Source organism: Mauremys mutica, chromosome 1 (assembly GCF_020497125.1).
Source record: "Mauremys mutica isolate MM-2020 ecotype Southern chromosome 1, ASM2049712v1, whole genome shotgun sequence".
NCBI lineage: Eukaryota > Metazoa > Chordata > Testudines > Geoemydidae > Mauremys > Mauremys mutica.
Genome location: NC_059072.1, coordinates 318881515 through 319125307, shown reverse-complemented (window position 1 = coordinate 319125307; position 243793 = coordinate 318881515). Strand labels below are relative to the sequence as shown.

The 243793-nt window shown below is 43.4% G+C and overlaps 3 protein-coding genes across 4 annotated transcripts in view; 1 reads left to right on the top strand and 2 right to left on the bottom strand.

Annotated features, from left to right (window-relative positions):
- Positions 1-254: 254 nt before the first annotated feature.
- Positions 255-153201, bottom strand: FLT1 (fms related receptor tyrosine kinase 1). The gene is made up of 30 exons (XM_045016817.1): positions 152894-153201; positions 130914-131010; positions 130391-130614; positions 119179-119303; positions 112347-112509; positions 112120-112256; positions 107329-107503; positions 104809-104926; positions 102294-102463; positions 101718-101877; positions 80392-80506; positions 66587-66695; positions 58321-58611; positions 53042-53188; positions 50470-50601; positions 45237-45343; positions 32551-32686; positions 24988-25092; positions 19924-20037; positions 18832-18920; positions 18104-18263; positions 17617-17714; positions 16981-17103; positions 15832-15943; positions 11524-11623; positions 10004-10109; positions 9766-9908; positions 8929-9013; positions 6585-6676; positions 255-2565 (listed from the first exon to the last, which is right to left on the bottom strand). Exons 1-30 carry the CDS (start codon positions 152958-152960, stop codon positions 2364-2366), a joined length of 4002 nt encoding a protein of 1333 aa, XP_044872752.1. The 5' UTR covers positions 152961-153201; the 3' UTR covers positions 255-2363.
- Positions 153202-220861: 67660 nt separating this feature from the next.
- Positions 220862-237471, top strand: LOC123370325 (proteasome maturation protein). The gene is made up of 6 exons (XM_045016783.1): positions 220862-221006; positions 224574-224671; positions 227749-227809; positions 229398-229499; positions 231495-231588; positions 234148-237471. The coding sequence occupies exons 1-6, from the start codon at positions 221004-221006 to the stop codon at positions 234213-234215; spliced, it is 426 nt and encodes a 141-aa protein (XP_044872718.1). The 5' UTR covers positions 220862-221003; the 3' UTR covers positions 234216-237471.
- A 4277-nt stretch (positions 237472-241748) lies between these two features.
- SLC46A3 (solute carrier family 46 member 3) overlaps positions 241749-243793 on the bottom strand; it is a 22338-nt gene continuing 20293 nt past the window's right edge. For both annotated transcript variants that reach the window (XM_044984277.1, XM_044984284.1), the window contains exon 6: positions 241749-242320. In XM_044984277.1, coding sequence (XP_044840212.1) covers positions 242233-242320 — 88 coding nt within the window. In that variant the 3' untranslated portion in view covers positions 241749-242232. The remainder of the gene's footprint in view (positions 242321-243793) is intronic.

Sequence of the window (243793 nt, the reverse complement as noted above, 5' to 3'; positions counted from 1 at the left end):
ATCATTGTCCCTTCCCTTCCCCCAGATGCAAGGGGATTCCACTGGTTTGTGGGAGAGGAGGAAAAAGGAGAGAGCTTGCCATCCTTGTATGAGCAGAGAGCTCCACTGGGCCTCTAACTAGGTATAGGTAATCAGTCAGGGTCAATGTATTCAATGCATTTCACTTTATTCACACAAAACATTAGGAACACTGCATGTGTCCATCACCCTCCCCGTGAATCTGCTTTTTGCCTTGCAAGACTGTGAACTCCTACAGGCAGTGACTGTGTCTTCCCATGTGACCACTCAGCTGTGAGCAAATCTGGGGCACTATCTCCACAGAGATGTCTAAATTGTTGTGTCTAATGGTAAGAGATATCTTTTCCAGGAAGCTTTGACCCATATATTCAGTTAATTAACCAAGCAAAATTCAGAACTTGTTTATTATGTGAATTTAGCAATTAAAATACATTTGATATAAAAAGATAAATGTAAGACGTAAGTGTGAGTTATTCACATCCAAAGACATTTTTAGTAAAGTTCATATAAAAGTAATCTTAATATTCCAGTTTTCTTAAATATTTATGCACAAAAAGCATATTTATAAATGTACAGTGTGCAACACACTCCTCTAGAGATGCACTATCCCTGAATAATTATTTTGGGTGGATTGAAAGGGGGAAACATTTTGTGGATCACCCATAGGTATGGATCAAGATAAATTCTGCTCCACCAGTAAGAGACCAAGCAAATGGGTCATAGTTAGAATGAATGGTCCCCTGAGTTAGGATGGATGCCAGCTGAAGTGTATCCAGAGCATTTTTCAATAGCCTACTGCACACAGCTCACTCTAGGGCTCTGTACAGGGCTGCTTTTCCTCAAATTGCGGGAAGGGGATTTTCTCCTTCTCCCAACCTTTAATAGGGTAAGCTTTATCGAAGGCCTTTTTTACATGAATATTGCATACAAAGATGAAGGGATAGTGCATCTTTACAGCTTTTAAAACTAAGACCATCTGTTTCTCTTCATAGTCAATATACATAATGTCTGGTGCAAATTACTAACAAATACTTTTGCTGCTGTATACCAACACTGTTAAGTAAATTTGAAAGTCAACTGTGCATGTATAGAAGAGTCACCATAGCTTCCCAAAGGATTATATGGTGAGTTACGGGTTAGGAACCCTTGCAAGGCATCTAATAAACATTTGTTCAATTTAGCAACATGCAGAGCTTATTGGCCATTCTGGCATATTGTTAGTTAAGGGAATCAGTCAGCAATCAGTACAATATGTCAGATGGTCCAGTAGGTAGTGTAGACAATACTTGGTTTAAATTATCTCTAGTTAAAATAATTTCCAGTGCACATTCTTGGGAAGACAAAGTGCAACCTTCAAGAAGATTTGCTTGAATTAGTGCCCCATCAAGCTTGATAAAGCTTCTATTTAATCTGTAATTTTCATTATTTCAGTCCCAGATTTTTCATTTCTATGTATTCTTGACAACTGCATTTTGTGGTGTGTGTAGAAATTCCTGGGTCCAGGGAGGCCTTCAGATCTCTTATGGTCTAAGAATGGATTAAATCTAAGCCCTGATCTACCAGAATGCCATGCTCATCAAGGCATTAATCCTCCCTCAAACTTCTATAAGCAGAGGCTGTACATCCTGAGCTCCAGGAAGTGGGCCCTTTCTCCCACTCCCACGCAGGTAGACTTGTTTTCTCCCACTTGCTTTCCCCTCACTACTGCATTGGGACCTCTCAGTCCACTGTGCCTAGATTCCAATGGGCCTTGCAGTGTAACCTTGACAATCGCACACAGTTTCTTGCCCACTGTTGACTCCCTCAGCATTAAAGGTACTGTACTGCCCTGATTTTTTTTGCCTGAGGAGAGTGGCATTGTATTCTTGTTGTCAGATCTCAAAGCTGTTCCTGAATCTGAATTGAGAATGGATTATGTTAAGTGACAGGAGACCACCCTTGCTGTAGGGCGTGCTGCTTCCATGGGACTCCCATCCTTTGAAAGGGACTAGAAACTGAAGTGGGGTCTTCTACATGAACATTAGGGAACCAGTCATCTAAGGTACAGAGCTCCTGTCGCTCCCATTAACTGTTGGGAGAGCTACAGAGATTCAATACTTGAGAAAGCTAAGCCCTGAGCACTGGTGCCCTACTTAATTTTAAATGCACACATCACACTTTGTGCCGTCTGTAGAAAAGCAGGTCATCTGAGTTTGTCAATGCCTGGTTGGGGGCGGGCGGGTAGAGAGAAAGCTTTTAAGATCACACAAACTGCAGCTGTTTCAGGCAGAAGCTTTTGAACTGACAGTGTTTAGAAAAAGCTGGTTCACATTAAAATACGCATCTGAATCTTTGCACAGAACTTCTTAAACAGGTGGGGGGGAATAAAACCCCAGTGAATTGTAATCAGGAGGAGGAGAACGGCACACTTTCATTTTTTCCAGCACTGTGTTACCATAAGGAAATCTCCAACTAGCTTCACTGAGGTGGCCACAGCTGGAACTGCAGAAATTCAGCCTGGTCATTCCAGAAAGAACGGACTCCTTGCTCCTGCTGGCAGCTTTCAGACTGTAAAACAGAGCAGTGTCACTTTCAGTGCATGGGGAAAAAGTATCTAAGATTATTTTTAGTGAATTGAATGAGACAGCATGGAAGGAAACAGCCCCATTCATTGGCTGTGGTGAGCACGGTGTTGTAGGGACTGACTGGGATTGTGTACACAAGGGAACTTGTACCTCCCAAGCACATCATCAAAATACATGGGACCAGCTCTGCATTTAGACCACCATGTAATCATGGGATAACATTTGATCACTCTTAACTTGGGCTGCATTTGATGTGATACCGTTCACGAGAGTGATAAGACACTGAGCCTATCACCTGAGCCCTCCAATCCCCAGGAAGGTGGTGGTTTTCTTATTTTGTGTCCTTACCCTCCGGTAACCTTATTTCAAATGGTCAGGGCTCAACAGGGTTATTTCAAGAATTAAAAGAGTAAGTTTCTAAGTACTCATGCACTCCCCCCTCCCAGCTACCACGCTAGATTCCCTCGGAAGAAACCTGCCAGGCACTGGTTAGAGCTTTTAGGAAGCTTTTAAATTTGTATTTAGGCAATAAGATCATTGAAAGAAAAATGAAGCATCAAAACCTCTGTATGTAGCACAAGGCATTTCTTATTTGGGGAGCTGAGGGGCAACAGCTCCTGTTAGATTCTACAAATTCTTACATTTTGAGCCATAGGACATATGCTTTCCAAGGGCCATGTTCCCAAGGTGCTATGGAACCCCTACTGCCTGATGCCCCTAAACTTCTAAAGGAAGTTCTTTTTCTGGCTTTTACATCTTTAAGGGTTAAATTTTCAAGTATCTTCTCCCTACAACTGTAAGGATTCTTTACCTTTACCAAAAAAAAAAAAAAAATGAAAGCAAATATTCCAGCATATCTGTATGACCCAGGGTCTAGGACATTAGGAAAAGCATCAAATATTACAAGACTTACATTAGCCATAAGCATTGGTAACTTCTAAGCTATCATACATTTCTGAATTACATTAAACTCCTCAGCTGAAATAGCCCATGAGGGCTCGAACAAACCCCTGCCAAGACTAAGCTCCTCCAACTAATTACCTTTACTATAAACAATAAAGCCCTAGGTATTTTTGCCTGGGGAAAAGATAGTCACAAAATTCTGTCTGTTGGTGCTCAGACACCATTTTGAGTCAGGTGAAGAGGGCTAATTGGCCAGAACCTGTTAGGGGGTGGAGCTACGGAACTATAAATCTTCCTTCAGAGATGAGGCATTCACTCCATTCTGGAAGATTAGTCTGGAGAGGGAGTGTGTTCCTATCCGGAGAGGTTGGGGCTATGCTGGGTTTTTGCCTAGGGAAGGGCTTGTTTTGGTTCTGAGGGACATGCTAGTTTGGGAGGTTTAATCCAATAAAGGTCTCTGTTTTAGCTCTGAGGAGTTTATTCCAATTTGGGAGTTTAATATGGCTCAAAGTTTATTTTAGCTTAGAAACTTATTTTAGGTGAGCTGCTTTCTCTGGCTTGGAATTTTAGCTGCTCGAGTCTTGAGAGCTAGAGAATTCCAGTTAAAAGCTTGTAGTTAGAAGGTTTCCAACCTCTTAGGGAGGCCTTTATAAAGGCACACTTATTTCTTCTGAAGCTGGTAGTGGAGTCTTGTGCTCTAAATGCCCATGTATCCTTGGAAGTCTTAAATCAAAAGAATTTATTTTTCTATATCTCTAATGGACTCCATTTTTTCTTTCTGTTACTGCACTTATGAGTCCAAGACCTTCAACACACATGTGACCAGTATAGTATGACCCTACAGTTTCCCCTTTTGACCTGAGTTGTTAGCCAATATTTGAGGCCTTGCAAAGTTGTAGCTATTAGGAGGAGAAATTAATGATGGAATCAAATATTCCTTTGATGCAATCCTATTTATTTACAAAGACTGTACACAAAGTCCTATTTTCTGAACACAGTAGGAAACAGAAAGCAAGGAAAGTACCTGCTGTTTATCTCCACGTCTGCCCCCTCTGATCAGTTCCATCTCCACGGAGCTCTCTCTCTCTGTGCCTTCTCAGGGCCATGCTTTTGACCATTTCTCTTGCTGTCTGCTGGCTTATCCCCCATTTTCTGCCTCTCAAGCACACCCTGCAACCAATCCCCTAGCTCCTGTGTTTACCACCAGTCCTAGGGAAACTCCTCAGATCACATGGCTTGCCCTGCTCAGGCTTCACCATGTGGCCCAGTGCCTTGGGCAGTAACTTCCTATTGTTTCCAGCTATCACTACATAAAGTGGCATTTAATTGTTCCTTCCATTTAGCCTGAAGGAAAGGGGTATTTTAGCACATCCAGCAGCTTTAATCAGGTCTGTGATTGTTTATATATTGAAGACCCGCTTGATGGCAGCTAGTAACATCTTCCAACATAACACTGTTACAAATTGTCATCAAATTGCTTTTGACCACCTCACCTGTTCTCTGCTAACTAATCTAGCTCCCTTTAGGACTTATTCTCACATTCTCCTAACAGCCACGATTTCTAAAAAGTCAGTTTGCCACCAAGACATTCCCTTTTCTTCTGCAACTGTAACTTCTTTGCAAAATGACTGTCCTGAAGAACAATACACAGCCTTGCACCAATCGTAGTCTTAGAAACAAGAGCTTTATGCCATTAAAGAAGGGAGATTTCTAGGCTTCACAGAGACAAGTAGCACTTGCTGCTGCCCTGGAATACCACAAGATATCAGACTTTACAAATGGCATGTCTGTTTAAAGAAAAACTATTTTAGGTCATTTTTAGAGTCATTTTGTTCTATGAGCCCTGCACAGTCCATATGTATGGCTTTTCAATTGCAAGGGTACAAGAAATCATCTCAAAATGAGTGCTTTACATTTTTTTTTAAATCTGTAACACACATCCATGGGCAGAACATATGAGGGATTGGTTCAGTTATCAAGATTTTATGGCCACTTTATTAGGATGACTTGCATAGCCCTTGGCTTTAGCATTCATAAGTGATTCTTCCATTTCTAATTCTTGCCAATAGAACCTTTCCACTCAGTATTCTCTGTGTGTATGTACACACGCACGCACACATTCAGCTAAAGTAATATAGCTAATCAATGACATTTTCCTATAAGCAAATCATTTTAGATTTTGACCAAGAACTTTATCATCTGCAGTTGCTCAGATCCCCCATACAATACACCACAGTCTTCAGTGTGACCAGTTGAGCACAATTAAGATGGCATGATGGCTGTAACTTATTGGCAGCACAAGATGAATGATCACTCGGGTCAGGGCAGCCTCCATACTGTGAGCTGGCCTTAACCTGGGAACTGAAACCGGTCGGAGACTTTCAGTCTCATAACGGCCCTGGAACTGAGGAACCACCGACCATAACTGAGAAAATAAACATTCCTCGTCTAGAGCTAGGTCATGTTAGTACAGTACATTTAATAGACAGCCCTTGTTCCCCTCTCAGGCAGCTGTCAGGAATTAGGCAGAGGAAGGTGGCCAATATATTAAAGTGCTTAAAAGCAGGAAGAGAAATGAGGCCCTCACATCCATCTATTGTAAAGTTGCCACTTGAGCATCCTGAGCCTGTGGCTCTTAAATGGGTTATGCTTAGCTGATTCATGTAAGAGAAGGGCAAAAACAAGCATTGTTAGATGAATATCTGCTGGGTGCATTTGGTGTCTCCTGAGAACTTCCAGGACCAACAGCAAGTCATTCTCAGCAAAAAGCCCTGATCTTTGGAATTTGTTTCCTGCAGCCATCTACCACAGTCTGGGATTAGTCACCTCACCTGGTCCATCAGATATAGAACTAGGACATGAGGGCAGCGCAAATGCATCTAGGTGACTTTTGTAATTTACTGTCAGGTTCCTGGATGATCTGGTCCCGGGTACTGAATAAATAAACCAGTCACACAGCATGATCACCAGCAAAATGATTTACAGAGTGTCAGACTGTTCTGGCAAGTGTGATTCAGCACAAAAACATGCAAGACCCTCTTTGATATTTTTTGTGTGTGTGCGTGTGTAAAGAACAAGAAAGAGGCATGAAACACAGACCCAAAAAGCGTTTGCATTTGTTTGCTCTCTGTCCAAGTAAAGTGTTTCAGTTCTTCTGAAGCCAACACCATCCCACTGTCTGCCTGATAATCCTGGAAAAGATTAAAAGCCTATTAGGCATTTAATGAAAAAAAGTTAATTTTTAAAAGAATCACATTCTTCTTGGGTCAAATTTTCAAAAGCAACTTAGGAGTTGATTTTCCATGAGACCTGGGCTTCTGAGTGCCTATGTTACTTTTGAAAATGGGTACCCATTGTGTGGCTATAATGAACACATGAACCCAACATGGCTGCAACGTTTTAAACAAAAACACCTACGAAGCTGTCACATTATTGATTTGAACTGGGACCATATAGAACATGGTTGCAACCAAAGTTCTATAGTGGCACAAAATCTTGTATAAAGGGGGTCAAATAGGGTGTCTAAGACAAGGTTATGGTTTGCTGGTTATGATTATGCTGTCTGTATGCAGCTGTCATTTTTGTATTTAAAGTTATAAGTATTGGCTCTATACTGTCTGTATTTCAAAATTATGCCGTGCTTCTGGGTGACACCCCAGACAAGTTGGTGTCAGCTCTGCCTAGCCTGCTTGATGGCCCATTGAAGACCATCAGCTATACAATTGACCCATTGAGAGACGGCAGCTACACCTTGTAACTCAGCAAAGTATGCAGGAACTTGCCCATGTGACTCCAGACTCCGTTTTGCTGTAATTTTCCACAGTAAGAACAAAGAGATGTTCTTACACCAGGAAAAGACTATGAAAGGCTGATGCCTTATCTCCATCTTGTCTTTAATCCTGCTTCTTACCTCTGGAGGTACAAATGGAAGCTTTATACAAAGGATTAATGACCCATCCCAGCTGTGGATGTACTCCAGAGACTTGATTTGAACCTGCAGTTTATTCTATCATTGCTACAAGCCTGAACCAAGAACTTTGCCATTACTGTATGTAATTGATTCCATTTAACCAATCTTTGCTCTCATCTATATCCTTTTCCTTTTATGAATAAACCTTTAGATTTTAGATGCTAAAGGATTGGCAACAGCGTGATTTGTGGGTAAGATCTGATTTGTATACTGACCTGGGTCTGGGGCTTGGTCCATTGGAATTGGGAGAACCTTTTTGTTTTACAGGGGCATTGGTTTTCATAACCATTCATCCCCATAATGAGTGGCACTGGTGGTGATACTGGGAAACTGGAGTGTCTAAAGGAATTGCTTGTGTGACTTGTGGTTGGCCAGTGGGGTGAGACCAAAGTCCTCTTTGTCTGGCTGGTTTGGTTTGCCTTAGAGGTGGAAAAACCCCAGCCTTGGGCTCAAGTATCAGAGGAGTAGCCATGTTAGTGTGGTTCTGTAGAAGCAGCAAAGAATCCTGTGGCACCTTATAGACTAACAGACGTTTTGCAGCATGAGCTTTCGTGGGTGAATACCCACTTCTTCGGATGCAAGAAGAAGTGCATCCAAAGAAGTGGGTAAACACGAAAGCTCATGCTGCAAAACGTCTGTTAGTCTATAAGGTGCCACAGGATTCTTTGCTGCTTCTACAGCCTTGGGCTGTAACTGCCTTGTTTAAGCAATTTGTCCTGAATTGGCACTCTCAGTTGGGTCACGCCAGAACCAGCATCATTACATAAGCGTCCAGCTGTGTTTCCAGCAATCCAACACGTTGGTCAGCCACCCGTGCGGCCAGTCCATGGGACAGCAGCAGCAGGAATGGGGGAATTGATATGGCAAACCTGAGCGCGGAGCTGAACCTCAGTCCATCCCCTAAACATTTCAAAGGTTTGGTTTAATTCATATACGTACTCTTCATTCACCCTGCTCTCATCTCTCATCTCCCTCTCTACAACTCCACAAGGCCTAATAAATTAGGGAGGGGGGTAGGCAAACATTGCCTCAGAGAGAGACACATTGCCACCTTACCAGGCTCCTAGCAAGCTTGTCTAAAATGGAGTAGAATTCAGTTGCTCTCTTCTTTACTGATACAGAAGTGCAACCACAAAACTAGAAATCCCACTCTGCATGGTCAGGCTGCTCAGATGAAGATGGAACACAGGACGCCAGATTCTCTAGTCTCTGTTGACTACACCTTCATATCAAAGTAGAAGGTGGTTGCAGCCCTTGTTATGGAACTCAGTGGTCCATTCTGCTCTTCATTTTGCTTTCTTCAGATCTTCGCCTATTACAATATTGTTTATAAACAACCTAACTTCTAAGAGCAGATAATGCTGTACTGCACAGACACATGGACAAACTAAATGCCCCTTTTACAAAAAAGTAAATGTAAATATATGAATAAAGAACAAACTGTTCATTGTACTTAGGCTGAGTATCACTTACATCAAATACAAAGGTATCCTTGGGCGAAAGCTCTTCAAAGGTATTTACCCTCTGGGGTAGCTTCATTTTGAAGGTGTTTATGTATCTATTCAATAAACAAGCAGAAGACAGATATCATCAAAAGGGTTTTTTTTTAGGAAACCTCATCAGCTATGCAATAAAATGAGTTGTGCATAAATAGGGACTGTTCTTTCATTTTAATATTTTAAAATGTATTAACTTGTTTGACAGCTAAATGGTTTACACACGAAACCCATTGTATGTAAACACTCATTAACACTCAGTGGCCCTGTAGGAAGGCTTCCCCTTTTCCCTCTTCACTAGGTCTTTTATCATCTCTCCCCTCCCCACAATCTACCAGTAGATACCTCTCTGTGTGACCATGTCCATATATCACTCCCTTAGCTTTGAAGATTTCATTACTGAGCTCAGAAGCTCTAGCAGCCTCTGCTGGCCCTCATCCACAACTGATAATGTGGGGGTTATCTACCCCAGAATGCACTGCACACTCCAGAGCATGTAGAATTTCAAATTAGTGGCAGATGGTGATGGGAAGGAATGTAGCGGGGGCACCTATTGGAGGGTTATACAGAGGTAGTGCGAGATTCATGGAGAGGCAGGGAAGGACCAGATGCCATTTCGGAATGCATAGAGGAAGAGAGCAATTAAGGATGATCTTATTTTAAAAAAGTAAAGTTTTGAGTCAGGTCATGGAGATGGCAGAAAGTTCAGGGTGATTTTTAATTGTTTTCTCATCCTAATCCAAACCATGCCTGAGGAGATGTTTCCTCTACATAGTTAATATAAAGAAAAACATCTTTGTATTTTTTCTCTTACCCAACATTTTCAGTGTTTTCACAGTTTGATTTTGGAACTGAAATATCTTCACTCAAATTAGAGTTGATTGAGGTGGGACTTGAATATGCAAATCTGCTATCTGCTGTAAATATAGTATTCAAAGGGATATAGTCTTTGCCATCCTAAAACCACAAAAATATATTTAATTACAGTAAAGACAGTCCAGGTTATAGCTAGTGTATGTATAGTAACATATTGATGCCATTTAGTTCTGTACCTGTTGCACATTTGCTTGAAGCAGATCGCCTAACCTTTCCACCAGTTGAGAAAATCTTGGTCGTTCATTGGGGTTCCCATGCCAACAGTCCAACATGATTTGATACCTGGGAAAATAAAAACAAAATGAGTACATTTTGTGGTAACGCACAATATGTTCCTCACCGGGGCATATCAAACAGCTCCAGGTTTTTTATGGTAGTGTCATGTCACTGGATTTAATTATTGTTCCTCATAATGCATTAATCTGGAAAAGCCAGAAGGATTTCTGCATTTTAACAAGGAAGATGTCTGGCATTACCAGGGACTATTATTGAAAAGAAAAGAGACAATCTTCAGAAAAAGACTCCTCCTTGGGGGCAATCAGAGGATAATTTAACCAACAGCTCCTAAAAGATATTTTTTTATTCCTAGCACAGCTTTAAACCATGGTATGGAGCATTTATTATCTGGTAATGGAAGGCACCGTAAGATGACTCATATGAATATCTCACTTCCTTGTATTGGTCAAGTCTAGTTTTCCTTCCTGCAATAAAATATTTGAAACAACAAAAAAGTTCTTAAGTGTCAGTAGGATAATAAAATTAGCCAGTAGGTTACACTTCCAGAGAGGATCAAGTCTGGTGTGTATCCTTTTGCTCCGCCTTCTGCCATTTTTTGTAACTGTTGCTATTTAGAGTCCTGTTGATGATCTCAGTATGGGGGATGTGGACAAGGCACCATAAAAACCTTCATTCTATTTCCTTTTGCAGAGGGAAGACACGATACATCTGATGTCTGTGCTTTCCCCAAATGACAGACATGCAGACTGAAAGTGCTTCCTGATTTCTGTGATTCATCCAGAACTGACATGATCAAAGTTTTTTTTTTAAAGGCCTAGTATGTTATGACTTCTTGTATTATTCATTCATCAGACACAAGTGCAGAGCATTTGTTTAAGGATTACATAGGCCAAGTGCTCTGATAGGACTCTGTTGTCTAAATGTCAATTGTAGTATCTATTGAAAGGACTTCTCATCTTTATCTGAGATGAAATCAGGGCTCTGAAAGGCTCAGGTGATTAGTAACAGTGTATGGAGCCTTTCATCTCTAGGGGAATGTCTAGATTGCAATGTTAAGTCGATGTAAGGCAGTTTATGTCAACCTAAGTACCTAAGGTCATCTACCCAGCAAGGCAGAGACTTAAAGTTGCTGTCATTTGACGACCAATTTGGTGGCCTATGTAAAATGAGTCATCATTTTTAGTCCAGTTCCTAATGGATTGTTGTCTGCACAGTTGGCAAAACTGTTGAAAACCGCAGAGAGGCCAAGGACTAAAAAAGCCTGGAGACCCTTTCACCTTCCCTTACTGTTAGCTGGGGGGATGCTTGAACTGTTACTGCCCAAGTTAATAAAATGATAATACTTGGCACTTGTATGGTGCTTCTCAAGCAGATATGTTAATAATTAGCAAACTTGGATGGATATAAAGTGGATATCCACGGATTTGCATGGCTCTGCATATAGGAAAAGTAAACTCACATTTCTGATGTTGCATATTCTGGGGCCCGCATCCTTGTGCCTTCTTTTAATCTGCTGCAGAAGTCCTCATCTATTTGAACCCCTGGGTAAGGAGAAGCACCTAAAGGTAAAGGTGTATGAATCAGTACTTGGACCGAGGTAGGTAGAGTAACTGTCTATACATGTGTAGTTCTAGTGTTATACCACTGAACGCATAGTCAAGGGGCCTGATCTTGTAAGACACCAAGTGCCTTCAACTCCCATGGATGCCAACCCAAGTTACAGGCATTTAGGCCCAGATCCTCAATGGTATTTTAGAAACTTCGCTTCCATTGAAATCAATGTCCCAAACTGTTGACATCAATAGAAGTGAGGAGGCTAAATATCTTTGAGGCTCTGGGTCTGGGTCATTGAGGCTCTTGCTGGATCAGGTCCATGAGTATTAGCAGCACATTGCTGGATTTAAAAGAAACAAGAGCAATTCAGTTTTAAAATAGATACTCAATAAAAGGAAATGCGATGTATCTTCTCTTCATACCTAAGAACCGTTAGATTCCTCAATACATACAAATACTGCTCTAAATTCTAATAGACACAGTCTCACCAACTCCAAATGTTCACACAGCATGAGTCAGCCTAAAAAATCATGACATTGGTTTATGAATCGTGATTTAAAAAAATAAAATACAGCAACACTTGGGTTGTTTGCCTTTTGGTTTCTGAGAGCATTTAGGGTGCACTCGGGTCATTCAAGCTTTTCTCCACAACCAAGAAGACTTTGAAACTTCCTTTTAAAAAAAAGAAAGCTGAGGTTCTCAAATAATTACTTGAGTCCAGGAGCTGGGGCTTAGAGAGAAACACCAAACATTGCCATAAAACCACCAGAGTTGGCAGCACTGCCAACAACGTATATTCAAACTAGTCAATGATTGGATGAGGGACTGCCTGGGACTGTTTCCTCTACAGTTGTGTCAGTCTCTGTGTTGGATCCAGTTAAGATTCTTCTCTTCTGAATGCTGTTGTTTCCCTTTCAGTATTGATTCTGTAGCCTACAGTTTTCACTTAAAAAAACATTGCCTCACACAGGGTTTTTATTTCAGATTCTGCACTCTAGTTCGTTCCACGGCATCTGTTTCAATGTTCATTCATCTGCGCCTGCCAGTGTAAGTAGGAAGCAGCTGTGAACGGTGAAGTGCTGGCATTGTGTTGCTGAAGGGTAACTGTGGCTGGTAGATTTTTCAAAGAGTGGAAATAGAAGGTGTCATTTTAAGCACATCTCAACACAGTGAAATTAAAGAGGTTCTGTTTATTGGGGCATTTTTGGTTTTGACTAGGTTTTTATTTGCTCTCAAAGGAAAAGTCAAAACTAATTAGGGGATTCTAAATCCTATAGCGCCAAATCCTAGACTCAGTGAAGTCAATTACACACTCCTAATGACTTCAGCAGGATCAGGGTTATGTCCTACAGGAATATTAGGCGCATAGCAAAGGATCAGCGCTGCAGAGTCTGCATAGTCTCAGACTTCAGCGTAACCATTCTCTTGGAGAAAAGGCTACAAGACTGGGCCCTAAGAGTTACACCGAGGGTCAAATCCTGCTTGCCTTATATGCACAGACCCAAGGGTATTTACATATTAAAACAAAATGTTCAAACATTGACTTTACTTTCCTGTCAAGCCCGCAGTCTAGGATTCTGTGTTTCCCTTTCAAACAAAGCACCTGAAACTAGTCAGGCTGCGTTCGCCTCAGTGGATCAACTGTCATCTTATAGGGCATGTCTTCGTAGTGAGCGCCAGTGAGTCTCGGAGCCCAGCTCACCAGACTTGACCTTGCAGGGCTTGGGTTACTGCACTACAAATAGTTGGGGAGACATTGTGGGTTGGTCTGGAACTCAGAATCTGAAGCCTCGGGAGACCAAGCCACAACATCTACACAGCTATTTTTAGTGGAGTCCCGTGAGCCCAAGGCTGTAGATCCAGGTTCTAAGATGGGCTATCATTCATTCCATAGACGTACCTATAGGGGAATTCTGAGCCGTGGTCTTGGAGGGTAAATAAAGGAGAAACTTTTCAAATACTTCGGTTATCTAGTTGTAATTTGTAACCTGGCACCAAGATTCAATTATCTATTGGAGGGCTTACAAAGTATGTATCTTCACATTTCAGTTAGAATCATAGAACCATAGTGTTAGAAGGGACCACAAGGGTCATCTAGTCTAACCCCCTGCTAAGATACTGGATCTGTTGTATCTAAACTATCCAGGACAGATGGCTAGCCAGCCTCCTTTTGAAAACCTCCAGTGAAGGAGCTTCCACAACCTCCCTAGGCAGTCTGTTCCATTGTCCTACTGTTCTTACAGTTAGGAAGTTTTTCCTGAGATTTAATCTAAATTTGCTAAGCTGTAGCTTGAATCCATTGCCTCTTGTCCTGCTCTCTGTGGCAAGAGAGAATATTTTTTCTCCATCTTTTTTTATGGCAGCCTTTTAAGTATTTGAAGACCACTATAATGTTCTCCCCTTAATCTCTTCTTTTCCAAATTAACATACCCAGTTCCTTCAGCCTTTGCTCATATGGCTTGCATTCCATCCCTTTGATCATTTTTGTCACTCACCTCTGGATCCCTTCCAGTTTCTCTACATCCTTTCTATACATTGGTGACCAAAATTGGACTCAGTACTCTAGTCGAGGCCTAACCAGCACTGAGTAGAGTGGTACTATCACCTCCTGTGACTTGCATGCTATACCTCTGTTAATGCAACCCAAAATTGCATTTGCTTTTTTTGAAACAGCATCGCATTGGAGACTCATGTTGAGATTGTGATCCACCACAACTCCCAGATACTACTCAGCAGTGCTGCTGCCCTCCAGTTATCCCCCATTCTGTATTTGTGCATTTGGTTTTTTTCCCCTAAGAGTAGCACCTTACCTTTGTTTTTGTTGAATTTCATTTTGTTGTCTATAGGTCAGTTCTCCAATTTATCAAAATCCCTCTGAATTTTAGCTGTAACCTCAAAGTGTTTGCAACCCCCCTAGCATTGTGTCATCTGCAAATTTGACTGTATGCTGTCTATTCCTACATTCAGGTCATTAATACAGATGTTAAATAACACTGGACCCAGAACAGAACCCTGTGGAATCCAACTTGAGATCTCCTTCCAATCTGACATGTCCATTAATAGTTATTCTGTTTGCGGTTGTTTACCCAATTATGAATCCACCTAATGGTAGTTCTACTGAGCCCACACTACTCCAACCTGCTTATGAGAATGTAATGTGGGATTATGTCAAAAGCCTTGCTGAAGTCCAGGTATGTCATGTCCACAGCATTCCTCCTATCCACCAAACTAGTTACCTTGTCAAAGAAGGAAATCAAGCTGGTTTGGCATGATTTGTTCTTTGTAAATCCATGCTGGCTGCTAGTGATCACTCCTTCATGCTCCAGGTATTTGCAAATTGAATGTTTTATACCTTGCTCTGGTAGCTTCCCAGGTATCAAAGTCAGGCTGACTGGTCTATACTTCCCGGCTCCTCCATTTCCCTCCTTTTAAAGATGGGCACTACGTTAGCCCTTCTCCAGTCATCCATGAGTTTGCAAATATTATTGCCAGTGGCTCTGAAATTTCTTCAGTTAATTTCTTCACCACCCTGGGTGAATAGCACCAGGCCCTGCTGACTTGTATTCACTCGAATTGGTCAGAAGATCTGTGACATATTCTTTACTTATCCTGATCTGTATCCCTTCCCCTTCATTGTCTACGATAACTTCACTAGTCATCCAGTCACATGTTATTTTTTGTGTGAAGACTGAAGCAAAGTCGGCATTGAGCAGCTCCATCTTCTTATCACCTTCCGTTACCAGTTCACCTTCTCTATTGAGGAGTAGACCCACACCATCCCTGGTCTTTCTTTATGGTCTGACATTTGTAGAGCCCCTTTATGTTGTCTCTAACATTCCTTGCCAGTTGCAATTCATTCCTTGCCTGGGCTTTCCTGATTCCTACATGCTCGTGCTGTTGCCATGTATGCTTCCTTAGTGATATGCCCCTCCTTCCATTTCCTGTATGTGTCCCTTTTGGGTTTTAGATAGATAGCTAGAATGCTCCTTGTGCAGCTACATTGGCCGCCTGTGACTGTTCATTGGTCTCATGTGGTTCTCCATGAAATTGAATCTACAGCCACACACACAACATAGATCATATGTACCTAGGAAGAAAGGACTGAGCCAAGGTCAGTTGAAGTCAGTGGGCATTTTTTCACTGATTTAAATGGGCTATGGATTAGACCCTAACTGTTAATTCTCTAATTTCCATAATATACATTTAAACCTACCCAAGGAAAATATTTCCCACAGCAATACCCCATAAGACCACACATCACTTTTTGTATTGTAGATCTTATCAAATATGGATTCTGGAGCCATCCACTTGAGGGGAAGTCGTGCCTGTAACAAAATGGACAAGCCAGATAATTATTTTTAGTGGATACAAAATTCAACCAGCAATGATATAAAAATATGTAACCATGTGAATAGTTAACACCGGAGCAGGATTTTATTGTATTGTTTTACAGACACCAAGAATACAATGAGAACTCAATCACCCAGAACATTTTATTCTCTATTTTGCCAGGGTTTTTTTTTCTATTTAAAATGAAAAGAATTTTCCATCTATTCTATGTGGTGTAAAAAATTTTTTAACTGAGAAGCCTATTACATTTTAATAGGGAGACATTTTCAGTTATTCAAACAATAATTATTGGTGCCCATTTAGTACTCTAAGTCTTTAAAGCAATTTACAAACATTAACTCCTGGAAGGTAGGTAAGATAAGTCTTGATTCTGCCAAGAGAACCACATGGGTGGATCTCAGAACCCACACCAAGCTCCATTCACTTCAATATGCACAGGCACAATTTGCCTGCACAGTTTTCACTGTATGATCAGGGCCATATTGGGTATGTCTACACTGCAGCTGGTAGCAAGCCTCCCAGCCCCGGTAGAGAGAGACATGCTAGCTCAGCCTGATTTTACAGGTGGGAGGCCAAACTTACTCCTGGTGCAACTCCATCGACTTCAGTGCAGTTATGCTAAATCTACCCCAATGTCACTAAGAGCGGAATTTGGCCCTGTGCATGTACACTGAGGGACACGGACACCTTTTGGCATAACTGATTGCTTTCAAGAAAGCAGCTCACTTTGACTGGCTTACTTGGCCAGGCTAGCCAAGAAACAAATGCCAACATATAAACTATTAAAAGACCAGAGCTATGAAATGGTCAGCATTTCCGAGCATTGTTTTTAAGGATGCAAACGGTCACTGTATATACAACACATCTGGATTGCTCATCTTCACAGAAAATCTACGATAGCTTTCAGACCCTTTTAAGTGCAGGGAATGTAAACATTTACACACCATGTTAATGAACAGTTTAAAACGCTACATTATGAACAACTGGACAAACAAACTGAATGTTGACTTACATCTCCTTTTCTCACATAATCGGGATTCTTATAAATATCTCTTGCAAGGCCAAAATCACAGATCTTCACTACATTGTTCTCAGATAAAAGGACATTTCTGGCTGCCAGATCACGATGAATACACTATAATAAAACAGTTGAACAATCAAACTGCATTTCCTTAATCCTTCCCACAAATTTCCTGAATCTTTCCGTTTCCTTTTTAAAAAATTATTATTATTCGAAAGATCATATTAATATTTTCTTAAGGAAGTTGACAAAAGTTTATGTGAAGTTACTGTAAACAATGGTCAATTCTTCACAAACAAACATTTTTCCAGACCAAAAAGTCATGAGCTTTGAATCTGTTACATATTACCAAGGTAGGCATTAAACAGTTTTGTGCTCCGTGGTTAATATATCTTGAAAAAAAAATTCTCTGAATGAATCAGCTTCAACCACAGTCTTCCACCTTAATCCTGTGTTTATAGTATGAAGACTTGAATAAACACATGCTTATATTTAGAACATCAAGAGGGAAGCCACCCTTCCTTTGGGAGTTCTGCCAAGGAAAGGTGTCAGTAAAATATAGACATCGTTTCACCTCTCCTGAGGCTGATTCTGCTGGAGCGGACTATCCAAAAGGGTAACACTGACCTTTCTAGATGACAAGAACTCCATGCCTCTAGCCACCTGAAAACTGTAAGAAATCAGATCTTCCATAGTGAGGGGCCATTTGTAAAAGTCGTCAGAATCTGGAAGCAATTTAACACATACTAAGTTAATAAGGTGTTTTTCCTAACTGCCGCTGTTACCCAGTAAGTTCACTTCTAGTAGAGTGGTGCTTGGACATCAAACCACTGTCACCAACAACAAAAATAATATTTGCTTTATACTCTGTTACTCCAGCATTTTTCCCAAAGATAAAGAGAGTTAAGAAGAAACAGTCACACACTTTCCTGTCAGATTTAGTAACCCAGTAAATAATCTTTTTTTTTTAAACTTCTAGCTTCTGGACATGACGCTGTGAGCATCTCCCACGGATGTTTATTAGGGTGATAAATGAGGAAAAATGTTCAGCGATGCAGAGTACATTGTAAAAATATCACAGACTGTGTAGGAACAGGAAGGAATTAATACCTACCCTCCTCTTCCTCCTCCACATCACTCAGACTTTTATCTTCCTGAAATCCGGAGCTTGCTAAGCTCTCGCTGCTGGTGACACTAGCCAGCCTTTGTTTTTTGCCTTCCACCAGCTCAATATCTTTTTTCTCCTTCATCTGTTCTACTTGCAACGAGGCATCCTTTAAACAAACAGGGGGAGTAACAGATACTGTGTCAAAGTTGCAGGAGCTGGATGAATGAAATCAGTTCAGCCAATGAAATAGTCTCATCTGTGATCTGTTACTGAAATCTTCCTCTTCCCTCTATGGGTGTGATGCTCACATAGGCAAGCAGGGTCTCAAGAATGGCTGGTATTGGACTACTCATGTAACTAAGTGCCCACCAACACAAATAAGGTTGGCACTATTGGGCCCCATGGTTGTGACAAAGAAAGAACCCACTAAACTGAGTGAAACCAGCAGATTCCACTGCAAGGAGCGTGGTGTGGAGGCACAAGGGATCCACAATCTTTTATTCTTGATGTTCGTATTCTTCATGCATTAAAAAAAATAGGTTTAACCTTTGAAAACTTTCCTAGCCTCATCTCTTGCATGTTCCTGACAGCACTGATATCAGGGGGTCATGCTGCTTTTCCTATGCTTCTGTTCCATAAACCAAAGCTCTAAACCCACCCATCGCCCAGTCTGAATGATCTTGCTTGCAGAGAGGGAGGACACCCAGTGAAATACAAAGCATCTGCTTCTTTACCTTGTTGGGGAAGAAAAAATTCCTTTTGCTTTTCAGGTAGTTTGATAAGTTTCCATATTTGCAGTATTCAACAATCACCATCAGAGGCCCTAAGCAGAAGTCAAGAACATTTTCAGTGGCGTAAAATAAGATATAAGAAATGAGTTCTGAGGAACAGCGAAATCTCTCCTGCACCCAACTATCCCTAGTTCCCAGCATAACAATTAGCAGTACATTTTAACATAGAGGAATCCATGCCTGAAGGACTTGGACACCTTCACAAAATAACGGTGCTGAAAATTAGGGATGGGCCAACACAAAACCCTGGGTGCTGGAAAAGTTTGGGTTCTCATTAAAATTTTGAAGCCCCAGCACATCTCTACTAAAACAAAATAGGGTGATGTATCCAGAAGGAATGATTTCTCACCTACTGGCCACTTACACTACGTCTACACTGCAATTAGACACCTGTGGCTGGCCCAAGCCTGCTGACTCGGGCTTGTGAGGTTCGGGCTAAGGGGTTTAGCTGCAATGTAGACATTTCATGCTGCAGCCTGAGCTCTGGGACCCTCCTACTTTTCAGGGTCCTAGAACCCGGTCTCCAGCTCGAGCCCAAACGTCTACCTCACAATTAAACAGCCCCTTAACCCAGGTCAGCTGGCATGGGCCAGCCATGAGTTTTTAATTGCAGTGTAGACAAACCCTCCGTATCAGTATATCTCAAGAATAAAAATTCAGTCAGTGGCCATTTCTGAAAACCCCCTGCCTCTTGTCCTTCCTAGATGACACTTAATCTAGTCAGCACTTCTAGTCCTGCTGATCTCAGTTGCTGGGCTTAGGGCAACAAGTGGTCCCTTATTTAGGATGCTCCTATATTCAAGGCTTTAAATACTAAGACCAAAGGAATGTGTAAAAAAGGGGAAGGGGCCAGCAGTTATTTGGGTAAATCTGACTTCTTGTTTTAGCTGAGGGTGGACAGAGCTCATCCATGTGAAACTGACAGAACAAGCCAACAGCTGGCCCCTGGGACAACATTAAAAAACCGACACAGTCAAAAGACTATTATCCAGAGAATATCTCAATCCACATTTAGCACAGTACAAATTCTTTTACCACCATTTTTTGTGCAAGCTCCTAGCAGGTTTACAATATTAAGATGATGCCCAATGTGTATCAGGATTTTTAGCTCCGTCATCAGCGCTTTGTATTCACTTGCTGTGGCTCCTTCTGCGAACACAAAATAATGCCAGTGTATAAAGACAGTTTCATTTTGGGATCTATGCCACTACCTGCTGATTGTCCAGGTTTTACACATGAAATAATTGTCATCCCTGGATACACTTCCGTGTATTTGTGTTCTCTTTTCCACCCCTCCCTGCCAAGCGGCCTTTTAATTGCAGTGAGACCCATAAAGAATTAGTCACTGCTAACTTCCTCCCAGTGTTATATTTAACAGTGTGCTGAGTCAGCTGGTGTCGTGTAGGGGTAGGAGGGATGGTCTGGTAGACTCGGCTCAAGGGACTTGGGATCAGCACCTGGCTCAAAAACAGACTTCCTATGTGATCTCCAGCAAATCACTGAATTCACCTTGTGCCTCAGGTCCCCACTCTGTCAAATGGGGATAGCACTGCCTTCCATCACAGCGGTGCTGAGGATAACATCCATGAGTGTGAGGTGCTCAGATACTACTGGGCTGAGGCCATGTAGGCAGACAGATATGGGTATGCTACAGATATCTTCTCCCAAATCCCTGTCTGGCTTTATGGAGCTGAAAATCAGTGTTTCACAAGAATCCTAAGTGCTATAACTAAAGCCATGGACTATCCAGCTGACTATTCTTAGATCTTCAAGCACATACATTCTGGCCAATCCATTCTGTTACTAAGGGTATGTCTACACTACGGGATTATTCCGATTTTACAGAAACCATTTTTTTAAAACAGATTATATAAAATCGAGTGCACGCGGCCACACTAAGCACATTAATTCGGCGGTGTGCGTCCATGTACCGAGGCTAGTGTCGATTTCCGGAGCGTTGCACTGTGGGTAGCTATCCCATAGCTATCCCATAGTTCCTGCAGTCTCCCCCGATCATTGGAATTCTGGGTTGAGATCCCAATGCATGATGGGGCAAAAACAGTGTCGTGGGTGATTCTGGGTAAATGTCGTCACTCAATCCTTCCTCCGTGAAAGCAAAGGCAGACAATCATTTCGCGCCCTTTTTCCCTGGATTGCCCTGGCAGATGCCATAGCATGGCAACCATGGAGCCCGTTTAGCCTTTTGTCACTGTCACCGTATGTGTACTGCATGCTGCTAACAGATGCGGTACTGCAGTGCTACACAGCAGCATTCATTTGCCTTTGCAAGGTAGCAGAGACGGTTACCAGCCCTATTGCACCATCTGCTGCTTTGGAAATTGGCGATGATGGTTACCAGCCCTATTGCACCGTCTGCTGCTTTGGAAATTGGCGATGACGGTTACCAGTCCTTTTGTACCGTCTGCTGCTTTGGAAATTGGTGATGACAGTTACCAGTCCTTTTGTACCATCTGCTGCTGTCATGGGTGCTCCTGGCTGGCCTCGCTGAGGTCAGCCGGGGGCGCATGGACAAAAATGGGAATGACTCCCCAGGTCATTCCCTTCTTTATGTTTTGTCTAAAAATAGTCAGTCCTGCCTAGAATATGGGGCAAGTCTACTAGAGAACCAGAGAGCACAGCCGCTCCGGGTCAGAGCCCCAGATATCCCACAGAAATGATGAGCTGCATGCCATTCTAGGGGGTGCCCCTGCAACAACCCCACCCGTTGCTTCCCTCCTCCCACACTCCTCCTGGGCTACCGTGGCAGTGTCCCCCCATTTGTGTGATGAAGTAATAAAGAATGCAGGAATAAGAAACACTGACTTTTTAGTGAGATAAAATGACGGGGAGGCAGCCTCCAGCTGCTATGATATTCCAGGCAGTACAGACTCTTCATTAGACATGAAAGGGTGGGGGGGGAGAGGAACTCAGCCTCCAGCTGCTATGATGAGGACGGTTACCAAGCCTATTGCACCATCTGCCTCTCCAGGATACAAAGCTAAAAGAAGGGAATGACCGGGAGTCATTGACATTTTTTCCCAGGCGCCCCCGGCTGACCTCACCGAGGCCAGCCAGGAGCACTCACAGGATGATAAGGACAGTTTTCAAGCCTTTTGTACTGTCTGCCATCAGGAAAGGAAGGGGAGGGGATGCTGCTGTTCAGCGCTGCAGCACCGCGCCTACCAGCAGCATGCAGTAGATATACGGTGACATTGAAAAAAGGCGAGAAATGATTTTTTTCCCTTTTCTTTCACGGGGGAGGAAGGGGGTAAATTGACGAGATATACCCTGAACCACCCGGGACAATGTTTTTGATCCTTCAGGCATTGGGAGCTCAGCCAAGAAAGCAAATGCTTTTCGGAGACTGCGGGGACTGTGGGATAGCTGGAGTCCTCAGTCCCCCCTCCCTCCCTCCATGAGCGTCCGTTTGATTCTTTGGCTTTCCGTTACGCTTGTCACGCAGCACTGTGTTGAGTCCCTGCTGTGGCCTCTGTCTATCATAGCCTGGAGATTTTTTCAAATGCTTTGGCATTTCGTCTTCTGGAACGGAGCTCTGATAGAACAGATTTGTCTCCCCATAAAGCGATCAGATCCAGCATCTCCCGTACAGTCCACGCTGATCAGCACTCCATGCTGGGCAAACAGGAAATGAAATTCAAAAGTTCGCGGGCTTTTCCTGTCTACCAGGCCAGTGCATCTGAGTTCAGATTGCTGCCCAGAGCGGTCACAATGGTGCACTGTGGGATAGCGCCCGGAGGCCAATCAGGGGCGGCTCTAGACATTTCGCTGCCCCAAGCAGGGTGGCATGCCACGGGGGGCGCTCTGCTGGTCACCGGGAGGTCCACCGGAGCCGCGAGACCAGCGGACCCTCCACAGGCACACCTGCGGGAGGTCCACTGGAGCTGCCTGCTGCCCTCCAGGCGACGAGCAGAGCGCCCCCCGTGGCATGCCACCCCAAGCACGCGCTTGGCGTGCTGGGGCCTGGAGCCGCCCCTGAGGCCAATACCATCAAATTGTGGCCACACTAACTCTAATCCGACATGGCAATACCAATTTCAGCGCTACTCCCCTTGTCGGGGAGGAGTACAGATATCGGTATTAAGAGCCCTTTATATCGAAATAAAGGGCTGCGTTGTGTGGACAGGTGCAGGGTTAATTTGGTTTAACACTGCTAAATTCGGTATAAATGCGTAGTGTAGACCAGGCCTAAGGGTTAGTTTCTGAGCTGGCTGACATAGGCTACCCACCCTTTGGGATCAGGTGCACAGGGATAAGGGACTTTGCACAGCTCCTTACTCCCCACCACTACAGGTTGGAGAGGAGTGAGTGAAGTCTTGGCTCCAGTCACCCACCCAACATGCTGACCAGAACTGCTGAGTTGGCATGGGGCTGAGTGGGCAGTAGTTGTTGCTGGTGTAGGTCAGCAGAAAGTTACCACACCTCTGGAGCAGTGAGGAACAGGAAGGGACTTGTATTACCTTGACCCACAATTCCTTCCTCCAGGATGCTCCCATGAAGCACAGCAGCAATGCACCACCCCCTACTAAGGTATTCGACTTAGTAATGAACAACATTTTCATTACAAAATGAACACCGTACAATATCAATATGGCACATGCTAAATGGATTAAGAACTGGCTAAATGATAGCTCTCACCAAGTGGTTGCCAATGGGGAATTATCATTGAAATGGGGTGTTTCTAGTGGGGTTCTGCAGGGATTGGTACTTGGCCTGATGCTATTCAACATTTTCATCAATGATCTGGAAGTAAAGATAAAATAATGGCTGATCAAATTTGTGGCTGACACAGAGATTGGCAGAGTGGTAAATAATGAGGAGAGCAGGGCACTCATACTGAGTGACCTGGATCACTTGGTAAGAGAGGCCCATTCAAATAAAATGTGTTTTAATACAAGCAAATGCAAAGTTTTGCATCTAGGAACTAGGAATGCAGGCCAGACCTACAGAATTGGTGGACTGTATCCTGGAAAACTGATTCTGAAAAGGATCTTAAGGTCACAGCAGACAAACAACTCAACATGTGTTCCAGTGCTGTGCTGTGGCAAAAAGAGATAATACAGTCCTTAAAAATATAAATGGGAGTGGGAGTAGGTAGGTGATTTTACCTCTATGCAGCATTGGTGAGACTGTGCACTGTTTGGGTGTCCACATTTTTTAAATTACACTGAGAAATTGAAGAGAGTGCAGAAAAGGTCTCCAAACATCATTTAGGGGCTGGAGAAAATGCCTGACAGTGACAGTGAGAGGCATAAAGAGATCACTCTGTTTGGCTTTTCAAAAAGAAGATTGAGAGGCAACTTGATTAGCAGGTAATGACCTTCACAGGGAGCAAGTACTAAGTGCTAAAGGGCTCGCAAATGGAGCTGAGAAAGGCATAACAAAAAGCAGTGGCTGTAAGCTGAGTTAAAAGGAGAAATAAGGCACAAATTTCTAACAGGGAAGGTGATAAACCATTGGAACAAACTACCAAAAGAAGTGGTAGATTCTCTAGCTCTCAGTATGTTCTGTGGCCTGCGATGTGTAGGAGGTCAGACTAGATGATCATGATGGTCGCTTCTGACCTTAAAATGGACGAGTCTATGTTATTGGGCTTGATACAGGGGTAACTGGGTGAAATTTCATGGCCTGTGTTATTCAGGAAGTCAGATTAGATTATATGAGGGTCTCTTCTGGCCTTAAACTCTATGAAATCATTAATCGTACCATGGGCTGTGTGTTCTTGGGATACACTGTAGCCCCCAAACCACTCTTCCCTTTCTATTTTTTCTGGTGCTTACATTAGTAGGGGCCAGATTTTTAAATGTGCTTAGAAGCAGCAGCAACCGGCTGTGGAGTGCTTCTGAAACCCTGGCCCACATAACGTTTCATCAGCACTTTCACTAGAACCTCCTCTTTCATTTTAAGGGCTCACCATTTAGCTTGAAAAATCTGATCTAAACTGAAACGTGAGCTACACAGCCTTCGTGGGCGTTCAGAATAAACTCTTGCTTTTGAATGACATGCAGAACAAGGCAGGGGAGCGGGGGGAGGGGGTAACCAGTGCAGTATACGTTCCAACACAGCCCTGCAGCAGAATACCTTTCAGCATTTTCACAGCAACTATTCTGCACGTGGGGGAATTTTTAATTCCAAAAGCAGCTGCCTCTACCACTTTTCCAAACGCCCCACATCCAAGTGACTTTCCTGTACAGAAAACAAATTGTGGAGATACACATATGTAAACAAACAAACTTGTGATCATTGAAACCATTCATACATATTGAATAACAAACTGTGCTCTGCAAATCTTCCTAAGTATATTTTCACAAGAAGATAACGCTCTATGGTACACTTTTTAATGGGCTCCTACATAGGTGAACCAGAATGTGGTCAGAAAAAGTGACTCTAAACAGATGCCACTCTTAGCAGTATTTGCAGTATTTTTGTAACCATGTTGGTCCCAGATTAGAGAGACAAGGTGGGTGAGGTAATAATTTTTTTTGGACCAACTGCTGTTGCTGAGAGACCAGCTTTCCAGGTTACACAGACCTGAGGAAGGGGTCTGTATAGCTTGAAAGCTTGTCTCTCTTACCAACAGAAGTTGGTCCAATAAAAGATATTACCTCACCCAGCTTGTCACTCTTATCAGTGGATGAACAAATTTGTGAAAACCAGTCTACTAATGGACAATTTACAAATAGAAAAAAAGAGTTAGAATCATCCAATAAAAACTGTTCACTGCTAACAGTTAAATTATTTATGATAAGTACAGTGGTAAAAACCAACAGCAAATAAGAAATAATAATACTATGATATTCCCCAGGGGTACAGTCCGTGCTGATGGACAGCTGTGTCCCCTCAATTCTCCAACCTGGGGTGCCCTTTTCACTGCTTTGTACTTTAGTTTTGCATAGTTAAATATTTTATATTCTATTCTGTTATACACACAAATCTATACATTCTAATGATCAGTCCATTTTTTTAAAGGAGGCTGTTGGAGGCACATAGCATATTTCATAAGGGCATTGAAGAACATGAAACAGAGCACTGTGGAAAAAATCTGCAGCACCAGCAAAACCAGTATATGTTCCCTCCCAGCTTTGTGAAAAAGTGTTGCATTTCTACTGGCAAAAACTAGGAACTCTCCACATCTGCCTGGCAGAACCTGTCTCTCAGGTTCTATAGAATATGTAGGTTTAGGATCAAGAATGCTGTTTAAAATAAAAAGCTACCTGGGCTTTCTACATCCAGTTTCTAAACCCAATCCCTCAAAAGGCCTTAGGGCCAGGGGCGGCTCTAGGATTTTGGCCACCCCAAGCATGCAGGGGGCGCGCTGCCGGTCCCGCGGCTCCGGGGGACCTCTTGCAGACGCGCCTGCGGAGGGTGCGCTGGGAGGGCGGCAGGCGGCTCCGGCAGACCTTCCGCAGTCATGCCTGCGGGAGGTTCACCTGAGCCGCGGGACCAGCGAACCGTCCGCAGTCATGCCTGCGGGAGGTCCGGTGGACCCGCGGCTCCGGTGGACCTCCCGCAGGCATGACTGCGGAAGGTCCGCCGGAGCTGCCTGCCGCCCTGCCGGCAAAATGCCGCCCCAAGCGCGCGTTTGGCGCGCTGGGGTCTGGAGCCGGCCCTGCTTAGGGCTAGATCTACAAAGGGGTTTAGGTGTCTTCCTACCACTTTAGGCACTTAAATCCAAAATGTGTACCCTGAAAATCCCTGCTCAGCTGCCACCTAAACTTGTAGGCATCTAAAGTCCCTGAGCGCCTACATTTCTGCTGATAAAGTCTTAAGTGCCTAAAAATCTGCCACTGAGCATGCACAAAGTTGGCTGACCTAGCTCATACCTGTAAGTCCCAGTGGGATCCTCATCTAGACATTGCCCTATCTCACCTGCACAGCCTGATCCAGAAGGCATGCTCAGAGGCTGCCTGATAGATTGGGCCCTGTACAAAATGGCAGAGGAGAAGGGGGTACCTTGCTTTAAAACTTGCAACTCCAGCCCAGTGGTTAGAACACTAACCCAGGATGTAAGAGATATTCAAATCCCCCTCTTCTTCCCCCACCTCCCTGAAGTGGAGCAACAAACTGAACCCAGGCATCCCAGATCTCAGTTGAGTGACCTGAGCTACAGGATATTCTGGAGTTGACAGGTTTTTAGGTACCTATGACACTTTATCATTAGAAAGATAGGCACCTAGGGAATTTAGGCAGTGTGACAGTCTGTATCCCTATATTTACCCTTTTTACAAAACTATAATGGATTTTTTACAAAGTATGCCTGGTGAGGTATCATTTGAAAATTCATAATGTGCTGATCATTATTGTCCTGGTAAAATACATGTGGCAACATTGTATGTAAAATTATAAGATTCTACTGTATAACATTACGGAGGGTTATTCCAAGTTTAGAAAAGCAGGCACAAACTGATTCTTCAAAGACAAAAGGCAAACTGATTCCTCAGCCAGGCATCAACAAAATCAAATGAACTATCACTTGGTAGGGAAAAGAGTGTGAGCAAGAAATTTACATCTTGGCAAAGAAACAGCTGGAAGTTCCATCTCCCCAGACTTTGTCTCCTGAACCCCAGCTGGAGATGATTCTCAAAGAAGAGGAAAAGGATAAAAGGGAGAACAGAGGTCTCAAATGTTCTCTCCCTTCATCGCTACTCATGGCATCAACAACACCTAAAGGAAAAGGAAATTAACACTGAACTTGGGGAGGAGTCCTGGCTGAAAGGATTCTAGCCAGTAAGTCATGTGGTGAGGGAAACCTTTGCTTTGAATTCATTTAGCTTGTTAAATTAGGTATTAGTCTGCAATTTACCTTTTATTTCTTTGTAAACAATTCCGACTTTTATGCCTCATTACTTGTATTCACTTAAAATCTCTCTTTCTGTAGTTAATAATACATTTTTTATCGTTTTATCTAAACTAGTATGTTTGGATTGAAGTGTTTGGGGAACTTCAGTTGAGACAACAAGGTTTGTGCATATCATTTTCTATTAATGAAATGACGTACTTTATACAAGTTTGCATTGTGGAGGAGAATGCTGGGCAGTACGAGACACACATTTCTGGGGAAAAGTCTGGGCCTGGGAATTTTGCTGGGGTTGTCCTTCAGTGTAATTCATAGTTGGCTGGCACTCAGACTGTATATCTGGGGGTGATTTACATGCTGGAGGATGTGTGTGGGCAGACTAGACGCGGTTTCTCTCACAGCAAAGCAGTGTAAAGGGCACCCCAGGTTGGAGAATTGAGGGGACACAGCTGTCCATCAGCCCAGACTGTACCCTGGGGAATATCATAGGCAGCTATAGGGTTAAGCAGCTATAGGGTTAAGCAGACGATTTTGAGGATCTAAATTTTGGACTTAGGTGCCTAAATGTGTATCCGCATCCAATCCGCAAAAATTGTCTGTAGATTTGCAGGGCTCTAAACAGCTCCACAGGTCACCACACAGCAAGTCCCCAATCCCCAACCGCCCCGACTTCTCCCCAGAGACCTCCTGTCCCACCACCTGCTCTGCCCCTGCCATACCTCCTTCCCCACTCTGAGTAGGAAGGCTACAATTCTGGACCCACATGTGCAGTGCCCCTCTCCCAGTGGGTGCGGAGGAGGGCTCAGACACCCCTATGCAACTGCGGGGGTTGTAATGCAGACCTGGCCTAGGCAGAGAGCGGCGATAACTGCTCTCTTCATAGCACATGCCCTTCCCTCCTACTAGTTTAAATTACACCACCACATCTCTTTCAAAATGGCACTTGGCTCACTCCCTTCTGGGAGTTGTAGTTTATTTGCTCTGTCCGTTCAAGCTGGGGACTACAATTCCCAGAATGTCCAGCGGGCTATCCCCTGCTGCATGATACACAGAGCTGAGCTAGAGCCTGCTGGATGTGTGACAGCTGCTCCATTCTGGTGAGTCTGAGATGCAGTGCCCTGCATAGATACATAATTTGTATCTGCATCCAAGCTGCTATCTGCAAAAACGGTCCACGGATATAAAGCAGATACCCGCAGATTTGCAGGGCTCTAGCAATTGGTGGTGTGCTCCAATATGAATCTATAATCCAAGGCACTACAACCCCTGTATGCACAGTAAAACTGTGTTTAATCAGTGATTTTAATTGGCTTCATCAGTAATAATCCATTTCCCATTTTGGGATAAACTATTTAGCCACCATTTAGAAAACAAATTCGTTGCCATTTAAAGCAGCATATGGCTTCTATTATCCCTTTAATCAGTGTGAATGCTAGACATGTGTTTTCCCTCTGAACGATAACCTTGATTTCATGGTAATCAAATTGAATTGATAGCTAATTCTGTTTTGCGTTATATTAAATTTTAGAGCAGATCAGAGATTCTCAGATTTCTCATTGTGTGGAACACATTTTAAGATACAGATTGTGCCTTGGACAAACTCTCCTCCCATGTATGACCACACATAATCCTTGTGACAACAGCCACAGATGTTTACATGGAAAAGTAAAATCAGGAAACTATCTAATTGACTTTTAGTGCAGGTTAGCAGATGAAAAGGACCCAGTACCATGTGAGCTACCAGCTCTCCACAGACGAGCGTTCAAGTGACCACATTTTGAGAACTCTGGTGCAGCGAATAATGCAGCTGAACTCTGGTTAAAATTCCTCAAATTTGCTAACCCTTTCTGAGGCTAATCCAAACCCATTAAAGTCAATGGGAATTGACTTAATTTGCTTTGGGCCAGGCAGTTTCTGTTCAGGCCCCAATTCAGCAAGATACTTAAGCACTCATCTAACTTCAAGTATGTGAGTTGTCACGTTGTCATGTGCATGTCACTTTGCTGGAGCTGGGTCCTAATGGAGAGTGCAGGCAGAGGCTAATCCACAAGTCATTCTTGCTATATGCTGTTGCCTCTTAGGAACTGGGAAGGCAGGAGTTTCAAAGAGGCATTCAGTAAACATGCACAATTCATTTGACACATTCCAGATGTTCTGTTGCTCTGTGTTAGAGGATTCCTCTTTTAAATTATTGATAAATATGAAAGTTCAGTGTGTTAAAAACAAGGTGGGAAACTCACTCATCTCTGGCAGTGTTAGGGAATAGTTGTATAGTGCATAGTAGGAGTGCGTAACTAATGACATTGGTTACTACACAGATTTCTGAATCTTTACTCTGCCCGGTGCATCAGTGGCAATAATTACAATGGGTCCCTGTATCACAACTTTAGCACTTTAATGGATGTCCTAAATTAAGGTTTATCACCACCATTGGTAAGGTCATAAGATACAAAATTATATCAACGTTAAAGGTACAGGGCTGTAAACACAGCCATTTGCCTTAATGCACCAGAGTTTTACAACCTAATTTAGGGGCTAGCATTTAATTTTATTTCCATTCATCTAAATTGGGAGGATGTCCCCTGAATTCAATGGAGTTAGTATGGATTGGTTTCTGTAACACCTGTCGCCTCAGGGGGTGAGGAAGAAGTCCTCCTACAGCTTTGTATGGCTGTTACATCAATAATATGGACTAATGGATGAGGAACATTAGGCAACTGAGATATAAACAGAGAGAGTCGCCTCACACTGGTTACAATAACTATGTAGGCTGAAGACAAATAGCTAGAAAGGGAAGACACACACATCTGGTATTGGAAGAAACTAGACAAGAACTATGCAAGTTTATGAGATTATTCCCCTGCAGAGCTGCCAGGGTCATTGAAAGGTTGGGCTAACTGCCATGTAAATGGAACCTGTGCATGTGCTAACCTAAGACACCTTGCCGACCCAACTTTTCAGAATCCAGTTCTCATTCATTGTCAACATTTTTTGTTTACACCAGTTGTTTACACCAGTTCTTTCAATTTTAACTAATTCCCTGTTCTATTTACTTTTCACAGCTCACCTCCAAATCTCTCTAAAAAACCAAAACCAAACCCATTTCAGACGAGTTTTCCTTGGAATTTCAGAGAACTTTAGCTAAGTCTATTTCTACTTGATTCTTTCCATGTAGTTTATGCACATTGAACTCTTGATGCAATAAGACCTTTTCACAGACGAGGAGACTCCCAACAAGATTTTATGCTTCAGCATTCACAAAATAATGTACAGGTGTTAAAAATTACCATTCAAATACTTTGGCTGTACTTATTCACATACTGCTCACCCTGCACCCTGCATAGCAGACAAATTAAATGAGATCTGAATTGTGTGCTAGTGCAATGCACCAGTGAATGTGTGGCTGGATATGCACAGATCTTCCTCTGTGCCAAAGCCACAAAGTGTGAGTTTGTAACAGCCCCCAGCTAGAGATCCATGTATCTTTAGCTCAAGCTGTAGCAACTCATGCTTTTCGTTCTGGAGATCCCTGATTCAGTCCACAGTGTGTCAGCCACTGTCACCTTAGCACCTTGGATTGGCTAAAGTCTAATTTGTGACTGAAAAGACATGTGGCCATGTTGCCATAGCTGAGATCGGTGCTGATGCTGGAGTTGGAGGCCCCTTAATATAAATGAGAACTGCCAGCAGGGTATTCTCAACTTTGCAATTTGCACCTTCCCAGGGTCTGCCAGAGCTCAGACTCCTTCAGCTTAAAGGAGTACTTCAAAACCCATTTTTTTTTCACTCAGGCATTTGAAGACTGGATGGCTAGGGGATGGAAGGTTCTATGGACATTTATTTAGGCATGGCCAGTCCTTTCTGTTATCTCCTATTGTGCATTTTAATGTATGGGATAGGTGCCCCGTGCATAGGAGAGACACCGATAGGTCTTTTTATAAGTGTGAAGAACAGAAGTAAAGCAGAGCCGGTTAGAGGAAAACTCAAACAGGACAATATGGGCTCATTTCTGCCCTCATTTGCACAGGCAGTTGCCCCTTGGTAAGTGAGAACTGAATTAGGCTATGGGAAAGATGGATGCCTAAGGTTAGGCTCCTAGGTCCATAGTTAGGCTCCTAAATAACAATACCTAAGTCTTGCTAACTGACTGACATGCATTAAAATCCCCTTCAAATCCTTATTAATTCTTTCCCTGCTTCCACAATAGCGTTAAATACGATAAATAAGTATGAGGTGGGAGGGTCCCAGAGCTCGGGCTGCAGCCTGAGCCCGAACATGTGCACAACTAAACAGCCCGTTAGCCTGAGCCCTGCAAGCCTGAGTCAGCTGGCATGGGCCAGGCACCGGTGTCTAACTGCAGTGTAGACCTACTCTTAGGCATTGCTGTAATACTTATAAATAACAATACTACCAATAAAGCTCTCATTAACTTCAGGAGGGACTACTGGGTGCTCAGCATCTTTGCAATTGGCCATTTATTTAGATGCTTCAGAATGGACTCAGGAACCTAATCTTAGGCTCCCAGGTTTGAAAATCTTGGCCTGTGTTTTTATTTTATGTTCTACAGTATCTCAGTTTCTAAGAAATACAAAACAGCCCTATGTGCACTACAGACAAAATGACTGGAAGTACTCCACAGCTGGAGTCTAATCATATGGAAAGCCAGGTAATAGCAATTTTAGATCTTGATAATAATTCACCTGAAGAACAATAACAGCTCACTAACAATCAAGTGTAGAGTTGCCCTGCAGATCTTCAGTACATGGTCAGCTGCCTGTCTGTAGTCTGATAGTTTGATAAACACAAAGGCAATGTGCTGTGTGTTAATACCGTAACAAGCATATTACCTAGTTTCAGCCTTTCCCTTGCAAACTCCCACTTGCTGGCATCGAATGGAAGACGTTCACATTGTTCATCTAAGGGGACTTCATCAGGATCCATTATGATTGACAGGTAATTGGTCTTTATTTCAGACGAAGAAGGCTAGGAAATCAAGAACATTTCAAAGTCACCACCAGATGGACAACAGTAGTGGGTAGCAGCTTGTGGTTTTGGTCAAGGTTTGCAAGTTGATTAGATCTGACAGAGGCACATAAAGCACCTCCCCTCATAAGGATGTATGTTTCATACTCCAATATAAAATCGGTTAAAAATTCTGTTATTTAATGTTGTGACATTTTTATTTTTATACCAGCCTTTCCTCCTCCTTTTTCTTATATATGATGCTGTCAATATCTCCAATTAAATCCATATGAATTCTCATGCAAATAATTGCCATGGGATATAGACTCTGTACTTTAAAGAAGTAAGAAGTATTTTCAGAAACTTACTAAACACCATTGCTGAAAATAACTTTTGCTGTACAAAAAAACCCAGCCCAAAACCAAAACCAGCCCCCGACAACCTCTCTGCCACCCGCACTCCTCTCCACCCCCACTGGTACATGCAACAGATGGAGTTCAACTGTCAGTGTTTTTTGCTTTTGTGAATTCAACAAAGAAAGGTCAGGTGTGGTTTGAGCTGTGCAAGACTTAGCCTTAGTCTGTACTGAACTGTACGTTACAGTTTTCAAATACTCAGAAATTCGGGGTTGTCATTTCTGACAACTCTGTTGGAATTATTGGGCTTCTAAGGGGATTAATAAACACCCAGATTCAGACAGATTACTTCAGGTCTTAATGAGATTTTGGACCCAAAAAGCATCCTCCCCCAAGCAAAGAATGTGGTGCCTTCCTCTGAGAAATGGAGGAATCACATTCCTTCCAAAGGTTTATAGCTGTTCACCAGTTTACAGTTTGAAACTTATTTTCTTCTGTGGGCATGCAGAGTTACCGATAAACTCAGCTAGATTTCTGCATAGTCATAGGAAGCGCTTATATTTGTGTGGCAAAGGGAAAATCTCAGCCTGTATAAAGTCTGGTTTCATGGCTATGGGCTGGAAGTTGTGCAAGCTTCATGGAAAGGAGCATCAGGGCGCTTTCCATCAAGCCATGCCAAAACAGCAATAGGCTATTGTCCCCTACATCTTACACCCACATCCACATACTTCCAATTCGTACTCAAGCTGCTCTGCAGCTTGCAGCTCGCCTCCTCCATTGCCAGGAATTGTCCTCCTTCCTGAAAACGTTTTCACTACATTGTTTAAAAGGGAAAATGCACACACGATAAGTAGGAAGACCTCGGGGAGAGAAGCATGTTGAAAATTATGAGTAACTTGCTGACTCTTGTTTCAGCTGCCTTGCCTTGCCCAAAGCACCCAAAAGGACAACTGAGGATCCCTCCAAAGTAGGGGAATCCTTGAGTGGCACAAAGTCTGCAATATTTGCTTCTGACCTGCTGCTGCTTTCTACAGAGAGGGTGTGCCTGGGCACCAGTGGGGAAGGGCCAGAGCACATGGTGAACCAGCTGATCCTTATTGCACTTCTCCAGCTGGCACAACTTAGAAACAGCTCTTAGACTGTCACATCACTCCCAGGATCAGAGGGGCAGATAAATGGCATAGAGCTGCCTTCTCTCTCCTTGGCTGCACTGAGCCCCAAATCCTGGGCACTGCTGGAGATTCAGCCCTATATTTGTAGTAAAAGTGGAAGTAACAGTGTGACACAGAGCAAATACACGTCGGGGTGCGCGTGCATGTGTGTGCGCATGAGTTTCAGAAGATGCTCTGTTCCTCTGGCAGCATGAAATCGTTTTTGATGTGGTAGCTGCTGTAGCTGCCACATTTCTGCCTGAGCCCTAAATATGAAGTTGTAGCTTAGAGCTAATTTTTATATTCCAGCCATAAATCTTTAAGACTAGGGATTTATAACAGACACTTAGAGAGAGCCTTAAATAGAGAATCCTGAATGGAAACCTTTGGATGGGAAGAGGCCTTTACTATGTTACCTAGAAGTTGGCCTCCCTTGTTTTGTGGCATGTGAGTGTCCAGTCCGGTAGCAAACCCAAACTTTCCTGCAGCTCCTTTTTCCCTGGTTTAATTGCTCTTACAGTTAAGGCTTAACCATTTCCCAACTGTTGTTTAGTGCCATTACTAGTTATTCTGTCCTTAATGACATGTGGGAATAATTGGTCCTTATCCCCTTTATAAGATCTCTTTATCTATTTGTAGCCCGTTATATTTCCCTTCTATCCTCACTCTCCTTTTCGCTAGACTTAAACGTGCCGGGTTCTCTTTATTTCTCTGTGTGTATGTGTCTGTGTACGCGTGCGTGCACATATGTACTGCAGGGGTGGAAAGAGAGGGAGAATACACATTGAAATACAGTGACTGAAATAATGGTTTTAAAGGTCTGGCCCTGCATTCCCACAAAATCAAAGGCAGTGTTCAGTGTCCAGAACAAAATGCAGCATTGGGCCTTAAATTGCCTCAGGGCAGGACTACACTTAATAGACTGCATCGGTGCAGCTGCACTGCTGTAGCACTTAAGTGAAGATGCTGCTACGCCAATGGGAGAGCTTCTCCTGCCAGTGTAGTTATTCCACTTCCCTGAAAGGCAGCAGCTGTGTTGATGGGAGAAGCTCTCCTGCAGACATAGCGCTGTTTACACCAGCAGTTAGGGCGGTAGAACTACGACACTCAGGTGTGTGGCTTTTCCACACCCCTGAGCGATGTAGTTATACTGATATACGTCCGTAGTACAGACCTGTCCTAAGATCACGTTTTTTAAGGCATGGGCTGACGAGTACTCCTGGGGGCATTCTGCACCAAAAAATTAAAAATGCTGCACACAATATTTTAAAATTCTGCAAATTTTATTTGTCAAAATAATGCTACATAATCACGCCAGTTTCAATTATTTTGGTAATTTATTTCAAAATACTGGTCAGCAGGTATGTCTGTAACAATACAGACACACACACAAATTCCCCCAGGAGTAGAAAGTTAAAGAAACCTCTACGACAATCCAGTTCCTGTTTCTCTGCCCCCCTTTCCTCCTTCCCTCCCAGAGCCCAGCCGGGGGGCCAGACACCCACAACCCCTCCCACACCAGACCCCAGCTGTGGTACCTCCACCAGCCAATACACTCAAGCCCTCTCCCTCCTGAGCCCAGCCACGGCCCCCCCTTGCCCAGATACCCACACCCCCTCCTCCCCGGAGCCCAGCCACAGGGCCCTCCAGCCAGATACCTGCACCTCCTCCCCCCAGAGCCCAGCTGTGGACCCCCCCTTGCCCAGACACCCGCACACCCTCCCCCACAAAGTCCAGGGATCCAGAGGGAAAAACAGTCTGATGCTTGGTCCCAGGCTTGCACAGAGTTTCCTGCGTGCCGCCCTCTCCTTCCCTCAGGGCATGCTGGGAACTGCAGCTGCCAGGAACCCTCTAGCTCCCTCCCCCTCCCCCTGGCGGTGTCTCTTATGTGCAAGCTGGGCTCTGCTGAGTCCACTGGCCCCTAGTGGTAGCCAGCAGCACTACAACCCATTTCTGTGGGGGAAAGGAAATTCTGCATACACGTTAATTTCTGCAAAATTCTGCATTGCGCAGTGGTGCAGAATTCCCCCAGGAGTAGAAGAGGCAACATCTTGTAGTCAGACCTTGAATTGATTTGCCTGAACGTGCTCAGACATAAAGACTGTAGGCCTGAGGAGTCTACACTTAAAATTTAGGTTGACATAGCTACATTGTTCAAGGGTGAAAATGCCACACACCCTAGTGATGTTGTATAGAATCTAGGAGACACTTTAGGATATTATCATAGAATCATAGACTTTAAGGTCAGAAGGGACCATTATAATCATCTAGTCTGACCTCCTGCACAACGCAGGCCACAGACTCTCACCCACCCACTCCTATATCAAACCCCTAACCTATGTCTGAACTATTGAAGTCCTCAAATCGTGGTTTAAAGACTTCAAGGTGAAGAGACTCCTCCAGCCAGTGTCCAGTGCCTCACACTGCAAAGGAAGGCGAACCCCTGCCAGGGCCTCTGCCAATCTGCCCTGGAGGAAAATTCCTTCCCGACCCCAAATATGGTGATCAGTTAAACCCTGAGCATGTGGGCAAGACTCACCAGCCAGACACCCAGGAATGCATTCTCTGTAGTAACTCAGATCCCACCCCATCTAACATCCCATCACAGTCCATTGGGCATATTTACTGCTAATAGTCAAAGATCAGTTAATTGCCAAAATTAGGCTATTCCATCATACCATCCCCGCCAGAAACTTATCAAGCTCAGTCTTGAAGCCAGATATGTCTTTTGCCTCCACTGCTCCCCTTGGAAGGCTATTCCAGAATTTCACTCCTCTGATGGTTAGAACCCTTTGTCTAATTTCAAGTCTAAACTTCCTGATGGCCAGTTTATAACCATCTGTTCTTGTGTCCACATTGGTACTGAGCTTAAATAATTCCTCTCCCTCCCTGGTATTTATCCCTCTGATATATTTATAAAGAGCAATCATATCTCCCCTCAGCCTTCTTTTGGTTAGGCTAAACAAGCCAGGCTCTTTGAGTCTCCTTTCATAAGACAGGTTTTCCATTCCTCGGATCATCCTAGTAGCCCTTCTCTGTCCTTTTCCAGTTTGAATTCATTCTTCTTAAACATGGGAGACCAGAACTGCCCACAGTATTCCAGATGTATAACAGTATTAACACCTCCTTATCTCTACTGGAAATACCTCGCCTGATGCATCCCAAGACCACATTAGCTTATATCACGGCCATATCACATTGGCGGCTCATAGTCCTCCTGTGATCAACCAATACTCCGAGATCCTCCTCCTCCTCCTCTGTGACTTCCAACTGGTGCATCCCCAGCTTATAACAAAAATTCTTTTTATTAATCCCTAAATGCATGACCCTGCATTTTTCACTATTAAATTTCATCCTATTACTATTACTCCAGTTTACAAGGTCATCCAGATCTTCTTGTAATCTTCCTGTATGATATCCCAGTCCTTCTCTTTATTGGTAATACTTCCCAGCTTTGTGTCATCTGCAAACTTAATTAGCACATTCCCACTTTTTGTGCCAAGGTCAGTAATAAAAAGATTAAATAAGATTGGTTCCAAAACCGATCTCTGAGGAACTCCACTAGTAACCTCCTTCCAGCCTGACAGTTCACCTTTCAGTATGACTCATTGTAGTCTCCCCTTTAACCAGTTCCTTATTCACTTCTCAATTTTCATACGGATCCCCATTTAGCTAATCCAGTTTAGCTAATGATTTCCCATGTGGAACTGTATCAAATGCCTTCCTGAAACTGAGGTAAATTAGATCCACTGCGTTTCCTTTGTCTAAAAGATCTGTTACCATCTCAAAGAAGGAGATCAGGTTGGTTTGGCACGATCTACCTTTTGTAAAACTATTTTGTCCCAATTACCATTGACCTGAATGTCCTTAACTACTTTCACCTTCAAAAATTTTTCCAAGACCTTACATACTACAGATGTCAAACTAACAGGCCTGTAGTTACCCGGATCACTTGTTTTCCCTTTCTTAAAAATAGGAACTATGTTAGCAATTCTCCAATCATACAATACAACCTCTCCAGTCATACAATACAGATTCATTAAAAATTCTTGCTAATGGGCTTGCAATTTCATGTACCAGTTCCTTTAATATTCTTGGATGAAGATTATCTGGGCCCCCCAATTTAGTCCCATTAAACTCATAGAATCCTAGAATATCAGGGTTGGAAGGGACCAATTCCCAACTAAATCATCCCAGCCAGGGCTTTGTCAAGCTTGACCTTAAAAGCTGTTTGAGTTTGGCTTCTACATCGGATGTGGTAATATCTACCTCCATATCCTCATTCCATTTGTCATCCTACCATTATCCCTAAGCTCCTCATTAGCCTCATTAAAGACTGAGGCAACATATTTGTTTAGATATTTGGCCATGCCTGGATTATCCTTAATCTCCACGCCATCTTCAGTGTTTAGAGGTCCCACTTCTTCTTTCTTTGTTTCTTTGTATTTATATGGCTATAGAACCTTTTACTGTTGGTTTTGATTCCCTTTGCAAGGTCCAACTTTACACGGCTTTTGGCCTTTCTCGCTTTATCCCTACATGTTCTGACCTCAATAAGGTAGCTTTCCTTGCTAATCCCTCCCATCTTCCACTCCTTGGAGGCTTTCTGCTTTTTCTTAATCACCTCTCTGAGATGCTTGCTCATCCAGCTGGGTCTACAACACCTGCCTATGAATTTTTTCCCCTTTCTTGGGACGCAGGCTTCTGATAGTTTCTGCAACTTTGACTTGAAGTAATTCCAGGCCTCTTCCACCTTTAGATCCACAAGTTCTTCAGTCCAATCTACTTCCCTAACTAATTTCCTTAATTTTTTTAAGTTAGCCCTTTTGAAATAAAAACCCTAGTCACAGATCTATTTTTGTTTATCCTTCCATCTAGTTTGAACTGAATTAGCTCATGATGGCTCGAACCAAGGTTGTCCCCTACAACCATTTCTTCTATGAGGTCCTCACTACTCACCAAAACCAAATCTAAAATGGCATCCCCTCTTGTTGGTTCTTCAACTACTTGGTGAAGGAATCCATCAGCTATCACATCCAGGAAAATCGGAGCCCTATTATTATTACCGTATTGTCCCGAGTATAGGCCGCACTTTTTTCCCCTAATTTAAGTCTTTAAACTAGGGGTGCGGCCTACAATCGGGATAATAGCCGTGGCGGGAGCCCAGAGCCCTTTAAATCCCAGCCGCGGCAGGGACTCAGAGGCTTCTGGGCTGCCGGCAGCCGCGGGGAGCCCATAGCCTTTTAAATCCCAGCCGCGGCCGGGACTCAGAGGGCTCTGGGCTGCCCGCTGCGGTGGGGAGCCCAGAGCCCTTTAAATCTCAGCCGCGGCCGGGATTCAGAGGGCTCTGGGCTGCCCGCTGCGGCGGGGAGCCCAGAGCCCTTTAAATCCCAGCCATGGCCGGGACTCAGAGGGCTCTGGGCTGCCCGCTGCGGCGGGGAGCCCAGAGCCTTTTAAATCCCAGCCGCGGCCGGGACTCAGAGGGCTCTGGGCTGCCCGCTGCGGCGGGGAGCCCAGAGCCCTTTAAATTCCAGCCGCGACCGGGACTCAGAGGGCTCTGGGCTGTCCGCTGCGGCGGGGAGCCCAGAGCCCTTTAAATCCCAGCTGCGGCTGGGACTCATAGGGCTCTGGGCTGCCCCAGCCGTGTCCCCGCCTCCCCCGCCGCCCGGCTCCGGCCCCGGCCGCGTCCCCGCCCCCCCCGCCGCCCGGCCACAGCCCCAGCCCCAGCCCCAGCCCCGCGTACCTGCCTCCACCGGCCGCGTCCCGCCTCCCCCACCGCCCGGCTCCAGCCCCAGCCGCGTCCCCGCCTCTCGGCCCCAGCCCCGTGTACCCACCTCCGCCGGCCCCGGCCTCAGGGCTGCCCAGAGGGGGGCGCAAGGGGGGCAATTTGCCCCCAGGCCCAGCAGGGGCCCTGACGAGAGTTTTTCGGGGCCCCCGGAGCGGAGTCCTTCACTCGCTCCGGGGGGCCCAGAAAACTCTTGCGGGGCCGGGCGCAGGAGCTTCTTCTGCTCTTGGTCTTCGCCTGCGGGGGGGGGGTGTCCTTCCGCTCTGGGGCGGAAGGACCCCCCACTGGCGAGTTACCGCCCAAGCTGGACCCGCTGCCGAAGTGCAGCCCGGTCTTCGGCAGTAATTCGGCTGCGGGGGGCCCTTCCGTTCCAGGACCCGCCGCCGAAGTGCCCCGAAGACCGGGCTGCACTTCAGCGGCGGGTCCCGCTTCGGCGGTAATTCGGCGGCGGGGGCGCCCCGCGGCGGGTCTTCGGGACACTTCGGCGGCAGGTCCCGGAACGGAAGGGGCCCCCCCCGCCGAAGACCCCGGGCCCCCGGAATTCTCTGGGTGGCCCCGCCTGGCCGCGCGTCTCCCGCTGCCCGGCGCCGGCCCCGCATCGCCCGTCCCCGTCCCCGCCGCCCGGCTCCGGCCCCAGCCCCGCATCCCTTCCCGGCCGCCCTACTCTGGCCGGCCAGCTACCTGGCTCTGGCCGTCCGGCTCCCGCCACATCCTCCAGCTCCGGGCTCCGGCCGCGTGACTCCTGCCCCGGCCCAGCATCCCGGGGCTCCTGGCTCCAGCCGTGGCCAGACTGTAGTGCCGCCAGCCACATCCAGGCAGCGCAGTAAGGGGGCAGGGAGGGGGTGTTGGAGAGAGGGCAGGGGGGTTCGGGGTGGGGGGTGGATAGGGTTTGGGGGGGTCAGAGGGCAGGGAACAGGGGGATTGAATACGGGCAAGGGTCCTGGTGGGGCAGTTAGAAAGGATCAGGGGATGGATGGGGCGGTGGGAGGCAGTCAGGGGCAAGGGTTCCAGGGGCTGTCAGGGGACAGAGAGAAGGGGTGGTTGGATGGGGCAGGGGTTCCTGGAGTGGGGGGAGGTGTCAAGGAACGTGGGGGGTTGGATGGGGCAGGAGTTCGGGGGGGGGGCCATGATCCCTAACCCTAAGAACATTTGCTAATGTTGTTGATTGTTGTGCAGGGGAGAGGGTGAGAACTGTTCCCATCAGTCTCCTTGTTGTCCATTCCTTTTCCCTTCTTTATTTACAGTATAACTACAAAATAGTTTTCAATATTTCTGAGTATATAACATATGCCGTCAAAAGCAGGACTACCAAAAGTGTTAAAAATACTGGTACATGTCTTCCTATTCATTAAATAAAATACTGTTTTACTGTTCTACTAATGTGTATATTTTCTTTAAGTTAAAAAAAGTTAAAAATTTAATTTTTTTAAAATAGCACCAAACTTTAAGGGTGCGGCTTATAATCAGGAGCGGCCTATACTCGGAACAATACGGTACTAGCACTTGTCCTCCAGTCTATATCTGGGAAGTTAAAGTCTCCCATGATCACACAATTCCCATTAATATTTACTTCATTAAAAACATTAAAGAGGTCTCTATCCATATCCAAATCAGATCCTGGCAGTCTGTAGCACACCCCGATCACTATCCCAGGGGAGGATCTAATGTCTTTCTTCCCCAATGTGATTTTTTCCCAGACAGACTCTGTCTTATCCATTCTATCACTTCTTATTTCTTTACAGTTAACCTCATCATTGACATACAATGCTACTCCACCACCTTTGCCTTTATTTCTGTCTTTCCTAAACAGCACATACCCTTCAATACCTGTACTCCAGTCATGACTACTATTCCACCATGTTTCTGTTATCCCTATAATATCCGGTTTCACTTCCTGCACCAGTAACTCTAGTTCCTCCATTTTGTTACCTAGGCTCCTTGCATTGGTGTACAAACATGTTAATTTTTGCTGTTTGGCTTTGCTCACAGTCTTTACCCAATTAGGCACAGACATTCTACTGCTAGTATCACCTATTAGACTGGTATCTACACTACCCTTCCTCCTTATGTCCGTTCTCCTACCCACGGCTGTATCTTTTCTTACTTCGTTTTCTTCTGTCTCAATGTTAAAATCTGGTGTGGAGATTACCTGGACATCTCCCAACTATCTCCCGCAAATTCCTAGTTTAAAGCTCTCTTAATCATCTGTGCCAGCCTCCATCCTAGAAGTCTTATTTCCCTCCCTACTCAGGTGAAGTCCATCCCGAGAGAACAGTCCTCCGTCCATGAATGCCTCCCAATGGCCATACATCCCAAAGCCCTCCTTATAGCACCACTGCCTGAGCCATCTGTTGATCACCATAATCTTGTCACACCTTTGTTGCCCTTCTCTAGGAACAGGTGGAATCCCACTGAAGATCACCTGAGCCTCGATTTCCTTAAGTGTCTTCCCCAGCCTGGCATAGTCTCCCTTGATACGTTCCAGTGAGAATCTAGCCGTATCATTTATTCCCACATGAAGGACAATCTGTGGATTCTTTCCCGCTCCCGTTAGGATCCTCTTCAGCCTCAGGTCCACATCCCATATTTTAGCACCCGGCAGACAGCACATCCTTCTGTTCTCTGGATCAGCTCTGGTTACAGGTCTGTCTATTCTTCTCAGTAAGGAGTCCCCAATCATGTAGACCTGCCTTTTCCTGGTGATGGTGCGATTCTCTGGTCTATCCTGTTCCCTCTGGCTGCAAGTCCTCTCGATTCCTATTCTCCCTTGCAATACTCTGCAACCCATCCCATATCCTCCTGGGGCTCGTATTTGGTGGTGTTATCTCCATTGACTCTTCCCCTCTTCCTATAGGACTAGCTGCTCTTCTCTTCTTCCTTGCCCTCTCACCTTCAGCGACCACCTGCTGTGCCCCCTCTTCATTTTCCAACTCCACAAACCTGTTCCTGAGCTCTATTGCTCCTTCACTAGCCCGTCTTTTCCTCTGCCTGGTTCTCTTAGTCACATGCTTCCACTGTCCACTTTCCTCACCCAGCAGTCTCCCCTCAGAGTTCCATCTGCAAGTCTGAGCTTTTCCCTTCAGACTCCTCGTGTCTTTGCTCCATCATCTGCTCGAACACCCTTCTAAACTCAAACAGAGTTTCCACCTGCATCTCCAATCCTCGGATCTTTTCTTCCATCATCTGTATCAGGTGGCACTTCATGCAGACAAAACTCTTTTCAGGTACCCCTTCCAGGATCATGTACATGCTGCAGCTTCCACATCCAGTCATCTTAATTGTGTCTTCCACTGCTTGGGTCACTACCACTGCTGCCTCTGTATCTGTCATAGCCTTCCCCTCTAAATCCTGTTAGTCTGGGAAACACAAACGAAACCAAAACACCACCACCCACAGAAAAACAAACCCCCAATGAGCACCAAAACACTGCAAGAACACCTCACACTCCCTTCACTAGCCTGTCTGTTCCTCTGCCTGCCTCTCTTAGTCTTCCCCAAAACTCCCCTTGCAAACTCCCACTCAAACTCCCCTGTTTACAGCTGTTTGCTGGCTCCTGTGTCGCTGCAGCTGTCTGTGAATACCAATGTTGTAAAATTGCAGTGAGTTGTGCCAGATATGCCATGTAAGGTATCTGCAAAAACTGTTATAATTTGACAAGTCTGATAATCTTGTTTATATGTGTCTATCACCTTTGTATTATGAGTTATAGCTATGGAGGACATATCTGTATTTCTAAACTTGTGCTGTGTCTCTGGGTGACACTCTCAGACAGAACGGCATCAGCACTGAGCCAGCTTGATGGCCCACCAAGGGCCATCAACTATACAATGAACCCATTGAAAGGAACCAGGAACTACACCGGGGTCTCAAACTCAAATGACCACAAGGGCCACATGAGGTCTAGTGCATTGGCCCGAGGGCTGCATCACTGACACCCGCACCCTCACTGCCCCTGACCCCGCCCCCCACTCCACCCCTTCCATGAGGCCCCACCCCTGCCCCACCTCTTCCCACCTCTTCCCTGCCCCTTTCCACTCCCTTCCCCAAAGTCCCCACCCCAACGCTGCCCCTTCCCTGTCACCGGGGGGTGAGGGAGGGGTGCAAGGTGTGGCAGGGGTTCAGGGCAGAGAGTTGAGGTGCAGGAGGTGTGCAGGGTGCGGCAGGGGGCTCAGGGCAGGGAATTGGTGTATGGGGTGCAAGAGGGGTGAGGGGTGCATTGGGGGTTGATGTGCAGGGTGCAGCAGGTGGCTCAGGGCAGGGAGTGCAGGAGGAGTGCGGGGTGTGGCAGGGGGCTCAGGGCAGGGCTTAATAACTCCTCCCTCCACGAGAGGCAGTAGCTATGTCCTGCTGACATAGTGCTGTCTACCCCAGTGCTTAAGTCAGTATAACTTACGTCGCTCAAGGGTGTGGATTATTCACACCCCAGAGCACCGTAAGTTATACTGAAACAACCCGTAGTGCAGACAAGGCTTTTGGACACAGTTATATTGGTATAAAAGTGCTTTATACCAGTGTAGCTACTCCTCTGAGGGAAGAGGAATAAGTTACACCAGTACAAGGCACTTTTTATCCTGGTATTACTGCATCCAAGGTAGAGGTTGTACTGGTACAGCTATTTCAGTAAAAAAACCCCTAAGAATAACATAGTTACACCAGTGCAAAGACCAGGCCTTACCAGATCCTGTTTTTCTATTTACCCTGAAGTGTCAACTTTCACAGGCACTTAGGCCCAGATCCTCAGAGGTGTCTACACCAGCACTTTTATTGGCCAAACTTTTGTCAGTCAGAGGTGTGAAAAAACCACCCTCCTGACTGACATAAGTTTGTGCTGGCGCGGATAACGTTATGTCAGCGGGAGACACTCTCCTGCCAACATAGCTACCATTGCTCATTAGGGATGGTTTAATTATGCCAGCAGGAGAGAGCTCTCCTGCCGGCATAGAGCGGCTACATGGAAGACCTTAAAGCAGCAGAGCTGCAGGTCGGTAGTGTAGACATAGCCTCACTCCGGCTGAAATCAGTGGGACTTGTGTGTGTAAACATCGTTGAGGCTCTCGGCCTGAGCAGCTGATTCACTCCTGCTTTGCACCTTCTGTAGTGATTTACAGTCCAAAGTGATTAGCATTTTGCACCCATTTTGCACCTGGTGTAGAGGACCAGGTGAATTAATGCAATGTTCATGAATCTCATTTGCAGTAGGAACGTTTTCTAACCAGAGCAAATGCCAGTGAGAAAAGCGGAGCAGGAGGGAAGCTTAGTAATTATTCAACTGTTCTTACCCTTTTTAGCTTGCGTATAAAGAGTGTCAATAGGAGCCAGAAGAGCGTAGCAGCCACACAGGTACATGTCAGAGTTATTAGCTCCAGGTTTGATCTCTCTGATGTTCCTGGGGAAATGAAGCAACAAACATTTTATAGAACTACACTCAGAACAGCAGACTTTGATTTCCCTTGGCATTTTAAATGTATATGAAGAACATATCAGTAACGTCCAACTTCCTTTCCAGGGATGTTAATGGCTCTCAGAACCTAGAAAAATTCACCCCTTGGACAAAACCCACTGCAATACACACACTGAAATTAAACTCTAGACACCCTTGCTGGAGAGCTTGCTAGTGCAGAGCTCAATCCTTTTTGGGGGTTGGGGAGATACTGTAGGACAGGCAGCAAAATGCTAAGAGGTGGCTCACTTGCCTGTGACATTAGAGATGTGACGATGGAGTACCTTTTTTTCAAGAAACTGGTTGCTGTGCTCTCTCTTCCCACTGCAGAGAGGAGAGCTTAGCAGCATTGCCCCAGCTATGACCAGCCTTGGCCCTTAGTGGTTCCTGTACAGCCTCTTGTGTGACTCCCACTGACATCAGTGATGCGGGTCAGATCCCACATGTGCCTTCCCAAGCAGCACCCCCTCTATACCATGTGACGGCTGGCAGGGTCACACCCTTAGGGTAGGTCTGCACTGCGGTTAGACACCCACAGCTGGCCCTTGCCAGCTGACTCAGGCTCCTAGGGCTCAGGCTGTGGGACTGTTTCATTGCTGGATAGACTTCTGGGCTTGGGCTGAAGTCCGGGCTCTAGGACTCTTGGGAGTGGGGCTCAGGCTCCATCCTGAGCCTGGAAGTCTATACTGCAATGAAACAGCCCGGCAGCCCGAGTCAGCTGGCATGGGCCAGCCGGTTTTTATTTGCAGTGTAGACATATCCGTAGTGAGCCTAGGGAGAGTCGATCAAAATCAATGCAGAAATTACAAATGAGAACAATGGGAGCAGGAAGAAAAAATTAAAAATACTAAATCTGGAAAATATTCAATCTCATGATGGTGCTTAAAAAATATCCAGAATAAAATTTCATTTCATACTGTTCCTTCGGGTCTCATAAAATGTCTTCAAAGCAGAATGTTTTGCAAGTGCTGTGATCATGTCACAATGATACACTCTCTTATTGGTAGTAAATGCAAAAACCCGTCCCTTATTGTGATTCTCTCACAATTCAGACTCAAGTGCACAGCTTTCAGATGGAGAGAGAGGGGACATGGCACAGCGGTTCTGAACATGATTTCACCATTTTTAGTTGGCCACACTTGCAGCAGTTTCGAAATTTGGCACCATTCCTGACAATTGAAAGAAAGAGTGACGTCTCGCTGGTGGGCTGATGAGGTAACCAAGGGGTATGTGGTGCCTAGTTTTAAACAAGTCTGCAGAGCTTTTTCAGTGTTTGAATTGTTTTCTGCAGCGGTGACAAGTCTGCCATGCAGGAATTGTGAAGGTGATAATCAGATTCCAGCTCATGTCCAATATTTAAAAGACTCCTCAGGCATGTCCCTATTGGAGCTATGAGAGTAAGTTCTAGCAAAATAGAAAATATGAATACAACTACAAATTGAGATTCAAAGCATTTATTTTTCCAAACCCTGGGATGTGATTAATCTCTCTCAGGTATGAGTACTTAAAAAAAACAACTCAATTTCAAATACAACGCAAATGATGCTTTCCTTTATAATGTTATTATGACAAATGTGCTTTGAGCTGCAGACTAATTGTCCTCTAACATAATACAGGACCTTCTCCAGACTGTGTATTTACACATCCATATTCTTGTTTATCCTGTGAACGTGACTCAGTGCTTGTGCAGGTTACAAGGAATAGTTTCTAACATTTATTCAGCAGCAGCTGGAGGGGAAAGAGTGTCTGTCACCATTCCTTAACACAGAAATCACGGCACCCACAAGCTGAAGTGGAACGCAGCAGCTTTTTCACCACTACAGTATGCTATGCAATTGTTAAGAAGTGAAGTCAAGAAGGATAGTGTAGCCATTTGAAACTGCAAGGACAATTTAGGTCAGCAGAACATCATTATATAAGCTGGGATTCGGCTCAATTAGCAGATTTAAAAACCCTACTCTTGTGAAGTCACAGCCTCTGTAATGAACGTAGGTAGTTAGGACGTCAATTTCACTTCTCATTCTGACTATTTTATCTCTCGTCTGCAAGGCAGCACATCCAGGAGTGCAGTATGGCGAATGCCACGCTGTGTCACTGGTTCAGCACTGAACCAGAAACACCAATACCATTTCCAGCAGCTCCCAAGGCTTTTCCATACAAGCACTGATCTGATCTAGCCCTGCTTAGCTTGGACAGTCTGAGACAACAGCTCAAGGCAGCATGGAAGCAGACTAATGACTGCCCACCATAGACTCAGAGAGACTATTTATTTCATAGCCACACAAACAAAATATTAGAGTCTAAGTTTTCTAACCATGGGCTAGTTCACCTCCCATTAAAGTTAGGGGAAACACTCCCATTGACTTCAGTGAGTGTTGGATTGGGCCCCTATGCACAAGCTTCTCTAACGTGTTTGTCAATATAAAAAATGTACAAGTAAGTAGCAAACTATTGTCATGAGTTCAGACCAGCTGAATAAAGGCTAGCACAATTAATAGTTCCTTTGTCATCTCTCTGAGAGTCATATACAGCTATCCAGAGGCAGCTTTAAACCAAGATACATTATTGTTTATTTATTTGGGTGGAAGCCTGAATTTAACTGGGTAGAAATTGTAAAACTAGTTCCTTCTTTTACACCTATGCCCCTTCTTACATCATCCTACTCCTTCATATACTAGTTACTGAACTGAGAAACCCCCCTCTGCAGTGTGCATAATACCTGCAGAGCCGAACTTCAATGAGAGGGCTTTATTAAACGGTTCTCCAACTGGAGGTCTGAGCAGTGTGACAAGTGGCTGGACTGACCCCTAAGTGCAAGCTGCAATAAGTAGCTTGCACTCACTCCTTCCATAGCAAACTTCCACAGAAAACCTTCTGCATCATTTAAAAGGATCTTTTTGTCCATGGGTAGGTGCCTCACTCTGATTTGCTATTTGTATTCATTCTATTATTTCCCATTCAGTTCTTAAGCTGAAGGTGATTTGATGGCTTATGGTGACATTTTTATGGCTACATCTCTTCCACAGACTGTCCCACACGTGTGGCTTCCAAACTAAACAAGGATTGTGATTATTTAAAGAACCCTCTTGGATTCTGCAGTCCATTCTTCCCTTTCTGATACAAAAATAACACATTGTATTATCTGTAAGTATAAGAACTTTTTTTCAAAGGAAATAAAAAGAGCAGACAGTTTCCTTCCTGGTTATTCTGCAAACCACTTTTCCAGCCTGTTAAACCCTGGACACGAGGCACTTGCCCGGCTTTCTTTCATATGCTCTACTGTACTTGGCGAGCTACTGTATGCAAATAAAAAATGTCAGTATGTTCTGTAACACCAGCAGAAATTGTACACTGTGCATTTTCGAGAATGCAGTAAAAACTAGAGATGAGCCCAGATCTCAAACCTCCAGAGCCAAAGCTTGGTGAGTGGCTACAATTCGATGTCCCTCGGAAGAGGGACAGTCGTTCAGGGGATGATGAGCTGCTTGGGGATGATGACAGGGATCACTCTTCATTTGACCATTGTCCCCTTGCTGAGACCACAGAGATTTAATGAGGGTGGGAGAGACAGGGTGGGGATGCGTTCTCCCTGAGCATGTTCTTTTGGGGGAGCTGATTCAATGATTTGTCTCTCTTTCCTTTGCCAGACATTAGTGCTGGGGCATCTTTAACTCACTGGCCCCCACTTTGGCTAAAGCTTTTTATCAGAACCATCGGAAAGCTCTCTTTATCATCCATGAAGGACACTTATCCAGACAGGAATCCACTATCCTCCCTTTCTCCCCTGCGTCAGGCAACCAGAAGACACTGCCTCCCCAGAAACTAGCCCACAAAATGTTATCAGTAAATAAAAAAATACCTTGTATTGATTATTGAATGAATTGTAACATTACATTGTCCAGACAAATTAGCTAATCTGCCGGGTGTGTTAAATTACAAGCACTCTAAGATGAGTCATTTTTTTAGAATGCCCACACAAATTTAAAATTAATCCCCAAAACATAGCTAGCGACAAGTCCTTTATCCATTGTATGTAGCCCTGCTCATATATACACATTGATACCTCTGACTTTTTACAGCGATGAACTGACCAATGTGCCAAGAAAGCCAAAGAACTTGCAACTAGAACATGTCAATCCTGATTTATTTATCACATTGTATGTGTTGTAGCAGTACCCAAACAAACAGGAATGGGATTCTATTGTACTACAAGCTGTACAAACACACAGGGAGACAGTCTTTGCCTGGAGGAGCTATTCATATTTTGCCTAATTAAAATGTCTCACATGAAGAGAGATTGACAAGCTTGGGACTGTTGAGTTGAGAAAAGAGGTTGTGTCAAAAGTGCACACAATAATTAATGGTATGGGGGACATTCAATGAAGTTGAAAAATGACAAGTTTAAATCTGATCAAATAAAATACTTGTTCACGCAATGCACAATTAGCCTCTGGAACTCATTGCCACAAGGCACCATCGAGTCCAAGAGAATTTAAAAAAAAGACTGAACATTCACATGAATAGCATGAGTAGCCTGAGTAGGAGTAACAATAACAACCCCTAGCTCCTATAGTAAATACCTCTGAAAGATGTATTTGTGTTTACTGGAAAACTCTTCTGGTTGGACATAGCAGCCCACTTTATATTAAAACCAAGAAAAGGAAAATATCAAAAATGTCTCTTTCTGGCTTATAGGAGCCTGAAATGAGAAAATGAATGGGTTGGGTTTTTTATTACACTAAATTTATATTTATCTTCTTCCCTGACCCTGTCTTTGTTGTATTGAAGCAATTCTTCTTTTGAGGTCAGTATAAACACATTCTGAGTTAGCATTTCCCATTGGCTTCCTTTCCAACCAGGTGCATTCCCCCTGCTAAGACTTCCTTGAAACTGCTGTAGTCAGAAATCACACATGATCAACAAGCCACTCACCTGCCTTCCTAGTCAGAGCAAGAACTCCACTTATAAGCCGCTTAGAGAAAATAAGAGGGGAAAGGAGGAAAAGTAGATCAAATAGAGAACAGGAACTTAGAGCGATTTTTGTCTTGTTCCCATCTAATGCAATGCTTTACCTTGTACGGTGACATAAGCTGCACTCTCCACAGATCCTTTTAGGTTGGTGGCTATACACCGGTAAAGTCCTTCATCCTCCTCTTTGACTCTTTCAATAAACAGCATTTTGCTTCCTGACGCTAAAATTATTCCTGTGGAGTGAAAGATCTTTAAATGAGTGGGACGTGGAGTATAAACAAAGACAACTCTTTCCGTAAAACAATCCTCTTCTGATTATTAGGGATGAGACAGACATTACATAACGCCCTAGGGGGTGAGTGGGTCCTTAATTTTGCGTGTTGGTTTCAGAGTTACAAAGTGTTCACAGGTTCTGAGGCTCTGGTGCAAACTCATAGACTCATAGACTTTAAGATCAGAAGGGATCATTATGATCATCTAGTCTGACCTCCTGCACAAAGCAGGCCACAGAATCTCACCCATCTACTTCAATAACAAACCCCTAACCTATGTCTGAGTTATTAAAGTCCTCAAATTGTGGTTTGAAGCCCTTAAGCTGCAGAGAATCCTCCAGCAAGTGACCCGTGCCCCATGCTGCAGCAGAAGGCGAAAAACCTCCAGGGCCTCTGCCAATCTGCCCTGGAGGAAAATTCCTTCCTGACCCTAAATATGGCAATCAGCTAAACCCTGAGCATGTGGGCAAGACTCACCAGCCAGCACCCAGGAAAGAATTCTCTGTAGTAACTCAGATCCCACCCTATCTAACATCCCATCACAGACCACTGGGCATACTTACCTGCTGATAATCAAAGATCAATTGCCAAATTAATTGCCAAAATTAGGCTATCCCATCATACCATCCCCTCCATAAACTTAGTCTTAAAGCCAGATATGTCTTTTGCCCCCACTACTCCCCTTGGAAGGCTATTCCAGAACTTCACTCTTCTAATGGTTAGAAACCTTCGTCTAATTTCAAGTCTAAACTTCCTAGTGTCCAGTTTATATCCATTTGTTCTTGTGTCCACATTGGTACTAAGCTTAAATAATTCCTCTCCCTCCCTAATATTTATCCCTCTGATATATTTATAAAGAGCAATCATATCCCTCCTCAACCTTCTTTTGATTAGGCTAAACAAGCCAAGCTCTTTGAGTCTCCTTTCATAAGACAGGTTTTCCATTCCTCGGATCATTCTAGTAGCCCGTCTCTGAACCTGTTCCAGTTTTAATTCATCACTGGTGTTTATACAGCACTTACGTTAGTAAGAAGGCTCCTTCTATGGCAATGGTCTTGAAAGTGCTTTATTTCTGGGTGTAATGCTTAGTACTGGGCTTAGACCTCGATCCAGGCAAACACTTAAATGTGCTTAACTTTAAACACACAGGTAGTAGTTCCACTGAAGTCAATGGGAGTATTCACGTTGGTCCTATTGTAACCAATGTGCTCAGTACTGAGTGTTTGCAGGATTGGGTCCTATATCTGGTTTGGTGTCTTATTCCTGCAAGAGCATACTGTGGTCTGGGGATTATTATTGGCAAATGTTCTAAGCTTTTTCCAGTTGCTTACGTTCCTTACAAAATAATTAGAGATGGCCAAAGCCAGAAGCTTGAACACAAACCTCCTTGGAATTTGCTACAAGGGATTGGGGATTGGATTCCAGTTCCTGTAGTCAAACTTTGGTTACAGATCAAATGTAAAACCAATAGAGCCCTATTTTCCAGTTCTGGTTAGGATATGGCTGAAATCTCATTACATTTCCCCTATCCAAGGTTCCCATCAAATGGGGCTGAAGTCTCCCAAGTCTTTGCATGATTTTGGTGCCATTTTAGCTGAACATTTAGCCCCAACTGAGCCTTGAACCCAAACCCCAGTGCAATGATAATCCAGCGCTAAACTGTCCCCGCCCCCAGCTCTTTTCAAGCTACGGCAAGAAAAGCAAATCCAAATCCAACACAGTAACAGCTCCTGGGTTTCTCATGATAGGATGTAATGCTACATGAGGAATGGACCCCCTATTATAGGTAGATGAATTCCAGTTCTGCTCTGGTATCCCAATACCAGACCTGTCCAGTGGTTAGGGTGCTAGCCTTGGGAGACCCATGTGCAAATTCTTGCTCTCCCATGGATTTCCTGTGTGACTGTGGGCAAAAGTAACTTAGGCACCTAGAGGCTAAGTTCTCCCACTTGTAAAAGGGGAGAGGGGAAAGTTCTGCCCGACCTCAAAGGGGTGTGGTCAGGATGAACACATTAAAGACTGTGAAGTGCTCGGATACTATGGTAACAGGGGGACATAAGTATCTAAGGCTATGTCTACACTGGCAATTGAACAACAAAACTTTTGTCTTTCAGAGGTGATTTAAAAAAAAACCCCAAACCCTGAAAGACACAAGTTTTGCTGGCGACATGTGCCAGTGTGAACAGTGTGTCCTGCCGACAACACAAACGCTGCTCGTTGGGGGTGGACGTTTTCTGTCGGCAGGAGAGCTGACAAACAGCGGCTACACTGCACGACTTTTAGTGGCACGGCTGTGGCGACGCAGACCTATCGCTAAAAGCGGTGTGGTGTAGACATAGCAGAAGAGATACAGAGCAGATATAGGAGAGTGAGGAGGGGAAAGGGTGTTTGCCGCTCTCACCTGGTTCTTGCTGTATTTCTTCATGGTTTTTAAACCAGGATATCTGGGGCTCGGGGATGCCTTGAGCCTGACATTCTAAAGTAGCAGAATTGCTGGTGTTCACAATCTGATCACTGAGGTTGCGCAGAAGGGATGGTGCTTCCTGAGCTACAAAATAAAACGAGAGTTCAACGATTACATTCCTATAATCATGTGTGTAGATGTTTAAAATAATCTCTTGCATGGTCATTAATGAGCTTTTAAAATGTCAGCGCTTTCTGGAGACATTCTACCAAATTCCAAGCTTACACTTTCCCTACTTACTATCCTTATTTGAAAAAAATATTTAGTGTGGCTTAGTGACGCCTTTTCCTTTCGAGATAATTTCCTTTCATCAGTTGTAACTGGTTATGGAAATGATCCAACAACAGATGCTGTGTTAAGACAAGCGTTCTGCATTCATTCTCTTACAAGCTAAAGTAACGACTCTTTGCGATCTCTGGATTTTACATATTTTCAGGAGAAATGAACTATGAAGTGCAAGACTTTAAATAGATTCTAAGGGATCTGGTCCTTAGGTTAGAACATCCCGGAATTAGCGATAGCTTTATACAGTTAGATGTTGCATATATACTAGTCTGTGCATGAATAACATTTACATAGTTTACTCACTGTGAAGATCAACTTTACTGTGAGTCCTATTCAGTAAACTATCATACTTCAAAACCAGCGTGTGAGCACTGAATCATTGAGTTGTATCCTCCTCCCTCCCCAAGTCTTCATATATCTTTGGTGTTTGTGTTTAGCTGAACTCAAGGAATCTCGACAAAACCACATGACAGCTAGCCAAACATAAATAGTCCTTGCATTTGTGAGAAATGAGTCTGTTTTCCCCAGGCAACATCCACTCCCATAATGCAAGTGTCTAAAACATTGATTCCAGAGGCAGAAGTATGGGTTCCAGGGTCAGTGCTAAATAACAGCATATAATTCCTATTTTACATTAGCCACTTTTACAGATTAAAGTTCATTCAAATGTATGAAATAAAATGGAGTTCACTGACTTTCTAGCTAGTGTTTTGGAAGTACACCTCAGCGTGTTCTGATTCTGTCCAGCATGCACATCCCCCAACCAAGGATAAGAACCCCCCCAAAAAGGTTCAACAAGCACAATATTAAATCATCCCTGGGCATCCAAAGCAAGCAGACAATCCTGATGTTGTTTTCCTCCCCATCTCCAAACCAATCAATTTCCCCCTTTCTTCTTGCACAAAGTTGAAAGCTGTTATGACCAAGACCAGGAGGATAGCCCCAGAACTGATGGTGATTATACAGCAACAACTTCTTATATTATCCCTTTTGTACTTTGGTCCTGTAGAGTGCAGTGCATTCCTGCACAGTCCTGCACTGCGTTGCAGATTTCCTTGAATTCCCAGTTCCTGCAGGAACTGGTTGATGCTGCAATCTTTCTCTGCAAGGAAACTTCCAAGATTAGGGTTCACTTTTTCACAGCAACATATATCTATATGCTAAGATCAAGTACAACATCAGTTTAACATCTTTTGTTGGAAGCATTATATGCTAATCTTTCAGGAGGGCGGACTTCATGATCTAACAGGTCTTTCCATCTCCACTATGATCCGACTATCTGACATGATTAAAAACTCTCCAATACATTTCACACTAGTTCTTAGTCCATTTATATAATGTGTATAAACTCAAAAGCACTGAAAGCTTTTCAGAATTTCTGAAATGAATGACCTCTGCTAGACTTTTATCCCCTGAAATCAATTCCATCATATCTATGAAACATCTGTGTCTGACTTTTTGTCTATGTCCAAGCTAGAATGTACATTCCTTGGGGCAATGACCATTATCTTATGTGTTTATAGTGTAACAAATAGACTGTTCTTATCAACAAACAACAATTCCGGTGAGTGAAGTTCAGATGTACATTCTTCATCAAATCTATATGCATTTGTATTAACATCAACAATAATTTCTCCCCACCCAACAAGATTGCCCTCTTTTCAGCTATGGATCCTGGACATTTACATTATGGTTCCATTTTAGCAAAATAAGCTGTCTATGAAGATGTATTGTTTGAAAATATGTTCACACACAGATTTAAGTCACTTGGTCCAAGTTTTGTATTTATAACACAGAACAACACAACCAACCCATTCAAAATGAGGTGTGACAGGATGACAGAACAAAGGCAAATCACACATTCTGTATGTTATTTCTGATTAATTTTAATTTGTTTATATCCATACACTAAAGACGGGTTTTCATAGTGAGCAAAACTTTCTTGCTTAAAACTCTGAGCCAGTTACCATTCACATATTTTAAAGAATTTCTTTGCCGCAGTTGGCGGGCTTTCAAGGACGTGGTTAAAACAAGAGGTTTCTCTCTCCCAGACCACCTGCTTCTCTATTTGAAGCTGGAGTGAAGCCATAGGATGGGATTTTCTAAAGCACTCAGCGTTGGCCTAACTGTGCTCTTGTTGAAGTCAGGTAACGCTCCCATTGTCTTCAGTAGGAGCAGAGTGAAGTCACTGCTTAGCGCTTTTGTGAAAAATCTCACCCCTAATGCTGAATGTTGCACATTAGCATCATAGCCATCATGTCTCTCTGTGAGGTCATAAACATGGGCTGATGGACCAGTTCTGCCCTCAGGTACACCCGGGGAACCTCACTGTAGGCAGAATTTGGCCCAGTGGAGTTAAATGGGGGTGTCACAGAGAGCAGAGCATGGCCCTATGACTTCAGAGTACAGTGACTCAAAGTGACACTGTGGCTGTGAGAAAGCAAAAGCTCTATCACAAAATCAATCCTTGGCAATAGGGAAAACATGGAAAGTTGTTAGCACTTTTTGTATAACTTTTCATTTCACATACTTTTACCTTAGTACGCTTAATGCTCCTTTTTTTTAACCAGTTTGAAAATATAAATACACAGTTGCATTTTAACACTCGTTTTAAAAAAAGGAATATAAATTTAAATTACATAATTATTCTTTCCAAGTAATATGCTACTCAGAGGGAGTTAGAGAAACAGCCAGAAATTGACATCATTCTTCAGTTTAATCTGATGAGATCAGCACTGACAATAACTGTATCTCATCATCAAATGCAGAACGCTTTTCCTCACACAGTTTCACTGAGGTTCTTCCACACCTTCTAACACTGGCAGCTCTGCCCGGGCACTAACATAGCATTGTACAGCATCATTAGCCTTGGCCAACACCACACTAGGAAGTGGCTATCAAGATGTCCCTTAGGGCAATGTGGTATACATCATCCCTTAACAATTCCACACATGGACAGTTTCTAATCACAACATCAGTTTGTTATCCAGGCTCATATCACCTGGTTGCTGCCAGCAACTGACTGCTACAAGCTAATGCACTCTGGCTTCCAATTCCATTAAAAATGCACAAAGTCCTGTCACTGCAGTCCACCGGGCCACCAAATGTTTTCTCAAGCACAGCCCCATAAAGAGGGAGCCCTGCATTGTCACAACAAAACAAGCTTGCCCCATTTTAAAAGCAATTACCATTATCATTTCACTTGCTTTTTAAGCATTTTTTTTTTAAAAAAAGAGCGAAAGAGACCCAAATTCCTTTGCAAGAACACATTGTTTCTGGGAACTATCATGCTAATAATGAACAAAAGAGCTACTGTACACAAGAAGGCTGTAGGTGACATTTCAAGATCTAAACGATTATTCTTTTCTTTACTCTGACAACTTCCAGGTTACTAATTGTTTTCTAAGCATTTTAGGCTCCGTGAAGCTGGCATGATGGGGAAATGCTATTGTTTACCCTTTCACACTTGACAAAAGCAATTCCCACGTGAAAGACAAGTTTGGCCGTGGGACACAGTCCCAATACCTAAAGGAGGAAACAGTCTGGTGAGTTCCCAAGCGCAAGGAGTTGTCATGTTGTCACCCTCTATTTTAGAAGCACAGCCACTTTGTTCCGTTGCAGTGGCTATTTTGGTCACTCTGGCTTGTTTTGTTATGGCTTATGTAAATCCTATATAAATGATAAGTCATAAATGAAACCAAAATTATAAAAGCTACATATTGTAAAAAAATAAAGTTATCAGATCTATTAAAAATAGTAACTTCTTCCTTATACTGAATTTATAATACACAGAAACAACTCGTAGTGAAATCATGTAAAAAGGAAATGCTTAAAAGGAAGTTTAGATTACCCTTAATTCTCCTTCAGTAGTTTGGCCATTTCTTAATCCCCATAATAAATCCTATTGTCATCTGCATACCAAAAGGAAGGGATTTTTTAATGGCCTTAATTTTAAATTTAAATTTGGAAGAATATATTAAACATTTCACTGTGATGGCTTTAGCCTTGTCAATGGAATGAGTGGAGCACTTCTACTTTAATGAGATAATTATAACATTACAAAGTCTTTTATCCTCATGCCAGCCACAGAACTCTTGCTGATGTCCACAGGTCTTTTTTGGTAGTGCAATAATTAACTTTAAAACTGACCAACACAGCAACGGGAAATCAACCTGGATTTATTTGGAGAAACAGGGTTCATCTCTGTCAGTTTAAAAAAATGATAAGATAGGTCTGTGCATTATATTAACATTTTTATTTCTTTCCTGCATCCACAGGGCCTTCCTCGAGAAGATAGTTCATAAGATTAATGTACTTAGCATAGAAAATTATTTCAAATAAATAAGCATTAGAACTTGCTCAGCAGGTAATATTTATAAATCCACCAAAATCCGATTGAAATAAAAACGTATAGTCCAGTCAATCTCAATCCTCATTCCACACTTCAAAATTAACTTATTAAATGTCCATTGTTGACCAAAACCAGCAGTTTATAAAGTTAATCAGTTTATGCAGCTTTGACTTTCGAAGAGGCCGATACCAAAGTGGAAGATAAAACTGGTCCAAAGTTTTCATTATCACTCAGTAGGAGGCAGCAACGGACACAACAACACAACATACACAATGCAGTACAGGGGATCTTCCAAACCCCAACTTCCACCAGCTTTGCCAAAGCAGAACACACCCGTCTGAACTGAACTGGTTATGTTTTTGTTTCGCTACTCCTCCTATGTCCATACCCATTTTTGGAGGTGCACCACCTCAGAGCCTGAAAGGTAGCAACTGTAATAAAAAATCAAGATGATATGAGACAACTGTGACTTTTTAATGAGTCCTTTAATGTTTTACATTGTTTTGTGTTGTACAATCATTCCTTGTGCTTTTAAATTTGAGGATCCGAGAGTAAACAGCCTTTTTGTTGCAGTGCTCACCTCTAATTGTAACGTCTTTCTTTTGAAGCACTTCTTCCCCCGAGTATATGTTCCTTGCTCTGCAGGCATAGGTCCCTGAGTGTTCCAGGGAAACATTCTTGATGGTGAGAATGAGGGTAGTGGAGTATTCCTTAATGATGTGCTTTTTTGCTTTTGTTTGATTATTAACTGTCCTCGGCAAAATCCAAGCAATGTCTTTGTACAGGAATTTGTTGACTGAACAGGACAATATCAGGTTCTCTCCTTCAATGGGCATTTTTTCCAAATTAATATGAAATCCATTTGGCACATCTGTCAAAAATCAAGAACATTTTTAGTTTATAGGAAAATCATTGGTCAAAACTAAAATTATTTCTATTTTCCTGTTAGCCTGAAGATCCTTCAGCTAATATTTTCAATGGCTTCCTGCTAAAGTCTCTAGCCTTTCTTCCTACACCCTGGACTGCTTCAATTCTTGTATGCAGTGTAGTTATAGCTGTGTTGGTCCCAGGATATTAGAGAGACAAGGTGGGTGAGGTAATATCTTTTATTGGACCAACTTCTGTTGGTGAGAGAGTCAAGCTTTTGAGCCACAAAGAAGAGCTCTGTGTGGCCTCAAAGCTTGTCTCTCTCACCGAGGTCCAATAAAAGATATTACCTCACTCACCCTACCTCTGTTCTTCTCACTTGACTCAACAAAGAGAGCACTCTCCTCTCGTAATGGATACATGAGGGCTGCTCTTCAGCTGGTGTAAATTGGCATCTTTCAGTTGACTTCACTGGAGCTAAGCGATTTGCCCTAGCTGAGGATCTGGCCCATCATGTTAAGACAGTCTGAAGTAGAGTACAAAGAGCAGAAAGTATTGAAAGAGGGCACACTAAGATCAGGGAGAGAAATATCTGGTTTCAGCTAGAGCTAGTGCAATAGTTTAAAAGGTGTGAACATATTGGAAGAAGTGCACAAGGCAGGTCACAACATTTTATTAAAGCGATTGCTTGTTATTCATGAGTATTCAGACAACTAGTAGGTATTTATTAAAGCTCTTGCAAATCCTGAAGATTTAAGGATCATTTGAATTAATGATTATTTTTCTGGGAATTCACACCAGAAGTAAGCTATTTCAGTCACCCAAGCAGAGACCAGAAGCAATACCATGTGACCTAGGTGACTAACTACAGAGCTAATATTTGGTCATAAACAGCCTATAGGATGAAAATTATTCCTCCAAACTATTAGGTGAACACTTGCAAAAAGTGAGTCGATTCAAAGAAAATCAGGATCAGCTCATCAGCAATTTGCTAAACATAAATGTTGCAAAATTTGTAACTAACATGATTCATAATGGGTAGTTTGACCAGCTGTTACTTCAGCCAACAAAAATAAAAGTAGATTTGTGGTTCATCACCAGAAAATTGCAGCCTCCTTTGCCTGGAAAGTGCTGGCTATCCCATGCCTGGTTACACTCCATTACATAGCCTTTTGAGGCTTGAGCTTGCTCCATGGAAGCCAATGTGAATTATGCCATTGGCTTCAGTGAAAGTAGAAGGCTCCTGGTGAAAATCAAATTAAAATTGCTGTTCCAAAATGGAACCTCTCTTGGTTTAATTTAAAATTATTTCCCCTTTCTTGTTTAATTGCAACTGACTTATATAACTTAATGTCAAAAGGTGGCAGGTTTCACTTGTTCTCTAATTGATAATTTCCACAGCATTTGTCTGTGAACTTCACTTGAAATAATAGAAACAGGGATTGTATCTGGCATTATTATTCCCTAGCACTCCAGTCTGTTCTGTTAGAACATGGAATTACTGTACTTCATGCTTTCATACACTTGTCTTATCTGTCAGAAACATGTACTCCCCTTGAACAAGACTTACGTTTAACACTGTACTTCCCTATATTAATTTTGGATGGATCCATTTGGTTAGCTATTGGGTAAATGAGCTCGTATCAAATCCCAGATCCAAACTCCCTCCAATTTTGGAAGTGCTTAGAAACCAGAGAGGGACCTACAATTTGTGGTTTGAATCCACCTTTATTGTTGCAATGAGAAGGAAATGTGGAGTCTCCATTCCGTAGATACAGAAATGTCAAAGATGAGTTGAAAGGAAACTGCTAAATCAAAATATTTGGTCCTGCCATGAGGGCAGGGGACTGGACTCGATGACCTCTCGAGGTCCCTTCCAGTCCTAGAATCTATGAATCTATGAATAAGATATTGGATATGGGCACACTTCTCTTATAATGTCTGGCCTTTTTTCACCTCTCTCACACACAAAGACATTGGGAAAACTTTACATTTAAGGGATGAGAGTGAAAAATAAGAGCTATTGGGCCATATTTGGTGCTGACGAGCAACTGCTGCAACTTTCTTTGCTTTACCCAGGATTACATGAGACCAGATTTTGAACTCAGAAAAACCAATGTAAATCAAGAGCTCTTGAGAGCCAAACTTGCCTTTGAGGTAACTGGTTTGTTTTAGTATCAGAGGGGTAGCTGTGTTAGTCTGGATCTGGAAAAAGCAACAAAGAGTCCTGTGGCACCTTATAGACTAACAGATGTATTGGAGCATAAGCTTTCGTCTGATGAAGTGGGTGTTCACCCACGAAAGCTTATGCTCCAATACGTCTGTTAGTCTATAAGGTGCCACAGGACTCTTTGTTGGTTTGTTTTAAAACATTAGGCCAGGGGTAGGCAACCTATGGCACGTGTGCTGAAGGCAGCACACGAGCTGATTTTCAGTGGCACTCACAATGCCCGGGTCCTGGCCACCGATCTGGGAAGATCTGCATTTTAATTTAATTTTAAATGAAGCTTCTTAAACATTTTAAAAACCTTATTTACTTTACATACTACACTAGTTTGTTATATATTATAGACTTATAGAAAGAGACCTTCTAAAAATGTTAAAATGTATTACTGGCACGCGAAACCTTAAATTAGAGTGAATAAATGAAGACTTGGCACACCACTTCTGAAAGATTGCTGACCCCTGCATTAGGCCATAATCAGACTTGCTGTAAGGAGGTACAGCAACTTCCCTGGGCCCAACTCTTGCCTAAAGCATACTATCTGGCTTACTTGAGTTACAGCACCACCTTAGACCAGCTCTGAATTTGACCCAGTGTGTCAAGAAATAGCAAAGTATCCATCTGAAATTCTTTTAATTTTTTTTGCTATGAAAATGTCAGTGCTCAGTAAAGGCTAGGAAAAGCCAAGCAAAATTCTTACGACGAAATCAAGGAGGACTGTGAGACTCAGCGGGAGATGACCTATTTTTAACATGAAAGGATAATATGCCCTCAGAATAACATAGCTATAACTACTTTATGGTGTCACATTTGGGACATTTCCTAGATGTCACCAGTGAAGAAAAACACTTTAAAAAAAGACCAAGTCTGAGGACAAAAGCAAAATGCACTAAATTCCAGTCAAATAATTTGTTTAAAGACTCCAAACTCCTAATATCTGACACCTAGCACCAATTCTAATAGCCTGAGGCGAGCTAAGTAACATGGCTGGAATAATGTAAAAGAGTTTTATTTACTTTAGTGATTTGAAGCTTCCTGTGGAAATAGCTCCCAGGTTTCCTGATGGAAGATTTTGTTTATCTTTGCCAAGCACCATCAGGAATCTCAAAATAAAATGCGTCTAGTGACATTGGGAAACCAGGGAGATAAGGCAGAGCCGTTCCTGTCTCACCCTCAGTAATTGCAAACACGCCCATGGGTCTGCTGTGTGCCAGCAAAACATCCCCAAAAGTAGGGGAAGGGACAGGTTGGGGGGGGGAGGGGCCTAGCGCAGTGTAATTTGGCACACAGGAATTACTCTCCAGACTGCCCCAGTATCAATAAGCAGGAAGTCTTTCAGGAGGGAACTCCATATTTTCGCTGCATAAGATACGTGCCTATGGTTATCTGATGGACTAAGGCAAAGATGCACATTTAATAACACATTGAAACAAAGCCTAAAAGTGACCCGGCTCTTGACTGGCCATAGGAAGGAAAAGCTATTCAAGGGCATATCAGATTCACTTCTTGGAGATCCCAAATCGCACTGCCCTCAAGGGAGGGGTGTAAAGTTGCACCCTCATAAATCTCCCCAAAATACAGATGAGAATTAAACGCAAACCTCAGAAGGGCTTGACCCCACATGATCATCTCCAGCCCCTTACCTGTGCTCTCTCGCTCCTCCCCGCCCCCATCCCTCTCTATAGGAAGCAGAGCCCGTGGAAGTAGAGTGCTGCCAGGAGCAGCCCCAGGGGTGCTGAGAGCCATTGAACCATACTGTAAACTCTGTATATAATGGAAACCACTTCAAGCCAGGGGGTGCGATAGCACCCCTAGTTCCATCCCCCCTAATTCCAGCCCTAACCTCTGCTAACTTTCCAGCTGCTATTTCAGCCACTGTCAGAGAGGAGCATGTCACATAAAGAAGCTGCCCCCCCCAAAAAAATTCTTCCCACTGCTCTAGCACAGGCTTTCTTGCCACCTAAAAGACAAGGATTGAACCACACAGTAATTCAAAATAAGGGCCATATCGGAGAGGGAGGTATTGTCTGCTTAGACTATGCTTGGGCTTTTCTCCATGTTCATTGTTCTTTCTGACCTCCCTTGCTGTGGCGGGCAGTTTCTGACTCTAAAAGCATTCATGTTTTCCTTCTCTGGATATTTTCATGTCTCACTTTCAGTCTTTGTGTAAGTCAGAGCCAAGTGAGAACAGCCTCCCAGCCCCACCCACAAAAAACAAACAAACCTCCGGCAGTCACCCTAGCCCTGAAGTATCTGTTTGGAATACATTAGAAGGAAATCCTTTTCGGTGTCCTGTCTGTCTGTTCACACCCATCAGCATTTTTTGGACTGTCATTTTTTCCCCAAGTACGCTTTTCAACAAAAAAAAAAAAAAAGTCTCTCAATTGACTTGAAGTAGAAAATGCTACTTGACTAGAACAATGGCCTCAGCCTGAAAAAGCATAATTGCTAGAGTAATGTGTGAATCCAAATGAGTATTTTTGGTCTTTCAAATTAGATGCGCTGCAAGCCAGGGAGAGAAGAAGAAGCCTGACTTAGTTTTTAAATGTGCAAACAGCAGATAGCAACAAATTAATTAAAGCTATCAGATGTCAGTAGACAAACAGGAGTTTATAGGTCACACAGCTCAAGTCTCAAGACACACTAGGAGTCCAAAGGACAAATAAAATATTTTTTAAAACTGATTTAAAAGCTGAGTTTATATCAGTCTCATTACCCCACATACAAAGGGTGTGACCAGTGAAACCATGTATAATTTCCAGACAACAGTAAACCAACCACTCCAATATCCCATTTCTGAATGGATGCCAATGCCAAAGCCTTCAGGGAAAAGTCATAGCTATCCACCCTCTCTGCCATTATACATTCTACCATGTAAAGTATGGTATCATGGAGCGGGTTAGGGTCCATTCAATATCTAAATAATTTGGATAATGGCATAGAGAATACACTTATAAGGTTTGAGGACAATACCAAGCTGGGAAGGGTTGCAGGCACTTTGGAGGACAGGATTGGAGTTCAAAGTGATTTTGATAAACTGGAGAAATGGTCTGAAATAAATAGGATGAAATTCAATAAGAAGAAATACAAAGGACTACACTTAAGAAGGAACAATCAGTTGCAAAAATACAAAATGGGAAATGACTACCTGGGAAGGAGTACTGCAAAAAGGGATCTGGGGATTATAGTGGATCACAAAACTAAATATGAGTCAACAATGTAATACTGTTGCAACAACAACAACAAAAAATGAACACCATCCTGGGATGTATTAGCAGGAGTGTTGTAAACAAGACATGAAAAGTAATTCTTCCACTCTACTCAGCACTGATGAAGTCTCAGCTGAAGTACTGTGTCCAGTTGTGGGCACCACACTTCAGGAAAGATGTGGACAAACTGGAGAATCAAACACAATTAAAGGTCTAGAAAACATGATCTACAAAGAAAGACTGAAAAACATGGGTTTAGTCTGGAGAAGTGAAGACTGAGGAGGGACATGATAATAGTCTTCAAGTACATAAAAGTTTTTTATAAAAAGGAGGGTGAGGACAGGACAAGAAGTAAATTGCATCAAGGGAGATTTAGGTTAGATATTAGGAAAAACTTTCTATCTGTCAGGGTAGTTAAGCACTGGACAAATTACGTAGGGAGGTTATGGACTTTCTGTCATTGAAGGTTTTTAAGAGCAGGTTAGACAAACACCTGTCACGGATCGTCTAGATAATACTTAGTTCTGCCTCTGTGCAGGGGACTGGACTGGATGGCTTACTGAGGTCTCTTCTAGTCCTACATTTCTATGATTCTATGATTTTTCTGCACCCAGCTAAGAATCAATGCATACCCTGAAATATAACGAGGTATGCCGTCATGCTCTAGTATCAGACAGTTAGGTGGGAGAGCAACTGAAAACTTTAAACAGGCAGGTATTAGGGCACCAAAAGACCTTCTTCACTTGGCTTCAGGGTCTTACACAGAGCATTAGGTTCCTAAAGAGATAGGGCTAGAGCACACAATTCAATGTCTTGTGCATTAAAAGAGCAAGTACCCAGTACACTGACTGATGATTAGAATGTTCCTATTCGCTGCCCTAAGTTGTATGTAAAGTCTCTATGTGACATATGTACAGACAATACTGCAGACAGATTAGCGAGCCAATTTGTGGGAAATCACAATCTCATTGTTTGAGTAAAGGTTTTAGCTTTCAAGGAAATGTACACAATTTAATGCTTGAAAGCAAACAAAAAACTATGATTCTAGAACTCTTAGTCAGCAAATACTTCTGCCATATCTATGAATAGAACAAGTAAATATTTTCCTTTTTCATATTTTACAAATAACCTCCGTGAGTCACTTATCTATGTTTACATTTCAATGCCTAGTTCTGGTGTTTTATTACTGAACTTCTATATTTATAGACAACCAATAGTTCCTAAATGTGTGAGAGTATTACTGTATTAGAGCTGGTCAGAACATTTCAAAAAGTGTAAAATTTAATCCAAAAAAGGGGAGGGGAAGCATAGTACCAGCATTATTTTCATTAAAGTTGATCAGAATGACAGGCAACAGATCAACAACAAAGCAGATTACAAAATTAGAGCAAGAACAACAACAAAACATGCTTAATTGAAAATGTATCCCCTTTTCAGCTGTGAGGTTATGGCAGGTTTCTCATTTTTAGTATTTTTAGTATTAAAGATAGATTGGTCTGTGGTTTCTAAAATTAAATGATTACGTCTCATTTTCTTTTGCCAGGATCTTTTTCAAGACTATGCTGGACCATTAATGTAAGCCTAGCATCCCGTGAGTCCACATTTGGTAAATGCATCGTGCCACAGCCAACACAAAACCTTCAACCAGAAGGTGGCTCCATTGCAACGTAACCTTCCTACGTGATGGTTGATAAATTGTGGACTGGCTATTGTGAGTGAATTCCCATTTATTTCCTTAGCTCTTGAAGGCCCCGCATTTACTCCTTACAGTCCTGTTCCTGCAAAGATTTATGCACATGCTTGACTTTACGCCACTGAATTCACTAGAATTACTCATGTACATAGTTAAACACATGTGTAAGTCTTTGCCGGATATGGGCCTATATTATACAATGGTATCTTCCTCAGAAGACAGTAGTAGAAGGCATTGGGTCCTATCATCTGTGTAAAGAATACTCATTGGTGTCAATGGGAGATACACCTGCAAAAAGATGGTCAAATGCGATCCACTGGCCCTGCTCCTGCAACATGTTCCTGAGGTAGACAGATCCATATGCCTGTGCTGAATCGTATTGACTTCAATGGGGCTCTGGGCAGGCACAGAGTTCTGCTTGCAGAGTACCTGTTGCATGCTCAGGGCAATAGTTGGCAGAAGCTGATACATAACGTGAGCACACCTGATGCTGCCTGATAGGGGTTTCACAAATTATAAAGTAACATTACACATGTGCTGACTGCAAGCCATCAAACACTAGAAAAAAGTCATAGCAAGAGACCATTATTTTCATGAGCAATTTGCATCTTCATTAGAAAGCTGATAATGCATCATTGTTATTCATTCATCATTGCTAATCCCCTTTTTAGCAGCCAAGTCCCAGCAGTCCTGTGGAAACCCACCACAGAGGCAGTGAAAAATATTACATTAGTTAACATCTGCCTCCATTATAGTAATTATCACACCTAGAAGTATAAACCACATGACATCCTAACAAATGCAACATTCTGACCAGGGCGGGTGTTTAGTTACTGAATGGATTGTACCTTACCTGTTACATAAAAGCTAATGTTTCTTTCAACATTTCCTACTTTATTGGAAGCCACGCAGCTGTAGATTCCAGAAGATTTGGCTTCGGCTACAGCCAGAATGCTAGCAGTCTGTGAAAGCAAGAAGAGTTTTAGCTCGCGTTAGATTAAGTTGTTTGAACCCTTTTTTATAAAGTTCCTATTGACATTAATATGATTCAGTTGCTCCATTCATTCAGTGGTGATTAGTAGGAGGTGTCACCACGTCAGGCTCTGGTAACGATGGAAAAATAACAGGAAACTAGCTGCCCAGGAGACCAATCCATTATCAGAGTCACTACAATCCATATCTTTGAATGTGCTTTTCAGGTTGATTTATCTCATGCTGCTGATGTAATAATGACAGGTTATAAAACATGAGGTGTGGCATAGCATGCTTTACCCTAGCAGGCTGCCCATGGGTCAGTCAATCAACAAAGGGACTAGGTGAGGGACGCCTTAGTTGTTTGGATAACACTGGGAAAATGGAGCTCCATTTCATAACAGATGAGTTGGTGGCATCTTTCATTCTTTCTTGTAACTGCTACATGAATGAGGGGAGTGGCAGGACAGAGCTTTCACACCTCTTTCTTTTTCACATTTTTTTCCTTTTGGATTTCAGTTTTAATACAGTTAAAATAGTAGCAGTCAAAACTCTGCTTTGATGATCTATGCCTCTACTCTGCTATTATGATCACACCATCTTAGAAGGCCTAGCATACTGAATGTTTTCCTGAGGTGATATAATTTGTATGAGCAGATAGCTGAAGGGCATGGCACAGTAACATCTAACATTGCTTCAGAGAAAAACGTTACCCTGATGCCTACATGAGGGAATGCCATACATAGTGGTGGGTAGGATGGTCTAATGCTTAGGGCACTGGTCTAGGTCATGGGAGACCTGGATTCAAGTCTCTGTTCCACCACAGACCTTCTGTATGACCTGGGGCAAATCTCTGAGCCTCTGGGTTTCAGTTCCCCATCTGTAAAACAGGGCTAACAGTACTTCCCTGCCTCACAGGGGTACTGTGAGGATAAATACATTAAAGATTGAGAGGTGTTAAGTCACCATGTTAGTAGGGGCTCTAGAAGTACCTAAGATAGAGATTTTGGGGAGGGGGATTCTCTGAATAATGCTAGGCTCAACATCTAAAAGGATAAACAGACAATGGGTAGGGAAAATAGGTACAATGGTTGTGGCTGATCACATCCTCATAATTTAGTTTAGTTCCCCAGTTGTGCGTCAACCCAGCCATTCTTAGTTTATTTTGCACAGGCATCATGGTAGAAGTAGGTTTTGAGGAGAAATTGTAATGCAGACAGAGCAATGGGACTGCAGAGTGGTTCAGGAAGGGCATTCATTCATTTTTCATGCCACATCAAAGGGAATGGTGTGGATAAAAGCATGGCGATGGTTGTAAGAAGAGCAGATAAAGGGGTGTTGAGCTGGCATTACTGGTAGAGTTGTGTGATAGGCAGCAATGAGAAAAGATACATCTGTGTCGATTGACATGTTTGAGTTTTTTAAATCTATTTTCATAAACCTTCAAAAATAATTTTAGTGCAGTTAATATTTTCTTCTGTTCATTTTGTCAGTAACTAGAGTCATGGGTCAAGATCAACATGATTGCTCTTTACGAGGCACAGTGACCTTCTTCAGCTCGTCACTAAGTGCTGGTCAAACATGGCAAAAACAGTGTTTATGAACTGTGATGGTTTAGGGGTCTGTTTGTTCAGCTTATGAATTCTGGTTGATGTTATGAAGTGGTTATTATGAAATTGTTGTATCAGGGAATGCCTCTGTGACTTGGGAATCCACCATTTGCTGACAGGGCCTGTAGCATGTCTAACAGATCAGGGACAATTGTCGGTCATTAAACTTTCATAGTAGTGTATTCAGGTGAAAACCCTTTGGGAGAGTGGGTTGGCTGAAGCTGGAAGAAGCTAGCTCCTCCAACATCTGCAGGGCGGAGAAGCAGAAAACCCCAGCAACAGAACCAAAAAACCAGGTGTTTGTAGGGGGCCATAAAAACTCAAGGGACTCAGAGACACATAGGAAGCTTTGGGCATGCTTTGGTAGTGGTGGGGGGGGCAGGCCGAGGGTCCTGTTTAACTGTGGGACCAGTCAAGGTCAGAGGCAGCTAAGTTACGTAGAGAGAGATGAACGACTTGATTTTGAGGCGAAGCCATGAACTGCAGGAGAAGAATCCTGAACATCACAGAGGACTCTCCCCAAGACCAAAGAACTCTCTAGAGAAGACAGGAAACTGAGGCATACAGATGTGTTTGTTCTTTTGCCTAGATCTGTGTATCTTTCATGCTAAGTCAGAGGGATAGCTCAGTGGTTTGAGCATTGGCCTGCTAAACCCAGGGTTGTGAGTTCAATCCTTGAGGGGGCCATTTGGGAATTTAGTTGGGGATTGGTCCTGCTTTGAGCAGGGAGTTGGACTAGATGATCTCCTGAGGTCCCTTCCAACTCTAATAATCTATGATTTAACTATGTTTGGAAGTCTGACTGTGTCTCTGTAGGCTTGCACTGTCACATGCTCCTGAAGAGTGAAGCTGTAAACCCAGAGCACCCACAAGGTGGAGTTCTGGGTGTGGGTGTGTTTAAGCTAAGGAGGAGCCTGAGGGGTCAGGACAGGTCCCAGGAGCTGGGCAATTGGCTCACTGAGTCTCAGCTCTCAGAAGGGGAGCTAGACAGAGGATCTGACTCCAAGTGTGTGCCCAGAGACCTCAGCCAGGAGCAGTGTCTGGACTCTACTTATTATCAAGAGGCTTAAAGTACATGGGATCCACTTCAGTGGGCCCCAATCACAACAGTCTGGTCAGTGCTTAATTTGTACCAGGGCTTGGCAGTTCATAGCCCCATCACCTCTGGGCTTGCTGAATCAGTTATGAATGTAAAAAAATTGCTTGAGCCCCAGTACCTCTTTCAGTACAAATTAAGCACCGAGGCTAGTGAGTGTCCAGCCAGGGGGAACTCTAGCAGGGTTATGGGTCTGTGATATGAACATAAATTCACACTCTGCACTAGCAAATTATAGAGTTACAGATAACTGAGGCCAGGTGGGGCATCTAGGATCCTCTAGTCCGGGATAGCACGGGCCTTCTAATTTCATCCAGTGATTCCTGCAGTGGATGGGGGGAATTACTTGTGCTTGAACTAGATCGTCTGTTTCAAAAAGACATCCAATCTTGATTTAAAGACAAGAAGTGGTGGTAAATGTACCTCTTCCCTGGGTAAGCCGTTCCAGTGGTCAATCGACTTCACTGTTAAAAAGTTACATCTTATTTCCAATTATATTTTTTCTAACTTGGCCTTTCAGCCATTTTCCTGCTAGATGAAAGGGCCCAATAATATCAGATATCTTCTCTCTGCATAGGTACTTACAGACTGTGATCAAGTTGCCTCTTAAATTTCCTTTAGATAAGTTAAATCAGCTGAGCTCTTTAAGTCTCTCATGATAGGGTATGTTTTCCAGCCCTTGAATTCTTTCTGTGGCTCTCCTTTGAACACTTTCCAATTTTTAAATGTGTAGACATCAGAGCTTGGAGCAGAATTCCAGCAGTGGGCTCACCGAGGCTGTATCACTTGATATTACTTCACACCCCTTTTGCATAGATGTAAACAACTACACAAAGTATCTGGCAGGGGACACGCAGGCCTTGGTCTCTGACTCTACTGGTACCTGATATTTATTTTATTAGACTGAAGCCCATAATGTATTATTCCTGAGCCTGAGGCCTACGTGGTAAATACTCCTTCTGCAATTCCCCCAGTTTGTGGGAATTAATTTTATCATCCAATACTTTGTCTGACACAATCAGGTCTCAGTTTTAAAAGGGAAATTTCCTCTAAAGCATAAATTTTCTCAATCCATCAGATTTAGATATATTAATTATCCCTGGACAGAGGCCTGTTCAGTCCTTTAGATGTGTATATAGTATTACCTCAGTAATTGCCTTAGGTACTTGTAGTGTATAGGAATAAGACGTTATCCCTTTAATAGTCTGTGAGTCTTCTAATGGTGCACACTGTGCTCTGTGCTGTGAAAGCTGTCTGAAAACACTCAGAGAAGCAGTGTGTACGTAGCTACTCCTGGTTTGTGTATATGGAGTAAATAGACTTCCTGGGGACCTATCTGAAGTGTGTGTTTTCTTCATAGTGTTGCGTAAAGAGAGTATTTGATATTGGCCTCATATCATCTAACTCCTTCAGCATCTGACATTCTCTGCAACATGAAGCGGTTTAGAAATTGGCCGGAGCAGTGCTGTCTTCAGAAAAGGACAACACGCAGCAGTCGGATGCCACAGCTAGCTATGACAGGGTAAAGGCTGGTATCTGCTAGCTCCCATCAGACATTTCCACCAACATTTTTCTTGTATTAAACCAACCAAGGCCAATTGAAGTATTAAGTTCTAAGAAAGAAGGCACATTTCCAAGTCAGAGGCTGGGCAGATTATTCACATATTGCTGCTGCCATCATTAACAGCTGAGAGAAGAGGAGATCCTGAAAGCAAGGAGGAGGCTGAAATGGTGGGTGGCCATATCTGAGGCTGATGGGGAGGAGGATCAGTAGGGCAGGCACACTGATTGAGAGAGGTGATGAAATCTTTGTAGACAGGAGGAAGCATAGGCTGATTCATCCCCACGTGCTGGCGGTGGATGAGGAGTTTCTACATTAAAGTCCCATTTCACATAAGAGCCTGCACAAAGGACTCATGCTGTTGAGACGGGTGGCAGAGAAGCCAGAGGGAAATGGTTGGCATTTTGACAATTTTCCTGGGGAAGATACCTCCCTGCCTCCTAAAAGGTCTTTACATGCACCTCCGCTGAGGGGGAGACCATATTGTGGGAGACCCTTGTTGAAATACTGGAGCACATCACGGTGTTGTTTTAATTGTGCCAATGATGTTACATACTTAGTATGCTTCGCCTACTGGCAGGAGGTATCTATGTGACACATCTGGACAACAGGCTTCACCTTCAGAATAAACATTGTTTTTAATATAAGAAACACCTACTGAAATATCTCCGAATTGAATAACAGGTCGTGGACTAAAGTTATGGGGAACCTTTTTCTCCTAAGTTCATGCTTTCAAGGCCAGTGAGTTTGTTGCTCATTAAGCAGAGCTGTATCTTCAGCAGCACTACAAGCAGAACACATTATCCCCTGGGAAGAGCAGTGGCAGGAGCAGCCCTAACCATTTTGCTGGCCAGGGCAGAAAACATTTTCAGTGCCTCTCCTCCTCGCGAGTGGTGAGTCAGTGCCTCCTGAAAGAAGGTACCCAAGAACAACCGTCTTCCTCGCCCGCCCCTAGAACTGGCCCTGCATCCAGCTGATTCCAAAGAAGCTGTAGTACAAGCAACGAAGTACTCCTGGCTGCACCCATAAGGCCTTCTTATTCAATGCCATATGGTTAATGCACTAACATTTGACTCTCTGCCTCTGTCGCACCTGGAGGGAAGGGATGTCAAGGGGCCGATGGCAGCTAGAGCTCTGCAACTGCACATGCCAAGTCATGCTTTTCTCAATGTTGTCAAACTCTAGGGCCCACCCAGGATGCCCCTCTGAAGTGATTCTTTTAAAAGTGATAACAAATTCTAGTAGCACTGAGGCGGATGGACACCCCAGAGAAAAATTATGTGTGGTACATTGAAAATGAGGCAAGCTAAAATCCTGCAATAATGCTCTTAAAATAAATAGTACAACCCATGGCCCAGATCCTCCGAAGAACTTAAAGCATATGAGTAACTTTCAGCATATAAGCAGTCTTACTGAAATCAGTACGAGTGCCACATGCTTACAACTGCCCACATTCTCCACTGCTCTGCTAGATGTGAACCAGAAGAAACAGAATATAGGGTGAACTATCAGAAATAGTTTCATTTGTTAGGGTTGACTTTATATAGACACATCTATGGCTCCACAACTCGTAACACACAGGATCCATCCCTACCTTGTCAAAATATTAGCCTCATTACACTCTCCGTGGTGGTGTATTATTGATCTAATATATGTAGGTGCTTGACACATTTTTACTAAACTACTGTCCTGCATGTGTTTGTATTTTAGACTGCAGCGTCACAAACTGTAATGGCACCTACACATCTGTGACCAAAGATGGTATCATCAATCACACTAAAGAGGGACAAAAACAAGAGTAGTTTTAGGTTTGCAAAACCTTTACATTTGGATGTTTAGTTTGCATTTTATCCTAAATCCTGAAGTCAAGTGGCTTTGCCACTCAGAAATGACACGTCCATCCAAAACGTATGTCAATAAGGTGCATAGATACTATGGTGATAATGGCCATGTAAGTAGCTGGATGGCTAGATAAATAAATAAAACCTTCATACCTTACCACACTACACGGTCATGTATTGATTCTCACTAAATCATATATTACACACACACCAAAAACTACTTTAAAAATGATCAGGGTTTCATAGCCAAATACTCCAAAGTTAATAAATTCCAGAATTAAGCTTTCCTGTGTAACCTTAATTTGGCCCTCTTGTACATATGCATTATGATTTAGTTTTTAATTACATGATCACATACAATTTTTTCCAGAGGAGCCCTGCATCATTCAGTGCACAATGCTCACTTAATGAGCAGTTTATTCAATAGTTTGTTTTCTCCTCATTGTTCAATGTGTGGGCCCCATGCCTTATTTACTGCTTATTATTCAATCCTGCTCCAAAGACAGAATCACTAGTTTCCTGATGGGCTTTTCTCTGGGACACATCACTATAATATTTGAGTGCTTCACAAACTTGAATTAATCTTCACAAGTCCCCTGTCCCCTGGATAAGGGGGTGGTACTATCCTCATTTCACACATGGGGAACTGAGGCACTAAGAATTTAGGGTTCAAAGTATCGAGTAATTTTGGGTGCCCAATTTGAGATGCTGAGGAGCTGATTTATCAGAGTACTTAGCATTACATAGCACTCTCTATGTACAAAATACAGCTCTCATTGACTTCATCACAGCTGAGATCACACAGCACTTCTGCAGATCAGACACCCAGAAAATGAGGAACACACAATTAGTGGCCACCTGGGAAAAGTTTAGTTTAAGTGACTTGACTAGCATCACATAGAAATTTTGTGGTAGAGGAGAGGACATAATACATTTATCTAAGGCATTATTCAATTGCCTTAACCATGAAACCACCTCTTCTCTTTCTGGAACCCTCTGCCTCATTCCCTACAGACCTCTGCAACAAATGAAGCTGGGATCTTACAAACAAGAGTCTCCTTCACTACACAGTCCTGATTCATCCTCATCCCGCCCCATGAGGCAGGAGTCCTGTTGGAAAAACTAGAATATGATCATGTAATTGAAGACTGTATCATAACGCATAATACACACAAGGGGGCTGAATTAAGGTTGCACAAGTAGCCTGAACTCTGGCGTTTCCTAACTTCTGAGTGCTCATGGTTTTCTTCTAACTTAGTCTTTGTCTGTGTAATTCCTCATTTTTTAGAAAAACAAACTGAAAAAACAGTAGTTCTGTCTTGTGGGATCATATTGACAGCCCCATGGTTTCATCAGCAGGGCTGGAGTTTTGAGCCATAGCACAGCCATCTGACGCTTGAGCTAACTCAGCAGCTGACAGCTGTAGTAGGTTGTCATCCTGTATGTGGACCAGCAGACCAGCACTAGATGGAGATGAGACACACTCTTTCTGAGAAGGCTTCACTGCTATTTGCTGACAGCAGAGGAATGGAGACTCCGGGATCTTTGGTTCCATTCCAGTCTCTGGAGGGAAGCATGTTCTAGTGGGAACAGACTCTTTTGCTCCAACCTGTCCCTACCCTGTTTCTTCCCCAACTCTCACTCTTTGTCCCAGTCCCATTCTCCTTGCCTACATAGTCTCAGTCTCCACTCCTCAGACTTCTTATCCCAGTCTCCTTGCCTAGCAAGTCCTAGTCTCACTACTCCAGACTCTCCATTCCCAGTCTCCTTGCCAGGGCCGGCTCTAGGCACCAGCGTTCCAAGCACGTGCCTGGGGTGGCACTTCTCATGGGGCGGTGCTCCAGCCCTTTGGGGGCGGCTCTTTTCAAGGGTCAGCACTCCACTTTTGTTTTTTTGTTTTTGCTTGGGGCAGCAAAAAACCTGGAGCCCCACCCCCACACACACACCCCAGTCTCCTTGCCCAGACAGTATACGTTCCCCCACTACCAATTCTTCATCCAGTTGGTCTCTCTCCTCCCTCTGGCCTCCATTCATGCTCCCCCCAACCCGCCCACATTTGCCATCCCCACTGGCTCCCAGTCCAAATTTTCCTTCCCCAGCTCCCTGTCCAATCTCTGTGTTCCTCTCCCCAACCACCTGGGGCCTTGTTCCAATCTCTTTGCCCAGCCAGTCCTAGTTATTCCCACACACCCTGGCTCTCTGTCAGATATGTCTCTCCTTCCTTATCTCCTACCCCCCACCCCACTGGTTCTCAGTCTTAGTTTCTGCTCCAGTTTGCAATCCCAATCGCCTCACCCTGCTAGACTTTCAGTCCCAGTTTCCTTCTTCCCTGCCCACCAGCCTTCAACCCCAGTTTCTGCCCTCACCCCCAGCGCCTTGTCCCCTCTGCCTTTGAATCAGGCAGCTTTCTCCTCCACACTGCCTGGTCCCAGCGGGGTGTGTGGGGCTGGAAGGAGGTCACTGAATGCAAAGCATAGAGTCTCCCCACTCTCGGTTGGATGACTGTATCCAGCACAGCCTACACAAGCCCAGAGCTGCAATTGCAAGGAAAGTCCTGCTTAGCCCTGGGCTGAAGCATGCCCTATGCACATGACGTCTTTGGGGAATTTAGCTGCTAAAACCCACTGCACATGTGCAAACTGTGATTTTTTTAAATTTTTATTATAAAAGGCTTACAACTTGGCCAAATTCAGGCAGATTTTCATGGGAACACCAAAAGGCACAGCCCTCACAAGAAAGCCCCCATCTCTGCCATATTTCAGGTCCCTGCCCCAAAGCATGAGGGTGTCAGAGCCTTTGACAGAAAATGTTGCCAGGATTTTTTAATATGGGCAAAACAATGTATTTTCCCGAGCCTCATTCTTAGAAACAGCTGAACTGTTTTGGCTGAAAAGTTCAAAACCAAATTCATCCCATGGCAAACATGTGGCTTGAAAAATTTCAGCCCAAACAGTTGAAGTTTGGCAGCCATATGCAACTTATAATGGGAAGTGTCAGGCAACACACACACACACACACACACGTATAGATTAATGCACCATTTCTTACTTTATTTTAATTTCAGGTCACCCACATATTGCCTTTGCAATGAGTTGTTGCTCCAGTTAAAGATACTGCCAGTATTAGCACTGCATGAAATATAGCCCTAATTTTAGCTGGGAGCACTCACAACTGAAGTTTCTTAAGAACTGAATGGATCAGTTTATACGAAGAATCTAAAAATAATGTGAGTTATTACACTGTAGAAAATCAATGGGAAAGTCCAACGTGAGAATGAAAACTTTGGGTGTGGGAACTGAATCACTTGAACAGTTATTTGATGATTAAGTATTATTGCTTACATCATTGACTTATTCCATGATACCACTCAAGTTTCTCAATGTCTGTTTAGAGAGGTTTCAGCGGAAATGTTACTAAAACACTGTCATGACCATGTTTTTTCTGTGTCACTAAATGAATAATGTAGCACACCCTTCCTGTGTTCTTTTACCCATACAAACTTGGGGGTGGGGGCACTTAAACTTAATAATAAACTAGAGGTTGCATTTATATTTCCATACAGACAACAAACCAACTCACTGAAACAAGAAGCCAAACCAACGAGAACCATCACCTGTTACGGCTCTAATGCTCTATTTACACACAGCGTGGACAGAATTGGATACTCTTCCTTAGACAAGACCCAAACACTTACCTTGATTATCAAAAGTAAACCTTTGAACATGCCTTGTTCATCTCTTGCCTTAATTACTTTAACCATCTTTGGCCTCCCCATGTCTCAGTTTTCCTCTCTCCACTCTATCCAAAATAACTATCCTTTCAAGTTGCTCTAATCATGTTTGTTGTTCCATCCCTCAGTCCCTTCACCAGTTTCCTCTGTCATTTCACATCAGTTTTAAGATCCTTGTTCTTAGGTGCCCAGCTCCACCCCAGCTCACCTCTCAGCTCTTTCCTCCTTGCACCATCCCATCCAACTTTCCACCCAGTCCTTTAAGTGCTGCCTTTGCCTACTTCTCACACTGAGCTTCATGCCTTCTTTTTATACTGCCTTTTATGCTTGGAAATAGGAATAGTAGGAACATGGATGTATCAATACAGAAGGCATTCAGAAGTACTCGGAGAGTTTTTTAAAGTAACAGTTGACATCATGATGAAATGTCACATCCAGTCTGCTTATTTCTGTGAATGGGCTCAACACTCCTCCCAATCAGGAAGCTTTTGTCCCAACTGCCTCCACTTTGACTTTGCTTTGGGACACAATGACTGAAATTTTTAACTAGATATGTCAGTGGTTCTAATCCTACACAAGTTGACTGCAAAGACAGCAAAGCACAATCTCGCCTGCCCTGGCAACAGAAATGTCCGACTACTCTATGTCAGCCACGAATGTAGAAATCAGGCAACATAAGGCTTGGCAAGAAACTATGCCAAGGGCCAGAGAGCACTTTACATTTAGAAGAGCTATCTGTCCTCAGCCGAGCACGGCCCGAAGGCCTGGGAAAAGCAATTCTTCAGAGGCAAAGAGAACATACACTGACCTAGCAGAGCTGATGGCTGGAGCTAACCAGCACATTTCAAGAAAAGATGATTTGTGCTTCAGATGGCTCATAAAAATTACAGAAGCCGCCTTATCAATTCCCTTTTTACTATCACTGTTATACCTAAAATGTATGAAAAAGTGTGATAGTAACTGATAACTCTGGTGACTTCTAAATGCTATTCTTTTAGTGAAGACACATGACCACAAAGCAACACCACACAGTCCATTCTGGGATTAACAGCATTTTGGATAGATAAGGAGAACAACTGTGCTTCATTGTAAAACTTTCAGTAATACATACACACAGAAATCATCATTTCAGATGCATTTCTGGGCATGCTTCAAAAAATAGCTGATTGCCAAAGACTTCAAACAAATTCTGCAATCCCGCATCAAGGATCCATTATTAGCATGTTCCTCCAGGGAGGAAATTATTTGCCGTGGGCTGGAATTTGGCCTGACATTTAAGCCCCTCCTCTTCCACTGTCTCCAAAAAGCACAACACACAAACAGATTAGGTCTGGCTGTTGCACAGCTGATTCAATGTCTGGCGGACAGGTAGGACCACTTTCAGCATGGCTAGATGCCTGCTGGAACATAATTGGGTTCTCACTGGCTTTTGTTCATTGTATCCCTGCTTGGAACAGCTTCCCTCTTCCTCTGCCCCAAATGACTTCCTTTTCCTCTTTCAAAACCCTCCTTAAACCATGTTTTTCAGGTAATCTTCCAATTCTAGCCTCTCCCATCTTTGCCTCTATCCTTAATCATTTGCACGGTCCCTGACTGAATTTGACTAAAAGCCCCTCAGGGCCAGCAACCATTCTTATCGGTACAGTGCCATGAACACCTATGGGAGCATATAAATAATACAGTAGTGGTGGAAGACATGATCCCCAGGCCTGATTCTCAGTTACACTAATGCCCATTTATATTGGTCTGACAGTGGAAAGGGGTCTTAATGTGGGTTTAGCTATAATTCACACACTCTAAAACACTTTTATACTGCCACAGCAGAGTAAAGGGAACTAAGGGTATGTGTACACTGCATTTTATAACCTGTGGCAGCAAGTCTCAGAGCCCAGGTCTACAGACTCACGTGCATGCTACGGCGGGGGAGGGATAGCTCAATGGCTTGCGTATTGGTCTGCTAAACCCAGGGTTCTGAGTTCAATACTCAAGGGGGCCACTTAGGGATCTGGGGCAAAATCAGTACTTGGTCCTGCTAGTGAAGGCAAGTGCTGGACTTGATGACCTTTCAGGGTTCCTTCCAGCTCTATGAGATAGGTATATCTCCACATATTATGGTGCTAAAAACAGCTATGTAGGCATTTGGACTCAAGCTGAAGCTCAGAGTGGGTGGTAGCACATCATGTATGCTGTTGTCTTCAGTGTGGTAAGCCCAAATCCATAGACCAAGGGTACGTCTTCACTACCCGTCATATCGGCGGGTAGCAATCGATTTCTCGGAGTTCGATATATCGCGTCTCATCTAGACACAATATATCGAACTCCGAACGTGCTCCCGTCGACTCCGGAACTCCACCACCGTGAACGGCGGTGGCGGAGTCGACGGGGGAGCTGTGGACATCGATCCCGCACCGTGAGGACAGGTAAGTAATTCGAACTAAGGTACTTCGACTTCAGCTATGCTATTCGCGTAGCTGAAGTTGCGTACCTTAGATCGACCCCCCCACAGTGTAGACCAGGCCCAAGACTCACCACTCTGGGATTTACAACACAGTATAGACATAGCCTTAGTGTAAGTGAGAACAATGGCCCCTGTGTATGTCACCTGAAGTTTTATGAAGCCCTTCACAATTACTGGGAATTAAAGGGACTAGGATAAGATTGTACTTCTTTGTAATACTACCTGCCATTATTGCCACAAGTCAAACTAGACTATAAGACCAGATACAGTGCTTAGCTTTTCTAGTGGCAAACTATGTTAATAGATTGTAAGGACAGAAGGAACCACTGTGATCATAGGTCTCATCTCCTGCATAATACAGGCCCCAGAACCTCACTGAGTGATTCCTGCATGTAGCTCAATAACTTGTGGCTGAACTAGAGCAGCTTTTAGAAAGAAATCCAGTCTTTATTTAGACTTCAAATGATGGGGAATTCACCACATCCCTTGGTAAGCTGTTCCAATGATTAATTACCCCCATCTTAAAAACTGGACCTTTACTTCCCATTTGAATTTGTCTAGCTTCAACTTCCACCTATTGGATCATACTATGCCTTTGACTGCTAGATTAAAGAGCTATCCCACCATCAGCTCAAGACATCTCTTAAGCATCTCATCTATAGGTTAAAAACATTTAACCCTTTAAGTCTCTCACTGTAAGGCAAGTTTTCCAGACCCACAGTCATTCTTGTCGCTCTTCTCTGAACCCTCTCCAATTTTTCAACACCTTTTAAAAATGTCTACAGCAGTATTCCTATAAACTACTATTACATCTGTGATGAGAGCAGATTGTGCTATGCAAAAATAAGAAATATTGCACAATGGCATGAAATGGAGTAAATACCACATGACATTTTGGTACAAACCTACGCAAACTTTAGATTATGCTTGTAAAGTTATTGGTCCCATTGGTGCTCTATGGTCTCACTGGTCTTTTGACACTTTCATGTGTTTGTCACATTCCCAGACAGCATCAAAGTGAAAATTTAAATGTTCACACAGAAAATATATTGTGAATTGTAATTATAAGTTGCCTCTTCATGCTTATGTTCAGCTCTCACAAAGCCTATAGGCCTGGTGCTACCAACAGTTAGTCTCATCCATAGTCCCAAAGCCTTTAATAGGACTAGGCACAGAAGGAAGTACCTTTTTGCAGCATCAGGCCCTATATCTGTAAATAAAAACCAAACTCTGTGTGTGTGTGATATATGCATGTACACAGTCCTTCAAATTTAAAACATTTACAATACCATGTCATTCAGTTCTTCAGTTTTAGCTCAATGATCTCTTAAAATACATTCCCAGATAGTGCCTTAGCATAGTAGTTGTATTTTGAGTCCCCCAACCATACCTTATTCTTCCCCTCTATCATTGCCATGTGTTGAGTGATGCTCTGGATTCTGTTTCCTCTGCTGCTGCCACTTTTCAAGATGAAAGGTCCCTCAGTGTTAGAGCAAACTTCATACCTATGGACAGGAGAAATCAAGTGCTTCTCTTAGCAAAATGAGTGTGGAATAAACAGTTGATTCAGAAGAAGAAGTAGCTGTCCTAAGCACTTGCTGCTCCTAAGGGAAGTCAATGGGAGCTGTAAGGGTTCTGATGTGCTGCCAGTTACATCTATGCTTCTTGATATCATTAGCAAATATGGGCTGGAGGCTGAAGTTCAGATCCAGATCCAAACTTCCCCCATGAGCGAAGGTTCTTTGGACTCTGTGTTCTTGTTTGACCCACTGTAGAGTTGGGCTTCAGGCGCGAAATTCAAATGTAGACCAGAATCTGAACTGAATCAAAATTTGGGTCTGTTGGGCCCAGTATTCTGATTCTAGTGTTCCAAAGTTTGAAGCCCACCATTCTGGTTCAGCCTTAGCTTTAATTATTACTTATATTATTTTAAGACTTAAAATGCTGACAAATTTTAAAAACTTCTGAGATCAATTTTTTAAAAACTATTCCAATGCAATTTCTTTATGTGCAAGTTCTTTTGGGTATCATAAAAAATTATGTCACAAGCTCTAATTTCCTTTGTTTCAACAGATTATCTTCCACACGTTATCTTTTAATTTACAAATGGTAAAACATCTACTGCTGTGACTTCCTGTTTACTAGACGGGCAATAAAACTACAACCAAATAATCTTACAAATTAACAAAATAAAAAGTTATGTCTAATTGCCAAAGGAGTTCAAACATTTTTTTAAAAGCTGAATTAAAATCATATTACATTAATGCCTTACACTACAAATTGGCTTTTAATCAGAACATTCAGATGTGGTCATGGTGGAACTAATTTGTTTTCCAAAGCTTAATTTGGTACATATGGAAATAAACACTTTGGAATACTTGTTACATTCTGTCCATCTCAAATGTTTTCTCAGGACATCTAATTATATTTTTAACTATTATGTTCAATCTCAATTTAAAAGGTAGAGTTTGCCCCTTCATTTGTGTAAAAGCTCTTTCAAGTTTGATATGTTCTTCAAACACATTAAAGTTTTTAAATATAACACATTTAATGCTCATCAGCAAATTGGATTCATATGTACATCAGCCGGTTTGGAGAAGTCATCTTTAAAACCACTTGACTGGCACTGACAGTTACTGCTAAACTGATCAGAGAATCAAAGAACTCTAACTGTTGCTTGCTTCCTTCATTGTTTTTGTATCTTGGTAGATGGTTTACACCATATAATAATTTTAAAATGTTTTGCATTACATCAAGAGTAATATTACATTAACTAATATTATGTTAACTAATTTAACAACCTTTCAAAATGATGATCCATTAACTAATTTGGACATCATTGGCTTTCTGCCCCAAGAATTCCTTATGATGCAGGGATGGCTCAGCCATCTTACAGAAGTGAAAGGTCATGCTCCTTCATGTGGAGGGTGGGGGGAAGTGATGGAGAGGATTGGGATGGCAGGTATGCGCTACGGGTGCAATCCACAAAGCAACTCAGGCGCCTAAATGCCAGTGTTAGGTGCCTAAGTCTCCACTGCAACACAAAACTGCTGCTTGGCTGCTGCCTAACCCTGTAGATCATTTCAAAACTCATTTGGCTCCTGATTTTCTGCTGTAAAAGTTCCCTAGGTGCCTAAGTTTTAGGCCATGGGGCATATGCACTGCTGCCCCGCTCCAGGCATCCGGACACCTGTCTTGTACCAAACCCCAGAGCAATTCACAAACCAGGGGAAGACAGACATTCAGCTGCCTAAGTCACATGCAGTGTTTGATCTAGTAGGCAGCCTCTGAGCATGCCTACCACCTCAGGGCTCATTCAAAATCTGGCTGGATGAGGCCAGGAGGTATTAGTGTCCACTTCACAATGCTTAGTCCAGTGGCTATAGCACTCACCTGGGATGCTGGAGACCTAGACTCAATTCTTCCTTTTTCCAGAGGGGGAGAAAGGAATTGAAGGGGCGGGGGCAATCTCCCACTTCCTAGGTGCATGCTTTGACCATCAGGCTAGAGTCATTCTCTCTTGCTGGCTTAATGACTATTTAAGAATTTATCCACAGTGGAACAGCCATTGGGGGCAGAGGGAGAGAGAGTGCTTGTGAGGATCCACCTGGGTGGTGGAAGACCCCAGGGCCAGACGCCCTGCTCCAATGATTTGTGCAGTAGTTATCCACAGTGGAACAGCTTCAACGGGAGAGACTGAGACAGCCCCACATCAGTACATGCCATAGCCCAGTGGTTAGCACACCCTTCTGGAGATTCCCCCCTCAAATCGGTTTGCCCCCTGTGGCAGAGAAGGAGGAACTGAACCTGGGTCTCCCATATCCCAGGTGAGTGCTCTAACCACTGATACAAATTATAAGGTGGGTACCACCACCTCCTCCTCCAACCATTTTGTGGGGAGCAAGGCAGGCCCAGAGTTAATTCCTGCAAGAAGCGACTTAGGCTCCTAAGCTAGCTGCCACCGGGTGGCTGGTTCCTGTTCAAAGCTCGCTAGCAGAGCGAGGCGCCTCCCTGCAGCTCACACTTAGGGCTGGTCTATGCTACAGACCTATATCAGTACAACTACATTGCTCAGGGGTGTGAAAAATCCACCCCCATGAGCAACATAGTTATACTGACTTAACCCCCCATGTAGACAGCGTTATGTCAGCTGGAGAGCTTCTCCCAATCATTTAGCTACCACCTCTTGGGAGGGTAGATTAACTGCACCAACGGGAGAGCTCTTGTGTAGAGTTGTCCTTAGGCTCCTATCTCAGAGAGAGGGGCGGGGCTCAGCACACACTCCTCTGGTCAGCAGTTCCCATTGGCTAGCTTAGGCAGCTCACTCCAGCTGGCTTTGTGGATCTCAGTCTAAGGCACCTGTCTCCCCCCACCCTTCATTGTATAGGGAGCCTAGGTGCCTAAGTAGTGTTGGTCCTGTGGTTTTCTAGGCACTAAGAAGTTAGGTGCTGTGATACTCAGCGTTGCAATGCCTACATCCCTTCCCACATCCTGCTCTATCTGCCCAAACATTTCTCTCATGCTTTCCATTTGCCATTTCAAAAATCAGTTTCTGTGAGCACACTCGTGGAGGCCTGAGTGAGTGGATGGGATAAAACATTAAGACAGTTTTGTCAACTCATTCAAGAGCACGCAAGGACACAAATAGGCTTTAGAATGGTTCAAATAAAGTTAACCCTGTCCGCTTTGGCTGCACCACTCTTCAACAATAACAGTGTTTTTAAAAGCCTGTTTGAAAAACAGGAAACTAAACTGGAGGAAACTGTAATATAGATCAAGTATCAGAGGGGTAGCCATGTTAGTCTGGATCTGTAAAAAGCAACAAAGAGTCCTGTGGCACCTTATAGACTAACAGATGTACTGGAGCATAAGCTTTTGTGGGTGAATACCCACTTCGTCAGACGCATGTAGACACATGTGTCTGACGAAGTGGGTATTCACCCACAAAAGCTTATGCTCCAATACATCTGTTAGTCTATAAGGTGCCACAGGACTCTTTGTTGTAATATGGATGGGGCCAATAATGCTTCCATATTGCTGTGGTTTGCAGGACATATTCAGTGACCTCAAGACTGTCTGTACACAAATGACTATTCATCTAGTCTCTTGCAGTTTGGGCAGGGGAGGGATCTTGTCACGGTCAAGTGAGGCATCATGATTTCAGTTCAACTGTTTTTCTTGTCCCTCAGGTGTTTCTTTGTCAGATTTTTGCCCTTTGAAGCAGGTGAAATTGTTGTCTTAGAATCATAGAATCATAGAATATCAGGGTTGGAAGGGACCTCAGGAGGTCATCTAGTCCAACCCCCTGCTCAAAGCAGGACCAATCCCCAACTAAATCATCCCAGCCAGGGCTTTGTCAGGCCTGACCTTAAAAACCTCTAAGGAAGGAGATTCCACCACCTCCCTAGTCTTGCCTCACTGAATACATTGATGTCTCTTTGCTGCAGTGTTGAAAGTCTGGCCTCTTTTTGATAAAAGTACTTGTTGAAAAACATAATTTGGCAAGGGAAGGTGGGAAGGTTTAGTTGAAAAGGGCTTCACAATCAGAATTAGACTGTGCATCAGCTATGCCAGAGATCTCATAAATCCCTTATAGGTCCACAGCCTCTGAACCTAGTTGAAATTATTCTCTGTAAGAGAATAATTTACAGGGGAGTATGTATGATTAGACTGTAAACTCTTTGGGACAGGGACTATCTCTGTTATATGTCTGTATGATGCCTAGCATAATAATAATAATGAATAAATAAAATACTGGATGGAATTTTCCCCAGGGATGTACATACATGGCTTCTCTTGACTTCACATATTATATTATGTTCATATTGCTTACTATAATGGTAATGCAATTATAATGGAAAATCAAATTCATTAGTACCAGTTAGCCACATTTTGAAAGACTTCTTCTAATTCTAGTCTCAAATAATAAAATATATCAATGCAGAACGAGAACGGTTTTCAGTGTCCTGACTTTGTTAGCCAGTTCAGTACCTAATCTTCCCCCCACCCCCCTGTTATTTCCGACTGAGCCACATAGTATCACTGTTTAACCCAGCAGAATTGGTTAGAGCTGTGCAATAGGTAAAGGAGAGTACAGTAACTCCTCACTTAACATTGTAGTTATGTTCCTGAAAAATGCAACTTTAAGTGAAACAATGTTAAACAAATCCAATTGTCCCATAAGATTTAATGTAAATGCGGGGGCTAGGTTCCAAGGAAATTTTTGGGGGGCAGACAAAAGGCATTATACTGTATACTGTACAGTACCGTGGTTGGGAAGTGCCCCAGCTTACCCCACACAGGCACAGCCTGCTGCAGGCAAGGACGCTAGGAAGCACCTTTGCAGCAGCAGCGGCAGCTTCCCCAGAGAGCAGGCCTGGATTTTGCCAGGAATGCTCCAGGCCCGCCTCTTCCTATCCCCGCTCCACTCCAGGCCCACCTCTTCCCACCCCCACTCCACCTCCTCTCCGGAGCACACCACATCCCTCCCCCACAAAGTCCTAAGCGCTTCCCCGCTCCTGCCCCTCCCTCCCAGAAAGTCCTAAGCGTGAAGTGCTGGGAGGGAGGAGGAGCATGTCTCTGCTCCTCCCCCTCCCTCCCAGAAAGTTCTAAGCGCCACCAAACAGCTATTTAGCGGGGCTTAGGATTTTCTGGGAGGGAGGGGGAGGCGTGGAGATGAGGGGCTTCCCTGCTCCTCTCCCTCCCTCCCAGCACTTTGCGCTTAGGACTTTCTGGGAGAGAGGGGCAGGAGTGGGGAAGCCCTGCATCTCCGCTCCTCCCCCTCCCTCCCAGAAAGTCCTAAGCGCTGCCAAACTGTTTGGCGGTGGAGGGAGCACTAGGAGGGAGGGGGAGGAGGTGGAGAAGCGGAACTTGTGCAGTGCTCCCTTGTAACGTTGCTGCTCTTCCACAGAATCTTACAAGCAGGCAGCCAAATGAGGTTATAAGGGAGCATTGCACAACTTTAAACGAGCATGTTCCCTAATTGAGCAGGGCCGTAACACTGAAACAACGTTAAGTGGGACAACGTTAAATGAGGAGTTACTATAATTAAAATCATGCCTCCTGCTTTGGTTTATAATGGCAGGTATCTTGTAACAGAAAGGGAAAAGTCTTAGTTGAATTTAAATATAAGCCCTGAGCCAAGTTTGTGTTTATGTAATGATGTTTGAAAAGATACAGACAAGAATGGAACTATACAAATCCATTCTGGCCGGGACTGAAAAATCATAATAATCTTCCAATTATTTCAACTGATGTTTCACTGTGGGTCTCCTCATATAACTTCATCTATGCATTTTTTGTATGTTGTTGTTTGCCAATCTCTTCAAATTATTCAATATATAAAATAGGTGGGGCACTCCTATTTGTGATTTGTAATTCAAAAATGTGAATTACTGTGGGGAAATCCCACAAATCTTTGGGAATCAGAGACTGAAATGATTATTTTTACCTGGATCTCTCTGGAGCTAGGGGAATTCCAGTTGAGCTGAGTTTAGTTTCCTTAAACACCTAGGAGGGTTTACTCCAGAATTGGAGTCGAACCAATGGAAAGGACACAACACACAGCAATTCACAAACAAGTTAGAGCTGTGCCAGCAGCTCATAAGTAACGCAGTCAGTTTCCCCAGCACACAGATCCTTTCATACCCTTTTGTGCTGGTTCCATGTACACACGTGTAGGTAAGTGTATATATCAGGGGCACAATCAGACCCCAGTGTCCACACTAAGTGGTAAGGAGATTCACGGGGGGGGGAAGAGGGCGAAGGTTAGGAATCCTTCCCCCTGTGATTGGGGGGATCAGGGGTCCATTGTGCTAGGCACTGTACAAACACAATCCAGGCCCCAAACAGCTTCCAGTCTAAGGAGGATTGACAAAAGGTGGAAGGAAGGAAGTATTATCATCCCCATTTCAGAGATGGGGAACTGAGGCACAGATACATTAATGGTGAAATCCCGGCCCCCACTGAAGTCAGTGGCAAAAATCCCATTGGTATCAATGGGGACAGAATTTCATCCCCAGGGACTTTCCCTAGGTCACACAGGGAGTCTAGCTGACCTGGGACTGAATCCAGAGCTGCAGAGTCCCGGGCCAATGTCATAGCTACAAGACCTGGCAAATTGTTTCTCTTGAATTCTGTTTTCTCTTCCCCTAATTAAGATGTGTGCATGCGTGCATGCGTGTGTGTATACAAACACACACGCTTTAGCCCTGTTGTGTCAAGTGCTTGAGAAATAGGCTATTCATTTGTAAAACCAGAAGCCATTAATTCTATTTTGGATTTTCAGAGGAAAATGCCGAAGGGGGAACGAGGGGTCAAAGCTGTTAATCTGACACTCCGTACTCTCAGGAAGCTCAAAGCACATGCATCGTAGTTACAGTCAGAACACAAAAACCTCCCTGCCTTTTAAATAAAGGACTTAAGACCGTGGGTAAATTTAACTCCCTGGTTTTCAGTTTTATGAATTTACACTCCTGGGAGGGTTTTTGGTTGGTTGGTTGGTTGTGGGGGGGTTTTGGAACCAGAAGTTCAACTTTAAAGGCCATTTGTGGAATTGGCCACATACCAGCACTTCAGAAGTAATTTGGGGGAGGGGCGTGAGCCTGATTCTTAAGAATACATCAACCTCTTAAGGAAGTAGAGTGTGCCATGTTTGAAGATGCAAAGATAATCACAGTGCTGGGAACCGTCTTGTGTAGAGGAGGAAGCCAAACAACAAGAGGAAAGCAGCATATGCTTCTGATTTCGCACAGGAAGCTCACAGCACCTCCTGCCAAAGCAAGATAAGAAAACTCCCATGGCCTATTCTGGACAAGGCCACTGTTATCAACCTTAGCTTCACACTGTCCTCACTCTACTCCACAGCCCTCTCCCTTTCCTAATGAGTTTCAGAACTCTTACCTCTATTTGCATACCACATGCCAAGCATAATAGTGTGGTATATTTATAACTATTGATGGGGAAAAGTTTCCAGGGTGAGAGTGTACTACATGTCATTTTGGCTTATTCCACTGAAGTCAAAACACAAACCAGTTTCATTCTAGAGCCTAAAAGGTATAAACACCAGTATTAACATAAAAATAGTCATGTTGCCAATATTGATGGCTTACATTGATTTGCGAGGGCTTAGGCAAAGGATTTTTCTAGTTATTCTCAGGGTGTACTGAACTTCCTGTAAACTCTGGAACCCAGCATACCCCAACTTGGAACAAGATCTGAAATTTGCAGCTCAGATAATACAGTGATGAGTACCAATATAAGAACCTAGATCTCTGTATTATATTAAGAAAGAGGGTGGCAACTTCTGTATTCACATCATTTGAATTCCTCATTCCCAAACCTACCAGTGAGATCCTGGGAGCCTACCAAAGCTGTCCCAGACTTAAAATCTCATTCAGTCCTCAAAAGAGTCTTCCATTCTCAGCAAATCCATAGGTATTGTAAATAAATATTGAGATCTTAAGAGCAACTGACATCTTGTCTGTATTTTATCTTATTCAAGGTGTCTCTCGTATTTATTAACTGAGTTTTAATGGTTTTCAGGCACTGTCAATAAATAACTACTTCTGTGAAGCTGGAGTGCTGAGACTGAATTGGGAGACAGCACAGGTACGAAGAGCAAGAGAAAGGCACACAGCAATTGGAGTTAATAACTTTTAACACTGGTTAAACAAATAAAACCAAATCATATCGCCTTTCTCAGTGTCTATCATGTTTATACTAAAGAACTGTCTTCATTAGAGTTTGGTCAAACTTACTGTCAAGAGATGAAGTGATTTGCATCACTCAAGATGTGATCATGACAACACTGACTTAAAGATACAGGATCCAGAAAAAATAAGCCCTAGAATCATGAAGAACATAGGGAAACTAGCTTCCCCTTTGGTTACCAAAAACGCAAATTACATGAGACTGTGCTTATCTGCACATTGGGGTTCTACAACAAAAGCTAGGGTGAGCAGACAGCAAGTGTGAAAAATCGGGACAGGGAGTGGGGGGGGGCAATAGGAGCCTATATAAGAAAAAGACCCAAAAATCAGGACTGTCCCTATAAAATCAGGACATCTGGTCACCCTAACAAAAGCCATCTGTGCTGTTGTGTAATCCATAGCACAGCACAATAGTCATCACACATCGCTGGGAATCCTGAATCATTTTCAGTCAGAAAACAAAGGGGCGTAAGAGTAGTAAGGAGCAAGGAGATGTTGTAAAATGTCTTCTATGGGGGTGGTTGGTCTGCTGGTATGTTGCCAATGTGTTTGAATATAATTGGCTGCCAGTGTTATAATGTGTTTACCTGTTGAAGAGCCACGGTTTAAATGTTCCTTTGCTACTGCAAGTGCTGTGTCAAAAATAATTAGTGATAGGGTGAAATCCCGGCCCTACTGATTTCAATGGGGCTGGGATTTCACCCAGGATGGCCAGCCTACCATTATTAAAGGAATAAACAAATAGCAATCTGCTTGGAGCACATTTTCAGTAAGTGTTAGGACCTGGCTACATTTTTACAAATTGTTTCTCTTTTTAAAAAGTGTCTTTGTATTTTAGTGCTTATGCAAGGGGGCCAGACTGAAAGCCTGGTGCAGGAAATCCTCCGTTTATTCACAGTGATGGGTACAGCATGAGCAGCAGCGGTACAAGCTTCCCCTCACTGACTCCTCAGGTATGTCATTCTTCACTCTCGCTGGACCTTGACCTCTCTGCTGTGGCTGTCACAGGTGCCAATCACAGCCAACTGAGGGGGTAGTGTTTGTGATGTCAATGCCTGCCCACTGGAGGCTGCTCAGACGTCACAAGCTCATGTCAGATTTGACACCTACCAGTTTGCAGATGGCAACCAACTGCTGGTCTCTACCAACCAGCACCACTCGCTAGAGTCGTTCAAGCCCCCTTCTGCATGAACAGAAATGGGAGACCCCTGGCCAAAGACCCTATAAGCCGTGCTGAAAAGTTACGCCTTAATGAGCAGCAGGGGAGCAAGGGACTGCGTAGTGACCACTCCCTGGGACTCTGCCACTTGTGTGTAGGATGAAGACAAAAGTTTCTTTTCAATCTCTCTACTCAGGTGGGTAGCGGGGTGGGAGGGAACAGTGTATGTTCTTTATGCATCAGAGGGGTAGCTGTGTTAGTCTGAATCTGTAAAAGCAGCAAGGACTCCTGTGGCACCTTATAGACTAACAGACGTATTGGAGCATGAGCTTTCGTGGGTGAATACGAAGTGGGTATTCACCCACGAAAGCTCATGCTCCAATACGTCTGTTAGTCTATAAGGTGCCACAGGACTCCTTGCTGCTTTTACTGCATGATCTTTGTGAGCATCCAGGTGTCCCAGGTCCCATGCTTTAACTCTGGCTCCCTTTCTCCTGGTACAGATCCTTGTTACTTCTCATGTACACTAAAAAGCAAGTGACAGAAAGCATGAGTTCCGTTCCCGCCTCCCCACCCCCAGCCAAGACTTTCCTGACATGCAGCCATGGATTTAGAGAAAAGCTGGCTGGGAATTACAGGAGTAAGAGCAGCAGTCTTTCTTATTATTAACCATGGGTAGCTGGACTATACAATCTGTTCTCTTTTCATGGTCACAGTTTCAAGCATTACAACCAGTCCTGAACTATTTGCTGGGGCTGCTACTGCAGACTGGTTGTCTCAAACAAAACATTAAGAGTTGCCAGAATGCTCAGGAAATTGGTCTGGGGCATGGAATGAAAAGAAAAGTCAGATGTGTCAGAAGCCAGGAATGACATTCCCACCTCAACTAAATTGCCCACATTCTTCTCATGACCGTCAGAAACCCTTTCGTCACCCTACTTTTTTTCCTGGCTATCTTATCCATGAGAGAAACATTAATCTATATAATTAAGTGTCCTACAATAGTAGATCATGCAGATGACTTGGCAAATGGTTGCTGAAAGAATGAGTACTCTTCCAATTGCTTTGCAGCTTGTGAGACCAGTGGCACACCAGGAAAGTGACAGTGCTTGAAAGCAAACATGCATCAATTTTTCTGGTCATTAAGGTGACATGGGATTATTATACCTTGGTTTTTGTTATTGGCTAATTGCATTTTGCTTCTTGACACTCTGCTTCCTGCTGCACACTGCTCAGCAGTTCTTACAAACTCAGAATAAGATTTTGTTTCAGCCAATCCTTCCTTCCTTCCTTCCTGGTCCTCCACCTCCTTTCCTCCCTCTGCTAGATGCTAATCACTCAGATCTCTTGTACAGTCACTGGGACTCAGCCTCTCACTTTCCCTCTCTGACTCTGAGAGAGGGCCAGTTCCCCTACCTTTCCCATAGCTGAGATGAGCATTGGCTGGAGCTACGAAGATGTTGCTCAAAGCATAACAACAGAGCTAACAGCTGAAACGTCTTTCCTTACTGTTGCAACAGAGATTGGTTTTAATGTTTCATTTAGTGGAGGAGGAAAGGACACTCTCAAGTATCAGGACTTCTGAGAAGTCAGAAGGCTAAAGGGAAGGACCATAAAGGTAGTAGGAGCAAATTGTGCAATCTGACTCCCTTTTATTCTCAATTCTCAAATCTGTGATTTGGATGCACAGTCCAAGCTCAGGGTTTCCAAGAGAACACAGGCAGATGTTGTTCGGTGCCTGTTACACTAGTCTATTTTCTCTACTCACACAGAACATTTCGCTCAGTGAAGAATGCAGTCAAAAGACCCCACCTAGATCCTCATGTAGCGCTTTGTATCTGCATCCTTCCAGGACCCAGATCATCATGAAATCTCCATCCTCACAAAAAAACTGTTCTATAGGAGCAAGCTTATTGTCATCCAGGAAGAGGAGAGCCTCTTCCACCTACACTACACTTCTCCAGATTATCTGGCATGGCACAGTTGTCTCACCTCCACCCAAACAACCTATGGGTTACCAGTATTCTCACTAAACAGAGCTGCCATTCAGGGCAATGTTGACTCAAGGTTTAAGGAGGATACTGGAATTCCTCTCCAGTGCTCCAGTTGTCCTGGCTGGAGATATATGGCTCTATACAGCAATTCCCTCCCTGTACTGCTTACCAGACAATGTCAATTCCATTCGCTGGTGAACAGCTGAGTGATAGTGGAGACAAAGAACCACTGCTACACTGAGCTGCTGCTAGTGCCCTGCCAGGTGGTCCACGCTCAGCACTGCTTTGGGCAGAGGATTTAGGGCAACTCTGAGTCAATTGTGGCACTGGATGTAGGAGGAGGGGAAAGCCAGCCCCAAAGAGAGGCCCAAGAAAGGAGGAGGATGAGATTGAACAGAGGGAGATACTTAGAGGAGAGAAGGAAAACAGGGAAAAGAGTGCGGAAAAAATACTGACAGACATAGAATAAAAGCAAACTGCTCTGTAAAGGGGAGAGGGAATAAAAACAAAGGCGTAAGCATGTTAACGCTATCTTTTGAGAAAGGTTTGCTTAATATAATGAAATACAATGATAAATGCATAAATAAGTATATGTAAGCACATACACAGTCTGATCCTGCAACCATTTATGCAAATGGCAAAGCTTTCATTGACTTCAGCAATGCGGGAGTGGTGGATAGTTTAGGAGTCCCATTGGTTTTAACGATTCTGTGTGTTCCAGAGTTAGCACCTATCTCTAACTTGGGGAATCCTCTTCAGTGTGGTCCAGGATTTTCAAGTGGTTGAACTTTCGAAAGGACACTGGTTATTCACAGTATTATTTGCCCAGTAGCCAAACGCATTTTCATTATAGTTTAATTACAGTAACAGTCCTCTGGGATGTCTGGGACATTGTTGTATTTTCTTATGTTTTAAACCAGTTTGGTTTGATCCATCTCTAATTTAAAAAAAAAAAGACCGTGGCAACATCTTGAATCTTGTGCTTAAGCATTCTTTTATTAGACTTGAGAAACTATGATTAAGAGCTATTTTAAATCTAGTGCTGCTGAAATTTGAACGATCAAGCTTTTGGGTCATTTAAGGCACATAATGAAGCCTTTGATAGCATTTACAATATGCACAGTAGAGTCATCAGAAATGATTGTTTGCCAGATTTGCAAGAAGGACAGACAAAGGCAAACTATCCCAAGCCTTGATATACAAAAACAAGCAAATCTGTGTTTGACAAATACATCAGGTCTTATTCTCAGGGCATTTTATAGGTAAAGTATTTGAAAGGATTATTTTGCAAGATGCACATAAAGGACCAGGGGCATTTTTCTAGTAATTTCCACAGGACAGAAGTGGCTGCTCATTAGTGAACATCAATTTTTGGCTCACAATGGAAGCCTACAGTATAGGATGACCTGCTTTATTTGCTCATTTGTTCAGTGTGAAGCAATGCTGAAAATATTTCTGTTGGGAGGCTCTTTCTCATTCTTTTTACTTGATTTAAAATTCTTTAATGGCAATTTCAGTTCTCTGCACATGCTACGTGCAGGCCGACACACCATAGCATATATGCGTGCACATTTTAAGAGATGAGTGAACAATATAGACCCGGAGTCTCATTTACACTTCAGTATCAGAGGGGTAGCCGTGTTAGTCTGGATCCGTAAAAGCAGCAAAGAGTCCTGTGGCACCTTATAGACTAACAGACGTATTGGAGCATGAGCTTTCGTGGGTGAATACCCACTTCGTCAGACGCGTGTGGTCATGTTCCCACATGCATCTGACGAAGTGGGTATTCACCCACGAAAGCTCATGCTCCAATACGTCTGTTAGTCTATAAGGTGCCACAGGACTCTTTGTCATCATTTACACTTAGCTCCCTTTACATAGCTTTGCCAGTGTAAAGGTGCATTTAAGTGGGGGAAAATATATTTACACCCACTCTAAGCCTACTTCAGGCTATCAGAGGAGCATAAAGGCTCCTTTGTGTAAATGAGAATCAGACCCATAGAGTCCATCAGCCAGATCCTCAGCTGATGTAAAATTAGACCAGCTGAGGATCTGGCCATGTGTCAAATTAAACAAAGGTATTCTTGAACTACCTGTTGATCTGACCTACTTTTACCATCACTTAAGACTCAGTCTTCCCTTCCTGAAAACAGAAGGTGGCACAGGGAACAGAACACAACACAGACACTGTGGACAAGCTAATGGGCATCCATGGTTGCAGGCAGCCACAATTAAATTTGGGTGCTTCAGTACATTTCCAATTAAGTCCAATTAACATTTGTTCTTTACTTGTTAATTTTACATACCTCACCGATGTTCCAACCCTAGTTTCCTCCAGTAATCTATCCAAGCACATCCTAATGACTCTGCCTTTCAATCCTTTATTAGTATACCCACATAAACAATGTACAAATGCAATTAGACTGGCTCTGCACGCAGGGCCTGCTCCCAGCCCCATTGAAGTTGGTGGGAGTTTGACCACTTATTTCCATGAGGGCAGGATCAGGCCTTCTATACCTAGGCTGTTCTAAATGCAAACTCTAAGCTTCTGCCTGGGTGTGAGCTGCTCACATCTCTTCGTCTCTGGAAAGTGCCCGTCACTGTGGTGTCGGAGGGCCATCTATGTAGAAATTAGCTCAAAGCGCAAAAGTGAGATCACTCTTGCATTCAGGGGCTGCTTTGGAAGGGAGGTTTCCAGGCAAATCATTATATAGAAAAGGGCCATTGCAAAGTGCAGATAGGATTCGTGTTCAGATACTGAAGACTCTTGGGGTGTTCTGATCCAGGGTTTTAGTTCAGGCCAATTTCCAACTAAACTAACCTCTCTTGTCCTTAATCTATGTTTTTTCTATAGCACGGATGCCCTTTTCTGCAGTTTGGTGCTGAGTACCTTGAATTCCCTGATTGCTTTCTTACAAAGACTACCTTTTAAAATGGCTATAATAACTGAACAGGATCAATCCGCTCCTCTGCCATCCATTAACCCAGATCATCCCATCCGCTGGCAATCACACGCAGCCTGAGCTTTCTTATTTTCATCAAAGAGCCCTGGCTTTTCCTGCCCACAGTCTCAACAGAGGTGAATATGCTGGGAATCCCATGCGGATTATGTCTATGGGCAGGCACAAGACCCTCAATCCTTTATTACTGCATAAAGTCGATGGGAAAGACGGCATGCTTAGGGCTTATGAGGGTGTTCTCTGTGGCTGGCTGTTTCGATTCCTGCAAGTGAGGGAAGGCCCAGATCTGGGACTTTTAGGGCCCCTTTTACACTGCTCTGGCCCTTTTACCTGGTGTAAAGGGGCCAGAGCAGGGATGAGAATTTCACTCAGAGGGCCTAACCCCTTTACTTATTCTGTGTTAAATCAGCAGTAGCTCCATTGAACACAATGGACCTACAACCAGGGTAAAAGTGGTGCAAGAGAGGAGAATCAGGCCCCAATTTTCCCAGTGCCTAATATTTTGTAGATACCTCTAAAATAGTAACCAGCATTCAAAGAAACAAAACAAATTCAACATCATAATGTTGCTGCGTTTGCAGAGCGGCTCTCTGGGGAGCTGGCGTAGGGTACTCACTTGGTATTCAGTTTGTTTGAGCCTAAACATAATGGAAGGGTAGGGGGAGAGGGAGCTAAGCCATCCAAGATAACATTCCAGTGCTGTGTGTGTTTACGGGTTCAGAAGGGTCAAATCAATTGAAGCTCAGTCAGAACATGATGAGGATATCTCTTCAGCTGTCCACGATCAACGTGGAACTGTCCAGAGATAGAAACGCCCAAAGAATAGCACCGTGTCAGTGCAGAGGAAACCAGTGATTGTACTGAACAATATCAATATCCCTCTGCGCCTTCCTTGGCAACCTCTGCCCAGACTAATTTAAGACAAACACAAATCTGCAGGGCAGATTGCAGGGTCAGTCATTTTGAGCAGGTGTTCCACACTGAGAAGCTAACCTCAAAGCTGCAAGGCATGACTCCCATTGATTTGCACGGGCATCCCACAGCAAACAGTTCTGCACACCACTGCTTATGGCACCTGTTTCATTCCACCCAGAAGGAGACTTGTGGAGAAGGAGGGCCAGAAGCTTGGCTGATGTAAATCAGCAAGGCTCCCCTGAAACCATGGATGTTTGGCCCTGAATCTGACAGAGGAGATTCAGACCAGAGAAAATGAGACTAGAGGTAACAACTCAGGTTTGGTATAAATATGCTGGGGAAGTTGATTTGTACTGTTGGGACTGCTCTGCCTTTTCCAACCTTCACTGAATAACTTTTGAGGACTCTCCCCAATACATCTAATGCTGGCTAGCTAGCAAATAAAAGATGAAGTACGTAGCCATATATGAGCTGTGGCTGATCTAACTATAGGATATTAACACACATCCATTACTTTACCTGGGGTGAGTGGAGGTTGGAGAAAGGTTTTTCAGAGAAAATCAGCAGTTTAAAACATGCTTTTCTCATTCATTTTTATTATTCCATTTCCCTCTGTTTTTATTCTCGTTTTATTCTCTCCATGGATTTGCATTCTCTGTGAGCCCATTAGTTTTGGGTGAGCTTTAAAAAGAACCTTTTCTCTTATCCCCAGATGGGTCTTTCCTTGTCCCTATATGATTAGTATTTTGTGGGGGACAAAATCCCACTAGAAATTTGAAATATATATAAGAAAAAGTTCTTTAATAGCAAATGAGTTAATTTGAGCAAAGTAGGGGGAAAACAGGGACATTTTAATTACACTATTTGTTCCCCTCGATTCCATAAAGACAAACTTGTTGAGCAATGTTAGAACAGTTTTAAAAAATCCCATTCTTTAATTTGCCATCAGGAAACTATGAAAATAGGCTTCAATGTAGCCATCCTGCTGGTACTGGCTCACATAATTGACAAAGGTGAGTTACTTAAGTTCATTGCATAATTAATCACATAGTATCAATGTATCTGCATGATCTTAAAAAAATACACAGAATCCTAGGACTACACTGCAATACGTTTTAGATTTCAACTATAGAAATACTGAGGGAACAAAGATTTAAAGAAATAGCCACATTTTCAAGTGGTTTCCATTAATGTACCTTTATGCCCCACTCCTGCAAAAATGTAAGCATGTGTTTAATGTCATGCACTGTGAGTAGTTCCACTAATTTCAATGGCATTACTCACATTGGGTAAAGTTAATCATATGCAGAAATCTTTGCAGAAATTGGGCTCAGACTATAAGCTCTTGGAGGGAGGGACTGTTTTTTTATTATACCTGTGGAGGCTCCTACCAAAATGGGGCCCTGATCCCTGATGGGGACTATAGTAACCACTGTAGTACAAATAATTGTGGGTTTATCAAGTGGAGTGTGCAAATCTTCACATCTGTCCATATAAACAGGCACTGGCAGATCTAACTACACAAAGCTGGCACTAATAGAGCACATGGGTACCTAAAGTTAGACAGTTAAATCCAGAGAAGGAGAACACCTGTAGCTTCCACGGGAGAGATGCCAGTGGTCACCATCTTTGAAAATCAGGCTAATTTTATGTATATGGCAAACTCTGGAGCTCAGTACCTAACTTTATACACTTTCAGGTGACATTCTAAACAAGTAGTGGACAGCATTATCTCCTGCAAATGTAAACACACTTGTTTGTCTGAACGATTGGCTGAACAAGAAGTAGGACTGAGTGGACTTGCAGGCTCTGAAGTTTTACATTGTTTTATTTTTGAATGGAGTTTTTTTACATAATTCTACATTTGTAAGTTCAACTTTCATGATAAAGAGATTGCACTACAGTACTTGTATTAGGTGAATTGAAAAAAATACTATTTTGTTTTGTTTTTACAGTGAGAATACTTGTAATAAAAATAAATATAAAGTGAGCACTGTACACTTTGTATTCTGTATTGTAATTGAAATCAATATATTTGAAAATGTAGAAAACATCCAAAACTATTCAAATAAATGGTATTCTATTATTGTTTAACAGTGCGATTAATCACGATTAATTTTTTTAATCGCTTGACAACCCTAGTTTTGACAACTGAATAGTTAGTGTTTTGTCACGTGCTATATTCATCCTAAAACTCACTAGGAATGTATATTCAATCCTCCCCTGACAGGGGATATAACAACCTCCAGAAGCCCTTGCAATGTCAGCTGGGATTCTCATGCTGCAGAAGGGAAAGTGGGGAGAAGAGGACCTCAAAATTCCATGCACACACTTAACATAAACTATTATTATTTTATCTGACTTGTCTTTTGGTAGGACCTACAATGTGCTATGCACTGTCTAAACATAGAGTATGACAAATGGCCTGCCCAAAAGAGCTCACAATTTGAGAAGACAAACAAAAGTGCAGGAACAGGGATAAAAAACTTACAATTAACACTGCTTCCCTCCCTTCCAAACATCAATAATCCCCAAAGGTCTCTTGGCCTAGCAATTAACACCTAGCTACTTTTTTAACAGATAGCACACTAAAGTGGGTTTTAAAAGCCTAAAAAGAGGAAAGAGTCATGACCTTATGGATCAGCTCAAGGAGAGTGCCCATGTGTTATGGGGCAGCATAGGAAAGACACTAAGGACAAAATTCAGGAAAGCATCTCTTGTCAAGAAAGTACTGAAGCACATGCATGAATTTAAGCACAGTCTTAAGTCCCAGTGAAAGTCAGTGGGGCAGAACACATGTTTAAGTGCATTCCTTAACTGGGGCCTGTGACAAGCTGGCTGGCCCTTAAGGGTTCAGCCTGTGACAGTTCAGCTACCCACCCCACTCCCAAACCCCGTACAGAGCTTATCCCGAACAGCTGGAGATGAGTTGGCTCAACTTAGTTATTAGACCCCACTGGCGGAAAGCTAGGGATACTCATGAAGCGTTGGGTGAGCCTAGCTGGGGAGAGGAGCTGGATGGTTTCCCCTGTCTGAGAAGCAGCCCTGAAAGCTGGCTGAGAAAGGAGAGAAAAGGAGACAGGGTGAGCTGGAAGCCTGACGGGAGGCAGGAACCCTGAGGAGCTGCAGTCTGTCTGAACTCCTGAGTGGGAGGAGGAATGTGCCAGCCCCTGGGCAGTGGGTTGTTAGAGCATGGGGACAAAGTATAGCAGTCATGGCCCACCTGTGAGCCAAGGCAGCCTGCTGACCAGGGGGGCTGAAGATTCAGTTGTTTTGAATATTTCTGTTGGACTTTGATACAGAACTCTGTGGCCCTGGAAGGGGTAGGACTTTATAAAGTGGGCTGGCCACAGAGCCAGGTGGCCAAAGGACAGTGGGAGAAACTGAGGCAAAAGCTGCTGCAATGCTAGAGCCAGCCCGGGGGCGGGGGTGTATTGGGGCAGCAACTTTGCCACAGGACCAAGGACTTGTGGAAGACGCAGACAAGCAGGGATGCCGCTGACATCACTTGTGATGCATCGGGAGTGGGAGGCAACACACTAAAAGCTCAGTTTGGAGCTATTTTCTGTGCCCACAGAGGGCAGTAAAGGGGCATCATCTACCTCCTTACTCCCCTGCACGGGCTACCTGCATTGCTAGTCTTTGTGCAAGGGAGAGAGCAGTTGCCACAGGGCCACTAATCACTCTCCTGGGCAGGAGGGTGGCGAGTGTGTGAAGACTCTGGCTCTGCCTTTCCAATGCACCAGACAGTGCACCTGAGCTGGCACAGAGGGGGAAGTAAGCTGTGCCAGGCTACTCCCTCCCTGGAGCAAGGGGCCTCCAGTTATTTAGGTGTCTATGTCTTTATCTGATGCCTAACTTTCACCACGTCTTGCAAAGGGAGTAAGCAGTATGTGAAGTATTAAAAATGGAGCATCTATATTTTTATGTGTTATGAGGGCTAAAAGGAGGAAAGGGGAGTATTAAAAGAGAATCACAACAAAACGATTTTGAAGGCACATTTGAAACAGATCTGGAGACAAACCTGAAATAGAGCCAATGATTGATATTTAATTTGTTGCTTTTATCCTTTGATCACACGTTAAAGCTCATTTCTACTCATCTCATTAACTGAGTCTTCAGTGGTTTAGAAGTTATTAATTTTTATTTCTCATTATGTGATCTACTATATAGTATTGCAGTTCTGTGTTTGTGAAGAGAGAGATGTTTCACCGGCACAGAACATCACTCTGATTCCTGACCAAGAAGAACCAACTCTTGTATCAATTCCACCCTATATTTTAAATAAAAATATGAAAAAATGTTTAAACTTTTAGGTCAAATAAAAGGATCCAATGTCGTAGTCTATATGGCTTTCACCAGAGACTCCTCAGTGAAAAGGCCATTGTAATTTCTTTTAACCTATGCCTTACCTACCAGTAAAAAGATCATATTTAATTATTGTTTTGAAACTGGTACTTCTTATGTAACAAATATAGGAAATACTGTTGGTGAAATGGAGAATTGCAACTTTTTCTTACTAAAGCACATGTAGTGATTTCTGGTGCCACCTATTGGTGAGAATAGTACAGCAAATGATTCTCATTTGCATAATCTTAAAGAAAGGTACAATCAGGGGTGAAAGTAAAATTGAACTCTTACTGGTACGTGGGCTGACTCTGCCCCCCCCCCGGAGGGGCGGGGCTTTGGGCAGAAGGGGCGGGGCCGGGAGTCAGCATCGCCCAGCCAGCCCATCCGTGCTGCCTGACCTGAGCCACCTGGGGCTCCAGCAGCAATTTAAAGGGCCTGAGGCTCCAGTGGCTGCTGCTGCTACTGCAGCAGCGGCCGCCAGAACCCCAAGCCCTTTTAAATGCCAGCCCCAAGGCAGCTGCTCCTTTTGTCCCCACTCCCCCCCCATTGGCAGCCTTGGGGGGCAAAAGGGGCAATGACAAGCAGGGTCCTTTGCCTTTGGCTTTAAAGTCAGCTATATGGGCCGGTACCAGCAGCCACTTTTTACTGGTACGCCGTACTACCCCGTACCACCTTACTTTCACCCCTGGGTACAATGGGAAAATGAAGGTGTGATCTTACAAAGTGCTGAGCACTTTGGCCATGATCCACCAAAGCACTTAAGCATATGCTTAATTTGAAACATGGGTTGTCCTACTGAAGTCTGTAGCACTATTCATGTACTTCAAGTTAAGCATATGCATAAGGGCTTTGGTAACTGGCAGTAACTGCTCAGCATCTTGAAGGATTGCACCCTTCATTAGTAGTTATTATTCTATTGTTTGTGTCAAGGATTTTTAGTTAAGAATCTTTTAGACTTTATGAGTTAGGCCATATTTTGGCAAAATGAGTCAGTGTTCAAACTAGTCATAAAAGAAAACAAAGCTCGGGAAGGAGATTTGAATACAAAAGATCTGCTGAGCTTCAATATCACACGAGTCTTTATGATGGTGTTACGTTTTACACTGCTAATGTACAATGAGGTAAGAGCTGGGCGTGTGTGGATTTATGATATTTCGATCTACTGGCGTATCGGAAGCTATATTTGCCTTTGTTTTTTTAGAATCCAAAATATCCTGAAGATTATTCCTTTGGAATTTCCAGAAGAAAGGGGAACTCATCTGTTGTAACATGAATTTATAAGAGAAGCCTTGCAGAGAACATATTGTAGAGTACATTTGCTTTCTAAATACTATCTCTTGTGGACATTGCATGCATGATTAGAAGTCTACTATATACAGCACTAATAGTTTGTACCATCAGCTCTACCTACAACTGTAAAGGAGTGATGCAGAAGGTGCCACTTCTGGCATATTTTGCATAAGAAATTGCATTTTACCCAGATGTGTTAAAATACAAAAGACTGTGATAAAAAATCATACAAACTCTGCTGATTTCTCTGCTGTAATTGCAAGCTTTATAACTGTAAAAAAATAAGTTATTTTGATCATTGTAGTGTGGGGGTGGAAGAGGTAAACAAGCTGTCCTACCTTGCTTTGGAATGATTTTGTCTACAAGGATGCCATATCCATGTAATTGTAGGCTGAGGAATACCATAAACAGTGCAAGTCAGCACTTGCTTGCTGCCCAGTAGGTAGAGATTGGGATCAGGAAATGATGACACTGCTTTTTCATAAATCTGGGGTTTCACTGTAAAATGCGTAAATAGAACAGAAGTCAGAAGGAGCTGAGTTTCTACTGCACTCTATCATCACGTAAGTAAAATCATCCCGCGCAGTGGGAAGTTAGGAAACTGAACCCCCCTTGGGAATTGAAACAACACCAATGGGGAAAAGTACAGTGAGATGTGTAGATGTCAAAAAAACTTAAGTAATACAAAAAAAAATGTAACTGTGGAGGGAAGACCCCAACCTGGTATAGATCAATGCAGTTCCATTGGCTCCAGTGTAGCTCTGCCAATCTACAGAAGGAGCTCGATCTTACTTCCAACAACAAGTCAATGGGAAATTTTCCATTGACTTGACTTACACAGGATCAAGCCCTAGCTGAGAATCTGGCACTTCAATGAGTTTAATAACTAAGTAGATACCACACTGCAAACTTACCATTTACAATGAGTGTGAGTGTTAGGTTCTTATACAAGTTCCACTGTCGTATACTCAGTGTTATAGTATAATTCCCTGCATCCTCTTCAGCAACATCTCTGATGATTAATGAATAGTCTTTAACCACATAGCGGGCACACTTTTCAGCAGCGGGCAACCCATCTTTTAACCTGTTAAAAGAACATTATAACGTGTTATTATGAAAATGGTGTTTTTCAGAGTAACTATATGCTAGAATGTGAACATCCTCATGTTAAATGTTTTAAGCTATGAGCATCTATGGCAGACTAAGTTTGCACTTTAATGGTCAGAGGAAATCACATGGAAAACAGCATTTTGAGAAATAATGTTGCTTAAGTAGCCTCTATTCCTTCATCCTGTGTCTCTTTTGTGGCTAGGCTTAAGTATAGTATCTGTTTAATGTCTGGTATATTCTCTATCAGTGGCATATCAATCACTTGCAGGGCCTAGAACTCTATAGATTTAGGCCCAGATCTGTTAGGGTATTTAAGCATTGCTGCCCTCAGTGTCACAACCCCAAACTGAGCCAAAATCCCATTTTCAAAAGGGATCTAGCAGATGGAATTCAGACTCCTAAGTGACTAAATCCCTTTTGAAAATGAGATTTAGGCTTCTGAATCAGTCAGGCATTGAAACACTCAGCACAGCACTACCTAAATAGTTTTAAAATGTGGGCCTTTGTAAAATATTTATAAAGTACTTTGACAATGAAAATTCTATGTGTTAATATCTATATGATCTAACAGACCTCTCCAACTTTTAACTGGTCAAATCTATTTTTTAATATGTATGTTTGTATGAAAATGGGTTCTTCATGTGTTAAGACTCCAAGCTCTCCAGCTGCTTATTCCCAATTTTACATCATTGGGACCAATCCTTCACGCTTTACCCACATAAATAAAGTGAAGGTGAAGTCAGTAGGATACTCTTATGAGTAAGGGTTACTCCTATGAGTAAAAGCTGCATGACTCAGTCCCAAACCCTTTCTTTATGACATCATAAAACTTTCCTGAGTAAAGAGCTGTGACATCACAAACATGACCGTGATATCAGATGGGAAAAGAGCAACTGGACTGTGAAATTTTAAGAACCAGCTATCCTGAATTCATGCAGATATCTTTAAAAACAATAGAAAGTAGAGTCATTTCTAAATAGAATATTGTTTTCAAAGTTTTATAGCTGGCATCAACAGTTCTTCCATAGCTTGATGTAGTAAGATTGATGTATTATTAATAGAGTACAAATAATTTTTTTCTATAATGGTGACTTAGTTCACTAAATTGTTGGACACACTACTAAGGTGTCATGTTCTAAGAAACATTTAGGGTAAGATCCTAGATGTCCATTGCCCAGTCTTTCCACGGGCAATGGAAATCTTATCTGTTTAGTGACTATATGTTTAGGACTTTTGGGTTCCCCCTGCATTTCTGTTTCTATACGGACCGTCAAGAAATCAAAGCACTAACTAGAAATGCAAAAGATTTAATAATGGCTTATACCAGTTTTATATAGATATTTCTTAATGTTCCATTTGGAGCGGCAAACGCAATGGGGGAGATTAAAACAAAACACAATGTTTGAAGCAAAAATAAATTCTGGCTGAGAGTACTATGAACTCACGCTGTTCATGTATTTATGGATTGTTTTTCTAATCAGTCTTGTCACACACCCTTTGTTAAAGTGTAATGAATCAAGCCAAAGCTATTGCCATTTAAAATTATTTGAACAACAAAATGGAGATCATGAATAGATAACATTGTTTGATATAAAGGTGCTTGGACAAATTCAAAAAACTTCTTAAAAGATTTCTTAATATAGTGCATTTGAGCCAAAAAAAAAAAAAATCTCAAGTCACTAAATTAGGTATAGAAACTACAGTCCACCAGAAAACTAAGCCAACCTCTAGTGATACTTTATAAGGCTGATTCTTTCAACCCAGTCATTAATTTTAATTAAAGTTTTTATTTCTCTCTAATATTCTCCCTGGCTAATCTGAAGAAAGATGGTCTTGTGGTCAAGACAGTGTCAGGAGAGCTGGATTCTAGTCCCACATCTGCCAGAGATTTCCCATGTGACTTAGGGCAAGTCGCCTATGCTGTCTGTGCCTCTCCTTCTCCATGTGTAAAATGGGGATACTATTTTCCTAACTCATGGGTATGTTGTGAGGATTTAGGTCCAGCAAAGCACAGAATTAACTTTAACCTCAGGAGTAGCTTCACTGAAGTCAATGGGACTACTTGTATGCTTGAAGTTAAGCACATGCTCAAGTGCTTTGCTGGATCAGGGCCTAATTAATTCATATTTGTGAGTACTCTGAAATCCTCTGATGGAATGTGCAATAAAAATGCTAAATATTATAATAATTTATTTCCATATCAGGGTACAGTATTTCAATATGTTACCTGGAAATCAAATCATTAAACCTGAGCAAAGGTGTTATTTTCCCACCCAAGAGGTAGTTCCTTTATCTATGTGGAAGTAAATGTAATCCTACCATACAACCTCTGGTGAGGGAAATGCCTTCACTTTCATTGACAGCCGATAGGATTTTCTGCCAGCTACAGCCTCAAGCACACTTTTCCTTCGGTGTTTCAAAGTAATAAATGTTTTATCTTAAAAAAAAAATACAACATAGTTAAGATACTGATTCTCAATCAGGCTTCATACTTATTACAGACAATAAGACATATGTTATGGTGACCTTTACAAAAAGGCGTCTAACAGGGATCTCTGATTATTTGGGCATCCATGGATTCTGAGATCAAGGCTATGTCTGCACGACATAGCTTTTAGCGACACGGCACATGATGTAGCCGCTGTTTGTCGGCTCTCCTGCCAACAAAAAACTTCCACCCCCAATGAGCGGCATTAGCGTTGTCCGCAGAAGAGTGCTCCTGCTCACAAAGTGCTGTTCACACCAGCACTTGTCAACCAAACTTTTGTCTTTCGGGGGAAGTGGTTTTTAAACACCCCTGAACAACAAAAGTTTTGTCTTTCACTTGCCAGTGTAGACAAAGCCAAAGCCAAAGACTAAGCTCTGAGTTCCCAGAGATTTTCAGCGATCAGTGAAGCCATTACAAAACCTAATGGATCAGCACAAACATTCAGAAATTTGAGCTTTGATCCATGGCCCATAAACTTGGCTATATATTTCAAAGAGGATTTTTCCAGGGGAAGGAATGTTTATTTATCTTCATCAGAGATATAACAACAACAACAAGACAAAAAGCCTCTGGATCAGTGGCTTACAATTGCTTTGTCAAACAAAGAAATTCTTCATAACTTCATTAAAATCATGTCTAATCTATTCACTTTGTCCAATTACATTACTGTATATTGTCCCATGTTTCAATCTTTATGATGAGTTAGTTTGCCTAACAAAGTTATGTATAGAATATTCTTTAACACTGGAAGAAAACCTTTTCTTCTAAAAACTGTAAAGTCTGGTTCAAAGGAAAACATATGACAGATCAATGGGTTGTAGATGTCCTTTGAAAGTGCAGACATATCTATACTTAACTATGTTTTGAGTATCAAGGATAAGGTTAAGAATAATGCATGCAAGTCACAATTCAATATTTCAGTACCATCAATCAGATGTTACCTAGACTTCAAGAAGATTATTTGCTCAAATAAAGATTTGCAAGCTGGGCCCATTTTTTCTGTTCCTTTACAAAGTGCATTTCTACCCCACCCTTCAGAACAGTGTCAGGAATGCATGTTTTATAGTCATAAAAAATAGCTATGAGTTTTAAACAAATCTTTGTAACCTAAATGTACAAAATAGTTTTACCTTCTTTGAATATTGATAAAAACCTGCTTCCGAGCTGAGAAACCTAGCTGGTGAAAGCTCAGATCCTGAGGGCTTCAGGTTGATTCATTCTAATTTATAACAATGTAGCTGTAATTGTTCAACCTGTGCTCTGGACACCCAAATCAGTGATTAAAACAGACAAAATAATCCAGTAGGACTGCCCAGGAACATAACCACCTGGACCCTCAGCACACACCTGGACCCTCTAACAACACGAGAAGACGGAGACAAAAAAGGGCTTTGGAACATGCCCAGAACAAATGCAGGTTCTGGACAATAAGGGATGTGAGTTCCAAACCCAAGAACCCTCCCAGAGAACAGCCTTTCAGCAGTCTCCTCTCATTTAGTATCAAGGCAGGGAGCGCCAATGTGAGTGCCTTGGCTGAACTCTGCTGGAGATATGTCCAGGGCTGGCTCCAGCTTTTTAGCCGCCCCAAGCAATGAAGCCAAAAAAAAAAAGATAAAGCCGCAATCAGCAGCACTTCAGCGGCAGCTCTACCTCATCGCTTCATTCTTCGGTGGCGGGTCCTTCCCTCGGTGAGGGAGTGAGGGAGTTCAGCTGGTTTAATGCCCTCAAACTGAGCCTCCTTTTCATAACTGAGCTGCAGTAGCCTGCACTTGCTTCAGCATTTGAATTGTCTCAAGGTGTAGCTCCATACAGAGTGCACCACATCAATCTATTTCCATGTGTGTCTGGTAAGGAGTGAATCATATACAGCTGGAGATGTAATTCTCATGAGCTTCACATAACAAAGAACGACCAGGAGCCAAAATCAGTATCATGGGCTATATGGTTTGCATACCACTGGGCACAGGTAACAAAAGTAAATGTTGCCCAGAAAAGAAGCATTGAGGTTCTTCCATTTAAATTAAGCCTGTATATTTGTCTCTTGTTTGGGAGTCTTTATGGTGCTAGTGCCTACTTTTGCTGGTATTGACTAGTGAAGAATTTTTGTGCACTTTGCAAACAAAAGTGATCAGATTAGTGATCAGACTAAGCTATCTACTACCAATGAAATAAAACAGTGTCTTGGATCAAATGGTACATATTCTGTTCCCAGCTCCTTTCTCTTCCTATGACTGGCTTGCCAAAAATTCACCTCCATTTTGTCCTTGTGTACAAAAAGTTTCTAACCATTGTTTAGCTTTGAACACGGATCATGAGCATTATACGTTCTATACATCCACACTATTTTTTACCATAAACGTGGACTGTTGTGTTAACAGATTTGACCGATGGTCCACTCTTCACATGGCAGGTATACTGGCCTTTATCAATATCACGCACTTTGTCAACAACAAGAATACTGTAGAAAATATTGGCATCTGTATTCCTTTGGCCAATGCGATTGATTATAGATGCTCTGTGGTTTGCCTAGAAAGAAAAAAAGTGTAAATCAAATATTATTAATTATTAAGAACGTAAGACATTATTATTATTATTATTATTATTTTCTGGATGACAGTGCCCACGAACCCCAATTGGGATTCAAGCCCCTTGTGCTGTTCAACACATACAGAAAGACATGGGCTCCACCCCAAAGGGCTTACAAATTAAATTAGACACAATATAACGAGCAGCAATTAGTGATTATTATTTAAATTGCAATAGCATCCAAAATCTACTAGGCACTTTCCAAATACGGAAGAGGGCCAGACCACTATGTACAGTCTAAAATATAATGACACAATGAGTAGCAGCAATCTCATCCTTGGCTGCTCCTTTGGCACTGCCCTCAGAACCTTTAGTGCTAGTGGCAATGTGAGAGTTGCCACTGGGACTCAATGCACATGGGCAAATTTCCCTGGCTCCAGGGTGAGGGGGTAGAGGAGGACTAGCAAGCCCAGCTGCTCCTGTACCTTCCCCACTATTCTTTCTCTGCAGTAGGTAGGGGCCGGGAGAGGAATGAGAGAGTTAAATCGAACAAGATTCTCTGATTGCTCAGCAAGGGCTAGTGCAAGACATACTGGAACAGAGGGATGCTTTGGAGGGGGTGGTTATTCACAGTAAATGCAGGTCTTACCTAACCATGCTTGTGTAGCTGTCATGGCAGAACTGAATCTTAAGGAGGTATTGGATTTGGGGTCCTATAACTCTTCCTAACCAAAGCAATCCTCTGCTCTGCCTGTGCGACCCAGTGAACTAGAATGACACTTGTCCATAGAGAGTCCAATCCCCCAAAACAGGAAACACTGGTGTAGGGGCTAAAAGGCTCATGTATTAACCCAGTGTGCCTGCTAACCCTTCATTTAAAATTTAATCCAATTATTAATTACTATAGTGCTACATCTACCAATTTTGCATATGGCTACATAGTGACTTCCCAACTTTAAATACTGACAGCTACAGGGCCCCGACACGGGGGAGTGAGTGGAATTGAGATCTGAGATGCAGTTGGGGCAGAGTTATGTCGCACCTAGGAGATAAGGCTGAAGAATCCAAGTAATGCTGACAAGACATACAGACAATGAAAAAAGAACAGGAGCACTTGTGGCACCTTAGAGACTAACACATTTATTTGGGCATAAGCTTTCATGGGCTAAAGCCCACTTCATCAGATGCATGCAGATGCATGCAGTGGGAAATACAATAGGAAGATAGATATATCTATATACACACAGAACATGAAAAAATGGGTGTTGCCATACCAACTCTAACGAAGGTGGCCTATTACCAGCAGGAGAAAAAAAACTTTTGTAGTGATAATCAAGATGGCCCATTTCAAACAGTTGACAAGAAGGTGTGAGTAACAGTAGGGGGAAAATTAGCATGGAGAAATAGTTTTTACTTTATGTAATGACCCATCCACTCCCAGTCCTTATTCAAGCCTAATTTAATGGTGTCCAGTTTGCAAATTAATTTCAGTTCTGCAGTTTCTTGTTGGAGTCTGTTTTTGAAGTATTTTTTGTTGAAGAATATATACCTTCAAGTCAGCGGCACTGCTATGGGAACCTGCATGGCCGCACAGTATGCCAACATTTTTATGGCTGACTTAGAACAATGCTTCCTCAGCTCTCATCCCCTAATGCCCCTACTCTACTTGCGCTACATTGATGACATCTTCATCATCTGGACCCATGGAAAAGAAGCCCTTGAGGAATTCCACCATGATTTCAACAATTTCCATCCCACCATCAACCTCAGCCTGGACCAGTCCACACAAGACATCCACTTCCTGGACACTACAGTGCTAATAAACGATGGTAACATAAACACCACCCTATACCAGAAACCTACTGACAGCTATACTTACTTACATGTCTCCAACTTTCATCCAGAACACATCACACGATCCATTGTCTACAGCCAGGCTCTAAGATACAATCGTATTTGCTTCAATCCCTCAGACAGAGACAAACACCTACAGAATCTCTATCAAGCATTCTTAAAACTACAATACTTACCTGCAGAAGTGAAGAAACAGATTGACAGAGCCAGAAGAATATCCAGAAGTCACCTACTACGGGACAGGCCCAACAAAGAAAGTAACAGAACGCCACTAGCCATCACCTTTAGCCCCCAACTAAAACCTCTCCAGCGCATCATCAAGGATCTACAGCCTATCCTGAAGGACGATCCCTCACTCTCACAGATCTTGGGAGACAGGCCAGTCCTCACTTATAGACAGCCCCTGAGCCTGAAGCAAATACTCACCAGCAACCACACACCACGCAACAAAAACACTAACCCAGAAACCTATCCTTGCAACAAAACCCATTGCCAACTCTGTACACATATCTATTCAAGGGACACCATAATAGGACCTAATCACATCAGCCACACCATCCACGGCTCATCCACCTGCACATCTGCCAATGTGATATATGCCATCATGTGCCAGCAATGCTCCTGTGCCATGTACATTGGCCAAACCAGACAGTCTCTATGCAAAATAATAAATGGACACAAATCAGACGTCAATAATTATAACATTCAAAAACAATTCAGAGAAAACTTCAACCTCCCTGGCCACTCAATTACAGACCTAAAAGTGGCAATTCTTCAAGAAAAAAACTTCAAAAACAGACTCCAACGAGAAACTGCAGAACTGAAATTAATTTGCAAACTGGACCCCATTAAATTAGGCTTGAACAAGGACTGGGAGTGGATGGGTCATTACACAAAGTAAAAACTATTTCCCCAAGCTATTTTCCCCCTACTGTTACTCACACCTTCTTGTCAATTGTTTGAAATGGGCCATCCTGATTATCACTACAAAAGCTTTTTTTCTCCTGCTGGTAATAGCCCACCTTAATTGATTAGTCTCTTTAGAGCTGGTATGGCAACACCCATTTTTTCATGTTCTCTGTATATATATATATCTATCTTCCTACTGTATTTTCCATTGCATGCATCTGATGAAGTGGGCTGTAGCCCATGAAAGCTTATGCCCAAATAAATGTGTTAGTCTCTAAGGTGCCACAAGTACTCCTGTTCTTTTTGCTGATACAGACTAACATGGCTAACACAGTGAAAAGAGCAACAAAGAGTCCTGTGGCACCTTATAGACTAACAGACGTATTGGAGCATAAGCTTTTGTGGGTGAATACCCACTTCGTCAGGCACATGCATCTGATGAAGTGGGTATTCACCCACGAAAGCTTATGCTCGAATACGTCTGTTAGTCTTTAAGGTGCCACAGGACTCTTTGTCGCTTTTTACAGATCCAGACTAACACAGCTACCCCTCTGATACTTGACACTGAAAACAGACAATGAAGAGATTCCACAGGAAAGGGTGGAAGCAACAGGAGTGGAAGATTGTGTTACCTGCAGGATGTTGAATAAAATGGAGAAGAAATAGGAGGCCACAGAGGAGAAGATTTACAGTAGATAAGGTGTGTGCCAGGGTGTTAGTAGCAGGAACAGAGAAGGGGAGAATTCTGGAAACATTACAGAAAGAGAGAAATGACAAGATTTGGCAAGAAAATAGGGTGGAGCAGAAGATAAACTGAAGCTGAGGCATTATTTCCTGTGACTCCCCCTCAGCCTTTGGCCTCAGAGTTTATTTAACCCAGAATATTGTTATTGTCTTATAAAACACTGAGCGCCCTATCATCTAAATAAAAACAAAACACTACTTCACAGCGCAAAGTGTAATGTTAAGCAACGGATCAATGGCAAGGCAACAATGTGCCACTCTAGCATGCTCAGAGTATTGTTTGTTGCTAAGTTATTTATTTCTGAGATGAAAAAATGTTAGCGCAAACAGCTACAGTCTGCTAGAAGCCGCTGGTGTAATCATTCTGACATCGTGTAATCATAATTTCAGGTTGTGATTAGGCACAATGACTGACATTATAAATGATCATGACTTGGATCTACAGTATAAATCAAGCTGACATGAAAGGACTGGGAGCTGTAAACCTTAAACGAATGTCAAAAATTTCTTATCAGCTTAACACGGACTCCCTGGCAGTTGTTTCATAAATGACAAGTATTTATGAGGATGCTCCCAATCTGGGGAGAGGCAGGAGAGGGGAAATACATTCAAGATCATTCTTGTAGTTGTCAAAACAAGAGAATTGTTCATGTGACACTTAACAAATGAGATCTTGGCTAGCTGAATAGTAATATCTTTTCTAAACATGCTTGAGTCGGGTGCCTGACTGTCTGCCAGTCCTTTACATGAATGGGCTTAGAAAGATGGTTTAACTGAAAACTTTTCTGTTACAAAAGAGAACTTGGCACTGGGTGATAAATTTCTATTACTTCACTGAACCCAAGAAGAAGTTCCCAAGGATGAAACAATTCTCCTGTTCACTCCTGATTATGCAATATACTGCAGTGTATTGTGTAAACATGTTTACTAATTCAATTAAGCAAAATAATAATTGTAAAAAGGCAATAAAAACATGTCAGTGAGGGTCATGACTATGGTATGCCAAGTATGGCAGGTATTTCCAGCCAAAATTCCTATTGGGGTTGCTTATTAATGGGATGATGTTTTAGAAAATAAGTAGCTTTTTACATACAGACCAAAGCACTCACCTCACCAGGGTAACTCCATGTCATCTGAACTCTTGTGTTCCAGGCTGCAGCAACTGTACAGTTAACAGCCAGGGTGTCTCCTTTCAGCAATTTTACTAGGTTTGGGGTGTTTAGTTGGACATCAAATATTGTGTTGGCTGCAGATCACAAAGAAAAAGGAAAAATGAATAGCATCACACCAACATAATGCCATGGTTACAAGACTGAGACAGGTGAACGCTACTCACTTTGTCGGTGCGTTAGGTATTTCGTACTATACTTATGCCCATCAATGGTTGTCTCGCAGCTCATGAGACCTATGAATCTGTACGTTGCCTTTGGTATTATAAAGCCTTTCGTGCTATCCCAAATTATTGTCTTCCCATCAGGAATCAGAGTTTCTGGTGGAATCTGAAAATGAAGAACATATTTGATAAAACTAATCCATTTTTATTTCCACAAAGCCCCCTTCCCAAAAACCTTTGGAGGCTTAATAAAAAGGAATTTAAAAAACATTTCTAAAAAGTGCCAATCAACTAAAAAATGACAAGATTTAATTAGGCATATTTTCAAGTAATTGTTTTATGTTAAATTAAAAGAAAATCTGGGTGCAGAATGTGAAGGTTTCATTTGCATCCATCATTCCATTATTTACTGCAGGATGTAAATTAATATACAAATGATTGACACTGGCTTTAGCCTAGGAGCTTAGTCTGCCTACAATGCTACTAGCTTTAGTTGGCAGCCAAAGTGCCTTAGACAGACAGACTGTAATTAACTATTCTGGTGTGGCTATTGAGAAAGAAATACACATTTTTCCCTATGGTTGACGGATTAACTTCCTTTGCTGTCATCTTGTGCCTTTAACAAATGCCAGCTCAGATTCAGTTTGATGCATCTCTTGATTTCTGTTGTCTTCTAAGGGCACTAGATTGTTTCAGAAAGAGTGTGAATAATATGTGTGCATGTTCCCAAACTGACACATCATAATATGCATGCTTCTCATGACTATCACAGCACACAATCCATGAATCATACGGCCTCAGAGCTTCCTCAGTCATGCTAATTGTAGTTCTTACTGGAAAATGAAGAAAGCCACAGGAGGTTGTGACCTTAATTTTTCAGAAGTGATTAGTGATTTTAGGTGCTCAACTTGAGACACATTAATTGGGTCTTATTTTCAGAGGCTTAGTGCTCAGCACTGAAAATCAGGCACCTTTAAGGCATCTCAGGCTGAGTACCCAAAAACTGAGGAATCCAAAATCATTAGTCATCTCTGAAACTTTAGTCCCAAAAGTCCAATATAATCCCCGGCACATGGGAGTTACAGTCAGGAACTAATCAAATGCTCCGTCAGTGGTAGCAGTTAATATTTTACACGATCACCTTCTGAATTTGAAACCCATTTTGATACAACAAAAACTGCAAAGTCAAAATATGATACCAGCATTGCGGTTCACGCAAAAACATGTTTAGAAGTCTTGTTTTCTCATGTAGCATCTTGAACATCATCATCAGACAATTACATATTTTCCAATATCTCCTGCCCTTCAAATGTATTAATTCCTTTTGTTACTGTAACAAAAATCCCCCTTCTCAAAAAACATGGCAATGGGCAAAAGGCTCGGAGTATGGAAATTCACAATGCCATTTCTATTCTCATGTTGTATAGAAGAACTGTACATATTTTTTAAGATTACTCCCAGCTGAGCTGAGGTGTACTAGTGTTCTAAGAAAGGACTGGTGTGTGCACCTTCCCCTCCAAAGTCAACAAAACACCTTTGCCACTGCCACTTCTTTCTGCCACCAGCCTCGCTGCATTCCTTTCACCTCTTTCCTTCCCACTTGCTTGACCAGAGAACTTGTCTTCTGGCCAGCCCTCCTCTTCCTGCAGCCAAAGCCTTAGGGATGAATGCCCAGAATTTGGGGGCTTGTGATTAGATGGCTTCTTCCTGCACAGAACACCTTCCCTCCTAAATGTGGCACCCTCAGTGCTGCCTATTCAGCACAGGCCTAAAGCTGCCCTCAAGATCTCCCTAGTCATCGCATGCCATTTCCTCTGACAGACATGAATGATGAATAATTACAGCTGGCACAAAAGTGCTGAAGTAGAATAGAATTCCTTATCTTTACAACATCTGATAAGAAGCTATAATAAGCTTACAAATCACAGGGGATGTATGTGTTACACGCATAAGCACAGTCCATTACTTTATAGCCTGCTGGCTGACACTCAGCAGTGCCTTGTATTCTAGGGACTGGCGCTATTTTAGTTACTGTTTCTACATACAAACAATATGTTTAACCAGTTCACGGCTCCATTTTCAAGCCATCCAGCTGGATTTACCCCCCCGCTGGTTCAGTGGAGGTGCAGGTTGTCCTTATTGTTTCACTGCTGCATTCCCCCAGGGGTTCTGCTGGGAGATAAGAGGAGGATTCAATTTGCAGTCCAGGCTCCACAGGAGCCCCACAAGCCAATGCTGCCCAGGGCAAGCTGAATTCCATTTAATTAATTAATCAGTTAATAAATTTGCATTAGCCTAGCTTTGGGGCTAAGAGTGTTGTTCATCGAGCCTTAGTACATAGCACATGCTTCCCTTTAGCTAGAAAAGCTCTTAACACTGACTCTCTCTGGGAGTGGCACAGGATGAGGGAGAAAGTCTAAATGACTAGAACAAACCTTTACAAACTTAATCTCATTTTGTGAAGCTGGAGTATAGTTTGAGAGGTTCACAAACCCTCAGGCTCCAGGAGTCCCACCCATCCCTAATGCAAATCCAGGCACAAACAATTTACTAGTCCAGCACCTCTGATTAGAGCAGGGGTAGGCAACCTTTCAGAAGTGGTGTGCTGCTTCATTTATTCACTCTAATTTAAGGTTTTGCATGCCAGCAATACATTTTAACGTTTTTAGAAGGTCTTTCTATAAGTCTATAATATATAACTAAACTATTGTTGTATGTAAAGTAAACAAGGCTTTTAAAATGTTTAAGAAGCTTCATTTAAAATTAAATTAAAATGCAGAGTCCCCCGGACCAGTGGCCAGGACCCGGGCAGTGTGAATGCCACTGAAAATCAGCTTGCGTGCCGCCTTCGGCACATGCACCATAGGTTGCCTACCCCTGGGTTAGAGTTACATAAGCAGCTTGGGGATCTAAAAGGAAAGACAGAAAGAAAGAAAGAAAGAAAGAAAGAAAGAAAGTGTGTGGGGGCAATTTCAGTTACCATCAAGGACAGGTTAGACAACTGAAATCTGTGACTAATGAAAATTAAAAGCAGGGGCAGGACATGAAAGCAAAGCCCTCTGGGATCCGACACAGCAAAGCTGGTCTCCTGTGGCTGAGTCAGATCAAAAAGTCCAAGGTGCTCCAATCAGCTGTTCTCTGAGAAGAGGAGAGCTGAGGTTTTCTTCCACTGGAAAGAACCAAAACAGGCCAGGTCCTCACCTTTAAGGCCTTTCACAACTCTCCCCATCCCTACTTATTTGCTCTTGTATCTTACTGAGCCACCCTCAGCGCTCACTCCATTCCACCAATGCCACTACCTTCTGTGACCTGCTTGCCCACTTTCCCCACCAGCTTCTCCACACTGCCCTGATGCTCAGAGCCACTGTGACCAAGCCACTACCCTCTCCTCCTTCAAATCACTCCACTTCTGCCAGGGGGCCAGCAGCAAACCACTAGTGACTGATTTTTTAAAAAGTTGGAATGATCCAGAATCACTTGTTGTTAGAAGAACAGGAGTACTTGTGGCACCTTAGAGACTAACACATTTATTTGGGCATAAGCTTTCGTGTGCTACTGCCCACTTCATCAGATGCATGGATGGAAAATACAGTAGGAAGATATCTATATATATGTACAGAGAACATGAAAAGATGGGGGATGCTGTACCAACTCTAACAAGACAAATCAATTAAGGTGGACTATTATCAGCAGGAGAAAAACAACTTTTGTAGTGCAGGATAATCAGTTGTTGTTATTATTATTTTATTTTATTTTATATTTCCATGGCACCTAGAAGCCCTAGTCATGGACCAGAACCTCACTGTATTAGGTGCTGTACAAACACAGAACAAAAAGACAGTCCCTGCCCCCAAAGAACTTACCATCTAAAGAGATGGAGTCAACACATGAGGGAGTACAAGAAAACAGTGAGACAATATTGGTCAGCATAGCCTAAGTAAACATGGGATATTATCATTATTATACATCTAGGTACTTATATCACCCACATCACCATAGCTGCTAAGTTGCCCTAGTCACCCTCTTCTCTTCTTGTTTCCAATTAGACTGTCAGGGACTGTCTTCCTATGTGTACAGCACCTAGCACAATGAGCCCTGATCCTGCCGGAGGTCTTATGGCCCTACCACAATACAATAGTGAAAGCCTATGAATGTAATAGAGATATGTTTCCTGTATGTTTTGTAAGATATATTGTATTAAAAATGCCAATGAAAGCATACTGAAATGTGTAATAGATTTTGAAATATCTACATCTTTCTTCATGTGAGAAGGAGGAATCTGATTTGGGGAAGGAAGGGCCTATAAACCTCCTGTTCTTGTGGTAAATAATTCCCTAATCTTCTGCCCCTTTTTTCGTTTTGTTTTTCAAACAAGGCTGCCCCTGTGCGCTAACACTGTTGGCATTCTCAGCCAGGCGGACCAGATAAGTAGACAAAACAACTGCTCCAGGAAATGGTTCCTTCAAGGTGGGGCTGAGGCATGTTACCCTGGTGATACTGTTGCTGCTATGGTGCCCATTTGACCTTTGGACAAAGGTTACCATCAGCAGTGTCAATGGTGGTTTCGGCAATGTGACAATCTGTCTACTAAGAATTAGACCAAAACCATTAACTAATTCTACAGGTCGTCGAACAATGAGAAAAAGATTTCCAGTTGCTATAGACCTAGGCTAGATTTGAAGTCATGACCCAGAAATGAAAGGTTCCATCTTCCTTTTCCAATCCCCTAGACTGTCTTAATCCCTGGCTGCAAGATTTTTATGGCTCTTTCTGTGTTGTGTATATTGATTGCCATCTTGTGCAATACACAAACATTGGCCCACACACTTAACTTGAAGTTATAGCAGCTACGCATCTCAACGCTCATGTAAAGCTGCAATTACATTTGTACAATAGGTAATTACAGTATTTCACTGGTTAACATCATCCATAGCACTAGAGATGAATAATAAAATTTCCCCACATTGCATTTCACTGGCTAACATCATCCATAGCACTACAGATGAATAATAAAATTTCCCCACATTGCACCATTGAAACGAAAAGGTAACAATACTAAGAGAAACAAAATGTGAATGGCAGTGTCTCCACGTGACTTCAGGATTGAGTCCACTCAAAAGGGAGGAATCATTTCCCTAGGAAGTGTGAAACGTGACTGAGAACCTATTTTCTGAATTCCTGTTAACACAGGCTACAGACCTAATGGCTCTATGCTGTTCTTCCAGTTACATAAGTTCCAGGACAGGAATCCTGGCTTTTCACGTCATTGCTAAGTGGAAAACAGAATGACTGCTTTGCCAGCTAGCCATAAGTACTATGACAGCAGTTGTGAAATAAATCTCAGGCCTCTCGTAATTGTTACGTAAGCAAAAAAAATTGCTGGAACCTACATCCACTGGTTTCACAGCATGACAAATAACCAAGTACAGGATCTAAGCACCTGTAGCTTACATATTCCAGGAAATTCTGATACGAACTAGGGAGGCACATTTCTTTTTCCTGGAATGCAAAAAGTATACGTAACCAATTCCCTTAGTTAAGGCCAGGCTCCTCCTCCCGTATAAACCATGTTACATCTGACTTTGATGCTATAGAGAGCCTCATGATCCTACACCACAAACTTCAGCTACAAGGGCAGTGGATACTGCATGGCAGTGAAGGAAGAGTGGTGGGTATAAATCTCATCCATCGGAAGAGGAGGGAGAGGAGAAACTCATTTTAAAGAAGATCCTTGTAGGCGGAATGCTTAGTGAAACAGGAGTTTTCCCAGCTAGGAATTAAATACACTGAGGTTTAAGACACAAGGAAACATTTTTAACCCCACAACTTCCGAAATCTAAAAAATATATTCTCATTCTACAGCACACACACTTCAGTCCTGGCCCCATTTATTCTTTGCTTCTACAGCCATCAAATATTCTGCACAAGCCAACCCTGCTCCACACCTCGCCAAGGGATTGTGCTCCAGAATAAAAAGTGCTTTAATCTATTGAGATCACTTTTAGATTCAAGTTGTTTATTTTCTCTGCATTTTTAGCTTCCTTTAAAGTGATTTAGCAGTTGGAAACAAGGAGGAAAGTTAGTGTCATGTCACCAGCCAGGTCTCTACAGACCATGAGCAAGTGCTCCATGGACCACTGCAGTTTGAGAACCTCTAACTTAAGTTAAAACACAAGGGCCACATCTCAGCTGGTGTAAGTCAGCCTAGACAATGAAGCACTGAAATCAATGGATCTATGTTGATTCTCACCAGCTGAAAATCTGGCCCCGTGTGTCTTATTTGAACAGTTCATCAGTTTTCTTGAGTCCTGTCTCACTATTTCCTGCTGTTTTACACAAAGAGTTGACCTTCTCTTTCCTGCAACAATACTGTTCATCTATCCCTTCACATATGGAGCTCTCTCCAGACACAGATAAAGCATCTCATCCTTGACTTGCACAGCTCTCCTGTTCTATGAGCCGTCGTCTCTATTTAAACTAAACAAGCATAACATTAGCAAAGAAGTACTGTTCTCATCTTGATGCCTGGGGATTTACTTCGTGTATGTAATTCTACTAGCTTCCTTGGGAGCCATGTGTGTACATTTCTATTCATCAAGCACTTGAGCCATCACTGGGTCAATGGGAGTATCTTTACTGATTTCAGTGGTTGGACCAGGCTTCAAGAGGAGACTATCCCCTAAATCATGGGTGCCCCCAGAATATATAGTTAACATTTAACACAGGGGAACAAGTAATTGCTCAAACACTCCAGTCATTAAAATAGTTGCAAAAAAATAATGCGGCACATTTATACCTGCAGGAACACTTTCAGAAATAAACATGGATAAGGTACCTTTTTTAAAGTAACAGCAATGTCTGGTGCCGTGACTCTGCATGGAATGATCATCTCTCCTCCATCAGTCATGTGTATAATTTTAGGTATGTTGCTGTGCAGCTCTACAAACGGACTGCCTGTATCTACAGAGAGGGATAAAACGAAAAGGTCACTGTCTGAAACATTACAACAGCATAGAAAATGTGCGGCTAACTTAACCAAACTATACTAACAGATTACCACCACAACTAAACAGAGCCTACTCATTTATTGTGGTAAAACTGAAGGGCCTAGAGAAAATTCTCACCACAGGCCCCATACCTCTTTAAAAATGGTTCTTTCATTATTGACAGATAACTACCACAAAGGATCAGCCAATTCTCCCTAACTATCAGTGTCAAGTTTCCAAAATAGCTGTTCCATTTACTTTCATTGTTTAGGGCTAGTAAAATATTTTTGCAGCGTATGAAAGATCACTAATAATTAATAATCAACACATAGCATTTCTTTACATTTTTGCATCATCTTTAATATTATATATATATATAATACAATATAGGTGATGAAAAGTAAACAGATTTTTTTCTAGTTATTGCATCTCACATATGGCTCGGACATAAATAAAATACCATATTTCATAGTGTTTGTGTTCATTTCTATTTTATTGTCTTAGGAAGAAGTAATTACATGGGACTGAGCTGGAATTCACCTATCAAGAAACACCCCACCAAGGGCCTGTTCCTGTTCCCCTGGAAGTCAATAGCAAAACTCACATTGGCTTCAGTAAGACTAGGGCTGGGATCCTAAACATGGTCATTAAGTCAGATATTCAAGTAGCTCTTAGAATATGGACAAGTAACTGTTAATAATTGCTTTCCTTCCTACCAGCACAATATATTTGTGTCTCTTTTGTAAGTGACAAGGTGACTGAAAATGTCAGGGAAACATTTATTTCATTTAACTCAACAACTAAGACTTGGCAGTATAATTTGCTATCTCCTTAAGCAACACTTTTGACAAAAAGCATTGGCACAAATTGCCCACATTGGAAATAGGGATTACTGTTGCTTTTGCAAATGTTTTATTGTTTGTGTTGTTTAACCAAGATGGACAAGAGCCACAAACTCTGGATCTAAATCCTGTTTTCAGATGGTCAGATCTGGGGGATCGGTTTTACTTTAGTTCTGGTGCATTTTCAGACAAATTCTGCTGTTGTCACTCAGTCAGAATCCAGTCCATAGCAATAGTATTCTTCCTTCCAAGATTTGGCCAATTTGTGAATGTTGAAATAGAGTATCACTATCAAATTATCCCAGTCATGAATCTCTGCACATTCCTGTGAGTTCACTGAAGCAGCTACTCTTTTAAATACATTGCTTTTGCTTCTCCTTCACTCAAGAGTATGTGCATCACTTCACATAGTAATAAAATCCTTTAAGATCCTCATTTCTTATTAGACTATGCAAATTAAAGTACATCTTAGGCACAGGGCAGGAGGGGAAGCAATTCTGCACTTACTTACAATGGGCTAAATTCAGAAGTACCTTAGATGTACCCCTGTGCAAGTGAGAGCACAGTTTTGCCCAAAGAGTTTAAGGAGATTTGATAGATGAGATCAAATTGTTGCATGAAGAAAATCATTTGAAATTGAAAGCCTGGATCACAGTCAGATCTGTTGTGATCGCAAAAGGAGCTCATGCATAGTAGAGACTGTGTATACAATAAAAATATTCAAAGACCTGCTAGTCTAACATTTCCTTTGCAATATGATTCAAGGAAAGACCAAGACTGCGCCTGCTTGTACCATTGTAAAAGAAACATTTTTGTTTTGCAGGGACTGCAGTTATGGAAGAGGTCACTAGACCTTTAACATCACCAGTGAAACAGACTTATTACTCCCCTAAGTCTCATTCATCCTTGTCACAAAATTAAGAGCTACTTTCCAAAACCAGCAAACTTTGCAGAGTAGTTTCCTGTATCATAATCTCCAGATCATTACAAGTGTGAGGAAGAGCTGCCCTGAAGACTACCGGTACTGTCTCCAGACAAAGTGTCACCACTAACTGATGCCAACATTGCTCTAGTGGGAGCTGTACTGCCCTAACCTCATAGGACTCCCTGCCTGTCTAGAGGTGGTGACAGGAAACCAGCACAAAATGTGAAGAACTCTTTTTTTCCCTTAATGGAAACGTGCCTGCTGCCATTCACACTTGGAGGAGACAGTCAAGTGCTGTCAAACAAAGCTAAAAAAGTGTCCTTGACGCCTCTGAATGCAAGTATTACATTTGAAGGTGACTTTCCCCCGTAAATCTGAAATTACAATTACACATTAGAGCATTTAACCATAAAGAGCCAGCCATAGCTATAGCTCGATTCGCGTGCAGAATTCCCATTGACATCACTAGGGAGTTCCGCCATGGACTGAGGGCAGTATATGGCCCAAAGCCCTCCAAACGTCTTCCTGCTTTTGATTAAAAGGAATATGCAGCGTGTTTCCTAGCAGCATTTTGTTTTCATAATTACTTTGGAGGCTTTTCCTGAGCCCCTTTGATTTTATTCTCCTTCTTTCTTAATGAACATAAGGGGATATAGTCATTACTTCAGGACTAGCAGCTGGTGCTGGAGTAACACAGTCAGAATACTCCAATGAGCTAGAACCTGTCTTTCCCAGTTAATCAACCCTCCTGATCCCATCTTAGTCTTTTCTCCCCCCGCCTCCAGCCTACCTATTGCTAGCAGCTCCTGCCATGTTTTCCATCTGATTGCCAGAGATTAATCTTTCCTTCCTGAGGTGATGTAACACAATCATGAATTAGGCCCTTTAAAGTCTAAATCTGACTTCCCTCTCCTATTCTTCTGGGCCATCTCCAATGATGAAGCTTCTCCACCCTTTGGGCCTGATCACGGCTCTATTTTTATGCTGGCGCAACTAACTCTAGGGGTAAGAGCAGAGTAACACTGTGGTGAATCAGGCCATGGGGGTCTAATTCTGACTTTGAACAGAATGGTTTATCTTCAAAAAAGAGTGTTTTCAGCAATGTTGAAGACCACAATAGCACGATGTATTAAGCTCCTTTGGCTTTTAGTATTTCATTGGGAGGAGCATGTTTATTTTTTGCTAAACAACTGGCTGCAACTGAGGAGGAAAAAAAATCCTGAATATTTGCATAAGTTGGAGGTCGCTTCTTACTGAATATTATATTTTAAAACAATAATTGCGTCTGCAGTTAGTGGTTTTGTACTGTGTTTAACCAGGTTACCTGCAATATTTCCCACTCACAATCAATATGAGGCCACAAAAAGAAGTCACAGAATCATATAACTCATGAAGGTCATTTGCTGTATTTTCTGTGAACATATATAGCAGCTATTTTATTTAACTGGTCATAAAACAGATTAAAACATAAGAGCCTTAATTCAGGCAAATATTATGGCAAATATCTTGCACAAACAATTGGATTAGCACATATTGAAATGGCACAGTCAGAAAAACGGATGCTCCTCCTTTCCATACTCTGTGCCCTCAGGTTCCTTAACTTCAACTACACAAGTCTCTGCCTGTGAAAAAGATTTGGAGGTCATAGTGGACAATCAACTGAACAAGAGTTCCCAATGCAATGTTGTGGCTAAAGGAGCTAATGTGATCCTGGAATACATAACCGGGAACCTCGAATAGGAATAGAGCGGTTATTTTAACTCTATCGTTGGCACTGGTGTGATCACTGCTGGAATATTGTGTCCAGTTCTGGTGCACAAAATTCAAGAAGGGTGTTGATAAGTTGGAGAGGGTTCAGAGAAGAGCCACAAAAATGATTAAAGGATTAGAAAACATGGCTTACAGTGATAGACTCAAAGAGCCTAATCTATTCAGTTTAACAAAGAGAAGGTTAAGGGATGACTTGATTACAGTCTACATGGGGAACAAATATTTAATAATGGGATCTTCAATCTAGCAGAGAAAGGTAGAACATGTTCCAATGGCTAGAAGTTGAAGATAGACAAATTCAGACTGGAAATAAGGTGTGAATTTTTAACAGCGAGGGTAATCACCCATTGGAACAATTTACCCAGGGTCATGATGGATTCTCCATCACTGACAATTTTTAAATCAAGATTACATGTTTTTCCATACAATATGCTCTAGGAATTATTTTGAAAAAGTTCAATGGCCTGCGTTAAACAGGAGGTCAGACTAGATCACTAGGTCCCTTTGGCCTTGGAATCTAGGAGTCTATGAAAGTCAAAAACCACAGAGATAAAAATGTCAGAAGCAAACTCTATGGGTGAAACCCTGGTGTTACTATAGGCTAAGGGAGTTTTGCCATTCTACTTAATGGGTCCAGGATACCTGTTTATATCATGCTTATCATCGTAGTATCTCAGGCTCAAAAGAAATGGTTTCCCTACTTACAGAGAATACCTTTCTCCCGTTCATAAAGACATTTTTAAGGACCAAATTCTGTCCTCAGATATACTCACGTAAATCAATGGGCCAAATTCGCCTTTCATTTACATTAATGCAACCCTTGACTTCAGTTATACCAGTACAACTTCATGGAAGTCAATTGGGTTGCATCAGTGAAACTGAAAGGAGAATTTAGCACAGTGGGAATGAACTGTGCACAGAATCTGGCCTTAAGTGGACAAAATTACTTCTAGAAGCCCTTCAGTCTTCTTTTCCTTTCCTAGCCCCAAAAATAATGTCTTCCCTCCCCCCTCAGTGAAAATGACTGCTGGACATTGAAGAAAGAGTGACACTGAGACATAAATGAATACACTTATGGTATGTCTACACTACCTGCCGGCAGGTAGTGATTGATCCCCAAACACACTCCCCGTCGACTCCGGAACTCCACCTGGGCAAGAGGCGGAAGCGGAGTCAACAGTGGAGCAGCAGCCGTCGATCCTGCACCGCGAGGACACGAAGTAAGTCAATCTAAGTCGATCTAAGATACGTTGACTTCAGCTATGCTATTCTCATAGCTGAAGTTGCATATCTTAGATCGATCCTCCCCCACCCCCCAGTATAGACCAGGCCTTAGAAATAAACCCAGGACAAGAATAACTTGGCAAGCAAAATCCAAAGTACAGAGGAGTTGAACATCTCAAGACTAAAGCACTTATCTTCAAACACAACGGGCTTATCGACATGGTGGGGCAGTGTGCCCTACTGGGGTATGATTTCTAAAGTGCATTGACATGTTGCACATTAATTGGTCAGTGTCGACCCTGCTGGTGCACACTAAAGGTTTCCTAGCACGCTTCAACAATACATCAAAGCACAGTCAGGAACGGGCACATGCTTATCTTTACACATTGTGGGTAGTCCCAGTAAATCCAATGGAACTACTCACAGTACACAAAGTGAAGCCTCCCTCCACAGGAATGGAAACAAGTGATTTATGTCAATGTGTTCTAGGGGGCTCTATTTTGTAGGAGGAACTTTCTTATGCACTGAAAATGTGTCCACATACTGCATACAGCTGTAATATAGTTTAAACTAGTTTCCTTTTCATAACAAATGTGCTATTACATTATTGACTTTGACAATCTGTTAGCCAAAAAGTACAATTCATATGATAGAGCTGTGCCAAATCGCAGAGATGGATCATGAACTGGATAAGGGAGGTGCAGAGCCTCCCACACTGGGAACATTGGGGCAAGTTGTTCCATGGCCAGGTTATTACTCATTTTTTTAAAAATATACAGGAAGAAAATAATCGACATCTTTGATCAATGTTCAGAGATTTGGGGTTTTTTGTTTGTTTTTTAGTTTTTTTAAAGTCATACCTTTACCAGCTAAATTCTCCTGACACTGGGATTTTTGAACTTGAAACCAAAGTTTTTGGAGAGCTGTTATTAGACAGTCTGCCTCTTCTGAGATGTAATATCATGCAGGGTTATGAAAAGTGAATCAATTAAAGTCACATTTAAATCCATTCCAACTCAAAAACCTGATTCAGCCAGCTGCCAACAACTGGAACTCCCAGTGATGTCAAAGGGAATTCTGTGCACCAAGGGCTTGCAGGGTGTAACTCTAGGGTTTCAAAATGTGCTCCCAAAAAACAAGCACTTTGAAAGTCCAAAGGCTTAATTTTTTCAGTGTCCACTAATTCTGGGGGTCTTCATTTTTGATTGCGCCTCTTGAAACACTTAGTCATCTAATCTTGGGCACCCCAAAAATTGAAACAACCAAAATTAGAGGACATGTTTGAAACTGTAGTCATTGGTGATCTATGAATGTGGCTACTTTAAACTGTATTGAAGTAAAATCTTGTTTAGTTGCTTCATCTTCAAGATCCGGTACCCAGAATATTGTAAGAGGGGCACAAAGCAGGAATATCATTGAATATTTCACCATCCGTGGAATAGTGCCAAGGAGATAAATTAGCATACATGAACACTGACAATGCTAGGAAAGACCTTGAAGAATGACAAATTGGAGACTGATAATCGGATTAGGATGACACAAAACAATTCTTATTGCTGACCAAGCTGCAAGACAGTTAGCAGGCTCCCCTCAAATTCAGTGACAGATTTGGTGAGAATGAAAAAGGCAGTTGCCATGGCTGAAAACGTAACCTACTTTGCTGTAAAGAAAGAAAGACCATTTGGCTGTGAAACTGGCTAAATTTCCTCTATAAAGATAGAGATGATTTCCTTCTGGGGAAAAAATCTCAAGTTTGCTAATATGAAAATGTTGCTACTGCCTACATCTGAATTGGCCAGAGGCAATGGCAATATGGCAACCTGGAAGCAGCATTTGTTTGAATTCCTGCAAAGCTCTAGGATTAAAATATCGAAGTAACCACAGTTATTTGTATTCCCCAGCTCTGTCCTGAGAGCAGGTGGCAGCAGTCATGGAAGGCTGAGCGAAGTGCATGTTTTTGCGCAAAAAGAAAATGGGCCCCACGCCAGCAGCTGAAAAAGAATCTGACCAACAGGCAGGTGGAAAGGACAGTGTGCCTGCACCCAGAAAGGCAGGTCTGAAAGTGACAGTCACTGGGCAATTCTGCCTTGGGGAAACCAGTCAGTCAAAAGAGCTGGCATGCTGCTAACTTGGTATGTTTCTTAAACATCTTCATCCCATTAATATGATCTATTTGCAAGTGGAAAACCCTGCCCACCTCACTCCTGTGAGTAACGCGAGTGTCCCATTAAAGGAGGTGTTCAGTGAAATGACCCACGCCAGACTGGTAAGCAGATTGAGAATACAGAACAGGATATGGCCCTGCGATCATAAGGAACTTGCAGAAAGCCTTCCTGAGCTTCAAATTCCAATGTCCCCCTTCTCCCTCCTCAGCTCATAGGGTTTCTATGGGCTCATGCACTATACGGATCCCAGTTTTCTTAGTGAACTGCAACAAAGCCAGCGCTCTCAAGAATATTTGTTTCTTTTGCCTGACGCATCAGTTCCTGGTTGTCTGGTGCCAGAGTAACTACTGCATAGACTGTGCACTCACCCCCCACAGCAACTCAATATTGGCCACTCCAGTGGAAAAAGTGGGTTTATATATTGACTGGCTTCTGAAAGAATTTCATGTGGCCTGGCAGGATGAGAATGGAAACCTAGGATCTTGAAAGTACCATGCTGAGTGTTGGGGCATATGAGATTTTCATCTCATCTTCTTCAGCAAGAATTTTCATTACCCCACAGGGGAAAAGGGCCTTATATCTTCCTTTCTGTGTATATAACCTTTTCCTCTGCAATAGGATATTTGTATTACTGAACTGAAAGGCTTAATATGTCTATTCTTTTCTATCCAGTTCATATTCCAAGTCACTCTAATTACGGAAATGAGTAACATTTTCTAAACAATAAGCGAGAACTTCCTGTACAAACAATATTAACTTTCATGATTCAGTTTCTGTGTTTGTAAATAGCAACTATTTACTCTCCTGTGCAGAGAGTTAAAACATGGGGAAAAGGCACCTTAGTGATCCACATGGTGCTAATATGGGGAATTGACTGATACATATGTCCTGTGACGGGAAACAATACATAACTAATAGTGATCCAGATTTTATAACAGTTTGTTTCCCAAACACCCAGAAATTAGTTAAAAAAAAATTTAAACCTTCAAAGGAAGTTTATTTATTTGTTTCCAAATTGAGCTCAATAAATGCGTTCCACGCTGGTTTCCAAAAAGCACTGATTTAAGTTAAGAGGCACTTTCATTGCATGCGCTTTCCCTTATAAATGATAACGTCATACTGATTCCACAGGAGAAACAGCAGATTGCAGCAGCAGGAATCATGAGGCACTTGGATAAGTTCGATTTCTGTTTTTCTGTGGTTCTTTTATGCTCGTCGTCAATTTGTTTTGTACCTTCACCCTTTCAGGAAGACTCAGGAAGCTTGATAACAGCAAAGGTAAGCTTCATTCCCCTTTCACAGATCTCACATTCTTCCTTTCCTTCCCTCTCCCCCATCTCCCGCCCCAGTGCATCCTGGGAATTGTAATTCCTAGACTCAAAGCTACAGGAGCCACCTAGGAACAAATTTACAAACACAAACTGGGTAGCATTTGCACCTAGCTAGATATAGCAACTGTCCTTTTTTCGTGTATTCACAAAAATGCATCTCCCATGGCTTGCTCAACTTTTCTTCCTGAAGCTGTAAAATCTATGTAGGCTCAATAACTTTTCTCCCACCTTACAAAAGTTCAGAGGAATACATTCATCAGGCACAGATCAAGCAGTTACACTGCAACTTATTCCATTATCCCAAGGCTGGCACATGTATCCATTGTAGTTTATATTGAGATTCTCAACATCTGGTTGTTAAGGAACTGACACACCAATGAAAGCAATGTCAGATTCTAAAACCTTGGAAGCCAGAGATATCTCAGCCTGGGAGAGGACTGCCTCTTGAACAACCTTTTACAAGTTTCCTGGGAAGCAAGGTGAAGGGTAAAATTTTCTAAGAATCTAAGTCCCATTTTCAAAAGAGACTTAGGCACTTGGGAGTCTAAATCTCATTGAAAGTCGACAGGCCTTAGGCTCCTAAGTCACTTAGGCACTTTTGAAAATTTAACCTGGCATATTAAAGGGTTTTTTTCCTGCCTGAAGAGACCACTCTGTCTCTCAGGACCTGATGTTTTTCTCCAGCCATCTGCATCCACTAGGAAGCCCACCCTGATTCTTGTGCATCTGATATAGATTCTCTTTCAAATACAAGAAAACAACACACAACACATAAATCACTCAAGAGGGAGAAAGACTGATGGTGTCTCAACTTAATTCAGTGATTAACAAGTAGTGTTAACACCTCGTGCAGGAAAGAGAATGAGAGAAAGAGACCAACATGTAGGAGTCTCCTATGTGTAGCAATGTAGACCTAGCACATGGGTTCTCAACCTGGAGTCAGGATGTCAGGTGGTCACAACTACCTTTGCTCTTCTCATATCGCTAAATGGGAGAGTATCTCAGCTAGATGGAGTGGAAGGTTCAAGGGGGTTCGCAATAGGAAAAAGGTTAAGAACTACTATTCTAGAAAGCTGCATATTTTCATGAGCAGCAGAAGATGTCAGTCAATAAATTAGTAACCTCCTACCTTCTTTACACTTTTAGGGATACATTCATAGCTGGCTGCCCAGAGTTATGCTACTGAAAGTCACATAGATAAATGGTTAAACATAGGTATGTACTTTAATCAGGGCCAGCTCCAGCGTTTTTGCCCCCAAGCGGCAAAAAAAAAAAAAAACCCAGCCACGATTGGCGGCACTTAGGCAGCTCTAACCACTGCCACTTCATTCTTCGGCGGCAATTCAGCAGCAAGTCCTTCCCTCTGAAAGGGACTGAGGGACCCGCCACCAAATTGCCGCCGAAGACCCGGACGTGCCACCCCTCTCAGTTGGCCGCCCCAAGCACCTGCTTGCTGCGCTGGTGCATGGAGCCAGCCCTGACTTTCATAGTGTTGTTCAGAGGTAGAAAAAGCAGAAATGACTATAAATTATTGAGCAATTCTAGGTGAGGCAAGATATAGACCAAAATGGACAGGTCTCTTGTTTTCTGTCAGACAAAAACAACAGGTCTGATTGGTTCCACTTTTACACAGCCTCAATCATGTTCTTTGTTTTGCAAGACCAAAACCAAGAATGATCCAATCCAGCATCCACTTCAACAGGGGAGGCAGACACATAATTCAGAAAAGTTTCCATTTTGGATTCTATCTATTACAGATTTTTAAAATCTATGAATCTGATGCCTGACATTAATCTAGTCACTTTTTTTCCTGTAAATTCGAGGAATTAAAGCTCAAGGAAGAGTAAAATTCAAAAGCAAATGCAAAACCTGTATTATAACTTTATTTTATTTTTAGCGAATTCTGTGCTTGATTAATATCCCTGCAGAGAACAAGGCCAGCAAGCCATTCTTATTACAGTCGAACCCATTTATCTCGACCTCGGTTAACTTGCCAATCCTATTAAGTCGACGTTTTACAAGTGGAACCGCCAAACTCCCTCTTTGTCTTATGAGTTTCTCATCCGTTATGTCGATTCGCTGAACGGCGACATAACAGGGTTCAACTGTATTATAATTTAACTGCCTAATGCAGGCATTTCCCATATATTACACAATCTTTGGTTGTTGAACACAAAAGAGCTGATATTCAGAATGATATAAAATAGAATGGTACTGAATGGTTTGAAAGTGACAAACACTTAAACATTAATTTTCTACAGAATGAGAAAATTCCCCTGGTAAGCTGGAAGGTGGATCTTTCCATCTGCAACAAGGCATCCTTTGGACAGATAGCAGCCTATGGTCTTTTAATGGCAATTAACATCTATAAGGAGTATCAAGGCAGAGATATTTTTGAATTACCATTTGATACCCTGAGATGGTTCTGTGATGCCATAATCATTTCACAGATGCACATCCGGTCCATTTCATTTCAGATAAATCAACCTTGCAAAATTTTACTTGCCCAGTGTGATGTGTACCGGGTACTTGGATTTGTGTTTTTTTTCTTCCTTTCTTTTTCACTAGCAAATAAAACGTTGGCACTAGTTTTTTGCATTATCATCCAGCCTCACAGTAAATGGTGGGCAAGCTGATTTTGTACATGGGCTGGTAAATTTGCATGACCATTTTGCAAAGCCGAAGATGTCATTCACATGCATCATTTAGATATTTAACGACAGTTGACTTACAGCACTTTTGGCCACTTTAACACTGTTGAATTGAAAGTACCAAAGGAGCATTTTAAAAAATTGGAATCTTACCGTTAATAAATATATAGACCGTAGATTCTGTCTTCTTTTTTACAGCACTTGATGATGCATATTTGCAGCTATAGTATCCAGTGTCATTCGCTTGAGCTCTGCTCAAGGTCAGGCTACTACAGAACTGTTTGCCATTCCTTCCACAGGCATATTTAATTACTTTCAGCCTTTTGCTCTCTTTACTTGGAGCTTCAGGCAGAGACCATGAATGAACCATTTCCCCCCTGCAAACACAGATAAGGAAATAAAAACAATGATGTTGGGCTACAATTATATAGCTCCAGTTCCCAAGCTTTCTGTTTTATTATATCAGGCTATTTCTGGGGTTCTCTTTAATCTTGTTCTCCAAAAACAGCAACGGAAACAACAGAGAGCTATTAAACAATTGCCGTTGAAGTTAGGTCCCCATTATCCCTCCCCCCCCCCAAAAAAACCCCTGTTTTTCCCCCCATTTCATTTTAAAAAAAAAGAGTCCTGTGGATTAATACCCAGGAAAATTATCCAAGCCAAGTCAGCTGGTTACCTGCATGTGAGATTTAAGGTCTGGCCTGCTTGAATGACGTGCTGTGCACCTTTTATATTCAGTTCAGGACCTTTTAATTTTGACCCTGAACTAGATCCTAGAAAAACAATAAGAGAAGCATTAACAATGGTAAATAGCCTTCCTGTATTCAATCTGCTCACATTCACAGTGTTATCATCACTGCAATGTTGCAGCGTAGCTGTTGGGGTTTTTTTCCCCACACACCTTCCTCTGGGCCAAGGAAGTCCTTACTCAAGGCCCAAGAACCTCTCCTATGGAATTAGCACACAAAGCGGGGAAGGAATAGAGAGGAAACCTCTGCAAGGTTCCCCACACTGAGTTTGCTCCAGAATTGTTTCATTCAGGGGGACATGATTTTCCCACATGCAATAGGCTCTGTGCCCTGTGGATCAGTAGTAGTCTAGTATCATCCATATGGCAGCTCACTGCCCTCATAAGCCTCATACTGATCACTCCCTGGCTATCTATCATCAATGGAACAGCACTAGCAGGACTCCTACAGTCACTGCTAGTCACTGCCCCAAAGACATCTGACTGTGCCATCTTTCCACGAGGAACTCCACAGGGCCAGCAGCAGGACAATGCAAGCCCCAGGTGCATGCCTGGGTTCATGGAGAGCTCTCTGTGCAGGCCAGAGAAAGAGGAAGAGGATGAAGCCATGAGGTGTCTGGCTCCCCTTTCCACAGAGGAGGCTGAGATGCATGTGTACATCCCTAAGGAGACACAAGCTGGCCCTCAGTTATGCTGAACTCTTGTATAAAACGCTCTGCAAAGTCAATGGGAGCTTTGAAAAGACTGAGTAAGGATGGCAGGATTTACCCCTTTTCATTTAAAGGCATAGCCCCTCTGTCTAACACCATGGTTCTCAAACTTCTGTACTGGTGACCCCTTTTCACATAGCAAGCCTCTGAGTGCGACCCCACTTATAAATTAAAAACACTTTTTTATATATTTAACACCATTGTAAATGCTGGAGGCAAAGCGGGATTTGGGGTGGAGGCTGACAGCCCACGACCCCCCTTGTAATAACCTCGTGACCCCCTAGGGTCCCAACCCCCAGTTTGAGAACCCCTGGTCTAACATCCCCTATGCTGCAAGCACCTCTACTCTAAAGAAGCCTTGTAAGGCCACTTGGTTTGTCTTTGCCCATCATTATAATATTTACATGGAATCTTTTATGTCAAGCAACCTAAAATATAGTCCTTTAAAAACAAGTAACAGAATTCCTGTGGGGGAAAAAAACATCAATGCACTGATCCTGATCCCCACTCACATCAATTGCAAAGCATTCCAGAAGCTAGCAGCACAACAAGCAAATGTCAACTGTCTTAACCTAAATTTAGACAGTACCAAAAGTCTGGAAAATGAAAGTGATGAGGATTTTGTATTGCAGTAAAAGAGTATCTGTAAACCTGAAAGGATCCAAGGGTAGTTCTATTTGAAGAGAAAAGGAAAGTAGTTTATAGCCAATATATGAAGGGGACAGCATTATATATACAATTATATTGTCCATTATGCACTAAAATATGGGGGAGTAAGAGTTTAATCTGTCTATTTTAGGTAATTTGAGGGGGCCTATCACAGTTGTATCTAGGCACCAAATAGCACAGAGATCCATTTCCATGGTGGACTCTGTGCCTCTCCCAGGTTCAGCAGCATTTACTTATTAGGTGGTGTGTGCACGTGAATTTCTTGTCTGTTATTTCTGGAAGGCTTTTGCGTGAAGACACATGTCTTGTATCATGTTCTGAATATGGACAGGCTCAAGCTCAGTCATCTCTTTTGGTAGCTCTTTGCTTAGCTGAGGGTCTGCCACCAAAGACAATCTATCTCCTACTTTGGAGGTCTTCACCCTGGGCACAGTTAGCTGTGTTGTCCCAAAGAAGGGCAGATGACTTGGTAGGCTGAGCTGTGTTGTCCCAGAGGAGGGCAGATGACTTGGTAGGCTGTGAATGGAGCAATAATGTAGCTGGGCTGTGAGCCACTGAGAGTCTCAATAAGCAAGATAAAATCTTTTAATTGGCAATGGAAGTGAACTGGGAGCCAGCTGTGGGCGCCCAGCACTGAAGTGAAGTGTTCTCAGCAGCCTTTCCTGCTGGAGATGTGAGCCACTGTGTTCTGTACAAGCTGGTATTTCCTTGTTGCTTTCCTTCACAGCCCCAGATGCAGTGAATTGCAATCATTTTGCATGGGCACTATGTCCCTTGGGCTCCTCTGGCAAACAAGATGTAATGTGCTGATTAGTATGTCTGTATGTATGTGCACTACTGCCCTCTCTACCAGATGGAATGTCAGACCTGCTCATTTGCTGCCATTTGTATGTCTGGTGGTTGGCCAGCAGAGAATACAAACCCTACTACAGTTAACAGAGGTTCTCCTTTGACTCCAGGTGCAGACACAGAAGGTCCAGAGTTTGAGCCGTGCAGTAGACCATGAAGTACTTGTGACCAAGGTATGAGGTAAAAATGCTGACAATTTTATGCATCCATAGAATCACTTCTATATGTATCTCATAAACTATCACAGTGTGCAAAATTATATAAAGTTAAATTAATAAAATACAGCACCACCTGAGGTTGGCTGGCTGCCTACAAAGATATTAAATGGCAGTTTCCTGCAAAGATACATTTTTTTAAAAATCTATACTGGATCTCTGCAATTTGTTTGAACAATGGTGAGCTAAAATGTGGAAATCAGTCTTTCATAAGAAAGCTGACTTTTAAAAACCAATGTCACTTCTTTCCCTCCAAATCAAAGAGTTTGTCTGAAGACAACTGACCAAGTGGGTATTCACTCACAAAAGCTTATGCTCCAATACGTCTGTGAGTCTATAAGGTGCCACAGGACTCTTTGTCGCTTTTGTCTGAAGACTATTGTTTTAAATAGACAGTTTTGACAAATCAGCACAGTCTGACAAATCAGTTTTGACAAATCAGTCTGGTAACAAGTGATACATCAGTTTTTAATGTGTTCTCCTCATCAGCAGAATTGTCATAAAAAATAAATTCTAGCCCATGATAACATTGGTATGCATCAAACATCAAATGCCTGCACAACCCATTCTGGGAAATAAAAAACCTAGTATTTACAAAAGTCTAAACAATCATTATAGGCTGAAGAGTGAATTCAACTTGTATTTGACATGACATATTAAATACTTACGCTGTGGTGAAGTCATCAATCCCTTTTATGGTTGCTCAGTCCAGGCTAGAACTTGAGGGGGACCATGTGTGGGACACAAGAGAGTGATTGGTCAATCTGGGAACTAGAAAGCCAGAGAGAACCACAAAATCTTTCTGTGCTCAGCAGCCTCACAGAAGAATTCCCTTTACATTTATTACAACTGAGTCCCATCTCTCTGCTGCACTGTACAGTATTCTGCAGTTGCAACATGTAAGGTCTTAGCAAAAAGGTGGTTTAACCTGCATTCAGCACATTCTAAAGTGAGAGGTTTAAAATGCATAGCATTTCCTACTTTTTATTTCCATAGCATCCTTAAAAGTCTGGCCACAAGCAATTTATATATTGCCTCTTTTCCTACTGCAACTAAGCATTATACTGATGTTCTTGTCTATGCTGAATCTCTGAGGGCTGTGCCTTAAAAACACAATCTAGCTGTGACAGGGTGGGCTAGGCCCTGAGCCCCCTGCTGGATGCCTTGTGGTCCTCCCACACCCTGCCCCAGAAAAGGGTAGTAGAGAGGTCCTCAAAACTGGCTGGAGTGGCTGTTAGGGAAGCAGCCAATCAGGACTCAGCAGGTCAATATAAGAAGAGCTTGCAGGGCCAGAGTGAGTTTAGTTCCTTGCTAGAACTAGGTGTGCTCCAGGCTGGCTGCTAGGATGCCACAAGGACAAGGCCTTGGCCTTGAGGTAGGAGTGAAGAATGTGCGGGAGCCATGGGGAAGTGGCCCAGGGAATTATAGCAGCATTGCAGTTTATTTAAAGGGCCATGGTGAATGGCTGCTATCTATAGGGTCCTTGGGCTGGGCCCCACCAGCCACTGGGAAAGTGACCTGGACTTTGAGGCAATCCAGAAGGGGAACTGAACCATAGTGGCCCTGCTGAAGAGCTGGGGCCAGAAAGGGCCTGAGAGGGTGAAGACACTGCCTCCAGGGAAGGAGCCCTGGGGCATTGCTCTGTTCTGGAGCAGGGACAAACAGAGAGACATTACAGAGGGCACTGAGAGAGGCCTCTGTTGGACTTGTACCCCAAAAGGGGTTTGTGTTGCTTTTATCTCACAGACACACTGTGTCTGACTTGGCCGAAGGCCTGAGTCACTGAAGACCTGCCAAGAGATCCAACTGCCAGGCAGGTGCTCGTGAGAGGTGGGTGCCACCCCAATATAAGAACTAAAACCAAAAGCAGGCTCACATCTAACTGAGGGAAAGGGGGCCATTCACAAGAGATGGGTGCCCCCCCCAAGAAAATAATGTGATTGCAGTTTTATTGGCCAGAGAGAAAAGGGGGTGCCTGTGAAAGGTGGGTGCTGACACTGTTACACTATATTTAACCATTTGTATTTACCAACACACTGGAAAATGGCAAGTAGCCTGTTCGAAAGAAATCTCTTTAAAATATTCCCTGTGTATTTCTGCTGTATTTCTAAAGCACTTCTTCAGCACACTGTAAAACCTGTGAGACGGAAAAGCACATAGCTGAGTAATGACACCGGGATTTGGCCCTGAGGCAGAACACTTAGTCAAAGCCCATTGAAACCAATGGGAATCATTCCACTGATTACAATGGACTCTAGAACAAACCCCCTAAAAACATGAGCTGAAGTTCACTGAGAATTATTGACATGAGGGATTCCCAGCAACACCGCATGAACTCTTGTAGACACTTAAGGTCTAATTGATTTTTCAATTCTGAATCATTAATGCTAGATGTAAATACTGAGAATCTGATTAAATTTGCTCTGTAATAAAAATCCAAGAAGGGCTGCAACTAACCTGTAGTGGTCAGGCAGCTGTTGAGCAGAGAAGTTCAGACACTTAAGCTTAACTTTTGTCAATGCTCTCAAGCTAAACAATTTGAATATTCCAATGACCATGTATTTGATTATGTGCATTCCTCTATTCATGAGGATTCTAAGATTCAGGCAGTAAGGAAAATTATTATATATATTTTTATTGAACTGGCTTTGTACATAAGGGCAAAAGTCAGACCAGTGATTGGAAAAGCTGGGTGCCCATGACAATATGTACCACCAGCTTGACCTTTAAGAACAAATTATTATTATTATTAAATACAATAGCTGCCATAGATCAGTCAGGATCAGGGCCCAATTGCACTAGAGTCTTGTTGGCATTGACACCGTACAAACAAAAAGAAGACACAGCCTTTCCTCCACAGGACACAATCTGAGGCTGTCTACACCGCACAGTTTACAGTGGCACAGTCATGTTGCTAAGGCCTTGCCACTGTAAGGCACACAATATAGCCACTCTTTATCTCTGGGAAAGAGCCAGGGCCGCCCAGGGAAGGGGCAAGTGGGGCAATTTTCCCCGGGCCCCACAGGGGCCCCCATGAGAATGTCGGAGGCTCCCCCCGGCCCCGCCTTCCCCCATCCCCCGGTGCCTCAGCATGCCGCATCCAGGAGCGACCCTGGACAGAGCTAAAGCAGCGTGGCTTGGGCAGGGTCTGAGCTCCTCCTGCTCAGAGCCACATGGTAAGGGGGTGGGGCTGCAAGCTCAGATCCCGCTGGAGCCACGCTACTGCAGCACTGTCCAGGGCCGGTCCTGGATGCGGCACGCAGAGGCTCTGGGAGAGGGGAGAGGCAGGGGTAAGTGGCATGGTAAGGGGGCTGGGGGTTGGATAAGGGGCAGTCAGGGGACAGGGAGGGGGCAGAGGTTGGGGGGGCAGTCAGGGGATGGGAAACAGGGGGTTGGATTGTGGGCATTCTGGGGGTGTCAGGACTCGGCAGGGGGTGGATAGGGGTCAGGGCAGTCAGGGGACAGGGAGCAGGGGGGATTCGTGGGGGGTGGAGTCCCGGGGTGGTGGTTGGGATGGTCTAGGGGGGTGGTCAGGGGACAAGGAGCAGGATGGGATGGGGCTTCTGAGGGGGACAGTTGGGGGGCAGGAAGTGGGTGGGGGTCGGATGGGGGCAGGGCCAGGCTGTTTGGGGAGGCACAGCCTTCCCTACCCTAAAGCTCATTCAGCAGTTTGAGGCTTGCAGACAGCTATTTAACACAAAGAGCCAAGCTGTTATATTTTCCCTTAGGGCTACCATCCCTTTCACTTCTCAAATGCCAAATTATAGTCTACATTTAATTTCAGTGCCATAAGGAGATTCATGTCAGGAGAGGGTAACTTCATTTAAAATTAGCCACTTTAGATTAGCAGTGATAGAGCCAAGAGAGCCATGGGGGAGGGATCACATGAGAAGAGCAATATCCTACACCACCTACCTCCTTCCCAACCCTACCAAGGGAGACCCCCCCCTCCCCTGCATTCCCTGAGGCTCCAGAGGGGTTAATTCAGTGGTTCTCAAACTTTTTTGTATTGGTGACCCCTTTCACATAGCAAACCTCTGAGTGTGACCCCCCCTTATAAATTAAAAACACTTTTTATATATTTAACACTATTATAAATGCTGGAGGCAAAGCACAGTGTGAGGCTGACAGCTCACAACCCCCAGTAATAACCTCGTGACCCCCTGAGGGCTCCTGACCCCCAGTTTGAGACCCCCCTGGGTTAATTAAATTTTAGCACCCTGTGTCCATTCACATGCATGTGCTATTTTGAGCATTTCAGTTTTCACAACATAGGCTCATCCCAGATTCTGGAACAAGCTCAAATGCTCAGTTCGTGGAGTATGTACATAAGCTATACTAAAGACAAAACCACAGTAACCATCTCCAGTTTGTGAGGGACCCCATGGAGCCAGTCTCTAGGAAACAGATACATTCATGGAGGCTATTAATCAGGATAGGTAAGGAATGGTGTCCCTAGCCTCTGTTTGTCAGAAGGTGGAGATGGATGGCAGGAGAAATCTCTTGATCATTACCTGTTAGGTTCACTCCCTCTGGGGCACCTGGCATTGGCCACTGTCAGTAGACAGGATACTGGGCTGGATGGACCTTTGGTCTGACTCAGTATGGCCATTCTTATGTTATGTGTTCTAACCTAAATGATCCCAAAGTTATGGAGACAGATATGAGTCAAGGAAGCCAGCAGAGTATCAGAAACCTGGAAAAATGTCTGACTGGATGGGCTCAGGCGTTTGGTCACAAGCTGAGGTGGTTCAGAAGTTTTGGATTTTTTTTAAGCAGAATTTTTTTATTGTTTCTTTAAACAATCAAACACAGCAAGCAGCAAATATTTGGCCACACACTTCTGAAACCCCAAACCATGTTCAGGTTTTGGCAGACTAATTTCAGCTTTTCAATTTAAAAAAACCACAACAAATTTTGAAGGAAAGCAGACATTGTCCGTGATTTGTTCTGCTTTTTAAAAACCCCTAATTTTCGAGCCAGAAAAAGTTTTAACGGAAAATATTTGTCCAACCCTTTTAATGAGCTTTAGTGCCTTTTAGCACTAGCTGATGCTGAGAACCAGTGATACCTTGTAAAGGTGACTTAAAAAAGTTTTCTCAAAACTGGGTTTGTGCCGAGATGTGGAAGGTTTTTAAATGTTTATTTTTCCCAGGGCCGCCCGGGGGGGCCAAGTGGGGCAATTTGCCCTGGGCCCCACAGGGCCCCCCATGAGAATATAGTATTCTATAGTATTGCAATTTTTTTATGGAAGGGGCCCCTGAAATTGCCTTGTCCCAGGCCCCCTGAATCCTCTGGGTGGCCCTGGAGAGAGCTCTCCAGACGACAAAATAAAACCACCCCCAACAAGGAGTGGTAGCTTTGTTAGTGGGGGAGTGACTCCCACCAACAAAGCGCTATCCACGCCAGTGTTTTTCGTTGGTAAAACTTGTCGTTCAGGGAGGTGGGGGTTTTTTTTCACCCACACCCCTGAGCAACAAAAGTTCTAACAACGAAAGTGCAGTGTAGACATAGCCTAAAAGGTTTTCTGGGGATTCTAGCGCATGGAGTGGGTATAGCCTAATAGCCATCACTGAACTCAGGTCATCTACCGGGGGGTCCAGAACGCTAATCGCAGGGTCAACCAGCTAGTCATTCATTGGAGTGTTCTGGTTTTGGTTTGTTTTCAAAAATGTTACAAATGTTGCATTTTTTTCTCTGTTAATCTATGGTATCAGAAGCAAAAATGTCCCTGTGCAGAATCTCAAGAAACACCATTCAGAACTCTTATAAAATAGGAAACCCTGGAAATGCATGCTTCATAATAATCCAGGAGACCTGCCTCCATAGTTACTGATCTCAATGCAGGAAATTCTCTAAGCACCCCAACCTGTGATCAAAACAAATCCCAGATACATTTGATATGTATCCAGGTTTTGTCCTACTACATACATTAACCATATCTAAAAGATACAGCTGTGTTTTGTAATCACTGTGGGCGGAATTTAAAAACTGCTCTAGTGTTGGCGTAACTCTGCTCCCATTGAAGTAAACTGGATTCTTACCATTGCCTTCAAGTGCACTTTAAATATTTAACTCCAGTAATTAACCACATTAACTCTTAGGCAGCTAACTTAATATTTGCCCTAACAGACCCAATGTATAAGGCTTGACACGTTTAATATTTTAGATTTCCAGCAACAAAGGCCCGAAATACAGAATCCTGTTTGTATTAAAAAGTCCACACACACAATAATGGAGTGTTACCACTTAAGTGGTACAGGTCTGAAGAGAAATAGCTTTTCTTTACATTCCATCTCTGCATGGGTCATTAGCTTTCCTACATTTTTTTTAAATGATACAAAAATGATTCAAAGAACAAATGCAGTAGGGTTTGACAAGCTTACCAGAAAAGACAACGAAAAGGAGAATAGCACAGAAATTCCGACTGTCAATATTTACAAGGGGATCACGCCTTCTGTGTACCTTCTTCAGGCATTTTACTTGACACTGGCTTTTTGGAAAGGTCATGGCTTAACAGGACATGTTCATTAATCATTATGCCTGTCACTAAGCGACCATCAGCAACCTACCCTTACAGTGACCTACGTTGGGGTGTAACTTCTTTTCATGTGACAACAGAATGACTCTCCCCTCCCCCATATTCATTTTTTTTAAAAAGTTTGTAGGACACATTTCAGTCAGCCAATCGGATTACTGAACCAATTGGCACAAACACTATTTTAGGTCACAAAAGTTACCCAAGCTGCCTAAAGACAGGCTCAAAGAACTGTTTGAAAAGGGACAGAACACAGCTTGGGCAGTATTTGGTATACAAGGTAGAGCTCTCATGCAAAGGAGCTAAAGAATAAAAGTGTTTGAAGTATGTTCTAACATATGATGGAACTACAGCACCCTTTTTGCACTCAGAGTTTCTATTTACTGACTATTTTGTGGACTTATACATAGGCTTGTTTCACATTATTGTATACCCCAGATAAAATAAATGTGTATATGTAAATGTTACTGATAGTGTCTGATCTACAGAGTACATATATGCCCCACTTCTGCAAACATTTACACACATGGGTAACTGAACACATGGGATGAAATGAACAAATCTTCTGTCTTCTTAAATGTTATAATTTTTTACTGACATCCCTTCACCACACCAGTTAGCCTGAATGTATTAGCTAAGCTTTTTTTATCTACACAATGAAGAGGTTAATGAGAATGATCAGCTTATCTTTGCCAGCTGCAATGTACACAGAGCTTCTGACCTCTGATTAAAGTGCCATCAGTAAAGTTATCCATCATAGCCTAATTGTTTTACTGAATGCCAGATTTGCATACATTTTAAAACTCATTAAACATATCTTGCCCTTAGTGCTTTCTATTGTCAAATATAATTTCCTCCCAATTTAAACAAATTTATATTCAATCATCTGACATTTTTATATTGTACAGGACAATCCAGCATTGGTAATGGAAAAGGTCCCCTACGGTCTCTCACCTCTCTAATTCCCACTATTCACAATTCTTCTTAGCCTGAATAATTTAAAGAGTCGTCATTTAAAATGTGGGCTAGATTGTGCATTTCTTACTTAGGTGTATGAGTACTGCCTCATATCAGTCAGCCCACTGAGGGGAATGGAAACACTCACATGTGTGTTTACCAGTGTAACAATTGCACAATGTAGCCAAAATAACCAAAAGTGTGGAGCCATTCAGCGGGCCTCTATTTGAAAACAATGGTCATAAACTAACTTACACTAACTGGCTCATTATATGGCCATTGGCCAATCTATTCTTCTGTATACATGACTTGCTCTGTTCTAATATATTTTTTAAAAGACACCTTTGTGCTCATAAGTTTTTATTACAGAATTCCTGTTGGCGTACTGTTACAGTGTGACCTTTTCTGAAGAAACTGTGTGCTGTTCAGTGGGTAAAGTCAATTTATTTTTGGTTGGAATAGTTGTACCTGTGCATAGTTTTGGTTCCATTACTGAGCTAAATGATACCTTTGCCTAAAAATAATCTCTGATCTATCCCTCCCCCCTTCCTCTTAAGTAGGCCATCTCATTAAACTAGCATAATGGAATAGTAGCTTTAAGTTAAATGGAACTATATAGGGCAGTAGCACTACATATAGTAGTAAGAGTTTATAGGAGTCAGCAAGGGTATCAACAGCAGTAATTAGAAACACACACCGTGTGTTCATGCTGACCTGCCTTGTTTCTCACTGATGCTGCTCTATAACTGGTGTATGCCTTGCTTGCAACCGCCTTGTGTTCTATTTTACTTGCAAGTTCAAAACATCATTAAAAGTTACATGCATACAAAATGGGCATTGCCACATCAGAATGATAATTCACAGATTCTTACCTTAAAGCCAGAAGGAACCGTTGTGATCATCTAGTTTGACCACCTGCGTGTAACAGCCCAAAGAATCTCACCCACAAATGTTTGCATCAAGCCCCAAACTTCTATCTGAGCTACTTTAAACTATCAAATGATTTTTAGGGCATAATAATCAGACCATGAGAGTAGATGAGCTAATCTCCCAGTGGGGCCTGATCCAGCACATTTTGAAAATCTGAGTTTACTGCCATGTGTCAGAAAAATCCTGTGTATGGTAATTAGCCCCTGCTCTGGCTCCATGTCCTGGAGACAAAGGCCGTCAGATATACAAATGAGTAGCTCACTGCCTGTGGGAGGTCTTGACAGACAGGAAAATGTACAGAGCCTCCCAAATGGGCCCTTTTCACCAAATATGCTCAGGTCTGGATCTGAGATTGAGGTGGTTGCACTATTGCTTAAAATGTATGCATTTAGCATTTTGAAAAAAATAAAAATTACCAGCTGCTACACAAGCAACTTGTAACACCTAATAGTTAAAACTCTCTGGCAGTGCAATTCTGACAATTTCTCAGCTGCATACTTGGGTGGTACATGCTAACAAGTCTCCAGCAGTAATATTCTTGTATGTGTATGTATTCTCATATGTACATCCCAAACACTGGCTCCTCCTCAGAAGGAACTGCAGAGTGAAGGTATCCCTGGCCTAGTGGAGAAGTAAAGCTCACAAGAATCTGGCCTGCAGCCATTTTATTTAAAGGTGTAAATGTCTTTGTTGATGGTATCTAGAAATATAAAGTTACAGTTGAGTTCATGACAAAGTTGCTTGCCAATTAGCAGCATCCAAAGTTCTGCCAGGTCCCATTGTACATTGACTGCTATGATCACCACAAAAGTAGTCAAGACCATAAAAAGGATGCTAGCAGTGCAATGCTCTGAGTTAGGTGCTCATAGAAACTTTCTCCACTCAGATGCCACACTATTATATTCTGCACAAGCTGAACCTGTTAAGTGGCTTTCAAGGACCATCCTTTACAATTCACAATATACTAGCTGATCAATAGTCTTCACATTTTGACATGTCTATTCAGTTGCAAAATTCAAAATTCTGAGTTTCCAAAAAAATTGGAGACAAATTTAACTTTTCAATAAGAGTTTCCTTTTTTATCCAACCAATCTGGCACATTACAATTGTTTAGCCTAGAAGGGGCAAAGGTATTCATGATTGTTTCAGTGGCTGTGTTAGAGAATAATTGCATCCTCCTGGTCAGCAGGAGCCACTGGCCACTGCTGCTGCTTCCTTGTTTGTTTATTTCAGTTTGTATTTAGTATTAAAAGGGACCTCTCCAGAACTTGATAATCCAACAAGAGTGATAGATCCGATATGACCTCAAGAGCTACACAACTACCCAATGGAACCATGGCTACTCCTACATCTTCAAAGCATTCAAAGGTGGTGGGTAAGGTGTGAGCAGTGCCTGCTCAGCCCACTGCAACATGTGGAGTAGCCATGGTTCCATTGGGTAGTTGTGTATTAGTGGTCTGCTACCGGGGATATGGAAGGAGAAGACCATCACGCCTCCAAACCTCTACTGGTTGTGTGCTGCATATCCCTAGCCTTATCATTCTCTTAGCTCATGACATCTGTCATCACTTGCTATGATTTTCTTTGAATTCTAATACTGGGTATAAATGTTCATCAAATAATCATCATGTTTGTTTTGTGAAATGTCTCTTTATTAGCTAAGTATTTGGAAAGTACGGTACTACTATAGCGTAAATACAGTGAGACCAAAACTTCTATATGAGTCACGTAAAATTCCTACATAGAGCAAACAGATGAGTTTCCTCACTCCAACTAAACTGAATGAGTACACAATTCCTTTCCTAGCAAGCTTTCTAACATTCATTATAGCTTCTCTTGCATTAAAAAAAACACAAGTTATAACAGACTGGATTTGGGGAATATTTTGTATGGACATCTAAACACTCAGAACTCTGCCTACAACTCTCTGGGGAAAATAGGACTGGAAGGGATCTCCTGATGATATGGAGTCCAGTCTCCTCCTGTCACCAGCAACCCCATCATATAATCCAGTTTATCAAGCTCAATTTTAAAACAGTTGCATTGTTCTCCCCCCCCCACTATTTTTATTGAGAGGCTGTTCCATAACCTCACTGCTCTGATGGTTAAAAATCTTCTAATTTCTAGCCTATATTTAATCATGGCTAGTTGTCCTTGTACCGACATTGTTCTTCAGCATAAATAGCTCTTCTCCCTTCCTGGTGTTTATCCCCTGATGTATTTATATAGCGCAACCATAACCTCTCTCGGCTTTCATTTTGTAGGCTAAACAAGCCAAACTCTTTAATTTCCGCTAGCTCCATCTGACACTTCAGCCTACCAGTTCCATCTATTTGACATTTTGTCACTAATCAAGACACAGAAGAAAACTCAGTGACTAAGCAGAAAACTTGCAGCATTTCCCCTTAGCGCAAGACTTTTGTTATTATTTTCAATATTTCACAGATAAGAACACCCCCCAAAAATGCTGTAACTTTAAAAGAAAAAATACAATGCAGGAATGTTACTTTCATCTTTTTTTATCTGTAAAACAGACCCATTATCAAAGGCCCTGGATACATGCACAGGAAAAACCTAATGCAACTATTGACTTTTAAAACTAGAGGGTCAAACAGGAACAGCAGATTCAGTGTAAAGGATTTTCCCACTTCCTCTAAGGGTACGTCTATACTTACCTGCCGGGTCGACGCGTAGCATTCGACTTCTCGGAGTTCGAACTATCGCGTCTAATCTAGACGCGATAGTTCGAACTCCGAACGCGCTCCCGTCGACTCCGGAACTCCACCACTGCGAACGGCAGTGGCGGAGTCAACGGGGGAGCCGCGGACTTTGATCCCGCGGCGTCTGGATGGGTGAGTACTTCGAACTAAGGTAGTTCGAGTTCAGCTACGGTATTCGCGTAGCTGAACTTGCATACCTTAGTTCGATCCCCCCGCCTTAGTGTAGACCAGGCCTAAGACACACTCCACATACCCTGTGTAGGCTCAGACTTACCCCCTTTCCTGGTTTGGACTTTAATAAATAAATCAGCAATCAGACAAAGAAGGCCAATCCAAGACTTTTCTCCTGAAGTTTGGCTGTTCTTGAGTACTTAGCTTAGGACAGCTCAGCCCACCGCCTAGATCCTCTCTGTCTCATACCCAAGCTTCCTCTAACAGGGCAGCCTAGTGCTGAAGGCTGCTTTTGCCTTTTTTTTTTTTTTAGGGACATCCTCCCTTCTGGCAGGTGTGGTAGGGCAAGATCAGCTTTAAGCAGTTGTCTGAAACAGACCACTGACCTCATCTTGCTTTGGGCCAGTGTGTGATTTGTCAGTAGATTAGGACCTCAGACTGTTAACCAGCTAAAAGGACAACAGTGCTAAATTAATGGCAGTCATTTAACTCCATCTCAGCAAATCAAATGACATTTGGCTATTAGAGCTGCAATAAATACAACCTGATTGATGGCCCAGTTCATGCTCTCTTACAAGGAAACCTGTGTGGAAGGAAAAGGAACAGTTCCCTCAGGGTGGCTCATTCCATTCCACCTCCCCTCCCCTCCCTCGCTCCCCCCCCCAATATAATAACAGGGCAAGATCCATCTAGAAAGGATCTAGGGAGTATGAGATTGCACCGTTTTATGAATATAACCCAATTTACAAGGGGAAAATATACACAGATTGTAATTTATTATACCACAGCATCGCATCAAACAAGGAGAGCTGGATTTTTTTACCCCAAATTTTGAATATCAGGACAAGACCAGGAAAAGTTATATAACATAATACATTAAAAGACAGTCATCATTTTATACACACTCACTATAAAGGTTGATGGCACCTAACTTAAACAGGCGTCAAGTTTATGTTAGTTCCTTTGACCCTTGAGTCTACAGCTTTTTAATGCTCTAATTAACAGAATTGTTTTACATCCTACCACAAACAACTTTACTCAAGGAAACTTCCCTGGGGAAAGGTTATTCCATAACTGCCTGCTGCAGGGTTTCTTGCACCTTCTCTGAAGGCTCTTACACTGGATACTGTTGGTGACGGGATAGTGGGATAGATGGATCTCTGGTCTGATCCAGTGTGGCAATTCCTGTGTTAACACTATTGCAAAGAATTATGTGTGAGCCTTTTCCAGGGAGACTCTATAATTCAATTAAGAATGCAAAAAAAACAGTTGGATCATTCCATTCCATGGGAAATCACACAGGAAGGGGGTTGAGGGAGAATGATGTGAAATTCGTCTCATGGAGTTTCCCCACACTCATCCCCAGGAAGTGGAGCTGGTAGTTCTGGTCTAGGAAAGCAGGGCTGTCAGGGGAGCTGTCAAAAGAACAGGGAGTTCTGTTCAGAGATCCTGTACCTCTACAATGTCTGAGAGGCTCTGTGCCCTCCTCCCTCACTTTCTGTCTAATGAAGCCAATGGGGTGGTCTGGTCGTGTCAAGAGCTTCCCAATAAGCTAATGTCCTCCCCAACCAGCTGATGTCCTCCAGTGAAGTTCCCCAGGGGGTGGGGGAAAGGAGCAGGGGCAGAATGACTGTGCCTCAGGCTGCAGTAACACTTGAGTGAATTTACTGATAATGTGCAGGGGCCATGGGCAGAGAAGATGATAATGTGGTTGTGTAACTGAATTCCAAGAGACTCTGCTTAGGAGTAATTAGGTGTATGTATGAATAGCTGTTTGCCAGATTGGTCCCATTTTCAAAAAGCATGCTGGGATCCTTCCAGAGGAAAAGCTCGATACAAATATAAATTATTATCACTGGCATTACACGTGAGTACACCTGTTGTGAGGGTATGTTATACAAAACCAAAAAAATCTGCCCAAGGGTAGGAATTAGTGGCAGGTTACTTTGAAGAATTAAGATGAACTGGGATGTCAAATGTGTTTCTTCATAAACACAAAGCAGATAAAGTTCTGAGAAACAGAATGGACAGAAGTAATAGATTCACAAGGATTTATAATGGTCTTGAATTACTTTGATAATATATTAGGCAAAATCATGCTTTCCTTTACATTCAGCTGGTATATTTCCTCCCGTCTTGCCATGAACAAATCATACTGAGAGGGAGAGAGGGTCTAGGGCTATGTACTGGCTTTGCACCATGATAGTCCTTTCCAGGGCGGGGGAATGATACTGACTTTCTACATCTTGGTAAGAGAAGATCGAGAATGCCCCTTGGCACCAACAACTGAAGATGTGAAGGTAATAGATTTTAGGGCAGCATCAGAATGAGCAGTTCACACCCAGTAAATGGAAAAGCTAACCCATTCCTGGTTGTTAAATGCTGAGGAAGGTCATTTCTTAGGTTGATTAATAAAGTGTTTGTAAGTTACTTTAAATGGTCAAATGGAAGAGATTCTCATATATGCTCACACAAGCAGCCATTCCCCCTTTAGCTTGGGGCTTTGTAGTGTAGAAATATCACACAGATGGTCAAAAAAGGACAAAATAAAGATAAAGTGTGTTTGTAAAGGAACTCTTGGTGCATAGCTGCAGAGAAATGGTCCAACAGTTGACTGTGGTTGCCAGACATCCCTCTCTTGATGGGAAACCTTCCCCCACTCTTGCAGCAATCCCTGCTTCCTGCTTTCTTCTGGGTTGCATCAGGAAGTCTCAACGCCTATCTCTAGCAGACTCAAAGGAACAATTTCCTCAGTAGAATCCCGCCCACAGCCCATGAGACAGAGTTCTGCAATGCTGAGCCATACCCCTGTCTTTCAAGTCCTTTCTCAATCACCCCTCTCCCTTTCATTTCCTTTCACTATCACTATCTCAGCCTGACATGAAAACCAACAGTCTGATACTCTGAGAGCTTGCAATTTCCAAACTGCATAGAAGTGTGAGGAGTCAGCAATTGTTCTAGAAAGCAGCAAGCAGTGCCTTCTGTCCTACACACATGGCCCACACATTTCGCCGCACCTGCTACAAAGACCCTAGTTCTGGTCTTTGAAAAGTCTGACAAAGCAAAGGTCACATTTGTTCATGAGCATTTTGAGCTTAAAAAAAAATCTCTTCTCACGTCACCAATTAAAAATGGTAAATGTATTGAACGTTTGTGGGTGTGCAAGTCATCTTTACCATATGGGCCAAATGCTGATTTTCATCAACACTAGTGCAAATCTGGAGCAGCTCAGCTGAGTTCAATGTACTTACTCCAGATTTACACCAGCGTACATGAGAGCAGAATTTGGCTCTATAGAACTATACTATACAGAGCATCTTGACAAAATACCACAGGGTAATACCATGGGTGATTCCCATTAGTACTATTAAATGTTAGAGGCTTAAATCCTGTGTATAAATGGAAGAATAGATGTTTCTGTTCCACACCAGCTTCTAATCCTCCAGCTTTATGTAAATGTAGGCTGGAATTTTTCAAGGAGGGAGTCAGGTGCCCAACAGTCATTGAAATGCAAGGGATGTTGGATGTCCAGCTCTTGGGTTCTTTTATTGCTCCCAGTCCTAATAAGACAGTGGGACTGATTAACCCCTGCAGGCACATGTAAGTGCAAAGTGCAGCCCCCTGTGGCTAGGAAGGCTCTGGCACCTGAGGGGGAATTCACATCTAGGTCAAACAGATCGTGCCACAATAATCATCCTAAAAGAATACACAACTTGAAACTCAAGCCTGAGCTCCACAGCCATCCCACCTGTGAAAGCTCCCCAGGACAGACACTGAATCGCCATGTCCCCTGCATGTCCTAGCAATGCCCCTTCCCAGCAAGACCTGTGGATTTGCACTGCTGCTCCAGGCGTGCTGGTGGAGAAGGGGTTAAGACTGCCTTGTGACACTGCACCCCTTGTTTCCATGCTAGGCAAACTTTCTGCTGCCAGGAGGCTCACATCATTCCACTGACAGGACCCGGATGGTGAATCAGACTCTATACACTTTGTGAATGGCAGGACCATAAGACAGTCCTTGTCCTGTTGCCTTCTGCCCCATCAGCTATGCCAGCCTTGTATGACCATTTGTCGTCTTCTCCAACATATGCTCCAACTACTTCTTACACACTGCCCTGCCACAGGAAATGTCCTTGGGAACATAAGGCCACTAACCTCTCCGCCTTAAAATTCCTTCTCAAGATATAACTCTGCTGTGATGCCTACAGGAGATCAGCCAACTAAAGATTGCATGGGGGAGGAAGACTCAGGGATCATTGATATTGTTTTAAATCATATGATTTGGAAACATGATTGTTTTAAATCATATGATTTGGAAACATCAGGTCAGGCACATCACTATCTTACATAACCACATGATCTTCTTATCATTATCTCTTCCCTCCTATTGTTTGGTCAATACATTTGTTACATCTTGTTTTGAGTTATACTGTAAGCTCTTCCAGGCAGGGACCGTGATTGTAGAACATCTAGTTCAGTGGGGCCTGACCCTTGCTGCCACTGCAGTAAAAATGATAACAAAAGTTAATGTGTAAAGTGACTAGCAAGTGAAGCTATCTAGTCTCCTATTTCTCATTCTAACTTAGTGCTCAGTCCTAGTTCCATTGCTGGTTCAACTGACTTCAGTAGGACAAGGGTGCAGATTCAAGGAGGCCAGCTTTCGCTCTGTGCTGTCATTTAAAAATGAAGATATATATTAGCTGATCTCGCTGTTTGAAGCCTCTCTGAATATACATGGTCTCTGGTTCTTCTATCACTCGCCTCATATATGGATCTATTAGTAAGGGGCTTGGGCCCAGTCCTTTAGCTCTGATTCAGACAAAACCCTCCAGAGAGGTCAAGAGAAGAGGACTGCAGAATCTTTAGTTAGACTCCTGTAGCCCTTCCACACGTCAAACCCCCATTGATTTAAATGGGAGTCATAAGTGTGCAAGGACTGCAGGATCAGGCCCTAATATGGCATCAAAGGTTTAATTTTTACCATTTGGTAAAAACCCCACCCTAGAACAGTCAATAGCCTGGTGATCAAGGTGCTCACTTCAGATATAGGAGAGTCACATTTAAGAATTCCTGGTCTTAATCAGAAGCAGCAAAGAATCCTGTGGCACCTTATAGACTAACAGACGTTTTGCAGCATGAGATTTCGTGGGTGAATACCCACTTCTTCGGATGCAAGCATTGGAAATTTCTAGGGGCAGGTGTATATATAAGCAAGCAAGAAGCAAGCTAGAGATAACGAGGTTAGATCAATCAGGGAGGATGAGGCCCTGTTCCAGCAGCTGAGGTGTGAAAACCAAGGGAGGAGAAACTGGTTCTGTAATTGGCAAGCCATTCACAGTCTTTGTTTAGTCCTGAGCTGATGGTGTTAAATTTGCAGATGAACTGGAGCTCAGCAGTTTCTGTTTGAAGTCTGGTCCTAAAGTTTTTTTGCTGTAGGATGGCCACCTTAAAATCTGCTATTGTGTGGCCAGGGAGGTTGAAGTGTTCTCCTACAGGTTTTTGTATATTGCCATTCCTAATGTCTGATTTGTGTCCATTTATCCTTTTCCTTAGAGACTGTCCAGTTTGGCCGATGTACATAGCAGATGGGCATTGCTGGCAGAGTAAGGACTTGAACTTGTGTCTTCTACTTGCCACATGAGTGCCCGGACCACTGGGCTATTGGCTAGTCTAAGGTGGTGTCCTCCCTCAAGTGGTTTTTCATGATACTGTGTGAAAGGTCTCTGTTTCCTCCCAGTGCAGACTGGGGAAATGTTTTGATTCTCAAAAATTGACATGGGGTGGGAAAATCATTTCCTTCCCAGATCTCCTACAGGGAATGGGAGTAAGAGTCTATGGAGAATCAGTGCTTTTACTTTAACATGTAATTCCCCAACACCCAATTCCTCACCCCTTTAGTATTCAGGGGCTGATCCTGCTCAAAATTAAAGTCATCAATAGTTTTGCTATGGACTTCAAAGGAGCATTATCACCCCTTCTGGGAGATCTACTACATAGCATGTGACAGAATAGAAGATTTTGCAGGATTGATGATGACCAAATCATGTAGTTAGTCTGCCAGAGTACCCATGCTCAACCACCAGCTACCCATCCCAACTGAAAATCACTTGGCAGGATTTGAGCTACTGTCTGTAATTGTAGACATGCTGACAGATCTGTATTCTCAATGCTTTCAAGTCAAAATCTGAACTAAGTTTCAATGCAAGAACAAAATATTTTGGGGTTGTTTTACTCATTTACACAAACTATTTGCATTACTGCCATGGTTTTAGGAAATTAGCTCAGCCTTTATAAATGTATTGGTCATCATCTATTTATTCTGGATTTAATTGATTGAAGCGATAAAGTAGAATAGTTTGCAAGAAAATGTAACATTTCAATGGTTCTACAACTCCTCCATGCAACTAATTTATAATAAATAATGCAACAGTTTAAGTTGATTACTCTCATGTAAAAATGTTTGCCACTTACTTAGAAACTCTGATCCGCCTGCCCCTTAGCACAGTCATTACATTGAACAAAAGGTCGCTAATCTAGTCTCCTCTCTGAGGCTAATCTCAATTAGCAATTTTCTTCTGTGTTGCAGACTTTACATTTGCTCCCCATTATGTGGCAAATCCATACCTGGCTGCAGTATAGTTACAAGAAGTCTCTATTTGGCCCTAGGTTCCATATGCATTTTAGTATTTTCTCTCATTCAAACTCAAGATCTCCTTGTGCCTGGTCCACTCCCGTGAACCTGCAGATGACTTTACCTCTCATCTGGAAAGCTCTGTTCCAGCACCAAGAAAAGCAAGCATGCCACTGCAAAAAATCCATACTCAGGTGCACCCCAGCTAATTAGCACTTCGCCCTGCTCGTCCTACTATTTTGGGTCCTAAACCCCCAAATTGTACCATCAAAATAGACAACACATATTGCTTCTCCTACGTGACCAGAAAAAAATCCAGGCTCCAACACATCCCGATGCAAGAGCAATCTGGGTTTTATCGGATCCAGGGAATTTTGGCCACAGATCTCTACATTCTGTTGGAAAAATGGAAACCAAATGTAGCTGCTTCCAGTCCTTGCTAAAAAATCTCGTCCCTGATACACCTCCGCACACAAGCACTTGTAAAATCCAAACATGGACCGGGAGCCAGCATGATATCGCCAGTTTTTTTCACCTAGATCCGCAAAGTTTTATTCTCTTTACAGATAAATCTGTGTCCAGAGCTCTGCTTTGATGGATCTATGTCCTGGCGGTGTTAGTTACCAAGGATACATCAGGATCTGGATCTTTGCATTGGGGTTGGAGCTGGTGCTTTTCTTTTCTGGTAGAATTTAAGGCTTTGAGTTTTAACCCTCCCAGCCGTATCTAGGTGCCGGATACATCTTTCTGCGGGGCTGCTGCACCCCTTTGCAATAGGGTCTGGATTTTCGAGTTCGCTAATAGTTGCTACATTTTTTCCTTTGTTAAAACAGGAATTTTGCGGAACTGGGATTAAAATGGGCAGGATCAGGGCACTAAATGTGTCTTTTTTCCCCGTACTGTTGGGCCAGGATGTATCAGAGTCCAGATTTCTCCAGGGAAGTGCGGCTACAGCGGTTGTCTGTTTAGATTGTACGAGATCCTGCGGGAGCCCCGTGCTGGAACCGGGCTTTTGCGGCGCTCACTGCCCGGGATTCATCGGGGTCCGGATTTTTGGCAAGGCGGGAGCTCTCTGTTTTGATGCTACAAGTTGGGGGCTTGGGGACACAGATCGACAGGATCCAGCGTCTCCCCGAGATTTCTTTTCTGCCCGTGAGAGTCAGACACGGGACAGCTCCGAGGGGCATCCCGGGAACCGGCTTGCACAGCAATAGGGACAGAGACTCGTCTGGGCACCCAGAGAGTGTCCCGGGGTAATCGGGTGTGCGCAGCAAAGCAGCCTCCAGCAGGGAACATGGGGTGGGAAGCGGGGTCCAGACTGGGCACCATGGGGGTGAGGAGAGATGCCGTGCGGCTGGGGCCCCCTGCGTGCCACACTCCCCCAAGGAGGGGCACGGGCTTGCCTTGGAGGGTGTCTCTCTGGGGCGCAGAGCAAGCGCAGCCTGCTGCCTCCTGGACCACTTAGCTCCGGCCGCCCCCCGGCCCGACAGCGCAGCCCGCAGGGGAACGGGTCACTTACCTGCGAGGAGGAGAGCGGGTGCCAGCAGCCCGCACAGCATGGCACCTGCGAGCGCCCGGCTGCCCATGGTCCTGCCGGGAGGTGCGCGCAGGGTGGGAGAGCTCCGCCCGAGCCCGCTGGGAGAGACGACGCGGCTCAGGGACACCCAGCAAAGGGGCTGATCCTCCGGCAGCCTGGCCGGGCTCGCCTTGCCCGCGGTGGCGAAGCTAGCGGAGCAGCCGGTCCCGGAGAGAGACCACCATCCAGCAGCCGCCTAGCCCCGGGGCAACGCTGCGCTCAGCTCCGCAGGGCGCGTCCAGCTGCGCGCTTAACCTCCCGCGGACATCCCTTCACAGGGAGCTGCCTGCCGCCCGGCTGATTTATAACCTCCACATCCTCCCGGCGGATCACGCCCTCCTCTCCCTGCGTCACCGGGTCCCCCCTCCCCTACATAGCCTGGCGCCCCCCGGCCCCTCCGGCAGTGCCTCGGCCCCCTGCCGTGCCCCGCTGCCTGCGCAGGAGTGACTCCGGCGCAGGAGTGACTCCGGCTGGGAGGCAGTGCCCACTTCCCGGCCTCTCTCGGGAGGGGGGGGGAGGTCAGCTCGGCTGCGCGGCCCCCCACCCATGCCGCCCCCTGTCACCCCGATCGCTCTCGGTCCCCCCAAACGGAGACCCCCCGCTCCGCTCCTGCAGCCAAGGGCGGCTGCGCTCCCGGCCGGCGCCTGGCGCAAGCCGGGCTTGGACACACGTGTGTCCTTGTCCATCTGCCTTTTCTCCGCCTGGGTCTGTTATCACCCCCGGCCCCACCCCACCCAGCAGGCAGCAGCCGGAGCCGGGCTGGGCAGCGCCTCTCCATCGCCGCCCGAGGGGCCCGGCCCCACTCCAGCCCAGCCGCGCTGGGGACCGCCCGGCCCGGCTCTCTCTGCCGGCGCATCCCCTGGGCACCGGGGGATGGGAGCCGCGAGCGTCCGGCTGCAGCCGGGTGCCATGCTGGCGGCGGGACCTTTCCGCCGGCGGGCACCGTGCTGCCCTGCACGTCTCCCAGGTAAAGGACCGCGGGCTGGGTCGGGCGCTGAGCGCAGAGCGGACTTTCACCGCCGGGGAGCGGCTTCAGATCCTACCGCGCACCAGCTGGGGTGGGATGGGTTCAGCTTCCCCTCCCCGGTCACCCCACAGCGCTGAACGCCGCTCAGGGCCCAGCTCGGGACACTCCGGACTGGGGCAGCCTGGCACGGCTGCTCGGCCGGGAGATGCTCCGGAGAACCTGCCCACACGCCTTCGGATGCTTCGAGGAGCTTGTGGCGCGGGGACAGGCAAGGTGCCTGCCGGCACGGTGCCGATTGCCGTGCTCCTGTGCCTGGCTTGAGTGCCGGGCGTGCCCCCTCGCCCTCTGTGGGGCAGGGTAGGTGCTAATGTCCCCCATGGTACAGATTAAAAAGGAAATGGAGGCACCCAGGCACCTTGTCCAAAGTCACGGGGCGTTTGTGACAGCGCCAGGGATAGACCCCCAGCTGCCTAAGCCCCCCGAGACCATCCTGTGCAGGAAAAACGGACGACGCCCGCTTTTAAATGAGTAGTTCAAGTTTAAAAATAGTAGATCAGAGTGTCTGTGTGAACTCCGGGGACTATGACTGTGACTTATCTAAGGACTTGATCCTGTATTTTCAATACTGTGACCAGAAATAAGATGTGTATATACAGAAACCTCCACTCTCATCCCCACAGACCGTGTAGGAAGGGCCCGGCTGCTTTTTTCCCCAAAGGATGACGCATTCGATTCCTGCTTCCCAGGACAGAGAGGGAAGGGCAGCAGCAGGAGACCTCTGACATTGGGACACCAAGCACCCTGACGCCTCCCGACACCAGACCACAGAGGCAGGACAGACCAGCTTCCTCCCTCAGGGGACCCCAGGAAGAGACAGAGAGGCAGAGCAGAAGCAGCGCAGGAAGAACGCACTTTCAGAGCCCATGATATCTGCAGAAGTGGTCAGTGGAAGCCAGAAAAGGGCGGGGGTGCTGATGAAGGATTGAAATAACCCTGAAAGGGAGATGCAGAGAACTAGACAACAGACATTGAAATAAAACAAAACGCATGGTGATAAAATACAACAGGAAGGATTAAATACTAAACAAACACTTGCATGGCATGGGTCAGGTGGAAGGAGGGCAAATCAGAGTACATTGGCCCAGGCACTTGGATACTGTGTGGGTAGAGGAGCAGGGTGGTCTGGGAAGTACCTACAAGATTTTGTTTAATTTTATGTAGTACTGTTTCCCTATCTTCTCTATTTAGATTGTCAGGTCTACAGACTGCCCTTGTCTATTTATTTAGGCCCTGATCTTAATGGTTGTGGTTGGTGTTACTGGAATATAGATATTAAATAAGCAACCCACAGATCTACAGAAGAGTCAGTATCAAATAGATGTACACACCTGCTGATGGAGCAGTTGGCAAGCAGGGGGAGAGGTGTACTGCCTTCAGTGTGATTATTTTGCACCAGAACCTTAGCCCCCGATCTGGCGTATAGACATTTTTGTGCTCACGTTTTAAGGGCTGTCACAGTCCCTTTGGCAATGAAATGTGGGGAATGTGTTTTCTAACATTTGGTTAAAAAAATATTACCAAATGCTAGAAAGGAAACCTGCCAGATTTCACAACTGAGACTAAAACATCTTGAAAATGTAGCAGAGACAAACATCTCTGCTGAAGGGCTGATTGGGACTAGTTGCTTAGTCTGTAGTTTTACAGGCCCTTGGTGAGGGGTAGGAAATGCCTCTAGCAGCTGATCTACTTGTTTTTGAAATTGCAGAGAGTCACCAACTTCAAGGCACCACAGGTCTGAAAAGGTGGGTGTTAATGCTCTTGATCCCCCTGCAGTTTTAACCCACTATTACTGTTCACACTGCTGACAACACAGTAGTACCAACTACTGTGCATGCCCTTGTTCCTGCTATGGAGTAAGTTGGCTTCTACCCAACCATTCTGGTTAAACAGTATGTACAATTGTTTTGCCAGGACCCAAGAACACTAAGCCTCCAGTATTATACAGAGCACGCTATGGAGAAGATAAACACAGGATGAGCAAACCATTCGCTGTAGCCACTTTTCAGCGAGTAACCTAAATATTCCTGCATAGGATTGGGGCCTTTCCGAGGTGAGTATGCTGCAGGGTGTTCAGTGTTAATGCTGACCTAACAGAAGAGAAGAAGAAAGAATATATTTGGCTGCTGAATTAATTCCAACTTCTTCCAAGTCAGTTCTTCGTAAAAATTATTCCCAGCTCTCCCCCAAACCATTACCATGTTAGTGAAATCTCAGCTAAATGCTGAATTGGGCCTGCATTTTCAGTACTCAGCTCCTAAATGCTTGGTGTTTGCGAAAAGGAGCCTTGTGTAGGCATTGGTGTTGGGGCACAGCACAGTCAGAGATAGATGTGTCATGTAGGGTCCAATTGCCAGAAGTGTTGACTGATAACAAATTAAACGTACCCACAGCAAGAAGTCTTTGCCAAACTCGCCCTGGACTAATGTGCACTGGTGACTTGGACTGCCCTACAAGTCATTACACTGCTCCATCTGAGCTAGTGCCACTGGTATGCTCGACCTAGGGACTTGCTACTCATGCTGCAGTGATGGTCATACATGGTATATTGGGTTTTCATGAAAATGTAAAACACCATCCACTGTAAACTTAGTGATCTCACTCAGGAGCTGTGAATAGTTTAAAGCTCTCAACATATGCCCACTGGGTGGGGCAGATCACTTGATATAGCTTCCCCCTTGGAAAATGCTTTATTAGCAAAGGCTATATACTCCAACCCCAATATATATGCTGGGACATGAATATATGTGCATGAAACTCCCCTGGACCTTTAAGAGAGGGGAAATCCACTTGAGGCAAAACACAAACTTCCATAAAACCAAATTAGCGTGGGAACATTTTAGCAGGAAATTCCTTCCTGATTCCAGTGGTGGTTGAGATAGAAAACCAGGGTCATTTCAGTGGGAGCAAAACCACAGAGATGACAAAGCACCTTCCCCAGAAATGACGATCCTCACCAGTGGGCACACTAAAAAAAGAAACTAAGCAATTATATATGGGAAGGGTGGAGAGAGAAACAAGGTGTTCACTCAGGCAGAGAGAGCATATAAAGGTCAGTACTATCTGAGGGAGCTCTGTACCTGCCCTGCAACGAAACTTCCTGGCCAATGGCATTATATGACCCCATACTCACTGCTGGCAAATCTGATTGTCTAGCCACCAGACTGAGGGGCCACAGGGTTAGCAGTGGTCCCTGCTAAGGTCAGAACTCCATCACCACCAAAGAGTGACATTTATGTACAGCCACCAGACCCAACTGCCTATTGTAGCACCTACCCTCTATCTGTTCAGTCCATGTAGGCATTTATACCATGCTCATGTCCATAGCAACAAGGTCCACATGTAGCTCTCTTGCCTTTTCAGCGTGTTTTCCAATGGGACAGCTGGATAGTTTATAGACTCTGAGACTTTAAAGCCGGAAGAGACTGTCATGATCATCTAGTCTGACCTGCACATTGCAGGTCACAGAACCTCACCCCACCCACTCCTATAATAGCCTCATGACCTCTGGCTGAGTTACTGAAGTCCTCCAATCTTGATTTAAATAATTCAAGTTACAGAGAACCCACCATTTACTCTGGTTCAAACCAGCAAGTGACCCATGCCCCATGCTGCAGAAGAAGGCGAAGCCCTCCCAGCATCTCTGCCAGTCTGACCTACAGGAAACTTCCTTCCTGCCCCCAGATATGGTGATCAGTTGGTCCCTCAACATGTGGGCAAAACCCATCAGCCAGACACCTGGGAAACAATTCACTGTAGTAACTCAGAGCCCTCCCCTTCTAGTGTCCCATCTCTGACTGCTGGAGATGTTTGCTAAGAGCAACTGTGGATGGGCCATATGTCACTATAGGCAACCTCATCCTACCATCTCCTCCATGCACTTGTTGAGCTCAGTCTTAAATCAAGTCAGGTTATTTGCCCCCACTACTTCTCTTGGAACTTCACTCCTCTGAGGATTAGAAACTTTTGTCTAATTTCAAGCCTAAACTTGTTGATGAAGAGCTTATATCCATGTGTTCTTGTGCCATTCATTATAATTATTTTTCACACGCCATTCCATCATCCCCCTTGCAAAGGAGTAGTGTTTGAAAACCAGGTCATTAAAACATGGTTCAAACACAATCAGCCAGTCATGACTATTATCAATAGTAATTGAAACATCAGGCATGCCCCATATTGAAAGCCCATTTCAAAAGCTGCACTCAAGACTAGCAGAGTTCGACACTGTTTTCAAACACAGTGAGGACAGGGCTGTGAAAGCCTCATCTGCACTACAGCATTTAGCCGTTGCAACCACCACTGCAAGCCCCTGGCACATCTGTTATATACTGTGCAGCCACACACAAAAGGATCTACAAAGATGAACACCCGCTGTTGTGACTGCACTTTCTCTTAGCCAGGCTGAGCACCTCATCTCCCACCACATTGCAATTAGTCCTTCTAGGTCAGTCCCACCATGTTCCTGCCCATCATTCAGTGACAGATTGGACAGCTCAGAGCACTTCCCAGCTGCATGCAGGCCCAAAACATGCAAGGTAATAGCTGGCTGGTCTTGGCTCTGCCCTATTATCAGAGTCATTTCAGAAAAAATCAGGGGGAGAGAGGAGAAAAGTTGTGTCATCATACAGAACATTATATGAGGTTATGTATCCTGCAAAGTCAGGGACGGGTGCCAAACGTGGAAGACACAATGGAGCACATAAACCTATGAAAAGTCTGTAGGGGCAACTTCCCGCCTTGTCCCACAGTAAATGACATCCCTGCCTGTTATGTACCTGCTCCCTCTGCCACGCGTGGCCACGAGGCTGTATGCCAGCGCTCCTCCCTTACCCAGTCCCCACTGAACTTGTTGACAGGAAAGTGCTATTACAATATACATCTTATGTAAAAACATTAGACAATTTGTTCCACAAGAAGAGTGTTTGAGAATTGTTGCTGAATAGCTACAAACATATCCGAAACTTTATTGCATTTTAGATCCATCAGGTTGTTTATCTCCTGCAAAACACAAATACAATAAAGAAAGGTTGGGAAGCATACCCACTACATCTACATGCACAAAGGAGAGACAGTGTGCATACAGACACACAGCAACGCGGGCATGATCTTATTTTACGAGTGGCTGGGTGGCATTACAGCAAGGCAGCTGTCTCGTCTGGAATCCCAACCTTACTAAGGACCTCTCCTCCCCTTATTCGCTCTGCTGATATGTACCTTCGCGGTGAGCACTGCTACATGAAGTAGACCAGGGTAAGCTGTGCGGGAACAGACTGGACCTCAGGGAAGGATCCAGCTGGTTCTACTCCCAGGACCTCCCATAGCATTTCAGTGGTGTGGGGGGAAGACAACCAGAAGATCAGCAAAATAACCACAAAAACCAAAACTCTAAAATATTCAAGAAAAGAAAACTCCACAAGAAACTAGACCATCAAAAGAAGCAGTGTGTTAAAAGTAAAAGCAAAAGCTCCTTAGACCTGACCTCCTCAAGCACCATCCCTTAGAGAGTCAGGGTTTCCTTCATTGTAATAGACGCTGGGCCTCCAAGCATAAAGGCCATACAACAGTGGCTAGTGGTTTCCCTGGCAGCTGAAATGTGAGCATGAGGTATAGCAGGACGTAGCTCCCACCCCCACATCATATCCATGAATGGCTCCATCCTGGCCCCCCATAATAATAACAAAGTGAACAAGTGGAAACAGTCATCTACAATAGACGCCAGCCTCCTGGGAGCCTCCTGGGAACTCTGGGCTAGGTGTAACACTGTACAGGCCCTGTAATGCTGGCATGGTAGGCACGGTACCCCATGTGTACCCGAGACAGAACGGTTGGTAGACTCGCTACACCATTGCTGCTACCACTTGTTCAGTTACACAGCTGGAAGTGGTCAGGCTGCAGTTCTGTGAGAGAAGGTATAAGGATGGTTACACTGTCTGAGAGAGCAGCAAACAGCCTTTTTTGAGTTGGTTATTGTTGGCGGGCTTGCGGATGTGGAGTTTTGGGGGTTTTTTTGGTAACTTACTGCAAACCTTGAAAACTTCAATAAAGCAGAACTATTAGTATGGGAAATTCCTGTCATTTGAACTAGCTTTGTTATTACATTTGTGTGTTTGTATGTGTGTGTGTGTATTTTAAAGCATCTTTTGTGGTTTCCATTTCACTTAAATATTCACACAATGGGTTACAATTGTTTTTACTCTATATTGCAACCTGAGGTAACTTTTAAGTTTGCTGTCACTTTTCCAACATTTAATTTCCTTTAAAATCATAGACCAGAAACTCACAGTGACAGGAAAAGTTATGTGGGAGATGTGTTTCCCTTCCAGTTGTGTCAGAGGCTCACAGTGAGAAGTGGGATTTGACCTTAATAACATAATGTTATTTCCACACTGTGAGTGAAACAATCCCCTATGTTTCCTCTTATGTGGGAGAACAAAAAGCCACAGATGGAGATAGTGGGGGTTGGGGCAAAGAAGAGTCACTGAAGCTGTGCCATGGTTTCCCCCTCTCTCCCCACACCTCAGTGACACCCTTTGGGGGTGCTCTGTAGCTGAGGCCTGGGACTGGTTAACCCTAAGAGAATTCCTGGCTGTTTGCATTATTTATGGGCTATACCACTCAACACAAATACCAGCCCCACTCCTGAGGGAAGGTTTGGGTGGGAGCAGCCAGAAGGGAGGCTATGGCAGAAGAGGGGCCTTGAAGCTCCGAGGAGGTAGGATTCCTGTGGATTACCCAAGAAGATCCATGGAGTTTGCCACTCACCCCCTGTCAGTCCCAATGTGCGGGTACATGTGGACACCCCACATCCCTATGGAGCAATCAGGTGGAATCTCTGACTCCAAACACTCACTTGCCTGTCTGCTGCAAGGGGATAAGGAATACACCATTTAGTGGACAATCAAGCCTTGAAGAAATGTGTATTGCGCGCACACACATACACACACTTACAGTCCTTATTGACACAAAACCCTTCTTGAAGTAAAGACATATAATACAATCCACACATCTGTTTACATTAACTGTGTAGGTGTGTGATAGTCCAGGTGTGTAAATTGGGTTGGGGAGATATTTTAATGCTCTATTACTGGAGCATTGTATCACTGTGGTAGGTATTGTTCATGTGTCTAGACCAATGGAAGATGCCAATTAAAATTCATCCGGTATAGTCACACTTTACACGTTCCATGTGGTACAAGAAACAAGATAATCTCTCAGGATTTTAGGGTCTTTCAATAAGGAACACCCCCCCCGCCCCCCCCCCCCCCCCCCAGAAGCAGACAAAGATTGAAAACAAGGGTGTATTTTTTTAACCAAAGGAGCTGGGCATGCAGACTAGCCAGTGTGCTGGTTCCCGCAGGTCTTGGTGAAAGGTGAGAGGAGCCTTTACTGAAAGGACGCCCAGGAAAGGCAGTTTATGAGAAAGAGCCAAGAGACCCTTTTTGCGACCCGCAATAAGACAAAAGTGAGCCCGGTTGGACTCTGTGAGTCCATTGAAGTCGCTGGGAGTTACACTTTGGAGTAATTTGACCCAATATGTCTTCAGCATAGGGTGACCAGATGTCCCGATTTTAGGGTCTTTTTCTTATATGGGCTCCTATTACCCCCCACCCCCGTCCCGATTTTCCACACTTGCTGTCTGGTCACCCTACTTCAGCACAAGGGCGGAAGCTTTGATGTACAGATTAAGGTGTAATTATGTCTCCCGGGTTCTGGACCAGCAAGTGAGGGAAAGCTCTGGGATCTAGCTAGGAGTGTAGGCATCACCTACATCCCACCGGCGGCTTCTCAACACAGAGAACTTCAGGCCACCAAAAGCCGCTGCAGGTTAAGTGGCCCATTGATCAGCGTGCTGCGTTATCCCGCAATGACAGGGGGAAATGTGCCATTGTCGGCATAAAGCCAGCGAAGAAATGCCCAGCCCAGATGGGTGGGGAGGGGCACAGATTTCTACCTTGCTGGATAGCCACGCAAAGGCATGGGGAGATTGTTATTCGACACGCCCCAGACAGACCCCGGCGGGAAATCGCGTGTGAATGACCCGAGATCCTGGTTAGCGCTCTCCTGCAGTGTGTGTGTTGTACATGGCAGGCACGCAGACATCTACGTGCGTGTACAGCTGTGAAGGCAGAGCCAGCGTGTGCCTCCGGGCCGCGTGCTACCGGTGTGCGCCCACCTCTCTTCCTGCTGGCGACGTTAGGAACTGGCTTAGCCGGACCGCTTCGCTTCGCTTCACTTCCTTTAAGTTCTTTTCCCTCCGCACGTCTAGTGGGGAGGAGGCGGGAGGGACGCTGCTCCGCGGCTTCCTCTCCCGGCTCTGGGACCAGCGAGCCGAGTTTCCCGGGGTGCGTGCGGATGAGTCATAAAAAGGGAAAAGCGCGATCCACCTTCATTTTCCAGCTCCGAAAGGAAATGCTGCTTCCCGTATTATACAAAACTGGTGCCAACAAGAGGGACCTAGGAGTCTATTGTCCTTTTAACAAAGCCACGGCGGAGAAAGACGCCTGAGAAAACAGACTTTTGCAACAGCGAGGCGCTTTTGATCTCTGGTGGGGAAAGTACAGGTGGTGTGTCCTAGGAGATTGGGGAACACACCTTCATTGGGAGAAGGGACGTTCACACACACACACACACACACACACACACACACACACACACACACACACACCTTCGGGGAGAAGGGACGTTCACATGTACACACACACACACATACCTTCATTGGGAGAAGGGACGTTCACACACACACACACACACACACACACACCTTCGGGGAGAAGGGACGTTCACATGTACACACACACACACACATACCTTCATTGGGAGAAGGGACGTTCACACACACACACACACACACACACACACACACACACACACACCCCTTCACTGGGAGAAGGAACGTTCACACACGCACACAAACACACACCTTCATTGGGAGAAAGGATGTTCACATGCGCACACACACACATACATACCTTCATTGGGAGAAGGGATATTCACACACATTCACTGGGAGAAGGGACATTCACACACACCCACACACACACATTCATTGGGAGAAGGGACATTCACACACACACCCCTTCACTGGGAGAAGGGACGTTCACACGCACAAACACACACAGAGACCTTCATTGGGAGAAGGGACGTTCACACACACACACACACACACACACATTCATTGGGAGAAGGGACGTTCACATACACAAACACACACACACACACATACGCACACGCACCCCTTCATTGGGGGAAGGGACATTCACACACACACATGCACACACACACCATTGGGAGAAGGGATGTTCACACACACATACACACACACACACACACACACACCTCTTCATTGGGAGAAGGGATGTTCACACACACATTCATTGGGAGCAGGGCTGCCCGGAGGGGGGGCAAGTGGGGCAATTTGCCCCAGGCCCTGGGCCCCATGGGCCCCCATGAGAATATAGTATTCTATAGTATTGCAACTTTTTTTATGGAAGGGGCCCTTGAAATTGCTTTGCCCCAGGCCCCCTGAATCCTCTGGGCAGCCCTGATTGGGAGAACGAACATTCACTCACTCACACACACACACACACACACACACACACACACACACACACACACATTCACTGGGAGAAGGGACGTTCACACACACACACACACACATTCATTGGGAGAGGGAGGTACACACACAGACACCGACAGAGATACACACACACACCCCCGCTCTTGCCCAGTCTTTTCCCTACGGAGCCAGCGCTGGGAACGCTTCCCCTGTGTGCGACCCAGCGCAAAGGCGTCCAGGAGCCTCTTCCTGCCCCGTGTGCCGGGCGCACGAAGAAAGCCTGGATCGCTGGATAGAAACCAGGTGGGACACGTCCCTCTCTGGGCTCGTGATGATTCGTTCGTGGCTGATGCCCTGAGCGCGAGAGAGTCACTTCCGACGGGGACTTATCTCCCACGGGCCGGCTGGGGTGTAGCGAGAGGCTCCTTTATCTGTCTGTCATCGCAACAATCCCCATCACAGGACTCCAACCAACGCGATTCCTCTTAGCCACCTCTTGCTACATGGAAACTAAAGTGGGGGAGTAGCCACGGGGCCTGTTACTCCACTGATACGATGGGAAATGGCACCCACGCGAAATCTGCCCCGTGCATGTTTTTGACTCCTTTACTAATGGGAGCCTGTCAGCTACTTTTTCACAAATGCGATTGTTTATCTGGGAAGATGGGGGCGGGGGGATTGACCAGAAACGGAGCCTTTGCCCCAGCTCGGAAAAAGCACTAAAGCAGAGACCCATAACCCGTTCCCAGCGTGGGCGCACCACAAATCCCGCCCGTGGAGCTGGACCCGGGTTTAGCGCTTGAGCTGGGGATGGTGCCGCAGGAAGCACAGCACCAGGAGCACACGCGAGCCGCAGACGTTTCTGAGCAGGAAGAGATAAGTAACAGCTCAAGAAGAGTCGCGGGGTTGCCAAAGGCAGCTTGGGAAACACTCCTTCCTGTCACGGGCTTAAAAAACAAACAAACACACACACACAAGCCCCCAACCCCACCATTCACAAAAGCAGAACCACATTCTGACTTTACCCCCCTCACATACAGATCAGGTTAGACCAAACAACTGCAATGAGTGCAAAAGAAGGCAGGGCTGGAAAACTTGGCTGTTTTTTCTTCTTTTCATTTATTGTTAAAGTTTTCTGTTGTTATCCACAAAGATTCCTAGTAAGAGCCAAGTCCCCCCAGCTTATTGGGACAGAACTCCCATTACAGGATCAGGTCCTTGAATAGTTCAGACGATTTGGTCTCCACTATTTTTTTTCCAATTGCCTCTCTCCCTCAGACTTATCTAGCGACTATAGGATATCAGAGAGACAAGGTGGGATGAGTTAATATCTTTATTGGACCAGCTTCGGTTGCTGAGAGACAAGCTTTCCAGCCACACACAGCTCCTCCAACTTTCCCACCCCTGAAGAAGAGCTCTATGGGGCTGACACCTTACGGCTCTCACCAAGGGAAGATGGTCTCATAAAAGATACTTATTACCTCACTCGCTTTGTCTCTCTAATGTCCTGGCACCAAGAGGGCTACACTACACTGCATCTAGGATTTCAGTTGTTTTTACTGACTCTGATAATCCCTAGTAGACAATTGGCACTTAGGAGAAAATGCAGATAGTTTTTGAAAATGTGCATACCCGAAATCAAAAAGGAAACATGATGTTCCTCTTTTACATCCTTAAAGAGAACTGACAATGGCTGGTTTGCAGGAAATCCTTGGGGAACATTGAGAACATGTAAGAAGGACCCCAATCAGGTTTTAGTGTAAAAAACATTGGATTCCCTAAGTAAGAACAGAAAATTGTTGGGTTTTTTTCTGAAGTCCTGTGCACAGCAGTAAGCCTTGACCGTTTTCTGTATCCTCTGCAAGGAAATAACCAGCTCTTCAGGGATTGAGGGAGAGATACACACTCCTCCTATAGATGGATTTTTTGTACCATCTCTTGCCCCAGATCTTAATGATCCTGGTTCACTTTCCTTCTCTGCAACAGACTCCTGTGACCTTGAGCAAGTATCTGTCTGTGCCTCCTGTCCCCATGGGTAAGAGGATAAGTAAAATCATATGGTCCTTCCCTACCTCACAGGGATGTTAGGAAAATACATATGTTAACAATTCTGAGGTGCTCAGATACTATGGGCATGGGGGCCATACCTGTGGTCTAAAATACTCACATGGTATTGCACAAGGGAGGATTTTCGTTTTTAATTATTACTATCTAATATTTGCATTGAATTAGTGCTTAGAGGCCCTAGTCAGGGATCAGATCCCCAATGTGCTAGGCACTTCTCACAAAGAAAACGAAGAGACAATCCTTGCCTCAAGGAGTTTACAGCTTAAGTATAGGATGGGAAACTAAGCTGGATACAACCTGGAGATGGGAGGAGCACAGGTAACAGCAAGACTGTTGTGATAAGAGTAAGAGGCAGCAATCATTGCACACAGGCAGCCTGATCATTGTGAAGGGTTTTGAAGGCCTGCTGGCAGAAATGAGTTTTAATGTTAAGCTCTTAAATATGAGGATTTCCCCCCCTAGCTTTTATTAAAGGCTGATCACCAATGTTAGACACGTGATCTGGAACATAACCACTATCACCACAACACTAAGCCAAAAAACTAACACAGTGAACTGTGACTCATGGTGCAGCTCACATGGTGATGGATAACCAGCCCCTCCAGGCTTCCAGTTGCTTCTATAGCTATCCAGGTTCTTCATGGGGAAAAAAATTCCAGTTGTAAAAAGTATCTGAAAACATGGAGGATGAGCCCCTAGTAGCCACTGCTTTATGGACTCCATCCCACTGCCACTGAAGCCAAATGGGAGTCTTTCCATTGACTTCAACAAGAGATAGATGAGGCCATTTGAAAGAGGAGCGGAAACAGGAGCCACCACTGGAAGAGTTAAAAATAGCTAAATGCTTTCCTATCACTTTTCCATGTAAGCTCTTGCTGAAGTTGCCACAGGGATGCTGTGTGATCATGAAGCAGAAGGAAGGTGTCCAGGCATTAATCTCTCTCTCTCTCTCTCTATCATGAGGTAGCCCATGCTATGGAAAAGCCCAAGAATGTCTGCTTTAGACAATCCTATGTTACAAATCCAGTTAGGGAGAATCTTGTCAAGTGCAGCCACAGGAAAATTGAGGCACAGAGTGGTGCAATGAATTCCCCAAGTTCACACAGTAGGTCAGTGGCCGAGCCATAAATAGAACCCTGATCCCACTGGGCCATGCTGCCTCCCTATGTAGGTTTATAAAATTGAGGAACTGGGCACTTTGTGGTTATTTAAGATCTGTCATTTTAAAAGCAGTAAATGTAAGGAAAATGCAGGTGATACTGGTTTTACTTTTGTTTTTCTGCATATCACAGAAACTTGGGACATGACAGCAAAAGTTAGCAGAGAACAGAAAAAAAAATTAACTATTCTTCTTCCTTATCCTTGCCCCTCCCTTCCACCACGAGCTGTTGCTCAACCTGCCAAAGAGAAAAAACAGTGCTTTCTCCAGAAAAAGGAGAAGAGAATATTGCCTGGTTTTATTGTGCAAAACGTGTTACTATTTCTGGAGACAAAACTACCATAAATGTAACTGAGAGGAAAAGGAAAATTCTTGCAATTGTCTATTCACCTATGAATGAAAAGAAAGTTAAAAGTGTAATTAATAATGTATTCACTTTGCACTTATAGTGCATCCTCCATTTGAGGATCTCAACATACTTAAGATAATCTATTAATGTAAGACTTGCAGTGGCCCTCCGTGGGGGGTGTCCTTATTCCCATTTTCTGAATCTGAATCCTTCCTACACTGTGAGATGTTGTCTGAGGCATAAACAAGGCTCTGCCATCCCTATCTGTCCTGGGCTGCTATTTGCATGTCCTCAATCTTGCGAAGTCTTTCTCTGTGTGCTGTTTGATGGAGGGATTCTCTGAGTCAGCTCCTTTTCTATGTTCCTCCAGCTACACAATAGCATGCCTGCCGTGTGTCCCAGATAGAGCGTCGTTCTTAACATGTGTCCCAAATACTCCCATCTTCTTTTCTGGATAACTCGAGGCATGAGGGGTTATTGAATTCTGATGAATCTCAGCATTGGTTATGAATTCATTGCATTTCATACCTAGTATTTTTCCTGAGGCATTTCCTTTTAAAGGCATTTAGACAGTTTGGTAGCTTTGGTGGATTTCCACTTTTCACATCCATCTGTTCAGAAATAACATCTGAGTTGAAGATTTGAAGTTTGGTCTGTAAGTTGTAGAAATCTTGGTTAAACTGATAAATGCAGCTCCCCCCTTCCCAATTTGTGACATTATTTCTTGCTTGAACATTACTGCTTATGATGTTATCTGATTAAAATATGACCATATAGATCATTGTTGCAACCACTGTTATATAGTTGCAGCAAATATTGTACAAACGTTGAGCGAGGTGTCTATGAAAAGATTATGTTTTGCTGGTTATGATTACGCTATCTGTATGCATGTATCATTTCTGTAAGTGAAGTTATAAGTATTCGCTCGATACTTGGATTTCTAATGTTTACTCCTTGGGTAACGTCCACAAGGTAGCTAGCCAGCACATCTTGGAGGAACTGTTCAAATTAAGTAGTCCATCAAGAAACACTTGGTTGACAATGGACCATGGGAGATGCCCATCTACACTGAGCGAACTGTCATATAAACGTGCTATCTGGAGTGTAGGTAATGGCTTCCTGCAATGACTGAGGGAAATTGGACATGAACCTGAGACTTGCCCATGTGACTCCAAACTCCATCTTGTTGCTGTAATTTTACACAGTAAGAACAATGGGATGCCCTCCACATGGCAAAAGCTATAAAAGGTCCTGGAAACACTTCCGTTTTGTCTTCAATCCTGCTTTTTACCTCTGGAGGAACGTTGATACAAACTGAAGCTCTGAACAAAGGACTGAATGATCCATCCAAGCTATGGAGGTACTCCAGAGACTTGACTTAAGCCAGCAGTTTATTCCATCACTGCTACAAGCCTGAACCAAGAACTTTGCCATTAGTGTATGTAATTGATTCCTTTAACCAATTTTAACTCTCACTTTTCCTTTTTTTTTCTTTCATTTTATGAATAAACCTTTATATTTTAGATACTAAAGGAGTAGCACCAGAGTGATTTTTGGATAAGATCTAAGTTATATATTGACCTGGGTGTGTGGCTGCTCCTTTGGGATCAGAAGAACCTTTTATTTGATGAGACTGGTTGTAAAGAACCACTCATCTTTGAATCCAGTGTTTTTGGTGGTGATATAAGAACTGGAATGCCTGAGGAAATTGCCTTTATGTTTTCTTGTTTGCCAGTGTGGTGAAACAGGAGTTTACTTTTGTGGCTGGTTTGGTATATCAGTTTGTCCTGAACTTGGCATCCTCAGTTGTGACCCACTAAGGCATGGTTACACTGCTAAAGAATGTTAATTGACTCATCTCTTGTATTCCTTTGCCTGCTAAAGCAATTCTAAGTTGGCAGTTTCTGGGGTACTAATTAGATCTGTGTTTTCATGGCTGTTTGTTAACCCTGCATTTTTTGCAATACTGGACAGTCTTTTGGGTCTTTACTTGCATACTGGTTAAGCTGTCACTTAGAGCTATGTTCATCAGCAATATCCAGAGCTTCTAGTATACTATTGTTGAACTGTGCAATGCCTGTATTGTATCTGTCTACACTTTTTCGTGTAATGAAGTTAATGGCAATGTCAAACAAGAGAGGTGACAGAATGCATTCTTGTTTGACACCAGTGTCTATGCTGAATGAGCCGCTCAAGTCTGTGTTTACTTTAACTGTGCAAGCTGCACCCAGATACGAAGTCTCAATTATGTGAATTATTTTTGTTGGCGTACCATGACACTTCAAGAGGTTTCAGAGTGAATCACAATAGAGGCTGTCAAATGTTTACTTAAAATCTGTGACGTTTATGAGGAGTGTTTTTGACATTAAATGCTCTCTTCAATTATTATTCTTTGTGTGAAAATCTGGCTGCCATGATCTTCCAGGTCAAAATCCAGCCTGCTCTTCGCTTTGCCTCAAACGCTTCCTTTATTCTGCTTAAAATGGTGCTGCAGAAGACTTTGTCCATCACTGAAAGCAGTGTAACAGCTTGCCAGTTGCTGCAGCGACCGAGGTCACCTTTCTTTAGGTATCTTGACTATAATGCCATTTTCCTATTGTTCTTAAGGCTGTTCCCGGTCCCACACGTCGAAGGGTTCAATAATAGCTAGAGACATAAAGGGTAACAAGAAAACATTCTAGAAATACATTAGAAATAAGAGGAAAACCAAAGAAAGGGTAGTCCTGTTACTCAATGCAGGGAAGACAAAAACAGAAAATGTGGAAATGGCAGAAGTGCTAAATGACTTTTTGTTTCAGTTTTCACCAGAGAGGTTAGTAGCAATTAGACATCTAACATAATGAACACCAGTGAACATGAGGGAGGATTTGAAGCTAAAAGAGGGAAATAACATGTTAAAAATTACTTAGACAATTTAGATTTCTTCAAGTCAGCAGCACTGATGAAATACATCCTAGAATACTCAAGGAGCTGAGGAGACATGAGCCATTAGCTATTATCTTTGAAAAGTCATGGAAGATGGGTGGACTGGAAGAGGGCAATATAGTGCCAATCTGTAAAAAAAGAGAATAAGGACAACCTGCGGAATTACAAACCAGTCAGCTTAACTTCAGTTAAGATAATGGAGCAAATAATCAAGTAATCAATTTGCAAACACCTAGAACAGTGGTCCCCAAGCTTTTTGTGGCCAGTAGCACATTCATGTTTTCAGAAGAGTGTGGTGGGCACCAACAATTTTTCAAGGCTTATTTTATATTTGTACATTAAATAATACAAAAACATCATATTTAATATACATAATATATGAATCCAGAGAGAAGAGAGAAGCTGGAGAGAAGCCGTGAGGACAGAGAACACCGGTGCCCACAGCCCAAAGTACTCTGTCCCCAGCAGGCGTGGGGCCCCAGATTCTCTCCCCTGCTGGGCACTAGGCGGGTCCCGCGCCTGCCAGGGACCAAGAACACCGGCGCCTGCAGCCCCGGAGTTCTCTGTCCCTGGCAGGTGCGGGGCCGCGGCTTCTCTCCAGCTTGAGCTATAGCCCTGCGCCTGCCAGAGACAGAGAACACACCGGCGCCCACAGCCTGCATCCCCGGAGAAGCTGGAAAGAAGCCACAACCTCGCACCTGCCAGGGACAGAGAACATCGGGGCCTGCAGCCTGCGGGCCCTGGAGTTCTCTGTCCCCGGCAGGCACGGGGCTGCGGCTTCTCTTTCCTGCTGGGCACTAGGTGGGCACACATAAATGCCCCAGCGGGTGCCATGGCGCCTGCGGGCACCACGTTGGGGATCACTGACCTAGAAGATAATAAGGCGATAAGTAACAGTCAGCATGGATTTGTCAAGAAAAAAATTGTGTCAAACCAACGTGATAGTTTTGTTTGACAGGGTAACAAGCCTTGTGGATTGGGGGAAAGCGGTAGTTGTGATATATCTTGATTTTAGTAAGGCTTTTAATACTGTCTTGCATGACCACCTCATAAACAAAACCAGGGAAATACAACCTACATAGGGCTATTATAAGGTGGATGCATCACTGTTGAAAAACCATTCCCAGACAGTGGTTCACAGTCAAGCTGGAAGGACATATCGAGTGAGGTCCTGCAGGGATCAGTCCTGGGTCCGGTTCTGTTCAATACAGGGTGTCGGAACAGGGGTCCAAGGAGTCATGGCCCTCCCACTTTTGAAAGAGGATGGACTGGCCCCCTGTTCCTCCTCTTCCCCCTGAGGCCCCACCCCCAGGCCAGGCTGGAAGCTGGAGCCTGGCCAGGGGAGCCCGGGCAGCTATGGCGAACTGCGGACCTTCCACCTGCCCAGGGTGGGGGGGCCTGAGACCAGCCCCTGTCCCATGTATCCTCCCCTCCAGACCTCCCCTCCAGAGCAGATGAAGTGTCCGTGGCTCCCCACAGCTGCCTGAGCGGCTCTTACTATAGCACAGCTGTGGCTCTTCAGCCCCCGAGACCCCACCCCCAGGCCAGGCCGGGAGCCAGGTCGGGGTAAGAATCATGCAGGCAGCTGTGGGGAGCCATGGACCCTCCATCTGCCCTGGGAAGGAGGCCTGGGTGGCAGGGACATTGGCCAGGGGCTGTTCTTGAGCCCCCTCACCCTGGCCAGGTGGAAGGGCCTGGGCTTCCTGGCCCGCCTCCAGCTTCCGGCTTGGCCAAGGGGGCAGAGCCTCAGGGGATAGAGGAGAAGGGTTGGAGCCACAGAAGGGTGGGGGCTCTTGCCCCCTCCCACTTTTAGGAAGAATCCATCACCCCTGGTTCAATATCTTCATCACTGATCTAGATAATGGCATAGAGATGATGCAAATTTGGGAGGGGTTGCAAGTGTTTTGGAGGACAGGATTAAAATTCAAAATTATCTGGACAAACTGGAGAAATGGTCTGAAATAAATAGAATGAAAGTCAATAAGGACAAATGCAAAGTACTCCACTTCAGAAGGCATAATCTGTTGCACACATACTACAAAATGGGAAATGACTGCCTAGGGAGGAGTACTGCAGAAAGGAATCTGGGGGTCATAGTGGATCACAAGCTAAATATGAGTCAACAGTGTAACTCTATTGCCAAGAAAAAAAAGCAAACATCATTCTGAGATATATTAGCAGGAGTGTTTAAGCAAGACATGAGAAGTAATTTTTCTGCTCTACTCTGTGCTGATAAGACCTCAACTGGAGTGTCGTGTTCAGTTCTGGATGCCACATTTCAGGAAAGATGTGGACAGAATGAAGAAAGTCAAGATGAGAGCAACAAAAATGATTAAAGGTCTAGAAAATATGACCTATGAGTAAAGATACAATTCTGTCACAGATTCCATGACTTTTTTTGGACTTCCAGGACTTCTTCTGGGGCAGAGCTGGAGCAGCTGTCAGCCAGAGCAGAGGATGCTGGAATAGCTGACCAGTGGCCAGCCCCAGGGCCATGAGCGGCGGCTGCCTGAACAGCTATGAGGAAAGATTTTTTAAAAGCCTTGTGTTTGTGTAGTCTGGAGAAGAGAAGATTGAGGGGGGACATGATAAGTTTCCAAGGACATAAAAAGTTGTTACAAAGAGGAGGGTGAAAATAATTGTTCTCCTTAACTTCTGAGGATAGGACAAGAATCAATGGGCTTAAATTGCAGCAAGGATGGTTTAGGTTGGACATTAGGAAAAACTTCCTAACTGTCATGGTGGTTAAGCACTGGAATAAATTGCCTAGAGAGGTTGTGGAATCTCCATCATTGGAGGTTTTTAAGAACTGGTTAGACAAACACCTGTCAGGAATGGTCTAGTGTTATTATGTAATCCTGCCTTGAGTGCAGGGGATTGTACTAGATGACCTCTCGAGGTCCCTTCAAGTCCCATGATTCTATAATTTTATCTCTGTTATCACAAGCTTTCACCATGTCTCCAGTGACTTGATCTTCACCTGCAGCATTCCCAGATTTTAGCTTTTTTTTGTTGCATGTTTCTCTTTGTTTGTGATGTGAGATATTATAATGTCTAGTTCTGGAGGTTTAATTTCTTTGACAAAGTCCATAGTTCCTTGGGGTGTTGGTCTGTTTAGCACCACTTCAAAATGCTCTGCCCGTCACGCTCTTTGTTCTTTTTCTCTTATTAGGCTCTGTGGTGGGGAGTCTACCCCACACAGGATAAGAAGGGGCTAAGGTGGCCAGGTAGGCCAATTAACTGCCCACGCTGCACCTGGAAGATGAGGGAGTTTATTAAATGAGGCTCAGCCTATAAAGCCCAGGAGCTGCAAGCAGAGGCAGCTGCTATGAAAGGGCAGTTACTCCCTGGGAAGCAGGAGGAGTGTTTGAGGGCTGCAGGGAGGTAGTCTGCAGTTACTCCCTGGAAAGAGGATGTTGGTTTGGAGCTGGTACCCCCAGAGAAGGGGGGAACTTTGAAGTGTAGGAAGCAATCCAGAGAAGGAGCAGTGAGGTCTGAGAGGGCAGAGCCCAGAACTGCTGATCTGGACTGAAACTTGGAGTAGAGGGCAGGCCCAGGTTTCCCTACTGGCCATTGGGGAAGTGGCACCATCAGGGCAGCGCAAGAGAAGACTGCCTGGGATTGTTTGCATAGAAGGACTTTGGGTAACCCGGGAAGGGGGAAACACAGATTGTGACCTGGCCAGAGGGATGAGTCATGAAAAGGATACTGCAGTTCCTGGAGTGAGGCGGGTCCACAGGGCAAGAGGAGGATGGACGAGACACCACTTGAAAAGGGTGCAACGACTGGCAGAGCTAATCTCCAGGGTGGCCAGTAGGAGACACCACTACAGTGAGTGGTCCCCTGACAGGATCTTTCTTTGTTTATCATGAACAGCCCCTCAAGTTGGTGTGAACTTGCCAGTCTGAACCTGGTTGAGTTGATAAAGTTAATTACTATCACCTCTTTCAGCAGCCTCTTCAGCTTCTTTGGCAATGTTATCCATGTATTTACCCTTGTCTCGTCTCACACTGCTTTTTACTGCTTCATCCTTTATTTTATACGGGTGGTTTTGTTTTTTGTTTCTTGCTGCTGCTTTTTCTAGAGATGTTTTTGAGGAGTTGAAGTTTGCTTTGGCTTGTTTCCTTTCTTTCACACGTACCCTCATTTATCCAGACTTTAGGTTTACTTGTCTAAGTTGTCTGGAAACCAACTGTGGTTGTTATGTGGTTTCTATGATGACAAGCAGAAAGGGCCATGAGACGTTAATGTTGATTTCTTCCTATTTTATTAATGGGGAAATTGACACAGAGAAGTTAAGTGACTTGCCCAAGTCACACCAGAATTCTGTGGAAGAACTGGAAATAGAACTGTCCTGGGGGGATTCTGCGGGACTGTGTGCCCACAGAAAATGCCCCCTGCCCCCACCCCAGAATTCCTGTGTTTCCCTGCTGACTACACAGGTTTTTTGGGGGGTTTCCCCCCAAACAGAGGTGAGGCATGGGGGGGGGCACACATGTCACTCCCCCCGCCCCTCATTTCTGCAAGTGCAGATCAGCACAGCTCCACTGTCTCTGACTCCACTGACTCTGCAGCTGATCGCAGCCTCCTGGGTCCTAGTACCAGTTGTGCTCCCCTTCTGTGTGCTGGGAGCCTTTCTATTTTCTGTGGAACAGTGAGTGCCCATGGTGGGGCTGGGTAAAGGGGGTGGGGGAAATGAGGGAAGGGAGGGTGAGGGGAAGAGACAGTGGGGAAGGAAGGGGGTGGAATAGGGCAGGGGAGAGGAATGTGGGAGTGAGGGATGGGGATGGAGAAGGCAGGGGAATCACAGGGGGACGCGGGAGTCTGGCATGTGGCATCCCCTTGGCAGCAGCTGGGGATCCCCCATTAAGCAGGCCCATTGAACCCTCACTCTGACAAGCCCTACCCCCTACACTTGGACCCCTCCGACAAGCCACCCCACTGAGCCCCAACCAGCTGAACCTGGATCCTCACCCAATCAAGCTTCTCTCCCCCAGCACCCAGATCCCCTCACCAAGCCCCATCTCCCCACACCCAGACCCCCCGCTGAACTCCAAACACTATCGCCTGGATCCTCTGCAGAGTCCCATTGCCCCGCACCCAGAACCCCCCAATGAGCTCCTGTGAATCCCGATATCCCACTGAGACGCCTGTACCCAGGTTGCCCCACACAGAAACTTCGCACCCCACACCTGGGTCCTCCCACACTAAGCCCCTCCACATTTGGATCCTGCTGGGCTGAGCCTGCCTGCCCCACACCTGGTGTGCCTGGCACAGAGGGGCAGGGCCCTGGGGTATTACTGGGCAGGCCCAGCCCTTGCACTGTGTCAGAGTCAGGTGCAGCCTCACTGCCAAGTCCCTGTACTGGGGGAGGTGGGAGCTTCAGGGTGATCTCCCACCTCATTGCAGCCAGTGACCTGTGCATCCCACTGCCATGCTGGAGCCACATTTAGTTAGTGACAAATAAAATTTGCAGAATTTTAAAATATTGTGCACATAATTTTTAATTTTTGGTGCAGAATGTTTAATTTTTGGGCACAGAATTCCCTCAGGAGTAATAACCCATATCACCTGTCTCTAGTCTGGTATCTTAACTACAAGGCCATTCTTTTCTTTGGTCCACCTTGTGGCTGTTATGATCCAAAGAGGAAAACTTCCCACGCTGTAAATAATGTTTACTTTTTTAAATCTGCACCATATCATTACAGAGTAATTCCAAAAAGATGAGCAATAGCCACTGGTCTAAGATTCCCTAAGTATTCTGTGCTCCCTGCTGAGTGTTCTCAGCAGGTAACTAAAAAAGAAAACACAATTTCTATAAAATGTGTCGACATTAAGCACTGATGCTGGTGGACAAAGAAAAAAATAATAATGGCAATATTGCTGTATACATTGAAGCAATCCTTAAGAAAGAGGGGAAAAAATCAAAGATTACCTACAATAAATGACAGTAGGAAACTATTTTTTATGCTTCTGAAATAGTGGCAACCCTACCCTTTAGCCCCTAAAAACATAAATATAAAATACTCTTAAAAATCATTTGACTGATTTTTTTTTAAGTCAAAGGCATACATCCTTCTAATTTTTTTTTCTGGTAAGAAATATGGGGAATATATTGTAAAATTCAAGGCCACTATGCAACACACTGTAGTAACTAGAACATCATGGCAACAACAGAGATAGAACTCATCCCACTTATCCAGGAATCTCCTTTGGTTGGAAGCAGTAAGGGACCTATGACACACAGTTGAACAGTTCAGAGCCTCAGTTGCACACTCCAGCCAATAATCTGCTAAACAGGTTTTATTAATGGTTGATGAGTAATCAAGAAAATATGCTGAAAAATTAATGGAAAAATACTTATCAGCATATTTATCAAAATGTCTACCTTCTATGCAGCCATTTAAACAAATCTAATTCTTAGGTAAATCTTATACTTTTTATATTAAGCCAATCAGGGAACTTGTTTGCCAGAAACAGCTCAATCATATCAGATGGTGTGAAGTCACCCTGCATAGTCTTGCATGACTTTCCCATGCAATGTTATTTCTTTCATTTGGCCTGCTGCACAATTCTTTTAGAATGGCACGATTTGCCTCATCACGGTACTTTATAGATTATTGTGAAATTATCTTAAAACGCTCGTGCAAAAACTGAGCTCTTTGGTTTTAATTTCAACAATGCCAAATAGTCATAGGGCTTGGCTTTCCGGGGGCTTTATTTTTATTTCTAAATTATAATATTGAAATAAGGAACTACCAGCAATAGCTTTCCATAGAATTCTAGTTCAGTCACTTTCACATATGAATAACTCCATCTGCGGCAAGAAATAGTCACCCAGAAGTACTTTTCCAGCATTTTCAAAGTATTTCACAGTTATCCATAATCCACACAGAACTAAACTGCTATGTAATTCAAAGTTTTGTGCATATGGCCAAATTCAAGAAAAGCTACAAAAGCCATGAAAGACCAAGCAAGGTGATTCCACACAGGGTCAGTGCAAGGATGTTTCACACCCTAGGCGAAACTTCCAACTTGCACTCCCCCCCCCCCGCGGCAGCTCCCCACCCTCCGCCCTGAGGCATCCCCCCTACCCCAGCTCCCCCCTGCTATGAGCACGAGCACCCCGAGCATGCCATCGCTGCTTCACTTCTCCCGCCTCCCAGGCTTGCGGCGCCTACGCTGATTGGCGCTGCAAGCCTGGGAGGTGGGAGAAGTGAAGCAGCCAGGGTGTGCTCAGGGAGGAGGCGGGGCAGGGGTGAGCTGGGGTGGGGAGTTCCCCTGCATGCCACCCCACCCCTTACTTGCTGCAGGTGGCCCTCCCCGTGCTCCCCTGCCCCAGCTCGCTCCGCCTAAATGCCAGCGGCGACCGGGGCGGCTGAAAATCTGGCCGCCATGGTTGCTGCCGAAGAAAATGGCGCCCCCCAAATCCCAGTGTCCTAGGCGACCGCCTAGGTCGCCTAAATGGTTGCACCGGCCCTGATTCCACAGCATCATGCCATGTATGCATGTATCCACAAATTAGTGGTGTGGACAAGGAAAGAGATGTTAGGACTCTAGAGAAAGGGAGGTGCAGTCAGTGAGAATACAGAGCCCCTGAGGAAGGCATTATCTACACTATTGCTGATATTGTCAACATTAACTTAGGTCAGAAATATGCTCATGGAATAGAATACCCCCAGCAATGCCAGGCACATGTGCCACTTCAGCTTCCTATCAAGATTATATATTCAAGCATATATTGAAAGACTACCAGGCCAGTGGATTGTCCAGTGTGTCAATGTGCTGCAATACCAAGGGAATCCCCCAGGGCAATACCAAGTGGCTGTGTAGGTATAACCATGCCTCAGTGGGTCACAACTGAGGATGCCAAATTCAGGACCAACTGCTCAGAAATAGGGTAGATACACCTCAAAACTGGTGGCTAATTCCCCATAGGATATATCAAACTAGCAACAAAAAGTATACTTCTGTTTTACCACACTGGCTAACAAGAAGTGATAAAAGCAGTTTCCTTAGGCATTCCAGTTCTTATATCACCACCAAAACCACTGGATTTAGAGATGAGTGGTTCTTTAAGAACATAAGAAAGGCCGTACCGGGTCAGACCAAAGGTCCATCTAGCCCAGTATCTGTCTACCGACAGTGGCCAATGCCAGGTGCCCCTGAGGGAGTGAACCTAACAGGCAATGATCAAGTGATCTCTCTCCTGCCATCCATCTCCATCCTCTGACGAACAGAGGCTAGGGACACCATTCTTACCCATCCTGGCTAATAGCCATTTATGGACTTAGCCACCATGAATTTATCCAGTCCCCTTTTAAACATTGTTATAGTCCTAGCCTTCACAACCTCCTCAGGTAAGGAGTTCCACAAGTTGACTGTGCGCTGCGTGAAGAAGAACTTCCTTTTATTTGTTTTAAACCTGCTGCCTATTAATTTCATTTGGTGACCCCTAGTTCTTGTATTATGGGAATAAGTAAATAACTTTTCCTTATCCACTTTCTCAACATCACTCATGATTTTATATACCTCTATCATGTCCCCCCTTAGTCTTCTCTTTTCCAAACTGAAGAGTCCTAGCCTCTTTAATCTTTCCTCATATGGGACCCTCTCTAAACCCCTAATCATTTTAGTTGCTCTTTTCTGAACCTTTTCTAGTGCTAGAATATCTTTTTTGAGGTGAGGAGACCACATCTGTACACAGTATTCGAGATGTGGGCGTACCATGGATTTATATAAGGGCAATAATATATTCTCAGTCTTATTCTCTATCCCCTTTTTAATGATTCCTAACATCCTGTTTGCTTTTTTGACCGCCTCTGCACACTGCGTGGACATCTTCAGAGAACTATCCACGATAATTCCAAGATCTTTTTCCTGACTCGTTGTAGCTAAATTAGCCCCCATCATGTTGTATGTATAGTTGGGGTTATTTTTTCCAATGTGCATTTCTTTACATTTATCCACATTAAATTTCATTTGCCATTTTGTTGCCCAATCACTTAGTTTTGTGAGATCTTTTTGAAGTTCTTCACAATCTGCTTTGGTCTTAACTATCTTGAGTAGTTTAGTATCATCTGCAAACTTTGCCACCTCACTGTTTACCCCTTTCTCCAGATCATTTATGAATAAATTGAATAGGATTGGTCCTAGGACTGACCTTGGGGAACACCACTAGTTACCCCTCTCCATTCTGAGAATTTACCATTAATTCCTACCCTTTGTTCCCTGTCCTTTAACCAGTTCTCAATCCATGAAAGGACCTTTCCTTTTATCCCATGACAGCTTAATTTACGTAAGAGCCTTTGGTGAGGGACCTTGTCAAAGGCTTTCTGGAAATCTAAGTACACTATGTCCACCGGATCCCCCTTGTCCACATGTTTGTTGACCCCTTCAAAGAACTCTAACAGATTAGTAAGACACGATTTCCCTTTACAGAAACCATGTTGACTATTGCTCAAGAGTTTATGTTTTTCTATGTGTCTGACAATTTTATTCTTTACTATTGTTTCAACTAATTTGCCCGGTACCGATGTTAGACTTACCGGTCTGTAATTGCCGGGATCACCCCTAGAGCCCTTTTTAAATATTGGCGTTACATTAGCTAACTTCCAGTCATTGGGTACCGAAGCCGATTTAAAGGACAGGTTACAAACCTTAGTTAATAGTTCCGCAACTTCACATTTGAGTTCTTTCAGAACTCTTGAGTGAATGCCATCTGGTCCCGGTGACTTGTTAATGTTGAGTTTATCAATTAATTCCAAAACCTCCTCTAGTGACACTTCAATCCGTGACAGTTCCTCAGATTTGTCACCTACAAAAGCCAGCTCAGGTTTGGGAATCTCCCTAACATCCTCAGCCGTGAAGACTGAAGCAAAGAATCCATTTAGTTTCTCCGCAATGACTTTATCATCTTTAAGCGCTCCTTTTGTATTTTCATCGTCAAGTGGCCCCACTGGTTGTTTAGCAGGCTTCCTGCTTCTGATGTACTTAAAAAACATTTTGTTATTACCTTTGGAGTTTTTGGCTAGCCGTTCTTCAAACTCCTCTTTGGCTTTTCTTATTACACTCTTGCACTTAAGTTGGCAGTGTTTGTGCTCCTTTCTATTTGCCTCACTAGGATTTGACTTCCACTTTTTAAAGGAAGTCTTTTTATCTCTCACTGCTTCTTTTACATGGTTGTTAAGCCACGGTGGCTCTTTTTTAGTTCTTTTACTGTTTTTCTTAATTTGGGGTATACATTGAAGTTGGGCCTCTATTATGGTGTCTTTAAAAAGGGCCCACGCAACTTGCAGGGATTTCACTTTAGTCACTGTACCTTTTAACTTTTGTCTAACTAACCCCCTCATTTTTGTATAGTTCCCCCTTTTGAAATTAAAGGCCACAGTGTTGGGCAGTTGAGATGTTCTTCCCACCACAGGGATGTTGAATGCTATTGTATTATGGTCACTATTTCCAAGCGGTCCCACTATAGTTACCTCTTGGACCAGCTCCTGCGCTCCACTCAGGATTAAATCTAGAGTCGCCTCTCTCCTTGTGGGTTCCCGTACCAGCTGCTCCATGAAGCAGTCATTTAAAGTATCGAGAAATTTTATCTCTGCATTTCGTCCTGAAGTGAAAAGTTCCCAGTCAATATGGGGATAATTGAAATCCCCCACTATTATTGGGTTCTTAATTTTGATAGCCTCTCTAATTTCCCTTAGCATTTCATCATCACTATTACTGTCCTGGTCAGGTGGTCGATAATAGATCCCTACTGTTATATTTTTACTAGAGCATGAAATTTCTATCCATAGAGACTCTATGGAACCTGTGGATTCGCTTAAGATTTTTACTTCATTTGAATCTACACTTTCTTTAACATATAGTGCCACTCCTCCCCCTGCACGGCCTGTTCTGTCCTTCCGATATATTTTGTACCCCGGAATGATTGTGTCCCATTGATTGCTCTCAGTCCACCAGGTTTCTGTGATGCCTATTATATCTATATCCTCCTTTATCACAAGGCACTCTAGTTCACCCATCTTATTATTTAGACTTCTGGCATTTGTGTACAAGCACTTTAAAAACTTGTCCCTGTTTATTAGCCTGCCTTTTTCTGATGTGCCAGATTCTTTTTTATGTGACTGTTTATCATCTGATCCGGCCCTTACATTATACTTCTCATTCCTCTGCTCCTGACTATAACCTGGAGATTCTCTATCATCAGACTCTCCCCTAAGAGAAGTCTGTGTCCGATCCACACACTCCTCTGCAGCAGTCGGCTTTCCCCCATCTCCTAGTTTAAAAACTGCTCTACAACCTTTTTAATGTTTAAAACCAATCTCTTCAAGTAAAAGGTTCTTCTGATCCCAAAGGATCAGCCACACACTCACGTCACTATATAACTCAGATTTTACCCAAAAATCATGCTGATGCCAATCCTTCAGTATCTAAAATATAAAAGCAGCAAAGAATCCTGTGGCACCTTATAGACTAACAGATGTTTTGCAGCATGAGCTTTCGTGGGTGAATGCCCACTTCATCGGATGCAAGAGTGGAAATTTCCAGGGGCAGGTAAATATAAGCAAGCAAGAAGCAAGCTAGAGATAACGAGGTTAGATCAATCAGGGAGGATGAGGCCCTGTTCTAGCAGTTGAGGTGTGAAAACCAAGGGAGGAGAAACTGGTTCTGTAGTTGGCAAGCCATTCACAGTCTTTGTTTAATCCTAAACTGATGGTGTCAAATTTGCAAATGAACTGAAGCTCAGCAGTTTCTCTTAGAAGTCTGGTCCTAAAGTTTTTTTGCTGGAGGATGGCCACCTTAAGATCTGCTATTGTGTGGCCAGGGAGGTTGAAGTGTTCTCCTACAGGTTTTTGTATATTGCCATTCCTAATATCTGATTTGTGTCCAGTTATCCTTTTCCTTAGAGACTGTCCAGTTTGGCTGATGTACATAGCAGAAGGGCATTGCTGGCATATGATGGCATATATTACATTGGTGGATGTACAGGTGAATGAACCGGTGATGGTGTGGATGATCTGGTTAGGTCCTGTGATGGTGTTGCTGGTGTAGATATGTGGGCAGAGTTGGCATCGAGGTTTGTTGCATGGATTGGTTCCTGAGCTAGAGTTACTATGGTGCGGTGTGCAGTTACTGGTGAGAATATGCTTCAGGTTGGCAGGTTGTCTGTGGGCGAGGACTGGCCTGCCACCCAAGGCCTGTGAAAGTGTGGGATCATTGTCCAGGATGGGTTGTAGATCCCTGATGATGCGTTGGAGGGGCTTTAGCTGGGGACTGTATGTGATAGCCAGTGGAGTCCTGTTGGTTTCTTTCTTGGGTTTGTCTTGCAGTAGGAGGCTTCTGGGTACACGTCTGGCTCTGTTGATCTGTTTCCTTATTTCCTCGTGCGGGTACTGTAGTTTTGAGAATGCTTGGTGGAGATTTTCTAGGTGTTGGTCTCTGTCTGCGGGGTTAGAGCAGATACGGTTGTACCTCAGTGCTTGGCTGTAGACAATGGATCTTGTGGTGTGTCCGGGATGGAAGCTGGAGGCATGAAGGTAGGCATAGCGGTCGGTAGGTTTTCGGTATAGAGTGGTGTTAATGTGACCATCACTTATTAGCACCGTGGTGTCTAGGAAGTGGACCTCCTGTGTAGATTGGTCCAGGCTGAGGTTGATGGTGGGGTGGAAGCTGTTGAAATCGTGGTGGAATTTTTCCAGAGTCTCCTTCCCATGGGTCCAGATGATGAAGATGTCATCAATGTAGCGTAGGTAGAGAAGGGGTGTGAGTGGACGGGAGGTGAGGAAGCGTTGTTCCAGGTCGGCCATAAAAATATTGGCATATTGTGGGGCCATGCGGGTGCCCATAGCGGTGCCACTGATCTGGAGATATATATTGTCTTCAAATTTGAAATAGTTGTGTGTGAGGATAAAGGCACAGAGCTCAGCAACCAGTTGTGCTGTGGCATCATCAGGGATACTGTTCCTGACAGCTTGTATTCCATCAGTGTGTGGGATGTTTGTGTAGAGAGCCTCTACATCCATGGTGGCTAGGATGGTGTTTTCTGGAAGGTCACCAATGCATTGTAGTTTCCTCAGGAAATCAGTAGTGTCACGGAGATAGCTGAGAGTGCTGGTGGCGTAGGGTCTGAGCAGAGAGTCCACATATCCAGACAGTCCTTCAGACAGACAGTCCTTCAGTGAGAGTTCCAAAAAAGGTGGAGTGCCGCCACTGAAGCAAAAAAAACACAACAAAAAAACACGGAGTGCAAAATTTCGGGACAAATGGCATCCTGACTATATATTGGTCAGGACGCAGGACAACAACTAAATATTGGGACAGTCCCAATTTTATCGGGACATCTGGTCACCCTAGGGGGCAGCCCAAGGGATAGGCAAAGGCAGCAGATCCAAACCCCTTTGCCGATGATGAGTGGCTGATACTGCAGTCTGCCCCAGTGAACAGGGGCTAGATGGAGACTGGGCAGTAGCCAATACTGAGACAAAGTGGGGATAGTGGGGTGGGGGTTCCCCTGGGAGGGGAGACCCAGTTAAAGGAGCACCAGGGTCCTGAGAGGGACACGGGGCCAGTAGAGGACAGGCGGATCACCAGCCTGCAGAGGGTGCTCCGGGCTGGATTGAGCTAATTCCCGAGGACGACCAGCAAGAGGCGCCGCAGGGGTGAGTCTGGACGTCTACACATCCCCTCCATAAACTTATCAAGATTAGTCTTGAAGCTAGATATGTCTTTTGCCCCCACTACTCCCTTTGGAAGACTGTTCCAGAACTTCACTCCTCTAATGGTTAGAAACCTTTGTCTAATTTCAAGTCTAAACTTCCTAGTGTCTAGTTTATATCTATTTGTTCTTGTGTCCAAATTGGTACTGAGCTTAAATAATTCCTCTCCCTCCCTGGTATTTATCCCTCTGATATATTTATAAAGAGCAATCATATCTCCCCTCAGCCTTCTTTTGGTTAGGCTAAACAAGCCAAGCTCTTTGAGTCTCCTTTCATAAGACAGGTTTTCCATTCCTCGGATCATCCTAGTAGCCCTTCTCTGTACCTGTTCCAGTTTGAATTCATCCTTCTTAAACATGGGAGACCAGAACTGCACACAGTATTCCAGATGAGGTCTCACCAGTGCCTTGTATAATGGTACTACCTCCTTATCTTTACTGGAAATACCTCGCCTGATCCTAAAACCGCATTAGCTTTTTTTAACGGCCATATCACACTGGCAGCTCATAGTCATCCTGTTATCAACCAATACTCCAAAATCCTTCTCCTCTGTTACTTCCAACTGATATGTCCCCAATTTATAACCAAAATTCTTGTTATTAATCCCTAAATGCATGACCTTGCACTTTTCACTATTAAATTTCATCCTATTACTATTACTCCAGTTTACAAGGTCATCCAGATCTTCCTGTATGATATCCCGGTCCTTCTCTGTGTTAGCAATACCTCCCACCTTTGTGTAATCTGCAAACTTTATTAGCACATTCCCACTTTTTGTGCCAAGATCAGTAATAAAAAGATTAAATAAGATTGGTCCCAAAACCGATCCCTGAGGAACTCCACTAGTAACCTCCTTCCAGCCTGACAGTTCACCTTTCAGTATGACCCGTTGTAGTCTCCTCTTTAACCATTTCCTTATCCACCTTCCAATTTTCATATTGATCCCCATCTTTTCCAATTTAACTAATAATTCCCCATGTGGAACTGTATCAAATGCCTTACTGAAATCGAGGTAAATTAGATCCACTGCGTTTCCTTTGTCTAAAAAATCTGTTACCTTCTCAAAGAGGAGATCAGGTTGGTTTGGCACAATCTACCTTTTGTAAAACCATGTTGTATTTTGTCCCAATTACCATTGACCTCAATGTCCTTAACTACTTTCTCCTTCAAAATTTTTTCCAAGACCTTGCATACTACAGATGTCACACTAACAGGCCTATAGTTACTCGGATCACGTTTTTTCCCTTTCTTAAAAATAGGAACTATGTTAGCAATTCTCCAGTCATATGGTACAACCCCCGAGTTTACTGATTCATTAAAAATTCTTGCTAATGGACTTGCAATTTCATGTACCAGTTCCTTTAATATTCTTGGATGAAGATTATCTGGGCCCTCTGATTTCGTCCCATTAAGCTGTTCGAGTTTGGCTTCTACCTCGGATGTGGTAATATCTACCTCCATATCCTCCTTCCCATTTGTCATCCTACCATTATCCCTAAGCTCCTCATTAGCCTCATTAAAGACTGAGGCAAAGAATTTGTTTAGAAATTGGGCCATTCCTAGATTATCCTTAACCTCTACTCCATCCTCAGTGTTTAGCGGTCTCACTTCTTCTTTCTTTGTTTTCTTCTTATTTATATGGCTATAGAACCTTTTACTATTGGTTTTGATTTCCTCTGCAAGGTCCAACTCTACATGGCTTTTGGCCTTTCTCACTTTATCCCTACATGTTCTGACCTCAATAAGGTAGCTTTCCTTGCTAATCCCTCTCATCTTCCACTCCTTGTAGGCTTTCTGCTTTTTCGTAATCACCTCTCTGAGATGCTTGCTCATCCAGCTTGGTCTACAATGTCTGCCTATGAATTTTTTCCTCTTTCTTTGGATGCAGGCTTCTGATAGTTTCTGCAACTTTGACTTGAAGCAATTCCAGGCCTCTTCCACCTTTAGATCCACAAGTTCTTCAGTCCAATCCACTTCCCTAACTAATTTCTTTAATTCTTTAAAGTTAGCCCTTTTGAAATCAAAAACCCTAGTCACAGATGTATTTTTGTTTATCCTTCCATCTAGTCTGAACTGAATTAGCTCATGATCACTCGAACCAAGGTTGTCCCCTACAACCATTTCTTCTATGAGGTCCTCACTACTCACCAAAACCAAATCTAAAATGGCATCCCCTCTTGTTGGTTCTTCAACTACTTGGTGAAGGAATCCATCAGCTATTGCATCCAGAAAAATCTGAGCCCTATTATTATTACTAGCACTTGTTCTCCAGTCTATATCTGGGAAGTTAAAGTCTCCCATGATCACACAATTCCCATTAGTGTTTGCTTCATTAAAAACATTAAAGAGGTCTCTATCCATATCCAAATCAGATCCCAGTGCAAATCAGTGCCCTTGTTGACAAGAAGGCTAATGGCATTTTGGGCTGTATAAGTAGGGGCATTGCCAGCAGATCGAGGGCCGTGATCATTCCTCTTTATTCTGCATTGGTGAGGCCTCATCTGGAGTACTGTGTCCAGTTTTAGGCCCCACACTACAAGAAGGATGTGGAAAAATTGGAAAGAGTCCAGCGGAGGGCAACAAAAATTATTAGGGGGCTGGGGCAAATGACTTATGAGGAGAGGCTGAGGGAACTGGGACTGTTTAGTCTGCAGAAGAGAAGAATGAGGGGGGATTTGATAGCTGCTTTCAACTACCTGAAAGGGAGTTCCAAAGAGGATGTATCTAGACTGTTCTCAGTGGTAGCAGATGACAGAACAAGGAGTAATGGTCTCAAGTTGCAGTGGGGAAGGTTTAAGTTGGATATTAGGAAAAACTTTTTCACTAGGAGGGTGGTGAAGCACTGGAATGGGTTACCTAGGGAGGTGGTGGAATCTCCTTCCTTAGAGGTTTTCAAGGTCAGGCTTGACAAAGCCCTGGCTGGGATGATTTAGTTGGGGATTGGTCCTGCTTTGAGCAGGGGGTTGGAGTAGATGACCTCCTGAGGTCCTTCCAACCCTGATATTCTATGATTCTTATCAATCCCTCATAGTTTCTTTAGCTGAAAGATTTATTGCCAGGGTATATGTTAGTCTCTTTCACTTCTGCTTTGAACAATCTAAGTTATTTAATGCATCTCTATATGACCTAAGCATCAGACTTCAAAACCATGAATAACAATCTTTCACATTTTCCTTTCAGCAACAATGAGATTAGTCCAGGAAGACGGGGGTGGATGAATAACTTAAGAAAAGCTCCATTAGGCGTTCATGAGCCATACACCAAACTCTTTAAAAAGTGAAGTGAAATTTCATTGTTGTTTGCAGTGTTGTTGTGACAATGCAGGTCCGAGAACACTAGAGACACAAGGCGGGTGAGGTAATCTCTTATTGCACCAGCTTCTGTTGATGAGAGAGACAAGCTTCTGACTGTACACAGAGCTCTTCTCCAGCTCTGTGGATGCTTGAAAGCTTGTCTCTCTCACCAACAGAAGCTGGTCCAATTAGAGATATTACCTCACCCACTTTGTCTCTCTAGTGAAATTTCAGCCAGCATTGTTGCTGAATGATATTATGAGGCACTTCCATGGACATGGTACAAGGACAATGTCAATGGAGTACACTAAAAAAAACAAGCAAGCCTCTACCTCCCGCCCCCTCCCCCAGACCAAAGTTGTTTTTTAAAAAAAAAAAACTAAACAAAAGGGCCAAATTGCATAACTCCTATTGGATGCAATCTGACACACAAACTATCATCAGAACTGGGAGAGCCAGAAATTAAACCACTTAAATTTAGTAGCTTCCAGGGTGAGTTATGGCAACCTGCCACTTTTGTGAGGTGGTGGGTTATTTTTTTTATTATTTTTTAATTTAGAACTTCATCTGGCCTGAAAAATTGTAGCCCACGTTTCAGCCTGGTATAGTTTAAAATAGCTGGATATAACCCCCTAAATTATTGAAAATGCCAACAGGACTGTCACCTAGTAGCACAGTGGAGTTTTTAGTAATAATTAGGGCTGTCAATTAATCACAATTAACGTACACGATTAACTTAAAAAATTAATTGTGATTAATTGCACTTATAACAATAGAATACCAATTGAATTTTATTAATTTTTTTGATGTTTTTCTATATTTTCAATATTGACTTCAATTACAACACAGAATACAAAGTACACAGTGCTCACTTTATAATATTTTTAAAAAATGATAAAAGAAATAGTATTTTTCAATTCACCTCATACAAGTATTGAAGTGCAATCTCTTTATTATGAAAGTGAAACTTACAAATGGAGATTTATTTTTATTTTTTTGGTTACATAACTGCACTCAAAAACAAAACAGTGTAAAACTTTAGAGCCCACAAGTCCACTCAGTCCTATGTCTTATTTTGCCAATTGGTACGACAAACACGTTTGTTTACATTGATGAGAGATACTACTGCCTGTTTCTTATTTACAATGTCACTTGAAAGTGAGAACAGGCATTCGCATGTCACTTTTGTAGCTGGCATTGCAAGGTATTTACATGCCAGATATGCTAAACATTCGTATGCCTCTTCCATGCTTCGACCACCATTGCAGAGGACATGCTTCCATGCTGATAATGCTTGTTAAAAAAAAAATGCATCAATTAAATTTGTGACTGTACTCCTTGGGGGAGAACTGTATGTCTCCTTCTCTCTTTTACCTGCATTCTGCATATATTTCATGTTATAGCAGTGTTGGATGATGACCTAGCATCTGTTCATTTTAAGAACACTTTCACACCAGATTTGTCAAAACGCAAAGAAGGTACCGCTGTGAGATTTCTAAAAATAGCTACAGCAGTTGACCCAAGGTTTAAGAATCTGAAGTGCCTTCCAAAATCTGAGAGGGATGAGGTGTGGAGTATGCTTTCAGAAGTCTTAAAAGAGCAACACTCTGATGTGGAAACTACAGAACCCGAACCACCAAAAAAGAAAATAAACCTTCTGCCGGTGGCATCTGACTCAGATGAAAATGAACACATGTCAGTCCACACTGCTTTGGATCATTATCAAGCAGAACCCATAATCAACATGGAAGCATGTCCTCTGGAATGGTGGCTGAAGCATGAAGGGACATATGAATCTTTTGTGCATCTGGCACATAAATATCTTGCAACGCCAGCTACAACAGTGCCATGCAAACATCCTGTTCTCATTTTCAGGTGACATTGTAAACAAGAAGCAGGCAGCATTATCTCCTGCAAATTGTAACCAACCTTGTTTGTGTGAGTCCAGGGCCGTCCAGAGGATCCAGGGGGCCTGGGGCAAAGCAATTTCAGGGGCCCCTTCCATAAAAAAAAGTTGCAATACTATAGAATACTATATTCTTGTGGGGGCCCCTGCGGGGCCCGAGGCAAATTGCTCCACTTGCCCACCCCCCAGGCAGCCATGGGAGGAGGGATAGTTCAGTGGTTTAAGCATTAGCCTGCTAAACCTAGGATTATGAGTTCAATCCTTGAGGGGGCCGTTTAGGGATCTGGGACAAAAATCTGTCTGGGGATTGGTCCTGCTTTGAGCAGGGGGTTGGACTAGATGATCTCCTGAGGTCCCTTCTGATTCTATGAAAACCTTCTACATCTCAGCACAAACCCAGTTTTGAGAACTTCTTTACAAGGTATCACTGGTTCTCAGCATCAGATAGTGCTAAAAGGCACTAAAGCTCATTAAAAGGGTTGGACAAATATTTTCCATCAAAACTTTTTTGGATTGAAAACTAGGGGTTTTTAAAAAGCAGAAAAAAATCACGGACAATGTCTGCTTTCCTTCAAAATTTGTTGTGTTTTTCTTAATTGAAAAGCTGAAATTAGTCTGCCAAAACCTGAACATGGTTTGGGGTTTCAGAAGTGTGTGGCCAAATATTTGCTGCTTGCTGTGTTTGTTTAAAAAACCAATAAAAAATTCTGCTTAAAAAATCCTAAACTTTTGAACCACCTCAGCTTGTGACCAAATGCCTGAGCCCAGCCAGTCAGATTTTTCCAGGTATCTGATACTCTGCTGGCTTCCTTAACTCATATCTGTCTCCATAACTTTGGGTTCATTTAGCTTAGAACATAACAATGGCCATACAGGGTCAGACCAAAGGTCCATCCAGCCCAGTATCCTGTCTACCGACAGTAGCCAATGCCAAGTGCCCCAGAGGGAGTGAACCTAACAGGTAATGATCAAGTGATCTCTCTCCTGCCATCTATCTCCACCCTCTGACAAACAGAAGCTAGAGGACACCATTCCTTAACAGCCATTAAAGGACTTAACCTCCATGAATGTATCTGTTTCCTAGAGACTGGCTCCATGGGGTCCCTCACAAACTGGAGACGGTTACTGTGGGTTCGTCTTTAGTATAGACTATGTACATACTCCACGAACTGAACATTTGAGCTTTTTCCAGAATCTGAAATGAGCCTATGTTGTGAAAACTGAAATGCTCAATATAGCACATGCATGTGAATGGACACAGGGTGCTAAAATTAAATTAACCGAGGGGTTCTCAAACTGAGGGTCAGGACCCTTCAGGGGGTCACGAGGTTATTACTGGGGGTCACGAGCTGTCAGCCTCTACCTCAAACCCCACTTTGCCTCCAGCATTTATAATAGTGTTAAATATATATTAAAAAAGTGTTTTTAATTTATAAGGGGTGAGGTCACACTCAGAGATTTGCTATGTGAAAGGGGTCACCAGTACAAAAGTTTGAGAACCACTGAATTAACTCCTCTGGAGCCTTGGGGAATGCAGGGGAGGAGGCTCTCCCTTGGTAGGGTTAGGAAGGAGGTAGATGGTGTAGGATATTGCTCTTCTCATGTGATCCCTCCCCCATGGAAAAGATAACAGCTTGGCTTTTTTGTTAAATAGCTGTCTGCAAGCCTCAAACTGCTGAATGAGCTTTAGGGTAGGGAAGGCTGTGCCTCCCCAAACAGCCTGGCCCTGCCCCCTATCTGACCTCCATCCACTTCCTGCCCCCCAACTGCCCCCCTCAGAATCCCTGACCCATCTTGCTCCTTGTCCCCTCACTGCCCTCCCAAAATCCCCTCCCCAACCACCACCCCAGGACCCCATCCCCCACCAATCCCTCCCATTCTCTGTCCTCTGACTGCCCCAACCCCTATCCACCACTCCCACCCCCAGCGTCCTGACAGACCCCCGGAATGCCCACATCCAACCCCCCCTTCCCCATCCCCTGACTGACCCCCCCCAGAACCTCTGTCCCCTCCATGTCCCCTGACTGGCCCCAGGACTCCCTGCCCCTTATCCAACCCCCCCATCCCTGGCCCCCTGCCATGCTGCTTACCCCTGCCTTCCCCCTCTCCAGGAGCAGCCCTCGACAGCACTGCAGCAGCCTGACTCCAGCAGGGCCTAAGTTCCTGCTGCCTGGGCCGGAGCTCGCAGCCCCGCCCCCTTACCACGCGGCTCCGAGGGAGAAGGAGCTCAGGCCCTGCCCAAGCCATGCCGCTTTAGCTCAGTCCAGGGCTGCTCCTGAGTTACCACTGCCTCTCCACTCTCTCTGAGCCTCAGCGCGCCGCATCGAGGAGCTGCCCTGGCCCCTGGACAGCACTGCAGTGGCCTGGCTCCGGTGGGACTGGAGCTCGCAGCCCCGCCCCCTTATCATGCGGCTCTGAGTGGGAGGAGCTCAGGCCCCACCCGCGCCATGCCGCTTTAGCTCTGTCCAGGGCTGCTCCTGTATGCTGCGCATTGAGGCGCCGGGGGATGGGGGAAGGCGGAGGCGGGAGCGGGGCCAGAGAATTCTCATGGGGGCCCCTGCGGGGCCCAGGGCCTGGGGCAAATTGCCCCACCTGCCCCCCCCTCTGGGTGGCCCTGTGTGTAACTCATTGGCTGACCAAGAAGTAGGACTGAGTGGACTTGTAGAATCTAAAATTTTACTTTGTTTTATTTCTGAATGCAGGGTTTTTTTGTATATAATTCTACATTCGTAAGTTCAACTTTCATGATAAAGATATTGCACTACACTACTTGTATGAGGTGAATTGAAAAAAAAATTCTTGTTTTTTACAGTACAAATATTTGCAATAAAAAATAAATATAAAGTGAGCACTGTACACTTCTTATTCTGTGTTGTAATTGAAATTAATATATTTGAAAATGTAGTAAAAATCCAAAAATATTTAAAATAAATGGTATTTTATTGTTGTTTAACAGCACGATTAATAGTGCAATAAATTTTTTTAGTCATGCAATTAATTTTTTTAATTGCTTGACATCCCTAGTAATAACAGAAACATAACTAGACATATTGCTTGTGATTTCACCTTGAAAAAAGCCACTGAGCTCTATGCACAAGTAGCAGGCCAAATACTACTGAAGTTTAGAGATTAGTGTTTGCCAGTGGAAGAATGGAAACACATTTACACCTCATAAAATAAGGCTGATTAGCTGTTTAAATAATAGGAAGTGTTAGCCAAGGACACAGAAGAGACTGAAAACAATAGCTCAGACATTCACTTCAAAATTAGTATTTGTTCTTAAATAAGAGTCAACTAAAACAAATTAAAGCAATATTAAGGGTTTGCCAACCCATCCAAGAGGGAAGGAAATGTAAAGTAAGTGATGAAAACAATAGCAATAGAAACTCAGAGTTAACTACAGTAGTGCAAATGGCACTCCCAATTTATACATCTCTTAGGACAGGGGTCAGCAACCTTTCAGAAGTGGTGTGCCGAGTCTTCATTTATTCACTCCAATTTAAGGTTTTGTGTGCCAGTAATACATGTTAATATTTTTAGAAGGTCTCTTTCTATAAGTCTATAATATATAACTAAACTGTTGTTGTATGTAAAGTAAATAAGGTTTTAAAAATGTTTAAGAAGCTTCATTTTAAAATTAAATTAAAATGCAGAGCCCCCCGGACCGGTGGCCAGGACCCAGGCAGTGTGAGTGCCACTGAAAATCAGCTTGTGTGCCGCCTTCGGCACACATGCCGTAGGTTGCCTACTCCTGTCTTAGGATATTCATGTAGGTATTGAACACACGTTCAATGATCATTTGGAAAATTCTGCGGCTCATCGTGACATATCCACATGTAGAACTCTTGCTGATATCAATGAGAACTATGTCATGAATTCAGGACCACATATGTCCCTGAGAAGGTTAGTCAGTGGAAACAATGGTTTAGTTAGAAACACTACTTTTCTCTGATCATTTTTGTCATTCCATACTCTTCTCCTTCTGATTTCTTTTCTTCCTTCTGAATTTCAGGGGTGGATGAAACGGTCACTGCGTACAGCTTGTCTATCATACTGGGAATGCATTTGATTATGTGTGTCATAAACAGTTAGTTAAGGGTTAAGGTTTTTGTCTACCTGTAAAGGGTTAACAAGCAGTACCTGTGGACACCTGACCAGAGGACCAATGAAGGACAAGATTATTTTCAAATCCGTGTGGAGGGAAGTTTTTTTTTCCCTGTTCTTTGTTTTCTTAGAGAGTCTCTCTTGGGTATTAAGAGAGTCCAGACATCTTAATCAAGTCCTCCCAGGTTTCTGCAACAAATTCTTCTATTCAAGCTAGTGAGTATTAGCAAGGAACTAGTATTCTTATACTTTTATTTCTGTATTTGCAATTCTGTGTTTTGCTATAGAATTTCTTTAAGTCTGTACTGATATTGCTTTTACTGAGAAAGGGGGAGGGGGAATTCTCTCCAGAGATTGATAAGTTTAGACCCTGTATTGTTCCATCTTGGTTACAGAGACAGTGACTTTTCTTTTTTACTCTTTAATAAATTCTTTTCTATTAAGGACTTGGTTGGTCTTTCCTTGGGTGGATTCTCAGGGAAAGAGGAGGGGGAGGTATCCCTCTGTAGTTAGATCCCGGTGTCTCTCCTAGGAAAAGGGAGGGGGGAGGAAGCAGGGGGGAATGGTTTATTTCTCCTGGGTATAAGAACTCCATGGATTTGGGGCTCTTGGGATCCCCTAGGATTTTGGGGAAGGATTGTGTCCCAATCCACGTAATTGATTGGGTGCTGGCAGTTTTACCAGATCTAAACTAGGATTTTAGTTTAGAGGGAAACCAAGGCAGCTCCAACATTGGAACCCAACAGCTCCAAGTGGGGGTGAGACCTATGACAATGTGCTTTATAGTTTGGTCTTCTGTAAAGCACCTTTAATCTAAGGATCTCAAACCTCAGGTCATCTTCCCTAATGGACACAGGGTCAGCAGGCTATGTTCATTCCTGATATAACTCTCAGGCTTGAATAGACTTACAGAAAGCACATGTTTTAGCCCATTGCGTTTCATTTTGCCAAATCTTCATTGAGTGCAACCCTTTCCTGAAGATGCCCAGCATCTCACAGGAGTACCCAGGACCTTGCAGGATCAAGCTAGTGTTGCATTGAAAACAGTTCTCTCCTCAACTGGAATACTTGGAAAGTCTTGAGGTAAAGAGGTGGATTGAACTACGCAGTGTAAAAAGCAAGATAAAAAATGTGGTTAAAACCAAAATCCCATGAGACCTAGTATCTGCTGAATTCTTGGACCTATTATAGTCAGGATTTAGACTAGGTTGTGGTAGGGAGATGTCCCTAGTAGAATTAATGGAGGACCTCCTTATGACTATCAATAAAAGTCAAACCTCAGCAGTGTTAATATTTGACCACTCCACAGCTTTCACACTGACAGTCACAAGGACTCCAATGTAGGGAAGTACTGAAGTGTGTCCTGAAGTCCAGTTGGCTTCAATGGAATTTAAACACATGTTCAACTGTTTCCCAAATCAGGGCCAAGGTGCTACTGAACCAATTAGGATTAGACAGCTATAAATAGCTTCAAAGATTGCTCTTCGGGTGGTCGAATGGTTAAGATGCTGGACTGGAACTCAGGAGAACTGTTTTCACTTGCAAGATTTTCCACAGACTCTCTATGTGATTTGGGGCAAGTCACAAACTCTGTGCCTCAGTCCTTCACCTGTAAACGGCAATAAATCCACTGATATTTGAGGCACTCAGATACTATCATGATGAAGGTCCAAGGAGACAGGTAAACTGACTGATAGATAGGAGAGGACTCAGAAAGTGGTGATGGGTAATTGCTCCTCTGCTTTCACATACAGAGCCCCTCAAAGATCCATCCCACCCGCTTCTCTTCAATGTCTACATAACAACCCTGGGTGAAAATGTGAGGTGTTATAGGCTCCATTGTCAACAATCAACTCTACATTTCGTTTTCAAAAGACACTGACGTTCCTTCGGCACCTTCTGACAAGCTGCTCTTCAGTGGCTCAAAAGCACGAGTACCAACCTCAGGGCAGACTGTGAAGAACCAGAGCATAAACTCCAAAATGGCTGTGAGTTCTATACTTAGATTTCACCAACCAAATACCAAGTGTAAACTCCTCAGGTACTGTAACAGCCTAACTATAGAGTCACAGCCAGTCCTGCTGAGTACTCTGCTCCATTTTGCCACCCAGGCAAGTTTGCCTTTGTGATAGATGGTGCCTTACATCAAAAATCACAACAAATTTCAGGTTATTCCCAGTCCTAACGTATTGTGACTGGGATGAGGGGGGTCAGAGCAGGAGTCAAGCCGAGTCAGGTACTGGGAGGTCAAAGACAGGCCAGAGGGAACACTGAGAGTTGGTGCCAGGAGGAGGGCAGGGTCAGGTTACTGGTAGGTCAGAGTCTGAGACAGGTGAGAGGATAAACTGAGAGTCATGCGTCAGGAGGCAGGTAGGATCAGGTTACCAGGAGACTGGGGTTGTGCACCAGGTTACAGATAGCAATCAAATAGCAAAGTCAAGGACAAACCAGGATCAGAAGCTGGAGTCTAAGGTCTATCATCATAAGCAGGGTCTGGAACAGAGGCAGGCAGCCAATCTGCGTTGCTGCTCACACAGCAACCCTTCATGGCTTCCTAGTTTAAGTGCTGGTATCTGCAAAGCAGGAGGGTTGCAGGCTTGCCACACAGGTCCTGCAGGGCAGTAATTCCTGCCAAGCCCAGCCTTACAGGGAACTGTATCTTTTATGCCACTTGGACTCCGAGGGGCAAGGATTACTAAGCATAAGCAAAAGATTCCCAGAGTCTTCTGTGGCAGTGCAGAGGCATCAACAGCCCAGAGTCCCAGGTACCAGCTCTGCGAGCTCTAACACAAAGGACCAGTCACTTACCCCAGGTCAATTGCACCTTAGATCTTGCACCAAAGACAATACTTGTAGCCAATCCTATAGATTTATTAACTAGGAAAAGGAAATAAGGGAGTTATTTACAGGGTTAAAGCAGGTAAACATATATCCACACAAATGAGTTAGTCTTACATTTCAAAAGGTAATAGAAGCTTCTATAATAAGCAAGTTCTATAAACCCTTTAAGGCTAACCCGGACCAAGCACTGGGGATCTTTTGCTTATGCTTAGTAATCCTTGCCCCTCAGAGTCCAAGTGGCATAAAAGATACAGTTCCCTCTTGTTAGGGCTTTTTATTCCTTCCCTGCTTGTGCTTTGAGTTGCAAATTCAGCTGTTGGGAGAAATCAGTTGCATGTCTCCTCTCCATGGGGGGGGGGGGCAGAGGGGAGCAATTAACAAAGTCTTTTTTCTTCTGATGTTCCCTCATAGTTCGTCTGGTGCTGATGGGCCTTCTTTTGTTGGACAGGAGATAACACCTCCTATTGTTTACTAGTATTTCACAGTTGTTAATGCTTTTCTCCTGTCTTGTGATTTACAGTTACAGAGCAAACACTTCAATATTACCTTATAACATGGGATACCAATATTATAAGTGAGGTTAATGCATGCAGCAATTTACAAGCATTTCATAAAGTCTAAACGTGAAACACATTTTTATAACTCTAATACCTGTTTTAACAATCCTATCACACAGGTGAACCAGACTGGTTCCAGCTATTGTCAGTGTTCAGCTGAGACCTAGGGGCCTTGGCAAGAGCTAGTACCTGGTCTACTAGAATCCCAATGCAAAACTGGTGTCGGAAGGGGTATCCCCAGTGCTCCTGAATATGCCTCAGGGTCTGCCTATTTTTGATAAGGCATCTTCCACTACATTTTCTTTCCCCTGGATATGGATTATTTCCATGCAGAGCTAGGCTCCAGCGTAATAGTCTGGAATTGGTAGCTCTTTGCAACCATATTAGCAGGGAGTGGTCTGTTAAGACCTTATTTTTTTATTATACAGATAGGGCTTCAGTTGCTTAACAGCCCAAACTGTGGCTTAATGACAGCATAGTTCTGTTCTGTGGTGATCTGTTTTTTACTCAAGAAGGCAATGGAGTGCCTCCTGTCCCCCACCCTATATTGCATTAGCACTGCCCATAGCCCAGTGTTAGAAGTATCAGTGACCAGCACAAATGGTTTGCTGAAGTCAGGGCCACAAGTGCCGACTCCATGGGTGCTCCAGGGCTGGAGCACCCATGGAATAAATTAGCAGGTGCTTAGCACCCACTGCCAATCAGCTCCCCCAACTTCCCCACAGTGCCTCCCATCTGCTGGCGTTCCCACCGATCAACTCCTCCCCCTACCTCCTAGCACCTTCCACCCACCACGATCAGCTGTTCTGTGACATGCAGGAGGCTCTGGGAGGGAGGGCAAGAGCAGGAACAGGGTGCGCTCAGGGGAGGGGGTGGGGCTGAGCAGGGGTGGGGCTTAGGGGGTGGGGCCTGGGGCAGAGGGGGTTTGAGCACCCCCCGGGTAGAGAGGAAGTCGGCACATATGGTCAGGGCTGACTAAAACTGTCTCTGTAGACAAAGCCTCTTTTATGTCCTTGAAGCCTTTCTCACAGGCCTCAGTCCCTGTCATCTGGTATGGCTTCCCCTTTTTTGTAAGGTCTGTTATGGGGGCCACAATGTGGCCAAATCCCTTTACAAACCTCTGGTAATAGATGGCCAGACCAATAAAGGACTGGACCTGCTTCTTGGTTTTTGGAGCAGGTCAACTCTGAATTGCTTCTACTTTTAAAGGGTCGGGGCGAACTAACCCACTGGCCATTCAGTGTCCTAAATAAGGTACCTCTGCAGCCCCCATCTTGCATTTGGACACCTTGACAGTGAGATTGGTGTTTTTAGGCCTCTGCAATACAATTCCCACATGGTTCATGTGGTCTTGCCAGGAGTCACTAAAAATAGACAAGGTGTCTACATAGGCCCTGTCGTAGGTCTGGAAATCCCACAGCACTTCATTGACAAGCCTCTGAAAGGTAGCTAGAGCCTTCATTTTTTAATCCAAAAGGCATAACCTTAACTCATATAGGCCAGATTCCATTATAAAGGTCTGTTTTTTCCTGGATATCAGTGTCTAAGGGAATTTGCCAGTACCCACAAGTCAACTCCAGAATGCTTATGAATTTTGCACCCCGCAAAAGATCCAATAGGACCTCTATTCAGGGTGTGGGGTAAAGGTCAGGTTGGGTGATGGCATTTACCCTTCCAAAATCCACAAAACAATCTCATGGTTTTCTCTCTTTTAGGTAATATCACAACAGGAGACACACAGGGGCTTTTCGATTTACTAAGCACCCTCATATCCAGTATGCTTTCCACTTCCTCCTGAATTTGTTTTTACTTTTCTCCTTTAGCACGGTATGCTCTGCTAAGAGCAGGGTGGGGCCTTTTAGTTTCAACAGAATGCACTATTTTGTTAGTTAAACCTGGCCGGTTGGAAAATACCTGCCTGTGGGGTTTCAAAAGGGCCAACATCGCCTGCTTTTGCCTTGGGTTCAAACCCTCCCAAATCTCAGTGCTCTCCGAGGAGTATCTTCCTTACTCTTCCTGACCAAATCAATTAAAGCACAATCAACAGCACAACAAATCTTATTCATTGCCATCTCCCTTTCATGGTAAGCTTTCAATCTACTGGCATGTATTGTTTGCACTGCTCCCCTGCCATGAGGTGTCCTTACATCATAAGTAATTTAGATAATTTTTTCTTCAAGGTTCCCAAGACACAGACCAGGTTTTCATCTCGAGGCCAAAAGACCAATAACATCAAGACGCTTGATCACGGCCTTGGATAGGCCAAGAGACTACTCACCCCATCTGAGTCATTCACTCTTTCTATCACCTCAGAAGGTCCCTCCCAACAATCTTACATGTTGCTCTTCCTCACTGGAATCAACAGTAGCACCAAGTCACCTATATCAAAAGGTCTTTCTCCATCATGCCTGTCCTACCAAGCTTTCTGAAACATCTGATTCCTTTCAAGGTTCTGATGCACTATGTCCATTGTAGCCTTTAAATTCTCTTTAAAACAAATGACATACTACCTTACAAGCTGTCCTGACTCCTCTTTACTACCATCCCAACAGCCTTGAATTAAATCTAGGGGTCCTTTCACTTGTCTCCTGTCAAGCAGATCAAAGAGGGCTCTTGGCGTACACTCCTTTAGGTGAATAACAAATGAGGGAGCAACACATCCCAGTCATTCTCTCACCAGGTAACATTTATATAGCCTTAGCATAGACTTCAATGCCCCACTGAATCTTTCTACCATATTGTTAGTTTCTGGTTGATAGGGGGCAACCTTTATATGCCGCACTCCACGCCTCCCATAACATTTTTAAAACTACAGACATGAAATTTGCACCCTGGTCTGCCATGATTTCCCTGGGAAAAACGTATTTGCTAAAACTGGTAATGAGGGCAGTAGCCACAGTTTCAGCTTCTATATTAGACAGAGCTGTAGGCTTCAGGCCATCTGGTAGCAGAATCCACCACAACCAATATATATTTCTTCCATTCCCGGAAGGTTTGGGTAAGGGCCCCTGTCACGCAGTTCCCGGGTGATGCTCTGGAACTGCTCCCCACAAAGCCAGTCAGCCCACACGGCTTCACCTTCCTGGGTCTGACCTTGGAGCATTCAGCATATGCCCCTCTGTGCGCTTCCCACAGCGAGTCCGCCCAGGTGAGGTCCTGGGGAAGCCAGAGGGTCTTGCACGCACCCCTACTCTGCAGTCAGACGTGACTCTTAGCCAGCCAGTAAAACAGAGGTTTATTAGATGACAGGAACACTGTCTAAAACAGAGTTTGTAGCTACAGAGAACGGGACCCCTCAGCCGGGTCCATTCTGGGCCCAGCGAGCCAGACAACCCCATCTGCCCTCACTTCCCAACCCCAGCCAGCTCCAAACTGAACCCCCCTCCAGCCCCTCCTCTCTGGCCTTTGTCTCTTTCCCAGGCCAGGAGGTCACCTGATCTCTTTGTTCTCCCACACCTTTAGCATCCCCTTGCAGGGGGAAGGGCCCCGGACATTACTTGCCAGGAGACAGAGTGTTGGCCAGAAACTGAGGCACTCACACAATATTCAGAGGAAACATTAAGAACAGTCCCACTTTGTCACAGCCCCACAATATCTACAGACACTCTGGCAAACATCTTTCTAATGATGGGCAATGGGTGAAAAGGTGCCTTGCAAGGTCCCTTTAACTTCTCATGCTTTTGACACAAGACACAATTCTTACAGTAATTTTTTTACAGTCTCAGTAGATATTCTATTTAAGCCTGTCACAAGTTCTCTTCATACCCAAGTGTCTAGCAAATGGGCAATCATGAGCTACCTGCAGCAACTCTGTCTCCTACTTATCAGGCACAAGCACCTGGTTGCAAACCTTACCAGGGCACCTCTTTTTCCCTGTGGGAGCCTCCCTGTACAACAAACCTCTCTCTAGAAAAAATTTACCCTTCCTTTCCCCAGCCGGAGAATTATTCTGAGCCACATCCCTCTCCTTGTCTAGGGAAGGATCAGCCTGTTGAGCCTCAATAAATTCCTTTTAGTATCACTTAGGAGCAGACTCTGGCAAAGGTGCAAAGGAATCTCCAAACCCCTCTCCTGGAAACAGTTACTTTCAGCTGACAAAGGACTTGAGGGCATTTCCCGCCCTCTCGCAGCTGTCCCTACTGTCTACAGACAAAACAGGTCAAGTAAGCCTTATTCTTTCTGACTGCGAATTATATTAACCTGCTGAGACATGGCTAAAATATCATTGTCTATTAAAATATTAGCAGGAAGCAGATTCCTAATGCCTACAACATTTCCCTTAAAATCCTCACACTTGAGGTAAACCTTGGCCAAAGGTACGGTTACAGGCAATTCAGCCTTCTTCCACCTGCAGTTTAGTAGGAAGAGTGTCCTTGCTCTCTACTGAGGATCTGGCCAGACTGGCCCACACATTCTTTATCTCTAGATTAGATTACTATAATTCTCTATACTGAAGATGGAAGCAACAAGAAAGCACCAAGCTTTTCCAGAACACAGCAGCTAAACTTCTCAGCAGTATCAGCTGCCTGGAGCACATCACACCCGTGCAGAACCCTACTTTGGCTCCCAGAGGGCTTCACTGCTAAATCAAGCCTTTGGTTTTACTCTGCAAGACTATCAATGGTTTGGGACCTGGCTATTTCAGAGATTATCTCCCCAACCATGAACTTCTGAGGCAGAGTCACTCCTCTGACAAAAGACAAGACAAAAAATAAAATAAAAAAGCTGATACGTGTTTGAGCTGGAGACAGAGTGAACTCTGTAAAAGGAGCTCGACTCTGGAATGAGTTACCAGAGGAGATAAGACTAAGCACAGCCTGGCCATCTTCAGAACACCACCCATTTCCCACTTATTTAACAAAATCTTCTCACTGGAACAGAAGGCAGAAAAACACTAACATGGGAAGAGAATGAGTTATAACACAACACATTCCACATACTGGAGGGCTGATGGCTAGAATCTAGGAGAGGAGATGAATCCATTAGATATACTATCTTGGTCATTGCTCACAGAAGCAGCCAAAGAAGGGGCTGGTGCTCTGGCACAGGGAGGGAGACTGGGTAAAATGGGGCCCACCTGTGCCCACGCCCCACAGCACCATCCCAGACCCAGAACTGTACAGGAGAGCCCCCTTGCTCCCACCACACACACCACGTGGGCTTGGGGAAAAACTACAGAGAGGAGCCACCCAGAGACAGCAGCCAAAGCAGAAAGCTTTGGCCATTCAGAGAACTTTGTACAGTTTTGACTGGACTTTCTCTGCTCTGCTGATTGGCTGTTTGCTGCAACACTATCCCTCCCCTTCCTCATCATCTCTTCACCTCAGCTTCACTCCACACCTGCTTATCTTACAACCTTCTCCTCTGCACCGTCCCTCTCACCCTTTTCCCTTCTATGTTCCCTAATTCATCACTTTACTTTCTGTTTATCTTATACTCTCCTATCTAATCCTCCGCCAAACAAATCATTGAACCTTAGAGCAATACTATTAATAATAAAAATAATAACCTGATGTTTGCTGCCATCACATTGTTCACTCTGCTTGTGTTTCCATCCCTTCCCTCGCCTTTTGACTGTCTGGTGTCTTTCAGTTGTAAGCTCTTTGGGGCAGGGACTGTGTTTTGCTCTGTGTCTGTGCAGTGCCTACAACAGTGAGACCCCGTTCTGGGTTGGTCCTTGGACACTACCATAATAAACAAGAGTAATAATAATCTTAATTGCCTGTCCACTGGTAGGCACCGCAGAAAATCCTAAAATAGATTAAATAGATGCAGCGCACATACACTGTGCCAGCTTCTGGGCTGAGCTATCATCCTGTGTAATCCCACTGAAGCCAAACATAGTCCTAGTCTAAAGTTACATCTCTGAATGGTTTGTGCTTCCTTATGTTATGACATGGTTTCCTCCTAAATGTCTCTGTGAACAATGAAGTGAATGGGGTTGCATGGTCAGTACAGCGCTCAGGCTATAACTGTCTTATTCACACTGTTCTTGTCAGAGGTCTATCGGCATTTCCACTCTTTCACATGCGTACTAACTTCCGACAAAGATTAGGTCATTTTAACCACTTTTCTCACATTATGGCATGCTAAAAAAAGGCAAAATTAGTCAAAACAAAAACAGCAACCATATGTGTTCGGGATGTGAGCGAAGAAATACGGATAAACAAATCTGCTGTCTTGCATATCCTAACAGCAGTTTGCCTCAGCATGCTCTTTAAAAGCAGCAGGGTGTCTAGCCTCAGCTTTTGTCAAATAACATTTATAAGACACCCCGCATTCCCTACCAGTAGACCACAAAGAATCCACAGGGAACTAATAGCCAATCCTTTATTTCTGAAATGTTAGGGTCTAGCTTAATCAAAAAATAGTGTGACGCATTTTGTTTTGTTTTGTAGCATGGGAAAGAATGAGAGAAAATGACCCATGCAGGCTGACATGAAAAAAATAAGGTTAATGCACAGACATATTTATGAGGAAACCATATAATAGTGTAAGGAAAAATAAACCATTCAAAACCACAGTTCTAGAGAGCCATTCTTAGCCACATAAAGTTTTCAATAATGTCAATTTGGGGAAAAATCTCAGTTGGGAAGAGGGGAGAATGGTTAAGCTTTAACAGGCCTGGAAAGCTGTGGGTGTTGTCCTTAGACACAAAAGGATATAGGGCATTTGGATGGGACAAAGATTGGCGTCACTATAAAAGATTCAGTCACTTCCTGGAGGGGAAGGAAGATACACTGAATTTTTAGGAAAATGCAAAGACATTGTGAACTCCAAGGAACAGTGATGGAGCGAGGAAGGGAGAGGCTGGCACTGATATTTGAGGACTAAATATGTAATTAAGGCTGATATAAATAAGTCTTTGCACAGTTCTCATCTGTATGAGAACAAGTAAATTCTTTTCTTTACTGTTTTCATGTTTCTTCTCTGTTGCTTAAAGAAACAGTCTCTTGTTTAAATGCAACTGTAATTTGGATTTGACATTTGTAAGGAGGGAAGCAAGTGCTGAATGATCATCCCAGGAGAAGAAAGAGTTTCTGCTGCCCTCAGGGGAGGAAGAATCATAGATTATTAGAGTTGGAAGGGACCTCAAGAGATCATCTAGTCCAACCCCCTGCTCAAAGCAGGACCAATCCCCAAATTGCCTCCTCAAGGATTGAACTCACAACCCTAAGTTTAGCAAGCCAATGCTCAAACCACTGAGCTATCCCTCCTCCCCAGAGTACATTGACCTCCAAGATATCCAAAGGCATCAGAGTATGGGGCAGAGGTAGGGTCTGGTCCCAAAATGATGCCACAGATGGAGAAGCTCTGTGTTGGAATAGTGAACCCTTGCACCTTCCCAGTGCTGGGAAAGGATTGCCAGGTGTTAGAGGTATATAACAGATGTATAAAATAATAAAACATTTTGTGATGGCACCAAGACACATGTTCTCACACAAACAGTTCCAGAAAAGATTTGAAACAAAAATGAGAGGGAATGCTGTGATGTTTGTTTCTTGTTTCATATTCCATTATAGAAGCACACTGCATCCTATAGAACAGGTAGCTTTATCTAGTGAAATGAACACAGACCTGGGAGACAGATGCTCCTGAGTCTGAGCCATAGTTTAGCCAATGGCTCATTTTTGCATTCTTATTTAATTACCTGTGTCACTTTCCCCATCTTACAAATGATGATGATACTTCAGACATTTTGTGAAGATTAAGTAAGTAATGTTGTGACAACACTTTACAAACTACTATGCAAGTGCTGAATTTCTATAGGAGTGAAGAGGAAGGGGGAATGGTAGAAACAAATAATTTGAACAGAGATAATCCTCCAAATCTATTAACTTCCTAGAATGTAGCATTCCCCTCTTTTTATTTTCATGTATGTTAGACAATGGTTAATGATAGACAAATGTATCTAACAAGAAAGACAAAACACAATTTTATAGTCCTGATATCTGTAATTTTGTTCACAGGGAATCTCTTCTTCTGGAATCTGAAATAACATTTCTGAAATCACAAATGAAAAACAAATTGTGGAAAAGTCAATAAATTATCAGTCCTCACAGCATGGGCTGGAAGCAGAACAGATGAAGTAATCAAAAATCAAAAGGTTTTCACATCAAAATATGTCATTAGAATAAAGAAAGCATAAGCTCACAGCATATTAGGTACTGAATTAAATATGGATAATTTTACAGGGTTTTAAGGAAAATTGCCAGACAAAATATGTGGAAATTTTGAGTCTAAACAGAGCAGTAGATTAATGCATTAGCCTTTCACTTTTAGATAGTATGAATCTGTCTCAGATTACTAACAAAATGAGCCTTTGGTCTCCATGTAATACATAGTTAATGTCTATCTCAAAGGCATTAAAAAATTGGTAGTTTTTCTTTGAAGGAAATCCAGGACTAAAATTTCAGGAGCAGGTTAGAATTGAGAGTATTTGCAGAAATAAACGTGATGCAAATAAACAGCTTGTTGCTAAAGTGTATATGATATAATAATAATAATTAATTAATACCAAACACTTACATAGTGCTTTTCATCAGTAGATCTTGAATGCTTTGCAAATGAGATCAGTATTATATCTCCATTTCACATATGGAGATATATTCAAGTTTATATTGTTTTTAAGATTAGGAAATTGCAGATCTGTAAAACTTTAGAATAGCATGTAATTTATTGATAATACATCCAGATCAGTGATACTCAGACAGGTTCAGGAGCTGCACGTGGTTCTTTAATATGTCTCTTTGCATGATATTAAACACTGTGTGATTAAATTATTAACCAATCTAAATTATTAATCAATCAGGATGCTTTTAATATGTTATTAACCAATTGTAGAATACTTGGTCAGTCATTTTTCTGTGAAAATTATATATATACATAATGAAACAATGAATTCACGCTACTGTGGCTCTTATGGGTAATGTTGATCACTAATTTGGCTCCTGAACCACTGAGGTTTGAGTATCACTGATTCAGATAGTATAGTTTATGAACTTAGGGCTGGATGCACAAAAGAAGTTGGGCGTTGTGATGCTGAGGATCACCTAGGCCTAGTAAATTGCTGCACACGAATTAGGAGGACAAACATCTATCTTCCCCCAATTTGTGAATCGCTCTGGGACTTACGTGAGAGATAGGCATCTGGATGCCTAGAGGTAGGCAGCAGGGCACATGCCCAGAATCAGGAACATAGACATCAAAAGAGCTTTTACCTTGAAAACTTGAGGTGCCAAATGAGTTTAGGCGCCTATTGGGTTCAACGGGAATTTTGTGCATCGCAATGATCTTGAAACTGGGGCTTAAGCATCTAAAATGTGGACGTAGGCACCTAACTTCTTTGGGCATGCAGCCCTTAGTACTCATGCATACTGTTGGCTTGACAGTTCAAAGCCTTATGTCCTTTTTCCATAAATACAGGCATAGAACAGGTAGCAAGAGTGCAAGTGTCTTCCTCACACATGTCCTGTCTCTGAGTTGGAGAGTAGTTCAAACTCCATGTGCAGCCAACCTTTTGCTTTTTTGCTGAGAGTGTCAACAAGGGAGCCAATTAATACCAACTGTTGTAGTGTTTTTGTCATGTGAACCCCACTTCAAAGGTGGCTGGGCTGCGACTACCAAATTTTTTTTTATCAAACTGCAATGATGCGGTAATAATTTTCACTCACTATTTACTTATCCTGGATGGATGTTGAGCTTGAGCTGTCAGCTAGACATCCACAAAAAGATGTCAGGGAGACAGGCTTAGATTTTAGGTTGGCCAGGTCTGGAGTTATGAGATAATTGTGTGAATCATCCACATAGAGATGGTAGTTGAAGTTGTCTATGTGGATGAGATTACTCAGAGAAAGGAGTAGAGGGAAAAGAGAAAGGGACCAAGGACAGAGCCTTGTGGAAGCTTACGGGGATGAAGAGGATCCTCCAAAGAACATGCTAAAGGAGTGATTAGGGAGGTAGGAGGAAAACCATAAAAGGAGAGAGTCACAGAAGCCGAGGGAGAAAAAGATTTCAAGAAGACAAGCATGGCTGACTGCATCAAAGATATCTGACAGATTAAGGATGATGAGAATGGGTGTACTAGTTCTGAACTTTGGCTAGGAATAGGACCTTGGAGACTCAGTGAGAGCAGTTACAGTGAAGTGCAAGCTGTGGAAGCCAGATTGGAGAGGGTCTAGGATGGAATTGGGAGAATGCAACTCCAGACAGTGACTGTAAATATTGTATTCAATGAGTTTGAATGAGATGAAAGGGAAATGGGGTGGCAGTTGGAGAGGCAAGTGGGATCTAGGGTAGGTTTTTTAAGATGTTAGAGAGTAAAGCATGCTTGTATTGTAAAGGGAAAGAGCAAGGGATGAGATGAGAATGGGTGCAAGGGAAATTAGGAGATGGGATAAGGTCATTGGAGCAAGTTGAGGAGTTAAAGGAGGAGAACAGAAAGAAACTTCTGCATCTATGACTGGGGGAAGGGGAGCAATCTGAGGGGAGAGGGAAGACCACATATTTTGTCAGTTTTCTCTTTGAAGAAATCAGCAAGATCCTAGGCAGAGAAAGAAGTGGAGGCAGGAGGAATGAAGGGTTTGAGGAATGAGTCAAACATGACAAAAAGGTGGCTAGCAGGCATGAGATTCAAAGAAGTTGGAGAAGTAGAGTTGTTTGGCTAGGAAAAAGGCAGAACTGAAAGAGGAGAGAACAAATTTGTAATGGAGAAAAATCAGCCTTGTTGTGGAATTTCCCCCACAAACACTAAGCAGTGTGAGTGCAGAAGCACAGGAAGCAAATGTTGGGAGTGAGCCAGGACTAGGGGTTGGTGGCAGGGCAGACCTTGTGACAGGAGAGAGTGCAAAAGAGTCAAATGTGGGGAACAGTGAGCAATGGACAGAATAAACAACATATTGATGGAAGATGGAGAAGAGAGGCAGGACGGTGAGGGCTGAGAACAGATGAGAAATCTGCAGCACAAGTGGGCTGGAAGTCATGGGAAGGGGAGTGACTAGATGTAAGGGCAGCGATGGGTGGAGGAGAGGGGTGCTGACAGGTGATGCTGAAAGAGAACAAGGGTTGGTCAGAGAGGGGAAACTCAGCAACAGAGCAATCAGAGGGATAGCAGAGCTCTGTGAAGACCAAGTCAAGGGATCAGCTCTTTTAGTGAGTGGGAGAGTTGAACCAGAGCTGTAGGTTGAGTGAAGAGGCTAGGGTGAGGAAACATGAAGCTCTGGAGTCAGATGGGTCATCAACATGGAGATTGGACTCACCAAGGATGAGTGTGGGAGATTGTGAGGTGAGGAAGAGAGAGAATGCCAGGAGTCTGCCCACACATACACAGGAAGGCTTGCAGGTAAATAAACCCATTCACAAACAATTGTCCTAGTTAATGGGAGTGTAATACGCCCTCATTCACCCTGGAGGAGGGAGGTCACTGAAGGGCTGGCGGTAGCCGGCCGCCAAGCTTGTCACAGCTTAACTAGGGCCGGAGCCCGTCTGGGTTCCGGCAGCTGGCGAACAACAGTCTTAAGAGGGCTGGCTATAGCCTGGGCGGGGCTCAGGCAGCCAGCAAGCATAGTCTCAAAGGTAGGGTGGGGCCTGGCCTTGCAGGGCTCAGGCAGCCAGCAAACAACAGTCTTAAGGAGGCTGGGGCCACTCATCTTCAGAGCAAGAGCCCCTTGCAGAGGCACGAGGGTCAGCCCCCCCACAGGGGGAGCAGGGGGATGCGGGCCCTCCCTACTCCACCACATCCCAGCCCAGGGCCCTGGCAGGGGCAGACTCGGATGCCTCGGGGTCGGTGGGGATCCAACTGCAATATGCCAACGCAGGGGCTCAGTACTTTGTAGCCAGTCCTCCGGGGGCTGCCCCTGGGCCACTTCCTGCCTTCCCTGGGGTGGGTACCTCTGACGTCCAGTCGTTGTCCGGATCTTCCAGGTAAGCAGCAGCGGGCACTCCGGGCCATTTGTCGTCCGTGTCCAGGGCATGGGCGGGGGATGCGCTCCGTGCTGCTCCGGAACCGGCGGGACGTCCTTCCCCTCTGCAGGCTTCCCCCTGAATGGGCTGCGGGTCAGGTCTTTTGTACTGCTGGCCAAGCCCCTGTCCTTTCAGCGAGGGGGTAGGGTGGCGTAGGCTCCGCCCACCAAGGGGCATGTAATACTCCCTCACTCACCCTGGAGGAGGGAGGCCTGTCCACCTCACTACAGGGAGCCATCAAGATTCTAAGCCACCATTAATGGTCCACACTTTGCATAAATACAATAGGACCTCAGAGTTATACTTCATATTTCTAGCTTCAGATACAAGAATGATACATACATACAAATAGGAGGAATATATTCAGTAGGTTATAACCTTTGTTATGATACCTTACAAGAGACCTTTTGCATAAAGCATATTCCAGTTACATCATGTTCACACTCATAAGCATATTTCCATAAAACATATGGAGTGCAACATCACAGTGGTCAGAGAGGGGAAACTCAGCAACAGAGAGATCAGGGGGATAGCAGAGCTCTGTGAAGACCAAGTCAAGGAATCAGCCTTTTTAGTGAGTGAGTTGAACCAGAGCTGTAGGTTGAGTGAAGAGGTTAGGGTGAGGAAACATGAAGCTCTGGAGTCAGATGGGTCATCAACATGGAGGTTGATTCACCAAGGACCAGGGTGGGAGATTGTGAGGAGAGGAAGAGAGAGAGCCAGGAGTCAAAATCAGGGAGAAAAGTTCATGGGGTGGAGTTTAAACTTAGTTCTCATCTCATTAGGCACTTCCTGTGCAGTGAGGCCAGAAGACAGGACACTTTATAGGAGAGAATTCCTTATTTTGTGACCTTTAGACAGAGAATACCTAGTGGAGTACGCTCCGGACACTCTTCCTTCCCTACTCTTTCAGAAGTCTTTTCATCTCTTCAGAATGGTCTGCATGAAATTCCCAAATGTTCTAAAACCACGTGGGTTGCAGTAAAACAAGGTTTATTAAGAGCTAAGAGAGAAAATCAGATTTGAAAAAATAAAAATGGCATGAGTAACATATCTAGTCTTAAACTTTGCAACAATGCTCTAGATAGTTGCCATCTGGGAGTAGTTACAGTGCAAAAGCAAAACTCTTACTTCTCCATCCACTCTGTTCAGCTTGTTTCTTTCTCCCCAACTCCTTCACCAACAGCATGTCTGAGACACAGACTCTGAACTCGAGGTGCTTAATTTGAACCTCTTTGAAGTCATCTTGCGTCTTTCCACTGACTTCAATGGGTTTTGGATGAAGCCCTATATAGGTGTAATTCCCATCTCGTATAAGGTGTCTCATGTAAACCTCACTCTCTTTTTGTCTCCTTTGAGTCTCTAGGTTACTTTGATCTACCCACTGTGATCCTCCACCACAAAGGTATTCTCACAAATGTACTCTCAGAGGAGGAGATGACAATCTCTCATGAAATGTCCCCTGCATATTTCCCAACCCTTTCAGTGCTATATTTGCTGCTTCAGATAAACAGTTTTGAGTTTGTTTTTCCTGTGCCCTTTTACAATTAAAAAAGTTATTTTGAAGGAAGATCCACACAATAGATCTCCCAGCTCACATCTGCATCATCTTTGTTCCAACCTAACCATAGTGCTTACGGGTGTTAATTTTTATGGCTGGATCTGTCAGTCTGAATCCTATTCTCTGTTTTCCTTTACAATGAAAAGGGCTTTTTTCTATTCTATATCAAATATGAATTATTGACAAGTTAAAGGTAATCTATTCGAAGGCAATAAATTCCCCTGAATTATTCGTCCTGCCTCTCAGTATTTGAATACTGGGATTTTTTAAAACACTAGCTATCACTTAGAGGATCTGTCTAATGATAAAACTGTTGATTTTGCTCCATTTCTTTTTAAATAATTTTGATCCTGTCATACAACAGCAGCCTTGCAATGTTATATTAGTATGTGCTCAGTTAGCTTTGTGCAAGCCAACTTATATTGATGATTTACTGCATTATTCGGTAATATTTTTAAAAAACATGGGGCTGAAGCTGTTTACAGCCTTGTCCTAGAAATGCTGTTATTATCTGACAATCTTTGTCTCAAGATCTTCCCAATAATACAACGTAAACTGAATAGGAAATGTGCATTGTAAAAATGAAGTTCTAACTGTACATATTCAGTGACTCTCTTTCAACCAATGAAGATGGAAGCCTGATTTAAAATGTCGATATAACAAAAATAATAACTTCATTTAATAATACAGGTAAATCTAGATACTAAAAATTAGGAGGCACAGTATAAATGGTAATAAAGTTACAATAAAAGTGCGGATGACTAATAATAAGGAAGTCTGAATAAAACCAGCCTTGGAAAATGTATAGTCATAGTTCCCAGGAAATATAACACAACTAGAATACTAATGAATCAGTTTATAAACAGAAACATTTTATCATCTACTAGCACTCTTTATAGTCAAATTCACCACAAATCCTTCATTAAAAATATTGGAATAATTTTGCTCTACAAAAATACTGTAGCTATTATACTGCAGTTTTGATTCAGCAAAGGGACCCATACAGATGGACTGCTGCTCCTGTACAGAGTACCATTAACTTCAACAAGGCTCCATGCAGGTACCGGGCCGTGCCTACACGCAGCGTATTGTAGACTGTAGAGCTAATTTAATTACATTCTGAGAGTCTGTTTGGTTTCATCCAGCAAATATGAACTGTAGTTTCCAATTAGATATGGGCCTTCATTGCACAGTTCAGATCCAGATCCAAACTTGCCCAAAAGTCAGGGGTATCTAGACCTATGGGTTTGGAACTTCAAGCCCACCTCTACTTTCAGTGAATACAAGTAGGCGCTTAGTTACTTGTACCATGCTGGTCATTATGCCATCTAGAGACAAATTATAATGCTAAAACATTAAGACATGGATTATGGCTGGATAACCAGCTAAGCCTCTATTTCTTCTTTAAAAGATACCATAGAAAGGTAGAATTTAAGAGATACCATAGAAAGGTAAAATTTTTTCTCTTGACACTATTTTTGGGTAGAAAAATGAGTTTCTCATTAAACATTTGTCGGATAGTATCTGCTTTCCCCATGATAATGTAGACGTTTTGTTGAAAAACTGAAAATCCCCAAACCAATATTTTTTTTGTTTCTGGCCATGAAAACTTTTCATTTTTCATTTCCATTTCCAAATTTTCATTTTTCATCAAAAATCAAAGTTTTCCATGGGAGGAAAAAAAAACATTTTCCCACCAGCTGTAACTAGAAATTAGAGATAGCCTCTAATTACCAACCTGTTTACGTGGATATGATTGTGAGTCAGAGCAACCTCAGACTCCCCTATCATTGCTAGGTATTTTGGCAGACTCTTTGGGGACTTTTCCTGCACAGTAGGAGGAATGGGAAGTAACTTACATTCAAACACTGGAGCTGGAATTACTATAAATTACTTTCAGGCTTCCTTTAGGAAGATGCACTCACAGGAAACTCCTTTTTCAGGCTCACCTATAGTTAGGCATGGTTCCATCTCTGGGAGCCCTATAGACCAGCCCTGAATTAGAGAGCAGATATAAAAATCTTTTTATAAGCTCACAGAGAGGCTTTGATTTTGTTGCCATTATGAGTTAGTGCAGTGTTTCTTAAACTAGGGTCTCCACTTGTGTAGGGAAAGCCTCTAGCGGCCAGGCCGGTTTGTTTACTTGCCCCGTCCACAGGTCTGGCCGATAGCGGCTCTCACTGGCTGCAATTCGCCACACCAGGCCAATGAGAGCAGCTCCCATTGGCCTGGTGCAGCGAATCGCGGCCAGTGGGAGCTGCGATCGGCCAGACCTGTGGACGGGGCAAGTAAACAAACCAGCCTGGCCCGCCAGGGGCTTTCCCTACACAAGCGGCGACCCTAGTTTGAGAAACACTGAGTTAGTGCAACTGCTTGTAAATACTGAGCTAGTGAAGTATTTTTGTCCCTTATAGGTGAAAACTGGATGTGGAAAGCATGGGACTTTCTTCCAGTAAGTAACAAGATTTATGTTGTTTCAATAGTGCAATACAGCCTACTTAGGACGACCCCTTTAAAGGGACATACTGCATCTACATTATTACCCTTATTACTTTCTGTACTTTTGTCCTTTGCACACATTCTACTGGTTTTATCTATCTCTGACCTACAACTTTTTATACATTCACCTAATGTTGGTACTAATTGACCAAGTTACTTAAAACACCTCATGTTCAACTAACCGGTACCTATACGGAACAAACAGCTAATGCTGGCAGGCATGATGGAAGATGATAAAGATTCAGCATGTTTGGCTACTGAGCAACCCCTAGTGACTGGCTGCAAATGTTACTGCCACCAGCTTTTTGCCTTCACAGCAGAACAGGAAACAGAAGCCTAGCTTGCTGAAGAGAAGGAATGAGGGATTATATAGGTTAAAGATAACCTTGCAGGGCACAGCAGCAAATCATCCTAGAATTACAAAGACACCGACAGGCTACAGAATGAGTCACTACCTCACGGGGGTGAGGGAACCCTTCTTATGCACCTTACCTGGCATATTAGACAATGGAGAGTCCTTGTCTGACTATCACCACCAAAACAGAAAATAAGAATGTTTTAACAGAAGGGATGTTATCTTTTCACTTGAAACCAGATAGTGGCTATACACTATAAAACTAGGAAATGTTTGGTGTTTGTTCCCATTAGTTGTGCTCATTAATAACATTTCACATCTCACTGAGATGGGTTATTTTTGTCATTCATCAAATTCCTCACTGCATTTGAACTATCAGGATAAGTGAATTTAGCATGGAGAAAATACCAAAAGCTGTAACATTTGCTAATAAACAGGAAAAAAATCATCTGCTTTGGCAATATGTTGAGATTCAATTATTATTTTTTTCACTGAAGCAGTAACTTTTTTTAAAATACTTTCACCAGTTTCAGGAAAGGGTGGGTTAGAGTCAGGGGTTTCCTGAGCTTTTTCAGAACACAGTTTTAACGTAGCAGTGTGTTTAGAAGAGCCCCTAGAGAGAGTCTTGTTTTGGAACATACTGACGCCTACACATTATCTTTGTTACATTTTGCAGTTTTGTGTGAAATTTATTTTTAATCTTTATCAAAACATGCCCATGTTTATCTTAAATTCAGAAAAGGTTTAATAATTTAAAACAAAATAACTTTTTAAATAATTAAATTTACAATGAATACTGAAACATAAAAGTCTAAAGCTAGTTAACAAGAAAGGACTTCTTAAAGATCAAAGAAAAAGTGTTTGTTTTACTTGATTAAGACAAATAAAAAGTACTTTCACTTTAGCAGGTTCTAACTGGCTGTTGACAGAGACTAGTGGAAGAGAGTTTTTTTCTGCAGCAGAATAAAGGTTTTTCCTTTAGAGGTTCATGTGCTCAGAACAGACTGCTCACTGGCATTACAAAGGTATTACATTTTTAAAGAGGGATGTTCATTATCAAAATCAGATATTGTTGATACAAAAGAAAGTTTTCTTGGCCAGTATTTTTCTGTGTTCCTATTGCTATTATTAAATGGGACCTTTATGATTATTAAAATGGTGTGCCTTACCCTCCCTCCCCTGCCCTATGATGCATAAAAAAGGCCTGAAGAAGGGAGAGGTAAAAATTACAATGGTATAGTGCCATTTAAGTTAATGGAGCTAGTCTGACTTACTGACCCAAGTTGGGGATCTGGAGCAACATGTTTTTCTGTTTATTTTTTACATCAGAAATTCAGGTCTTGTCTACCTTAGAAAAGTCTATTGTGACTAGGGACTAATCCATCTCCCAGAAGTCTGCGTAAAGACTCCTGTTGACTTCAATGGGAAATGCACAGGCCACTAGTGAAATGATGACATAAGAGCCAAGAAAGTGAAAGCTGCACAATTCAGAATTAATTTTTAGTCAGGCAATTCAAAACTTTTTGTTTATTGGGATTTTATTTTTGTTAACACCTATTTAACCCCAATGCTTAATGAGTATTTGAGACAAAGTACAGTATGTCTTTTTAAGATTCAACACCCTCACCATTAAAATAAGGTGTGAAAGCTCATGATGTACAGTAGAACCTCAAAGATATGAACACCAGAGTTACAGACTGACTGGTCAACCAGACACCATGTGAAACCAGAAGTAACCAATCAGGCAGCAGCAGAGACAAAAATAAAATAAAATACGGTGCCTCTATTGCATCTTAAAGGTAGGCACATCTGGGCTGTCCCCACTCCCACCCCCACGCACGGGGCAGCCACTTAGAGCAAGACGCTGGGGTTGCCAGCTCAAGGCAGCTGGAGCCAGCAAACCAGGAGCAGCACTGGGGTTTATGCCGTTTTCACAACCCGCCCCCCCTCGCCTGGAGGGGGACATGCTATTCTCTCTCTCTGTCCGGCTCTCTCTCACACACTCATCTCCCCTCCCCCCCTCCACTCCCACAGTGGGACAAGCTTGCAAACTCAAGCCAGCTGCAGCTGAAACCTGGCCTGGAGTATCAGCTGCTAGATCTGGAGCCTGAACTGTGCTTTGTTCAGTTACAGAGAACCTCCATTTCTGAGTTGTCCATAACACTAAGGTTCTACTGTACATCTCTGAAATCCCAAAGAAGTTCTTCAGCAAAATCAGGGAGACAAGACTTGGCATTCCTGGTATTTCTTTAAAAAAAAAAAGGGTGGGGGGGTGGGGGGATGGAAACAATGCCATTTGAACCACATTTCAGGCCTTCTTCATATACAAAGAAGGAAAAATGGGCAAACTTTTATTCTTAAAAAAATATTTAGATGTCACTTTTAAAAGCAATGTGCCAAATTCAACTCTACTGTAACTTCATTAAAGCTACTGGAGTCACACTAGCTTTGTATTTATCTCACTGTGTCTAAGTAATAGGAGCTTTCACCATCCAACTTGGCTTCTCATGCCTGATCCAGAGCCCTGATCATCCTGTCAGTTGCACATGTGCAACTCCCACTGACTTCAAATGAAGCTGCATTTATGCACCTACTGGGATAATCAGACCCTTGCCATAGAACTGGAAGCGATATCACAATCACCTAGCATTGTAACTTTTTCTACAGGATCAACTGGGAAGAGAAGATAGGCTGTGAGAAAAGCAATCCTTGTTCAAATTCACACTTGGTAATATGATGAAAAAATATCTGTGATTTATGTTTATGTCTGGAAGTTTCCCCTAGTGTGAAAGCCTGTCTTTAAAGGAAAACCAGATCTTTCTTGCAATGTACATTCTTTTGTTATGCAGCCTAAACTATGCATTGCAATGATGTCAATAATGTACATGGAGTGATTGTATCCTGTCTGTGTCCTGCAAGGATGACTTTGAAAGTTAGATGTTTCATCTTGACAGTCATATCCTGATCAACAAACTCAAAGAGTCAATAAATAAATACATTCAGTGAAAAAAATGGTCTCTCTGTAAGCTACAGTTAAACAGGAACTTGACTTGGTTTTGTATGTATTCACATCTAGTCTACGATAATGCCCCAACACCAGGGCATTTGAGCACTACTTAAACTTACAAGGCAGAACTTGCTTTCCATAAAAGAAAATAAAAGATACTGTCTTCCACTCTCATTCTTTTGAAGTCTGTGATTTAAGTGCAAGTCTTATTGATACAAGTGTAGAAAAGGCCAAAACTTTGATTTGGTAGAACTTTGAGTGGTGATCTTCTACTGCTAGAGGAAAACCAAGAAACACAGGCACCGACTTTCCAAAGTGCCAGGGGGGTGCTCAACTCCCAGGTCCTGTCTTCCCCCAAGGCCCCTCCCTGCCTCTTCCTGCCCAGTTCCGCCTCCCGCCTCCCCCCCAGCACACTGCATCCTCGCTCCTCTCCCCAGAACGCCACAAAACAGCTGACTGCAGTGGGCAGGAGGCATGGGGAAGTGCTGATCTGTGGGTCCCACCATCAGGTGGGAGGCGCTTGGGGAAGCTGATAGTGGGTGCTCAGCACCCACCATTTTTTCCCAGGGGTGCTCCAGCCCCAGAGCACCCATGGAATCAGCGCCTATGCCAATAGACACTGACTGGCGTGAGTTTCTCAGTAATTAAGGCTGTAGCAAAGTCTTTATTTTTGTGTACTGTACAACAACAAAATATAAAAATAATGTTCCCAGCATAAAATTGATTTTGCACATACACCTGACCTCTTTCAAGCTACACTCCATGCACATCAAATTTCACATATGAAGTCTCTAGTAAAAGAGAAATTTTTGGCAAAATGTGAGGTGAAGTGGACAAATGTCTAAACTTCAGTTCTTAAAAAAAATCAGTAATATTGGTGGATAATTATGTCTGGAGTTGTGGAGGAACAAATGAATGTACACTTCATTAACCTTCCAAAGAGCTGATGAATTTCAGAAAGTTTTCATAAGTTATTTATGTCTTCTAAAGCAGGTAAAAATCAAACACAGTTGACAGCGGTCTCTATAGAGCACCATAAATTATAAATTGATTATAAATACCAAGGACACTTCTGCCGAGAGCCTCTTGCCTGGCTGGCATTTCTCACAAGTTCCCTCCTCCACTCAAGAATAGAATAATAGATATATGGAGCTGAAAGGGACCTTGAGAAGTCATCAAATCCAGCCCCAAGCACTAATATGAGACCACTAAAACATCGGGTTGGGATGGTCTAGCTTTCTCCAACCTATTCTCAAAACCCTCTAATGACAGGGATTTTACAACCTCCCTTGGAAGCCTATTCCAGACCTTAACTACCCTTAGAGTGGAAATCCATCAACCTCATGAAGAAACTTGCACAAATACAGACGGATATCATCTTCCTTTCCAAATGTAAACGGATGGACATCATACCTAATGGACTAAAGGTAAAAAATCCACTGCTATCTACATACTACACAGACCACAGTGAGAGTTTATGCCGTACTCTATCTAAGAAACTGAGGAACCACCTGATCAGCATCCTATACAGCAAACAGGAAAACATCAAAAAAGAGCTCTCCAACCTAGAGACTCTCATCAATAACCAAACTTCCATACAAACGGACTTCACTAAAATAAGACAGGAGATCTACATTACCCACTTCACCTCTCTAAAAAGGAAAAAGGACTGTAAGCTGTCTAAACTCCTACCTGCCACATGGGGCCACAACCGTGATACCCCTAACCCACCCAGCAATATCGTCAATCTATCCAGCCACACACTCAGCCCAGAAGAACAGTCTGTCCTATCTCGGGGACTCTCTTTCTGCCCTGCCACCCCCACCAACATGATACAGTTCTGCGGCGATCTGGAAGCCTACTTTCGCCGTCTCCGACTCAAAGAATACTTCCAGGACAACACTGAACAACGCACTGATACACAGTTACCCTCCCACCAACAGCACAGGAAGAAGAACTCCACATGGACTCCTCCTGAGGGTCGAAATGACAGTCTGGACCTATACATTGAATGCTTCCGCCGACGTGCACAGGCAGAAATTGTGGAAAAACAACATCGCTTGCCTCACAACCTAAGTCGTGCAGAACGCAATGCCATCCACAGCCTCAGAAACCATCCTGACATTATAATCAAAGAGGCTGATAAAGGAGGTGCTGTTGTCATCATGAACAGGTCTGACTACCAAAAGGAGGCCGCCAGACAACTCTCCAATACCAAATTTTACAGGCTACTTCCCTCAGATCCCACTGAGGAATACACTAAGAAACTGCACCATCTACTCAGGACACTCCCTACACTAGCACCGGAACAAATCAACGTACCCTTAGAACCCCGACCAGGGTTATTCTATCTACTACCCAAGATCCACAAACCCGGAAATCCTGGACGCCCCATCATCTCTGGCATTGGAACTCTCACTGAAGGACTGTCTGGATATGTGGACTCTCTACTCAGACCCTATGTTACCAGCACTCCCAGCTATCTCCGTGACACCACTGATTTCCTAAGGAAACTACAATGCATTGGTGACCTTCCAGAAAACACCATCCTAGCCACCATGGATGTAGAGGCTCTCTACACAAACATCCCACACAATGATGGAATACAAGCTATCAGGAACAGTATCCCTGATGATGCCACAGCACTACTGGTTGCTGAGCTCTGTGCCTTTATCCTCACACACAACTATTTCAAATTTAATGACAATATATATCTCCAGATCAGTGGCACCGCTATGGGCACCCGCATGGCCCCACAATATGCCAATATTTTTATGGCCGACCTGGAACAACGCTTCCTCAGCTCCCGTCCACTCACGCCCCTTCTCTACCTACGCTACATTGATGACATCTTCATCATCTGGACCCATGGGAAGGAGACTCTGGAAAAATTCCACCATAATTTCAACAGCTTCCACCCCTCCATCAACCTCAGCCTGGACCTATCTACACGGGAGGTCCACTTCCTAGACACCACGGTGCAAATAAGTGGTGGTCACATTAACACCACCCTATACCGAAAACCTACCGACCGCTATGCCTACCTTCATGCCTCCAGCTTCCATCCCGGGCACACCACAAGATCCATTGTCTACAGCCAAGCACTGAGGTACAACCGTATCTGCTCTAACCCCGCAGACAGAGACCAACACCTAGAAAATCTCCACCAAGCATTCTCAAGACTACAGTACCCACACGAGGAAATAAGGAAACAGATCAACAGAGCCAGATGTGTACCCAGAAACCTCCTTCTGCAAGACAAACCCAAGAAAGAAACCAACAGGACTCCACTGGCCATCACATACAGTCCCCAGCTCAAACCCCTCCAACGCATCATCAGGGATCTACAACCCATCCTGGACAATGATCCCACACTTTCACAGGCCTTGGGTGGCAGGCCAGTCCTCGCCCACAGACAACCTGCCAACCTGAAGCATATTCTCACCAACAACTGCACACCGCACCATAGTAACTCTAGTTCAGGAACCAACCCATGCAACAAACCTCGATGCCAACTCTGCCCACATATCTACACCAGCAACACCATCACAGGACCTAACCAGATCAGCCACACCATCACCGGTTCATTCACCTGCACGTCCACCAATGTAATATATGCCATCATATGCCAGCAATGCCCCTCTGCTATGTACATCGGCCAAACTGGACAGTCTCTAAGGAAAAGGATAAATGGACACAAATCAGACATTAGGAATGGCAATATACAAAAACCTGTAGGAGAACACTTCAACCTCCCTGGCCACACAATAGCAGATTTTAAGGTGGCCATCCTACAACAAAAAAACTTTAGGACCAGACTTCAAAGAGAAACTGCTGAGCTCCAGTTCATCTGCAAATTTAACACCATCAGCTTAGGACTAAACAAAGACTGTGAATGGCTTGCCAATTACAGAACCAGTTTCTCCTCCCTTGGTTTTCACACCTCAGCTGCTGGAACAGGGCCCCATCCTCCCTGATTGATCTAACCTCGTTATCTCTAGCTTGCTTCTTGCTTGCTTATATATACACACCTGTCCCTGGAAATTTCCACTGCTTGCATCCGAAGAAGTGGGTATTCACCCACGAAAGCTCATGCTGCAAAACTTCTGTTAGTCTATAAGGTGCCACAGGATTCTTTGCTGCTTCTAACTATCCTTATAGTTAGAAAGCTTTTCCTAATATGCAACATAAACCTCCCTTGCTGCAGACTGATCTCATTACTTCTTGTCCTACATTCAGTGGACACGGACAACAATTGAGCCTCAAACTCTTCATAACAGCCCTTAATATATTAGAAGACTGTTATCAGGTTCCACCCTCTCCCGTCTTTTCTCAAGACTAAACTGCTGAGGGTTTTTTTTTTTTAACATGGTCACATAGGTCAGGTTTTCTAACCCTATTATCATTTTTGTTACTCTCCTCTGGACGGGAGTGGCAGAAGGTCCCTAAAAGTGTGTGGGGGCGGGAGGGGGCACCAGTACCCAAACAGTGGCCCTGCGCTCCCTTGTCCCCAAGGTCCCGCCCCACGCATCGCCCTTTGTTCCCGAGGCCCTGCCCCCTGCCGCTCGCCGTACAGCGGGTAAAACGAGGGCGGGCCAGGGCCCATTCCCGCGCCACTGCCTCAGGACTCCCCAATTTGGCCACATCTTTCCTGTCACGCCTGGGTCTCAGCACTGCGCGCGGGGCTCCAGCTCCGGGCTCAGCGGCATGCAGGCGTGACGTCCGACCGAGCCCAGCCCCGCTAACACGCCCCAGGCCGGTGTAACGACACCCACACACCGGCCTTTTCTGCAACCGCCTCGCGCCGCCGCCGGGACCCACTGTTCCCAGCAGCCTCCCCACGCAAAGCTGCGGCTGCGCACGAGTCAGCGGCGTGGCCCTGGGGCCAGGGTCCCCACCCCGTGTCCTGCCCCTGGCGCGGCTCTTCCCCGCGCTCGGAAACCCCGCAGGCTCCGCCCCGGCCCCGCGCAATCTTCCCGAGCCCAACACCTGCAGCAGCGCCGCAACCTGCGCGCGCGCTCACGACCTAGCCCCGCCCCCTGCCGCTGGCCCGCCCTGCGCAGTCTCACTGCGTTTCTTGCGTGTGACGTAGAGCGCTGCGCTGGGAGCGGAAGTGAGGTCATCAGCGCAGGCGGAAGCAGTGACGGTTCGGGTGTGAGGGGGCCGAGATGGTGAGTTCGGGGTGAGGGTGCAGGGCCCCGGGGGCGCTTCGGCCGCTGCCGGGGGCGGGGAAGGTGGCGCGTGGGCCCTGCGCGCCGCCGCGGCCCTGTCGCCCCAGTGCGGGGCTGGCCGCGAGGGGCGGCGGGGCTGTGCTGAGTCATAGGGGCGGCCGGGCCCCGCGTTAACAGTGGCGGGGAGGCGGCTCGTGCGCTGCGGCTCTGTGCCTGGGAGCAGCGGCGAGTGGGGGTGAATCGGAAGCGCGAATCGGCCCCGCCAGCAGCAGCTCGTTCCCGCCCGGCAGCCTCTCCGCTTCCCCCCCCCCCCCCCGCCGACCCCTTCCTGCAGTGTCACGGTCGCCATGGCACCAGACCCCCCCCCACACACACACACCCCGTGCGATCAGTATCTCAGGGATGGGAATATCTGCTAGATTATCCCCCTTCCCCCACTGGGATGGTTTCCTACTCCGCATCGCTAACCCCGGCTCCAGAATATGAGAGTTTGATTTAATGTCACTAGGCGGGTGAGGCGGAGTTAAGGTTTTTTATTTGCCTTCTGGTTTCTGAGCTTTTAGGGTGCATTTGAGGGCGTGTTAAAGCTTGGCTCGGCAGCCGTGAGGGCTAGATGATTACTTCCAAGCAATGAAAGCTGAGGTTTTTACAGAATTATTTGACTCTAGGAGTTGGGGCTTTAAGAAGAACACCAAATATTGCAAGACTTGTGATAGAGTGGCAAGAGTTGCCAATGCCTCCTGCTATTCCTTTCCCATGAGTTTGTAATGATTAATGTTTAGATATCCACCCCTGCTTTTGGTACAAGGTCATGCACTTAGGGACTAACAAGAAGAATTTTTGCTATAAATTGGGATCATATCAGTTAGAGGTGACAGAAAAGAAAGATGGTTATATTGATTCATCACAAGGTGACTTTGAGCTGCAAACATGATGTGGCTGTGAAAAAGGCTCATGCAATTCTAGGATGCATCAGGCAAGATATTTCCAGTAGAGATAGGGGAGTGTTATTACCATTGTACAAAGCACTGCTGAGTCCTCATCTGGAATAGTGTGCGTAATTCTGGTCTCCCATGTTTAAGAAGGAGGAATTCAAACTGGAACTGGTGCAGAGAACGGCTACTAGGATGATCAGAGGAATGGAGAACCTGCCTTACAAGAGAAGACTTAAGGATCTTGGCTTGTTTAGCCTAACATAATGAAGGATGAGGGGAGACATGGTTGCTCTCTATAAATACATCCGAGGGATAAATACCAGGGAGGGGGAGAGAGAAGTTATTTAAGTTAAGGGCCAATGCTGGCAAAAGAACAAATGGATGTAGACTGGTTATCAATACATTTAGGCTTGAAATTAGATAAAGGTTTCCAACTATCTGAGGAGTGAAGTTCTGGAATGGTTTTCCAAAGGAAGTAGTGTGGGCAAATAACCTAACTTGATTTAAGACTCAGAGGGGTAGCCATGTTAGTCTGGATTTGTAAAAGCAGCAAAGAGTCCTGTGGCACCTTATAGACTAACAGACGTATTGGAGCATGAGCTTTCGTGGGTGAATACCCACTTTGTCGGATGCATGTAGTGGAAATTTCCAGAGGCAGGTATTTATTTATTTATTATTGCATATTTATACCTGCCTCTGGAAATTTCCACTACATGCATCCGACGAAGTGGTATTCACCCACGAAAGCTCATGCTCCAATACGTCTGTTAGTCTGTAAGGTGCCACAGGACTCTTTGTTGTTTTTACTTGATTTAAGACTGCTCACAGAGGGGATGGTATGATGAGATTGCCCACAATGACATAATGGCTTCTCCACGCGGTGGTTGTTACCAAATATCTCCAATGACCCGAGGTGGGGCACTAAAATGGGAGGGCTCTGAGTTACTACAGAGAATTCTTTCCCAGGTTTCTGCTGGAGCCTATGTAACTTGAATTCTTTAAATCAAGATTTGAAGATGTTAGTAACTCAGCCAGGGGTTATGGGCCTACTACAGAAGTGAGTGGATGAGGTTCTGTGGCCTGCAGTATGTAGGAGGATAGACTAGCTCAGTGTTTCTCAATATTTTTATGCTGGTGACCACCTTTATATGTTTTTTAAAAAAAAGCGTGCCCCCTCCCCCCCACACCCACACTTGAAAAAATTGTGACCACCTACATTAAGCTTGTGCTTCGGCCCAGGGCAGCATGGGTGAAGCCGAAGCCTGAGCCCCACCACCTGAGGCTGAAGCATGTAACTTCACAGGGCCCCTACAGTTGCCCTACTTGCTATCCCCCTAAACCTGTCCCAGGACCCTCTTGTGAGTCGCGACCCCCAGGTTGAAAAACACTGGACTAGATGGTCAGGATGATCCCTCCTGGCCTTAAAGTGGAAGGCTATGAAGCAATAGCAGTACTCGATATGTTTCACTCTTGGGAATATTTCTGGCTCTTCGGCCTTTATTTACTTTATTTCATCCTATTGTTTTCTAGTCATTCCCTCTTAATACAATAATAATTCCTCCTGTATATTCATATTCCAAATGTGTGGTGGTAGTGCAAGTAGGCGCCATTGGGCTAAACACTACGTTCACATGGTAGGAAACAGTCCCTGTCCAAAGATCTTACTGTTTAAATAGACAAGTCAGGCAGTGTGAGAGGGGAAACTGAGGCACAGATAGGTGAGGTGGCTTGTCCAAGGTCTCAGTAGCTGAATGGCAGAGCTGGGAATAGAGCCCAGATCTCCTGAGTACCAGTCCAGTTTTCTAATTGCTAGATGACACTGCATTTATTTAACTGTTTTATGTCTCCCTGAAAGTCAATGCCTTCAATCCCTCCCCCTAATAAATACATACATACATACATTTTGTTGATCTTCCCTGAGTTCCCTCTAATTTGTTACTATGTCTCTGAGGTAACAAGATGTTTAAACTGAATTGAATACAAAATTCCCCAGACAGCTACACCAGTCAAGCCCTATAAAGTCCAACTATCATCTACCTTCTTTATTACCCTTTGCATAAAGAAAAATAGCAATTGCCATGTCTGATCATTGGTTCAGTATTTTCCACCTGACAGAGGCTAGAAACAGATGCTTCAGAGAAGAGTGCAATTGTAGTGGACAATTACAGAGTAATCTCATAGAAGTTTCTTCCTAAACCCTAGTTGATGGCACAGTCACTTTCATATTTGTGTTATAGTAGTGCCCAGAAGCCCCAATCAGGATTGGGACCCAGTTTAGGTAGGTGCTGTCATACACATAGTAAAAGAGCGTTAAGTTCTTTTTGTTCTGCCTTAGCAAGTTTTGAGGAGCAAACAGCATGATATTACACTATTCCAAGAGATCTAAGCACTGCTGAATCATTCAAGGTGTCCTAATTAAATGGAATTTATCGTCTCAGTTAAAAATCAGTCACCCTGAAGACTAAGGCTTGGGCATATGTAGTTTTAAAGAGACATCAAACAGCTCAATGAATAACTCTCTTTTGGTATAAGGACCAAAAAAGAGTAAAATCTAAATGTTCATTTGCCAGAGTTAACAGAAGCGCTGAATGGGGCCTAATTCTGTAAAAGTAATCCTTGCTTTTTGTTTCAGAATTCCAGAGGAGTTGGATCTCAGCTTAAGGATAGCATCCCAATTGCCGAATTTTCAGCTAGTGGAGCATTTGGAGGTCATGATATTCTACGCAGAGGGTATGCCTTGTCTGCCTCCTAATATACTGTACCATAACCAAATTGAAATTCTAAGTATGTAGGAAGAAAGTTTATATGTATTATGCACCTGTTTTAGAACATACGCTTCTTGGCCATATACTTTATATCAAAAGATATGTCTAGTCCAGTGGTCCTCAACCTATTTACCATTGTGGGCTGCATATGCAGCTCTCTGTGTGTTATGTGGGCCACATCCACACAATATATATACTACCTGTATATCTACATGGGCTGCAGCTGTGTGCTGATTGGGGTGCTGGTTAAGAACCACTGGTGTAGTCATTTTACGTATAATTATAGTAGGAGCATTATGTGTCAAGAGCTTGTTTCCTATGAAACGTTGCTCTTAGAAGCAAATAATAAATACAGACAGCTGTGTAATTAGTGATCTGTATAAGAATGCACCTTTAAACAACTGATAGAAAAAGCTTAATTTCCATCCCTGCTCATATATGAACTGTTCTTGAAGAAAATAGTTGAACGTGCTTTTTTAATGTTGGCCAAAATGATTGACCTTAGCTACTAATGACACATGAAATAGAATTAACAATGTGGAAAATGGCCTAATATTATTACACTACATGGTAACGTTTCAGATGGTTGGTGGTCAGAACCATATCTGTATACACACATGTATATAAAATATACATCTAGAATAGAAGTATAAATACTTCTGTTGAAATTTAAAATGCTTATCAGACTGATTCAGAAAAAAAATCCAAGGCTTGCATGTACACTATAGTCAGGAAATTAAGTACCATGTTGTGACGTTCAACCTAGACTGGTAAGGGTTGTGTCACCAACTGCTCTACAACTGAGAGTGCCTTAAATGCTATGTTGCTATGGCCCACTGCCCTGATATCTACAGCCAGCCTTGCAAGCATGCAGGTCGCACCCTGGCTTCCACCATCCAGTTACTTTTTTGCAGAGTGACCCCAGTGCCTTCCCAATCCTGAATTTCCACAGAACCATCTACCATTACCACAATCTGCTGAGGTTCCCAGAATTGTGAGTTACCCCTTTCAGCCTCAGCAGGACAGTGTGTTGCTACTGCTAAGCTGTGTGACAACTCCCTGACACACCAGCTTGTCCGCCTTGCCATCAGACTCTTTAGGACTCTTATCCAAACCTTGCTTTGCAGGAAACAATCGGTGAACTCCCAAGCTTCCCAGAGCCATCGCTGTGCTGTGTCCAGCCCTCCTGAACATTCACAGAGTAGTCGTTTGTTGCTCCTTTAAAAAGACAATTCACTGCAACTCATTAGTTCATGGTGGGGAGGCGGGTTACAAATGCTCCTATTTCAATCACAGCACTGGTGTGGTAAAAGTAAAACAAGGTCATTAAACAAAAAGTCATTGGTTTAAGTTATACCAGGTATAAGGAATAAAGATGGAAAGGATTACAAGGAAATAAAAGTGAAAACACGCTTCTAAGACTAAAACCTGGTTTAAGTCTCTTGTTCAAAGAAGTGTTTCTCACCAAGGGGATGTTTACACTTCAGTGTAAGATCAGGGTTCAAACTCAGGCTCAAACCTAATCACACCTGTATACACACAAATTGTGCTAACCCAGGGCTCGGACCCTGGGTCCCAAGACCTCACGGGGTGGCGGGTCCAAGCCTCAGTCAAACCATGACCCCATGTTCAAGCCCTATTGCTTTGTAGCGTAGACATAGCCCCAGTAGACTTGTGCTCTGGGAGTCTGCCAAAAGTATCCCACAGGCTGACTTTTTTTTATATTCTGAACCAGTTGAGTGGACAGTCTAGTTTTGCCATGCTGCACTATGGGGAAAGGACTAAAGTGGCCACATTTTGGGAGGGTGCTTGGAAGACTTGGATATAAGTGGTTAAACTCGGGCCTGCATAATGCAGTGTAAACACTGGAACCCCAGGTTAAGACCCAGGGTTCACCAATTCCTAACCTGTGATTACAAATGAGTGTAGATGCTCAAGCCTTAGGTTAACAAACCCAGGGTCTGCTAACTTGAGGTCTTCTAATTCCGGGCTTACGTTGTAGTATAGACATACTTGAAGTCTGTTTTCCAGTATGGCTAACCAGACTTTCTGGTGAGGACTCTTCACAGAGCTTAAAGTTCCTTTGCCGCCTCAGGTGAAGGGTAATTTAGGGGTTCACTCCCCCTCTATAATCTGGTAAATTTTTGAAATGTATTCTTCTGAAATGTATTCCTAGATACATTTCCTTTTCCCTGCTGTGTGTGAATGCCATGGTGCCTCCTGCAGACTGTATGCTGTCTTCTCCTCCACTGGTGACTTTTACAGTGTAAATGATGTCTGCTTGCAGCTTCTCATACAAATGAATAGGGCATTGAATTTGGCCACACCGGGCCTTTTTCCTTTGTTTGGGGCAGGGCTTTGGAGCAGAGCACGGAGCAGTGGAGCTGCAGGTTTTTGCCTGGAGCTGGAGCAGAGATAGAGAGCTCCAAGGCCCTGGTTTGGGGAAAACCTGTTTAAACCAGGCACGTCAGGGGGTTTGACACACACCTTTTAGTCATATATTTCCAGCCTATCTGTAAAGTTCTTCAAGGGTTGACCGTACATACATCACACAAGAATATTAACGATCAGTGAGTTAGTAGTTTTCCAGTAACATATTACATTACAGCTTTTAGCTACAGATTGTAATACTAGTGAGTTGGGGTACACTGAATTGATCAGGGCAGCTGAAATTCATTGCTGGGTACCAGGCAGACCCTTGTCTTTTGGCACAAGGATGCTCTTAGGGTCACACATGTAGATTATCCATAAGTTAACCAATAATAACAGGGTGTATTCAGGTATTCAAGTTAAATTTGTCTTCTGTTTGTTAGCTGGAGCTGGGGGAAGAAAAAACATGACTGCTCTTATGTTAAGCATGAAGATGAAGCAGAAAAAGACTGAAGTTCTTGTACAGGTTTTTTCCTTGTTCTAAATGAGCACTAATTATAGCAGCTTGATGTTTGTATCTGGAATTAATGTCAGACTAGAAATTGGTGCATTGATTTTTGATTCTTGTGTGACTTAATAAAAAAGTTTGTTGTTTTTTTTATACATTTCTAGCTTTACAAGTGTAAAAAATGAACTTTTGCCCAGCCATCCTTTGGAACTGTCAGAAAAAAATGTAAGTGCAATGCTGAATTTGATAACCTTTTAATGCTTTCCTACGATCAGCTAGTTACAAAGTTTAAGGGCCATTGTTACTGTTAACTTCTTGACAAGTGTAATTTCAGTGCATCTCAGTCAGGAATAAAGTGGCCTAACAGCAGTATTGCTTTAATATAATTTATGTGATTAACATGACATTTCATTATGAATTTTGGCAGGTGGGGGTAATAGCTGAAAGAACTGCTAGGGTTTATCAGCACAGGAGATTTGATGCAGTAGAACTAAACATTTCAGGACATGTACTTTTGGGTTCATTTTAGTAATATACCAAAATATTACTCCTGTATTATGCTGAAATGGATATGGTTGTTCTTATTGCTGTAGAAGTTTATAAACGCTACAAATAGCATTAATAGCAAAGAAACTAAAATCTTTGCTTGGTATGTCATAAGCCCCACTTTTAAATAGTAAAAGACACTGGCAAGGCTAATGTAGTAAGCTAAAGAAGTAAAGCCGGGGGAGGTATAGTTAATATTTTTCTTCTGGACTTCTGATGAAAATTACAGAAACCAACTAGACCTTTGATGTTTTGCCTAGAGATGGTATCCTGTCCTGTAACTTATACTTCTGCTTGTTTGTGCTAAATATCTTCTTTAGGAACATTAGTGGCTCTTACACAAATATATTGTTATCATAAACATTACAAGTATAACTTCTGCATATTAAGAAAATAAAATCAGGAAAAATCACAATCTTCTGTCACTGAATGTGCTGCTGCTATCAGTAGCATCAATGCAAAACCTGGAGCCAAACCCCACACTAAATACTGCAAATACATGCAGAATGATTTTTAGTTTATACTTCAAAAGTTTATTTGGCCAGTCAAAACATCTTTTGTTATCAGAAAACAGTACCTATTAAGTAGGTATCCATACACTATATTTCTTGTTATTGATTAGTCCCAAAGGACTCAGTAAGGAATCAAGACTCAGCACTTGCTTTCCTAAATGATTTAAAACACTGGGACTCATGTACAAGATATTTAACAAAAATAAATATCTGCTGAGATCTTATATAAAGTAATTTCATTATACTGGAAATAGGAAAAGTTTGCCAAATATAGGCTTCTTATTTTTTTAATGATAGAAAAAAAAAAGTTACTCTTCTTGTCAGTTTATAAGGCCTGCCATGGATTCTTTTAGGCCAAGATGCTTTGCTTTCCCCTTTCTGGGCTACTAATATTTTAATAATTTCTTGAAATTGCTTAGTGATACTTCAGAGTAATGCACAACTACTCCACTTGGTGGAGTCCAATGTATTCTGCTTGCCAAAAATAACAAAATACAGCTTTAGCCAGTGGCAAGCAGCATGTAATGCATTATTTTAAAATTAGATTTTCTTTCTCAGTTGCTTAAAACAAATGAGTTAATATGTTGGCAGTTTTCTTACATATTGAGGTTTATAAATCTAGCAACCTATTTACTGCCTTTTTTTTTTTTTGCTGACGATGACTTCCATATGCATGTTCATTGAAGTATAATTTTACGAATATATTTTCTATGGATATAATTAAATGCAGCTTTTAAAAAAAAATCTTTTGATAGTTTCAGCTAAACCAAGATAAAATGAACTTATCAACTCTGAGAAATATTCAAGGACTCCATGCACCGCTAAAGCTGCAAATGGAATTCAAAGCAGCAAAGCAGGTAGGCATTTTTAACTATTCTAGTAATATGAATTGCCTCAGTTAAGTTATAGACATATCTGCAAACGTGCTTTTTAAAAAACATTTGTTTCTTTCAAATACATTAGATAACAGCTGTTAATCTTTTATACATTTTTCAAGCAAACTCCAAGCAGAACTGGCTTTATTGCTTATGATAAAACTAACGCTGCTTATTTGAAACATTCAGAGTTCTGTTATCACAGCAAATTCCAGGTGAAGTGAAGCTGAACTTCTTAAGTCTTGCATGAGATTCTCCCATCCTGCAGGCATTGGGAGGAGGACTACAGGAATGGAAGTTATATCCCTGATTTCCTTCTCCAAGACCAATGTTGTTTCTGGCAAACCTCCTGAGGGTTCACAGGAAGGGAACTCTGCTCCTGCAGACTAAAGGAGTTTGGAGGGCTGGTGCGTACAAGGAGATGGGGGAGAGATCAGGGCAGTAAAACCCTGTGTGCCCCCCACCCACCCCTATCAGCCCTTCTTTGTAAGCTGTGAGAAGTTCATTGGGGGCCAGTGAATGTATTTGAGGTAATTAAAGACTGACAAGCCTGTTTGGGCTTGTTTGCAGCTAAGGCACCTACTACAGATGTGTGTTGAGGTAATAGGGAACTACCCCATCCTAAGGGTTAGGTGTTGGCCCACAACAAGCCTCACAAGATTTGCTGTGGGTTTCCTGCCCTGCAAACACCAGAAGACCTACAAGAAATGCTGAAATTTTTCCTGCTCTCACCCAGTCACTCCTCCCTGCAGATCTGAGATCTGTTGGAGGAGAGCCTTTCTCCCACAGCTTCTTGCATATCTGGCAGGAGGAGAGAGTGGTGAGAGCAAAGAGACATTTTCCTCCCTACATGTGGATTGCCTTAGTTATGCAGGAGAGAAGAAATTCTTGTGACCTTAGGATACTTGTTGGCCTTTGCTTGTTGTCTTTAATGTTCTTAGAAGATAATATGAACTCTCACCACTGATATGTGCCTGTGTGTATGTGATATGTACCTTAGCTTTACCTTTTTACAGCATTAGTATTGGAACTGATTAAAGTGCAGCTGTACTAGCAAATATTATGGATAATTACAAATCCAGTATATCCACAAGCAAGGGACAGCTACACTTTGTTACATGTAAAAACCAAGTACTCACAATAACTTACCATAAAGTTTTTCTATGTCAAAGGCAGTTGTGAATACAAGTATGCTGCTGTCCGATGTGCATCTTGTGATCTGAGCTTTTTACTTGTCATCTTAGTCAGTTGCCTTACTACATACTCAGTGATATGCACAGAGCCTTCCTTCCTCCACAATCATATGGTGGTCTGATGGTGCATATGACATAAACCTGTCCTTTTGAGCAAGAGCCAATCTCAAGTTTTGTTGTTGTTGATTTGTATTATTGTAGTGCCTAGGAGCCCTAATCATGGACCAAGTCCTCATTAAGGATGCTTCTAGAGGAGATTGGAGAAATTATGTTCATAATCTAAATTTAACCTAAATGACTCTTAGGGAGGGCCATATAAGTTCATTAAAATAATGGTATAGCCTGTTGACGTGCTTTTTACTCTCTTTTGATATATGGATTGAAAAAATAAAATTGAAAATACATTTCAATAATTTGGTTAGCTAATTTATGTTTACTAATCTTGTAACTCTCAAGCTGTCACTCAAGATAAAGATACTTTGTAGTGACCATTCACAGATATTCAGCAGAAAACGGGGCATATTTTTCTACGGAAAACTGTTTTTCATGATAGCGCATTCTGATGTTTTGATCCCATGCCCTGACTATAGGATGAGGTGCCAGACAGGTCTTGAGACAAATGTGTGGAGTCTAGAATATCTCTACACTCGAGTCTGTGTTATCATTCTGTCATTTCCCAAAGAACAAATTACTTTGCCTGTCACTTTTAATTACAGTCTGGACTTGGGAAGCCTGAATATAGAGAAACCTGCGTTTCTTTCTGACTCTTGCTGTGTTTTCACAGATCCAACGTCTTCCATTTCTGCATAGCTCAAATATAGCGCTGGATACACTGAGAGGAAATGATGAATGCATTGGTTTTGAGGATATTCTTAATGGTAAATATGTTTTCTTTCAAAGATTTTGTAAGCTCTTAAAACTTTCTCAGGGCTAACAGAAAGGTGAGATTTGGGAGCTGTCAAGTTTTTTATTAATTTTAATTTAGAGGTTAGAAAAGGGATATATCAGGAAAAAAATAAATGTGGTGAAGCTGCTTGTTCTCCTGGGGTTATCCTGAAATGTAAAGCAAAATTGTGTCTTGTATTTGGATGTGTAACATATCTCCTAACCCATGTTTTAATAGTAGTGAAAGAGAATAAATGCCAATAAAAATTTAGAAGTGGATTTTATCATCTGGGGCTAAATTATGGAGCCTCAGTATTCCTGGAGGAGTGCTGAAGGGACTGTGCCTCAGAGTGGCCCAGTTTGTACTGTGCATAAAAGGAGCACTGTCTACCCTATCCATTAGGGCAGGGGTCGGCAACCTATGGCACACGTGCCAAAGACGGCACGCCCTCTGCCCTGACTCCTGCACCCTCCTCACACACCACCATCCCCCTGCCCTGACTCTTGCAACCCCCACACATCCCCAGCCCCCCCACACTCCATGCCCTGACTCTTGCAACCCCCACCCCCACCCTGAGCACCAAACAGAAGCTCCTGCACCCTCCCGCCCACATTCCCACCTGCACCCCTCACACCAAATGGGAGCTGCCCAGGTAAGCGCTCCACACCCAAACCTCCTGCCCCAACTCTGAGCCCCCTCCCTCATTCTAGCTCCTGGTCAGACCCTGCACCCCAATCTCCAGCCTGCTCCTTCACCCCCAGCCCTGTGCTCAGTGCACTCGCACCCTCAGCTCAGTGCAGAGAGAGAGGAAGAGAACGGGCTCGAACCAGGGAGAAGTGGGTACTCACTCTATGTGGGCAGGGCCAGGACCCCAGACCAGCAGCAGGCTGATTGGGGCCAGCAGCCAGGACCCCGGCTGACAGGAGCCAGTGGACGGAACCCCAGACCGGCAGCGGGCTGAGCTGCTCAGCCCACTGCCGGTCTGGGGTCCCGGCTGCTGGTCCCACTCAGCCTGCTGCCAGTCTGGGGTTCTGGCTTCCGGCCCCTTGCCAGCTGGGGTCCCGGCCACAGGCCCCGCTCAGCCCGCTGCCGGCCTAGGTGAATGGAACCCCAGGCCGGCAGTGGGCTGGTGGCGTAAGATCAGTATTTTAATTTAATTTTTAAATGAAGCTTCTTAAACATTTTGAAAACCTTGTTTACTTTACATACGACAATAGTTTAGGCCTTGGCTACACTTGCAAATTTGCAGCGCTGCAGCAGGGTGTGAAAACACACCCTCTCCAGCGCTACAAATTGCGGCGCTGCAAAGCGCCAGTGTGGTCAAAGCCCCAGCGCTGGGAGCGCGGCTTCCAGCGCTGTACATTATTCCCCACAGGGAGGTGGAGTACGGACAGCGCTGGGAGAGCGCTCTCCCAGCGCTGGTGCTTTGACTACACTTAGCGCTTCAAAAAGTGCAAGTGTAGCCAAAGCCTCAGTTATATAGACTTACAGAGAGAGTTTCTAAAAAACGTTAAAATGTGTTACTGGCCCGCGAAATCTTAAATTAGAGTGAATAAATGAAGACTCGGCACAGCACTTCTGAAAGGTTGCTGACCCCTACATAAGGGCAAAGTATATTGCTCCCTAATGTGCATTGCCCCCACTCCAATGGTTGATATGAAGGGGGAGTCAGTCTGCCCCCTTGCATAATCTTGCTCCTTGAAGCCCTGTTTAAATGAAGCACCACATGTAGTGTTTGGGTTGCACTTCAGTATGATTGCTGGTTTTTTGGAGGTATTCCATTTGAAGTTCTCATTCTTTTGATAATACTATCTTACCTATTAGACTTGGGCTCTGTCTCTTTCTATACACATGAACCCACTTGAAACTAATATTCACTGTTGCTTTTTAGTGTTGGTTTTTTTAAACTAAATACTGTGTTTTACAAAGTGATGATCAAAGCCTTCTTTTGTCACACATGTTGCTGATATGCCATTTCAACTTAAAACAAAGTTTAAAACTTGTTGTTCTTCTGTCTGTTGTACTTAATTTATTGTCCTAGGTCTTGTATGATGTGTAACTCTCTGGTGCTTGAACATAGCATAGCTTCCCCCTGCCCCTCCTCCTTTTCCCTAGAAAGGAAATCCTTGCCCGGTTTCCTTCCCCCTGGTTGTTGCTTAGAACAGATATTTAAAGGTCGGCAGAACTGCAGAACTTTTCTCAGTAATGAAGATGTGCACATTTGTATAAACCAGCCGTTTTCAAACTTTTTGTACTGGTGACTCCTTTCACACAGCAAGCCTCTGAGCATGACCCCCCTCCTTATAAATTTAAAAATGGGGGAGGGGGGTAATTTAATGTAATGAGGGCTCAGAGCTGTCAACCTCACAGAGCTGACACCTCGCGACCAATATGTATCCACCTTGTGACCTCCTGAGGGATTCCAACCCCCAGTTTGAGAATCCCTGCTATAAACAAATACATCTAGAGGAAATATAGTCATCTTGTCTTAGGATTGTTTCTGTTTCAAAGTGTTACTAACTTTGTAAATATTTTACCGTCTATTTTCTAGACCCATCGCAGAGTGAAGTTATGGGAGAACCACATGTGATGGTGGAATACAAGCTTGGTTTATTGTAACACAAATGTAGTCCGAAACTATTGTTCATGAAAACATTTCTTGTATGTGTCTTTATACTATACTACAGGTTCAGTGTACAATATTAATATTACATTGACACAATGTTTTTGTTAACTTACCCACAGGAGAGCTCTTGCCTTACTTGATGAATAGGCACATTAAATGTTTAAAGTCTATTATGATTTATTCTCTGCTTACTGTCAATATAAATGTCCTACAACTGGGTATTTTAAAACTGTACAAGAAGACGACTCTTCGTATATTGCTCAGGACAATAGCCGCTTAGTTTTTGAAATATTATACATATTCTACAAGAAGTCCAAAAATGCATGTGCATTTTAAAATTGATTACTGTAGGTAAATGCAGGGAATGCATGTTCTTGCAAAAGAACTTTTTGAATATAAAACAGGCATTTTCCACTGAATCTCTTTTGTTCTTGAAATCTTTTAAACATCTAATAAAAAAAATTGCTATAAATGCTGTGGTTTCCAAAATATATTTAATAACTCAAGTCCCTGACCTCCAACCCAAGCAATGTTACTCTCGTCACTTGCAGCCCCTTTAAGGAACCTCAATAGCTCACTGGTAGAAAAGAACCCTGCCACACACATTTGTCTGCCCCAGCTAAGATGTCAGAGATGCTCATTCACTGGAGCTCAGTTGCCCCTTAGGATAGACTTAGACACTTCTCCCTAGGAAGAGTTGGGAGCTGAATTTGGCTTTACCTAGCTACTTTTGAGGGGGGAACCCCTCCTTTGGATTTCACAACAGCCTCACTGGGCACTATTGCTCTGTGGAATTAGAGCTACTGTAGCCCTATTTTGGGCTGACTATGTTCCAGCCTACAGGAAACTTAAAATAACCACTTAGCAACATTTAAGGGAAAAATACCACTGTGGAGAAAAAATGTAAAGTTCAAAATGTTTGTATGAAACAAAGGCACATCTGACAGACTGCATCACAGAAGTGTTACAGTAAGAACATGAATTTTTATTTTACATAACGGCAGAACATAAAATTAAAACTGAACTGACTTGGTTGTAAGTAAACAATCTTATCTGGGGATAACCAAAGGGAGATTCTAAAATTAAAAGCTACACAAATGCATCTTTTATAAATGAATAGCCAGATAAAAGCTGTTTTCTGTAAGTTTAAAGGGTGTTTTTTAATTTAAATTACACAGGCTGTGTTATAATTAACTTTTGAATAGCTTGTATGCATAACGTATTATAAATCCTTGCAAGAAGTTTAGGACAGTTCTCCTGTTAATTCTCTTCCCATACAATGGTCAAAGTGTGTAATGTACATTTTGAGAATGTAACCAGCCTAAATGTTACGGATTGCTGCATCTTTTAGAAGCAGGGTCCTATCGCAAGAATTATGCTCCAGTTTCTGAACTTTCTTCTTAAAAAAAAAAATCAAAAAAAAAATCATCCATTTCAAGACCCAATGATTGCAAAGAAAACCTTCCAAAAATAAGCTTAATGCAATGAAGTCTCCCCAAGTCTGTAAATGGCCTGAAATAGTAATTCTGAGATATGGGAACTGCATCCATTCAGCAGATTTGGATGTTAACTCAATCATAATGTTGAGAATTTAAATGTCAGCTTTGTTCTCTACTCTAGGACTGCTGAATTCTTCCACAGAAATGTGCAGGTACAAGTTAATTCCACAACCCCAAAGTGTCTCCTATGCCGGTCTATGTGCCAAAAGTCCCAACTGTTCCCTACTCCTGTGGGCCAAAACAACCAGCTTCGCTTCCTGCCAGTTCTACAATGCAGTTATGCATTTTTAATACAAAATCTTGCAGCAAATTGAAGAGTGTGGAGGCAGCATGTTACACTCCAGAAGGGATACATTCCTGACTGCATTATTTATTTTCATATTTAACTTAGTAAAAAGAAAAAAACCCTCCAATTTCTAAATTACCCAAGGTGGTTGTGGAATTTCGAGTCTGCTCCACTGGAGAGCTGCAGAAGTCAGGGAGTCTTGTTATAAAAGCAAATTTACGTCAAGTTTGCTGTAGAGTATGTAGGGCCTTGCATGTACATTATCTTCACTTAAGTGAGGTTAAACTGGACAAATGAGTGAACAAAAATAGGCCTGTTCATTTTTTTTTTCTTACTCTTTAGAGTGGTTTTCTGGTCTTCACTGTGGGCAGCCATAATTAGGATATTTGCTGCAAATATCTGGCCCAGCTATTAAGTAACTAGATTTCATGGTGAGGCCTTGGCATAGAGAGAGGAGTAGAAGGAAATAAATGGAGGGGTGAGGACAGTGGTATGGAAGCAGTGAAATGGTAAAGGGAGGGCACAGGTTAAGCAAATAGATTCAAGGTATAGGTTGAGGTGGATAGCCTTCAAGGTAAGGACAAGAAGTGTAAACTTGTGACTTTGGGCAAGGGGGAACCAGGGAAGGGTTTTGAAGAGAGGAGCTGCATTGTCTGATCTATCTCTGAGGAACATCATAATTTTAGCAGCTGTGTTTTGGACAGGGTAGAGGGGGAGTCAAGTTGGTAAGAGAGGTCAGAGGAAGAGGTTAATATGGAAGACGACCAGATAGGGACAAAGGTTTTGGCCCTGGTGACAGGATTTGATTTTTCAATACAGTCCAGAGAAAGAAGTGAAAAGCTAGGAGGAGAAGCATCAAAACTGACACCAGTGTTGTGGGCTAAAGAGCTAGAATGTATGGCTGGTTCAACTACTTCCCTCTTTATATTTTATCTTACAATCAAATCACATTTGCTAGAGTAAGCTTTCTGCCTGGCAGACAAGCTAAACTAGTTCTGTATCCTCTAAGATTGGCTAGCCTTTCACAGTTTAAATGGACAGTAAAAATGTTATTCCAAAATGCTGTTTTGCTTAGATAAGGGTGTTTGCATATGTGATCTCCAGTCAATTAACTTGTGTCAAGTACATACTATTTTATATCACTCACTGCAAAAGAAATTAAATATGTTGGTGGCTTGAGCTGCTTCTAAATATTATTCCAGCAATTGTATTGCTTTGTGCATGCTTGTCTGTCAAAAAAACAAGATCCAAACGTTTAGAAGACTAGACAGATCTCTGCTTTATTAACTTACAGCAAAAAGGTGCTTGCATTTATACAAAACTATTTCATTTGTCTAATCACTCAATTGCTACAAAATTTAAGGTTTTATTATTAATGTATAGTACAGGAGTGCCTGGAGGCCTCAACCCGTCTCGTGTCTCATGCTATATACTGAATAAATATGAGAAATGATTTTACATAAATGTTGGCATAATTTCCTGTTTATTTCAGTGTAAGTGCTATATTCACCAGAAACATGTTGCATCTCCATATAGACACAAGTCCACAAAACATGGTTTTATACATTTTGTGTGCTGCAAGACTGACATAAAATGTTCCATTCTCCCACCCATGTAATATGATCATGTGTGAAAATTCTCATTTGGACCAATGGAATGTCCCATTGCACAACTAGGTTTTCCAGATTACTGACAGGAAGTGCCAGGGACAATGACAGAACTTCCATAAAGAATGGGAAATGAATTAAGATATTGATCCTCTTTTCTGAATCACTACATTTTCCAGGAGTTATTAACTTGGACATGGCAGCTTCACTCTACATAGTTTCTGGCATTAACTATTATATAACCTGTGAGAGCAGAGTAGCCAGATCAGAATTGTGTGTGGTCTAGATGAAGGGCCTAAACACATCTTCACAGCACTCTTATGAAAAAATGTCCTTTCTTTTGTTAAAAGCCATGTACATCCCTGAAGCAAAAAGTTATTTACAACTCAAGTGCTTTTTTTCAAAGTTGTGTTTAAGAGCTTTGAACGTTATATTTAGTGAGCATCACGAGCGTACCTGGTGTTGTACAAATGTAAAGGAAGACAAAGTCCTTGTCCTGAAGAGTTTGCAGTCTAGATCATACACATAATATACACCCTTTTATAGCACCAATCTTGATATGGTGCCAATATTTTTGGTGGATTACTTCTGAAAGGCTTTCCTAAAGCTAAGTCAGGTGGTGTTCTTAAAGTGAATTTGAATGAAGAGAGGAAGGTCATTTGAGTTGCATGTGCAGATTTGTGGCTGTCTCTCCTATATGGTAACAGATTTTTAGCTTACCAGAATTCTGTCCTTTTCCTGTTTAAAGCATATGTGCATATCGCTTTAGTTCACATTTCACAGTTCATTTCTTAACATAACATCCTTCTTAATATGGAGGATGAAGTGAACTCCAACCAATTTACTTTGTTCTAATTACTGCACCAAATCTCCGCTTAATAAATACAGCACTACGGAGCCTCTCTTTGCTTGCAACCTTAGCTGTAAAAACAATCTATGGATTTTTTTTAAAAACAGGAGGGAAGGGCAGAGTTGTGCATTATATAATGCAATTGCCTGCCTGATTTGTGCATAAAGGTATCATAGTGCAAGACCAAGGAGCCAGGAATTTATTCTGAATTCCAGTTCTAGTGCTAACTTGCTCCGTGACCCTGGATAAGTCACGTATCATCTCTGTTTCCTCATCTCAAACAGGGATGATAAGATCTACCTCAGAGGGTGAGAATTAATTACTTAAATAATTGTAAAGTGCCTTGAAGATGAAAAGTGCTATATAAAAGTTCTAATTACAATTAGAGTGCATTCAGTGCAAAACAATTAGATGTGTGGATCATATTTAGTCACTTCATCAAGATTATAAAAAAAAAAAGATCCACAGAAGAGAAAGATCTTATGACCTTTCAAGAGAGGAGCTCTTAAAGAGGCTACAATGATTTAAGTGGGGCTATGATGTAGATAAATGAATTATATATATATATATATATATATAACATATATCTTGCCCCATGATAGGAGGAAAAAAGGACACAATGAAATTAAAAGGCAGTAGATTTAGAACTGATTTAAAAAAAAACTTTTACACAATCTGGCTTATGCACATACTTAAATTTACATAATGCAATATCTGAAGTCAGTAAGACTACTCAGTGCATAAAATGCATGTGCTTAAGTCTTTGCAGAATCGGGGCCTCTAAAATTAGCCTATAATATTATTGAAACAAATGATTTAGCAGATTATTAAAAAGGCTTAAACATTTAGGGCCAGACCTTGGGCCTGTTGAAATCAATGGCAAAACTCCCAGTTACTTAAATGGACCAGGATCTGCCTCTTAGAATACATCTGCAGTTAAAATAACTAATAAAAAAGTCCCTTATACTTCACATCATAGACCAGTCACTAACTAGTGTCAGGAACAGATATCCCTTCTCACTATGGTCACTGCCACATGCAGGACAGGGAGTGGATAGACTATAAGTCTGTTCTGGCACAACAGTTTCTATGTAAAATTAATAACTCATAAGTGAGACTATGTCCATGTCCATCGATGACTGTAGGAATACGACTAGAGATTAGAATGTAAATTGAAGGCAATAGGCAGAAGTCATCACAATAGTGCAGCTGGTTGACATTGTGTATGAACTGAGTTAGCCTCAACCTAGTTCCAACTGGCCAAATGTCCATATCACAGATCCCACCAATGGAATGAGCACATCTAGCTACCATGAGAAGGAATGCATTGGAAAGAGTCCATGCTGGCTTCTCATTGCCACAGGTTATTCTCATTATAACATTAGAGGGAAAACCCATCTTGAAAACAAAGTTACAGGTGAGTTCCACACTCACAAATGTTTCACATATAAATTAAATCTGCAGAAAAATGGTTTAATTTACAGTATATGCCAGAATTTTCCGCAGTTTGTTTGCCTTTTGGAAGAGAACACATATCGTTTGCTCATTTTAGACTGTCCTACAGGCCACACAGTAACACAAAAGTCCTTTGAGATGCACACTATAGGCCAGATCCTGAGCTGGTGCAAACTGGCATAGTTCCATTGGCTTCAAAAGAACTACAGAGATTTATACAAGCTGATGATCAGGCAAACTATCATTGTCACACAAGTTTAGATGACACAGCTGCATCATATGCCTCACTTTAATTTTTTAATCACTTGACAGCCCTAATTTAATCACAATCAATCACGCTGTTAAACAATACAAGAATACCATTTATTTAAATATTTTTGGATGTTTTGCACATTTTCAAATATATTGATTTCAATTACAACACAGAATACAAAGTGTACAGTGCTCACTTTATATTTATTTTTATTAAAAATATTTGCACTGTAAAAAACAGAAGAAATAGTATTTTTCAATACTAATACAAGTACTGTAGTGCAATCTCTCTAACATGAAAGTTGAACTTACAAATGTAGAATTATGTACCAAAAAACCTGCACTCAAAAACAAAACAATGTAAAACTTTAGAGCCTACAATTCCACTATTTCTTGCTCAGCCAATTGCTCAGACAAACAAGTTTGTTTAGATTTGCAGAAGGTAATGCTGCCTGCTTCTTGCTTACAATGTCACCTGAAAGTGAGAATAGGCATTTGCATGTCACTGTTGTCACCGGTGTCGCAAAATATTTACATGCCAGATGCGCTAAAGATTCATGTGTCCCTTGATACTTCAACCTCCATTCCAGAAGACACGCGTCCATGCTGATGATGGGTCCTGCTCAATAATGATCCAAAGCAGTGCGGACCGACGCATGTTCATTTTCATCATCTGAGTCAGATGCCGCCAGCAGAAGGTTGGTTATTCTTTTTTGGTGATTTGGGTTCTGTAGTTTCCGCATCAGAGTGTTGCTCTTTTAAGACATCTGAAAGCATGCTCCATACCTCGTTCCTCTCAGATTTTGGGAGGCACTTCAGATTCCTAAATCTTGGGTTGAGTGCTGTAGCTATCTTCAGAAACCTCACATCGGTGCTGCTTTGCATTTTGTCAAATTTGCAATGAAAGTGTTCTTAAAATGAACAACATGTGCTGGGTCATCATCTGAGACTGCTATAAAATGAAATATATGGCAGAATGCAGGTAAAACAGAGCACAAGACATACATTTCTCTCCCAAGGAGTTCAGTCACAAATTTAATGAATGCATTATTTTTTTAACGAGCAACATCACCATGGAAGCGTGTCCTCTGGAATGATGGTTGAAGCATGAAGGGACATGAATTTTTAGCGCATCTGGCCCATAAATATCTGGCAACGCCAGTTATAACAGTGCCATATGAATGCCTGTTCTCACTTTCAGGTGACATTGTAATTAAGAAGTGGGAATTATTATCTCCTGTAACTGTAAACAAACTTGTTTATCTTAGCGACTGGCTGAATAACAAGTAGGAATGAGTGCACTTGTAGGCACATTGTTTTGTTGTTGAGTGCAGTTACGTAACAAAAAACCCTACATTTGTAAGTTGCACTTTCATGACAAAGAGATTGCACTACAGTACTTGTATGAGGTGAACTGAAAATACTATTTATCATTTTTACAGTGCAAATATTTGTAATAAAAAACAATATAAAGTTAGCACTGTACACTTCGTATTTTGTATTGTAATTGAAATCCGTATTTTTGAAAATGTAGAAAAACATCCAAAATATTTAATAAATTTCAATTGGTATTCTATTGTTTTAATTGCAATTAATCGCACTGTTATTTTTTTTTGTTAATCGTGTGAGTTAACTGTAACTAATCAACAGCCCTACTTTAAATCATTTTCAGACATGAGAGAGAACAAAATACAGCTCTCACTTATTTTCTCTTAATTCTGAAAGAGACATTATTTGTAAATCCAAGAGCACAGGATGTAAAAAAATAAGTAATTCTAAATTCTTATTCATAAATATATAATATCAATCATTTTTGCTATACTTTAAAAACTGATAAAGAGCCGCCACTCTCACCCTATTTGCATAGTAAAGTATAAGGATTAAACTCATTCTAGTATAAAATAGGAAGACTAGAAATGCTAGCAGTTTTATGGTAAATTGTTGCAGGGCTACTGTCCAGATTTCATCTACAACTGTCACACACTCTCCCCTGTCAGTGTGTATGTAACAGGCTGTGTGATGCACATCAGACTAGAAAGCCAAGGTAGGTAAATTCTTTGTTCAACTGTCAATACTCTCTTCACTGGATACTTCTTCATATGCAGGCGATGCCAAGTCCTCTTCATGCCAACTGGTGCACAAAAGCCAGCTGGAAGAGAGAGATAAGACACAGAAACATTTTTAGCAAGATAGTAATGTACAGTAAGCTGAATCAGCACCAACACCACACCCAATGGCTTTCTGCACAGAAAGGTCCAGGTGACTTAATAAATAAAGCAACGATAATACTTGCCCTATGTAACATGAGTTAGACAATCTCATTTTGTTTCTCTGTGAAAAGCACTAAGCCACCATGCCTGATTTAGCACAAATTGGAACAAGCTGCAGTTTCTGCTCTGAGATAATACTATTGCATGACACCCTCAGGAAGGATGGTTTCTCAGGGTTAGAGTGAGGCTATTCTAAGGGCAGTATACCACAGATGATAAGGCATTAATCTGGAGTGGAGAAGGAAGAGAGGACCTTCAGAAATAACTATCATGCTATTCTATAGTCCTGGATCCAAGATGAATTAATTTATTGGTATGTGTCTATAACCCTTTGTACAGAAAACCCTGCCTTTTTGAAAGGCGCTTTCCCAGTTATGCCGGAAATTATAGATTAAGTTCTCTCTCTATATATCTAAGGTACTCATATGGCCCCCATTAACAGAGTATCTGAGCACCTCAATATCTTTGTTTTCTAAAATACTCTCCACTTCCAGGATGAGACTCTTTATCTTCCAACTCCATTAAACCTATGGGATCAGAATCACAGTTATATTACTTCAGTTTAAAGCCAGGATAATTCAATGAAATTAGAGTGGCCTAAAGTTGGAGTGATGCAGTAGTGAATTAGGTCCAAGGTTTTGAAATGTTGAAAGGCACTCAAGTCTGAAGTGTTCTTCATGTCTCACTACCCTGATCTTAAAACTCAGCTAGTCCAGAACAAAAGGCAGGAGAAGTTTAGGCACAAGGTGAAAAGGTACAAGACTTCAGGAAGGATAACACTATCCCTCTTAGTAAATATTTAACTTTCTATAAATCTAAGAGTATACGTGAACTGGGAGAATGGCTCTTTTTTTGGTCAATTCCATTCATGTTTCAAAGTCTCAATGCATAGTTTACATTAGAGAGAATGCAAGTGAATTTAGATAACATGAACACCAAGGAAAGGTGTAATTTGTCCTGAATATTACTGAAATACAGTGTGGGTAAATATTACATAAGTTTGTCCTTCCCCGGCTTTTCTGATATGCACAGAGATTTATTCACACAGGGCTTGAGCCCATGCTCAGTGAAGTAAATGTCAATATCAAAGATCCTATTGATTTTAATGCTGCAGGATCAAGACGAAGGGGCCTGGATGGAAACACTCCCATTGACTTCAGTGGGCTTTGGATCAGGCCCATAACTCCCATTGGCGAGAACATACAACAAAACTGAGCTCTCTGCTTTCACACACCTTGATTACCCTGATTTTGTGCTGAATTTTCCCCTCAGATGCACACACTCAAACAGGGCTCTCACTCACACCAATGGAAGCCAGGGGTAGAATTTAGCCCCACATTAGGAAACTCAAG

Excerpts from the sequence above, each read along its gene's own strand:
- FLT1 (XM_045016817.1), bottom strand. The coding sequence starts at position 152,960 with ATGGGCAGCCGGGCGCTCGCAGGTGCCATGCTGTGCGGGCTGCTGGCA. Across the intron at positions 18,921-19,923 it reads AGCTTGCACAAAAAATGGTG|GGCCTCTGATGGTGATTGTT; the intron begins GTAAAAGAATTT and ends ACTTCTGCTTAG. Across the intron at positions 15,944-16,980 it reads ATTATGTGAGAAAAGGAGAT|GCACGACTTCCCCTCAAGTG; the intron begins GTAAGTCAACAT and ends ATTTTGTTACAG.
- LOC123370325 (XM_045016783.1), top strand. Across the intron at positions 224,672-227,748 it reads CATGATATTCTACGCAGAGG|CTTTACAAGTGTAAAAAATG; the intron begins GTATGCCTTGTC and ends ATACATTTCTAG. Across the intron at positions 229,500-231,494 it reads AATTCAAAGCAGCAAAGCAG|ATCCAACGTCTTCCATTTCT; the intron begins GTAGGCATTTTT and ends GTGTTTTCACAG.